Below are 284924 nucleotides of genomic sequence, written 5' to 3'. Positions count from 1 at the left end.
TGCATACCGGGATGGCTTAGACCAGGCTTACAAGGACAGGACTCTGATTACCAAAGTGACTGACACTTTGGTAAGAATTCGGAAAAAAAATCTTGGAAGGCCTTGGAACTATTCTCGTGGCGTCATTCCCACCGTAGAGCTTTTCGCACAACTTCATTATCAGAGCTGGGCGCGTTCCTCGATTTTCGGTAGTGCGTTAGCGTTCCTGCGTTCCTCCGGCCGCGGTTAGTGCGTTCCTGGAATAGCGTTCCTCAATTTTTTCGCTCGGTGCGTTAGCGTTCCTGCGTTCCTGCGTCCCAAACTGTTATCCCGTATTGTATTCTGGCCCTACCAAGCAGCAAATCATACCAAAATCAGTGCAACGCAACACTGTAGCGGACAAAGTAGGCAAATCGCGCCAGTCCAACACTACAGGCGTGTTCTTCACAACCGAAGTCGTGGACAAAGAAATACCGCCGAACCACGCGGCGCGGGCCCAACCAAACACGGGGCGAATCGATCACAGAATACCCAGAATGGCGACGCGGGGCCGAAAAGCAGCTCGACATCTCTTTTCCGAATCGAATATCTGAAATACGTTTTACCAATATCATCCGTAGGGTTTTCAACAAAAATACGACCTGCTTAAAAACAATAGTTAAGTTGAAAGATGTATCTAAGTAAAAGTTATCATATTTACTTTACACATTTGATGCCTGAAACCGAATCGAATAGTGAACATCACCACTAAATCTAAACAAGCCTTCCTCGATTCGACCGACAAGTGGCGCCTCTACCGGCAAACACACGTACTCGAGTTTCAAACATTTGACACAGAGGTCATTGGCAGGAATATGATTTTTCGGGTGGTTCCGCAAGAACGCAGGAACGCTTCAAAATTTCGGGTGGTGCGTTCCTCTTACTTACGTTCCTTTGAAAAACTTTGCGTTCCTGCGTTCTTGCGTTCCTAAAAAGGGCGGTGCGTACGTACGGAAGAACGCAGGAACGCACTAAAGGAACGCACTTGCCCAGCTCTGTTCATTATACCTATATTTATCATTTCATTGGGGTAAGTGAAATTTTCCCATAAATATGTCTAGGTATTAGTACCTATCGCCTAAATCCCAGCACGTATGGTGATTACTCACTCAGGTTATTTATTCGGAATCTCTTCACGGATTACATCTGGCTCGAGAAGCAATCCCCATCCACACTGTTCTGGTGAATCAATCCTACGCATTCGGCATTGGCTTAGCGTACTGCGAGCCCCTTGGTGCGCAGGTTTCCCCCCCGCGAGCCCGTTCCTTCCTTAGCTCTGTGCCGTCTCGATGCGGCTGAAAGTGGCGCGGAGGCGGCACCGGCGCGCAATCAGTGCCGCTGTTTGGTGACGCCGTTGCCTGGCAACTGAGACGGCTGCTGCTTGGGTGGAGGTCGATGTGACGCTGAAATATGCATGTCCGTGTCAACCGGCCGGCGCGGCCCGGGCGCGATGGCACCGATAATGTCGAGGGACGGTGGAGGCCACACCTGCCCCCGCCACAGTCACGGCAGGTGCCGCCGCTCTCAGACATTGCCGAGGCAGAATACCCTCCAATAATGTCTCAGCAGGTATGATCTTGACAGAGCTGCGTCAGGTATGATTTCCGACACAGTCGCGGTAGGTGCGGCCGCTCTTCGACATTGTGAAGGCAAAATGACCTCTGTGTTGTCCAGGCAGGAGTAAGGCGTGTCCTTTTTCGTTTTCGACACCGCAACGGCCCTGCAACGCATCAGCAGGTATGACCTCCCCGACATTGACAGATCAGGTTCGCCCTCTCCGCCAGTCAGTCACGGCAGGCATGACTTCTCCGACACCGTCACGGCAGTTATGAACTTTCAGACCCCTCAGACATAGTTAACTGGAACCTTCGGTTTTTGTCTTTTGATACAGTCAAGGACTCAGGTCAGGTGCGGTCTCTCCGACACTGCCATTGTAGAATGACCTCCGAAAATGACATGGCAAGACTCTGACACCCCGACACAGCAGGTTTGATCTTTGACAATCTCTCTGACAAGATATGATTCTGGCACCGTCACGGCAGGTATGATCTCTATTCCGACACGGCAGGTATGACTTTTGACACCATAACATATGGGATGACTTCTCTGTCACCAACATAACAGCTGTTTCCTCTTCGACACTTTCTCGGCAAGTACAGCGTCGACATGCGTCACAGAAAAAGTACGCCTCTGTGACCGTATCACGTTCTCCACCATCGTCACAGCAGAGGTCATTTGTAGCATCTGTAACACCACTACGGCTCTACTCGTAGGTTGACCTCTGACACCGTCACAAGAGGTATGTCCTCTCTGGCCTCACGGCAAGAGTAGACACCGCCTGTATGAAGCCGTCACGTTAGGCAAGAGTAGACACAGCCTGTATGAAGCCGTCAGTCACGTTACGGCAATAAGAACGTCAACAGCCAACAGATACTGGTCTCGGTACGTGCGTCACCCTTCCCTGGAAATCCAAATCGGTTCGTCGAAGCATCATGACTCATTTATAGCAACCGTCATGCGGACTTCCGTACAATCGGTGCGGGACAAACACAGCTGACTTTGATTTCCCACATAATGTAGTAAAGACAAGATAGGATTTGAAAATTGAAAACCAATGTTATGAAACTTTAGAATGCAATTACAGACGGCAATCTCAAACCTAGACCTTGCTCGGCTGAAGTGAAAAGAATTTGAAATGCCCGTACAATGTTCATACGTTGTTTTGAGTGAGCCACTGTTTTCTGTCGCTGTTTTTAAGTCGCTGTTTTCTGAATTGCTGTCTGAGATGTCCCCCAATAATGCGAGGAGACAGCGGAGTGACAGCAACGCTAGACAAAATTAGCGCGGTCATAAGGTACGCTTTGTAATGTCATGCAATGTTACACAAGAAACGGACCACATGTATCATGTTGTCACCACTGGCGGATCCAGGGGGTGTATTTGGGCCAAATACACCCCTCGCAACGCCCGAGGTCGATGAAAATTGGTAGTTTTTCCTGGAACTTAAAAAACTTTGATTTGGAAAAGATTGCTTTAAACGGCACAGCAGTGCATAAGGAATCGAAATCCGATTAATATATTTTTTTTTTAGAGAAACTTTTCTGTGGGTATGCCCCCCCCCCGCACGGCCCGCAGCGTCCAAGACCGCCCTTCTGATTCTACCCATGGTTGTTACGCTTTCGAGTCACGAATACATATGCACAGAATAGAACCACACTTTGGCTCGCGTTTCGTAGTTGCCAAGCATCTTGTAGCTACGTTAGAACGACTATCATTCACGAGTCACGGTAACGTACTCGCAAACGGACTTCAGTCCCTTGATGAGAAATGAAAGCTCCATTAGATATATAATTTTATAAAAGGCAGCACCACAAAGCAGATGTCCGAAGAAATCACTGAATTGTGACATATGAAGCTGTCTCGTAGTCACAAGTAACGGAAAGAAACTATGTTCCGTAGCTCGTATGCTGGTTGTAATTCGTCACCGTGCATTTTTATCCATCTTCACGAGCTCTCGTTTCTATACGAAATCGGTCAATCATTATTCGTTACCACATGTGGCTGGGAACACTTACTTAGATCATCTAACGATTTTTTAATCTTAACGCAACGAATTTTCTGGTTGTAATATAGGCGCAGGCAACACGATACCTATGACATGTCCGTACGTATAGGCAGTATTTACTTCAATGCCATTCAACCTCCATATTTTTTTTTTTTAATTTTACAGTTTTATGTTTCATCCCGGATAGTACACGGACGTCTTTTACGTGCCATTCGCAACAACGGGCACGGTAAAATAAGTCTCTTTGGTCTGCCGTGCATCTGAGCGTCACAACAAGTTCTAAAACAGTGCTGAATAACTACCTGTCTCGGATGACATCTTTCCGTGGCTATGTAACACAATAGGCGATGCATTAACATTTCAGCTGTTTGCAATGTGATATTTCTATGGGTGCACCAATAGGTATGCCTTTAAAACAAATCTATACAATAGGATCCTCCTAGCCATACAGTGCATTTCAATTTGCACCTCCGTTCAAGCGCTGGTAACACCTGCCTGCATATTTGCAGTGGTAACGCATTTTGAAGCGTTATCAAACAGAGGGATGGTTGAAAGCACCAACGGCAGAATCCATAGACCTAGCCGTATACCGACAACCGAGGTACGCGTGGTCTATGCAGCACCTTTTACAGCATGCTGTAAAAGGATGCATCCTTGACCTTTTGAACCGACCACGTCTGCCGGCACGTCTATCCGCGCGCTGCCTCCTTGCACCCACCTTCAGCTCAGCTCCTCCTCGACCGGCGCACCGTTCCACCACGATATAGCACACCCATGAGCCGGCACCGCGCGTGACCCTCCCGTGCCTCGAGGCGCTGTCAACTGACCGCGCGCCAGCCGACCGAGCGCGGGCGCGCGCCGGCCGGTCACGTGACCGCAGCGCGCGGCCGCGCCAGGTGATCGAACCGTACCCGGCGGCGGTATTTACCGGAGGCGTGCCCGTGTCGCCATGGTTACTCGCGACTCGACCGGTAACCTTGTCATGATATATGCACCCAGCGACCTGGAAATCTTGACCTCGTTGCATGATAGTCGGGTTTGATGTGTTTGTTCATGATCGTGGCGTTTATTTGTGAGATTAAACATTTATAAGATAGTCGTGTAGACGGGTGGTAGTTTTTTAAAAGCAATGCCATAAATAGCATGTTAGTATTACTTCCGTTACCTTTAAAGATTCATGGCAATTCTATGTAGCTAAGAATAACGGAGGTACAAATTTCGTCTTGTGCAAATTTGTTTCCATGGCATTACGAATACGGGAAAGCTCTGGCATACGTGTGCTTATTGCTACTACATAGTACATAGTGCATGGTTGTGATCAGCTTTGTCATTCCCGTGCTAGAGCGGTTAACGATCGCCGAGGATCAGGCGGAATTCAGCACGTTCCTCAGTGTCACAGAACGTCACACAGCATCACATAGCGCATGACATCAAGTCACCATTGTGTAGCCTGAGCCAGGTCTCAGCCCCTCCAGCAGGTGGTGGAGCCCTCGTAGCCGCCACCGCACGCTCTAAGCAGGGCTCGCCTGCTGGGGCCGATTGGTCGCGCGCCACCCAGGTGCGTGTGGCACCCAGCCGCGCCAGGTACCGCGCCACCGCCGCCGGCGCGCCGCCACCGCCGCCGACCGGTCAGCACGCTCATTAGCGGCCCACAGTGACCCATCGTATGACCTGTCGTCATTTGACAGCGGCCCGCGCACCTAATGGATGGTGGCGGCGCGCCCCTCGGCTCGGCTCCCGTGATACCGGCACACGGACCGAGGCCGGTAAATCACGCACCAAAACACTGACGCTCTGGTAAATGAGCGGTGACATACCAGGAGAAAATGATCTAAGGTAGAAACTGATTAAATGGGCACATGCCGTTAATCGGAATAGCAAACTTAGTTCAATGTCACCAACAAACTTCCCGAGTTACAACAATCACACCAAAGTTATTTTTGCCGTTTGGGTGGGTGAGAGAAACCATTTTCATTTTACGCATGCTAATAATTTTCAACTGCTAGTAAAAATTTGGATGAAAAAATATGTGAAAGATTATTCAGGATAGAATGAAAAAAGTTGTCTCTGCAGCAGTGTTGGTATTGACCATTAAATTTTGAGACACAGAAGAATAATTTGATTTTAGCTATTCATGCTACCTATTTCCATGAACATATTTGATCTTGATGAATTTCAAATGTTTTTGACGAGCTTTGCAGTACAGACGTTTCCAGATTCCGTGAAGAACAAAATTCATGATCGAAAAAAGTCACTTGCGTCGACCTTCATATTTATAATGTTCAAAGAACGGTGTGGACTATTGAATGTGGACTGTGTGGGCAGGGGCCCGGGAACGATTTTCAAGTTGGGGGGGGGCGAGCCTAAAATACCTGACATGATGCATATGAAACAGTGGCGTAGCTAGGGGTCTAAGGGGACACTAAACCATCGGGATAAAGGGGACCCTCGGGTCCGAGGGGCCCTGCGGCGCCATTTGACCGCTGTGGGTTAACGATGGCCATATTTCTACTCAGAAGGGCCCCATGGGGCTCGTCAGAGCACCTCATGGGCCCTAAATAGCCACACTAAGATCTCCATAAGGGTCCGACGCCGGCGTCTGAGGGCCTCTTGCGGCTTTTAAGGACACCTCGGTGATCTCCAAAGGCCCGTTACTGGCCTCTGAGAGGTCTTACCGGCCTATGAGGTGCCAGTTCTAGGGGCATTTCCCGCCGGTGATGGTCCCACACTTAATTTTCTGAGGGCCCCATAACGGCAACTGTGGGGCCCTCGTCGGCGCCTATGAGGGCCGGTCTTTAAGGACCCCACAGGACTTCTGCCGGTGTAAGGTCCCCTTGCCGGTCACTGAGACTCCCTGCCGGCTTGTAGAGAGTTCGCGTCAGCAGCACTAAAGGCCCCACACCCGTCTGTAACGGCCCCACACCAGCGTCTATGAGGATCCACAGCAACGCCTGTAAGGACCCTCATCGGCGCCTCTGAGAGAATCACACCACTAGCACCTCTGAGCGTCCACACCGGCACCTGCATGGCGGCCCCACACCAGTGCCTCTAAAGGCCCCTTACCGGCGGCTCTGAGGGCCCTACGCCGGTGATTCTGAGGGTGCTACCGATAACCGAAGGCACCACACAAGCCCTTAGTGTCGCTGAGCTTTAATCCCATACCGGCCCTCCGAGGGCGCCACGTCAGTGCACTCATTGCCCCACACCCCTCCATCACATCCGGAGCGGGTAAACTGTGTTATACCTATAATAGCAACGATTTTACCACCTTGTATAGTCGACTACAGAATGATGTTCCACTTTTCACAGGCAATTATTTGCCTGGAGTGGTAGGATGTGCCGCATCACACGGGCTGAGTTCACAAATTATAGCTTTGTCCCAATGCTCACAATTGCGTGATAAACGGCACAACTTAGCGCTCCGGTTAGTTACTGATAGCTTCTGAGGAGTGGAACATCATTCTGTAGTCGACTACACGTTATGTATTTCTCAAAGTTGACTCAAGCTGGTGCAGTATAAAATCTGGCCTGCCAAACTTATGGCCACGATCAGGCCCAAATCAAAGCGGGATGACAATAGTCAATAGCAGATGTTGTCAAATCGATGCCTACTGTATCAGCAGAAACCATTCAGATGGCAAGGAAAATGCCATGTGTTGATGCGTAGATGTATAAAGGAAACAAGAAGGAAAAAAGTCCGGAAAAGGGAGGAAAGATCCTTTCTCGCTGCCTCAATGTTGAGGGGGCGCCGCCCCCTCGGCTCTCAAGTTGGGGGGGCAAGCGCCCCCGCTGCTCCCCCTGTTCCCGGGTCTATGTGTGTGGGTTGTGCACCGGTCTTCCAGCCAGTTAGAGACTATTGCTTCTTGCGGATATTTAAATAATGACTGAATACATGCAACAATTCATTCAGCCGGTTTGGGATGGAAAGCTACAACCATCTCGACATGCGAATGATTACGGTACTTTATGGTGAATAAATGATACAGATATACATCAATCATTTAAACGAATGTATGCCGCGGCGATTGCGTCCACTGTCGTTTCGCAATGCCTGGTGATCTCTGGACTGCAGAAGGACCTACTTGCCACTGCAATATGGAGCTATTTGCTAAACATGGTCGTCAGGCTGCCACACGCCTGGCCTGACGTTGGCCAGTTACCATGCGGACGATACATCACAACCCTATCAGCGACGGCAGCCAATTAATGTGATAAGTCTTCCAGTAATGATGGTCAATTGACCAGATGACCACGGCAGCAACGACCGCCAGACCGTCCGGTGGTATGGTTATAATAGAAACAGCATGTTGTACGTCACTCCTGTCAAGGTCGCTATGTAAGGACTAGTCTAAAGAAGAAAGGCCTAACAGCAAATACCGCTGAAATGAACTTCGCAATATTTACCTCATAGCCTGAGACTTCATAAGGCTCTGCACTGTAAACCAAATCTACAAGTTGGCTCCTTGTTACAAGTTTGGTTCCAATTCGCATAGGCGTCACCTTGTCGATTCACCAGCCCCAGGCTTGTTGGCTAACAAACTAACAGTTTGTCTACAAGTTTGGTTCCAATTCGCATAGGCGTCACCTTGTCGATTCACCAGCCCCAGGCTTGTTGGCCAACAAACTAGCAGTTTGTCTACAAGTTTGGTTCCAATTCGCATAGGCGTCACCTTGTCGATTCACCAACCCCAGGCGTGTTGGCCAACAAACTAACAGTTTGTCTACAAGTTTGGTTCCAATTCGCATAGGCGTCACCTTGTTGAGTACTAGTCTGGGCCTTGTGAACCTACCAACTTCTGGATAGGCATAGCCGTTTCCTTGTCGGTTCAACAACCCCTGGTTTGTTGATGAACTAGCCTTTGACTGGGCATTGCTAGTTTACAAATTGTCAACAAGTAAGTGTACTAACGCTCAGTTCGAACTTGTTCTTCCTTACAATCGCTTTGTTTGCGTTGATAACCTTAAGAACTTACGATTCGCGTTCGTTTTCAATTGCCACGATACTGATTCAGGAAATATTTTCTATACGGACAGGTCATTTTTTGGCTGGAAGTGGTGCACAAAATCATGACTGGCATCAGTTATTGCTCAAAGGCTTGTGCTGACAAGAAACGAAATACTGATGGGTTATATAATCGATGAATGCATACACCACATCCATTCGGAAGTTTCTGGAATCATTAGTATTTATTACGGTTACGTACCTACATCACGTAGTATGTAATTAATACTATTGACTGGAGACAATTCCAAGTGCATATTTTCGAATGGATGTGGTAAATGCATGAGGTATAAGGTATACCTATCGTGCACCGTCAGCATATAAGTCTTTGAAGCAAGAACTGCTGCGTATGTGGAAGAACATGGTTTTGTGCATCGCATCAAGCCAGAAGTATAACATGCCCGTATGACGAATATTTCCACATTGACCATAACAATCATGGCAGTTGCACGATCACGCAGATAATTCGAATAAAGCATGATCGCCAACCAGATTAGCTTTTACAGCCCATATATGTCCATCAGTTAAGTTAAAAATACAAAGAGTTGAATTAAAGGCAAATAAATGTATTTATATATAAAAAAACACCGACCGCAAAACATCTGCTCACATGTGCATGCAAAGGTCTGGCCCACTTACATTGCGCGCGCAGGGGAAGGGAGGCGTCTCGACCGCGGGTATAGGCACGATTAGTGCGTCCCGCAGGCCAGAGCGGGCCTCACTCACAGCACGAACACCACAGTTCACATATTTCACTTTTTACTGCACAAATGCTGGAACAGCCCTCGTCGCTGATCCATGCTGCACGGCGGCCGCGCGACAACTGCTGGTTTGAACGGTTTGAAACCGCCGCGCCGGGGCCGGACGGCGACCGCTGATTGGTCCGCCAAGTCTGACGTCACGGGCGCAGCTGACCATGTGTATGCTGACCAGCTGACCAGTACAAGTTAGGCGCCGGTTAAATAACCATGCGGCAACAAGTTTCCAAAACTGGTTAAGAAACAAATGTTGAAACAAATGTAGAGTTGGTCTGGATACTGAGAAGTTGGTGTGCATAGTAACTATTGACTCGTAGTTGTCATCTGACAAGCAATGCACCAGACAACGGCTTGTTTGAAAAGTATCAGTTGGTAAACATACCAAGAGATGATTGGTTATATTACACAAGACTTGTCAATTTGGTTTACAGTGTGTTGTTAGCCGTGATCAAAACAAGACAGAGGATATGAACGCGATCTCCGGAATCGAATTGGACCGGCCATCTATCAATCTGCCAGACACGCTGTCGCTGGTGGCGTCTGCCGCGCCTCTCAGGGACCGTAGAACCTGCAGCCAAACTGGCCCGGTCGTGGATCTGTTTATGATACAGGTCCGGTCGACAGGGGCGCCACGATCCGGCCGACTCTCGCCGCCCCAGGCCGGCTGCACTCGGCTCAGTACGGATCTGTCTGTGTCGTGGAGAGCCGTGCCGCCTCGTCCGGCCGAGGGATATCTGTGTTACCATGGCGACCAAGACGACAACGGCGCAGTGGATCGACGCTAATAAAGCGTCGTTCCTGCCCCCGGTGTGCAATAAAATGCTGTAAGTATACTGGGCGCTTAGTTACCGGGAACTTCGCGTCTGCTAGATCTGGCTTGTTCCGGTCTGGAGAGCAAACCGTGAAACTCTCACGCTCGTATTTCAAACTTTGGCATTTGAAATAACAGAAGCATCGTAATGTTGAGGTTGACGGGTGAAACGTTAACTCCGACCAGGCATTGCCTGGGTTGTGTCGCCACTCATGACCTGCTGTGGAGGTGTTCAATTTAGTCATACTACTGCAGGCTTAAACGGAAAACAATTAGCATAAGAAAATCGGAAATAGGTCACTAATCGTAAGGCGTAATTCGCATGTAAGTCGGCTACCCGGATTAGATTTCCGCAACCAATGGCCGTTGAGGCCCGGAAATTAAAAGGTACCAAATACCAAAGTCGAGATAAAATCTTGGATCGGAGAAGTGCTAGAAATTAAGGAGGAGAGCTGCATGACCGACCAAACCACTGTTTACCAGACACGGCGATGGCCAACTGAAGGTGTTCTACGTTGGTGGCCCAAACGTGAGGAAGGACTTCCACCTGGAGGAAGGAGAAGAGGTATTCTACCAGAGGCAAGGCGACATCAACGTCGTGACCCTGCAAAATGGCGAGTTCAAGGACATCAAAATCAAGGAAGGGGAGGTGAGCACAGCACCGGCATACGGGATGCCTAACTTCCTGTCGTCTCCTGACTCATGCTTCATCAAACATCGATGGCAATGTTTGACATCGGGGCCGTGCAACGATTTCAGTAAACATTCCTTATATGATAATGCTCAGATTACCTATATATAAGACGTTCGAGTAGCCTGACCTCATGGAAGTTGTTGCCTGTTGCCACGATTTTGACCTCATCTCTTGCCCGTCTTTTGTCAGATTTTTCTGCTGCCGGGTAAGATCCCGCACTCGCCGCAGCGCTATCAGGACACCACGGGGATGGTGATTGAACGGGAGAGGGTCAAGGACCAGGAGTACGACTGTCTTAGGTGGGTGTAAATCTATCCAGTATCCACAAGGAACCTAGGACCGGTGAGATTACTTAATATCCCGAGCCGATGGCTATATCGTGCAAACGTAAGGATGTAGCTTATAAAATTAAACAAAACCTTCATTCAAATTAAGTCACGCAATTGATAACAAGTCGCTCGCAGCTACATTGGAAAACAATCGTCCTCTTATGCATAACAGAAAATATAAATCGAAGTATCTTCAAGATAATGTTCAGCTTAATATAGAACACGAAAACAATACGCGACCTTTCAACTAACAACATCGTTGAGCTAAGGCGTTGTAAAGACTTTATTATTCGTTATGAGCCGCAATCCACCACAAAGCAGTCAGCCATATCCCGCCCACCTTGCAGATACTATGTGGGCGAGACAACAAACATTCTGTGGGAGCGCTGGTTCTACTGCGTCGACCTCGGGTCACAGCTGGGGCCGGTCATCAAGGACTTTTTCGACTCTGAGGAGCATCGCACCAACCAGCCGGGCCTCGGATCCTTCATGTGTCCGGCGTACTTCGAACCGGACCCCGTCAGACAAGTGGGTGGCTTAACCCTCGCGGGCCCGGGGGGGCGTTTTTCGCCCCCCCCCCTGGCGAATATTTGCGATAGCTCCCGAACGATTAGGGATAGGAAGGCGAAACTTTCAGTACCTTTTCTCCCATCCATTTGACATCTTCTGTAGTAAAAAATTTGGACCTAGCCCCCTTGATGACGTCACAAGGTCGATTTTTCTAAACCCCTGCACGGCAAACTTCGGCGTCACAGACGCGAACTTCAAATAGCTGCTAAAAATAGAGTTTTAGAGATAAAGACAAATTACGAAAACGGTTGTGTAGCGTTTGACCTAGAGAAAAATAGAAAAATAGTTTCGGTGACCTGAGGTCAGAGGTCAGGTCAACGACCCCGAAATGTGGTTTTAGTTTTTCGCAAATAACTTCGACAAAAATGGTCCTAGAGCTACGGCAGTGGTACCATCGCATTCGCCTTGTCAAGCCGCGTCGAATGATATATATTTTGTTTGGAAAAGGTCAAATTTTATGTTGACCTCATGTGACCTCGAATGACCTTTGGTTGACCTTGACACATGAAAGGTCGTTCATGATGAATTTGTACCCGCTGATCACGAATCTGGCATCTATTTTCCTCTAAGCTTTCATTTAGAGCTTCCGGATGGCAAAATTGTCTTATTTATTATTACTAACTTAAATCAGTGAAATAGCCTCTAGCAAGGATACTCTTCTGTGACCTTGACCTTTGAGCAGCCTTGTATCGTAAGATGAACCACAAATAGGGGACTGATAAGCCTCAAAACATTTCAAAACATTTTGGAAGTTAGCACGCAAGATGTACGAAAAAGTGCAAAGTTTGAGGTCAATTTTGGGCGTGACCTTGACCTTGACCTTTGATTATGAGCACATTTTCGGAATCCTCAGATTCTCTTCTTTCGTTTGACACCCAATTTTGCCGGTTTGATGCATCCTGCCGTCCTCTAGAAGGCTTACTTTGAGATCACTACACATGTGCCGGTTTTTGCCTTTGACCTTGACCTCTGACCTTGAAAATTGACCTGAGGTCAAAAATTTTAGGTGCCCTAGAATCGTCTCGTAAGGACCTTTCGTTTGGTATCGCTTTTGTTTGCGTAGCTCCCTTATTTATGGAGTTAGACAGGGGGGGGGCGAAAAACGCCCCCCCCCGGGCTGCGGTGGTTGGGATTACCCCCCGGGCCCGGCCGGGTTAATCTGCTATATGGTTTTCTTATAGCAGATGTGTATTGATCCCTTGCCTTTTTAGAACGGTTATAAATAGTTCTTTCTTTGTGAGTAGCGGTAAAAATGTAAATGATTTTCGGATTGAGGTTATGAAAAGCTACTGTGTTTTATGGTTTCATACTTCAGTAGTTGAACGGATTCATTCCTGGCAATACACTGAGTGAATTATGACATCGTCATCTTCTTTATTCATAACTACGAAAGCCAACATCGCCGTCACTGACAACTCATGCGGCTCCCCTCATTTGCCCCCCTCCCATAGGTGGAGAATTGTGACCAGCTGGGGGTGCTCGGGCGCAGCAAATCCGCCGCCGCCTAGCGGTGACCTTGACCCGCGCCGCCCGGCCGCGGCTCCAAAGCCAAGCCGGCGTGGCCGGCGTGGAATTGGGAGAGCTCGAGCACCCCCAGTCCAGCACAATTCTCCACCCGTGCCCCCTCCCCCCTCGTATCATCTCTCCTAACCGACTCTAACACCATGTGCTCGCCCGGCAGACGGAGGAGCCGTTCTCGCTGCAGCAGTGGATCACCAAACACCGCTCCGAGCTGGACTCTGAGGGCAGTAAGCGGCTGTTCGACCTCACCTACCAGACCGATGTGCTCGCGCTGGGGGAGGGCAAGCTGAAGGCGCACAACCCGCGCGCCGAGACCTTCCTCTGGCAAATCGTGAGTCAGTGTAGGGTTAGGTTTTTGGGATCGGGTTTCTGGGAGAACAAGAAACTTATAAATGAACTTTAAATTGTGAGATAAAAAGTAGGTATATGAAATGTTCCCGCTGTAATTAATCTACTCTGACACAAGCTACGCTGAAAGTATTCCTCTTCAGCTGCATTTCTGGCAGCAGCAGTTTACCGATAATGACAAATGACAATACGCGTCCACTGGTTATGTCTTCACTGTTCGGCGGAAGGGCAGCTGAGGAGAGGAAGCGGTGAAGTGAGGTGCAGGCCGCAGGGTGAACAATGCATCCACTAATCATGCTGTCGTCACTGTTTGGCAGGGGAGCAGCTGTGGGGTGGAGGTAGTGAAGCTAAGTTCGAACATCCACTGACGATGCTTTATCCGTTCGACAGGAGGGCAGCTGCGAGGTGGAGGTGTCCGGTGAGCTGCACACCCTGGAGGCCGACTCCACGCTCCTGGTACCCGCTGACGCCGTCTTCACGTCCTCCAGGCCCGAGGGTGGCGTCACAATCAGCGTCACCATGGACCCGCTGACCAAGAGCCGGGCCTTCGGCCACCTGAACCAGTGATTGACATCCCTAGCGCCATCACAATGGGCTGACCAGGGACGAGGAGTTCGGTCACCTGAACCAGTGAAATACGACCTCCGGGCATGCGTAGAACGGTGGAAAAAGACACCTGAGACTGAAAGACAGCTTTCGGATACTACGACAGTGAACCACGCCCTCCAGACATTTGTGACAGTAGACCACAGCATCCGAGACAGTGGACCGCGACATCTGAGACAGTGGACCGCGACATCTGAGACAGTGGATCCTCGACATCTGAGACGGTGGACCGCGACATCTGAGACGGTGGACCGCGACATCTGAGACGGTGGACCCTCGACATCTGAGACGGTGGATCCTCGACTTCTGAGACGGTGGACCGCGACATCTGAGACGGTGGACCCTCGACATCTAAGACGGTGGACCCTCGACATCTGAGACGGTGGACCGCGACATCTGAGACGGTGGACCCTCGACACCTAAGACGGTGGACCCTCGACATCTAAGACGGTGGACCCTCGACATCTGAGACGGTGGACCCACGACACCTGAGACGATGGACCGTGACCTCTGAGACAGTGGACCGCGACATCTGAGACGATGGGGACCCGCGACATCTGAGACGGTGGACCGCGACCTTCGAACATCTGAGCTAGTGGCATACGACTCTCGAACATCTGAGACAGTGTAACACGACTTTCTAAAGGCTGAGGAAGTGGCCCACGACTTTCGAACGCCTGAGACGGTGGAACACGACACTTGAGACACTGGACTATTACACCTGTGATGGTGAACCTCTGAGACAAAGAAACACAAACTTCGACTGCATGGCCCGCAACGGTGAAGGTATGACGTTCGAAGGTTGAGCAGGCACAGGGAACAGCAGCGGCACTAAAAAGTGGGCGGCGCGTGACAGTGCAAAGGACAGCAAAGGTCGGGGACCAAAAGTGCAAATGTTTTATCAAAAGGAGTGCACATTGTGCCGAAGTTCATGCTACGTACGGTAGAATGGCTTTTTGGGGAAAGTGCATTTTAATTGGTAGACGCCGGGAGGTGCTAATGCTAGGATGTGCTTCATGTATTAGTGATGTGGCTATGTGCTTAGCATAATCTTTCCATTATATACTCATATTCGTCATGTTGTAAGTTCAAAACTGTGTTGAATTATCAAATAAAAACAAAACAATGTAACATTTACTTTTGAAATTCATACCTGAATGCTTGAAATATGCATTGGACGTACCTATATAAAATACACCAATAGCCAAGAAGGGTATTTGTAAGGAGAGGATGTTAGAGTGGGAGATAATCAAAGTCCGGGTTGGGAATATGCAAGATATAAATAAAATAACAACTTATTGCGTGTTCTGGCTGGTTTTAGTTATGTTTTGTTGTGGCCAAGAAAACATAGGAAAACGCAATATGTAGATGCTGTGAGGTTAGATATTAATGTGTCTTAATAACGTGACATATTAAATGCGGCATGCAAATAATAAAATACGTGTCCTGGCAGGCCAGAGCAGTTCTATACCTACCTGCCTAAACCAACCAGCAAAAGGTTGCAAACTTTAGAGCAATATTGAGACTGTCTCAACTATTTCAGTTCACGAGCCTTCGATTATTTGTCAGAAAATGTTGCAGGTGGCAGTAGTCATTTGATCCCAAACGATCCCCATTTTCTCCTTTATGTTAAATGAATGAGACCCTTTTATAATGACTGCGACTTTCTACCAACTCCACCAGCAGCTGGGCGTTCAATGGACCATGAACATTGAACTGTTCGAGGAAGTACTCAACTTGCCCTCTAAAGTGATCATCTGTTAGCGCGAAGTGCCGGTGTCCTCAGCACTTCAGGCGTCCTCCAATCCCTTATTAACCTGCGCCGGGCCAGGGGGGGGGGGGGTTGAACACCCCTCCCCCTGCGGTTTTTCGCAGATATCTCGGCGCCGCCGTTTTTGGCGCATCTGTTCGTGCATCTTTTCCGCACATGCTGTGAAAATTTCAGACCCAGGTCGCCTTGGGTCAGGTCACCAGGTCACGCCAAGTGACCTCACCTCAGAAAAGATAAGAATGCTCGTCATATGCTACACCGACTGATCGATTGCCTTGAAACTTTCAGCGATTGATAAGAGCAGCATTATCTATAAAATGTATATCTCGGAATTTTGATATCGGTGACCTAAGGTCAGGTCACTTTTGCGGCCTCTCCATTATAAGTCAATGGGAGAAAGTTGAAAAGCGTCTGTTTTGCACGTAAGCTATTCTAGACACTCTCAAGCATCGAGATGTAGGTAAGATTGTCACACTGAACCGGAAAATGGCAACTGTGACCCCTCGTTATGTCCCCGAGGTCATCTCAGGTCACGAACAGAATCTAACAGTTTTTCGCTAATAACTTCTGATGGAGGCGTGCTAGAGCACTGAAAACGCCTTAGATGTGTTCGGCTCGACGTTGCAGATCGACTGATATGCAACATGACTTTTTCCGGTCAGGTCATGACCTTGACCTGAGGTCAAATCTGAGAACATTACCCAGAAAGGTCTGTAAAAGGGCTATCGAATGCGCTTTTCCGCGGCGCTGTAGCTCTATCGGTTCCCGATATAGCCGTCGGCAGTTTCCAAAATGTTGAAATAGTCAACATTTTATCTTTGGTGACCTCTGGTGACCTGACCTTTGACCTGACCCAAAAAATGACCGAGTTTTTTCGTCCTTATTTTGGACGTTCTTTCGATTGCCGCTTACCGGGTGTCGCTACGTGGCCAAGGAGCCGAGTTAGAAGGGGGTGTTCAGACACCCCCCCCCCTCCCCGGCCCGGCGCGGAATCTCGGAGGACTGGCCCGGCGCGGGTTAAGTCTTTATTCGCATAGTCCACACTCAATGCCACAGGCACAGCCCATGGCTTCGCCATGAGAAGCTTTTTACGATGTTGGAAAAGTCGCGTTTAACAAACTCGTAGATGCCTCCTTTTAGTTGCCTTGAGTTGCCATATTTTCATCATAGCTTACATTATTCAGAATTCGTAATTTTATCAGTCGATGAGCCTCCGTTCTATCTTTTCTCCAGTAGCCAATCACAGGTATACGGCCCTCCAGGTATTTAGTGGTTGGTTGCCACCATCACAATAAGCGATTTGCATTGATGAATACGTCTAATGGCTGTTGAAAACCATTGCCGAAGTGCGAACCCTCCTCTCATTTCTATTCAGTCATTTTACAGGAGTGTCTCTGTCATTGAAATTTATTACACCAAAAGCACATAGCTAACCAACCACTCATTTGCTGGAGGGCCGTACATACACGTACATAAGTGGGTATTTAAAGAAAGCATCGTTATGATGGGGAGCGGTCGGGGTATTATATAAAAACGTTAATGCCACGGGAAACGGTCGAACATATAGACTGATCAGTGATGGAGATCCATAACTGATCAATGTCAGGGTAATAGTGTCACTGTCTACTAAATCGAGCTATAATAATAACCAGTAAAACGCCCTTTGGGCGAAGAACGAGCGAGCGAGATAGTGAGCCCTGCACGTGCAGAAGGGCGAGAGGGTACTTCCAACGGGCTTGTGCAAAGCACCCTTCTAACCGGTCGCTAGCGGTGTGCCAATTTTGAACGCAATCGGCCCAGCCGTTCCTGAGATCTGGAAGCGGCATTCTGCACGTGCGCACGTGCAAACAGGGTCCAAAATGACTTTTGCACGGCACCCTACTAACCGGTCCCCAACCGTGTACCAAATTTGAGCGCAATCGGCCCAGCCGTTCTCGAGATCTGGGAGCGCCCCCTGGGCCCTGCACGTGCGCACGTGCAGTAGCACCCTAACCGCAACACATGGGAATGCATTGCCTGGTGGGTGCCTACCTGTATGCCAAGTTTCAGCGAAATCGCCCCAGTAATTACCGAGTTACTGAAATGGGAACAAATTTGGCACCTCTTTTTGTTGTATTTTGCACGTGCAGTGGGGGTCACTCACATAGATCAAGAGTATCCGACCTTTGGTAGAAGGGATGCAGCTACCCTAATGACCGCAAGACAATCGTTCAAGCCGCTGCTGAGATATGGGCCTCTCAAAATCATTACTTTTGCAAAACTGCTTGAACACCCTTGACTTACCACGTGGCACGTGCCACGACGGTCACTGAGATGTATCAAAAGTAGTCAATTACGGAGTAGAAGGGATGGGGCTACCCAGCAAAAAAGACCGCAGGCCAATCGGTCCAGCGGTTGCTGAGATATAAGCCTCTCAAAAGCGTTACAGGCCGGGCCGGGCCGGGCCGCTCATTACGAGCGAGCGAGCGCAGCGAGCGAAGTGAGTCTTTTCAATACCAGTAAAACGCCTTTTGGGCGAAGAACGAGCGAGCGAGATAGTGAGCCCTGCACGTGCAGAAGGGCGAGAGGGTACTTCCAACGAGCTTGTGCAAAGCACCCTTCTAACCGGTCGCTAGCGCTGTACCAAATTTGAACGCAATCGGCCCAGCCGTTCCTGAGATCTGGAAGCGGCATTCTGCACGTGCGCACGTGCAAACGGGGTCCAAAATGACTTTTGCACGGCACCCTACTAACCGGTCCCCAACCGTGTACCAAATTTGAGCGCAATCGGCCCAGCCGTTCTCGAGATCTGGAAACGCCCCCTGCACGTGCGCACGTGCAGTAGCACCCTAACCACAACACATGAGAATGCATTGCCTGGTGGGTGCCTACCTGTATGCCAAGTTTCAGCGAAATCGCCCCAGTAATTACCGAGTTACTGAAATGGGAACAAATTTGGCACCTCTTATTGTTGTATTTTGCACGTGCAGTGGGGGTCACTCACATAGATGAAGAGTATCCGACCTTTGGAAGAAGGGATGCAGCTACCCCATAAAAATGACCGCAAGACAATCGCTCAAGCCGCTGCTGAGCTACGGGCCTCTCAAAATCATTACTTTTGCAAAACTGCTTGAACACCCTTGACTTTTCACGTGGCACGTGCCACGGCGGTCACTGAGATGTATCAAAAGTAGTCAATTACGGGGTAGAAGGGATGGGGCTACCCAGCAAAAAAGACCGCAGGCCATTCGGTCCAGCAGTTGCTGAGATATAAGCCTCTCAAAAGCGTTACAGGCCGGGCCGGGCCGGGCCGGGCCGGGCCGGGCCGCTCATACTGAGATTTTTCCGTTATATTGAAAAGACTCGCTTCGCTCGCTGCGCTCGCTCGCTCGTAACCAGTAAAACGCCTTTTGGGCGAAGAACGAGCGAGCGAGATAGTGAGCCCTGCACGTGCGGAAGGACGAGAGGGTACTTCCAACGGGCTTGTGCAAAGCACCCTTCTAACCGGTCGCTAGCGGTGTGCCATATTTGAACACAATCGGCCCAGCCGTTCCTGAGATCTGGAAGCGGCATTCTGCACGTGCGCACGTGCAAAAGGGGTCCAAACTACTTTTGCACGGCACCCTACTAACTGGTCCCCAACCGTGTACCAAATTTGAGCGCAATCGGCCCAGCCGTTCTCGAGATCTGGGAGCGCCCCCTGGGCCCTGCACGTGCGCACGTGCAGTAGCACCCTAACCGCAACAAATGGGAATGCATTGCCTGGTGGGTGCCTACCTGTATGCCAAGTTTCAGCGAAATCGCCCCAGTAATTACCGAGTTATTGAAATGGGAACAAATTTTGCACCTCTTCTTTTTGCATTTTGCACGTGCAGTGGGGGTCCCTCACATAGATCAAGAATATCCGACCTTTGGTAGAAGGGATGCAGCTACCCTACAAAAATTACCGCAAGACAATCGCCCAAGCGGCTGCTGAGATATGGGCCTCTCAAAATCACTTCTTTTGCAAAACAGCTTGAACACCCTTGACTTTTCACGTGGCACGTGCCACGACGGTACTGAGATGTATCAAAAGTAGTCAATTACGGGGTAGAAGGAATGGGGCTACCCAGCAAAAAAGACCGCAGGCCAATCGGTCCAGCGGTTGCTGAGATATAAGCCTCTCAAAAGCGTTACAGGCCGGGCCGGGCCGGGCCGGGCCGCTCATGCTGAGATTTTTCCGTTATATTGAAAAGACTCACTTCGCTCGCTGCGCTCGCTCGCTCGTAATCATGTAGCGCAGCGCAACTGACAGAGACGTGTATTATGCTTTTTCGTTCTGCCGATAGATCAATTGCAGACATGTTCCTATACTGTATCTATACACCAATAATGCTTTACAATTCCAGTAATATACTGGGACGAGTAATTATCCACTATCCAGAGTCGATTTTTTATCGCTATTTTATCCATTTATCTGTAACCTTAACCTAATAGCCACTTTTAATTAACCAGAATAGAAAGGTTCTCCGGGTTATGATGAGTGTTGTTTGTTTATCGTTAGAGTAACCAAGACGACCAGCTTTAGCCTAGCATTGTTTGGCCAGTTCATGATGTCAAAACTCCCAGAAAGACAAATCGGTGCCCCGAAAGTCAGTCCTTTCGGTGTGGTCACCTACCTTTACACAACCACCTATATACCTACCTACATTCAAAACAGTTAACTATATTTTACACAATGAATATTGCTCTCACTCTTACGTGTACTACGGTTGATGTTCCATATATGCAACACGTGTCCTCATAAACCCAACACTGGCAAACATGAAACAACATCCATTGGTAGCCAATTCTATATAAGCTTCAGGCCACAGCCCATGGCTACGGCCAGACGTTACTCGGTGTTCCTGCGGCGGGCAAGGTGATGCTGTGGTGACTGGTGAGCAGACACAACTGTACTGTGGCGAGGTGCGGCGCGCAATATATCTACTATCTAGTAGGTACTACCCTATCTGGCGAGGTTAATGATGCAACAGAGTACGAGTATGATGACGATGAGGCGCACCCGGTCTTGCTATCATAAAGGTTATTTGGGGATAACGAATTAAAATGCGATACAGGTCGCTTCAGATGCAGAGACATGATTCCTCTAGATGAAAAACTCGAGAGCGCTTTTCTCATAAAAGTACAAAAGGTTTTAAATGGCTTATTTAACCCGCGCACCGACGGGGGGGGCGGATATCCGCCCCCCCCCTGAGGTTTTTCGCGAATAGCGGGAAAACCGCGGCGCGTAGCGCCGCGAAATTTGGTATGACTATTCCCTTATCAATTTTACACATGGTGTGCAAGTTTGAACCTCCTACCTTTCAAGGTCAGGTCACCAGGTCACTCTGAATGACCCAACCTCAAGTCACTTTTTTGCAACTTTGTCACCGTGCCAGAGCTACAGTAGATGTCGGAGGCCTTTGAAAGTCGCAGGATGTTATTAGGTCATTAGTAGCTACAATTTGTATATCTCGGAATTTTGATATCGGTGACCTAAGGTCAGGTCAATTTCGCGACCTCCCCATTATAAGTCAATGGGGGAAAAATCAACTCCCTGTTTTTACCACTAAAACGGGTCGGAATGGCCCCATATACCATACATGACTTCATATACGATCAACCTTCACTACCTTGAGGTCTGTTTTGCTGTTGGGCAGCTGTGAGGTCATGTGACGTCATCAAAGGTCACCAAAGGGTTTTGGCCAATAACTCCGTACAGGAACAAGATACAGACGCGTGGATGGTCTCATTGTGTTCAGCTCGTCAAGACGCATCGAACGATATACATGATGACCTCAAGGTCACGTGACCTGAGGTCAACCTTTGACCTTGACCTTTCGAGGTCAACATATATATCATTCGATGCGGATTGACGAGAGGATCACGATGATGCCCTTAGTTTGTTCCTATCTTGACTAGTTCGAAAGTTATTCGAGAAAAACTCTCTCCATATTTAGCGCCGCCATTTTGACTTTTTCGACCCCTGTGACGTCATCTTTGACCTGACCTGAAAATGACCTTAGTAAAAATTGTAGATCTTGACCGTGCGTATCCGATGCCGTTTACCGCTTGTCGCTATCTTGCTTCGTTCTCGAGATCTCAGGGGGGCGGTCATCCGCCCCCCCCCCCCCCCGTCGGTACTAAGTTGGCGCAGACCCCCGTCGGTGCGCGGGTTAAGTACAGATCAAAGTGTCGCCTGCCACGGCCACGGTCTGATTATAGACTTGCTGCCGAATTTATCCGTGGCCTGTAGGCTGTATTAGCCATAAGGTCAGGAAATATTGACGCAAAAGCAGGACTAAAGCTTACCACAAAACTTTCGGGACACCCTACAGTATTGAATTTAAAAAAAACCATCTCACCACAAATAGAAGTGGTTAGGTCGGTTGCCTCATGAACGACCCTCAGTGGGACCACGGTCTGCTGGTATTTATGTCTGGAGTCATTCCGAGAGCAGCGACCGACCAACGCTCGCCCGCTCGTGCCCGGCCCCCGTAACAGGACGACACAGGACGCCGTGTTTATTTACACAGTGGACGGGGCGGGTCCGGAGTGAAAACAGGTCGACGACAGAATCGGTGGGCTCTGTATGAGGGGCGGATTGACGGCCGTACATACGTCAGGCAGGACGTCCTGGTATGCTATGATTGGGGAGTGTATTGAAAGGATGTGAGCAATCAATGAATGAAAGAGTGGCAGCATTCAATGAATGAACGAATGGATGGATAAACGAATAGATTATTGAATGAATTAATGGATCACGACGTTTGAATGGAGACATTTAGAGCTGCGTACCAACTACCAAATGCATCAGTAGTGAGAGATTGAGAGATTTCTTGGGAATGAATATGATGAGGACAAGGTAATAAAACGGACGTGTAGGCCTTTGAACAAATAAACATACCTACCGACAAATTAGGTGGTTGACAGATCAGATGGCTCAACTCCGGAATCCGGATAACCATATATTTTTACAGTTGTACCACCCTCAGCAGTTGGTCAGAGTTTCAACCACTTACTCAGCTGGTGCAACAGTGACTCATTCTTAACTTTAAAAAAAATCATATCACTTGCCCATAGCCTGGTCATCTGACCTCGGGTGACCTGGGGCTACCAATTTATCACACTCAGTGGACAGCGGAAAATATTCGTGATAAGATACGCCAAATAGGTGGGGTTTGCGCAGCTTTTCTCAGCGATAAACAAAATACGGATTTTTAAACAACTTCGTCACAGGTTATGACAATCAACTCGTCTCGGCTACCGCAGCAAGACATGAGAAATAAGCCGCCTAGCGGGACATTACCTTCACTCTAACTTTACAAGCTACCTCATAGATGGCGGTGAGGTAGCCCTGCGGCCTGCGATCGATTGCCAGAAGTGCCACCCTCCAGAGTCTTGGAGAGCGCAGAGCGCGGCCAGAGGGGGTGGTGGTACACGTGCCAGCTCCCGCAGCAGACGGAGAAGGGAAACACTGAGGCAAGTGCAACTCGAAATACGTAAGCGAGAAAATAGAGAAGAGGGATGGAGGGAGAAGTCAGAAACATAGCCACTAACCACGAGTCCGAAGTTTGTTATTGTCTCTTCTCTGGTCATGCGATGACTCAGACTGCCATGCCTCAGGCTCACATAGTTCCATGAAGTTGGCATGAGATGGCGTCTGATGTGATTACCAGCGATAGGGGAAGTTCAGGGGCGTCGCCACGGATTTTTGAGTGGGGGGGTCGGGTTTCTAGTCTTCACCCGATGGGTAGGGTTTTTTTTTGCCACACTTCCCAGTTTTGTGCGTGCGTATGTGTGTGTGTGCGTGTGTAACAAATCGGCGCGCAGCGCCGCCAAATTTGGTATAACCTATTAGGTAGGTATACCTACCTACATCACTTGCGTAAAAATTATCACTGGTCAGGTCGCCATGTCAAGTTCAGTTATACGGTATACCTCCATAAAAACTTTCCCCTCTCGCCATTCTTGTAGCTTTTCTCCCATAACTTCGAAATTTGGTACACTGTATAGGTACCTAATGTATGGGGTTATACGTGTCAGCAATTCATGATTCTAACTGAGGATTTACATCTATGTATGATCTGAAGGCAGGTCAAATACGTCACCTCATCATTAGAAAATAATGAGAAATTAGAAAAAGCACGAATGCCTCCTGCTTTGAAAAAGTTCGTCAGAAACGCAAAATATCTTTGGAGCCATGACAAATCAGCTCATCATTGCCAGGGACAGGGTGCAACTTATGGCGAGTGATGACTCGAAAGGTCATTAGTGGAAATGTCCATCGATGGCCACCAGCATTTTTTTTTTTCTACAACTTTTGACGAAGACGCGGTAGATCGATGACAGCACCTGGAAGGTGTTCACTGTTCACTGTTCAGCTCAACAACACAGATCCATTCATATGCAGCAGGAGGTCCTTTTTCGATCAGGACATAACGTTGACCTGAGGTCGTTTTAACGTTAATTCTGAATGGTCAAATTTTAACTCATGTGACGCGTCTCAAAGAGATCAAGACGGTGGTGACAAGACAACATATGTACATACCATACAAATTCACGGAATCGAAAGTTATTGCAAAGCAGATGTTTCGGCAGAATCTGTCCAGTTAGCTGTTTGCCTTCTTATGGGCCAAACATAGACCTGAGATGAAATATAACGCGAAGCTAGCGAAAGAGCGTTAAAAGAGCTATCGAATAGTTTTCTGCTTCACTGTAGGTAGCCCTTCTATTGGTGGTTTCCCAGTCGCTAACGTATAACGTATACTAAACTAACGCTGAGGCATGCTTTCGACCCCTGATCGATCTACAGGTTTGCGGAAAAAAGAGCATGCTGCCCGTCACGAGAGAAAGCCGATGATACCCATTTACAAGTTTTCGGGTCATCTCAGGACTCAGGTCATCGCCAATATGTAGAGAAACTCGGGACCTGCTAGAACTTAACGAATGTAAGTTGTGATGGTTTTTCGAGGTTCTGATTACGAATGTTATCTTAGTTTTGAACGAAGATGATGACTCCATGCATTTGGGGTAGATCAGGTCAGACCGACCAGTGCCTAATAGTGGATGACCACCACCGATTGCTTCCTAGCATGTTATATGAATAAGCAACACAACTACTTCTTAAATGTTCAGATGGGCGCTAAGTTCAAAATCAGCTCCAAAAACTACCCTATCAATTAAAAGCACGTTATGAAAAAGTGAACTAAGGTCATCTTTATTTGAATCAGGGATATCGATTTATTTTAAGTAGGTGATTAACTCGAGCGCACCGGAAGTTTTGTTGCAATCGGCTCCTTTTTGCGCGACTTCTTTGCGAAAGCCCGAGACGGTTCCATCTGACTCCCTTTCCCCTACATGTGCACTGTACAGCTAGTTGTGACGGTAGCCATGGGGCTGAGGCTAGTTTGTAGTTTTGTAGTTAGGTACTGATCCGACGAATCGACTGCGACCATTTTTTTTTTTTAAACGATCAGACGAACGCTCGGGGCAGTTTTGGCGCGTCCAATCCTTTGAGGGATAAAAAGGTATACTAGGATGGGGGCTACTTAAAAGCATTGTTGTGCTGGTGTTCCCCGCCCACAGCTAATTGACCTTTAGGTAATTGGCTAATTGGCTTTAGGGAGCTCTTGAAGCGATTTTGAATCTGATATATTTGTTGGTGTTGCTGACGCCTGCTTCACTGACATAAAAGCTAAAAAAGCATACTCAGCATCGCAAAAAGTGGGGGGGTCGACACCCCCAGTTTTCAAGAGTGGGGGGGTCACGACCCCCCCCCCCCCGACCCCCCCGTCGGCGACGCCCCTGGGGAAGTTCCATACAATAACCTATTGGAAGCCGCCCGCAGGACTGGCGACCAGAGGGATTTAACCAGAACATGGGTGCTGAATGCTGATAGGTACGTACATTCCAGAGGCCTGTCATCTGGCGGAAGGGGAGGTACCGCCGAGGGGCCACGCCCGGCGCACCGATGGCCCCCGACCGACGGGCGGTGGGAGGCACCGGCGGGGTGCCCATCGGTTACATCACCAGGATCCAGAGCTTCAGCGCCTGTCATCGGCTGCACAGGTCAGTGAGCGGGGATTGCGCCCTCTGATAGCCGTGACAGGTTACAGGTCAGTGTGTGTTGGGGTCACCTTCCGACAGCGCCGCTCAGGCCAGCTGGAGGGATGAGATTGAGAGCCATGCGAAAGCACTGCTTAGATCTTCTGAGCCCTCCGGTAGCCCTGACAGGCCACAGGTCATTAGGGAACCTGCGACAGCGCTGATCATGTCAGTGGGAGGTGAATCGCGAGTTCCGGCACGCTTTTAGCATAAACATAACATATCGGTCAAATCATCACATCCGTTAGCTTACGTTCAGTTTTGTATATTGTATGTTATCGTGTCATGTCACTAAACGCACTATATATTGTATCCATACGAGACATAAATACCCATAAATGTGTGGCGATATCAGACGTACTAGCCCTTCCTGATTCGCCAGGCCGCCCTCCATTAACTGCGCCAGGGACGCCAGTGCTGTTTACTGTTCGGTGCACAGTGCATGAGACGGCGTTGCTATTAAGTTCGCGGAAGCTTGGCAAGTTCATGCCAATGCCCAGTGATTAGCTTTCGCTCTCGTGAGTGGGGGGAGGGGGAGGGGTTGCCAGTTGTCACACTCTCCAGTCTTAATATACCTACGTGCAGGGAAAACTGTGGCGCATAGCTTATACACCCCCTCCCCCCCTCATGGCGAGGTTGGCTGAGACCCCCACCAGCTGGCGAGGCTAAAATAAGTTTCTTTCACAGCGTGCACCTATCGGATGAAGAAAATAAGAAAATATTCGGAAAGTGTAACCACGTCAATGGACACGGTCACAATTACAGAGGTGAGAACGGTAAAATGTAATAAAGTGAACGGTAACGCAATTGTACGTGATATTCATATCTGGTTGTTTCTTTTTGTCATTTCACATTCATCGTCGATCGCTTGTAAGTTGTAGCTACAACACGCCATTTCGAGCAGAAAGTTAAGCGGCAAAGAAAGTCGAATTGATTGCACCCTACTGAAGTGATGACGCCCGGCTCATGGCTGATGATGCACCGACGATGCCCCATTGATGACGCCCATGTGGTGTCACCACCCCTTGGATGACGCCCGTTTGATGACGCGGTTACAGTGGAGGTCACGGCTCGAGGTCCGATCCACCCCCACACTGGCATGGTGGTCAACATCTCCGACATGAAGGTCTGGATCGAGAGGGCCATCATGGATGTCATGGACCACAGGAACATCGACAAGGACGTGCCGTACTTCAGGTGAGAACGGGTCGTACTTCAGGTGAGAACGGGTCGTACTTCAGGTGAGAACGGGTCGTTAGAACGTAGCACTTATTCACGTATCTCAAAATTCATTTTTTTTTCTCAAAGAATGTGAGAACTGCCCGCCTATACTAAATAATTGCTTAACATCGTACACCATTATAAGTGTTCTAAAAAAAAACGGCTGGCATAACACGTAGGTATGTCGATTTATGGACATCTAGCACGGTTCATTGCCGAGCCCCGGCCAAATCCATTTAAATACGATGCCAATTAAACAGCCCTGTCAGCTAGACCTAGATAATTACGATGTAATTGGCTATTTTACTGGACCAACTACCAAACAAGGAAGCCGATTATTACGAGCGAGCGAGCGCAGCGAGCGAAGTGAGTCTTTTCAATATAACGGAAAAATCTCAGTATGAGCGGCCCGGCCCGGCCCGGCCCGGCCCGGCCCGGCCTATAACGCTTTTGAGAGGCTTATATCTCAGCAACCGCTGGACCGATTAGCCTGCGGTCTTTTTTGCTGGGTAGCCCCATCCCTTCTAACCCGTAATTGACTACTTTTGATGCATCTCAGTGACCGTCGTGGCACGTGCCACGTGAAAAGTCAAGGGTGTTCAAGCTGTTTTGCAAAAGTAGTGATTTTGAGAGGCTCATATCTCAGCAGCCGCTTGGGCGATTGACTTGCGGTAATTTTTGTAGGGTAGCAGCATCCCTTCTACCTAAAATAGGATACTCTCGATGCATGTAGGGGTCACCCCCAGTGCACGTGCAAAATACAACAATAAGAGGTGCCAAAGTTGTTCCCATTTCAGTAACTCGGTAATTACTGGGGCGATTTCGCTGAAACTTGGCATACAGGTAGGCACCCACCAGGCAATGCATTCCCATGTGTTGCGGTTAGGGTGCTACTGCACGTGCGCACGTGCAGGGGGCGTTTCCAGATCTCGAGAACGGCTGGGCCGATTGCGCTCAAATTTGGTACACGGTTGGGGACCAGTTAGTAGGGTGCCGTGCAAAAGTCATTTTGGACCCCGTTTGCACGTGCGCACGTGCAGAATGCCGCTTCCAGATCTCAGGAACGGCTGGGCCGATTGCGTTCAAATTTGGCACACCGCTAGCGACCGGTTAGAAGGGTGCTTTGCGCAAGCCCGTTGGAGGCACCCTCTCGCTCTTCCGCACGTGCAGGGCTCACTATCTCGCTCGCTCGTTCTTCGCCCAAAAGGCGTTTTACTGGTGTAGGCAATCATTAATAAGCCGATTTACAAGGCGACATGGAGCGTCTTCATAAGTCCTCACAAAATCGCCTGGAAACCGATCCTTCGCAAAAATATTCGAGGGCGGCTGTGCTAATAATTGACCCAATTATAGCCTTTGCTATTTATTTAATTATTCACAACCACTTACCCCCTGCCAACGGGCAACGTAGCCTAGATTAGTTGCGTAGCCTAGATTAGCTACCTACAGCTTAGCCCCTAAGGCCAAAATGGAGCACACAACTGCTGTGTTGCATGAAGTAGTAAATGCACAAAGCAAACGGATTTTGCACTGTCCATCGGCCTCAACTCTAAAAATGCGCAGGAACTTTGAAATACCTATTCACTTACTGGCAAGTCTTACCACCGAGCTTGATGTGTTCGTGTGATGTGCCCATGTTTGATGTAGGTAATTTAATGAGTCTCCTTTCAACAAGTTGATGTTTTATCCACAGGGAAACTGTCTCAACGGCGGAGAACATTGCCGTCTTTATCTGGGAGAGCCTGCAGCCGTTCCTGCCCTCCGACGTCACGCTGTTCGAGGTCAAGCTGTTTGAAACCGACAAAAATATTGCCGTATTTCGCGGCGAATATCAGTGAGGTATACCCCAGCACAGGTACGGTGGTGAGCGAAATAATTATGGCGACACCTGCAGGACCAAGTCGACAGCGATTAGATGTGAGGATCTTTTATCTACGATAGCTGAAGTAACTATTTAGCTATCCTCAGGCGTGTATGCTTTTGTGTATAACTATGTGATAAAACTTGACTTAAGGGATATGACCAAGTCAGATATATTCGTGTTCTGCATTCATTTGCACAAATTTATTCCTTATTTTATTTATATAAATATTGATACAACGTTGAAGGCAGATCGTTTCAACGAATACGTTTGGGACCAATGATATAAATACAATTTGTGTCTTGTATGGTGTATTTTTATGATCTAATGCGACATTACACATATGTCTCATCACAGTTTCGCGCAGGGCGGGAAAATGAAGCAGTCCCACTCGGTCGCTTTACATTTTCAAAACATTCAAGCATCCACGTTTCGCAACGTTATTTTATAGGTTCGGGAACAGTTTTTACAAAAAAGCAGCATATATTTTCAAGTCTTCATTATTTCCACCTGCGACACAAGACAGACGGACACAACTGTAAATCAGTATACAAAACGAGGGCTACACCTGAAACGGGTACCGACAGAAAATCGGTCACAGATCATAACTCAACAATGACTTCACGAGTGACTCGCTATCACATTGAAGAAATGATACACCTCATCGCTATCATATACAGCCACCTCCGTTTTGCAAGTGGCGCATTTAACGGGATTGAAGAGTTCCTGAGAGTCAGCCGGCGAGGAGCGGTCGTCGGACTCTTTCTCGACTGCGCCACGCCGTCCTCGCCGCTTCGGCGGCTCTTTGAGACGATACCGGAGCGCCTGAGTCGAGTCCACCTCACAGTTGAAGACAAACATGGCGCGGTACTGATTACTGTATAGCTCGTGTCTGTGAAGAAAATGAAGGGACCGATCAGGGTCGACTAAAAAACTGAAAACACTTAGAAGAAAACAAATTCTTTCATTACACATAACGTTAGAGTTTGTAGTGAGCCAGAAGGATGAATTCATGATAGAATACAAATGAGATATGTGTTTGGAACGCGTTCGCTTACCTCTGACAATCGAGACACAGCATGGTCATACAGGCAGGACAGTTGAGCACCGCGTCACTGTGCGGCAGCTTAGTGGGCTTCGACTGTAGGTTTCCAGTTGAGCTGTCGGGAATGGTACGGTCAGAAAACTCCCCAGCATACAGTCGAGTTTGGCTTGGTGAAATCCCAGACTTGTTTACATGTCGGACTACAAAGCAATGGGCCACTAGCAGTATGAATGTTACGTTGCAAATGTTACGAAAGCAGGGCGAATGGCTTATCCGCGCCCTCTTCACCAACTCTGCTACCTCTCCTAAAAGCGTAAAGTATTTTCGTACTCGCAAAAATATGACGGTGCCAAACAGCCTGCTGCATATGGACGATCGACGGTCATCGTCCAGTAATCGTCCATATCCTAGCTTCATGAGATGATACAGAACCAAGAGACCTCGGACCCACAACCGAATAGCGTCTAATCACTATGTGGCGCAACACCTCTGCCGGGTTTTGCTCTCGCTTCTGGAGCATGGGCGGCAACTTTCACTTTTAGTACCGAGCGGTGGCGGTAGCCAGAACGCCGCCGGCCCCGTCGACCGACGGCTGATTGAATTCTGGATGAGGGCAAGGAGCGGTGCGCAAATGAAAGTCGGCTGCACAGAACAATGATTATTTGACATCGAAGATAAGTAACTGTTTGAAATATTGGTAAAAGTGATAAGCGTGGCAAGAAGGAAAACAAACGTTCACGGTAACCAAACCGAAAAAGAAGGCAGAGACACATTTCAGGGTAAAAATTCAGAAACGTTGAGTTCGAGTCGACCTTTCGGCTCATGTTCCATCAAATAAAACCTTGATCAAAATGCGTTCTCAGAGAGGAGATCGGGCTTATCAGAATCACGCAGCAGTTTGTAGCACAGGAACCATTGAATGACAGGCCATGGAGAGCCGAGCGATTACAGGACACCACAGTGCAACCACTGCAAGTGTCCAGACATTTGGGCGTGGTAACCGTGAATCAGTGCAGGGTTATTGTGACTCCAATGTGACTTCAACGTGCCTCATAATAGCGATGACGGTATGCAGCCAAAGTACCCTACGCATGAATTAAATGCCGATAACTTCAAAAAGATGAGTTATAATTGGGGGGTCAATCACTGGGTATATAACATATCTTTTCAGGCCAAAGAAGGTGGCAAAGCATGAACAGACCGGTAATCATTTCGCCATATACGATAGGTGTCGAATGCTTATATGATGATACGCTCAAATAGCGGAAGTAAGCGGACCCCAAGACTAACAAAAGTTCAGCCGTTGTCTGGTGAATACTGAGTACCACCCTGTACATCTTTACACCCTGTACATCTTTCCTTCAACACACATAATTTATCAAAGGCAGCCATTTAAATCGGCAACGTGTCTTTTTTAGCCCCTTTTGGTAAAATACGACTCTCAGAGTCATGGAATTAAAAACAGAGGCGAGACATTGGGCTCGCTCGACCACGACTGGTGCGCCGCAGACGCTGAGACCATTCCGCTGGAGCATGACTGTCCAGATGGGGCAGATCACCCAGCAATGGTCGAAAGAGGCCCACCCTCCACCGCCGTCAGAGTGAGGTGACCGCCTGTTCGGATATGCAAGGCAGTGCGAACTAGCATGCGGACGAATTGGTAACGGCGATAGGAAGGACGGATGGCAACATTCTAACCACAATTTTCCCAGCCTCCAAGAAGCTCTCGAACGCTTCCTAGGAGAGCATGCCCCTCCCGACAGGCTGTGCCCGCTGCCGGTGCCTATTTGGTCCACTATAAGCCTGTCAGCCGGCGCCTTCTGCCTATAAGCCGTTGCCTACCTGCCGGCGGCCGGCTGGTAGCGCCGCCGCTGCCGGTCCACCCACTGCTGGTCCCGCTCGTCCATCTCTGGGTCGTACAACAGCTGATCGTTGGACAGAACCGGCCGGCGGCGGCGGCGCCGCTCCGACCGCTTACTACCGGGGTCGGCCGCCGGCGCACCCGCCGCCCTGCCATCTGACGGGGAGATGACGAACAAGCAGTTAGAGCATCCGCCGCCAGGTAGTGGTAGGAAGAGGATTCAGTCAGCACACGAACACAAACCTCGGATTCGGAGTCTACCGGACGACGAAGATTGTACGTCGTCCGGCCAATGGCGTTCGAGGTCAGCGGGGGCTTGGCTGCGGTTATCGAACGGAATTGGCCGGACAATGTAGAATTTTACTCGCCCGAGGAGACTGCGAACGCGCCCTAGATAAAACAAAATAATAACGAATAAATACGCACCTGTAGGAGATTCTGAGTCCATCTTGGAATCGACGGTGGCTACTGTCGCCGTATCCGCTGGCGCACTCGGACTTTTGACGTCATCTCCCGGCTCAGAGTCGTCATCGGAATCAAAATACACATCGTCATAGTACTCCTGTTCCGGTTTCTCGTCCTCTTGTTTCTTCTCCCCTTGTTTCTTCTCTCCCTTGGAGGGGGTCTTGGCGCCGTTCGCCGACGCAGTACCGGCGGCCGGTGTGGCGGACGGCTGGGAAGTCTCAGCTGCTGAGTCTCCCCGGCTCTCCGCCGGAGCGGCCGGTAGGGAACGGTCGCTGACGAGCTGGGGCGCGAGGCGGCGGCAGTGCGCCACCATTGAGGCTGACAGCTCGGCGTTCACGGCCCGTTCGAACTCATCCTCAACCGCAACGGGCTCTGGAAGGTAGGAGATCAGTGTGAGAAAAGACTTAGAAAAAGAAACATTGAACATGCAGATGCGACGCATAAAGGGTAATAATCATTTGAACGTGAAAAATATAGATCCCAGCATTGGTGCGAGACACTGATGGGTACAAAGAAAAATCTGGATTCTGGGGAAACAAGAGAAACAAGTTAACATGAAGAGACCTGCGCCTACCTTCAGTCACCAGTTACAATTATATTGCAAGTTTTGAAAGTATTTCGTTTGATAGGGGATAAGGCACGCCCAAGTTTACAGAACGATTACCTACACTGACACTGGCCTAGTTTGACACTGAAATGAAAAATTACATGACAAATTAGTCATGAGAAAGGTAGATATTCTGCATGATAAAGGATGGAAGATATGAAAACAAGACAAAAGCAGGGCAAGCCTACTTTTGGCACCTCCTTGCTGCCTTGATCTGGGACGTTGCTTGTCCAGACGCTGAAGACGCTGCACAAGATCTTGAGAAAATTCATCATCACTGAAAAATAAAGTATTCCTGGTTATTGATGACAGTGCTACCTAGTCTTGGAGTAGGTAGTCTTTAAGTATAAAATCCAGCACAGTTTTACCAGTGTTGTGATTAAAACATTAGCTCAGCTTGTGCTTGTGACTGCATCTAGTCAGCAAAAATCAATTTTAGCTAATAATTCAAACAGATCAAAGGCATCCAAATTTCCCAAGCATCCATACCAACCAGCTGTGAGTTGTGACCATGACATTTTTATAAATTCCATCATAATGATGATAGTAATGAATGATAATGCTACTGATGGCAGTGATGCTGATGACTGTGATCCCATATAAATGGCAATAGTAGGTATCTGCCATTTTGCAGCACAGAACAGCAGGTGCCTTAAGTTAAAGCTTACCCCCAACCCATGGATAACTAACAAGTAATCCATGTAAGTAAGTAAGTAATCCATACCCAACCCACATAACTCATAGTAACCCAGCACCATGCTGACCTGTCATCACTATCAATTGGTCTCAGGTCACACTCTTGGTCACTGTCAAGCTCAAATATTTCGTCCAGTTTTTCAAGTGGCTCCATCTTGATCTCAACCTAAAAAAAGAACAAAATTAGATTATCAGCACTCAGCACTCACTCATGGTCATGTCTCACGACTCACACTCTTCTTCAACCTAAAGGCTAAAGGTTAAATAGTGATGGCACAGAAGCTTGTTTTAGGTTAACCAATAAACAATCATACTGTATAATTCAAAAGCAACTGCATGCTGATTGGCTGAGCTTAGCCTCTGAGATAGGTGGCTGCTTTTTCAGCATTCTTTTACAATGCACCAAATTCCTCTACAAGGTACTTTTTCCAGATCTAGAAATGGAATATTGATATTGCTAATTGCCTAGGGTGCTCGATGGGCTCCTGCTGGACTACGGTGAAAACAGGGCGCCTGGGGGATTTGATCAAGGTTTGTGAAATTCACACGTGACGTTTAGCATGTAGAAGGTAGAAGGAGGGGGAGAAGCTCCAAATGTCACATGATTAATATGCCCTCCGGTGCCCTGTTTTCACCGGCGTCCCTCCTGCTTTGTGCAGGAGCCCCATCAATTTGCCACTGCTCCTGATTTGTGCTTACCTATCTCAGCCCAAGCCAAATAACTGCTATTCCAAATCAAAACTCCATGTTAAAAGTGGTACCTATATTTCCTTTAAGCAGTGGGGGCATCAAGATTTCCAGCTTCCTCATAAGTCATATGTCATAACACGGGTAGGTAATGGTGGGGCAGGCAATAGCACCAATAGCACGGTGACTGTAAATAACCAATAGCTTTCTGTTGTAAGCAAACAAGGTTCATGCATTATTAGGGCCTGAAGTCAGTCTAGATTGGAATTTGTCCTTTTGACATTTTTGAATGATTTTGATTTCGTATCACCAATAAAATACGTTATATAATACAATCATGATCTGTGATGAGAAGCCAAGAATCAAGCTCAAGATGCCATTTGTTTAAGAAGCTCATGAACCATGATGCATGTCATTGTTGTTCATATTCGAATTCGATGCTAGTATTTCAATTTAATTAAGAAGAATATCAACATGAAAGCCCGAAATAAGTAAATATCTTACCAAAACTTCTTATCCCCTTGCTCTCCGCCCCCGCGCGCTCACTCAGGGGCTTGAAATGCAACACGCACGCCACAAACGTATCAAAACAATCCATTAAAAACGTTCCTGAACGGATAGGAGGAACTCGAGGATTCATGAAGCTAGGTCGCAAAAATGTTTGATATTCTCCTTAGAAAATGTTTAAAGAAAAAACTGAATGTTTAATTAATTTGCCCTGAATTTCTTCAAATTTTTATAGTTTTTTTTTTCACGATTTTCCTTCCCCAGCGCCTCTATCGGCAACTCATTGTACTATTAGTTCTCTTCAGATGAGCGCTGCGTGTCAGAAGGTCCCATAGATGATAGAAGGCAGGTCCTGTGCAAGGAAGGTAGCGACTAGGGAGTAGCGCATAGGCCATAGGTGGGGAATTGTGCCGCTCTATGGGTGCTCGGGCGCAGCAAATCCGCTGCACACGGCCGCCTCCCTAGCGGTGACCCCGACCTCCGCCGTCTGTTGCAGCTCCAAAGCCAAGTCGGCGTGGTTTTTGCCTTTGGAGAGCTCGAGTCGAGCACAGCACCCTTAGTCCAAAGGCCAGATTTACCAACAGAACACCTTTCCGTGCTTCTATCCTCAGGATACTGAAATCCTTCTCCTCCACGCCGCAACCCCCCTCCGGGCTGGACAGGCAACTTTATCTCATGCGGGCTGCTCCCTTGGAGCGGCACCGCTGCTCCTGAGGGAGCGCACCCCGTAGCCGGGTGCAGTGAGTGCCTTGGGGCTGGGTGGCCTGTCCTCTGGACGGGCTCAGCCCCGGCGACTCACTAGGGTGCCTGCCCAGACCAATGTCTCCCCCTAATTCCTATCATCCTTCCGGCTCTGCAATGGTCTTGTCGACCGAAAGGGCCTAACCCAACAAAACAAACAAACAAACCAACAGAAAAATAGCCACCTGCCGGAATTTTTTTTTGCCTTAAGACCACTTCACATACGCGTAAGTGCGCTGGGCACGTAAGCGGATAGGGCTTTACCGTTTACGCTCCGTATGTGAAGCGGTCGCGCCGGGCCGGTGCTCCGAGATTCCGCGCCGGGCCGGGGGGTCTAAACACCCCCCCCCCCTCCTTCTAACTCGGCTCCTGGGCCACGTAGAGACACGCGGTAAGCGGAAATAGAAAGAACGTCCAAAATAAGGACGAAAACACTTCAGTCATTTTTTGGGTCAGGTCAAAGGTTAGGTCACCAGAGGTCACCAAAGGAAAAGGTCATGCTGCATATCAGTCTATCCGCAACGTCGAGCCGAACACATCTAAGGCGTTTTCAGCTCTAGCACGCCTCTATCAGAAGTTATTATAGCGTGTGCAATTGTTATTATAGCGTGTGCAATGAAATGGTCGTGCATCAGCCTTTGCATAACCAACGCAAAATGTTTGCTCTGGAGGAAGATTTGTATTTTTCTCGACGTTACCTCTTCCTACCCTACCTATCGATGACCTAAGGTCAGGTCAATTGACAATTTTGTGACTCCTCCAATATAAGTCAATGGGAGAAAATTGAACTGCGCTTCTTATGGACGAAAGTCCAAAAGGTAGGTACCTAGGTAATAGGCATGTATGTAGGTATGTGCAATGTAGGTACATACAACACTCCCAAACACTCGGGAACAGGCAAGGGAAGCCGAAGGTGGGGTAAGACGGTCCAGCTGAGGTTTGAAGTCACATATCTTGCTGCCGATTAGGTCCTACAGTACATGACAAAAAGTCAAAATACAAAAAGTCAAAAAACAAAAAGTCAAAAGACAAAAATCAAAACGATAGAAGTAAAATGGCAAAAAGTCAAATCGGCTAAATGTCAGAAGACAAAAAGTCAGAAATAAAAAATCAAGTAAGCAAAAAGTAAAAAAAAACGCAAAAAGTCAAAAGCAAAAAGTCAAACCCGTAAGAAGTCAAATAATTGAAAGCCAAACACAAAAAAGTAAGCTTACAGTAAAATGCAAAAAGTATAAAAAGCTATACCTACCTATGTCAAAAATATAAAAGACAAATGTCAAAAAGTCAAAAGCAGAAAGTCAAACGGAAAAATTGAAAGGCGCTAAAAGTCAAAAGGATAAATAGTCAAATGCAAAAAGTCATGGATATATTAATTTCTATCCGACCTAACCTAGCCTAACTTTGCCTAATGCTAATGCCCAGCCTAGCCTAACCTAACCGATAAACTTAAAATGTCTCATTGATGTGTTTTCAAAAATATTTATCTAAAAAACGCATAGGAACAGGTGACTTTAGTCTTTAGACGATTTTTTGTCATTTGACTTTTATGTCTTTGACTTTATGTGGATTTGACTTTTCACTTCTAACTTTTTACATTTTGACTTTAATCCATTTTGACTTTTCACATTTTGACTTTCATTACAATCCATTGCAGTTAGTGTAGTCCGGTGAGCCGGAATTTTCTAATTGTAGGTAAATACCTACATACGTTGAAATTAAAATGTTGAAAATGTTACAGCTTTACTTGATTTTGGTTGGTGTCAGTAAAATGAACATTAAATAAAGACAAAAATGCGAATGCTGCAGTGCTTTGACGGGTTCCGGTGCCTGAGGGAAGACTCTACAGTTGGCACTCAGCATTCGGAGCCTCACTTTCAGACATTTTGTAAGAGTAAGGAAGAGATGAGCAGAATTTTTTCATTGGTGCCTGCGATCCGCCAGCCAAGCCGTGGCTCCTCAAGACGCCTCCTCTGATTGGTGGAGGAGCTCGGCGGCGACACCTCGGCGGCCTCTGATTGGCTGGGCGCGGCTCGATCTCGGCTGAGATCGATGTGCCCGCTCTGAGATCAGCGTCTGCGCCGGCCGGCGCGGCGGGCGGCGGCGGGGGGGGGATGGCGAGGGGGGGGGGGGGGGTAGCGGGCTAGAATGTGGAGGACGGTGGGTGGTGGGTGATGGGTGAAGGGAGGTGGGCGGTGGACAGTGGACGGTGGGTGATAGTGGGTGGAGGGCGGTTACTGGAGGGCGGTAGAATGAAATCAATTGAAGGAGGGTGAGAGGTGCAGCTGATGTCTTGTTTTGGTATGCACTATGCAGGCGGTGTGCGACTGCGGTGGGCTGACGTATCTGTAAGAATCTTGGGCTGGCGGGGCAGAGGAACGAAGGAAAGTCGCACAGCGAAAAGATGTGCGTCAGTAAGCTGAAGTTGAAGTGTGAACTGAGATGGCGCAGAAAGGATGGAGCAAGATAATTAATTGGCGAATAGCGCTAGAAAACTTCAGACGCCGTCAAAATTTTTAAAATAGGCATTGACATGTAAAATAATAAGCGAGCGTATGAGTGCACACACCCAAGCAAACCGGTCTGGGTAGGTTCAGCGTTTATTTTGATCATTAATAAGAAAAAGTAAAATGGAGACATGGAGACGTGGAGACATATTGAGTCACCGTGGGAGACATCACCATCGCAAATGCTTAACAAAAATGTAAGGAAAATGTCGCTAAATCATTTTAAAAAAGAGTGAAAATAAAAACAAAACCAGAGAGAGAGAGAGAGAGAGAGAGAGAGAGAGAGAGAGAGAGAGAGAGAGAGAGAGAGAGAGAGAGAGAGGGAGAGAGAGAGAGAGAGAAAAGTAAGACAGGGAGAGGGAGGGAGGGAGGGAGGGAGGGAGAGAGAAAGAGATCACGTATGTTACCGTCCCTCCCCAGTATCCAAGTCTAGGTCAATTACCGGGGAGGGATACGTAAGAAAGTAAATGCATATTGCATATTGCAAGCGATTTTTATTGCGCTCAGCATTGTATTCAGTTTGCGTTACATATTTACTTTCCGAATTTACCGACGGTAAATATCGATCAACCAACTATTTCAACAAGCTTTGCAACCAGACATTTGCATGGATCCGCTGAGAAAAGGGGTCTGGGATCTTCCCACCGATCCTGATCTCGGATCCGATGGGATTATGGATTCAGCTCTTTAATTTATTGAGAGCCATTGAAATCATAGTTCAGAGTCTAATTTTTTACTTGAGATCCAGTGACATCATATATCTTCACCCTTTTTGTCAATAGGTATAGAAATCCTTATGATTCACTTGTAACTAACAAAAGTTCTGTTTTAGTAATTGGATGTGATTGCACATCATAATTCATTTTTTGTGGCACTTATTGACGTAGAAACACTTGGAAACATAGTTTCAAATGATGTGCACGGTGGGATCCACTTTGATCATAGGTCCATGTGTTTGGTTTATCGTCAGATCCTACGAGATCATAAATCCCCGGATATATCTTTCACGCGGGATCCGGTGGGATCATAGGTCCTAGCTTGCTGTTTGATTCGAGATCCACTGTGATCATAGATCCATCACTCTGGTCCATGCAATCGCACAATGCACATGACTGTTTGCAACATTTGCTCGCTTCTTAGGCATGTCTTAGGCATGCTATAGCATGCAAATTCTTTGGTTTCTATTGGCTTCTATTTTTTCGTATCCCATCCCACTCCGATCGCCACTCCTGCTTCCGGCGCCGCGTCCAGCGCGGCACGGTGCAGCCTCTCTGTCTATCGGCCGGTGACGCCGACCAGCCGACCGGCCCGTGACAGTGACAGCGGCGCAGAGCGGCATTAGTGGCGCCTTTGTGCGCCGACCGTCGCAGATAATGTCCAGCGACCGACGGCTGATTTATCTTGGCTAATACGGCCGTACTGTCACTGTGCGGCAAGGCACCATCGATTCTTCGTTAGTGGCTGCGCTGGCTGCTGGGAGCCGGGGGAGAGAGGGATGGGGGCCTGGAGAGAGTGGGGAGTGTTGATGGAGAACGGGAGGAATGAGGAGTATGGAGGAAGGATTGGAACGCTTCTGCCGTAACTTGCAACGCATCGTTTAAAATGTTTTTAAAATGTTCGTAAAAATAAATATAATCATGCTCATAATAAGCCTCTCAGGTCAATCGGCCCCAACCAGTGTTCTTTCATTTATTTCATCTAAGAATGATGAAAAATGCCCAAGTCATTTACAAGCATGAAATGCCAGCATCGCATCACATATTTGAACGCAACGATGTGATGTCAAAAGTGAGCTGAACTTCTTTCACCTATTTCCCATTTCTCGGTCCCACTTCCCGTGGCTCCGCTGTTCTGCCCCTGCCTGCGACTGCTCGGCTGTTTGCTGAATCCACGCTCTGCCACTCAGTGGGTCGTGTTTACCATGCAGAATGCAAATTACTCGAATGGACCGATTCGAATTCGTAATGGAAGGAGAATTATTGAATATTAATGAGCCCGTGCCGGTGGCGATAAGCTAGATTGCTGCTGCATGGGCCTGCATGAAATTATCTCCACTGTTGATTCTGGAGATGCGCTTGATTAGGAGACAGCCAGAGCCGAGCGCCGCTCGCGCGAATAATTAATGCTGAGAGTGGAATATTGGATTACTTCATGGCTGCTCCAGTCGGCGCCGGCTGAAATTCGGTCGCCGGCCGTCACTTTAGGCCTGCACTCTGCAGCGGGATTTGATTCCGGGCCCGGCTGATGGAAGCCGCGCCGGCGCCGGCACCGTTCCTGCATCGGGAGACAGTCTGCGGCCATAGGCGGCGGAACGGGGGGAGCACTGGGGCACCGTGCACCCCTTTGATTTTGGCATTTTAACATTAGCCCTATGGACGTTGCATGGAAAGAATGGGACCAAAAGTCGGCAGTGCCCCCCTTAATTGAAGCCTGAAGGTTTTCCGCCGCCACCGAGTCTGCCGGCACTGTCCCTGCATCGGGGGCAGATGACTGTCGAGCCTGAGAAAGGGGTAGGGTCATTGGGGTCGTGCCTGAACAGTCTGCAGAGAAGTTGACCAAGTCTCTGCCCTCTACCGGAAGGCAGTTAGCTGAACATGATCTGTTAAGAGAATGCGGAGGTGTTACCTATCCTATAATATCTACTTTCAATTATAATTAGTAGCCTATTACCAAGTATCTACTACTATATTTATCACTAATTATTACAGCCTTTTTATCATCTGCTGTATTAACCATTAATCCTGCTTTATGTCATCGGCAAATGCCCGAAGACTGCTTCTTAGCCCGCGCGAAGGCGTTGTGGTCCGATGTACATATGAACATTTTTGATATTGGGCATGAGCAGGCACGTACCCAGGATTTCGCCCAGGAGGGGGCCACCTGCTTCCGAAGGGGCCCTTAGGTCACCCGGGGGCCCCCAGGCCGCCCAGGCGACTAGGGGCCCCCAGGCAACCAGGGGCCCTCAGGGGTCCCAAGCAACCAGGGGCCCCCATGCGACCAGGCCCCCGCTACTAGGGGCCCCTTGGCGACTATGGGCCCCAGGCGATCAGGGGCCTCCTTGGCGACTAGGGGCCCCAGGAGATCAGGGGCCCCATGCGACCAGAGGCCCCCATGTGACCAGGCCCCCCGGCTACCAGGGCCCCCTAGGCGACTAGGGACCCCAGGCAATCAGGGGCCCCATGCGACCAGGCCCCGGCTACCAGGGGCCCCCTAGGCGACCAGGGGCACAGGAAACCAGGGGTCCTCGGATGACTGCAGGGGCCCATCGGGTCATCAGGGGCCCCTCGGGTAACCAGGGGCACGTAAATGAAACTTTGATATCATTTTTTCTTCCTAGTAAAAGACGTTTTATCCAGTGTTTGAAAAAATATACCGGGGCCTGAGGCCCCCGTGCCCATGTGCCCCCCCCCCCCTTGGGTACGTCACTGGGCATGAGCTTTACCTATGGCAAGTGAAACTATTGTTACTTATCACATCATGGGCACAACCATTGTTATGTTATGTGCGTCAGTCGCATAGCAGATCAGACCGTACTAAAACAGTCCTTCAGTCTGCCTCTTCCACCCCCATTTCCTCCTCTGTTTCCTCTGACCCCTCCCTTCCCAAATTCATAGGTCTCAACGCCGACCGTGCGGCTTTTATCATTCTGGGAGCCATATACGCCGCGTAATTATTATTAATTGTCTCCTCGTGCGGCACGCGCCCCATTTTCGGCAGCGGTGATCGCCGCTGCCGTTTATCCAGCGGCTGCGGCAGGAGCCGACGGACCATCTGCCGTTCGCGCGACGATGCCCGGCTCTCTTTTGAACCCGGCGCTGGTCCCCTCAGGGATATCGACCCGTCGTGAAAAGTTCCTGACTGGGCCTGGCTTAGAGTCCCATATCCTGCACAGTGACGACAGCGAGTTCTGACCAGGCCTGTTCCCTATATTCTGCTGCCTTTTGGGTTTGAGACTATGGGAATTGTATGCGTTCAATGTTATTTTTTAGATTGAAAGCTCCTACACACTCCAACACTACATGATACGCAGAGATGCCTAGAAGCATGACCCGAAGCTTTTACTCTTTGATTCGCCTTATCTTGTTTAGGAGAACTAAAAATACATACCGTCACGTTTGATAGGCAGCCACTGGAGCCTAGAGACGGCTCCATCCCCTTTTTACTGCGCCTGCGGCTTGTTTGTCGTATGCACTTGTGTCTGTTTCCGGTGCTCCAGAGAGTAAAAAATCTGCATAGGGACGACGCGCCGTCCCTCAGGAGCATATTTTACCCTCCAAGTGAAATAACGCCATAAAAGTCTGCCGCCGTTTTAGTGGCCTTTTACGTCCGCGAACCGGAGGCGTCTTGGTAGTTTCGACAGACGTATTCGGCTTTTTGATTAAACCAAACCTCTGGGCGGCTGGTGCCCATTTTACGGGCCCGTGACAGCCACGGCGCCGCGCCCGGGCCCACTCGTAAAAAATATGATCATAATATAAAGGAACAGCTTCTTAATCAGACTATTGCGAGCGATAGGCGCTAAAAGTTTACTGCAGGATTTATTTCGATGGTTTATGTCGCATGGCACAACCAGCTTCTTCGAGATATTGCCAGTATAAGATTAGATGGATTCCGTCCCGAATGGTACCGCCTCGCTTTTTCTTGGTAGTAAAATGCTCCTGGAAATAAGATCCACAATATTTCAGGAAGCAATTCTTTTCCACATATCATCCAGCAACCCAGAATTGAGTTTATTGGCTATTTAATACGAACAGTAAGATGTGGGCTAAAATAGCCGAGTGATTTCAGTTTTTACTCATTTCGGCCGCTACCGATTGTCTATCCAATAAGCTCTCGAACTTGAAAAGTATTAGTTTCTGTGGACACTTGAGAAAAGTGAGTTTAATGTAATAAAACGCAAACGATGCAACAGGGAATCTTTTCCGTAAGAATTGGAGATCATAAAGTTTCTATTGGACCTAAGAGAACAAAGTCCAATATCGTCATGGTAGGCACAACGGAAAAAATAAACTCGAGGAAGTACGAGCTAGATGTGCTGCTCACATCGCACTACACAATAAGGTTTAAAAAGGCATTATGTTAGGTTGAGCTGCTATTTATTTTATTTAATAAATATACAGATGTTTACAATATTATTGTCTTTGAGTTTCGTTCGCATTATTCAACATATTCATTTTTCAACATAGGTACCTAACCGGTGCACCATAGTCACTATAGTTCGTTTTTTTTTCAAAAGGACGCTGGCTCCAAGTTCCTTATCGAACCTCTCACGTGAGTTTTGGCAGCTTCAGTGTCTGGCCAAGAATTTCTTACCGAAAAAATATTCGATTTCAAATTGTGCACGGTAAGTACCCGGAAATTGTGTCTTGAAAAATTATCATACTATGATGACGTCACTGGTGGCAGCAGGCACCCAATGTCCGTACGATGGGACAAAGTTTCGACGGTTTTGGGGGAAACTTCGTTTTTCACTGTTGCCGAGGTTATAATCGAGTAAGCGGTTTCGTCCATGATAGTTATACGTTACATTGCAATACAAGTTTGACAGCATGACGTCACCACTGTTCCCATATCTGGTTCGAAAATGCACGTATGAAAGTTATTGGGAATATTTCACATGTTAAAATAAGGCGACGTTCGAGTTTCTCAGGTTCAGTTTTTATTCTTTGGAGCGCTCTTGCGAGGAACATTATGAATATTAGAGAGAGAAAATATATGAAAAAATGACCTCTCCTCGACATTTAAAATTATTTGAATGGCCAAATATTTTTGTATTGATATTTCGACCAACAGGTCTTCTTCAGAATAAGACAATGTACACAATTGTACGAGAACGAGAATACAATAATTGATGCAGCAGACTTATTCCCGCGGTTTTCAAATTCAAAAATTAGCGCGGTTTATCTCGCGCTCATAAAACAGTGGTACAACCTTTTTAACAACTTCAAAATATCACAGAATATGCATGAAAACACATCGCTTGACACATCGAGTTCAAAGGTCAACACTCCAAAGTCAAAGGTCAAAGTACTAGGTTCAAATGCCAGACAAGAAGGTCGAGTTCAAGGTTAGAGTTCAACGTATTCATGACCATCAAGGTCAAACCATAGCCAGATAATGTAAATTACACAATATACACATATATACAGATCTTCATACACACTGATTGTTCACAAGTCCAGTAAAGCGCATTACAAATTTAGCAATACAAAATTGGCCATAGGGAGCATTTGACATTTCCACGATCACACTTCATACATTTCCAAATCTCTACTCACCCACATTTATATCTACATGATAGGCCATGAGGACACATTTGAGTTAAGCCTTGGGTCAAGCTGCCTGATGAGTAGTGATTCCGCTATTTTGCGGTCAGGATGGTCTCTTGCCCGGTACAAAAACTTCAACATCTATGTGTGTGAGGTTGCCTGTAGTCTGTGGGTGACAGGTACGAAAATGGTCTCCTAGGGGTGTATCCTGTTTTTGGCTCGTCATATCACGTAAATGTTCATTGAACCGCAGCCTCAAGGGCCTTTTCGTTTCCCCAATGTACTCCATTTGACCTACATCCGAAGCACAAAGTTTGCATTTTAGCCTATAAACTACGTTTTTTTGTGTGCATAGTCCGCGAAAATCTGTCTTACATAGATTACATCTGTTGCCGCCCGGGCATTGAGGTTTGGAAAAGGCCGACCGCACTAACTGTTTCTTTAACTTTTTATCATTACGCCATGCTACTTTCACGTCCAGCCCCGATTTCTTGACCACTTTTTTCACCTTGCATAGCAAATCCTCATCGATGTACGGTAAGGTAAGGAAGCCATCCTCCCCCAACGTCTGTTTCGGTGCCCTACCCTTTGACCTCGCTTGTCTGACCTGCCTTAGAAGTTTTTTCAACAGCTGTGCCGAATAACCATTACCCAGTAGCAATGCCCTAATCTTGCTCACTCCAGATTCTGCCTTACTTGTGCTGGAAGCATTGTTGTAGGCTCTATGGAACATGTTCCTAATCATGCTATGCTTAGTAGCTGAGGGGTGTGCTGAGGTAGCATGTAACACTATGCCCGAGTTCGTTGGTTTGATATACAGTTCCGTCTCCAGTTTGGCCCTACCTGCCTGGGATGTCTCGATAGTAACCAAAGTGTCCAAAAAGGGCACCCCTTTGTTATCTTTAGTGAAGTCCAAGGTGAAAGCTAGATTTGGATGTATGCTGTTCAGATAGTCTACAAAGCCTAACAGCGCCTCCTCCCCATGTATCCAAATGCCTGCATAGTCGTCAATATATCTTACCAGAAACTCAGGTTTTAGAGCTGCGTTTCCGAGAGCCTGCTGTTCAAACCTATCCAGAAAAATGATGGCTAAAGGTGGCGCACACGGGTTTCCCATGGCTATGCCTAGTTTCTGCCTATAGTAGCTATCCCCGAACGAAAACACATTATTGTTTAGGCACTGCTCCAAGAGGGCACAAATATCATCGTACGTTAAACCAAAAGTGTCAATATCCTTGCCATGAGCTAACAGTTTTTCTCTAGCCGCTTCTATGGCTTCTCCTATTGGAATGCTACCGTAGAGATTCACTACGTCTACACTAAAGAAAATGGCGCCCTCAGTGAGTGGGTGGGTTCGGCACCTAAATTTGTAATGCGCTTTACTGGACTTGTGAACAATCAGTGTGTATGAAGATCTGTATATATGTGTATATTGTGTAATTTACATTATCTGGCTATGGTTTGACCTTGATGGTCATGAATACGTTGAACTCTAACCTTGAACTCGACCTTCTTGTCTGGCATTTGAACCTAGTACTTTGACCTTTGACTTTGGAGTGTTGACCTTTGAACTCGATGTGTCAAGCGATGTGTTTTCATGCATATTCTGTGATATTTTGAAGTTGTTAAAAAGGTTGTACCACTGTTTTATGAGCGCGAGATAAACCGCGCTAATTTTTGAATTTGAAAACCGCGGGAATAAGTCTGCTGCATCAATTATTGTATTCTCGTTCTCGTACAATTGTGTACATTGTCTTATTCTGAAGAAGACCTGTTGGTCGAAATATCAATACAAAAATATTTGGCCATTCAAATAATTTTAAATGTCGAGGAGAGGTCATTTTTTCATATATTTTCTCTCTCTAATATTCATAATGTTCCTCGCAAGAGCGCTCCAAAGAATAAGTTCTGAAGAGACAAGCATTGACCGACAACGAGTGCTCATCGAAACTCTAAAGACACCTGAAAAACTCGCGAAAACTCTCATGAGAATAGAATTTTTGACCGCATGCAGAAGAAACAACCTTATTCCCAGATTTATACAAGATTCTTTGAAGCCAGTCAGCAAGGCTTTTGCAAACAATGATCGAGTTTTGGGTAGATGCCATTCTTTTGCTTCTTCCCTACTGAACGAGGCCATCGCCGAAACTTTTCGCCACAAAGCATACCTGGAAAGAAGGAAAGACTATTTAAGAAACAAAGTTTCTTCGCTCTTAACGGAGGAGAAGGTAACAGAACTGGCCCAGACGTGTAACATGGTATTCGACATCACGGTGAGGGAAAATCGCCCAAGGCTGGTGAGGAAGTTTTGCCATCTACGGTATGAACAGAACACCTTCCGTGGCCTTGACACCGAGGAGGATGTCACCGAGACGGCTGCTCCCATCCGTGATGCCAACACCAAGCGGGTCAACAACATCTCTTCGATTGATTTGGAGCAAAAACAGTTGAACATCCTAGCCAAAGGACCAAACTTTGCGGTGACGCAACAAGTCTCTAAACACGTACTCCTTGAAGTTGAGAAGAGTGTCGAGAGATTAGCATATGCTAAACGATGGAAGGACGACATTCAGCGACGGAAGCAAGTTGGAGGCTCTCTCCAGACGACCAGCGCAGCTGCTACAGCGGATATTGTACGCCAGCCAGCTACTTCACCGGCAGACGACCCCCGCCCCGAGGCCCCCGTAACTGGGCGGGTCACACGGAGCACAACAGAAGACGACGCTAGTCCCCCGCCACGCCCAGAGGAAGCACCAGCACCGGGACCGGAAGTGCAGCAGCTCGCAGCGGAAGTGCAGCGCGACGCAGACTCAGCGGAACAACAAGGGGAAGACCACGGCCTGGATGAACGTCAGGGATGTGGCAACACCGCCACGTTCAACTTCCGCTTCCCAGACACCAGTAAGAGGTTCCCACCTCCTTCTAGTAGGGAAGTAGAGTGTACTCTTCATAAGCTAAAGAGAGATGTAGTGCGGATCTACAAGGGACATAAGCTTAAGGATAGCAACATTTCACAGGATGAAGCTCAGTTCGTTAAGGGGTTATCGAAGAATGAGGACGTCATAGTGAAACAAAGTGACAAATGTAAAGGTTTTGTTCTGATAGACAGGGACACCTACAAAAGTAAGGCAGAAGTGATACTTAATGATGTGCAAAACTATGAAAAACTTGAGAAAAATCCAGTAGCTCAGGTTGAGGCCAAAACAAAACAGGTTTTCAAAACGTTAGCTAAGGGCAAGCTGCCTGATAAAGTAGTTGAGGAGCTCACACCCATGCACAGTAGGACGCCGGTGTTTTATGGCTTACCTAAAGACCACAAGCCCACTGTCCCACTTCGACCAGTTGTTTCTGCCTCAGGGGGTCCCACAGAGAAAACTTCCTGCCTGCTGGAGAAAATACTAAAGCAGCTTCTAGCGTTTGTTCCCACTCACCTCAAGGACACCAGGGACTTCCTGTCTCGTGCGGCAGACCACTGCCGAACCCACCCACTCACTGAGGGCGCCATTTTCTTTAGTGTAGACGTAGTGAATCTCTACGGTAGCATTCCAATAGGAGAAGCCATAGAAGCGGCTAGAGAAAAACTGTTAGCTCATGGCAAGGATATTGACACTTTTGGTTTAACGTACGATGATATTTGTGCCCTCTTGGAGCAGTGCCTAAACAATAATGTGTTTTCGTTCGGGGATAGCTACTATAGGCAGAAACTAGGCATAGCCATGGGAAACCCGTGTGCGCCACCTTTAGCCATCATTTTTCTGGATAGGTTTGAACAGCAGGCTCTCGGAAACGCAGCTCTAAAACCTGAGTTTCTGGTAAGATATATTGACGACTATGCAGGCATTTGGATACATGGGGAGGAGGCGCTGTTAGGCTTTGTAGACTATCTGAACAGCATACATCCAAATCTAGCTTTCACCTTGGACTTCACTAAAGATAACAAAGGGGTGCCCTTTTTGGACACTTTGGTTACTATCGAGACATCCCAGGCAGGTAGGGCCAAACTGGAGACGGAACTGTATATCAAACCAACGAACTCGGGCATAGTGTTACATGCTACCTCAGCACACCCCTCAGCTACTAAGCATAGCATGATTAGGAACATGTTCCATAGAGCCTACAACAATGCTTCCAGCACAAGTAAGGCAGAATCTGGAGTGAGCAAGATTAGGGCATTGCTACTGGGTAATGGTTATTCGGCACAGCTGTTGAAAAAAACTTCTAAGGCAGGTCAGACAAGCGAGGTCAAAGGGTAGGGCACCGAAACAGACGTTGGGGGAGGATGGCTTCCTTACCTTACCGTACATCGATGAGGATTTGCTATGCAAGGTGAAAAAAGTGGTCAAGAAATCGGGGCTGGACGTGAAAGTAGCATGGCGTAATGATAAAAAGTTAAAGAAACAGTTAGTGCGGTCGGCCTTTTCCAAACCTCAATGCCCGGGCGGCAACAGATGTAATCTATGTAAGACAGATTTTCGCGGACTATGCACACAAAAAAACGTAGTTTATAGGCTAAAATGCAAACTTTGTGCTTCGGATGTAGGTCAAATGGAGTACATTGGGGAAACGAAAAGGCCCTTGAGGCTGCGGTTCAATGAACATTTACGTGATATGACGAGCCAAAAACAGGATACACCCCTAGGAGACCATTTTCGTACCTGTCACCCACAGACTACAGGCAACCTCACACACATAGATGTTGAAGTTTTGTACCGGGCAAGAGACCATCCTGACCGCAAAATAGCGGAATCACTACTCATCAGGCAGCTTGACCCAAGGCTTAACTCAAATGTGTCCTCATGGCCTATCATGTAGATATAAATGTGGGTGAGTAGAGATTTGGAAATGTATGAAGTGTGATCGTGGAAATGTCAAATGCTCCCTATGGCCAATTTTGTATTGCTAAATTTGTAATGCGCTTTACTGGACTTGTGAACAATCAGTGTGTATGAAGATCTGTATATATGTGTATATTGTGTAATTTACATTATCTGGCTATGGTTTGACCTTGATGGTCATGAATACGTTGAACTCTAACCTTGAACTCGACCTTCTTGTCTGGCATTTGAACCTAGTACTTTGACCTTTGACTTTGGAGTGTTGACCTTTGAACTCGATGTGTCAAGCGATGTGTTTTCATGCATATTCTGTGATATTTTGAAGTTGTTAAAAAGGTTGTACCACTGTTTTATGAGCGCGAGATAAACCGCGCTAATTTTTGAATTTGAAAACCGCGGGAATAAGTCTGCTGCATCAATTATTGTATTCTCGTTCTCGTACAATTGTGTACATTGTCTTATTCTGAAGAAGACCTGTTGGTCGAAATATCAATACAAAAATATTTGGCCATTCAAATAATTTTAAATGTCGAAGAGAGGTCATTTTTTCATATATTTTCTCTCTCTAAGGTTCAGTTTTTGCTCGTTTTGGTCGCTAAAACGCGTGCTTTTTCGAAAAACGTACTTGGAGCCAGAGTCCTTTTGAAAAAAAAACGAACTATAAGCATTTTCGTAACAGCTTTGGAATAGAGGAGCAACGAATGCCTATTCTCTTCAAGCATGTCCTATTCACATTCCCATGGGCGCACCGGCCTACGACTACCGTTCCCAGCTTGTATTCATTGTCGCTCTCGCCGCCGAGCCGTGCCCAGCACAGAGACCGTCTGTTTCCGAGCTAACCCCGAGCCCGCTCTGTCCTGTGTCAGCTCTGGCCGATATGACGGCCGTTCAGGTGCCGCTCAGAGCGCCAGATTAGACCATCGCACCATCCAATCCTCGGCGGACGACCTTCGTCCCTCCACCGCCGCCGGCAGCCCGAGTTGCCAATATCGCGGCGGCCCCAGCGTCGATGGCACGGTCCGGACGTTTTTCTTCGCCGGCAAACTCGATTAGGTCGTGGTCTGGCGCGGTTGGCTGCGGCCGGCCATTTCGCCGAGTGCCACGTATGAGGGTAATGTAAGGCCACTGCGCCGATACCGGACGCGTGGCCCCGTAACCGAATTGACGGTGACCGTCGCTGGGGTGGACAGGAGGGAGGGGGATATGTGATAAATGGGGCTCTCGTAGTCCGTGACCAACTGATCTGTCCTATTTTGAGCGACTTATACCAATATGTCATTGGATTTTTGTGTAGTTTTGGAATGCGCTTAGGTACGACGATTTGTTTGGAGGTGCTGGTGAAAATTGAGATAAAAACTCGATTCAGTCAAGCTTGGAATACCACTTAGCTCACTTGGTGCTAGCGTAACTTTTAATGCATTTTCTGATTTATTTTGAAACGCTTACAAATTCAAATTTACTTGCTGTATAAGCAACAATTAAGTAGGTGTGCCGACTGTGAACAGGACACTGTCGATGTTATGTTCGGCCCATTTTAAAGTCGTGATGTTTGCATAAGCCCCGCAAAACTTCGGTTCACGTTTTTACGCCACTTACAAGTCAACGCTAGAGCATTGCAGCTAAGATTATTGCTGATAGTCGCTTGTTGCTCTTTTTCTGATGTAGGACTTCCCTCTGTGATGTGTTGCATAGTTATATGAAGGTAAAACACCTAAGTAATGCAGCTAGCGCTTGACCTCCTTCCGTTTTCGAAAAAATGCATCCTTCGATTATTGCTCTTATTAAGCCCAGTTCCATAACGGCCCTACCGAGCTCATCCACCGCCCCACGGCCGGCCGGCCCAGTCGCTCGGGTCATCCTCCATCGTCGTCGTCGCCATGAGAAAGGCGGCGGCGACGAGAGGCTGGCCTGCCGACGGGGGCGGGTCTGCGCCCGGCCCGCTGCGCCCCGACCCGGCACGACGCCGGCCGCCGGCCGACCACTCGACTTGGTCGGCACCGACGACCTCGCTGCGTCGACGGCGACGACGACGGCGGCGACGGCGACGGCGACGACGGCCCGGCGAGAGACGCCGGAAGGACAACAGGTGGGAACACTGCTTGGGGAGACGGTCGGCTGGATCGCTGCTATGGGAGAGGAAGGGAGGGTCGTGGATTTACGGAGTTGGGAGAGTTCATTGATGAATGCACGCACAGTGCACAATGTGGGCAATATGCATAGGTATAATTAACAATAATTTTGCATTGCGGAAGTGGGACATCAAAACGTTCTACGCAAACGTATCTAACAGCATGCATAAATTTATATTATGAGAGGCACTTTGAAATAGCCTCTTGACTGAACAGTGAACATTGGTCAAAACTTTCCGGGTAATGGTTAGTTATCTGACTGCCAAGTTTAATCGCTGCGTCACTAACACAGTGTAAGTTATTAAGCTGTGAGCTTAAATGCCGATACCACCACCACCTAATTTGTAGGTAAATAAAGTTTGAGAGCAGGAGTTATATGTGATGTAATTTACTTTGTGGTTGAATTTGACATGATACCACCAATGTTAGCTCGGCTTTATCACTAAAAGTTGGTTTCACTTCAAAGTGAAGGTAGAACGCATCGGGGTCCCAAATGGATTTGATTCTTTGGGCCGATGGATTCAAGAAGCGCTTACTGGCGCATTGCCTCACTGTTATCAGGCCTCTCTATCAAAATGCATATTTGTTTCTTTGGTAAGCCATGCTATTTCATAAAAATCGTCACTTCTGATTTCTATGATCCCTTCCAAATGGGATGAAAGGTCGGGGCAGTGGTGATACCTTTACGGATCATTTTACATCATCACTGATCCATTTTTCAACTTCTTTAGATTTGCAGCACACATGACGATGTTAACAGGTAATAAGGCATGTGACAGCGCGAGGCAGCGTCTAGCTATGCCATAGGGAAAATTGTGCACTGTCGGTTCCAGGAGAAGTGTTAGGTAATCATATGTCTCTGCTCTTATAACACAGAGCCGTGATACAATAAAAGCTGCAACGCCTACATAAATAATGAAATGAGAAAACGTATGACTTGCACAATAATTATGACTTGTTGAGATCCACAAAGAAACAGAACAGAGCAGAACCACTACCACGACCATAACCGAGAGAGATTTACATATTCTCGTAGGTTCCCGCTTTATTCCATTGGCTACGTTACGTTTGTAAGCGATACGTTACGTTACGTGTTGAGTACAAATACAACATGCTTTGCTAACAAAACAACAACCAAAAGTACAATCTATAACTTTGTCCCTATTCTACAACTAATTTTTGTCCGACAAGTCGCTAGCTTTGGGCATGGATGAGAAATGGATATTGGAATTTGGATAAGTCCATTATCCATAAGTATACTTTGGGATTAAGCTCCTATAAATGAATATCCAACTCGGGAAATCAGCCTACCCTTCTATTGGAATGACCTTTTACTAATTATGTAAATAAGAGCGTCAGATCGTCTGCTTTTATCCTTATCCGAAATCGAGTCATAGCGTTTGTCCGATCATTACCGAGGGGTTACGCTCCCTGGACTCGGCTCCTGGTCCATGGGACAAATGTCGTGACAAGAGGCGCCCGAGGGAGCGTCGAAAATCATGAAGGTAGCCCGCAGCTCATTCCAAGGCCAGTGGTCACAAGACACCATTAACAGAACCGAGTCAATTCAATAAGTCATCAAATTTCAAGTATATGTATCCCCGATTTTTCATCATTGGAAAAAAATTGGCTCACAGTTCGTAAATAAACAGAGCTTAGAAAACCGATGGCAACGCTGAATAGCTGTTTTTAAGCCTTTTTTAAGCCATTTCGATAATATGGCCTCAAATTTGAACTAAGGTCAATGATTGACCTACAGAGGGCGAAGCGGGTCAAAATTGGTACGGCTTATTTACAATAACTTGATACTAGGCTTGCATTATATTGACTTAACCCGCATAATTTTTCTCGTCGAGTCGAGTCAAGCAAACTTAAATTGGACCTTAAAAGGGCAGCTTGAAAATTTGACCTAGGGTCAATATCATCACACGGATGTGTTTGTGCTGCTCCAAATGTTTATTGATACTACAATACATAGTACGGCTCTTGCGAGATTAAGCGGTAGGTTTTGCACTTTTATACATTTCCGGTTATATCTCAGAAACTAATCGATCTACGATGAAGCCATTTTACACGATCATTGCCGGCTTGTGAACCAACAAGTCGATCGCATCTTCAACACTTCAAAGCTTAAGACGACAAAGATATAGCCTGAAGTACACTAAATTTTCTAGGTGCAAAACCTAACGCTAAAACCCGCGATACCTGTACAAAGTCAAGGTGCATTCGTGAATTTTTAAAAGTTTGCATTTGTGTTTGCAAAAATACGAATGCGTAGCTGAGTTAGTAGTTAAAAATAAAAAGGTGTAGCTTCAAAAAAGTATAAATGATTAGCAAATTTTGTTCTATCGCTGCAAACTCACAAGCCGCGGCGGATTCCGTCGTCCAGTTGTTGTCGATGATGTATGCTTTATCCGCACAGACAAACACCGGCTCCGCGCCGCGGGTCTTCCAACTCACCTCCGCCTGGGCTTTTAGAACTTCGCGGCGGCTAGGCGCATTAGCCTCGCCCGTAGCGCAGTTCTTACATGCTGCCACCAGATAAATCCCCTCCAGTGCGCCTAATTAGCTCCAAGTGAGCCCAAAGTTCCTATTTCAGGTGGCGAAATGCTAATTCGCCAACTATTCCATTAAGGAATCAAGAACATAGGCAGTAACTGTCGCGGCCGCTGAATGGATACACCTCTTTCCGTGTGCGTAATGTGGGGCGTCGGTTAATTACCCGATATTAAGCTAAGGAGCGGCTTCCATTAGAAGGCAGATTCTGGCCGGCTCACGCCACAGGGCGGCCGGTGCAGTGTAGTTTCGGCGGCCGGTTATGGCGTATGACCGGAGTCCAATGAGCCGGGTGTGGTCGGCCACAGGGGGAGGTGCACAGGGGAGGCGCAACGGAAGGCGCAGAGGGGAAGACACACAAGGGAGGCGCACAAGGGAGGCGCACAGGGAAGGCGCACAGGGTTGAGGGGGGTAAATACGGGAGACGCTCTGGGAGGCGCAATGGGGGAGACGCTCTGGGGATTGGGGGGCGCAGAGGGGAGACACGCAGAGGAGACGCAATGGGGAGGTGCACTGGGGAAGAGCACTATAGCGACAGGGTGTGGTGGACTCACTGTGACCACGGCACCAGACGCCCCTCAGTGGCGGAACGTTAACAGCCAACACCTCATGCTACAAATTGTCGGTTCGGAGGTAATAGAGTTGACGAAGTTTGTCAGAATAATTGCCTGGTCCGATTTTTGCCGGAGTTATAGCCTGTGGGTAGCTATTGAGGAGCGCTAAGTTATTTCGTGACAGAATGTTGTGTGTCATGAAGGAAGCTCTAGTTCGGAAATGATCTTTTCGTGTTTGGGAAAGTAGGCAGCTAAAAGGAGGGTGAGAACTTGTCATATCGGGCAGTTATTGGGCGCGATGTGGCATAATTTCACAGATTCAGTCTGAAGGAAGACGCCAATTCATATTGACCACGCAATGCCATAATGTGATAAGAGATACCTTCAATGTTTACGACCATTCACTTCAACATAAAACGGCACAGCAGCCCAGTTAATTATATAAGAGAAAGGTTTTCAGGAGCTGACTGAGCCAAAGCGCAGGTCTGGATAAGTCTGGAAAGGGTTCGAGAATTTCCTTTATGGAGTTATGGACCATTAACCCAGCGCCAACTAGGGATGTACGAATATGTGTGCGCAATGTGTTGGTATGTGTAAATACAAAAAAATTGAGGTTTTTATCCCAAACGAAGAGGTGTTGCGCCACATGCAGTCAATAAGCAAGAACATGCCCGAAGGTTAAAGTTGATAAAGTGCCGCCGGGACACCGGAAGATGGCCAAGGGCAAAATCATCTCACCGCGATGTGGTGATCTGATGTTCAGCTTTAGCTATGAAGTATGAACTGCCGAGTGAGTGATTCACAACTTACATATCAAACATTTTAATAGTTTTAATTTAAAAGATCATTAACAGTCAGGATTAAAGAAAGAGTATAAGGCCAAGAAAGGTTAACTTCATGTTCAATAAATGTTTAATTGGATGGAAGAATACGTAAAGGTCAGAACATGCAAGTTTGAATAACATGTACTTACCTCCCTGGGTTTTCAGTAATGTTTGAGCCATTGGGCAATGGGCTGCAAATGCTAGCATGACACATTACTTAAGCGATTGGCAAAACCGATTCATTGTGTCTTGAATAATATTGCCTACATATTTCGTTCGCCTGTAATTCGGAAAATTTGGGGAAAATTGTCATCTTTCTTTTCCTTAGAAAGCACATGAATGACTACCATATCTGTTCGGCCTCCGTCCTGTGTCGGCTGTCCGACGAAAACCACACGGCGTATCATCGCGACCACGCACGGCAATCGGCGATACTGTTTGTCCGCGGGCGCATTATTGGCCGGTTTTTGCTCGAGACGCCGATTGTTTTTGGTGCTGAACAGAGTGGTGGCGACGCCGGCGGTCGGCGCTGCGACAACCGTAATTGTCAAACACCAACGAGCCTTATTGACCGAAAATAAACACGGCACGGCGAAATGTCAACGCAGAAAGCGTGAGGTGGCTGTTCTTAGAATTGGAGAAGGGCTCGAGGTGCTTTATTGGCGCCCGCCAGGCTGGTTTTGTTTTCGTATACGAAAACAATTTAACCCAAGGCCCGCGAGTAAACCGGTGTTTTGCGGGTACCCCTATCCGCAACCATTTTTAACCACCCTCCCAGGAGTACAGTAAGGTCCCATTGCAGTGTAGTCGCCCCTGCTCTCAGCGGACTTCTTCGCTGACAGCGGTTATATCCGCTCAGAGCAAGTACGACTACACCGCAATGGGACCTAGCACTACTCCTGGGAGGGTGGTTAAAAATGGTTGCGGATAGGGGTACCCGTAAAACACCGGTTTACTCGCCAGCCTTGGGTTAAATTGTTTTCAGTGTACGGTCGCGCGGTCACTTCGGACAGAGACTGGATTGAAGTGATTGGTGGTGTTTTGTGCAGTGTTCACTGTTCATCCCACAGTTCGATTGTATTTCCGGTCTGAAATGCCCCCGGCTGTTTTGAGTTAACATGAATGAAAATGCACAACATAAACGCCAAATATTTGAGTCAAAAGCGAATGCTTTGTAGATAAAGTGTGTGCCTTGTGAAAGTAACCAAACTTATAGGTATGTTGGCAATGATATATATAAAAAAGTTATAATAATAGGCGAAAAACGTTCCTGAGTATAAATCAAGCCGTCGAAGAACTATTGTGTCCTCGTCTCCTGTTGTTCTCCCGTTATCCCGTGCCACCTTCGCCGAGTGACTGCAGACACTCGTCATCCTAGCGCCGCACTGCTGAATCTCTCTCGGCAGCTTTCACTGCTTTCATGTTTAGTGTGAAGCGAAGCGGATCACCTAGCTCCGCTGGGGAGACATCTTGCCTCGATGCGTCGCCCGTCATCTCAATTACAGCTGCTGTCAGCACTGCTGGATCTGAGGCGGTCTATTATTGGATTACTTTTGGTCTTTAGAGCGAGGAGCGAAACGTGTCGGTCACTAACTCAACAGCCAAGTGTGCTGGTCTGTTGTTAAGTGTGCCTGGCTGTTGATGAATATCTCCTTCATTTCTAGTCGTTTGCCTCCCTAGCCTTCCTCATCATTTGCTCGATGGGGTCAATGGTTTAATTTTCTTGGTAACTCGTTTTGATTACGTGTATCCTGAAAACTTGACAAAAGAAATTGATATTTAAAAGGCAAATAATGGCATACCTATGTACTGTTACTCACATGCAGTGATGTAGAACACACCTGCCGGCGTTATGATGAGTCTCTCTCTCTCCCACCGTGCCTCCTAAATGAGTCGCCAGCCGGACGCGGAAGTCGACGGTCCAGTCTCGTCCCACCCCTGTCGGCGCTGCGACCGCTCATCTCCCGTCTGTCCGCGACCCGATTGGCCTCTATCGGTCATCGTGCGCCCTGTCGCCGTCCAGGGGTGACGGCCGCCCAGGTGCTCGCCCGTGGGAACCTCCCCGCTCGCCCCGAACGGCACCGGAAGTGGGCCGCCCGGCCACCGGAAATCGATCGAGGAACTGGCTCGGTGAGCCGGCCGGCGGCAGCTGAGCACGCCGCTGTTTTGATCGTTGACGAGATGATGCGTGGCCTGGAGGGGACTGCACCTGGAGCTGACCAGCGCGGCCCGGTGCGGCCCCTGATCACTTTTACCGGACCGTTGGCGTCCCTCTCCGCAGGGAGGAGGTGGTTGCGTGCGACGCTGCTTCACTCTGAGGCACACAGCTGCCAGGAGACTGCTCAGCGCAAAAACGATAACGAATATCGTACAGGAGAATTAACCTTGCAGAAGTGCGGTCTGGCAGGGCACACTCTCATGGACGATTTCAGGAATTGCTGCTCATTTTCCTGACTGAGTTTCATATGTCGATATGTTCATTCCTCCTGTTGAAAATTAAATCCAGCAATAAATTAGATGTTCATCTGTAGAAACAATTTGCATTTGCAAAAAAAATCAAAATTTATTTGCCACAGAATGTAAGCGGTTGAATTTATTTTGAAGTTGTAAATCAGTAAGCATTTAATTTTTTTCGGCAAAAGGGTGTAAAAATAAAACATCACCTCAAATGTATCAGCTCACTAAATTGTGACTCCATTAGATTAGAATGTTCTTAAACTGAATCTTATGATTACTTTCTCAACTAACGTAGGTAAGTACTTTCCCTGAAAGCGAAGCATTTGCTTTTATTACACCGCAGCTTGACAAATTGAATTTGTCAATAAACACGTCTCTTTGTCCCTGACTACCAACTGCCTTCGTTTTTATGATATCGATACCGTATTGTGACAGCATTGATCCTGCTATACACCTCGTAAACAAAGCAGCCGTCTGACTTCCCGTGCGCCTACTTATTACCAGATAATTACGCCTTAGCCGAGATGGTGGCGCGATATCACCTGTAATTTGATTGTTTCTTGGCCTCGGCACATCTATAGGGATTTAGGGAATGTTTGACAGGCTGACACCGAGTATGTTTTGCAGAAGATTAGAGACGATTGTACCGGAACACCTGTGCAACAGTCGATGTGGACCTTTGCATGTCCCATTGGGAAGAAAAGATGTCAATTCGGTAATGAATTTAATTGGGGTGAAGCAGGAAATTTGGACAATTTATAGCGTAAGCATATGCCAATTAGTACCAGCATTCGTGGACTATAGAGCTGAATGTATAATGGACTGAAAATTAAATTGCAAGAATATTTGTAATGGAAGGACACCAACCTTGCTGTAGGTCACTTGACCTGTATCGCCTATTGGCATAACGCTAACTGGTTGGCACGACTCTGTCACCTTTTCAACAAACCATGCTACCTCAGGCTGCATTCCACAGACAGTGGGTGATATTGGAACTGTTTGGCACAGAAGTCGACATATGTACAGCTTTTAAAAAATCTTATTTCTCGTGTGCCGTTTATTAAATGCGTATATTTCATATAGTATGCTTTCTTATGCATGATACATCTTGACTCGTGATGCACTTATGTCTGGGACAATGTGACGCGTACAGGCGCTGCTGCGATGATCCGTAATTCAGCCTTGGCCGAGCGGAGACGGGGCGACGGTCGACCCCGGACGTTCCCGTCTTCCGCCGAGCCGCCACGCGTCGTTTGAGACGGAGCGGACTCGATAATCGAGCACGCTGCTCCTCAGCTTGTCATGTCAAGTGTCTTGCTGACTGCTGCCTTTCCACTGATGAGCAAGTTATCAACAGAGCGTGTTTTGCAAAGAACATACTTAGTGTCACCGTACATACAGTCTGCAGTCTTGTCAGCGGACGCCTTGGAATCGTCTGTCTGATTATCGAATAACAGGTTTTACACACGATTGGAATTTCCTACGCTGCGCGAGGGCTGGGAGCGTTAAATGGAGCCGCGGGTTACTGAAGGGGACCGCGCCACACAGGAGCCCGATGGGGCTTTCTTTGAGAAACTGCGCCGCCATAAAAAGCGAATGAATTGAATTCGCGTCCACGCGTCTCTTGAAGGGAGAATCCAGCTGGGATAAACCGCCAGCGACCGTTGGAAACCAACGGCCGAGACAAGACGGAGGGCGAAAGCGACCAGACCAGAGGTTTGAAACGGACGATGCTGATCATCGTGATTTACCTTTTAGGGTCATACTACTGCACGTAAGCGTCAAGAGAGAAGGAATTTAAAATGCTTACGTTAATGAGTTTTGTCAAGTTTAAGATGAGCGTTGATTGCTGACTGCTAAGTGCTAAGCCTTGCTTAGATCATAACCAAATGATGTCAAATTACAGTAACTTTATAGAATCGAGAAAAAAATCGAGAGAAAATTTTCAGCACTTGGAAAAGAATCACCTGTCGAAAAAGGATTAAATAAACGATACAATCATCGTAGAACGGTCACCTGAAGATAATCGATATACCATACCTATATCTATTCGATAAAAAGAAGCCTTGAACGGATGTGAGGTTGAGTAAGTTTATATCTATCCAAATTTAAAATAACCGGAAGCCAGAGTCCTATTTCGGCAAGGAATTTGATTATTGTTTCACTATGGCGTATCATGGCACTGGATCCAGATCTGTCCTGAAGCAGCAGCATATGGTGAGCAGACGCTCCATCTCGAAGTGTCGTGTCATTTCCAAACGATTAACAAACTCTACACGACAGAGCAGCCGTATCTCCTCCGCCTCACACATGATTATCTTTTAGGGTGAGGCAGCCTTCAAAATTCAAACGCAGACAATCGTAAGGCTGCGGCGAAGCCTCTCACGCCATTGAGCCGGTTCCTTCAGAGCTGCTCGCCATTTATTCCCGCCGCCCTGAGGCCCAACGGCCACGCGTCGCAGATGGCGCGTGGTCTTTGTCAACCGTCTCGGGCGGCCTCCGGGCACCTGTGGCCGGCACGCGTCGCTTCCTTCTCCCCCCACACCGGAGGATTCAAACGGCTGGTCTTTAAACGGCCGGCCGTCTGTTGAGACCGATACCGGACAATCCCAGGTGTTCCGGCGCGGCTCTGCCCAGGTGTGGAGGTTTAAACCGCCGCGCCGATCGCCGGCCCGCCACCTGGAGACGCCGGTACGTCACGGACAGGCACGTCGGCAATGCCGTCGGACGGGGAGGGCGCACCTGGAGCCGGTGCCGCCGTCTGCAGCAGTTAAAGACCCCTATCTGGGCGGCGATTAGAGGGTCGGCAGGGCAGCTGCGGGGCCGTCTCTCCCCCGCGACGACCTCGATAACCCTGTCACCTGCGGGTCACGGTCCATCGCCGCGGGCTGACAGTTTCCCCTGAGTTTTCCCCCGGGACGCAGCGTCCGCACCCGTGAGACCGGGCCGCAGACAGGATAAATAGTCTCACTGCGTGACGGGGGTCCGCAATGGTCTGTTATGTCATCTTTTTGCGAGACGTTATTGCAGTTTTTACACTTGTGCGCGATCACTGTGAAACATTTTTAGAGCGAACGTGTTCGTCAATATGATTGCCGCATTTTTCAGTAATTAGCATAGTTTAAGGAATGTCGTCATAAAATATATGACGCTATGGAATTCGTCTTTGCTCTGACTGGTAGACCAGGAGAGAGCTGTTTAACCTCTAAACATGTAAACATCTAATCATTTTGACGCCAAGTCATTCCATGCGATGCAGGATAATGCCGGTGATATTTCGGTACTGACTGGAAAAGAAAATGCAATGCAGAGCCCCTGTTGCGTTCAGGTGCATTGCATTCCACGACTTTGGCTTCTCGACTCTCAGAACATCTGCTCGAGTCCCAGCATGACTCGACCCGCGATGACCAATATAATCATAATCGCCCCTCACCCTCTGCGACGCCAGTTTTCCCAGCTGCCGGTGAAGCATGACTTCATACCGCTCCCACCCCACCACTACCCTGACTGGACTGCTTGATCGATATGGGTACCGCAGCGCAACGAGCGCTGCTGCACCTGGAGATGACCTGGGGGACGCGCCCGCCTCCACCCCCGGCTGGTGCGGATATTAGGAGCATCCCCGTAATGGGGACAGGGGTGTGCGGTCAGGTGGGACCAAACAGCTCCTCTCCGCGACCGAGCCGGGACGCTCGTTACCGCCGCCAAATTCGGTGCGTCTAATGAGAGCGCTGGACGGGCCGGAAGGCGCGCACGGTATGCCCCCGTAGGGTGGGTATGTGGTGATGGTCGCTCCTCTGCAGGTGGGAGCTACCGCTCGCACCTGAGGACTGCGCGATCAGCTCAGCGCCGGGCCAGGGATGATCGGTGATCGGTGATCAGGCGGCGTGGTACCCCGCAGGCGGCACAGTTGAAGCAGCTCCCCCGGTCACAGCCGGCGCAGGCGATTTAAACGGAGCACCGGAAGGAATCCGCAGAATTTAAACGTCTTGTTCGGGGGAGAGGGGATGGGAAGAGACAGAGGGGTTCAAACAATGGGGAAAACAGCACGTCGTGAGGGGAATGGGGTGTAGAGGCGGTTAGGTTTGCAGGGGCCAACCATATTGTGGGAAAACAATTATGATTTAGGTCACTCGATCAGATAGCTAAGAAGAACGCTAGCATTTGACATAAAAATACCTAATATGAAGAAATAATACAAATAAGGGTTAGGCTGTTTCATGTTCACCAGAAAAGAAGACATTTTCTGGGAGCTCGTTCGCTTTGCAGCGTAGCGAATTAATATGATTCTACGATGGCGTTCGCTCTCTAATGCTGCGATAGAGTGTCAATATGGATTCAGGTCTGAGTGCTTGTGTGGCTAATTGGCTGCCTTAGTCCCCACCGAGGCCCAATTCCGGGACGGCCCTCATCCAAAGCAGCCCGGCGGCACCACGGATTCTCTCTCTATCTTGACGGCTTACCATGACAGCGCGACCCGGTCCGGCCCGGCAGTTGCAATGTCCCTTCGCTGCATTACATGAATACTAATGGCCTGCACTGCATCCTTCCCCTATTGTTTGGCCTCTCCGACGTTCCCCCGAGCCGACGCATGCTATTTCATTACGGGAGCGTCTGCAACTTGCAACAATTCAATCAGAAAATAGGGCGACCCGCGCCCGGGCCCGGATAGGGGAGCCGAATTGTAAATCATGTGTTCCAATGCGGAAGGAGGCGAGTCTCTGAGATCATTGGGAATGGAACGGCACTACTGGGAGGCTCTATTTGCTTTCTTGTTGGGCTACTGAACTGACGGAGCATTGGGCTAACATCCGGTGAGGACCGACGACGAAAATGACGTCACAAATGAATGACAAACAATGAAGATGCTCCGGAATTGTGATCTGGACTCAGAAGCATTGTGAAGTGTGGGAACTGGGATGTCGCTGAATTGCGAGCTTATTATTTATTAACCCCTTTCTGGTAAATTCATATGAATGCTAGAGCTTGTAAAATAGAGAGCTTGTGCGTGATTGCTCTGCATCCTTTTGCCACTTCAGCCCACACAAACTCCTTCGTGTGTCTATTAACGTTCCGAAACAACGCAAAAATCCTACAGTTGTTCAATCCCGCTCGATCAACCGTATAGATGTCGATGCCCTGAACTCTGACCTGATGTTTGCCGATTGGGAGGGCGTGTTTAGTGCCACGAACGTAAGTGACCAGTGGGATGCTTTCCTGACCGAATTTCTGCCGATTTTTGACGATCACGCACCTATAAAGAATATTACCATCCGTAATCCTACAGCACCACCAGTTACCCCCGCCACACTTAAAATCATGGATCAACGTTGTACCGCATTACAGCAGTTCGGTAGAAAGTCGGAGGTTTACAAAGACTTAAACCGAACTGTCCGGGCCGCAGTGCGACGAGACCGACGCGGCGAACTTCACAGAGAGATTAGTGGGCGGGGTCCCAACAAGGTGTGGAAAAGTAATAGGTCGGTTGTGGCTGATAAGAAAGACGGACCTAGTGTTCAACCTGATGTATCGGCTGACGTTTTAAATTCTTTTTTCGTTTCTGTGGGTCCCGCGTCGCTACCGAGATCCGTGACCAAAATCCAGTTGTTGAGCAAATTGGCCGTTTGCCGCATGTCGTAGCCGGTAGGTTTAAGCCCAGACCTATCTCTCTCGGTGAACTCGGTCACACAGTTTTCAATATGCGCAATTCTGCCGCCTGTGCGTCTGATGGCGTCTGCATTCGCATGCTGAAAACTGCTTTCCCATCTATCGGTGACGTTATCCTTCACATCATTAACACCTGCATCTCAAGGTCCGATATCCCCTTTCATTGGAAACACTCTATAGTTCACCCCATCTTCAAGTCTGGAAACCCATCTGATCCCACTAATTTTCGACCGATCTCCTTAGTACACTCGGGGGCAGATTGATGTTCCACAACTCTTTATCCACCGGGCTCCTATGGCTCAGCATTGGCAGCAGCCGCCTGGTAACGGTAGACTGTGCCGCTTCACTTACTTGTCAAGCGGCACAGCCTACCCACACCGTATGACACCGGTCTGGGTCGGTGGCTGGAAGGCGATGTGGGCCGCCTGTGACGTCAGCGCAGCGGTGAGGGCCGAGCCCGGGGGCATGGCTCGGGTCGGCGCGGCGCGGCGGCTGGCGAGGGCTGGGGAGTGAGGCGGGGTGGAAGCATGGGCCATCGCGCGGCTGGGCGAGCGTAGTTAACTTTCGCGTCTCCATTTGCCAATTATTCTACCCATCAATTGCGCTAAAGCATTTGTTAAAATGCCCTATGCCCAAGACAGCGCCTATCATTTACTTGCCATGCGTATTACGAAGCACTTAAGCGTGGCAATGGGACAGCCGATAGAACTTGTCACCCGTGCATCGAGGTGCGGAGCTATATTTTGCATAACATGTTAGTATTGAGGCCTTGATTGAGCAGATTGGTGTCTATTGTTTCGCACGGCAATCGTCTAGAGACGTGGGAACTAGGGGTATGGGTATAGTGCGGCAGCTAACGCCCCAATTTAAAGCGATTATTACTGTTCCTCTAATATGAGGTCGCAGCCACCAATAGCAAACCGTTCCAACCAGGAGCCAAAAAGTCGGACACTCAGGAGGGTTCGAACTTCGAACCGGGCTTCCCCCACCGGTCAGCTCACGATACGAGCGTTCATCCACTGAGCTACCGGGAATGGTCCCCGTCAGCACAAAACAAATTGACATTCACCCGCTGACCGCCAATGACAGTTTTGTGACATATTATCGCGTTTGACCGCGGCGGGTAGTCGGTGGTCTCGGTAGCTCAGTGGATGCACGCTATAGCGTCGTAGGGTGACCGGTTGGAGAAGCCCGGTTCGAACCGTCCCAGGTGCGCAACTTATTTGCTCCTAGTTGGAACGGTTTGCTATTGGTCGCTGCGATCACACATTAGAGGAACAGTAAAATTTGCTTAAAGTTGGGGCGTTGGCTGCCGCGCTATCCAAAAACCGCATTTCTCACGTCCCTGGACGATTGCTGTGCGAAATAATAGACACCAATGAGCTCAATCAAGGCTTTAATAAATACTTGTCTGTTATAAACAATGTAGCTCCGCAACTCGATGCACGTGTGATATAAATTCTATCGGCTGTCCCAATGCCACGTTAAAATATGCCGTAATGCTCATGGCAAGTATGATGATATTTCATGTCTTGGGCATAGGATATTTCAACAACTGCTTTAGCGCAATTTTTAGGTAGAATAATTGCCGCCTTGAGACGCGAGAGTCAACTACACTCGCTCAGCCGCGCGGCGCGATGGTCCATGCTCCCACCCTCCCACCCCGCCTCACTCCCCAGCCCTCGCCGGCCGCCGCGCCGCGCCGACCCGAGCCATGCCCCCGGGCTCGGCCCTCACCGCCGCGCTGCGCTGACGTCACAGGCGGCCCACATCGCCTTCTAGCCACCGACCCAGACCGGTGTCATACGGTGTGGGTAGGCTGTGCCGCTTGACAAGTAAGTGAAGCGGCACAGTCTACCGGTACCAGGCGGCTGCTGCCAATGCTGAGCCATAGGAACCCGGTGGATAAAGAGTTGTGGAACATCAATCTGCCCCCGAGTGTACCTGTCATTATGAAGGTGGTCGAGCGAGTCATTCACAAACAGCTCTATCGCTATCTCTCCCAAAACCATCTTCTGGCCAATACCCAGCACGGTTTCCGACCCCGGCACTCAACTGAGACAGCACTTCTGTCTGTCAGTGACCAAATCCTGGCCGCCACCGATAGGGGGGATGTCTCTATGCTATGTCTTATTGATTTAAGCAAATGTTTTGATGTCATCAACCATGAGTTATTACTCGCTAAATTGGCAATGCACGGCATAGAGACATCCTGGTTCGCCGCTTATCTCCAGGGTCACACACAGAGTGTGTCATTGAAGGACGAGTCCGGTCGCCGGGTATTATCACAACCTCTTTCCAACTCTATGGGCGTCTTTCAAGGCTCAGCACTTGGTCCCTTACTCTTCACGGTATTTTCCAATGATCTATCACTTTATTCTGAGGATGCAGCAGTCTTCCAGTACGCTGATGATACTCAATTGTTGGTGAGTGGCCCTTTAAACGACCTTAGGGGACTCATCTCGCGCTTGGAAGCGTCACTGGCGTCTCTCGACCATTGGTTCAGTGCAAATGCTCTAAAAGTAAACACTGCTAAAACTCAGCTCATGGCTTTCGGCAGTCGGCAAAATTTGAGAAGCATACCTGCTTTCACAGTTTCTTTTCGCGACACCAAACTAGTGCCATGCAAGCAGGTGGGCAACCTGGGCGTTATCTTCGACGGCACCCTGTCCTGGGACGCGCATGTGTCCGAGCTCAGTCGCCGGTGTACGGGTCTCCTAATTGGCCTCTCCCATGTCCGCCACTATCTCCCCGACGGTGTCACCAAGACACTAGTGGTGGCTCTCGTCATGTCACGGATCCAGTACTGTCTCTCCGTATTTGGTAATGGTAGCCAAAAGAACTTCGATCGCATTCAGAAAATTCTTAACTTTGCCGCTAGAGTCATTTTCGGTCGCCGTAAATTTGATCATGTCTCCCATCTCCGGGACCAACTCGGCTGGAGCCTGGATGGCACCTAAAACAATGGCTGAATACCATACCCTTATCACGGCGCACAAGGCCATCCAGAGAGGTGAACCCGAGGAGATTGCGACCCTATTTTCCAAAAATTCCCAAACACGAGCAAGGTCTACTCGCCAAGACCACCTTTTCCACTTACCGCGACCCCGACTAGAGACCGGAAAACGTAGATTCGCCTACCGTGCCGCGGCGCTCCTAAATATATACTCTCCCCCTCGAGCTAACGCAGTTGCCTCCAGCCAGATTTGCCCGTGCTGTAAAAAAGGGGCTTAAGCCTAGCCAGAGTAGCCATAGTAGCTAGCCCCATGACTCTTGGACTATGAAAGGCAAGCGAGTCTGTGTGTATAGTTACGAACGCGGCTTCGTGCGGGTTACACCAAGTATGTGCGTGTTCGGCGTTCGCGTTGTGTATTTCGTATCCGTAAGTGTGTGCGTTTTCTTGTGTAGTTATTTCTTGTGTTATCTTCAACCAGCTCGGACTCGGAGTGTAATCGCCACGCCGATTGTGGATTGCTCTTGATCGTCAATACATACATACATACATGCTAGCTGCATGGTTGCTCGTTAGGATCAACGCATACAATACTACTAATTTATCTAAAACGAAAATGATTTTTTTCCGTCCATCTCAATCACTTTTCCATGTTAACTATTTTCAAACGTTTTTCACCAGGGCTGGTGAATTTCTTTTTTTTGTATGGAAGTATTTAAACACAACACATTTCACGCCAAAATAGTGAGTTACTGACGCGTCTCCCGGACGACTCTTATCATCTCCGCTGCATATCGAGACATCTGTTCGAACCTCACGGTCACTGCGCTGTATTTCTGAGCCCTTCTGTCCAATATTCCACCGGCTGGGCGAAACTGGCCGCTGCCGGGACTCGATTCTCATACGGCGCTCCGCCGGCGGCGCGATGGGGCTGATCGCCCGCCAATCCCGCGCGCCGGCCCTAATAAGACTGCAGCAGCCCCGGCGGGCGGCCGGCGCGGTCCTAATGTCATTCCAGCCACGTCTCGACCATAGTACCGGCGGGCCGACACGTTTTAACTAATTAGTATCTCTCCTAAGCGATGTTAATTTGTCGCCGGCGGGCTCGGCGTAATACCCGGCGGCGCAATCGACGGCTCGGCCGAGTTCGATGGCTTCGAGCCGGCGCGTGGCCGACGGCGAGGTGCCCTCCTGGGCGGCCGCCGTGTCGTTCACGACGAGCCGGTGCTTCAGAGCCGATCGCACTTACTCCGGAGATGGCTCAAAGGGGGTGGATCGGTCGCGCCGCCTCCGAGTGGGCGACATTTCACGGAAAGGCTTGGGCGGCAGCGGGGGCGTTCTGCCGACAGCGGCAGGGCCGGAGGGCACGACTGCAACGGCAGCGCCCGGCCAAAGTTGAGGCCTCTTTTGCCGGCGCGGCGGGTCGGACTCGAAGATAAAACTAGCTCGGCTAATCAGCGTGGCTCGATGGTCGAGTGACAGGACCGTCGACGAGCCAACTCGGCTCAACGAGACAAACTTCGACGGCTCAACAAGATGTTTAGCATTTTTTCGTCATTACGCCGGTGCCTTGGAGTGCATTATTATGGCTGTGCTGAGCTCGGAGCGAGACTAATCCTCGCTGATGTTCCGGCTGAGTCAATTACCGCAGCAATAAGCCGCATCCCCAAATGAAGGCCTCTTCAGGTGGAAGACCGTGCAAAACAAGACAAGCTAATTATTTTAAGGCCGCCGTGTCTCCGCCGCCGGCTACGGCAGGCTACGGCGGCCGGCGGGCCGTATCATTTGCAGCGCCGCCGGGGCTCGTCTTTCGGCTTGATATAAGAATATATGGCACCGGCAGGCGCGCAGCGACATCAAAGGGTCTCTGATTTCTGCGTGTGCTAATGGGTCGACCGCCTACCGGCTCCGGGTGAGGCGCTGGAACGGCGCGGCGTGTGGGCGCAGGGTGGGACGTTGGACAGTGTGCGGGCGTCGAGCGGGGGCGCTGAGACGCGCATTGTCCAAAAGTCTCATGTCTGCCTGCTTTTACAGCATAGGCTGCATTTTCTCATATGTACATCTCAACCGCAACGCTATAAATAATTGCAGGTCAAAGCGTACCGACATATGCCGGAAGGTTTAGAATCTGGGTCATACCCGCCAATCTTGTGCCTTGCACCGCCTGTCGGGCCGCCGAGGGTCCGGTTTCCGTCGGCGTTTCTCTGCGGTTTTGGTGACGCGCGCCGCGACTCGGCCGCGATTGGTTTTCGGCCGACATCGCTCGGCGGGCCGGCTCCAGTTTCGGACCAGAAGTATGCCGGTCGGCCGTGCGCCACACGCCCCCAGCTCCGTGTCACTTCTTGCCCGGCCACTCGGCGCTGTTTTCGGGCAGTCGTATTTGGTAATTGGAGCGGCGGCCGGCGGCGGCGCGGTGTGGATAGCCGAGTCTGGGGGCTATCCGCCTCCGCCGCCTGCAGGGCCCGCTCGTTTAATTAGGCTGAGAGCAGGCAAGAAGTGAGTGATGACCGGCGCGCCGGAGTGATTCCTTTGGCCCGGCCAAGCAGCGCTGTGACACACGCAAGACACCGTCGTCATCATTAATGCACGCCCCGCGGCACATCACGGTCGACTCTGGATGTGGAGACGGTGTTGAGAGCCGCGGAGCCGAGCCGGCAGACGTCAGCGTCGGGTCTGGTCCCAGCACGCAATGCTCAACAGGGACTCACAACAATATCGCGCGCCTAAAGCAGGCATAAAGCAAACATAATCTGCGCAAACAAAGCCAGCCGCCAGATAAGGAATCCGCGGAGCGCGCGCTGCCGGCAGCCGTCCTGTTTTACTGGCCATCTCTTTGTCTCGCTCTTTTATGCATTCATAAAACGGTGCGGGAAAATGCGGCCGCGATCGCTCTGGCATCGTGTCGGCGCCGCTTTACGAGTGCGGCCGACACCAGCGGTGTGGCACGTCGGGTCGTCCGTCGATGTCAGGTGATTGGGTTCCACCCACTGTCGACCCGCCACGGTTACCAGCGGTTACCAGCGGTCCGGTAACCACCCCAGCCGGCCGGCGCGGCGTGCCGGCAGTCGCGTGCCACCGAGCGCCTCATCAGATTCAGTTAGCGTCTCAATTATTCACTGGTTGACCACGGCAAAGAAGGACATCCAATTTCAACTTGTCGCCGCCGACTTGCCGGCAGGCTCAGTCAAGACAGGTAATGTCTGTGATCAGAGGGCTGGTCGATGTCGGCGTGGGCAGGTGTTAATGGGGTTTACAGCAGCGGCCCCGCCCCGCTCCCCGGCTCCGTGTCACACAAAGGTAAACTGGTGATTGACCGGCGCCGACCGGCTGAAAGATAAATAAGAGATTATTGATCCCGTCATAGGATAAGCTTCCGGGGCATCGACGGTGGCAGAAAGCGAAATGGAATGAAGTGCAGCTTTGGCAGGGGCTGTGTGATTAGAAAAAAAAAGCGCCTGGATTGTTTGATTCAATAATAAATTGATGCAACATGTTTGAAAGTTTGGCCATAAACATGCTACCTATAGGCTCTGACGAATCACTTCCAGTCAATATCAGATAATTGGCTTTTATTTACAAAGCGAATGATACCTATGAGAGGAATTCAAATGAAAACAATAAGGTAAGCAGCCGTTGATATCCAACTTCGTTGGCAAAAGACGAGCAGCTGGGAGAAGACGGTGAGCTGGTTTTACGATGAGACAAGTAGCGGATAAACTAAAGCAAAAGTGCAGTCTTTATTGTTTTTTGTTTCTGCATCCATTGCCCGTGTCCAAAATTTCATCTGAAAATATTATAGGTACCTAACACAGTTTCCTCACATCGCCATTGCTGTTCTTAGTCAAGTCGCTCCTAGATTCTACTTGTAACCCTTTCCTTTGGCATTCTGCTTGCCTCACTTGTAATAAAGGAGCTTCAGACGAAGACCCCACATTAGATGTAATGCATGCTAATGTTAATCAAATAATGCTGCTCCCATTGATTGAGCTGACTGACGAGCGGCGGTGCAGGCGGCTGCCGGCGGGGGAGCCATTTGGGCCGGCGCTACCTGGTCGGCCGGACCTCAACTGTCAGCCGTGACAGAGGCACAGATTGAGGGAGGCCATTGATTATTCGGCGGACGGTGTCGGGGCGTGGCCCTCTAACTGTCTTGGGCGATAACGGCCGTGTATATCAGGGTGTCAGCGGCCGGGGACACTGGGAATTAATCCGCCCCGCGCCGCCGCCGGCCGCGCTACACGAGCGTCGCTCGGCTCTGATTACAGTGGCGCTGAAATCAGAACACAGCCCGCCGGCGGCGAACGGCGCACGGCCGCTGACGGAGACTGATGGAGCGACGCAAAGGACACTGATGGAGCGGCTGACTGAGACTGAGACTGATGGAGCGGCTGACAGATAGAACGGTCCAACAGAGACTGAGACTGATGGAGCTGTGCAACGAACACTGATGGAGCGGTGCAACGGTCACTGATGGAGCGACTGACTGAGCCTGAGACTGATAAAACAGAGTAATAAATAGATAGATACTGAGACTGATGGAGCGGCTGATTGAGACTGATGAAGACACTCCACAGAGACTGAGACTGATGGAGCAACAGCAAAGGATGCTGATGGAGCAGCTGACTGACACTGAGACTGATGGAACGGCTGACTGAGACTGAGACTGATGAGCGCCTGACTGAGACTGACAACTATTTATGGAGCAGCCCGAAGGATACACACCGAGTACCTACTGATGAAGCATCTCTACTGAGGCTAATAAGGCAGCTGAACGGACACTGATGGAGCGGCTGATTCAGACTGATGGGGAGACTCCACGGAGACCGAGACTGATGGAGCAACAGCAAAGGATACTGATGGAGCGTCTAACTGAGACTGAAAATGATGGAGCTGCTGAACGGACGCTGACCTGAAACTGAAAAGGGGAGTAGGCGAATAGCTGATGGAGACTGATGGAGCGGAGTCACAGAGACTGAGACTGGTGGGGCAGAGTGACGGATACTGAAACTGATGAATCTGCTGAACGGATACTGATGGAGTGCTTGACTGAGACAGACTGATGGAGCAACTCCACAGAGACCAATGTAGCGTCTGAGCGGACACAGATGTAGCGGTTGACTGAGACTGGTGGCACAGCTCCGGAGACCGAGACTGATGGAGAATGAGACTGATGGAGAATGAGACTGATGGAGAGATTTCAACACCGCGCTGCGTGTCGTGCTCGACCAGTAAATCAGAATAAAAAACTGTCACGGGCCATTATCAAATTGACCCGACAATGAACGGTTTTACCTTGATGTTCTGGAGAGATGTTCGAAGTTTGAAACACGGTTCTTATTTGTAGATGATGCAATTGAACAACAACAAATTGAACGAAACGAACTATATATGCTAACATTGAATGTTACAAAGCAGACCTCTCATGTCCCTCGACTGGCTGTGATACTATTTGCCACTGTCGTCTGTCTCGCTCCATCTCGCCCTCTGCACCTCAGCGCGCCGCTATTGTGCGCCCTATCCGACCCGCCCAGCCAGGTGATCAGCCCCCCGCACCGCCGCGGCCGATCCGTGACCTCTGGCCGTCCGCTGCGGAGCGTGGTAGTCCGCCCAGCCGCCTCTCTGGCGCTTGCTACGGAGCGTGGCAGGGCCGCGGGCCACCTCTCCCCCTCCTATTACCTGCGGCGGCGGCCCGCGATCTCGGCCGCGCCCGCCTGCGTTGTCACCACCGGAAGTGGAGAGAGGAAGTGAGCGGATGTTGGCGCGTCACAGGCGGGCGGTCTCTCGCGGAGCGGCGCCGGACAGGGGTCTGCACAGGTCGCCAAAACAGAATCTGTGTGCGGAGGCTGGATAAGGCCGTTCAGAATTCAGATATAGCCGGATGTGGGTACAATCTGTTAGTTTTCTAAAATTTCTACTGAGGCTGGAATGTCTTATATCCCGATCCAGAAAGGCGGTCACGTATGCCACGGGAATTACCCCCCACCCCCCGAAGAAAATTCTCCAAATTCCCAAACTGATCAGATTCCGGTTTCTAATGCACTGTTGTGCAATTTAAAACAAACTTTGAATCCGCCAGTGATCCCGATGACTTCATTATTACTCAGAACCTAACTGTCCAAGACTGCTTGCTCATCCTAAAATCTGGTCAGGTCGCAATGGGGTCAGTTGCAATCTTATCTTCTTACCTACTTATTGCGTGTCCGGCTAAACGGCGTGTAAGAATAAGTTCAAATGTTCAATTCGTTGACCAATTAAAAAATGCATTATTTTATAATATTTCCTAACGCCTCGGGATTCATCTCGCAGATTCCAAATAAACCCGTCCTGTGCACTACCCTGCCCGGACAGTAAGCCGCGAGGTTTCGGGCATTTTTTGTGCATTATTTAGCACAACCTTGTCGGTTCAGTGCATCTCGACGATAGAACCCACCGGGGGTCAGTGTTCGCCAGTGGCCTGTGGGTGGGTGGATTCAGCCCCCCCTCTCGCCCCACCCATCCCCCTCACCTCACCCCCGAATTTCCCGTGTAGCAGTAGACTCCACAGCAGCGCCCAAGCTGGGGCATGGCCACAGTGAAACAAAAGAGAACGCTAGAGGGTGGGGGAGGGGAGAAAAAAGAGGTCAAAAAAAGAAAAGAGAGAGAGAAAGTGAGAGAGAGAGAGAAAGAGAGAAAGAGTGAGTGAGAGAGAGAGAGAGAGAGAGAGAGAGAGAGAGAGAGAGAGAGAGAGAGAGAGAGAGAGAGAGAGAGAGAGAGAGAGAGAGAGAGAGAGAGAGAGAGAGAGAGAGAGTGAAGAGAGTTTGTGCAGCTGCAGCCACCAAACCAGGCAGTGGCACAATGGTCCTGTTTGGTGAAGCAGATGTGATATGAGGCTGGACGCTTGAAGAGGATGCTGTGGACTCTCCTCCATTTCGTCCAGTCCCGTCTAACCTTACAAAGAACGAAGCGCCTTGGCGTACCGACCGACGTTGTGGACTCCCCGCATCCACCCCGTCCCCGTCCGACCTTTTGGACCGTCCTGGCGTCCAGGGCGCTCAGACTTGTAAACGATTCAAAAAAATTCAGTTGATTCAGTCACGACTCACTTGATGAAATGACCGATTCAATCACAACTCAATCAAACAGTCAGATTTTCCAAGCGATTCAATCACGACTCATTGGCCTTGTGATTCAACTCAATCACGACTCATCCCATTAGCAGTGATTCAGGGAATGACTCAACTCATGATTCAACTCAACTCGATTCAATCAACATGTTATATATAATATATACCGATATGTAATGCCAATTAATTTTTTTTTTGGATACTGATACCAAACCGATACCAATTAAATACACTGGGAGAATACCAATAACAAACCGAGAGAATAAAAAATATAGAAAAGTACCAAATCTATACTTAATTCAACAAATTTTAAGTATTTACAAAAATATGGTGTAAAGATGATAATTTAAGTTCAGAATACTCAAGTTCTGTTACAAATGAAGCTACCAGAGGACTTATAAAATTTATTTATCTGCTTACAAAAGGAAACAAATGCAAAATTTCACAGAATGCTACTACACATCATCAGCGTCATCGAAAAGGACCAAAATTTGCAAACCAATTGTGATACCCAAACTGAAATAGCTGGTGATCAGGATCAGCCATAAAAAAGGATTGTTTGATACTTTATGAAGCAATGGTAAAACAAGACACAGGACTAGACATATCCGGCGCGCTACAAGTTTTCTTTACTAACAATGATACGGAATATCGATACTTACGAAGCTGTTCAACAATTACATAATATAAGTTTGAATGCTCTCATGTTAAAGCTACCTAAACTATCCATAACTTCAATAACAAAATAACAACTCCAAGCTCCCACGACACCAAGGTCACTTCATACGGCGCGGAGCTGGGTTCAAATGCGCATGCGCTAAGTGGGCGACCATCTTGAATCAAGCAGCAGAAATATATAAAATAAATAGTTTATGTTTTTTGATTTAACTATGCGTATTTTAGTAGGCGTGGAAAACAGTTTTTAGGAAAGGAAAAATTAAGGAAAAATTATCTAACAGTAAAATGCTAATAAATTAGTTTTACGATCTGCATTTACGCCCAGCACTACAACATAGTTACAGCGTATACTGACGCAGCTGCGACATAAAAACGTATTCTGCGTGGCTTGCATATGGCAAGTATTGCGAGCAGTCTGGCAAATCTCTAATCAGAATTTAGCATCGAATGCAAAAACTGTTAGCGATCCATAAAACTAGAGGGCGAAGAACACCAAACAGCACAAGATTGTTTGTTGAGCTATGAAAGCAATAGTTTTCATTTTTGGGTGATGGTGCAGGTGAAATGGAGGTGTTTGAAAGTTTTCTTTTTAATAGTAGGCTATGTATCTAGTTTTCGCCATTGTATCTTTACTTTTGTGAAACTGAAAGCCACGGCAGTGCCTATCTATCTGACAGATCCATCAATGCTCATAAGCTAAGGTATTCTTTATGTTGATAGGTAAACGCTGATTCTGCTGGGAAATGTGAAGCGATTTTGACAATGGATTAGACCAAGCAATTTATGGCCCTCTGTCCAAATTATTAACTAAGGTTACAAAATTCTAATGTGAACATGCATTGTGCATGCATAAATATGTTTTGCTTGCTCACAAATGTCCTGATGAAACAGGTCATTGAAAATGTAAAGATTAACATAATATGTAAAACCATGTGTGTTGAGCAATGTGCACCCGCTACTGTTAACTTGATAGCAGTGCTTTCATGCACTGGAAATAAATTAACATGCATTTTTCCATGTTCATGCATCAACGTTTATGTATAATTTGTGTTTTCAGTTTGATTAAAACTTTCAACAAAATTATTGTTTTTTATCATGATAGCCATGCGCATTTATAATACTGACAAAATACCTCAAAATTTTGCAGTGCAATGTGTGTGTCTGTGATGCAAATGCCACATATATTTCTACATAATATAGTAGTACATATAGTCATAGATTAAGCAATTCCCAGCACATTGTGATTGAATCATTTTGTCGATTCAATCAACTTGAATAGATGAGTTGCCGACTCAATCACTTTAAGTTGCCGTGTGTGACCGATTCAATCACAACTCATATGGCGACAAGAGGTGATTCAACCGACTCAATCACAGTGAGTCGGCATTTACAAGCGATTCATGAGAATCGATTCAATCAGAGTTGAATCGCTTACAAGTCTGATCATGGCATGAGAGTAGTCTGAAAGTCAAGACTTTCAGACTACTCTCACTTCCAGTCTGACCCAGTCTGACAGACCATCCTCTCGTCCGGACTTGCCCGGCCTAGGGCTAGCCTAGCAGACCATCATCTCGCCCAGGCCTGCCTATCCTGAAAGACTACGCTAGCGTCCGGCGCCGTCCATCCAGCGCCGTCCGGACTGACGTCAGCCACTCGGCGGCCGTCCTCAGTCGGCTATTACGGTAATGTGGCAGGCTGTCGCCGTCGGCGCGACGCGTCGTCTCCGGAGCTGTCAGCGACGGTCGTCGGTCCCAGTCCCGCCGTCAGCGACGCGAGCAGCGCCGCGACACTCGGCTTATTCAAGCCAGTAGGTCGGTCTGGGCAGCAAATGGTGGTGGTCCGCAGCTCTATTCTAGAGCCTGTTGGAGGGTTTGTTCCATCCCCTCAAGAACTAGAAATCAGGTACTGATTGTATGGAGGGCGTGGGGTAACTAAGGGCAAATCCATTCCGTGGAATGCGCTGCGGCCGTGGTGAAATGTGGGTGCCGAGTTTTGCCGTGACGTTTATGAGCGACAATGGTGATAAATGGGGCACGAACTCTGTCAAGACATCACTCAGCGCGGCACGCTCGTCCGGTCGGCGGAGGAGCGGACAATGAGTTACGACGTGTCAGATTCTGAACCTGGCGGAACCGAACAAACCCACTGCTCGCCGCTGCCGTCACGACAGAGCATGCTCGCACGGCGCCCGAACTGCGCTGGCGAAACTCTGTCGACACGTGACCCGTTCAGGGCGAGACGTGCCAGTGGGAGGAACCTCGGCGCTGACAGGCCCGTTCAAAAGCCCACTACGTGGTTATGAGAATGCTTGCGAAACCGTGCTAGAGATCGACTGCCTGTCTGGGGCATTGAGGTTGAGCATAGCTTTTCTACACACGTTCCAACTAGGGGTCTGATGCCTGGCACGTCCCTGCAAGGACTGGTGACTGGTGGGTAGAGGCGGTTGGTCGGTCGTGACCTCGCTGTGATCGCAGAACCGACTGTGGGCTTTGACAACAGGGCACGTGTCACTAGCAACTCCGAGCAGTATTCACTTGTCCCGGCTGACGGGGAGGCTCACGCCTCGCAGTGCGTTGTATCCTAGCCCTCTGCCACAAGGTGTCCGCAGTGTGTAACGGGAAGAATCATCAGAGGTTCTTTCTGTCCGTGTTGAACAGGGTTACACCAGTCGAATAGCTTCCATGTAATGCACGTTGAACCCCCTTCATGAGCGGAGAAAAGATATGCCGAAGAAGTCATCACATGGAAATATCTGGGCCAAATAGCTATTGTAGTTAATTTGAACATTGCTTTGTTTTCTTGAAGTTGCACCACTACTCTTCCGTCCTACGACACGGCGCATTTTCATGTCCCTCACTCCGAGCTCTCTGAGAGCTGCGCTGCAGCTAGTCACAACCCCTTCCCTGCTTATTCCGCACATTCATGAGCAAAAGGCTCACACATCAAAGAACTAAGCAGCTTGCGCGGGGGCGCCGCTAAAAATCCGGCTCGTGTGCCGGGCCGTGCGCCGCCTGTCTGAGATGTCAGCCTGCGACAAAGGCTGCAGCGAGGGGCGGCCGGCGGCGCGCGCCTCTCCCATGACGTGCCCCTGTTTTATGGAGCACGTGGCCGGCTGCACACGGAGCGGACCGCCGCGCGAGGGGGGGCACCTTTGTGCTCAAATCGATCGCGCGGGGGACGGCGGGGTCGTCTTGGTCGACGGCGTTTGATAACGAGTCAGTGGCGGCGGGGGCCACCTGGATCTGCCGGGGCAGCGGCCGCCGAGGGCGCTTTTTCACACCCCTCCAACGCATGGAAGGGAGGGGAGAGACTGGAAGTTGTAGAGAGAAGAGAAAGGGAAGTAAAGAGTGAGGGAGAGAGGGGGAAGGCACTCTTCCGTTCACATCCGTTTTCAATGGTCCATAGAGCGATATGAAAACCACAAACGAAATTAAGCTCGTTATTTCTCATTTCATTTTAAGATGATCTATAAAATCATCCCTTCCACACCCAAAGCCCCACTCAATCTGAAGTTCGAAAGACGAAGTGCTTAACTATGTAATGAATCTCATCTTAATCTGTATCTTGTAACAAAAGCAGCACTGATTTGTCTATGTTTGTTGTTTAAAAAACAAAATAAAATGGTGAAAATGTGGACTGTTCCATAATAAAACAGAACGACTTATGACACTCTTGTTACGAAATTTGATGCCGTTGTTTACTGACACCGAAACCCAAACGATGGCTGTGTTCGAACGCTAGCTGCTAATCCCTATTACGACACTTTCGGACGCAAATGTGTTTTGGCCGTATGTCAAAGAAAAACAGTACAAATCGATTCGATGCAATCTGTATCACAAATTTCCATACATGGAAATCCGATGTGCTCAAAATCCTGAGCCCTGCACAGATGAAGATCAGTAAGATAACCCGAGCAGACACGTGCCCCCAGAGGTCCCTCGGTTCCAAACAATGCCGCCTCGCTGCCTCTCTATGAGAGGGTTCGGCGGCTGGCCCGCCGGCAGGCAGGGGACCGGCGCCACCCGGTGCCCCTGTGAAGGCCACAGGCGATCGATGCCCTCCCCCGGCGGCGCCTGTCTCCAGCCTCCATCTCCCGCCGGCCAGCGGGCATGTCCAACGGACTCCACTTTTATCGATCCGTCGGCGTCTGCCTGCTGGGCGTTCAAACCAGGCCGAGTGGCGCGCTAGAGTGGCGTACCACCCCTGGCATCGCTCGACGATATTGCGCTGACAGGTCGCCTGCAATCACTCCAGTTCCAAGACTGTATCCGCAGTGCATGCATGTACATATGCATTATGCAGCTTGGCTGGCCCAATCAAATCATCGGTCCTTTTGATGCAAACAGATACCTAATTTACTCAACATTGCACTCGTCTGCTAGAAACTGCCACGGAAAGATGCTGATTGCTGACTTCAGGTGATTTTGTACTCTTGTACATACAGCACACTGTCTCAAACAGTACCTTCTTAGATTTATTGAAAAACTCCGTCCCATTGTAAATAAAAATATGCCGCTTTAACTAGGTTAAATATGTCCATAGCAAAGCGTCCACTCGTCTAAAAAGGCAAGCTCGGAATCGTCACGTCCTATCCGCCGGCTCGTCCGGCCGGTCGGCGCTCCAGCCGTCTTGAGTGTGTTCCGGCGAACAGCGGAGTATTGCGGCACAGCCTACCTGTCAGTGAAGCCGCCGCCGAGGAGCCGGCGGACGACGGACGGCTCCGAGGACCAGCGGACGGCCGGACGGCCGGCGTTGCGCGCGACGGTAGGAAGCGAAATGCGCCGTTGAATTAAAAAAGAAGTGGGATGTTGAGACAAGCATGGTCTGATAAAAATGTATTCAATATGTGGGTATATAGTGCATATCTATCAGCAAAATATGTCGTTGGGCATGGACATTCCCTAATACGTGGGGAACAAAATGGATTCGACCACATAAATCTGGTAATCTATTCTATCAGTGTGCTCACTACTGAGTGATCAATGGCGCTCAAATTACAATTATCAATAAATTGAATGCAAACTATAACAATGAACTGCACACTGCACAGCGCATCTTAGTTGGGCGGCAATAACTGATCGAAATGAGTGTTTTGAGAAATGGTATTGGCGAGCCAATAAGTGTTGCAGCGGCGCCGATAGGGCCGTGTATTTGCGTCCCGGATGCTGATATCGGTTATCGAGCCGGCGACTGGCGACACCAGCACCCTTAAGCCGCCGCGTGGCCGCTCAATAGTGCCGGCCATATGGCGTCGTACGGCTGATACGGCCGTCCGCCGCCGCCGCCGCTGAAAATGGCACCGAGCGACACTGCTGGGAGCTCAGCGGAGTGGCGCGTCCCACTGCCGCGAGGGAAACTAGGCCGCGTGACAATTCCGAGGAGATGAAGCTGGGAGAGGAGATATTATAAATAAGCGGCGAAAGAGGAAATATTACAGTTATGCAATCCACAATAAAAACGAAGGTCAGAGGGTCAGCAATGCTGAGGCATGTCCGCTCTAGGCCTGTGCGTGGAACGTGCAATGATATTCATGCATCCTGTCTGACGCAGAATCAACAGAGCTTGAACTACAGTCATCGATGGGAGAATGGGAAAAACAATGGCAGGAGGGCTAACAGAGAGCCCCAAGCGCATGTGGAGGGGAGAGATGAGGTAGCGGGGGAGATAGGGAAGAGGGGGAGGGGTAGCCAGGTGACAGACGGGCAGGAACCAGATTAGACGCTATCTCCAGCTGTTCAATGACCTCATGGGCAACGCTGCCGGTCGGTCGAGTTTGCTACAGGGCTGCGTATAAGCTACATGTAGCTATTTGCGGCTACATAAGCACCATTTAGTATTGTCGCAACCCTTGCCCAGTTTTGTCATCAACTCCCTGCCCAGCTCTGTCGCCAACTTCTTTTCCAAATTTTGACGTGAGTCTCGGTCCAGTTTTACTTTTGGTTTCATCCCAATGTTGATTATTGCCGTCAGTTCCGTGTTGATTATTGCCGTCAGCTCCTCGCCCAGTTTTGCCGTCAGCTCGGCGGCGCCGTCTCGGCCGGCGCCCCACTCCTCTCCCGTGGTGCGCCTTTTACGGCCGGTGGGTCGCCGGTGGCCCGCACCCGGACTGTCCATTAGGTCTCCAGTCGGTCCGCGGAGGCTCCTTCGGCTCCCGCCGCGACGAACGTCGGAACTGCATCAGGACCTTTCTTGGTGCCGTCAGGTCCTGTAGAACACCTGCAGATGACGACAGAAAAAGGCTTCTGGGACGGCGCAATGGTCATCTGTATTATGTACAGAAAGTCTGGAAGGAATGTAAAGAAGCTGAACCATTGAGGGAAATATGTCAAGAGAAACAGCTATGCAAGTTGATGAGTTGCTTAGAACCCTCTTGAAGACAGCAGGCAGAAAATAATAATCTAACAGCTGCACATGCCACATAGGAGTATGCATGTTGAAAATCTGTCTTTATTATTACACCAAGTACATACCACCCTACGAATAAAACGACATCTATCAAGAAAGCTTCAAAAAGTGCAAAATTGAAAAAGCTTTCAACGCACAGCTACACCATACCCAGTCACACCAACCGTCTAGCGAGGGTCGAAGGAGCTGCTCCCCACTCCCACCGCCCGACCCGCCCACCCGGATAGCGGCTTGTGCGGCGACGCAGTCCCCTAGGAAGGCTGGATGTCTTCTCGCGCCCCAAGAAAGCGTTGCAGTCTCCACGGAGTGCCGGCCGTCCAGTGGCGGGTCGGCACGTCGTCGGAAATGGGGCCGCAAATTAGCGACAACGGCACTCCAGCCGCAGTATCTTCGCCGTTCAAGCTTTTAGCATGTAATTCCTGAAATTCACATATTCTGTTGGTAACTATTTATATCACGCAAAACTCGAATACCTCCTTTACTATAGTCTAGATACGGGAAAATAATCGCAAATGCTTTAGTCAATAAAAGGATTTCTTTCATCTTTCTTACATAATTTAATATTATTGTTCACATACTAATTCGGACCACGCAAAAAAAGCATCTGCGTCTTTAACACCGACAGTGTCGGGTCAAAATGACGTTGAAACCACTGAGTTGAAAGACATGATGCCCGTCTCTCAACATATTTCTAGCTTTCCTAGGACGGAAGTGGCAGCGGCAAACAAAGATAAGGTAACAGCCCATCTCTGACGTGTCATTTTCTTTCAACAGTCGTATCAGTTTCATCCGTTAGTCTTATACTTGATAGACATTATTTTGTGTCCTTTGTATTTGCGACGGATATGGGTGTGGGTGCTGGTATAAATGGAGACGAAAACGTATCAGTAAGTAGAATGGACAACAGTCGTAAAAATTAAGAAGGCCAGCTTAGAACTAAACAAGATAACAAATATTGAAAGTGATATGATCATACGAGTACAACCTTAAAAGTAGTCGATCGCCCTGTCATATCTGACCAGCTTTCAAACGACTGTCGTTGCTTGTTGCTACTGTCGCCCAGAAATCGAGTAAGAGAGGAGGAGACAAAAAAGTAGTCAATCGCCTCTTGGTTTCATTTTATCGAATATAATCTAGGCCATCGATTCTTTACACGCTTCCCCAGAAATTCCTCACCAGCCGTTTATGCCAGATTGGACGGCTGTCAAAATGACACCAAATCAAGCCTTCTGAAAGCTGGTCTTGTCACTCAGCAAAAACCGCGGACTCCAGCGTCCAAGACGGCGCCGGTTTGCGTCAAATATCGTCTCGGTCAGGCAGCGGGTGACTGACACCTCACGGCGATTTGGAACCAATACCATAATCACACCTGCGCCGTCAAAGACAAAAACGGCGCGTCAAGTGACGCCGCGTGCGCCGGAGGTCATTCGAATCGGATACGGTCTGAGGCAGCTCTGGCGCGGGGGGTGCTGTGTTGCAAAAAACGGCGCAGGTAGCCGCCGAAGGTCAGACCGGGCGTCTGAGGTGGCTGAGGTGATTACAGAGCCTGCTGTGAGGAGAGCGGTATCGCACCCATCAATTACGTCACCCTTCTGCTCTGATGCAGCTGGGTCTCTGATTGGTGGCTTCACGCCTGACACAAACCGAGGTCTATGCGCTAACGGCAAATACGAAACAAGAATTGTGGCCATTTGAATTTGAAGCTCCTTTTTTGTTAGGAACCTAATAAGTGCCTTCAAATAAGCAATGAAAGTTTTACAAGTATTTTTCTGTAAGCCGCTTCAGTGAAGAATCATCAACGCGAATGCGAGCATTCGAGCAATACTCACATTGGTCAAGCTTGTAAAACTATTTGCAGTGACTTTCAAATAACACAATTTTGTAAGTCATCACGGTGTGGTATTTTGCAGCAGCCATATGACAGGTGACCTTTGATTTCATTTCAGGACGAGCTGAGCTCTCTTCACTCATCGTCGCAAAGCTGAGGCGGCCATAAAACACCCGTCCAAGCGAGCATCGCCGGATCGCCACCATTTACAGGTAAGAGTCGATGAAGTTATTACTCATTAGTCATAACTCAGTCCATAACTTTATACTACTAACAAGTTCCTAGCACCAAACATAATACAGATAATATTGTCAAAAAAGTTACCCTAGCTTGGTCTCAAATTCAATATGGGACAGGCTTCTCTAAATATAGAATTCTGAGACTCTGCATATTTGCCATGATCCGAGAGGATTGAAGATCTTTGATGTCTCCAACGTACTCCATAATCTTCAAGAAGCATAAATTTATAAAATGTATGTTAAAGTGAGGCTCAGGGCTCGCCCTCAAACGCCAAGTATCCACTCGTAAGGTCATCGCCCCGTTCTTCCCCTCCCCCCCAACGTTCTGCGCTCCCATTTTGAGCCCGTATCACCCGCCCACCCAACATTGATCAGCCTTCACCCAGCTTTCTCTCTAAAGAGGTGGTGCGCCCACAGCTCAGTGCGAGTCCGCAGGCCCGCATCTTGCACCTTCACCGTAACAGTTCAACCGCAGAGGTCACTGAGCCGGCTGGGGGCGAGGGATTAAAATACATCCAGTAGAGCAATCGAAACATGAGGGTCGCACCAAGAGTGATTTTATTTCATCCATGCAGTTTGCCCTTCTTCCATACCGTAGTACGTACTGCGAAGGTGGAATAGCTAGGAGGCTGGGTGTGAGAAAGGGAAAGGAGGAAAGCAATCGGGACCTGGTTCGTCCTGGCTCATCACCATCGCCAATCAATGCTCATCAGCACGGCATAAAAATAACACCCGCTCTGCATATTTTAGTTCGGGCACAATTACAAATCTGCAGTCTGATGTTTCACCAATGATTATCCCAAATTGTTCGCTCGTACACACAGAGCTCGCATACGCGTAACGCGTTGTCGTTCATTTCCCCACTCACCCTTCAGCTGGCGGCCCGGTACAGAATTTCCGTTTGGGTGGCCTATCTCTGCGACTATCTGCGAGTAACGCGGCCGACCGAGGGCGCCATTTGGAGCCGTGTTGGAACAGCTGGCTGCGGCCGTGTCTCCCTGGGGACGGGACGGGAGACGCCGGGGAGGGCACTGTTTACTCCACAGAGCAGCGTGGCACGCCGCGGGCCGCTCTGCCGGCGACAGCTGCCAACTCTTCCCGCGGCCGACCTCAAACGGCGCGTGCCAGGCCGAGGGAGGAACAGTTTCCGCATCGACGGCCACTAGTAGTGAGGAGAGCGCGAGAGGGAGAGGGATGGAGGAAAATACAACCCGAGCTAAAACGATACACGAGGTAGCTTCGAGGCCCGAGCTCTCGCATTAAATGTAGGTATACCAGCTAACTAATCAAAAGATGCGTTGAATAACGTTCGGTCAACGATTCCTCACTCCAGCTTGTTGGTTCAATGCTGCATGCAGATCGCAGATTCACTGAATTTATATGAATATATTGCTAGATAAGTAAAGGCAGCGTCCTAGGACCTAGGCATTTGAATATAGCTGTACCTATAGAACCTGAAATACAGATGGAGCCGTGTTGTTAAAGGGACCCTCCCACCTTAACATTAGTTTTGAGTTGAGATAGCCAAATTGGTGGCCATGGCCTGAAAATACCGGTTTGGGCACTCACAACATCGAAAAATGCTTTAATTCGGAGATATGGAATTTCAAACTTGCAGTTTTCGGATTCTAAGGGGCTAATGCATTGGTATGCCCCCTTAGAATTTGTGACGTCAGCGGAGATCTAACGATTTTTAAATCTTTTACTAAAACGTTTTGTAGCACGCGGTGGTATATGCTGCTTTGCGCGCAACAAATGCCGCACTTTCAAATAAAGTCGCTAGGAACAGCGGAGATCCCAAAAAGTAAACAAAAGTAAAAGTCTAATATCTTGAAAACCGGTGAATATTTTTCGATGAAATTTGGTAGATATTCGTTTTTGCTCTTTCTGAACCGAGCGACATCACTTTCATGCCAATTCATTAACTTTTTTGAAGGTGGGAGGGTCCCTTTAATACAAAATACAACATGAAAATGTTGTATTTCATGATCAAAAGCAATACAGATGACCGTCTTTACCAGTCGAAGCCAACCCGGCCCACTTGTAATAAAGGAAAGGGGCCAGTAATCCCAATGTGCCTACAATTTTTAAACTTCGCATTCTGACTAAAATTTCTGAGCACATGTGTCCTTGAATTTCTATCAGAGCCATGGTTTCAGAGTGGGCGCTATGGTCACTTTATGACTACGAGTCACCGGTGCTGCCGTGAAGGCTGACCTTTTAGTGTTTCTGTCATATGGTTAGATCCTGGTAGAAACTGGCTGTCCGTCCCAGTGCCGCGAAAGGTTACGTACAAACCGACATTGTGAGACATGGTGACCATGAGAACTGGGGCCGGACCTGCCAACTGCCGTGTCAGACAGCTGCGGACTGACAAGCCAGCCCTAACTGCTGACAGTGCAAGCCACTGGACCAAAACCATTAATAGAGGAATGGGACGGTAGCTGTGATGAGGCACCTAAGATGCTAATAACAGGTGTGGGGCAGCCAGATAAAAGCAATGACAGTAAATCAGCCGGTAGTTGAAAGTTCCTAAGGATAGGAAAAAGTGGCATCATGTTGTGACAAAGATGATCACGATTCCTTAAAAATCGTCATTTTTCGAGGCTGCCTGTCCGGTACCTCTCGATTGCTTACCTTAAACCGAAGCAGGCAAGCGGGCATAAGAAGTCTGAGATACTCACATATACTGAAGCGCTTACGACGTTAACCCGCGCCCCGTTGGGCTCTGCCGAGCAACGCGCCCGGTTGGGGGGGGGGCCATTTTGGCCCCCCCCCTAAGATCTCGAGAACCACGCAACATAGCGACAAGCGGTAAACGGCGTTGGATAGCCCCAACGGGGAACTACCTTGTGACCCAATTTTATTGACCTAGGTCAAACCGATGACGTCACAGGTCAGGTCAAAGGTCCAATTTTCACCGTTTACAGGCACTTCAAGAAATGCGTTGTAAAATCGAGTAAAATGCATTTCATTGAAAATCATCGATGGGGAAATGTTCTTCAAACACATATTTTGCTATTTGAGGTCACTGATACCAGGTCAGGTCACAGAGGTCAGGTCACGGGGGGGTCACAATATGAAGTGTCGTGTGATACATGTTTTATGGTCCATTTTACATGACAAATGCGATTATATGGGTCAGGCAGCCTTTGGGGCCAGCTTAGATCACGTTTTGGTCAAGGTCAGGTCAAGGTCAGGTCAAGGTCAGGTCAAGGTCAGGTCAAATTAGGTCAAATTTCAAAGTTAATATTTTTGCATAAAATGGGTATCGAATCGATGCAGCTCGTCACGGGGAGTTCAATGGTGGTCTTTGTTTTGCCGTACGTGGTCTAGAATTGCTAAAAATTGAGTTCAAAAATTTGACGTCATCATTTTTGAACAGTTTTTTCGCTATAACTTGGCCAAAAAACGAGATATCGATCTGAAATTTGGTATGTATATAGAAGAGCGCTGGAACTAATACATATATTCCGGTTTTTTCGAAATTCGGAAAAATTTTGGATTTTTTTAAAGTTTTTCTAAAAAAATCAATTTTTTGAATTTTTTTTGGTCAAAAACCAAAAAATTTGAAAATCCGAGATAGCAGTTTTGTAGCGCCGCTTTTTGTCTACTAGACCATATAAAGAACTTTGAAATTGCTTGATAACTGTAGATTTGGTGAGCGTTTCAAGATTGCATGTTTTTTGCTCATTTTTGCTCGAACATGACCTCAGTTTGACCTCAATAACTCCTGACCTAAGGTGACCTTAGACTTGAAATTTGGTGTGAAGGTGTCAAATTGATGCCCGGGAAGGTACTGAAAATTTGGCGGCGCTGCGCGCCGCCGTTTTCTTGCTATTCAGGAAAAACTACAGGGGGGCCAAAATGCCCCCCCCCCAACGGGGCGAGGGTTAAGTCGCACATTGGCCATTGATGCTTAAATCCCGGTACCCACCTTTCTCACGGGGATGGCTCACCTCCCGTGGTCGCGGCTGACTCCCATCCCTTTAACCAGGTAAGCACATCCTTCCTCGCCGGAAACCGGGCGCCACGCGCCGAGTCCGACTTCGAACACACCCCTCGGGCGCGGTTTCCGGCCAAGCCAGAGCCGCACGCGTCCCCCGACCGGTGTGCATCCACCGTAGGTCCGATCCGCCGCCCCCGACAGGTCACGAGCCACGGCACCCTCCCTCCCACCCCAGCCGACACGCTTCTTAGCGCGGGGCGACCCGTCGCCTCTTCCGCGCGGGCACCGTAAACAAAAAGCGACGGCGGCACTGACGACAATTGTCGGCGCAGGCGCGGAACGGGCGCCCGAAATCGCTGGAACGCAACGCGGAGCCACGCGGCGCGGCCCTAGAAAGTGAAATGATGGACGGCGCTGTGCCGGCTGTTTTGGGACGGCTGGTGACTCCGAATTGTTCCCCGATTGTTGAGGCTGAGACTGTCGTGTTCAGCGCGCCCGACCGTGAGCGTGTCTGAGCGTCAGCGACGCGCGGAGCACCAGAGTTGGTGCTCCTACGGCAGGTGGTGTTGGTGCCAGTGCGCACCAACGCGTCCTCTGTTCCTCCGCCGGGACGTGTAACTACATTCGAGTCTCACATGCGCCCGTTTCAGGAGCCCGACTCGCTCCGGTGGCTGCGAGAGCGACTCCACAAATTATCACATTAGAAAGCATGCGAATGACATTGTATGGCGGTGTATAATCAGTCCCAAACTGCCGGCGGGACAATGGGGGCTGCCAGCGTGGCCGACCACCAGTTCCAGCAGCACATTACCAGTCCGCGCTCCATCGGGCCGGCCCGATACCTGTAACCTTTTCTATCAATCCGAGGAGATGGAACCAGCCATCAAGACAGATTGTCGTTTTCAATTACACTCCAATCGTAAGCTAATTAGGTGTCTCGAAAGCCATTACTTGTAGGCGGTGCGGGCCGGTCGGCCGAGCGGCTAGGTCGTCAGGCGTTCCAATCGGCTTTGTTCCTTCCGGAGGGAGCGGACCACCGCGGAGGGCGGCCGAGGGGAACGGGCGTCACATACCAGCGTGGGAGCTCGGTGGGACAACACTCTGTTTAGGGTAGAACAGGGGGCTCGGCTGAGCCGTGACTCGCTCCACGGTCGAAACTCGGCACATCCTATTCGGCATCCGCCTCAGCGCGGTCTCAGCGAGGCACTTCAGAGTGCACGGTAATATCGTGCCAGTTTCTCCCGAGGGCAGGAGGTGATCCACCGCCGCGCGCGGTCCCCCAGGCTGTTTGGTCCGGATCACCTCTGGGTCAGCGGGGCCTCCGACTTGCCACCAGTGCGAAACAATGGAGGATACCCGCTGCGAGAGGCGCCCCAGTCACAGATTGTGATCTGTGGAGACACCAGAGGTCGGAGCTTTGTTCTCGGAGGATCGTGGTTACACGCTCAGTGGGACTCAGTGATATGGACACTGGGCTAGAAAGGCACGCCGAATCGATTCTCAGAGCATATGATTTGATGTTTCTCCAGTTTTGACCATCTCCTCTAAACGAAAAGCTACGTAGTCCAAGGACGCCATTCAGCCAATACTTCACTTAATGTGCAGCACTGTTCAAGCTATTATCATTTACGTGAATAGCTCATATCTTATTCGACTTTCATGAATGTAAAGTTGTTAACTGTAATGAAAGCCCGAACAGGGCGATGGAATTGTTTTTGCATGTAGCAATAATTAATCAATCGTAACAGACATTCGTGACCCCTAATTTATAAAGATGGAAAAATGATTAACCGGTATCGCTAGAACTGGATCAGTACCAGGTATCACCATGCCACGTATATCACCATACACCAAACACCCCAGGCCCAGACCGAGGGCTTGCCCCTCCTGGCCGCCGTGTCGGGTTTCTCTTCGTGTCAGGTCGTCGCGTGCCACGAGTATGATTCTGCATTTGGTAGCCTGATCCGAGTGGTAACCATGAGGAGGCGGCCGGCGGCGCGGCCAAATTTACAGCCGCACGCCAATGAGCACCTCCGCTAATTGATGGCTTTTGGCGTCCTGGGGGGCCGCGGAAGATAAATGGTGCCATTCTGTCGAGTTAAAACCCGCCCAAGTTGGGAAACCGACCGCCATCTGGCACCAATGTATCGCCAACTGGGCGCTCCCAGTAATGTTTTATCGCACTGGAAAGTGAGAGTGCATATTTCCGCACCACGACGAAACGATGTCATGTGCAGTGCACTCGACGACGCAGGTTTGTTTTTAGTTATAGTTCATGTTGCATGAAGATCACAGTTTTCATGACTTCGAGTTTAATGACCGGTATCGAGCATTAAATCACAGTAAAACCACCCTGAAGTTCCAACTTTCGCTCAGCACCTTGAGGTAATTCGAAGTTATTAGTCACCGCTCTGCCACTCCTTGTAACAGAAAACGGCGTCATTATTTCCGACTGGATTACATTGCCGACTGCCCTGCCGTTCGTTCTGACGTCTGTCCCGACCGGTCAGCCGCCGCGCCGGCGAAACCCGAGTGGCGGCGCCAGGCCACCCGATCTGGCCGGCGACAGTGTGGAGGACCGGGGCCGCGCCGCCCTGTTTGTGCGGGTCCTGCCGCAGTCTCCCCCGTCCCCTCTCCGGCTCCGACCCCTTCCGATCCCCGACCATTGTAAAAACGGACGGCAGCGGCGGCGGCGGGGAGGGTGGGCACCAGTCATTCACCCCAGCCAGTTGTAGTGGCTCCTTATTTGCGAGCGCCGGCTATCTTGAGTCGGCGGATCGGGGAGCGGGCGGGCTTCACCTGGCGGACGGCCGGCTGTCCGACGGCGGCGCCGAGACGAAAACACCCAGATCCGACCGCCGCGCCGCGCTGCCGACCGGCTGGCCCACTGACGGGATAAGAACTTGGTCTAGATAAAACGGACCACTGATGGGATAAGGTGGCGCCAGTCAGGGTAGCACGCTAGAAGATAAGAAGGTGCAGACGGCCCATGCTGCAGCATTGTGCTCGAACATGTATGTAGGTACTCGGCGAGACCTGCTGACTGATGGCAGATGAATTATCAAAATACCAAAGTATTGGGGACGACTCCTTCACGGGGGCTTTACAATCGGCGAGACATACTTCTTCTTAGTATATTACAAATTGTAATCAACATTCAGTGCGCTCAGCGCTCATATACCCAATCTGCCACCGACAGATATTTGCCGGCCGTGGATATAATTTTCATGTTATTCTAAATGAAATTGTAGCCTTCACGTATTATGATTTACATTTTCATTGTGTGACCGGTCTGTTTGATACTACGATAGGCGATTGAGCCATAGATACGGTCGCCAGTCATTCAGAAGTTTTTCCTCCTCTCTTTAAAGGTAGTGTGCCAGCTTTCTTGGACCGTATGGAGTTAATGGCCCAGATAAGGAGAACCGGATTTTTAGAACTTATCCATACCTTCAAAACTCACGGAAACGTCTTAAATTCTTCAAATTTTGAGTACCCCAGTGCGAAATTCGCCCCGACGGGTTGTCGGTCGTACCCCAACCACATTTCACACCACTATGAACAATAAATGCACACACTGAAATCGCTATTACCGATATGCTCATCCAATCAAATTTCGATAAACCCGTTCATCATCAGCTCCTGCGGTTTCGAACACGCCTGTTAGTTGGCTTCTGATGCTCGTCGAGGTCGGAATTTCCAAATACGCGTGGTGCGTCGGGCCGCGCGCTCTGACTTCGGCCAAGAAAAATGCGTCAGCTGATCATTGTCATTTCTGCCACTTGCGTGTGGTGAAATGGGGTCATAACTTATAAGACGGCTTTTTCATATCAATTATTTTACATAAAATCATATTTCAAACCATAAATAATGTTCGACAGCCAAATAAAAGAAACAATACCAATACGGGCTTACAGTTTAAGGCTCGACATTGTGTTGTCTACGATTAGACAGCTGATAACTCATTCCCGTACGTCGTATGGTCGTAACACTATAATGACCTTTGCTTATTGTCACAAGTGCGCCGCATTCGCGATTGTTGCCCGACGCCTGTTTGCAGGTGAGCCCACTACAGTTGTTATACATATCTAAAAACCGATAAACTTTTAGGCGAAAAAGGCACTATTCCAGGCCCATTTTTGATTTTTTTTGCGATATTAGGTAAAAACAGAAGCTTCTTATCCTAGGAAAAATAAAATGGGAAATCTTTCAAAGGTGGCACACTACCTTTAACGCCTAAGCGCTGGAGCCGACTAACCAGATTTCTTGTCAAAATTGCTTCACAGTTCACTTTTTAAGTTTTTAACACAACTATTAAATACCCTGATGGGAACAATATCAGCCAAACTGTCCCGGGTCTGACAAGGTCCTTGATATCTCTGGCATTGAATTCGACCCTAGCAGCGTCGCCGTCCCAAACAACACTTCCGATCAGCGCTCCGGCCGAGTTTAAAGTTCCCGTGAAAGGGTCGTCCCCAGCTGTCCCGACATTCCACGCCGCCTGAGACGGCCGGTCGCCCAGCTGGGGACGGCAGGACGTACCCCTCTCCGTACCACTGGAGGTGAGAGGGAGGGCAGGTGTCCATCGACCCGCCTGGGACCTACTACAGGCCGCCGCAAATGTGCCGACGGCGCCATTTCACGTGCTGTTTGTCAGCCTCGCAAGGAGAGAGACGTGTTTTTCCGTCGCGAGATGCCAGAAAACTGCTCCAGAAAGGACGGCAGGATGTGGTAGACACTGGATTCAAGGGCAGCGGCGGCTCGCCACTAGGGGCGCGCTTCTGAAGATGTTTACCGACCCGACCGGGCTAAAAATAGCCGGGTATTTTCCCAATTCCCGGTTTTCCTATTCATAAAAGCGAAAGGCTAAGGCGTTCGCATTGGCGCAGGATAACAACACCAAGATATGTAACGCTGGTCGAACCATCTGTCGGCTGGCTATGTGTGCTCGTTCGTCCAGACAGCGCCGTGACGACACTCGAGCGAGCTATCACCGATCAATGCCGGCTATCCACGGATGGCGAGAGCGCTGTGCACACACCGCTATCGCCCCATAGAGCCGCCTTGGACACTCTTGACACCTATTGCCGGCCAGATGCCAGATGTGCCAGATGGGCGGCCTATCGGCCCACTTTTCGTCAGCCCGTATGGATCTAGAAAAGCTGGTCAAGCACGACGTCATTATGTCGATATTAGCAAGCGTTGGCTGTTCAGTGCTTAGCCACAGCGTAATTAACTATTGTTAATGTTTTATGGGGCGTTGGCAGAGCTTGTCAAGAAATCAGATGACTGGAGCTCAAGGTTTCGGTCAGTGTTCGATCCCGGTCACAAATCTCATGCCTACTCGGTTGCCGAAAGCAAATGAGGGCTCGGAATCAAGGTTCGACACTGGGCACTGGACAGGCCATCCGGTGACGACGTCACTCAACCAGTTACAGAACCCATGTTGGACAGTCCATCCGGTAACTACGGCGCGTGCGCCGGCAGGTGCTCCTGGCTCGTCCTCCCCGACCGTGTTTGTTCTCAGCGCCCGTCCCAGGGCATTGTTGGCCCTTCCGTCCCGACCGTCCCTCCCCGGCCGAGTCTCGGGACGGTGCGGCTTCGGGCAGCCCCGAATCGCCCCCAGATTAGAGTCGGCGCGGGCCGGCGCGGGCCCGGCACGAGCCATCTGCCCTTCCCTCCCCGCTCCCCATGGCTTCACAAAGGCGCCCGGGCCGGCCCCGGGCCCGACTTTGGCTGGCGTCTGCGGGGCCGGGCTGCGCTAGAGCGGTAGCGTCGGACTGGGCCACCGGCCGAGGCTCGATGTCTACTGTCGGAGGTAAGTACCTATATAGGACATGGAAATACGGAGTAAATCTTTCAGCATTTTTTATTATTATGTTATTTCCATTTATTCATGTGCCAAGTGCAGTCACGTAACGTAGTAACTCCTAATATTCGTCAGTCATTATACTTGCAAGGAAAAGTATGAACTCATCGTAGATATGTGTACCTGAGCAGTCATCCTTAGCAACCAGGAATCTGAACACTGCATCAAAATTGCAACAAGAATAGAAATGCATTTATTTAGGAGCCTACTTTCCATGCTAGCATCTTCATTTCATTTCATTGTGACAGTAAACAATGGACTTCCTAAATTTACTAAACTCACATACTTCTAAGCTAACAAAAAATTCGGAAGATTCACTTGCAGCGTCAAACGCAACACAGCCCTTGCGAGACATCCTAATGTTTAGTTATGCAAGCTTGTTACGGCATCCACCTCAAACAATCAAGAAATCATGGTTTCTCCGCTCAATTTTCTTCTCCAGCAGATCATGAAGGCAATCGTCACCACTGAAGCCCCCGGTTTCACCTATTCACCCACTGGGTACTGTTATTACCTAATACCCTGCCGGGCGGCTGGCACCTCGAGTGTAATGGGCGACTCGACTCCAGCAAAAACGCGATGCTCCGACTGAGCACGTCATAGCGTAGTTGTGAAAGTGAGTTGGGTCGTAGCGTCGGCGGCCTGTGTCTCGGCGTGTTCGCTGTCTGATAAAGCCTCCCTCTGACCCTATCCAGTCACCAAAGCAGTCTGAACTGACCTTGCCCAGTCACCATTGCAGTCTGACCTGACCTGACCCGGTCACCATAGCAGTCTGACCTGACCTGACCCGATCATCAACGCAGTCTGACCTGACCTGACCCGGTCATCAACGCAGTCTGACCTGACCTGACCCGGTCACCGATGCAGTCTGACCTGACCTAGCCCAGTCGCCATAGCAGTCTGACCTGAGCTGACTCGACCCACCCACCTCTGCCGTGACCTAATCATTTCAACTGTCTGGGCGGTGAATGGCTGGCGGCCGGTGGCGCCCGGTCCATTGTCTGTTCTCCGGCGACTGGACCTGTGTAATTGATACACCGACCACGCGGTCAGGGGTAGCTCGCAGGGGGGCAATCATCCCGCTTTCCGGCGTGTCGCCGACCCATTCCTTTATTTCCGCTCCTTTCGAGTGTTGAGTCATGCCCGTTGGCTTGGCGCGAGCTTGAACTAATAGGCGGTGGGTGAGGACAGAGACAATACACAGACTAGTGAGCCCACTCCCCAGCGAGGGCAACACTCGACGCTGAACCAAGGCTAGTCTGGTGACCCGGCCACTCCACTACATACGGTCTGGTGACCTCGCGTGATTCGTCCGATGTCGTCACTCTTTCCTTGCTTCTACGAAGAGAGGGCTTTGCGAGATATGACGAGACCATAAAGATAATTAAACGCCATTACAGCCTTGGACCAGAGTTTCATGCGCATTGCGGACAAAGGTGTTCAAAATGTACGCAGTGCATTCTACCGAATGTTGTAAGATACGTACCCGCAACAGAAAAAAAAAATCGGAAAAATGAGGTATCACGCCTTGGAGACTTCAGATACGCATACAAACATACCACGGACTCATCCTCAGTCCTTCATTATGTTGTGCGACATCAAGGCGCCCGGAAAGAGGAAAACCATCGATAAAATTGGATCATATTATCCCGCAGTAATACTAACTACCAAGCAAGCAACGTTATAGGAGATCTCTCTACGTTAGCAACGCCTTGCAAGTTAAGTCGTCTCGTCATCCACCTCAAGAACCTTCAGTAGCACCCACGCCCAACAAGTAAAGTTGTCTGTCGCGAGTCGCGAGTTCCTCCGGTAGCACCCGTGTCCAACAAGTGAAGTCGTCAGCCGTCCCGAGCGCGCCACGAACCGTGAAGGCGCCGCGACGTCGCCAGGGAAGCGCAGCGAACCGTGAGCGTCAAACCAGTTAACTCTGCGCGCGCGGTCGTCGGTGTCAGTTCAGACACGCGGGTGAGCTCAATCTTGGGGACGAGCACGCGGTTAGGGGAGAGGGATGAGTTCAGAAAGGGGGTGAGAGGCGTCAAGGAGAGCAAGAGGTGAGCTCGGTCATTGGAAAGGAAGGGCATGAGCTTGGACACCAGGCGAAACGGATGGCATGAGAGAGCTCGATAGTCGTGAGCTCAGTAATCGGTGCGAGCTAAAAAGCTGGTGTTAGCTCAGAGGTCGGAGTAAGCTCAAAAAGTAAGAGTGAGCTCGAAGAGAGAGAGAGAGAGAGAGAGAGAGAGAGAGAGAGAGAGAGAGAGAGAGAGAGAGAGAGAGAGAGAGAGAGAGAGAGAGAGAGAGAGAGAGAGAGAGCGAGAGAGAGAGAGGGAGGGAGAGAAAGAGAGAGTAGACAGCTCGAAGGCTTTCCGAAGGCCAACCTGCATTTTATTTCCTCAATCGTACCTGGAAAGACGTCCCCATCTGCCTTCTCCCCTGTCAGACAGTGTAAGACAGTGTAATTGGATGTCGGCTTCATATAGGCTTGCATCATAAGTGGGCTTCAAATACGGCACATGAGTCATCGGTTCCAGTGATGTTAAATGATATCATATTGTGTCATATTGTGTCATGTAGTGTCAAATTGTGTCATGTTGTGCCAACGCCCAACTGGTGTCAAAGCGTATCCTGCTAGCGCTACCAAGAGCGCTACAGAGCAGCGCGTAGGCAGCGCCACCCGCCAGTACCCACCCTGGTTGTATGAAAGAGAGGAATGCGGTATTTAAATGCCATGCTGTCGGAGTGCGGAGCCAGTGGGGCCCACCTTCCGTCTCTGCACAGAAGGGTGTCCCATTTCGTGATCGGTGACCTCACACTGTTGAGCCAGACGGCGGAGGACGCTGCTCGTCGGTGTCAGACTGTCAGTCTGGGACGCGCTAAAGTCACTCAACGGTCAGTGAGCAGACTTGTGGGACGCTAGCTATCTTCACGATAGCTCCACCGACGGAGCAAGTCGGTAGACCCGTCGTGTGAAGGGGCTGAATACTTCTCCTGAGTTCAATATGCATTCAGCGGCGGTGTCTAGAATCCAGATTACCAAAGGGTAGAGTCATCCAGAGGTGAACTTCCGTCAGAAATGCCACTCCGCCGTGCATCAACCCATGGCGACATGCACGGGTCGTAATAGTGACGAAACCGAATCTGAGAAAGCTGAGCCCGTCAAGTAAAATTGCCTGCAGCAATTTTACGGAGACGATTTGAATGAAACTGGGCGGCATGAGGAAGGGCTTCAAGCGTGCAATAATGTTTTTATGAGCCGGTCGTTGGATGGGATTCCTGGATAAGCTGCAATGCATTCACTCTCTTCTTTCCGTATGGGAGGTCTGCCGGGTTTGCGGCGATTAGGCATAAGTTATTGAGCAAACGTGAGCTGGAGCAGAAGAAAAAAGAAGAGACGTATCCCGGTTCCAAATGTACTCCACGACTCAAATTTAGGTATGTTTGCACCCAGATGTAGGACTTCAGAACATTCCTGCAGAGGTCATGACCTTTGGCCAGTGCTCCATCCCCACCCAAAACCCACGTCCAATGAGACAGCTGGAGTGGGCAGAGGTCATTGTCTCCTGGGCCCGCGGGTCTGGTCGCCTCCCCTGCCCCTGGTGCACCCTCCTGTCCCCTCGGCACGGCGCACGCGACAGCCCTTCCACGGCCGCCGCCCTCGCAGCGGCGGGGCTTCTTGGCTTCCGTCTTCGAGGGGCGCGGGGAACCCGAGAGGCCCCTATGCCCACACCATGGATACTTAAGTACTTACAAAAACCGGCAAACAGATGCTGAAGCCGGCTGCTGACCTCAAGGGTAATGCCCCTGGTCGACCACTGGAGGGCCTTTAATTGTATGCTCGACACAACCATCCTCCCCTCTCTAATGGAGCATGGGTACTTTTAAATGTAAATACCGTAAATACCGTCCATAACAACAGCTAACAGTCAGCAGCCTCTGAATGCCAATGACGCGAAGCATGCACTTCGCATCTTTATGCTGCATACCTCTGCAGCACGCAAAAAGTGCATAATTAAATGCATGAATGACAGATTCACTGCCAAATTAATATTACCAGCTTTTATCAATCTGCATTTCAAGCAATGTAACAATAATAGTGACTTTCTCCACGCATCCTTGTTCAAAAATGTTCAAATCTTCGCTCAAACGTCTGTGAGATGTCGGTCGGCGTGTGAGTGAAACATGTATGGTTGTGATTTGTATCTTGTATGTGCGATCTCCTATTGTTCCCTGTAAATGACGCGGGAGCGTAATAGCCACGGGTACCTGTGGAAGCCCCCCCCCCCGAGACGTTCAATAAATAAATAAATAAATAAATCCTTTCAACGCTGTCAGATGCTGATCAGCTGTCATAATTACAAAATGGAATAGAAACGGGCACCAGTTAGTGCCTGGAACTGTGTATTGCATGCTTATTATAGGTATGGATGACTGCATAGTTTTAGATGTAAAGGCAATTGCGACTCATTCATTTTTGATGTTTTCTTCATTCACATATTTTTCCGATCCTATGTTGCCTGGTTGGTGGTTTCCGAGTAAAAGAAAACGTTTATATCTGCATACCTCAAAGTGGTTTTTCAGGCCGCGGTGGAAATATTTTGCTTCGTCCGAATTACTAATTACCTTGGAGTTCGAAGTCAATAAGAACAAGAACCTTCACAGAACCTCTGTTTGATCTTCAAACCGGATGCTGATTTCTGCCTTCGTTAATACGATCTGTCCTAATCCGAGTCTTTAGCCATAATCCGGCCCTGGAGGCTGGCGCGGCTTACAAGAGACGGTCGGATCAGAAATGGTGGCTAGCCGGAAACGGGGCCGGACTCTGCCCCTGAGCGACCGGCGAGCAGGAAGCGAGAGGGGGCAGACGGAATACGGGCATGGTGGAGGCACGGGTGAGGATGGGGTATAGGCTGGGACAGGGAGAATTTGTGAGAAACGGCGGGGTACTGTGGGGAATCCAGCAGTGTTGAAGAGGCTAGGCATTTAAATTTGTTTGTTTTTTATTCATTAAAAAATGCTCCAGGAAGTGGCATGTGACACCAATTAGTATTGGTCTTGTTGTCTATGACATTTTTCATTGCATTCATTACTGATCTCTCATCATCAGACGACTGGTTTATGGAGCCTTCATAAAAAAACGGAGAACTGACAGCACGAGAACTCGTCCTGGTTTCTCCAGCAAACAGCACAGGGCAAACGGTTCGATTATCATTGTTTTGTTTTCTTTGTGGCGCCTCACCCGGACAGCGTGTCGGCGTTTCTTTGACCGATTGCTGTAACCGTTAAGACATCAGCGGCCATTACGGGGCGCGTGTAACGGTGCCCTCTCTTCCCTCTGTGGGCGGCCGGAAGTGGCCAGTCACGAGCCGGCCCGAGGCGCGTCGGTCGCGGCCGGGTGGTGTTCGCTCACACCTGAGACGCGCCGGCTGATGAGCGATGATGGCCCTCACCGCTCCAGTTGGCCGTGTAACACTGCTGACCCATCTCCTCCCCGACACGGACCGGGGGGCCTCTTCTGATGACGCCGCGCTCCGCTCACCAAGCGTGCAGGGCAATAAGAGCGGGCGCTGGCCTGAGGCCGAACGGGGCTTTCTCGACGGAGCGACCCGTGTTGTGAGGTCGATAAATGACGGTTGCTGACGCGGTGTTTCGAGATGAAGACAGGATGCTCTACCAGCCTTTGATCTCGGCGTTTCGGCGGCGTTTCGTCTAATTGCACAACAAGCATTCCTTCCTAAAAATCCTAATCGTTCGTCAGATCTCGTTTATGCTTTCTGAAGGTTCGTGGAACTAAATTATTAATTATGGAATGAACATAAGACGTAGGTACCTAAGCGAAGGCAGAAAATGATTTGGGATCGAGCAGAAACCTTTTCATTTCAAAAGAATAGGTTATCAGTAATGCAAACATCTCAAGGTAATGCGTGATGCTTTGCGTTTCAGTTTGGTCCCCTCTAGTCTGGATTACGATGTCAATGTAAATTTGGAGAAGGCTCAGTCGTCGACTGAGGGCTCTGCAACAGGCCGCAATTCTCCTTGGAACTGCAATCTGCCCGCGGACGGACCGATTGGCCCCACGCCCTCTGCCTCCTAATTAACGGCCAAGCAAACAGCTGTTGCTCATCGCGGCGAGAGGAGCGCCGGCCAGCTCAAACAAGGCCGGCGCAGACGACGGCCGCCGCCGCTTGCAAGATTTGTCGAGCTGGAACTGGACTGTGCCTGAGCTCTGAGCGAGCAGCAGCATTTCGAGGTAAAGCTCAGATCGAAGCACTGAGAAAAGCCTTTCCATTGTTCAAGGTTCAAGAGGCTGCGGATTTCTAGCAAATTGACACGCAGCGAACATATATCATTATCTAATGTGGTGGGGCCACATAGCATCTTATGTGGCCTGAATGGCCGAGAAATTAAGCTCCTTTCTTTTGACGCTTACAGGCGTTTGGCCAGAGTGGTGATTATGCGCAGTGCGCTCATCTCTGAAGTTTCGCTGAACAACGATATGGGTTGATAGAGACAAGTAGAAAAACACGGAACAATCAAATTGCACTGTGACGAGCTCGAATGTTTGTGTGCTATATCTTGTTTTCTCTGTGATTATGTCATGCTGATGAAGATTTAATAATCGAAACGCGTCCATGCACTGTTTGTTCCGTGTTTTTCGATATGGGTTGAAGCAGCAGAGACAACAGTGTCTGGTCATCCGACAACATTCCCAGACCGCCGCCGACAATCCTGCAGCTACGGAGGCCTCGCTCCGTCTGTAACTGCACTTTGAATAATTGATGCCTCATCTCCATACGAAATCACATCCGCATTAAGTCTTGATATGAAAATTATATTCTCCTCAATAGACAATAGTCGGGCTGAATGGGCAGTTGGCGGAGCTACCTCGGGGAGGTCGGTTTGGGGTCACAATGGCGGCTGGCTGGGAGGAGCGACGGCTCGGAATGCAGAGGATTGGGGACTCTGCACTCTGCAGAGAGGCGACATCGAGCTGCTGCAGCGAGCCTGCAGAGAGGCGGGTGAGGGGGGGGGGAGCTCACAGCCCACCGTTTGGGAGGGGAGAGATGCGTGCAAGGGACAGAGCGGATGGCGAACGACGCCCAAATGATTGGATTGTCTCACGGACGTACTCAAAGGCACATATGCACTCAGAAGCCTAGAGGCGCGCGGTCTTACATATATGGCCGAACTGGCGGTCTGTGCCTGCGACCGGCGACGTGAATTAAATGTTAAAGATAGACAGTTATAAATTATTAACATCAAACGACTCTCCACAATGTCGCGCAGGACACCCCCGGATGGCTATTAAAGTCGCCACTAAATCCTGCTCCCTGTATCTCATTGTCATCCTCACCGTCAGTCAGGTCGGTGGCCGGCACGGGGTCGGGCCTATAGTTCCACCCCGGGTTGTGCCGCGGGCAGCGGTCCGTGGTTCCCTCCCCCCCCCCCCACCCCGTCCCGCCGCCGGAAACGGATACGATACACACGAGGCAGGAGCGTGGAGGAGAGCCGACTGACACGTGTGGAACCACCGGCGGTGGCTTGTGACTCCCCGCCCCGGAACCACAAAAGGAGGGATAAACGGAATAGAAAACTCGTACCTTGTTACAAAAGCTAGCGACAGGATGTGCCTTGGAATGGAAAAGAGGAGAACTTGCCTAGAGAGTTAGTTATGTCAGTGTTCTGTAGAAACAGTTATGTTTCAAGCAAGCGACAAGCAAGCAAGCGACAGGATGTGCTTTGGAATGGAAAAGAGGAGAACTTGCCTTGATAACTAGTTATGTCAGTGTTCTGCAGAAACAGTCATGTGTGATTCTTCTACAGTAAGAAACAATCTCGAACAAACTTTTCCTCGTAAAAAAAAATAGGTCGATCCACATGGAAGTTCTCATTATAACATCATCTGCGCTCCACATCCCATTTTGACATGCCGTCAACCGATCACGACCATCTCGCAGCCATACACCTTCCCCTGTTTCTTCTCTCCGTGGATCACTTTTGGTACTGGTTACAGCCACCCTAGTCCCAACCCCAGTTGATATGCAAATGATACAAGAGCCTTGTTCTCTCCTCCAGAGCATAAAGGGTAACTCAATCAGGTCTAATTCTTGGCCCAATCTGAACAGCCGTCACCGTAACTGTCTAAACGGGCCGCTTCCTGCAGCCAGCTTGGAGCCAGCCGCCGATGTCCTTCGGCTGAGCTTCGTTGACAAGTCAGTAACGAGGGAGGACTCAACAGCGGATATGCTCGGTTCGTATGTGCAATTTTGCATATACATATGAGACGCTCCAGTGGCGTTCTTCAACAATGTTCGTCATTAGCAGATTTCTAGAGATACAATATATATGTTACAGGGAGTATGAGAAATCAGTTAGTTTGCAAACTACCTAGGGAGTTTGCAAACTCCCTGAACGATCAGGTAGTTTGCAAACTCCCTAGGTAGTTTGCAAAGTACCTGGTCGAACAGGTAATTTGCAAACTCCCTAGGGTTGTTGCAAACTACCTATAGGTAAAATGCATAAACGACGAAACAACAGCCATATACGAGTACACAAGACGCGATGAATTGGTTCATAGCTCAGAATGAAGCTTGGCAGCAATGGTGCATAACGAGACGATGTGGTGTTTTGATGACGCTCTTTCGCAGTGACTATTTATTTTTGTCTTGCTCGCAAATATCATCTTACAGATTAATGTCTGCCTTTTTATTGTAGTCGACAACATGTTACGTTGCCATCCACCTCCTTTCCTTAGACGTCAGCGGCCTCTCCTCCACCGGTCTGGCGTCCATCTAAAAGCGGATGACGTCGCCATGTTCGGCGTCTTCCACGACTCGAGAGTTATTGCCGCTCAACGCTTCCTCCCACTCCCGGAATCTCTGATCGAACAGTTCGTGAGACATCCCCACAGAACCACAGAGCAGCCACAGAACAGAAACTGCGATCACTATGCTGCCTCTCCACACTCCGCTCAGCACTGATGACCCGCCAGCACTGAGCACCGTCCACCAGCCGTGACCCGACAACGCCTTTCATCCGTATCCCGCAGGCACGCACTGACCTGACCTGTCAAGCTAAGGGCAGTCAACTGCTGGCTACCAGGATCGGATGGAAGCGGGGCGTTGGGTTGACTAAAGATGACATCCTGATTTCTAACCCGCGCCCCGTAGGGAGGGGGGGGGGGCGGGGCCGAAACGGCCCCCCTGTCCTTTTCCGTCAATATCTCCTAAACGGCTGCAGCTATCGCCATCAAACTTTCAGGACTTCTCCGGGCAGCAATTTTACACATTGTGACCAAAATTTTCCAGAGGCTATGATAGGTTGGCCATAAATGACGTCAGAATGACGTAATGTTCTGCCATTTTCGACCGAAAAAAGTGCTTCGCGAGAAGAGCTGTCAGACCTATACAGCTTTGAAGATATAGAAAAATGAGCAAGACATAAAAGGTGTGAAATCAACAGGGGTACAAATTTGCAATCTCGGATTTTTTAAATTTTTGATTTTTGACCCCCAAAAATGAAAAATGAAATTGGATATATTATCCAAAAATCAAAAAAGTTTTTTAAGTTTCGAAAAACGGAAAATATATGATAGTACCTACCAGTCAACCCAACGCCCCGCTTCCACCCGATCCTGGTAGCCAGCAGTTGACTGCCCTGAGCTTGACAGGTCAGGTCAGTGCGTGCCTGCGGGATACGGATGAAAGGCGCTGTCGGGTCACGGCTGGTGGACGGTGCTCAGTGCAGGAGGGTCATCAGTGCTGAGCGGAGTGTGGAGAGGCAGCATAGTGATCGCAGTTTCTGTTCTGTGGTTGCTCTGTGGTTCTGTGGGGATGTCTCACGAACTGTTCGATCAGAGGTTCCAGGAGTGGGAGGAAGCGTTGAGCGGCAATAACTCTCGAGTCGTGGAAGACGCCGAACATGGCGACGTCATCCGCTTTCTGATGGACGCCAGACCGGTGGAGGAGAGGCCGCTGACGTCCAATGAAAGGAGGTGGATGGCAACATAATATGTTGTCGACTACAATAAAAAAAGGCAGACATTAATCTGTAAGATGATATTTGCGAGCAAGACAAAAATAAATAGTTAGCTGCGAAAGAGCGTCATCAAAACACCACATCGTCTCGTTATGCACCATTGCTGCCAAGCTTCATTCGGAGCTATGAACCAATTCATCGCGTCTTGTGTACTCGTATATGGCTGTTGTTTCGTCGTTTTTGCATTTTACCCATAGGTAGTTTGCAACAACCCTAGGGAGTTTGCAAACTAACTAGGGACTTTGCAAACTACCTAGGGAGTTTGCAAACTACCTGTTCGACCAGGTACTTTGCAAACTACCTAGGGAGTTTGCAAACTACCTGATCGTTCAGGGAGTTTGCAAACTCCCTAGGTAGTTTGCAAACTAACTGATTTCTCATACTCCCTGTAACATATATACTTTACGTCATATGGAATGGAAACTTCTAAACGGGATGGGAATAAATATGGAAATGTACAATAAACATCCGCCATTCAATAAGGGAAATAACTTCTAACATCAGTAGGTACAAATTAGCAGATTACCCAAAAATAGCTGCCAAATCGCAATAGTCCCAAGAATGCTTTGATATTTGACACACCACTCATGCATGAACCGCAGTCGACATCCCGCTCCGATCCCTGGGTTCCAACGGCGCCATGTTCCACGTACGGACCCCAGGTGCCTGAACCTTCGTCGCTAGCATTACCCGGGCTCCGTAATCTGCCTCATCATTTTACGGGCGGCAAAGGTCGCGAGATGTGCGTCTTAACGTTACGTCTGTAGCTGCGACCCGCACGCAATAGAGGAGCCAGCTGACGAGACGTTTATAGAAATGGCGCAACCACAAAACGATATTCCGCAACTGGATACGTTTATACGCCAATGCAAACGGTAACTCCATCAGATAGACATTGACATTGCGTCACATTGCAGCTGGTTTATGCTCCACTTCTGATCGCAGAAGCTACCTGAACATTTTTGCTTCTTCAAGTGCGCTGATAGGCGATAGCCCAGACAAGTCTGTCGTGGAGCACTTGAATAATCAGCGACTGCGGTGCGACTTAACCCTCGCCCGACGAGGGGGGCGGGGTGATGCAACCCCCCTCCTAAGGTTTTTCGCAAATAACGTAAAAACGCCGGCGCGTAGCGCCGCCAAATTTGGCATACCCTCTGGGGCAACATTTTCGCACCTTTCCTGAAAATTTGAAGTCCCAGTCTTTTCAGGTCAGGTCACCAGGTCACAAAAACCGGTACAAGGTCAGGGGAAAATTGGACTAGCTTAGCGGCAACTGAATTTCAGAGTTCACTGAAATTGGTAACAAAGTATATCATTCGATGCGCACGGACGTCCTGAGTTCACTGGTGCTTTTATTTTTACTCTATCTTTACTAGGTAAAAAGTTATAAGCGAAAAACTTTTAACATGTTGTAGCAAAATTTTTGCACTCATACCCCCCAAAAACCCCCTACATATTGACTTAGAGTCGCCAAACTTTCACCGGGGCGAGATCTCCTATGGACCCACCTACCCTGTAAATTTGGCGTTTCTAAAAACCATAGGAGCCAATCGCGAGGGGGGGGGGTCGTATGTACCCGTCCGTGTTATGGAAAAGGCCGTCGCCTGGCGATGGTTCATGCGTCTCAGGTTCGCGGGGAACCGGGAGGAGCTGAAGGGAATAGACGGTAAGGCTACACCCTTTCTCGGTCAATCTTTTTATTTTTTGGATATTCTGAAAGCAAGCAGTGTTAAATCCTAAAAATAAGGTGAGTTGGTTGAGACTTCTACTACTTACACTACGACTTACTACTCTGTACAAACTTATGGTAATGCTACTTAGTTCAGTGCCTACTTACATTTACCCCTCTACCTATCAAATGATCGGCGTTCTGAGTAATCGAACGTGCCCTGGGCTCCACGGTGACACATATCACAGCTGTCACCTTAGGCACGCAGCGCAGCGCCGCGGCGACGGTTTTGACGCGGCGCGGTGACGCCGGCGTCAATCAGTGCGCACGTGACGTGCTGCGGCGCGGCGCGGCGCCTCGGGCGAGAGGCCGTCAGTGGAGCCACGGCCGGGTCAGAGGTGACCCTTCGGCCAGAACAGTAACAGGGGGCACAATATGACGACCGAACCTCAGCTCAGAAATTAAACGAGCAGCGCCTCTATTGGACAGATTTGATGTCAAAAATGCAGCGAATGTCTGTCTTCAAATGGCGAATTTTTCTTCCCACCGATCCTGTTCGCATAGCCTGGAAGCCTCGCAGATGCGACCACCGTAGATGCCAATCTTGGCGAGTAATTATTTTCAGTAAAAATGGTATATTAATTTCAATTATTAGACAAGCCGTGTCGAATCCGTATCAAAATACGAAAAAATGGCGTTATTTTGATCGACTTCCCTTTGCTCCGAGATGCATCACGGCACCAGTCTGTGACTGGCCCTGAGCATGACAGTGGGGGGAGAGCCGCGTCGGGGTGAGGCCTGGGGTGGAGTGACGCCATAGATCAGATCAGATCAGCCGTGATCGAGTGACAGCCACGGCGCAGTGCCCGTCCGATCATCGTCAGCCTCTCCCCTCCCCAAGCCTAAACTGTCGAGCCTTCCCCGGCAACTGGGGTAGGGGAGAGCGGGGCCAGTTGAAACACGGGGTCAGATGAAACATGGCTTTATTTTCAACAGTATGCAACATATGGCGTTGCCGACACCACTGCGCATCCGCGCTCGACCACTTCCTTTGTCAACGGCGTTTGAGCAGCAAACGGACGGTAATTTTGATTTGACACTTGTTTTTGTGTTTTTGAGGGGCGTTTGGGATAAATCGTTTTTATGAATATTTTGTGATATCTCATATACCTTTGTTTGCTGAAAGAAGAACTCCTGGCTCCGGAATAACACCTTATTTGGCCCTTCATTCAGCATGATGCCGTCCCTCCAGCTCGTTTGACATGTGCTTTACGGCGCGTGCGAGATGGCGGGAGCGTATGGGGTCAATTGAAACGCTTCTCTGAGGGTCAGTTGAAACAGGGCCACAGGCCGTTTCAATGGACCCCGGTGACCTTTGCAATGGTTATTGATCAGGGACTGTAAACATTAAAGGAAATAGTCCACCTTTGAAATGAGCTTTTAAACTGAAATAGTAGTTTAATAGAGCTCAATTTTTGACCCCTTTTTCTCCAGCCTTTTGCTTGAAAGCACACTATAGCCTGAGATATTTCTCATTTTCCTCATCCACCCATTTTACCATAGTCTGTGTACTTTATGTCACCTATTATGAGGAACTTTGCACTTTTAGCTTTCCAACGACCTATTGAATGTAGCATTTAGAAAAGTAAACCGGACAAAATATCTCCTTAAGAAAGTGGCCTTAAAGAGGAAAACATCCCATTGTTAAGGATAGGTGCAATTGACCCCATGGGCTGGTTCAATTGACCCTCGCATCGGGGTCATTTGAAACGGGCGTAGAGCTGTTTTAAAAGCATGCGTTTGGCAGCAAAAGATGTTTGAAAAATAATTTTACATATCTTAAAATAAAGCCAAAAGAGCATATTTTTCATGGCATTGTGCATTTTTCGATATGACAACTAGATCTCGCTGTGCATGTCAATATATAAAAAGTGGTTCAACTGGCCCCGCTCTCCCCTACGGCGGCCGAGCCATCGCGTCGGCTGGTTGTCGCAGGGCAACTCATTTATGAGCTGGTGGGATGGGATTCTCGTTCTAAATGTCACCAGAGGCAGGATATTGCATAATATCTAAACAGAACCAATAGCATGGTCGGCAAAATAGCAGAACCCCCTGAACACTTCCTACCCGGTGGCCGGTTACGATTTTTTAAAACTATTTATCATTATATAATAATAATAATTATTATTATTATCATTACTTTAGATCCATGCTTTTGTTTAACTTTGTCGTGACCTTTCAACTCAAGTTCCGACTTCCGACCTGTGATAATGTTGTAAATACACGGCCGCCGCGTCGCCACGGCTCGGTCGGTCTCCGGGTATCCGCCGTCCGCCGTGACCGCGCGACCCCGGCGCGGTGGCCCGGCCTGGGTGGCGGCGCGTGGCGGCCGGACGTCCGCCCCTCCCCGGCCCCTCCCCTTTCCCCGGGCGGCCGGAAACTGTGACCTGGGAGTGTCCCTGTCCGCCCACGGCGACACGCCTGCGGCAGGGCGGCGGCAGCGGCTAGGGCGGGGGCGGGGGCGGTGCCCCGTGAACCCACCGCGGGCAGGAAGAGAAAACGAGAGATGCGAGAGCTGGGCCGAAAAATCAGCCAACAGAGATCGAACTGGGATGGATGGATGGATTATTTCCCTAAATGTTTTATAATTTCTTTTGACTATTCCATAGACAATAATTTCTCTTTATCATAGTTGCACCTGAACATTAGTCAGTCAGAGAGGTGAATTACCTCGACCTCAGCACGGTAAAGCGAACATGTTACGTCACGAAGGTTACTCGTAATCCAAGGGACATCACCGCGGAAAACATAAGTTCATGAATTTTGGCTGTTCCATCAGTACCCGTCGGCCGTCCCTATGAATTTCGATTCGAAGTCTAACTATGACGAAGGCAATTCAATCCAGTTTCTCATCGACGAGATGATCTCTGACTTCTCAGATGCAGTTTGATGTGGTATGAAATTGGGCGAACGGCACACGCCGTTCTGGGTCAACATCCCATCATTGCGCTCAGCCGCTAATAACTGCCCCACCTCAGCGGCTACCCACAAATGCCACGCTGCGAAATGGGAACGGGTCCCCACGGCATCGCCCAGCCTCCAACGCAGTCTACCCCCCGTGCCGGTCCCGTGAGGGATAGGGGGCAACTGGGTCATATCATACAGTTATGTCACTCACTCACTCCAGTGAAACGGTGTCGAAGCTGTCAACGACCATCCTCGCCCGCAGTCAGCGCAGAGATCTTTGACCGCACCGCTCATTAGCATAAATTACCGCTGGTCCCGCCGGCGAGGGGCGGGGAGGGGAGGGGAGGGGTATGTGTGTATCGATTTGTGGCACGCGCCGCCAGTCCAGGTGATCAGACGGCCGGGGCGGCAGGTGGCAGCCGCGGCCGAGCGCACGTTCACTCTTTGTTTCTTCCAGCCGGCAGACTAGCCCCGCCCCCGAGCGCGCTCACTGGCTGCCTGAAGGAGCGGGCGGCGGCCTTGGCCAATCACGGGCCGCGCTGCGATGATGTCACCGTCCGAGGAGGAGACGGCCGCGGCGCTCGGAGAAAAGTGTCCGTCGGGCCGCGGCCGCGTCAGACAGCGCGTGGACGCCGGTGAGGTGCGAGGTCCCCTGCCGGTGCCGGTGGCTGCATTCTCTCCTCTGCGCCCGTGGTTCCCGGGCTGCGGCAGTGCGGTGGCGCCCTTCAGTCCCGTGTGCTGGATGTCTCCCGGAGTGCTGGCGGCCGCGGGCGCTCACTGTGCCGCCGGGATGGGCGTCAGTCAGGTGGAGCGACTCGCCGGAGCGCCCGGCGTCAACAACGTGCTGCTGCGCGACATCCTGGCGCGCGGCGCAGTCGGCGCGCCGCCGCCCGAGCTCGAGCCGCGCCGGCGCTCTCCGGCCGAGCCGTCGGCGGAGGTGCAGGCCGACAGCAGCCAGCAGCCGCCCGACGACGATCCCGACGAACACGAGGGAGACGAAGAGACAGAGCACGACGAGCTGCTCGACTCGCCGCCCGCCTCGCCGGCCGAGTCTGAGAAAAAGTCCCGTCTGGAGAGCATCGTCTCAGGGATGCGTCCCGGCGCGGGTTCACCCACCCCCATCAACGGCTGCAAGAAGAGGAAGCTCTACCAGCCGGTGCAGCATGAGACGGGTCCGCGGGGTGACGGTGGCACCGACGGCGCCGATGGCAGCGAGGATGACGCCGACACTGAGGCACCTACCGATAAACGTCACCGGCCCGAGTCGGAGGACGTGATCCAGAGCCAGCTGAAGTCGGTGCAGAGCCAGCTGGAGATGATGCAGGAGAGATACGCCCAGCTGTACCGCGGGGGTGGTGACGGGGAGCGTCGTCCGGAACCTGGCGCAGAGCTGGACTTGTCACGCCGGCCGCCGCAGCCCTCGCCCGAGAAGGCACGCGATGACGCCGCCACGCGTCCCGTTCCGGCCCTGCATAAGATCGAGGCAGAACAGGCGGCCGCCGGTAGCTTCCTTGACTATGCGCGCCGCGTGCTGGCTGCCGACCCACGGAATAAGGAGAACGAGCGCCGCTCCGAGCCGCTGCCGGGTCGTCTGCTGCGCGCCGCCGCGGCGCCCGACGTCGAGGGACTCGCTGACGCGCTCAAGGTGGAGCTCACCCAGTCTCTAGCCGGCCTGATCGACTCCATCGTCTCCAAGTGGGCTCAGCAGAGGAAGAAGGAGGCTGAGCCGCCCGTGGAGCGACGCTCGCCTCGCGCTGAGATCCTCCGGCGCATGCACGGCGGTCGCTTCCCCGGCCTGTCACCGCCGTTCGGTGCGCCCGATGGTCTGTCTCCGTTTGGTCTGTCGGGTCTAGGTGGTCTGCGGCCGCCAGCGACCATGCCTCCCCTGTTCCCGAGCTCCAGACCTGCTGGACTGGGAGGGGGTCTGGGGAGTCCAGTGTACAGCGGGGCTGGCGCGCTGCCCTACAGCCTCCAGGCGCTCAGGGAGTCGATGCAACAACAGCAACAGCAACAGCAACAGCAACAGCAACAGGAGCAGCAGCAGCAGGAGGCTGACGAGGGTCCTCTCAGCCTGGTGATGACACCCAAGAAGAAGCGTCATAAGGTGACGGACACGCGGGCGGCGGGCCGTCCGGGAGGCCGGCTGGACGACGGCCGCCCCGAGTCTCCGCCCGGTCACCCGTTCGGGTCTGTGCCGCCGCCGCCGCCGCACCTACTACCCAGCTCGCTGCCCACCTCGGTGGCCATCCCCAACCCGAGCCTGCAGGAGTCGCACTTCTTTGCCGGCTATCCGCACTACCAGCGGCCCACGAGCGGTGAGCGGCGCGGCTCGCCCAGCCCGGGCCTGCTGCATCCGGCGCTGCTGGCCGGAGGCCGCCGCTCACCCTCAGACAGTCTCGGCTACAGACGTGATACGCCAGACCGCTCCGACTGCAACTCGCTCGAGAGCGGCTACGACGGACAGCGGTCGTCGCTGGCGGCATTCTCCAGCCGCATTGACGGTAAGCACAGCGTCCGGTGGCCCAGTTACGGCTGGCGGCCGGCGATCGATCGCGTTTGATTTGTTTGACCGAGTCATCCTAGCATGTGGGGCGGCGTATGACCTCGAAACAACGCACGTTTTTCGCACTGCCATGCTTGTTTTTATCTTATTGTTTTATTAGATAATTAAGAAAAGAAACTTTACAATGAATTACCAAATGTGAGGTGTTGCCAGCGATAGACGCTGATTCATTAATACCCCCTCCCCTCCAGCCACACCGTGTCTCTGTCAATGATTTGTCGTTTGACGTCAACCCCTGCCCTTCCTTCCACAGCTCGCTCGGGCCTGTCGCTCGCCTCGGAGCACTCGTCGACGCTGACGCCGATGCACCTGCGGAAGGCCAAGCTGATGTTCTTCTGGTCACGCTACCCGAGCTCGTCCATCCTCAAATCGTACTTCCCCGACATCAACTTCAACAAGAACAACACGGCCCAGCTCGTCAAGTGGTTCAGCAACTTCCGGTGAGATCTCAAACTCCGCAGGTTAGGCACCCCCGCCCCGTGCCTAACTCAAACGAGGCTCGAATGTCAACTCTGCACGGTTCTCCTGATTTAAAGACCAAATGTCCCACTTTCATCGCCCTCGTCACAACTAGGTCACCCGTCCCCTCACCCCTCTCCGCCCCCCCCCCCGTTCCTGTCAACAAATATCGAGCACCTCTGCATATCCCTACGCTCCCAAAATACCTTGTTGCAAGCTACCTTTTATTTGTCGCCGAATTCCCGACCGAGTCGCTTGTACGTTAGTTTTAGATGTCATACTTATTAACGATTATCATGTAACTTGGCGGGGCTTCGTTTCAGGTCTTTTGAGCCATGCGGGCTCGATAGTTTCGAGAATCATACATCTGCAGAAATGTGCCTATTCGCCACACCACTCAGCCAAGGGTCGGGTCGCACCAATCTCAGATAGGCAGACGATGACTGGACGGGATCACAGTTGTCAAGTGTACAGAGACAGACCGCTGACTACCACAGGCACTTGTCTGACTAGACAAATTGACTAGATGACTAGACGAAATAGCGGTAGTCAAGTGTTCTGTCAGGGCTGACTACCAGAGGCACATGTGTGTCGTTACTTTGTTACCACAAGTGTCCGAGCTCGGTAGGGTAAGCGTCTTCCCTTGGTGAAAGGTTCAGGTGCCGGCTGTCTTATCGTTTGAGATCACACGTGGGTCACAGCTCTGTACCTAACGGCCAACAGTCAGTGTTCCCTGTAGTGGTCAAACACCGCATAATGATTGTGTGATCTCTAGATAATTGAATTCTCATACAGACAGCAAAAGACATGGTCATACATAATACAGACAAGAGCAAAATACATTTACCCGACAGTCATGAAGGACTAAATACCGGCCAGCTTAAATTCCTAACCGGACGCCAAGACTGTCTGGCTTTGCTCGCTCTTAGCAGTGTTACCCTCGAGCACGTGCGCTCCCCTCTCAGCCACCTTTCTGCCGTCACATAGTCACGTAGTGGCGTCACAGGGTGTCACGGCCGTGAGCCGCGTGACGCTAGCACCACACCAATTGGACAACTCCGACGGCGAAAGTACAGCGCCTTGGCGGCACCCGGCCCACCGCCGGAGCGACGCCAATTACCATACTTTGGGCATGACATTTCATTTCACTTTCGTTGCGTCTTTTTACGGCACGCCGTGGAGCGCAGCGGCCCGGAATGATCCGCTGTCGCTCGGTGCCCGCCCCCCTCCCCCCCCGCTCGAGTCGGCCGAGTCGGCGACGGTAGGCGACAGATGGGGCCCCGTGGTTCTGACGCTAGGCATGACTCAGTCGGATCAGCGGCGACCAGAAGTTAAACACGACTCGTTCAGGACAGCCGAACTAATCAGACGTGACCCAGGTCAGTTCAGCGACGCACACATCATGTCACGCCCCGTATCAGATCAGCAGACATTTCTATACCTGCAACAGTTACCGCATATATTCGTCCCATGCAGTTCGAGCGAACCGACCGATCAACTGACCTCGACTTTTCTCCTTCCCTCTACAGGGAGTTTTTCTACATTCAGATGGAGAAGTACGCTCGCCAGGCGCTGAGCGAGGGAGTGAAACAGGCGGAGGAGCTCACTGTGACGGCCGACTGTGAGCTGCTCCGAGTGCTCAACCTGCACTACAACCGGAACAACCACATCGAGGTAAACGTGCTGGATGGGATGCCGCGAATGCGTGACCAATTGTATATACCGTGACAGATCTAATCACGGAGTAAAGGACTGACTGATTTGGGTTGGCTGTTGGATATTTTTGGTTTCCTCGAAACGATTTGCACGCATCGAGTAGTTCGTTACTGAGCAATCGAACTTACTGAACCTTTCACTGACCGGAGATTGATGTTTCAAAAAGTCCCCGCCAGGCGGCAAATTTTAGCACTTTGTCCATGTGAGCACAGTGAAGTATAACGTTCTCCATGGCTTCATTTCAGATTCCGACAAACTTTCCGTTCGTGGCCGAGGCGGCGCTGCGCGAGTTCTTCCGCGCCCTGCAGGCCGGCAAAGACGCCGAGCCCAGCTGGAAGAAGGCCATCTACAAGGTGATTGCGCGGCTCGACGAGAACGTCCCCGAGTACTTCCGACTACCCAGCTTCCTAGAGCAGCTCGAGTAGACGTACAGAAACCCAGCGGACGAGGAGAGAGCACAGAGGAAAACAGAGCGTCAGATACTGGGCGCGGATCGTGAATCGGCTGCCATAGTCTGTACAGAAGGCTCCGCGGAGCCGCCACTGAGCACGGCCCACCGAATGAGTACCCTAGTCACCGCGCACGTAGTGGCCCCCTAGCGGGCCGCGCCGCCCGCCCGGCCCTTCTAGTCACGATGAGCGTCGCGCCCGCGGCCGCCCCCTGGTTGTTACTGGCGCCGTCAGCGCGTGTTGTTGCCGTGTTGTTGAGAGAGCTGGCAGAGCCGGGCCCCTGTAGGGCTCCCAGTCGCATACTCCATATCATTCATTCCGAGGTAGGCGTTATTTCTGACCGAACGTGCTGCCGGCGCAGTTCAGATGACATAGATGGATGCGTTGTCGGTTGTGGTACGCGAGGCAGCGTTAGAGACGTTCGTACATTGAGTGAATGAGAGTGTGATTATTCGGGGGCTGGGTGGACGCCCCGCAGTTGTACACGTGGTCCGCTGCTTAGTCGGACAAACACGTTTGCCCCTATATGATGGAGCGCGAGGCGACATCACCTAAGACATGTTGCGTAAGACAATGGATGTGCTAGCTGATAGAATACACCTCATATGAATGGTTAATACAGTTTAAACCGAGTCCACTCCAGTCTGGATGTGCAAGCACGTCGAACGGTCGCGATAAAATCATTAACAGCTCACACTATTCGATAGATGACGCAGAGCAAAGATGCCGAATGCCCATCAAATCCGAAAAACGAGAATCGCACGAGAAGGACAGGTTTTCGTGATTATACGCACGTCAAAACATCACACATCCACCAACAAGTTTAAATTGTGCTGAACAGGATTGCCATTCATCCTGTCTACCAACGGGGACTGTGAGCCCCCCCCCCCCCCCATCCAAGCTTGTCCTAAGGAGGGGAGTCACGGAAAAAATGTGAGCCTCTAAGTCGTCAGTATTGATAATTTGACAAACGTTGTCCGGCACAGGGATGCTCGTAGTCATCCGGTATATTTTCACAGTTGCATTTGGGACAAACAACACACCAAATAAGCTGGCAGTAGAAAACAAATGACCTCGCATAGACACAGACAGATACCTTTCTATCTTCCCACACAATATATCGCAGGGCAGTTACCATAACGTGACTGCCATGTCGGACACAACAAAATAAGACACAGGACACCATAGCTTCCCATCGTGACGCGTAAGTTGATTCACGTCGTACACAGGGAGCACTGGCCACTACACTTGGCCAAACACATTAAGTCAAATCAGACAAGACAGTCACATAAACACATTGACTCAAAATCAGCTAACACGTCATGCATGCAGTATGTATATTTGAGTGACCGAGACCGAGTTGGTACGTTTGTACGGCCAGAAAGGAGATCCGAAACCACCTCTGTTCACACATATCACTGATCGCCATATCATTATCGCCTAACTACAGTCATGGTCATTGGTCACGTTGCGGCCCCCATCACCGCTCCTCTATCATTGCTCTGGACAAATGATAGTAAATTGTATCACCAATGCACGGATGAGAAAAATGATAAAAAGAAGCCGACAAAGAACAAAATTTGGAGCAGCCACTCTCAATCGAAACTGTCAAAAATGCCTTTAGTCGTGTCGAATAATCTCACTGAGACCTGATAATATGGGGCCCACTCTCCCTAACCGCCAAAAAAAGTTACTCGGCCTAACCGAGCATCGAGAACTGAGCACAGGGCGAGGTGTGTGACTGAGTGTCCGTCTGTGTGCCTCGGTGTCCCGATAGGCACCAACAATCGAAACCCATCGGCAGTGGTTACGATCGAGTGAGTCCAGTAACTGACTGTTTCCATTTCCCACTTCGAATCGGGCTGGACCTTCAGTAAGAGGCAACGCCTGCTGAGTGAGACCCCCTCGCAGACGCAGAGCGCTCCACTTCACCTTCGTCTTCATCCTTTGTTTGAGGATTGCACCGAACAGCCCCGTTGTAGGGTCCCCAATCTAGCTGTGATTCTCAGAAAATTGAGACGGCAGACGGACCAGCGACACTTGAAGATCTCCGCACATTTCTCCGCCAGTGTGTGCCAGATCTGTAGCGTCTAGCCAGCTAACACAAATCCCACCAGCCTCACTGCTCATCGTTAAGCTGCAGCCACTAGCCGGACAGGCCTGCATTACCTGGTGCTGTGGACCGTCCACACCCGACACAGCTCACCGGAGGTCGCGGCGCCTGCCGGCTGGCAGAGTCGGTAGTCGAGCGAGTGGAGTTCCATACCGGCACCGAGGAGATCGGCCTGTTCCAGCTGCGAAGGACGGGAGGGAGACGGTCAGAGATGGTGTCAGCATAGGCGGCGGAACGGGGAGGGCACCGGGGCACCGTGCCCATTTGATTTTGGCATTTTAACATTAGCCCTATGGGCGTTGCATGGAAAGAATGGGACCAAAAGTCAGCAGTGCCCCCCCCCCCCTTAATTGAAGGTGTTCCGCCGCTACTGGGTGTCAGACGGAAGTAGGTAGAGGATGAGGGGTAGTCATGCACAGATAGACACGGACAGAGAGGGGAGATGGAACGGAGCTCGTGGTCTGAGAGACGGGACGGAGACACTTAAAGGTAGTGTGCCAGCTTTCCTGGACCGTATGGAGTTAATGGCCCAGATAAGGAGAACCGAATTTTTAGAACTTATCCATACCTTCAAAACTCATGGAAACGTCTTAAATTCTTCAAATTTTGAGTACCCCAGTGCGAAATTCGCCCCGACGGGTTGTCGGTCGTACCCCAACCACATTTCACACCACTATGAACAATAAATGCACACACTGAAATCGCTATTACCGATATGCTCATCCAATCAAGTTTCGATAAACCCGTTCATCATCATCTCCTGCGGTTTCGAACACGCCTGTTAGGTGGCTTCTGATGCTCGTCGAGGTCGGAATTTCCAAATACGCGTGGTGCGTCGGGCCGCGCGCTCTGACTTCGGCCAAGAAAAATGCGTCAGCTGATCATTGTCATTTCTGCCACTTGCGTGTGGTGAAATGGGGTCATAACTTATAAGACGGCTTTTTCATATCAATTATTTTACATAAAATCATATTTCAAACCATAAATAATGTTCGACAGCCAAATAAAAGAAACAATACCAATACGGGCTTACAGTTTAAGGCTCGACATTGTGTTGTCTACGATTAGACAGCTGATAACTCATTCCCGTACGTCGTATGGTCGTAACACTATAATGACCTTTGCTTATTGTCACAAGTGCGCCGCATTCGCGATTGTTGCCCGACGCCTGTTTGCAGGTGAGCCCACTACAGTTGTTATACATATCTAAAAACCGAAAAACTTTTAGGCGAAAAAGGCACTATTTCAGGCCCATTTTTGATTTTTTTTGCGATATTAGGTAAAAACAGAAGCTTCTTATCCTAGGAAAAATAAAATGGGAAATCTTTCAAAGGTGGCACACTACCTTTAAAGGTAGTGTGCCAGCTTTCCTGGACCGTATGGAGTTAATGGCCCAGATAAGGAGAACCGGATTTTTAGAACTTATCCATACCTTCAAAACTCATGGAAACGTCTTAAATTCTTCAAATTTTGAGTACCCCAGTGCGAAATTCGCCCCGACGGGTTGTCGGTCGTACCCCAACCACATTTCACACCACTATGAACAATAAATGCACACACTGAAATCGCTATTACCGATAGGCTCATCCAATCAAGTTTCGATAAACCCGTTCATCATCATCTCCTGCGGTTTCGAACACGCCTGATAGGTGGTGCGGTAGACCGCGCCCAAAGCCAGGGCCCCGGTAACGTGAGGTAGCCGAGTCGGGGCAGCGTGCGCTGACCCAAGCCGGGGCCGCGCGTCCTCCCGGTATCATGTGATAGCCCGGGGCTGCCCGCGGGGATGCGGTAGACCGCGCCCAAAGCCGCGGCCCCGGCTTGGGTCAGCGCACGCTGCCCCGACTCGGCTACCTCACGTTACTGGGGCCCTGGCTTTGGGCGCGGCTTCTGCTCATACTTTGTGGTGCGGTGGTGGTGCGTCGGGCCTGCGTCGGGCCGCGCGCTCTGACTTCGGCCAAGAAAAATGCGTCAGCTGATCATTGTCATTTCTGCCACTTTCATGTGGTGAGATGGGGTCATAACTTTAGAGACGGCTGTTTCATATCAGTTATTTTACATAAAATAATATTTCAAACCATAAATTAATGTTCGACAGCCAAATTAAAGAAACAATACCAATACAGGCTTACAGTTTAAATTCGACATTGTGTTGTCTACGATTAGACAGCTGATAACTCATTCCCGTACGTCGTAACTCTATAATGACCTTTGCTTATTGTCACATGTGCGCCGCATTCGCGATTGTTGCCGACGCCTGTTTGCAGGTCAGTCCACTACAGTTGTTATACATATCGAAAAACCGATAAACTTTTAGGCGAAAAAAGCACTATTTTAGGCCCATTTTTGATTTTTTTTTGCGATATTAGGTAAAAACAGAAGCTTCTTATCCTAGGAAAAATAAAATGGGAAATCATTGGAAGGTGGCACACTACCTTTAAACTTAACACGGGACACTTAAGTCATCTGAGATTAGCAGTAGTTATCGCATTGTCCATAACGCCGAACAACAAACAACGTAACCAGTATGGAGATCTACAGTTGATCACCATTCTAGAAACCTACCCATATCACAGTCCGGTGGGTGGCGATTCCCTGTGTCACTAACCTGTCCGGCTTCCTGAATGAGCGCCGGGTGGGCGGCCTGCACCAGCAGTGGCTGGGCGGCGTGCAGCTCGGCCGGGGCCACCACCGATACCGGTCCCGCCAGAGGCACCGGTACCGGCACAGGGACAGCGGCTGCCAGAGACACAGGCGCGGCGGAGGCCGGGGTGGGGGCGGGAGGCTCCTCGGCGGCCACAGACAGGATGGCGTCCTCACTCTCTGATGACTCCATCTCGGCTGTGGAAGACGGAAAAAGGTCGGTCAGTTCAAAGGCAAGCTCTGTACCTTAAGATACACATTACACATGTACTGGCAAACGAATTGTGAGTGCAGCAACGGAGTCTTGTCTATGCGCGCCGACCACAATTAGTTGATTTTGCCATTTCGCGTCCATCCGCGACGGAGTTGTCTGTGAAAAGATCCGGTAATGATGTGGAATTAGCCTAAATATCGACGCGTCGGTCAAACTCTACAAACCACACGCCTACGTGCAGTCAACAGTCACGCTTCAAGATACTTCTCAACGCTCAACAAAATTGAGACCAAGGCAACGCTCTCATGAAGTTGCTCACATGAGTGGTATTACCAACCATCAAATACCGCGGGAGTCGCAATATCAAACATCGACTAACCGGCAAGCTCGGCTCTGGCCGCTGCCCTCCGACTGCTGGTGCGGGACGTCTGGCGCGGTTTCTGGCTATCGGTGGGCATCAGGTCGGGATGTTTGCTGCGCTGGTGCTGCAGCAGCTTGGCGCGCGACGCGTACTGTTTGTGACACCAGCTGCAAGCGTGTGGCGACATCGTGACGCTGCCGACCGTCTGAGAGTAGCTGGTCTGGTCCGCGCTGTCACCCTGTGTAGGTCACGCAAAGGAGGGTTAAGTCAAGAAGAGAGAAATTATCAGCAGATGCACTAATTGCCAGCTCGCATCAGCAGCTCACCGCCAGCTCACAGCCTGATCAAAGTAAATATGCGAACCGATTGAGATGCGGACTGAGTCACGTCACGTCACGATGAAAGCAAATATGAATTCGAATTTTAACATTCACAATTAATAATTCCGACACCACCAAAGCTGTGTGGGTGCGTGGGCCACGCACGTCACAAACACAAATACGAACGGAGGAAGTTCGAAACCACTCAGCAAATCAAGGAAGGACCCCATTACACCCTTCACCAGCCGCAGCTTCCAGAGTATTTCCCACTTACCAGTGGAAGCCTGGCCGCACCTCGGCAGCTGACAGGCAGCTCTGCGCCGGGGTGGATCTTCAGGATGTGCGCCTTCCGCTTCGAGCTGCTCTTGTAGGTCTTGTAGCAGTACTGGCAGTAAAAGTCTTTGGTCGTTTTGAGGATTGGAAGCATGAGCTCCGGTACCTGGAAAGATCAGGACGTCAAAATGGTCACAAAATTATTACATTATGGTCTTACACCGTCATAAGATGATGATTTGGTGTTTTAGGGCGCACCAGCAACGAGGCTATATGGCGCCCATAACCAACCATTCCTCCTCAAAGTCGGGGGTTGGGGGTTAAAAATCACCTGAGGCCCGGAGGCCGTTACACTGTCATATATTGCTTCATTGACTCAGAACTAGGTGTGTGAGTGTGGGGAAAGTAAAAGCGAGCTTTTTAGCCCCCTCGCCAAGCTAAAGACCGTCACTATACCTAGTGACAAGAAAAACTAGAGTATTTCGTGTAGATGCTCGCAGATTATGCCTAACCAGCATTGACCAGACACGTTAGCGCAGAATCGCTGTAAGTACCACCGCCCAGCGCTGAACCCACCTGTTCGGGTCCCATGCCTGGGTGTCGCTTTGCCAGGTGGTTAACCAGCATGCCGCGCCGCTTGAAGCCCAGTTTGCACTTGTGACACTTGTAGATGAAGCGGTGGTAGTCGGTGGGAGGCACCTGCCGATAACCATACACAGGCGCTTAGTGAGTCAGGTGGGCAGGGTACGCAGCCCATCTGGTAAGACATATGCACGTTCTTTACTAGCACCACAGAGCTCTCATCGTAAGTCGCCTTGAGACTATTTCATTCACTCATTCATTCATTCATCTACTCACCAATCCCCCCCCCCCCCCACAGTTTTCGATCGCGGACATTCTGTTCTTGGATGTCACTGTTGAACATAATATACAGAACACTTTCGTACCTTTGGCTGTAATTGTGTTTCCTTCGGGGCCTTTTTCTTTTTTCGCGGTTTCCGCTCGGGAGGCGGTTTCCGATCTACCGAGTGTAGCCGCTTGATGTGCTCCTTCAGCTTGTCCTTCCGCTTGAACTGCTTCCCACACTCGGAGCACAGGAACTCGCGGTGGTCTGAGTGCCTGTCGATATGGAGTTGGGAGTGTAACAATTTATAAACTAGCTGGGTGAATGGAAAACAATAACAAAAACAACCAATCACATACCCGAAAACCAGTTGGTTAATTACAATATCCAATGGACCGCTCGCTTCTTTGCTCTGCTGCACTCTAACAACAGCACTGTGCGATCTCTTGTTGAAGTTCTCAACCATTCTGGGCGACCGCACAGGCCAGAGACGAACCACTCGAAACCGAAAGAAGTGTCATCTAAGCACGATTCGCTCCCGCCCGCAACCACCTCAGCTTGCATTCCCAACTCACTTGAGCATGTGCTGTTTGAGTTTATCGGTGGACTGGCAGAGTTTGTAGCAGAGCGAGCAGACGAACACCCGTTCGTTGTGGAACGACCGGATGTGTTTTCGGATGGTCATATACCCGTCGAACGTCTTCTCACAGTGTGGGCAGATGTACTTGCCGTTGGTCGCATGCGTCTGGAAAATATGTCGATGCTGTCAAAACCTGTAATAGTATACAACATAGACATCTGGTAATCTTTGAACCCAATATCAACATCAGTACACGTTAGTCTCTGATCCAATCATTTTTCCCATACTTCTCAGTTCACGCCTATCCCACCCAAACATTCCGACATCCTCCCTGCCAGTCCATGCTCCATTTTCCCCCCGTTCCTCCCGCCACACCGACACCGCACCCCATCCAGTCCCGTCCTCCTCACCCTGACGTGCTGCCGAAGCGCGGTGACCTGCTCGAACATGGCCCGGCAGAGGGGACACTGGAAGCGCCGCGCCGCTGCCGAGTGTACGCGCCGGTGGCACTGTAGCGCCGTGACGCTGGCGAAGCGCCGGTCACAGGTTCCACACGCCAGTGGCTTCTCCTCGTCAGGAATGTGGGACTGCAGGTGGCGCTGGGGGCAGAGAACGGGAATCGGTGTCAGAATAGAATACCAACGTCTGATAAATCGTAAATAGAGCGCCGCTAGAAACGTTTATCCCAATGAAGAGGTCAGAAGATGCCTAGTGCCCGGTAAAGAGCAAGGCTGTGCAAACGTGAGGATGTCACACGCCTTCAGGGGCACATGATCACAAACGGCTAAGCACCTAATATTTCGGATAGAGACCTATAGTCTGGCAAACCCAAGAAAGAACGGAGTTAAAGCACCTGAATCACTTTGCACGTGTTTTGATCACTTGAAATGCATGGTTCGGAGAATGTGCGTGAAAAGTTGCGACAGAAAATATGCTCTCACAATATAAATGCACATGCATAAACAGCCGCAACACTTCAAATCCATTCTTTCTGAAGTTTACCAGTAAAGTTACAATAACCATTATTATCGCCAATCTCCCAAGACGAAAGCAGCTCGAGGCTTCCCGAGCCTGGATAGCCCCACCCTCCCATCTCACCTTGAGCCACTCCTCATGAGTGAAGCTCCGTCCGCAGGGGTGGCACCGGTAGGGTCGGTTCTCGTCTATCGGGTCAATGTAGACGTCCTCCTCGGCGGCTCTCTCAGGCTCAGTGCCGTGAGAGGCCACGTGGGTGATTAATTCGTCCCGAGACACAAACTCCTGTGAGGGAAAATTAACGATACTGTTAATGAAGACTTGCAATGGACGGGCTGTGGGGTTCATGACAGCATACTCAGGTGCAGTTCATGTAAAATGGGCGAGTTCCTTCATCTTGTTCAATATTTAAAACGTAATTTGTATATAAATGCATGAGAACGCTTCGTGGGCGTATGCTCATTAAATCGATTAGCCGCTGAATCGTTCCCGGTGTTTGACGCACCTTGTTACACTCCGGGCAGTGGAGGGGCTCGTCGGCGGTCGGCGCCGAATCCTCCAGGTCCTCGGCGGCGTGGGCCAGCGTGTGCAGGTTGAGGGTGGAGGCTGACTCGAAACTCAGCGGGCAATACTGGCAAATCCACCTGCGACGGCGACGGGACACAGGCGGTCAGTCAAGAGTCGGGCACCGGCGGACAGTGAGCAGCGGGGCGCAGGCGATCACACGGTGGCCGGGCACAGACGGTCAGTTAAAGGGACCCTCCCACCTTCAAAAAAGTTAATGAATTGGCATGAAAGTGATGTCGCTCGGTTCAGAAAGAGCAAAAACGAATATCTACCAAATTTCATCGAAAAATATTCACCGGTTTTCAAGATATTAGACTTTTACTTTTGTTTACTTTTTGGGATCTCCGCTGTTCATAGCGACTTTATTTGAAAGTGCGGCATTTGTTGCGCGCAAAGCAGCATATACCACCGCGTGCTACAAAACGTTTTAGTCAAACATTTAACGGACGTTCGAAAGCCTGATGACGTCATCAGATTCCCGTAATGGTTAAGAGATAGGGACCACGCTGGTCCCACCCTGCAAGTAAAAGGAAGAAATTTCTTGAACACTATAAAGCTGCGGGGGTTGCGACCCGGATAAATGGTGGTTTCTGAGCCTGGCCGCAAACTTGGCTATCTCAACTCAAAACTAATGTTAACCTTCGCCCCAGTGGGGGGGGGGGGGCATATGTTACCACCCTGTCGCGTTTTTCGCGTGTGAATAAAAAACCGCGGCGCGTAGCGCCGCGCCGCTTGGGGTAGCTTTTGGTACATCAATTTTGGACAATGTGTGAAATTTTTGACCCCAGGTCATGTCAGGTCAGGTCACCAGGTCAAGTTAACTGACCAAGCCTTAAAAAAAGTTTGCAATCATGTCCAGCCTGCAGTGTTTGTCAGAAAGGTTTTAAACTTGGTGGATTGCATGCTGTTATGGGAGCCTACAATTTGTATATCTCGGATTTTTTATATCCGTGACCTAAGGTCAGGTCAGTGGCATGACCTTTCCATTACAAGTCAATGGAGAAAAATGAAAATGCCTCTAGATCCGTGTGTACGCATAGGAACAGTCCAAATATTTCAGAATCACAATGATTTAGTCCACTCGTGATGACCAAGGTGTCATTTTTGCTGATAGCCTCTAGAAAGGTCATCCGAGGTCATTTGAGGCTACAAACAGTTTTTTGCCAATAACTCGCGATTGGGAAGAGATAGAACGCTGGGGATGGTTTCATTGTGTTTGTCTTGTTGAGACGCATCGACTGATATGCAACATGACCTTTTCCGGTCAGGTCATGACCTTGACCTGAGGTCAAATTTTTAAGTTGACCTTTCAAGGTCAAAATATAGTTCATTCGACGCGTCTCGGTGAGGGGAACACGATTCTGGCAATAGAAATGTCGTGGCTTTTTGTAGTCGAAAGTTATTGTCGAAAAACACTTTTCGCAAAAACAGCTATTTTTGGAGTTTTTGCCCTCTGGAGGCTAAACCGTTGACCTGAGGACAATATTGATAATGACCTTTTCAAAAGAAGAGTTCAAAAGCTATCGATTGCTTTTCCATGCGTTTTTCTAGCTATCATAGTTCCTGAGATAGCGGCATGTTTTCTGAAAAATATAATGACAATTGGCAAATTTTGACCTTTGATGACCTCTGGTGACCCCAATATTGCTCTAAGGTGAAAAGTGACCGAAATACTTTCAAACGTACGTATTGAGAGCTATCGACTGCTTTTTACCGCGTCTTTCTAGCCCTCTTAGTTTTTGAGTTAGAGGCGGGTGGTAACATATGCCCCCCCTCACTAGGGCGAAGTTGGCCGAGACCGCCACTGGGGCGCGGGTTAAAGGTAGTGTGCCAGCTTTCCTGGACCGTATGGAGTTAATGGCCCAGATAAGGAGAACCGGATTTTTAGAACTTATCCATACCTTCAAAACTCATGGAAACGTCTTAAATTCTTCAAATTTTGAGTACCCCAGTGCGAAATTCGCCCCGACGGGTTGTCGGTCGTACCCCAACCACATTTCACACCACTATGAACAATAAATGCACACACTGAAATCGCTATTACCGATATGCTCATCCAATCAAGTTTCGATAAACCCGTTCATCATCATCTCCTGCGGTTTCGAACACGCCTGTTAGGTGGTGCGGTAGACCGCGCCCAAAGCCAGGGCCCCGGTTACGTGAGGTAGCCGAGTCGGGGCAGCGTGCGTTGACCCAAGCCGGGGCCGCGCGTCCTCCCGGTGTCATGTGATAGCCCGGGGCTGCCCGCGGGGATGCGGTAGACCGCGCCCAAAGCTGCGGCCCCGGCTTGGGTCAGCGCACGCTGCCCCGACTCGGCTACCTGCCCCCCGGAGAGGTTCGCCTTCACGCGGTGGGGGGTGTGGCCCTCGGGCCACCGGCGACGGCTGGACACCGCCGCCGGGAAAACGAAACGGACCTCAACTCGCCCCTTCCTCGTCTGGTCGCGGTCTTCGCCGCTTCCGGACCCGCTCCGAGTCTCCCCGTCTACCTACTCGTCACTGGGGAGCGACCGTCGCCAGGGCAGCGAGCAATGCCCTACGGGCCCGGGAGCCGTGCGTCGCACGGCCCCCGGCCCGCTGAATGATTAACGCGCCAGCCACGCCCCCCTCCGAGACCGGCGGAGGGAGCAACCACGGCGGAGGATCTGGAGGACGGCGCAGCGTCAAGAATCGCCGCTACAGACGCAACCGGGCCAGGAGAAGCCACGTGACAATCGTGTCATGGAACGCGGAGGGGCTACGTACCAAGGTGCGAGACCTCGGAAGCTGGCTACCCGCGGTAAAAGCAGACGTAGTGGCGGTGCAGGAGGCTCAACTCTCCAAGACCGTGCCGAACATTCCCGGATTTCAACCTCCTGTGGTGGTGCGCAGGGCGCGTGGCAGATCGACCGGTGCGTCCGTCGTGAAGGGTGGAGATGTGGCGCTCTACATCCGTGCGGGGCTACACTTCGATGTCCTGAGCGGCGGCTTCCTGGCGGCGACGGACGACTCAACAGAGCTCTGTGGGGTCCGGCTTCTGGGCCCCCATCCCCTAAACATCATCAACCTCTACCGCCCTCCCATCAGGGCGACGGATGACGACCGTGTAGATCGGTTCGACCCCAGGCTCCTCCCAAGCGACGACGAGACCATCATCGTCGGTGACTTCAACGGCCACCACCCGTGGTGGGATGGCTCCTGCCTCGAGCCAGACCCAGTGGGGGTCCGAGTGGCGGACTGGTTGGAAGAGGTGGGCTGGACGCCACTCAACAGCGGCGAACCCACCTTCGCCAGCTACAGATCTGGTGGACTGTCCGCACCGGACCTCGCCGCCTGCAGTGGGAGCCTCGCACGGCGGGCCCGGTGGTCTATTGGCCAAGACCTCGGAAGTGACCACCTCCCTATGGTGGTCGAAGTTCGGTCCCCTACGGCGAACCCGCAGCGTATCCGGAAGACCAGGTGGGCATTCCACAAGGCCGACTGGTTGGCCTTTCAAGCCGACTGCGAGAAGGCGCTTGGAGCACCGGTGGACGGACCTCTCACAGTTCAACAGAGGACCGACCGGTTCGAGGAGGCCCTCCGGACAGCAGCGGCTCGCCACATCCCGCGCGGTGCGAGGGCGGACCCGCGGCCGTGGGCCCTCGACCCCGCGCTGGTGGAGGCGGTGCTGGAGCGCCGCGCGGCTCGCGCAGCGATGAGCCCAGACGACCCGGACTCGAGGGTACGCTGGATCACGGCGAAGCGGCGAGCGGCGGAGTTAGAGAGGCGCGCTGCACAGGAACACTTCCGAGAGTTTGTGTCATCTACCCTGGCTAAACCTGCTAACCTCGGGAGGGTTCACAAGACACTCAAGAAGTGGGAACGTGACCTGGACGATGAGCCCCGAGATGGACAGGCTATGGAAGATCGCGGGAAGACCATCAGCACGGACAAGGACAAAGCAGAGGCGTTTGCTCGCGAGTACGCGCGCGTGTCTCGCCAAGTCCGCGTCCCGAAGCTGGACCGGATCGCCCGCCACAAGATGGCCCAACAATCGAAGCGCTCCTGCCAGGAGTGTGGGGGCCATCGCAGCGGAGCCTGCTCCCCTTCTACATGGAAGACCTGGTGAGGGAGATCAGCAGACTACAGCTGAAAAAGTCGCCCGGCCCCGACCAACTGTCCAACGAGATGATTCGTCACCTCGGCCCGGTCGCCCGCGGTGAGCTGCTGACCATCACCAACGAGTCCTGGACAACCGGTCAGGTTCCACGACAGTGGCGAGCCGCCACCGTCGTGCCCATCCCGAAGTCCGGAAAAGACAGAAGGCTCGTCGCCAGCTTCAGACCTATCGCCCTCACTTCCCACGTTGGCAAACTGGTGGAGCGCCTCATCAAGGCACGCCTCGCGTTCCTGGCAGAGTCCCGCGGCATGATCCCCCCGGAGCAAGTTGGCTTCAGAAGGGGCCGGTCAGTAGGGGACAGCATCGGGAGACTCATCCAGGAAGTTCACGATGGCTGGCAGCTCCCCAAGGCGAGGAAGAAGGACCCACCCGAGGGAACGACGGCACAGAAGTACGTCCTAACGGCCTATGACTTCGCCAGGGCCTACGACGTGGTGGACCACCGCCTGCTTCGCGTTCGGCTCCTCGAACTGGGCCTCCCCCACTGCATGGTGCGATGGCTATGGCAGTGGCTGCGTGACAGAAGAGTCCGGGTGGAGGTGAATGGAGTGAGGAGCGGAGAGCGTGTGTTCCGGGCAGGTTTGCCTCAGGGCAGCGTCCTGGCCCCGCCCTTGTTTTTGTTATGGGCAGCACCACTCATCCGCTCTCTCAAGAACATCCCGGGTTGTTCGCCATTTATGTACGCGGACGACACGGCAGCACTGTGCGGAGGCGCGGACATCCAGACGGCCAAGCGGCGCGCCCAGCTGGCAGCCGACTCCCTCGTCGAGTGGGCAAGGTCGTCGAAGATGGTGGTCGCCGGACCAAAGACGCAGGTGATGGTCCTCTCGCAGTGGGCCAGGGACGCAGTGGACCTCTCCATCAAGGTGGCCGGAGTGACAGTGAAGGCGCGAGACACACTCAACCTGCTCGGTGTGACGCTGGATCGCCTCCTACACTTCGGTCAGCACTGCAAGAAACTGAAACAACGAACCCGGCCGAGGCTCGCCCACCTGCGGCGCCTGACTGGACGGGACTGGGGTCTGGAGGAGAAGCAGCTCCGCACGGTAGCCAATGGCTACGTACGAGGAGCGTTGGAGCACGCGGCGGAAGCTTGGCTCCCTTCAACCCCACCGTCCCACGTCGAGGTGTTAGAACGCGAGATGAGGGCTGCAGCCCGGATCATCACGGGCTGCGTCGCGTCGACCCCGACACATGCGCTGATGGCGGAAGCGGGCCTCGCCCCGGTGGCCTCAAGAAGGACCACGCTAGCTGCTCGACTGCTGGCGAAGGCGCGAGCCCTCCCAGAAGAGGACCCCCTCCGGCGTGTCGCGGACAGCACGGCAGCGAAGCGGCTGACGACGGTGACAGGCTGGAGAGAAGTGGGACAGGTGGCGTGGACGGAGGCTGGAGTGGAGGCGAGGATGGAGCCCATCCTTCAGCCCCGTACCCCACCGTGGCTGCGACCCGCGCCGGTCACCTTTGACCTGGAGGCCGGGACGCGCCCACCACCTGGATCGCCCGCTGATCGCCGAAGACAAGAGGCTGCCCTCTGTCTGGCCTCCCTCCCCCAGTGTGCCACCTGGGTGTGGACGGACGGTTCAGCGGAGGAGGGCTTCAGGGACGGCGGCGCTGGAGCACTCATCGTGTGGCCGGACGACTCAACAGAAGAGCTCCGTGCCCCGGCCGGTAGTTTGTGTAGCAGCTACCGGGCCGAGATGGTAGCCCTCCGCACGGCCCTGAGACACCTCTTAGAACACCCGGCTCACGAAGATGTCCCCATCGTCATATGCACAGACTCCCAAGCTGCCCTGGCGGCCCTCAGAAGCGGCCCTTCTGAGCAACGGACCCAGCTCAACAGCGAAGTCTGGGATGCCCTCACCCTCCTGACAAGAGAGGGTGCTCGTCGGCTCCACCTTCAATGGGTCCCTTCCCACTGCGGTTTAGAAGGGAACGAGCGGGCCGACGTCCTGGCCAAGGAGGCGTCGGCGCTCCCGCAGGAAGAGGTCCCTCTCGATGTGAGGACCGTGCTGAGGGCGTCCGCCAGAGCAGCGAGGGCAAAAATCGGCAGACAACGCCCCAGCGGGTGGTACCGGGATCTGTGGGGCGAACGCCTGCCTCCACCTGCGGCTGATCTGGACCGCCACGCGGCTGTAGAGGTGCACCAGCTGCGGGCGGGCCACTGGTCGGGCTCCGCCCAGTATATGCACAGGATCGGCCGTAACCCAACGGTGGAGTGCCCTGGCTGTAATGACCATGGATGCCGGGCGGGACGGTGTCCGGTGTGTCGGGAGGAGGCGGACACGCCCGGACATGTTCTGCTGCGATGCCCTGCCCTGATGAACCTGAGGTTCCGCCTGTTGGGCACCATTCACCCGTCACACGAGGAGATTCGGAGCGCGGACGTCGTCGCGGCCCTGGCGGCCGCGACCAGACGACTTCAAAGCCGAGAGGCTTCGCGGCAGTGATCCTGCCGCCGAGGGGAATCAACAACAACAACAACTCGGCTACCTCACGTTACCGGGGCCCTGGCTTTGGGCGCGGCTTCTGCTCATACTTTGTGGTGCGGTGGTGGTGCGTCGGGCCGCGCGCTCTGACTTCGGCCAAGAAAAATGCGTCAGCTGATCATTCTCATTTCTGCCACTTGCGTGTGGTGAAATGGGGTCATAACTTAAGAGACGGCTGTTTCATATCAATTATTTTACATAAAATCATATTTCAAACCATAAATAATGTTCGACAGCCAAATAAAAGAAACAATACCAATACAGGCTTACAGTTTAAGGCTCGACATTGTGTTGTCTACGATTAGACAGCTGATAACTCATTCCCGTACGTCGTAACTCTATAATGACCTTTGCTTATTGTCACATGTGCGCCGCATTCGCGATTGTTGCCGACGCCTGTTTGCAGGCCAGCCCACTACAGTTGTTATACATATCGAAAAACCGATAAACTTTTAGGCGAAAAAGGCACTATTCTAGGCCTATTTTTGATTTTTTTTTGCGATATTAGGTAAAAACAGAAGCTTCTTATCCTGGGAAAAATAAAATGGGAAATCTTTCAAAGGTGGCACACTACCTTTAAGGTGGGAGGGTCCCTTTAAAACGACTGGCGCGCGATAAGCGACCTCAAGTCCAGCCGATACACAGAAACAAGTGACGAAGTGTGGAATTAAGGAAGACGCATATACAATGATCATGTAGGGTAACTAGCCATGATGGCCGAATTAGTTTGATTCGTCCCAGTGTTTAGCTGTAAACCGAAGTGACCATGACAATTTGGGCTAAAAGACTGCCAGGACTATTTTAGACACTCATTCGAATTGAACAGGTGAACACCCTCTCCCTTGATGTGCTGTTTTATCAGACTCCCTGCTCGAGCGACACTGCACTAAACTCACCTATCGGCGTTCTGTCGACTGGCCTCGGCCCGTTTGGGCGGCTGGCGCGGGTTCTTGGGCGGCCGGCCCCGCGCCGGGATGCGACTCTGCGGCTGCGGGGTCTGAGGAGGCGGTGGCGGCCGCCGCTGCGGGGACGAGTCCTCGGGCTCGGGCCCCTCCTCATCCTCGTCCTGTGGGTGTTCGCAGTCGTGCTCCTCCAGGGCGGACAGATTGACAAAGCAGCGGCCGCAGCCCTCGCACGTCAGCGGCCAGTCCTGTGGGTCAGGGCCAACGGCGCAGGTCAGACTTCAGCTGGTCACAAACCATAGCGTGTTCGTCACATAATGGATAGCAAACCACCAGCCAGACTATTAGGTAGGTCGAATAGCACCCACCTTGGAGCACTAAAATAGCACGTAACATTACATGTTTATAACGAGTGGGAACAATCTTATCTTAATGAAGAAAAAACAGATACTGTTACTAGCTAACTGCAGTCAAAACAAAACACGCCAGTACCTTTCAGACAGATCTTCCACCATCAACTGAAGAAGCCTAAAAAACATGCACACCTCCTTCACACACAGAGCCGCTACCTGGCTCTATCCACTGACCGGATCATCATGATCATCCGCGTCCACTTGGTGCTGCTCCGCCTGGGCGCTGACTTCATCGGGCTCCTCCTTCCCAGCGCCGCCGGCATCATTCGAGGAGCTGCCATCCTCGGGCGTTCCGTCGCCACTGGAGGTCCCCGCCTCTACAGTCACTTCCGCTGAGGGAAAACGGTATTGGTCAGTCAAAAGCTAAGCTTCTGCTAAACAGTGACAATCAAGTCTGCAAACAAAACCAAACGTTGCGTTACTGGATCAACCATCGCACAAACCGATTACAGTCTCTTGGCTTCCCTTTGCCCGCCACTACCTCTAAGCTGTATAATACCCAACACAATTCTGTCTGCCAGTCATGACGTACGTTTAGCGACTAGCATGGCGAGTCCTCGTCTGGCGGCGTACGGCAGGCTGTAGCCGGCGCGCAGTTCCTCGCGCGGTGCGATCACGCGGCTGCTGGTGAGGAACAGATGCGAGCCCTGCTGGTTCAACACCAGGTTCTGCTGCTCGGCCGTCTCAGCGCGGCGCACGAAACGCATCCAGTTGCTGCAGTCTGCGGGCGGGACAGGTGGGTATGGTCACAGCTTGACCGGTGAAATACAGACAGTTTTTTAACTCACTGCTCATATTGCTCAATGCTCATGCAATGGCTAGCATCGCTATTTCATTCAAAAACCCAGCGCGTTTAATCTTCGCAGATCATGTATCAGCGAAGCTATGTGTATCAACAGTTGAGCTGGCAAGCGTTTTAGTCTTAGACGAGTCGGTGTTTTACGAAATGAAACGCTCGGGGCGCGTAGCTGTCCGTGGTCCACATTTCACACGTCCACACGTTTGAGACATCTACGCTACACAGTCCACACTGACCTGGGTTTGAGACGTCCACCGTGTGGAGCTGTCCACTGTGGTCCACGCTGAGCACCAGGCCAGTGGGGTTGGGTGGCAGAGAGCCACGGTCCCGGCGAACCAATATCCCCTCCATGGGGCCGAACTGGGTTCGCTTTGGGATCGTCTTCTTGGCAATGACGCCGTACACTGACGGGAGGGACGGTAGCAATTGGTTAATCGGCAATAGTCCAGTAACAGCGATAGCTCAGTCTCAGCAGGTAATTGAGAACACGGACAAAACAAAAAACGGTAATGCTGTGAACCTGCCAGCGGGATTAGCGAATGATGAGCAAAATAATCCGCCGAAATGGTGACAAGATACACTGTGCAAATACGCCTTCCACATGACGCTCCTTCGTCTAAGGGATGCCCACTCTCATAAAGCTGGACACATCCAAGAGTAAAGCTGACCAGGCACATGACCGGAAAGCGTCGCACGCATACACGGCTCATCTCTCAGAAAAGTCCAGAAGAATGGACCCGTTGACCTAACAATTGACTACATGACCTAATAATTGACTACATACGCCATTGGTCCCCACGTCCTGCACACCACTAGCCCACCTGGAGTACACTGCAGCCCTTCCACCTGCCACGTGACACTCACCGGTTTCGCCCTGCTGCTCGTCGGCGTTGCCCACGGCCCGTATGGCCAGGTGGCTGGTGGGCAGGGAGGCCCAGGCGCGGCTCTGCATCGGTCGGTCACTGATGAGGCGAACCTGGTGGTCGGGACAGCGGCCCCGGTAGTAGGCGCAGCACTCCTCGCACCCTGCCAGATGGGGGCGTGAGTCAGCGATACGGTGGGCTGGGCATTTCAAGCAGGGATGGTAAGGCCAGCTGAACAGTAGGAGAGATTTGTAATTGATAATTCTAATAAGATATATGACTGCTAAGACGTCAAAAAATGTATCGCTAATAAAACTGGCCTGGTTTTAACCACATGCCATACAAATTGCGAACCCCGAAACCTGGGGATGAAAGCCTTGACCATTACTCGTATTAGGTACTGATCTTCACTAGGTCCAAAACCACTGTCGACTCACAGAAGTCGTTTTGGTGGGCGTTCTGCGGCCGCTCGTAGGCGGGCGGCACTTGGACCAGCAGGTGGGAGCCGGCCGGGTCGGCGCTGCCGCCCTCGGAGCCGAGCCCGATGTCCAGGCCGTCAGTCAGGTAGATGAACGGCAGCTGGGCTAGGTCGGCCGGGCGGATACCGGCCGCACCGCTGGAGCCCGCCGCCTCCGGCTCTGGGGAACGTATAGAGCGCCCGTGAAAACGGTGCGACTTGAGCGACACAAAACAAAAGAATGAACGGCTGTTTCATGTCCTACGGCTCATGCCCAAGCGGCAGGCCGATGGAGTTGCATTATAATGAAAAAACAGGAGCGCTGATGACATGCATGATGAGTAGGTAACATACAAGCTATCTTTGACACAGCTATTGACTCGACAAATATGTAATGCACCGCCGTCGTCACCCCAAGTCCCACCTACCTGTCTGCCTTTCCTCCGTCAGCGGCTGGTCGCCCGAATCCCCTTCCTCCTCCGTTTCCGAGAGCCGGTACTGCGCCTCTCCGGCCAGAATCACCGCGTGCCCATCCACACCGTCCTCGGAGCCCATCTCTGAGAGGTCTGCCTCGCGCTCAAACAGGTCCTGCTGGCCGCTGTGGAGCTCTAGGAGTGGCTCGTCGCTGTCACACTCCATGTGGAGGCGGAGAGGTGGAGACTGAGAGCCGCCATCAGCCGCCTCCTGGTCAGAGTCGGAGTCGGGAGGGAGAGGTACCAGTGCGGCTCGCTGGTCGGTCAGCAGTGGGTCCTCGTCCAGGTCATCATCGGGTGGCACCTTGAGCTGGCGGTGTGGGCTGTCACTGAGCTCAGCTTGTTCCTGTTGTTGTTCCTGGTGCTGGGGTTGCTGCTGCTGGTGGTGATTTGGCCGAGCCAGTCTCAGCAGCGGCGGCTCCGGTCGGCGCCGCGATCCTAGCCTGCTTTCCGCTCTCTCACGCCGCAGTGCCTCCCGTTCGTCAGGCTCCAGTCTCAGCGAGTCCTGGTCGGCTTCTGACGGTCGTCTGTGCCGCGTCTCGGCCGGGGCTGACGCCGGTCCGGGCTCTCCGGCCGGATCAGCCGGGTGCTGGTCGTCCGCGGGGAGGTCGTCCAGGTATTCGTACACCACCAGCGCAGAGCCGCCCGCGTCCGTCTGGCAGACAGCGGGCAAGAGTGGGTAAAGGCAGAGCAATGATAACTCATGATTAGTCAGTTAGCCACCTACGTTAGGACTGTAACAAGCTCGAATCAAGACAACATAGGTCAAGGTGAATGTTACCAGAATATTAAGTTGATAAAAATCGATCACACGATTGGAAAAGTCACATCAGTCATACGAAGACGTAACAATAGGCCAGTCTTACGTATATTCCTTTGGCAGACTAGCGAAGCAATGGTCGTCAAACCATGTCTGCCCTGTACCGGTACCGCTAAACCAGTTATATGTCTCATCTACGCCCAGTACCCACCTCATAAGTCTCGTCCATCGGCTCGACGACCACGGCCTCTGTCACTAGGTGCTGGTCGCTCGGCGGCGAATGCAGACCTCTGTCGTCTGATGGACCCGGCTCGGTGCTCGCTCCAGACGGCCCCGGGGCCGAGTTATCGGCCAGGTGTAGCTGCTGGTTCCCAGCCGGTCCGCCGCTGATACCGTCATCAGGCTCGTCCTCCGTCTGTGGGGTGATAAGAGGTCGGTTAAATGGTTAGATTAGGAAGAGGGTTAGATAGTAAGAGGACCAGATGAAAGGTGGGAGAGGACAGACATTCATCCAGCGTTCACACCATACCGACCAGCCAGATTCAAAGCCAAGTAGAGGCACCAGTTGAATTAGACAACACACCATCACTGCCCATCACTGCCCACAGCGCCGTGTGCCTCTTCCAGTGTGTGTGAGAGACCGAGTGCGTATGTGAGTCTGAAGTTTAGGTATACGCCGTGCTGCTACGTCGAACAGTTTTGGCCATCTTCACTACGACTCGCGTCTCTACGATGCTCGTATTCGTGACATCGCCCGTCACTTGGTTTTATTGGCGCTTACCTCCCTACTGATGTCCACCGCTCGGCCTGCGCCACTATCAACCAGCACACAACAATGTCACCAGCGCTGTTCCACCACCACAAGGACGAACGTCGGACGTGCCGACGTGCCGCCAGGTCGCCGTTCCTGGCGGCGTCGGTGCCCTGGCTTCCACCCATACTATTTCCCGGACCGGACCGGAGCGGCCATGCCGCTAAGGCGGGCCCCAGGCGGTCACGTGACCCGCCGTGGCAGGCGCGGTGCCAGCGCCAGGCGCCGGGGGTGCAGGGGCGGCCGGGCACGGCGGCAATCTGTCCCGACGGTAATTGGTAGAATCGGGACTGATTTACACCCAGTTCCTGCTTCCCAATATCGTGTCTCTCCAGCACAAGCATCTGGGCCGACTTGGTAATGTCGTCTGCGTTAGTACCGAGAAGTGACTTTGGTCCGCCACTGCGTCCCGGCTGGTGAACTTCCCCGGCTACACGTTGCACAGAGCCGACCGGCCGGGTGACGCGGGCTACGGTGGGGTGGCCGTTCTGGTCGATGACAGCAGCTACACGGCATCTGTCATCCTCCAGCCCGCGTCAGACTGCGCGACCTGTCGGCTGGAGTCGCTGTGGCTGCGAGTAAAGCCAGCGACCGGCCGACAGTTCTCCATCGCCGCAGTGTGCCATCCATGCCATGTGTATTGTGTACGGTGGGGGGCCGTCCAGCCCGAGTTCAACGAACTAAAGGTGCGGTTTCAAAGTTTTACTGTGGCACTCTGGACCAGTTCTTATCCTCGTGCCCTTTTAAGTATTTCTAAATGCCGCCGTGTACCTCACCGTGTAAGCACTCGTCTTTTTAGAAACATTTATTTTCTCGGTTTGTTTCACGACAGTTGATGATTGTCTTTTCTCAATCGCCGTTTAAATGATTTATGTCATCCACCAGCATACCCCGCTCAGATTAACGTATATCCAGAAGTGCGCCGGCTGTCACTTCGGCGACCCTGTGTCTAATGGCGGAGAGAAGAGGTGTGTTGGGCCGTGAGGGGAGATCGCCGGCCTTCCGCGCACTTGACAGGACGGTGAGGGCGGCGATCCGGCGCGACTACCCGGTGGACAACGAGGCGAGACTGCACGCTGAGGGTAGCAGCTCCCTTTATCGCGTCGTTCACCCGCTGGTCGCCGGTAAGTGGAGTGACACCGCAACCCTCCCCACCGCCACGCCTGAATGAACGCGTTCTTGGTCGATGTTGGTCCATGTCGTTTCGCGGCCAGCCTCGTGGTGCCGCCCCCTCTCTCCCACTCTCCATCCATTTTCCTCTTTCTGTCCCTCCCTCCCTCCCTCTCTCTCTCTCTCTCTCTCCCTCTCTCTCTCTCTCTCTCCCTCTCTCTCTCTATCTCTTTCCCTCTCCCTCTCCCCTCTCTCCCCCTCTCTCACCTCCGACTCCTCCATGGGCGCAGCAGCCACCGACTCGGGGTCGTCCACGGTAGAGTCGATCATAGCCGACATGCCCGGGGTTGGTGGCGGCGCGTCTGAGCTGTCGGCGCCGTGCCCGTCCAGTGCGCCGGTAGACGAGGACACCAGGTAGCTGTCGGCCGGCGGCGACCGCAGCAGCACGCCGCCCGTGTCGGCCTGACGCAGCCGGAGGGCGCAGGTCAGTTTACACTACAGAGACTAAAGGCCTCGCTCATGTTAGGTTTGGTGAATCATCATCATCATCATTTATCATCATTCATCATCATCATCATCAACCAGTTTATTAATCACACATTGCACACATGCAAGTAAACTTGTCGCAGACCGACGCATAAGCGCATTCGCTTAAATTGGAGCGTTCAAATTGAACCAAGGTTGCTGCAGATAACGCTTCCTTTATTTTCACGTTGTTTCATGGCATCTTAGGTATATACACGCAAAGAAAACACCACTCCTCGATAATTCGATAAATGATGCGTCGATATTCATTAGTTTATAGTAATTGATATATAGACACCACTATTTTAGTATAACATACGTTTTGCCGTGACCCTCTGTCTCGCGGCGCCCACCTGATAGACGGGCTGCGCCATGGGGTCCTGCGCGCCGGACGGTCCCGGCAGAGGGCTCAGTGCCATCGGCTGCAGGTCCGGCGGACACAGCAGGTCGCTGCCGGACGGGGAGACGGGGCCGCTGCCGCCGACGCCCGACCGACGCCCGCTCAGCATCGGCCAGGTCCTGTTGTGAGAGGGACAGGTCGAGGTCATGGGATGCAAATGGGAACAATAGAAAGACACCCGCATACGTCCACGTAAGTCTTTATCTACGCTAAGAGATCGTCGGCAGGTAAAAAAAAAAAACATCAGATTCCATTTTTGCAATATACTGCAAATACTAATGGGACGACATAATGCGTCACAGCTTCCAGTTTCCAATTCATAACTCATAAAGTAACATTTCATTCTAGAAATGTTTCCTTGAAGTGTATATTCTTACACAAGTTATTTGAAGACAACTTTTTGAACACACTGTAATTATAGGGTACGAGCTCGCCAGCTGAAGGCGGATCATTAGTGAGTTTTACTCCACCTAAGCCGGCCTATAACCCAGCTTCCGCCAGAATATCCCGCTATACCTGGGCCGAGGTGCAGCGCGGCTCACCTGTGCGGCTCGGCCTCAGACCCGGCGCCGGCCGAGGGAGAGCCGTATCCTCCGGACGGCGAGTACACAGCCGAGGAGGGCCGCGGGGACATGAGCTGGTAGTCGGCGCCGACGCCGTCAGAGCTGGCCTCGTCATCGGGGGCGATGACGCCCGCCTGGCACGGGAGTCGATGGGATATTGAGCGGGCATGGCATGTCAGGGGATATGTGGAGTGACTGCAGTATGTTATTTCTATCAAAATTGCATCGTCATCTGAGAGAATATGCTTACTTGCATAAAAGTAAATCATCCATTGTTTGGAACTTATTCCAGTCTGAAATACAGCTTAAGTATTTGAACTGGAGGCAAATCATGTGTTTTACCTGCCTTGAATCTATTGAAGCACCACATTGGATGAAATGTAGGATGTTCAACTACATAGCTTGACTTATAGACCAGAGATATTTAGGTAGGTAGTAAGCTCACCCGTGAAGTGCTGGGTTGAGGCTCCCATTGCTCTCCAGAATCGCTGCTGTTTCCCGTGGATGCAGCAGCAGCGCTCGTACTGGCTCTGCCAGACTGCCTCCCTCGTCTCATTTTCTACCTAAAATACAATGACACCACAGTGCACAGCTTAGGATGGAACATTACTAAGAGTCACAACTGAAGGAGGTCTGAAATGGAGAACAAGACCCAAATGGATGTGGTTCAGTCACTGTTTTAGGCAGCAGGCTGGCAGCAGGCTGCCAGCCTGCTGGCTTTCAAATTCATAGCTAGGCCTCTCAATAGTCAAATTCACATGGTCTGTGAGAGGTCAAGCACACCTACAATGAACTTCCATACATGAAAAACTGGCAGCATGATGACAAGACCAACAAAAAACACTGCACAGTGCTCTGAACAGTCACACCAGCCATGGCGACAGGCCCCACCATCCCACACTAATGAATGGTTTCAGGAATGCACACAAGATCGCAATAAATAACATGCAATGTTTACCTTACAGAATTCAAAACATCTGTATCTGTGATAAACCCCAGTAAAAGTGCAACTCTTTCCTGGTGTAGACAGTAGACACCATGACCATATTGTGTGTCATATGATACAGATAACTACCTATACAAGAGTATAGATACCAGCAAAAATATTCTCTTTTTATTAACAACCTGCCCACTGTGATATCTACAAATTGTTTGCTTTTTGCTGACGACCTCAAACTTTTCAACGAGATCAGGTCAGCAGCTGATGTGCTAGCACTTCAGAGGGACTTAGATGCAGTAGCACGATGGGCGGCTGACTGGAAACTGGTACTTAATGCTTCAAAATGTAAATCTTTCAAAATCACGTTGAAACGAAACTTTATTAACTCTTCCTACAAAATCAACGGAATTACCTTAGAAAACGTCACATCCATTCGGGATTTAGGAGTTATTCTTGACCAAAAGCTGGACTTTGCTGAACATGTGGGTTCAATTGTCTCGAAAGCCAATAGGGCTTTAGGACTTATCATTCGCACTTTCCAGTCAGCCTCCCCCCGGTGCAAGATAGACAAGCAGGCGGCTCTGGCGGCTTACAATGCAAACGTCCGATCGATTCTTGAATACTGTTCAATCATATGGGGCGGTGCAGCCAGATGCCATCTAGTTCATGTGGAGAGAGTGCAACATAAGTTTTTAATGTGGCTTGCGCGTCGTACGGGCTATGTCGGAGCCTCTCTGGCCTACTGTGATCTACTGGCATCGTACGGTGTGCTCCACTTGGGTGCTCGGCGAGCACAGCATGATGTCATGTTTTTATCCAAAGTGTTTAAAGGTTTCATCTCTTCGTCGTTTTCATTACAGTGTTTTGGGTTACAGGTACCGATCAGACAAGCCAGAACCATGAACAGAGCATTGTTTAGTCTGCCGTTTGCTCGAGTGAACACTGTATCATCCGGCTTGTTCTCGCGCATCCCACGCACTGTCAACCAAGGCCTGTCAACCACTTTCTAGGGTCTGTTGAAACAGCAGACTTATTTTTCGATTCACTTGGTCAGTTGAAGAGGCAGAGCGTGCTGTATGTGTTAACCCTTCCTCCTGTCGTGTAAAAATTAGCTTGTGATGTTTTAAGCTTTTTATCTTGTGCACATCATACATCACTAATGCTTTATTTTTAGGTAGGTAGATATTCAGTACTTTCAGTATCTTATACAGTGTTTTAATGTTTATGTATATCGTATGTAGTTCTATAGTAGGTACTATTTATCTGTTATGCCTTCGTAGTCATTTACACTCTGCCTTTATAGTCTTTTTTTTTACATTATAGGTACTTTTACTTTTACTTCTATAGTCTTCTGTACTCAGAACAGATCATTATTTTTATAGTGTGTTTGGTGTGATATACTTATATGACTTCACCTGTCATTGGGCCAAGCCTGTTGGTGATTTGCGCAAATACAGAAATACAGAAATAGCACCTATACAAGGTAGGCACAACACATTTGCAACAAGAGATGTGAATGACTGGAAAGTGCTTCCTCCTGTGATCCTAGCATCCTCTCTCAACCAGTTCAAGGCCAGGTTGGATGATCACTGGAACCAAATCAGAGTCAAATACCCCATCCTTAACTACCATTTAGTTCAGGAGCTTGATGAGATCAGTGGCAGGACCCTACAGGCCAAAGTGGCCTTTAAAATTCCTGTTACTAGTATGGCTGCAGTATGTGTCTTTTTAGCATGTGTGTTTGTGTGTGTGTGTGTGTTTGCGATGTGAAGGGTTTTCATGGACCAGTAGATGGTCTGGAATGAAGTTTTGTCTTGTCTTGTCTTGTCTTGTCTTGTCTATTGAAAGGTAGGTAAAGTAAGGTACCTAAACAATTTTATTATTAATGTTGCACCAGCACCAGTGTATTTAATTGCTTTTTGTAATCCATTTCTTATCAACATGATGCTGGTTATCCCATCTATGATCCATGGAACTAAGAAGTTCCTTGCTGGCAATTTGTGGCCTTTAGTTGGGTGGAATCTGAAAACAGGGTGATGGAGGACATTATTGTTATTAGTCACATGATCATTGGGATACTCTCCCCCTCTTTGTGCCTAACAGGCTAATTGGCACATGATAAGGTTAAGCAAATTTCAAGATCCTTGATCAAATTGCCCCAGGCACCCTGTTTTCAGATTCTTCCTTTTAATGGTGAACTGCAGCAAAATCAACCAATGAGTAAATGAAAGACAGCAAGCGGGCAATCTTGTATAAATGGTTAACAATCACAAAAATACATACCCAATATCCACTATCCACACAGCTTCCCAAGCTCCTTAGACCTTGATCCACACAATTACCTAGCCTAGTATTCCTGAGGCCAGTTTTACTAACAGAAAAATAGCTACCTGCCTGAATTTTTTGCCTTAAGACTGCTTCACATACGGAGTGTAAACGTGATGGGCATGTAAGCAGATAGGGCTTTTCCGTTTACCCTTCATATGTGAAGCGGTCTTAAGGCAAAAATTCCGGCAGGCAACTATTTTTCTGTTGGTAAAACTGGGCTCCGTTTCTGCGGCAACAGATCTTGAAGGTGACAACAAAACCAGCATTATTCTTCCTATTCTGACTGGAACACTGACTTCTTAAGGCATGTGCTGCAACTTTATGCACACCACTTCTCATGATTTACAGGCAGTCTCTTCTGGAGGGAGCGCTGCCCTCGGCGTGGAAATCTTCGCTCGTCGTACCGATATTTAAGAAGGGTTCTCGTAACGACTGTATCGCTCACGTCTGTATCTTGCAAAAGTCTTGAAAGGATAATTTCCAAAGAGCTCTACGCATTCTTCATTGCAAATCAGATCCTCAGTGACGAACAGTTCGGCTTTCGTCCAGGACGATCCACGGAAGACCAGCTACTCCTGACCTACGATGAGGTAACTGTAGCCTTGGATCTGGGTCATCCCGTTGATCTAGTCCTGTTCGACTTTTCAAAGGCTTTTGATGTGGTGCGCCATACCATTCTGCTAGAAAAACTCCGGTTAGTCGGTGTCCAAGGGCGACTTATCACATGGCTGACAGATTTCTTGGTGGGGCGTACGATGCAGGTTCTTGTTAAGGGCACCACGAGCTCAGCTGCGGAGGTTCGGAGTGGCGTTCCTCAAGGATCGGTTTTAGGACCCATTCTCTTTCTGGTTTACATCAACCACGTTGCGTCCAGTTTGTCGTGCAGTTATAAGATCTTTGCTGACGATCTTAAAGTATTTATCAAATTAGACAACGATAAACACAACACTAGTGAAGAGGCACTACAAAAGGATATAGACTTGCTCCACTCTACGGCAGAGTCTTGGGGTCTCAGCATGAACCTCAGGAAGTGTGCTGTCATACGATTTAGGCGACGATTCCATGACTTCGAGCCCGGGGCATACACACTGGCTGGTGACACAATTCCCTGCGTTACGTCATGTAGTGACCTGGGTGTTATCATCGACAACGAGATGAAATTCCATGAACACTGTGCCAGCATAGCAGCGAAGGCTGGAGGAGTTGCTCACAATTTCTTGAAATCGACCAGGTGTCGCTCGCCTGACTTTATGACTCATATACTGAAATCTCACATTCGCCCCATTCTCGAGTACGCGTCACCGATCTGGAACAGTGGCTATGTACAGGATCTCAAAAGATTAGAGTCTGTTCAAAGGCTCTGGACTCGCAATGTGATTGGGCTCCGCAATATGGAATATGGTGATCGCCTGAAGGAACTTGACCTATTCTCTGTGAAGGGACGCCTCCTTCGAGCCGATATTATCAAATGCTGGAAGATTTTTCACGGCCACAGTCAGATATCCCCGGAGATCCTCTGGGATCTGGAGGCCGACAACAGAACGCGCGGGCATAGTAGAAAGATAAAAACGTGTCAGAGTCTCATAGATGCAAGGTCACGGTTTTTCACCCACAGAGTCGTGCGCGATTGGAATGCCCTCCCAGATTGGCTGGTGAACGAGGAGTCCCTGGTGCAGTTTAAAAAGGGACTGAAAGCCGCACTGGGAAGTAGATTGTTCGAACACACAGGATAAGAGAAGGCAAACGATTCACATCTCATCCTTCATCCCCCCCCCAGGTAAGCGCCCCACCCTTCCCAAGTTGGGGCGGGGTTATACGCGCCTGGGCTACCTATCATATTCCGCCCTTACCCCCTAGGTAGCTGCTGCCCGCCCTTCTCGAGCTGGACCGGGTGGACTAACCTAGGCTACCTATCCTGACCTTTCCTTCCGAGAACGTATCACATTTCGGTACCCTCTTTTCTCACTTACATAATTGATCATCTTGTCTAGGATTCTGGCACTTAAAACACGCACCAGTTTTCTTTTTTCAGTGTTTTACCAAATGCAGACGCACCATTCCAATTCCTTGCCTGAGGTCCAGCCATCTGCCCACCCAAGGAATTGGCGCGTCTCTGCACGCAATAGGTTTCCACTCCTTCCTTTACGAGCCGAGGTTGTGGAAACCTAACAGGTGAGTTTAACAGGTGAGTTTCTAAAAAAGTAAATAAATAGATTACTTTTATAGTGGTTTATGCACCATAATCCAAATTGAGCTTGTCAAATTCACCTATGTTCATGTTACATTATTTATTATTATGCTATCCAGCTTACCTATCCACAATCCCAAGGCTGTATCAGCAATCTGACCGGCTTGAATGCTGAACACCTAGTGCAAGACCTAGTGGAACAAACCGGTTAATTGTCTCCATTCTGAATAAAATGATTAAAATAGCTTAGAAGCTCAATCTATACATTGAAATGGAGCAATCGACCACAAAATCCAAACAAAATCCACCTGGCGCCCGAATTGTCGAGATTGCCTTTCAAGGAAGAAGGAAGGTAAAAATGCGCATTTGCAAATGGCAGCACAATTTCGCACGCGAAGATACCTTCCTAGATAATTTTTGTTTTCGGGACTTTTTCGGGACATCATAGAAAGTCTCTGACAAGAATAGGCGCTTGCGGAGATGTTGAAAACAAACCGAAGTTTGTTTGTGTGTATGTCTATGGTTGTTTGTGTGTTTATTTGTGGATACAAATAGGCAAAGACATCGTCTAAGGGTATGTAAAATAAATGGAATAAAAAATATCTTGAAAAGGCAAGCGAGCAGTTGCATGGGTCGCATGGTGTTTGCCTAATATACGGCCTTGGTGTTTGCCTAATATACGGCCTTGGTGTTTGACAGAGCACAGCATCGCCAGCAACAGTCACGAGAGATGACCCGATGGTTAATGTATTACATTCAACGTTCGAATCATGTTCATAATCATCTCATGAGCACATACACACGAACATATGCCCGATGTCCCAACGGATAATGTCGGCGTTTTCGACATAACGTTCACATTCCCAGTAACACCGACACGGCAGTAAAAGATCCTCATGCTGACGTGTCCAGGCGAAGGCCACATTCTGGAGCTCCTCTATTGTGCCACCACACCAGCACGGCTCGACGCGCAGTCCGGCTGCCCGACATTTCGTGTTGAATATTCCTTTCGGTATCGGGCGAAACAAGAAAAAAAATGTCCATCGATAGAAGAAGCTGAGATGTTACGTCACAACCACATTTCTGATGTGACCGAATACCTTGGAAGGCGGGCTCCCTGGAACAGAAAATAAAACATATCCAGCAGACTGTAGGTGCATTACCAATATTCAACAATATTCAGGTAACAATATTTACAGCATTTTACGAGAGAAACGAAAGTAAGTGACATGAATGAATAATCCGAGCAGCTGCACAGCAACAGTATTTCACAAGGCTTATATGACAGTAATTCTCTTTTCTTCCCTTGTTCAATAAAACTGAGGCACCACATCACACAAACCTGCAGGGTTAATAAGCCCACACTCCAAAAAAAAGCAAATTCACGGCACGTTACCCTGAGCCATTGGGCACTCTCCACTCACCGAGGATCAGCTCGCAGAGGGCGCGCCGGGCGGCAGCCGTGTTGGAGAAGGCGCCCAGAATATGCACCCGGTGATCGGCCACCACGATCCGCGTCCGTGTCTGGTTCTCGATCGTGAACTTGGTCTTGCCGTTCTTGCCAGCCAGCCGACCGATGGCGCGAGACAGGTGATCTCCTTTCAGCTGTTTTACTGTGGACACGGAATGTATCAGTGCCCCTCAGGAACAACTTTTCTTCCACGAGACAAGTGCGAAAACTTTCACGACTTACCACGGAATAGTCGATGCACATTGCACAGGTACCTAGCATGTGAATTAAAATTGTGGGGCAGAGGGAACAGGTAAGTGATGAAAACAATGACCCATGTTGTCGCTCACAGGAAATATATCGATGTCTGACTTACCGTCCTGAATGTCGAATGAGTCGATGAAGATGTCATCGAGACGGAGAAGCGCCAGGGCGTCGTCCACCTCAAAGCCGAGGATGAAGGCGCGCACAAAGTCAGCTGCCTTCTGAAGGTTCGATACGTCGGTGGTCTCCTTACATGTCTGGAACAATGAGGTCAATATATATCCCTCTAGCGACACTTATTGGTTAAAATGACCGATAACTGAATACTACTACATGAAAAAACGTAATCGAACGATATTTGTTGTCGTTGCAACGTCACCGGGCTGGAGGCAACCTGCCAGAACTTTCATCGTTAATGTCGGATGAGATAATACTCAAGCATGATATCAAGCTTCTGGCATTTTGGCATCAGCACCGGTTCTTTAGCACAGCAACACTACTAAAACTTGTATTCACTTTTGCTGAACGCATAGCCAAACAAAAAGATTCCCAAAGGGAAATACCAAATTCACAGCACTGGTATTTATTTTCCAGGAAATTAACCAGTTACACAGCCTCCAAAAAGACGCCTCGTGAAAAAACATTGATAAATAACATAGGTAGGAGCAAAACACAAGCAAACAGCCTGTGGTAGGTAGGATTTGTCGCTAAACTTGTATGCTATCATAGTTAATTTTGCCTTTATAAACTACACTTGGAAAATGGAACACACATCCAGCTACACTTTATCACTAACCCGAATTTCCACGTTCCTGATTTTGAGGTTGAATCTTATCTGGAGGTTCAGTTGCTCCACAACTGGTGTGAATATCTTCATCCAGTTCTCCTTCAACGGTGTGTATCTGAGGTAAACGGGGCGGGCAGGTCAGGTCAGCACAATGATAACTCATAACTTGACAAAGCTGCATTATTGTCGTGTGTCGCTCGTGAAGAAGTAACATCACATAGATGACATCCTGGAAAGAAGCGTTACAATCGTGCTGCGTACACCACACATATATGTCACAATGTTGCGTCTATTGTATAGTCTATATCGTCTATTGTATACGCATATATGTCTATTGATATTGTACGGGCAGGCTTATGCTTCAGTTCAACATTGCATTACAAATATGCCGCATGCCAGTGTATGAGAACTCCACACCAAATTTGGCAGTCACCACAACCCCCTCCCCCGACACACAACTCTAATATTGATACATAGACACCATAAGACATAGCCACTCTTTACAACACGTCTCTCTTGGGGCTTACGAATCAATACTGACAAGTGTGCCGTCCTACGATTTTCCAGGGGACGGGACGCTCCGCGAGCACACTACACCCTCAACGGACGCCGTCTACCCACACCCACTTCACACGGTGACTGGGGGTGATCGTAGACACTTCACTTAAATTTCACGAACAGTCGATTTCTTATCACAGATGGCCTCTGGGATTTGCCACAGCTTCCTGCGAGGGTCTTGCCTCCCGATCCACGATGTGAATGATATTTCTCTTCACAGCCCATATCCGGCCCGTTCTTGAAAAAGGCTCGTGTCTATGGCATACGGGATATGTTGGCGACATGCGCAAGCTACAGCGCATTCAGAGGCGATGGACGAAGCGTGTACGAGGTCTCCGCGAGCTTACTTACGCCGAGAGGTTGAGTGAACTAGGACTACTCGATTCAGGGACGCTTGATAAGAGCGGACCTTATCCAATACTGGAAGATTTTCCATGGAAAGAGTCACATAATGCCACAGTCCATGTTCACTCAGCCCCAGACCGGCATTCGAGGCCACGCCTTTAAAACCACCGTCGCTCGCGCCAGCACAGACATAAGACAGCGCTCGTTTTCAAACAGTTGTGTGCATCTCTGGAACAGCCCACCAGCGGATGTTGTAAATGCCCCAGACCACAGATAACAGTAGTACTGGATTGGAAACAGGATTCCGGTGGCTGCAGTAAGAGGCCGAAAACAGAACCGAATATTTCGTGCCCAGACTTCGATATCTTCTCACACAGGCAAAAAAAAAGGTTTATGTGAATGAAACTTATAAATAAGCAATCTAGCCGTGCTCGTGTTTATTGCTGCATTTTTGCATAATGGCAGGTTGGCAACTTATTTTACTAAACGTTGCTGGTTACACTTTCCTCACCGTGGTGAGGGAACGTATGCCACTGGTTTGATTATAATGATTTCCCACTCTCATCCACAAAAAGTACTTGTACATGGGAGTTTGATCTCTTTATTTACATGCTAATCGACACCAGTCCTGTCACAACGAACCATCCAAACGTCACAATTCAAACCAACGTCACAAAACACCCATTCAAGTGTCACTTCGCTTCGCCTGCCCTCCCAATTTCATCAGCGACCTTACTTCCCCGCCTTACATCTTCTTGACCCTGCTGAGCTTTGGCCTCTTGTCGCTCCTCGATCGGGTTGCACCTGGGGTGCAACCCGATTGCCGCTGGGGTGTCTGCTTCCTGACTTTCGATGGACAGGCACTGTCTTGAGTGTCTGCCTCATTTATCAGTTACCATGTTTCCACACTTTCCAGCAAATAGATTGAAAACCGTCGCATACATCTCTGGAAGGAGGCTCCTAAGGACGTCGTGGCTATCATTGCAAACGACTTCCGGTCAGTTCGACATCCCGGTTTAGGACTATCTTCGTCACTTCTTGGTTGATCGCAGACCAGCAGCTGGTTCCTGTTAGCTTTCATCTTCGGCAGTTGCCTCCAAATATGGCAGATCCTCACGGTGAGGTCGATGTCTTCCTCGTCTTTCTCCAGTCGTACCTCCAGCGGCGTAGCCCCAAGATAGATCAGCAGGCTGGCGGAGGCACCGTACTTGTTACGCCTGGTGGCCGAGCGTGCCAAGGCGCCAGAGCTGTGTCCCAGGGAGGCCTTGGCGCTGTCATCCAGGTCCTCCATTTCAGTGGATTTCGCCACCGCGGCCACTGGCTCCTGGATGACAAGAGCACCATCCTGCTGTCGCTCCTGCTGTGATGCTGATGGTGCCATTCGGGCGGAGGCGTCGGCGGGGCTGAAACGTGACCAGTGACCACCATCTGAGGCCCTTAGTTCGACTTCGGAGTACCGCCTCATTCTCCAGGAACTGTCGGACACTCGACCAGTTGTAGTTGCCACCTGATAGCTGACATTGTCATTCGTGAAGAACGCATCGGTCTGGTCTTTCATAACCTGCTTCTGGTGTGAGTGGCGTGCGGATGCCATGGCTAGTTTCGCTGGCCGCTCGTGCACAGGGGGCATCGCGTAATCCACGCTGGTCAATACTGACAGGACTGCGCCGCTCTTGAGCCGACGGCGCTGTCTCTGCATGCCGGTGCGAAATGAACGATCATCTTCGAAATCTTCCTTTCTGAAATGCAGCTCACACATGCAGCGGAATAGTCCTGATTTCACTCAGCCCGGTCACGGTGACCCATGGCGCCAACCCACTGAGCCCGTAGAGATGTTTTGGTGAGAAAAGCGAATAGGTGGCATGTGAGACAGTTTCTCCTGTTTTAATCTTTTGTTCCTCTTGGTTCGTACTTCGTTGGGTTGTAGCCAGAACGGCAGGTTTTTACCGCTCATTCCCCTCCTCCATTGCTGATGTACCTATACGTATGTAAGGCTTTGCACCACACTTTGTTTTGAAAAGAAAATACCACGCATTGTGCCCTCTAAATAATCAAATTAAAAGTGAAATGCTTTAATTTTTTAAGCAAATGAAAGTAACATTGGTAGCTCCGATTTTAAATGTAAACGACAAAACACAAAAATGACGATTTCTTGCAATACACAACACACAAATTATCCACCCAACAGCACGCGAGAATCCCATTTTGGCGCCGTCGCATAAAAACATTCGGCCTCTTACTGCAACTGCCAATATTCTGTTTCCAATCCAGTACTACTGTTATCTGTGCCCAGACCTTCAGTCATTTAAGCACAGATTAGCTTAGCAGGAGCTATTCCAGATAGACTTGTTGAGTATGTGTAAGTTGTATGAACACTCTAATTGTGCTTTGCTATTCTATTGTGAAAGCACAATGAAGTCAATGTTAGTCTCAATGGTGGCACAACACTCCAGTTAAGTGTGTGTATGTCATGACAATGTGTTCTGAGATGGGCAACTGGAGCGCCATATGAAGCAGGGTTCCTCCCGTCCTTCCATCCATTCGCCATCGAGCCTTTTCCTTGCAGACTGGTGGTAGTGGATGGAACCCGACAAGGTGAGTTGATAGGTTCAATACCTAGGTAAAAAACATTATGATGCATCACACACTCAGCTCACCAATCTGCTGCTACTCTCAATACCGAAAAATGACAAATGATGTCATGCAGACTTACCTGTGTGCAGGTACTGGTATTTTGCGAACTTCTGTGCCGTTCTGCAGCTTCTCCTTCTTTACTGGTGGAAAGTAGGGACGTTGAGATACATCCATGGCTGATCCTTGCTCAGCAGCCTCATCGTCCATTTTCTCTGTATTGGCCCGCTTCCTCTTTTTACCTTTGGCTGCTGTTTTCCATTCTTCATTCTCGGTCACCTCTATTTTATCTTCCGATGTATCAGCCATTCTGCAGGGGTGACATTTTTGTTAATAGCATTATCATTTAATAAGATGCATAACTCATTTATTGTATTTGATTCACAAGCCCTGCCGAGTCAGGGTGTCAACCTCCACTCGACACTCTCCGATTTCTCACTCAGAACTTGCCTCGACACGGGACACCCCCAACGCAACGCCCGCCAAGAAAAGCCTATCAATAGTCAATACAGTAACGACCCATCCAACAAACTTACCTCGAAGAGTCAGACTCAAAATATGCCCGAATAAATACTAAATAGATATATTATATTGATATAGCGCCTTGGATATATTGCTGCCTGTCCAAAAAACACACCTAACACCACAAACAACGAGCACGTGGCGCAGACGCGCAGACGGCAATCAACTGCGCAAAAGTGCGTCATAATTGCCAGTGAATTTCTAGAGACATTTACGCTGCACTTACGCGTAATTTGCGGGATTTCGTAGCTATCTTTCGTAGTTATGTTAATAAAAAGAAGCAATGGGAAATGAACCGTATGGTGTAATAACTGGCAATAAAATAAATATTACAATCCAAATATACTTTAGTTATTTCTATGGCATAACAAGATCATGTTTGAATATTGATTCTAGAACGTAAATTTCGTAATAAGACCTTTTTTCTCTAGCCCCTATAATTTGCTATCTCCTGTCTGCAAAAGAAAGTTACAAATTGCTCGCTACAATTGCGCACTGCAAAAAAAAAACTACAAGCAAACAACACGGGCTCTCTCTATCGCCTGGATAAAAATAGGCCCCGCCCATCCCAATCAGCTGCTGCATGACGAGTTGATGACGACAACCACTACTTACCAGCAACCAATCTAGGGATAGCGTACGTGACAGTAATGGTGCAGCGGTTGCAAAATATTACATTGTTATTCAAACGGTGTTTGCTTTGAGGATGAGGTTAGATTAGATGAAGTGTTGATGAAAGCAGGTATTTTTTTAAAATATTTTTTTGACAATTTTTTGCCCTTGTTTTACTTAATAGCTGAACCCGGGACCACCTGAAGTCTAAACCTTATTTTATATAACATGTCAATGCTGATGCTGTCTTGAAATGTGAAATTTAGACAATGGTAATAGGAATAATGAATAGCAATTTCACCAACAACATTTTAATCTCTAGGAAGTGCAATTAAAATTAAAATCACTGTCTGCCACACTGCTCCATCCTGGTCATGCAACCAACGTTCATGGGTGGTGTTTCACAGCAGAGCACGCACTGCAGTGCTCAGCACTGCAGTGCACTGCAGTGCGCTGCGTGTGTCAGAGCATTGGGTTTCCATGGCAGTGTCAACAAACTTCACTGTGATGCTAAGCTATGACAGCATCCCAGAACGCTAGCACGCTGCGGTACCAGCACCAGCAGCATGCTAGCAGTATTTGAACTCAAACCTCTGTTCTTGGTACGGTTTTTCAGAACCTCTCACTCTGTTCCATATGCGATTGATCATAAACTAAGAGATCACATGCAACGTCATTTGAGTGATGCTATGGTATGCCGTAGCTACCAGTGCACACAGTGTCTGGATGGTGAAACAGGGCCATTATTAATCACATTTGCTCTGCTTTGTTTCAGCAGAAACCTGTCTGCACATGGGAGGAGCGCAACAAAAGCCCATCAAGTTCATGCATGGCAGTGGATCTCAACAGGAGAAAACCAGAAAGAACATGGATGCTTGTAGATTGCAGTTGTACACTGCTGTTATCACCTGATGTGCGTGGCTGGCATTGCTCCTGGCAAGAACCACCTGCAAGTGATGAGATGGTGCCTCAGTCGTTGAGTGTGCTGCAGTGTGAGAGGCGCCCTGATCTCTACTTTGTGATGGGTTTCCATTGGAGGTTCAACTGAGAAGTGAGAACTGACTGTGACCATGCTTGAGCATGCCAGTGGAGCTTTACATGCTTAGGGCAGCTTTTGAACAGATGCTGACCATGGCATGTCCCATCCAGTTATCACGTGCACAGAATGGTGGGGGGAGGGCAACTCTGGGCTCTTGAGTCAGCCCTACTGCACAGGGGGTACAGATGGCAGCTTACGTTTGGTGTGTCCTGCACTGCATTATCAAGCCCAGTCTGCGCCACAGGCAATGGGTCGGGCTGCACTAATTTAAAGGCAGACTATCTTGCAAAGGAGGCTGGCATCCTCTCCCATAATGACACACCAATTGGCAATCATCGCTGCGATGATCACGAGGGTGTCTGCTTATCTAACATGGTGAGGTGGAGAGCCAGTTCAAGCTGGCCTGAGGGATGGTTTTACTTCATCTGAGGCCCCCTTTCCCCGCCTGCCAGGTCCGGTCAAACGACCGCTTCACAGTGAACGACTTGCAGTGGATGCCGTCCCACAGCGCAATGAGCGCGCCGACCAGAGGCGGCGGCCAAGAGGCGGCCGCGCTCCCCCAGTCGACGGTCCCGGTGGACGTCGGCAACGCCCACCGCGCGACCATCAGATCGGCTCGCGACAGCGCCGTCGCCGACTGACCGCATGACTGGTATCTGTTCTTGATGTGGGACCGACTGCCACCGCCGGTCGCGGAAGGGCATCGCTCATCGGCCATCGACGTCCGCCAGCTTCGCGTGGGTCACTGTTCGGGCTGCCACCAATACACCGAATCGGATGGAACCCTGTCGGCGAATGCCGGCGGTGCCCCGACATCGACTGCGCGGCGGCCAGTGCATCGCGTGCCGGGATGAGGCTGGCACCCCCGATCGGTCATTGGTCACAAACCGTGTCCCAGCTCATGACTGCATCCAGCGCAGCTCTGTGAGATGTTCTGCAGCTGCTGCAGTCTGCCGCGTGTGTTGAAAGAAGAATGAACATGAGAAAACCTCAAAACTTTATGCCTATTCGTAATTGACCAGTATTGGAATAAGTTTGGATTTTGAGAATTTGTGTCCCTGTGCTTGTGCCTGTGTGGAAAGGCATGCTTTACGGTGTACCATCTCAATGTCAAATCCCGGCTGCGCTGTGCGGATTTGTGCGGCTGCTGACAGGCCACCTGGGTGCCAACGTATGTCAATGTGCGAATCCGCGAATACGTTGTGTTTCGTCAGTCAGTATCGTTCTGAAAATATTGACTGCAATAGGCTATATAGCGTATGACGGTTCAGCCCAGCAGTAATAACTGACCATTGATTGGGCGAATTTTGTGTGGTGGTTCGCTAATACATAACCTAAAGAGTGTTTTGCCGGAATCGTTTAGTAGCAGAACTGACCGGAATATAAGTAGAATGCAACGGTTTGAATCGTTAATTTGTTGAAACGATTGTTCTCTGAGACCACTGTGTAACTTTTGACCTGAGAATCACCAATTATAACGACAATGGGGAAGCAGTAGGCTGTACTGTAGAGTGTAGGCAACACTATATAGTTGGCACATTTACGGAAGCACACGACTTACGCAGTGGACATCTGCATCATGCATGTTAAGGTTTACTGGGAAGAGTGAGAAATTAGTCAGAATATAACTGACTAAGGAAAATAGGCGATATTTCCTATTGAGCTGGGGCGGAGAGGGGGAGGGGACGTGTGGTCAGCTATGCCAATAATTCATTCTCTTTATGCAGCTGTGTAAAAGGGCGTCCGTTTTTGGGTTAGACCTTCCCCATCGGCCATTTCCAAGTTAAATCGTGGTGGAGAGTCTGGAGACCTCAGCCTCGGTAGTCGGTACCCTGCGCGCTGCGCCACCTTGCGAAACATAAAGCAGCAGTCCTGACATCTACAGGCGTGACTTTTCATGAAAGCGCGGATGTGTTCGCGCTTATGCGAAGAAAATTCTTCCGAGTATGGTTGATAATGAGATTAATTGTTGTCATTTATTTATTAATTCATTGGCAAAAGTACCCTAATAAATCGGAAAAATAGCTTGAACTGTATCGTATTTCCTTGGGAAAAAATGACGAACTCATCCTAAGACATCCAGATTATTGGATGCGTTCGTCAGTTGTAAGTAGTTCAAGTTTTTGGGAAAATTTGCTTGTGGAAAATCATAATATTTCAAAGATATGCCTATTTTCGAATAATTTATGCATTTATCTGCATTGAAAAATGATTGTAAAGCAAAAGTGCAAAAGATTATTGTCAACTTATTTTCTCAAATCACGATTTACGAACGCACAAAACTCCAGCTTTTAATTTAGTGCGTGTGCGAATTGCGGTCAAGAAAAAATATTTAAACTGTCTATATTCCTCTAAAAACAATGAAGGATGAATGAGGAAAACGCTGTTTTGAACAATTGTATATTTATTTTTTCTTAATTAAGCAAAAGTACAAAATTTTCAACTATTATTACATTTGCTCTCACAAAACCCATCACTTTTTAGCATGACGTCATGTCAGCCAAATTTACTAGCGCCATCTCTGGAGAGCATCTTTCGAAACCTCCAGACGATAGAGAGAGCCACAACACGTGTGGGCAAGGGCGGGGGAGATTTGCGTCCTATTTCAATTTCGATGTATTTAGCTGTTATTTGATTTGCTGTTGCTAGTTGCTATAACGTCACGTCACCAGGGTTATATCAAGGCCTTGACCAGACGTCTTTCTTGGTCTCCGGTCTCCGTTGACATGTAGGTAGTAGGTACGCATTGGGATTATTCAGGGTTCGAAGTTGGAAGGGTATTTTGAGGCCGGACATCGAGAGGTCTATTGGTATCGGCGAACAGAGAAGTGAATGGAGATTACCCGTTAAAATTTTGTTAGCTCGGCCGGTATTTATGGTCCTGATTCCTCACATGACAATATCATATCAATATCATATGATATTGATATGCTCTGACAATAAGATAATTTTCATTGTCATGGGACTTAGGAGTCTTGGAAAAATTGGTGCCTTGCAGTGGAAAGTGTCAAATTGATCTATTTTTTCCAGACATTCAGCTGCCTAAAAGGGTTCAGAGTTGGTGTTTTTTAATTATGTACCAAAATGCAGTCCCAATCCCCAACATTGAATTAAATAATGATACTGGGCCCACACCAGCTTACAAGTTACATAATACATACATACTTAGTTTCTTGATTTTAAGTCTTGACTGTCATGATATCATGACTAGAATTCCTGAGTGCTCAAGATGATTATTGTTTTTTTTTATAAAGTTTTGACTGAGATGGGTACAAATATTCACCCTTGGCTTGGACGGTTTATATAGCCTTGGACTGGTCTTACTATGGAATGTCATAAGTCGATTGAGGTGATGCGGCAATTTAGCTGGTGCTGGTGATCGTAGTTTCATCCTGATGGCTGTCTGAATATTTAGTGTGTTTAAAGTGTGTCTTATGTTCAAAAGCTGTGATTGTATTCATACAAGCCAATTTTATCTCCTTTTCAGTAGACAAGAGCAACCAAATTGAAATATATTGCTTTGTTTGTAAGAATTAAGGTGAATAAATCAAGGACAAGCAAAGAAGCCCTAAACAGTGGTAGAATTATAATTTATAATGCTTAAAAACACCAAGAAAATCAAAGTAGCAAAACATCCAGGGATTGTTGGCAGTGAAGATCATGAAAAAGAAAAAGTGAGGGCAAACAATGCAATGTCTGGAAAAGCTTCTAAAGACCCCAGTAAGAAACAGAAGACATCTAAGCATAAGCCAACAGATGGATCAAACGACTTGGTGAAAAGTGCCCCTTCACTAGATGAGAAGAAAAGGGCCATGAAAAAGAGGAAAAAGAAGACATACAACAAGGATGCTATTGAGAAAATGAAGGCACGCCAACTGGCAAAGAAAGAAAAGCTGATGCGTCAAAGCTCCCCGGCCACGCCGTCCAAACCGGAGCCCAAGCGTCGTCGACCCAAGCTGCCCGTGCGACTGGAGAACGTGGAGCTGAAATACTCGGAGGACGATGAGTCGATGGCTCAGTTCGAGGGGATGTGGGTGCCGCGGGAGGAGACCGGTCGGCTGATGTCGGCGCGCGAGGAGCTGGAGAAGCGCGGCCTGCCAGCTGAAAAGGTCAACCGACGCATGAAGCAGCTAGTGCGGAAGGAGCATCGCAAGCTGAAACTCAGCATGATCGCCGCCCAGACCAAGACTGAGCGGGCCGCGCGCGAGCGGAGACTGTTCCTGGAGGCGCAGCAGACGCCGCGCGTGCGCCGGCGCGTGCCTGGCCGGGCGTGCGGTCTCACTCTGCAGGAAGGCGAACAGCTGGCACGCTTCGACGGCTTCTGGGTCTCTGCAGAAGCGGTGCCTCGCCTTGAGGCGCTCCGGCAGAAGCTCATCGACAGCGGCAAAACTGAAAACGAGGCGCGCCGCTTGCTACGGAAGGCCCGCCGTGCCGAGGAGCGCAAGGTGAAGTCTTCTGGGCGTCTGCTGTGCACCAAGTGCGGGGGACGCGGCCACCTACTGACCGACTGCACCGCGACGGCAGTGGAGCCGGCCGCGGGCACGGCCTGCTTCCGTTGCGGCGAGGCCGGACACCGCCTCTCCGACTGTCCCAAGAAGGGGGAGATCGTCGGACTGCCGTTCGCGACGTGCTTCCTCTGCAAGAAGCAGGGCCACATGTCTCGCGAGTGTCCTCAGGCGGAGAGCGGCGACGCGGTGCAGAAAACCAGCAAGGCGGGGCAGCGCTCGGGCGTGGCGAAGGGAGGCGGGCAGAGCTGGAGAGGCATGACGCACGATGTTGACGAGGCTGTGGTGGTGCAATCGGCAGAGAAGAAGCGGCGGTCACTGCCGGCCGCTGCGCCGGAACAGAAGCCCAGGGTACACATACGGTTCGACTGATTCTGATATGAAATGAAATATATGCTCCCCTGAGTTAGCGTCTTTATGTGGGACATCTGACACCTGATATTCGTACTAGACTGAGATTATACTCGTCTGAGATTAACCCGGCACCGCCTGGGCTATTTCCGTACCCACGACAGCCTGGGGGGGGGGGTCGGATCCGACCCCCCCCCCCCTGTTATCTCGAGAACCAATGGTCGTATCGAGCTCCGCGAGGCGGCGTTCGAAAGGTCTCTACGAGACCTTCCCAAAGCACTCTTAAGATTTTAAGATTGAGGTCAACTTTCGGGTCAAGGTCAGGTCAAAGGTCAAATTCAGGGGTTTTGCATGATTAGGCTTACGGACAGCGGAATCGATAGCTGCTGCTCGAAACTCACCAAAAATGACCTCAAAGGCCTAGTGAAGGTACCATGTGCGTATAGGGGTCATACTAAATACGGGTCAAGGTCAGGTCAGGTCACGAAAGGTCACGGTTTTCAATTTCTGCTACATGGGCGTGCGACACATGTTTTATGGCTTATTTTTCACGCCGAATCCGATGGTAATGGTTATATGTGACCCCAAGTCACTGTGCTGGTGATAAGTGTGCATTGAAAGCATAAAAAATCGTTTATACCCTACATAACTAAAGGAGGGCTAAGAAAAAGTCAATTTTTCAACTTTTTATTTTTGACATAAAAATACACTTTTCTAGACGAGCTTTGTCCCAGAAATCTAGTGGTGCCATATGTTTTCACATGCGATGTTCAGAAGTGCCTCTAATTCACGAAAATGCTTATGACGTCACCATGCCCTATGCATGTTGGAGCTATTTTTTTACAATTTGGGGGTCAAAAATCAAGATAGAAAGTTGAAATTTGGGGCATCTAATGTTCTAATAGAGCTCTACAACATATATTCAGTTTTTTTTTTGGAAATTCCCAAAATTTTGGATTTTATTAGCTGTTTTCCAAAAAATGTAGTTTTTTGAATTTTTAGGGGTGAAAAACGCATTTTATGGAAAATCCGAGATAGCCATTTTAAAGAACTCGTTGAGCTGCGTCTTTTCATGTCCTTAATTTGCAATTTGCTTTTAACCCTGATTTTTGGCGATTTTTTAAACATTTACCACTTTTTGACTAAAAACGCCATGTAGTTACATCACTAAAATCGATATATTTCAAAAAATTTTGGAATTTTTTTTTCTTAAAAATTGCACAGGAGACGTTAAATTGATGGGGGAGAAGGTATGCCAAGTTTCAGGTAGATAGCGAAAGTGGTTCATGAGTTATTCAAGAAAAACGGAGGGGGGGTCGGATCCGACCCCCCCCCCCAGGCGGTCGCGGGTTAACCTAGGGCAGCATAACTTTGATAACAATTTTAAATTCAGTATAGTGCGAGCTCAATTTCTGGCTTCTGTGATCGGCACTTCCCTCCAATAACAACCCATATATCACATTTAGCACAAAATATAGATCACCATTTATGTAATACAATGATGAGAAAACATACGGTTCATAAAAAAACATCAAAATACGATGCCACTTGTTTCATACAACAAACAACGGCGTACAATCCAACAACACCACACGCCTCCTGAACTGGCACGCCCACGCCGACACCACAGCCCACGCCTATGGTTCACGCGGTGCTAGCTGGCCTGGCGGGCCTGGATGGCATCCAGCACGCGCTGGAGACCCGTCTCGGCGTCTGCGTACAGCTGCCGCAGCTCCTCCCGCACCTGACCGGAGCTGTCAGTCTGCGCCGTCTGCAGGAGGGGAGACGCACCGTCACTCAAAACCATTAGGGGGGGGGGGGGGTCGTTTCATGATGATTGATGAACCAGGGACAGACAGAAACATACGGTTACTACTGGACTAAGGACAGATGTAGCTGTTACTGAACTCATGGGACGTGGCACAGGCGTTATTGAACCAGAGTTATGGAGAGCTGTATGCAACCGGATTGTATAATATTTGGCTATATTCTGCGTAGGTAGTATTATGATAGTTATTACAGCACACCAAATATAATGCTCATGAGCCCAAGCACTTAAAAGTTTTCTAACAGAATAAGTAGGTATCCTTCACTAAGCCGACCCGACGTCGCCGTACCTTAACCTTGGTGATTGTCCCACGGATTGACAGTTTCACCGAGGCCAGACTGCGGGCCACGTCGGATCCCGGCGCGGCGGCCTCCACCCAGGTCAGAGCGGCCTCCGACAGCTGTCCAACGGAACACAGAGGTCAGCGATACGCAGAGGAAATGAAAGCCAGGTGCTACCGTGTGGCGAAATGACCAACGTGAAACATGACAAAAGCCATCTTGAATAAGATACCGACGTTATTAATGAAATACAGAGTTTATCCAAAATATGCCTCCTTTGTCATTTCTTATCATATACCACTTTATACCACTGGATATCTTGATATCGCTTACTCGAGAAGAAATAATAAATATCTGACTTCCACATAAGAGAATATTGCAACTGAACCAACTATCAATGCTGTCACCAACCTTGACTGCGATTTCCAGCATCTGCTTAGCCAGGTTGAGCTGTTTTTCTGCGCCCGGCTTTTGCGCCAGGCAGCTGTGTGCCTTCTGATAGTGCTGGATCCTCCGGAAGCGGGCCTCCTCGGAGGCTGCCGCGGCGCCGGTCAGGTCACCGTAGAGCGACCACACTTCCGAGTTGTTGGTCACCTGACGGTAATGGCGCATAAGATTACTACAACATATGGCGCAGCTGAAACATTTTATTGGTGAGCAATGCACACAAAGATCTGTCAATATGACGATAGGGAGGAAATAGATTGGTGAGATCTTAGCTGAAATGGGTGGTCAGTGGCATGCTTTAGCTGAGTAACCAGTTAACCAAGATTTGAGCGTTTCCATCCCTACATCCTTTGGGCATTTATGTATACCGTTAACGTAATTATAGCGGACCACCTCCATTCGCTCTAAGTCCTTCCCTGCTGTTACCTTGGCGGTGAGCCGTCCAAACAGTTTGGTCAGTTTGGTGAGCAGCCGGCCGGCTCCCACGCCGTTTCGGTCAGCCGTGTCGCTCAGTACAGCCCGCACCAGCAGCCGGAGCACCTCGCAGTCCACGTGCCGCTCCTGGATCTCCGCCAGGCGGCCGTACGCGCTGATCGCCTGGCCGAGAGGTGGAGTGAGGGGGAGTGTGAGGGCGATTGGAGAGGGAAGAGAGGCCAGATTCCAGGACAAAAAGTCAAAAGACAAAATGTCAAAAGACAAAAAGTCAAATGCAAAAAGTCAAAATGGATAAAAGTCAAATGGAAAAAAGTCAAATGGATAAAAGTCAAAACGGATCAAAGTCAAAAGACAAAAAGTCAAATGGCAAAAAGTCAAAACGTCCAAAAGTCAAAAATGCAAAAAGTCAAAAGGCAAAAAGTCAAAATGGCGAAAAGTCAAAAACGCAAAAAGTCAAAAGCAAAAAGTCAAATGGCGAAAAGTCAAAATGGCAAAAGGTCAAAAACGCAAAAAGTCAAAAGCAAAAAGTCAAATGGCAAAAAGTCAAAATGGCGAAAAGTCAAAAACGCAAAAAGTCAAAAGCAAAAAAGTCAAATGGCAAAAAGTCAAAATGGCGAAAAGTCAAAAACGCAAAAAGTCAAAAGCAAAAAGTCAAATGGCAAAAAGTCAAAAAATGCGAAAGTCAAAAGACAAAAAGTGAAGAAACGGCAAAACGTAAAAATGATAAAAATCAAATGGAAAAAGTCAAATAAGAAAAAGTCAAAAGTAAAAAGTCATATATCCAAAAAACCATAAGACCAGTATAACGCCTTATGGGGCGACTAACGGAGCGAGCGAGAGGGTGGGCCTTGCACGTGCGAAATTTCGAGGGGGTACCTCCAACTGACTAGTGCACGGCACCCTACTAACCGGTCTCTAGTGATGTGCCAAATTTGAGCACAATCGGCCCAGCCGTTCTCGAGATCTGGAAGCGGCACCCTGCACGTGCGCACGTGCAAAATGGGTCCCAACTGACTTGTGCACGGCACCCTACTAACTGGTCCCTAACCGTGTACCAAATTTGAGCGCCATCGGTCCAGCCGTTCTCGAGATCTGGAAACGACCCCTGCACGTGCGCACGTGCAGCAGCACCCCAACCTTAACACATGCAGATGAATTATCTGATGGAGACCTAACTGTGTACCGAGTTTCAATTCAATCGGCCCAGCCGTTGTGCCGTTATTGAGGTTGCAGTTTTGGGGGTTCTTAAAAAAATGTCCAACTTTACCACGCGCCACTATGAGACTCCGCTCGCTTCGCTCGCTCCGTAACAAAAAGTCAAATGATCAATGTCAAAATTCCTTAAAGTCAAAAACCTCTCAGGGGCGACACTTTCCGAAAATTATTGGTAGGGCTCTAATGTAAATTTTTGCCAATTCAAAGCGATTCTTTCCACGCAACGCCATAGGCATAATGTTAAATTTCCAAAATTATTGGTAAGGCTCGGGCCCTACCATGCCTATACAAAACGACACCCATGCCTCCTCTAACATGTTAACTGCGGGAGCTGCAGCCCCGCAGTCATCCTCCAAACTGGTCACTGAGGGGTACACTCGGGGGCAGATTGATGTTCCACCACTCCCTACCTATCGGGCTCCCATGGCTCAGCACTGGCTGCTGCCAGTGGCAGCACTGGCAGCACTGGCACTGGCAGTCAGTGCTGAGCAGTGCTGACGGCAGGCAACACTGACAGCAGCCAGTGCTGAGCCATAGGAGCCCGATGGGTAGGGAGTGGTGGAACATCAATCTGCCCCCGAGTGTACCTTAGTCATTTTTTAGTCTTAGACGTTTTTGGTAGGGGTTACCTTTGTCATTGCCCGTGATCGGGCCCCCCAGTCAAAACTGCTTAGAGGAGGCACTGCTTTTTCACCCTCTCCCATGGGGGAGGGGCTGCCGCCGCCCGGTGCTCCGCGCACCACGGACGCCACGCGAGCGCTGCTGGCGCGGAGGCGCGCACTGCTCGGCCCGCGCGCCGAGTATACGGTGGTGAACCGGCAGTGTCGAGCGGCCATCAGACGTGACCACGCGGCATACTATGCTGACCAGCTGCGTGAGGCAGGACCGGCGAGGATGTGGACAGTGCTGCGGCCGGTGATCGGGGCGGGGAAGAGTGCCACTGCTGCTGCGCCAGCGTGCACGCCGGAAGCGCTCAACGCGTATTATGTGAGCGTGGGCCCCACCACCGCAGCCAGCGTCCCTGCCCCGCTGCTGCGGACCCCGGTACCTGTCAGAATCCCTCGCGTACTCACATGTTCCTTACAACTTCAGTGGGTAGGGTACGTTGCGCTGTATATTTTTTTCAAAAGATGAAAAGATCGATGCTTCGACTTTTATCATTTTGACTTTTTATTTCAGACTTTGACTTCGACTTTTCTATTTTATACTTTTTTCATTTTTTTGACTTTTTATCTTTTGACTTTTACCCGTTTTGACTTTTTGCTTTGGACTTTTTGTCTTTTGACTTTATTCCGTTTTGACTTTTTTGTCTTTTGACTTTTACTCGTTTTGACTTTTTGTCTTTTGACTTTTTTCCGTTTTGACTTTTATCCTTTTGACTTTTTGCATTTTTGACTTTTTGTCTTTTGACTTTTACACGTTTTGACTTTTTGCTTTTGACTTTTTTCCGTTTTGACTTTTATCCTTTTTGAATTTTCATTTTTGACTTTTTGCATTTTTGACTTTTTGTCATTTGACTTTTTGCGTTTTTGACTTTTGCACATTTTGACTTTTTGCTTTTGACTTTTTGTCTTTTGACTTTTATCCGTTTTGACTTTTATCTTTTTGACTTTTATCCCGTTTGACTTTTTGCATTTGACTTTTTGTCTTTTGACTATTTGTCTTTTGACTTTATTCCTTTTGACTTTTTGTCCGGTTACCGAGAGGCCAAGGTAGGTGGAAAGAGGCGTTCAGTTTTGAGAGAACAATGGCAATTAATGAATATTGACGACCAGGAACTAATTGGCGGAAATGGCACGTTAGAGCCCGGATAACCTACTGGATGAATACAAATATACAAAATTCAATAATAAAAAAACATCACGGCTGTAAGAGCAAGAGTAGTGTATCGCAAAAGCAAAGCTTATATTTGGTACCTATACGCTACAAATGTTCCACTCTTTACAATCGGCATCCGAACGTTCATGATTCTAAAGACGCATTCAACACTTGGCGCACGTCCTCACCTCCTCGAACTCGCCGATGTCGAGGCTCACGACCAGGAAGTTGTCCCAGATCTTCCAGTTGTCGAAGCTGAAGCGGAGCGCCTCCTGAAGCGTCTTCCACGCGCGCTCCTTCTGGCCCAGGCGGATGTAGGCGTGCGCGATGTTGTTCCACGCCTCGTAGTTCTAAATGAGATGGAATCAAACCTAATTAGAGACCCAAACGAAAATTTGACAACGCAACTTCTTCCATTTTTCTTTTTAATGCCTACATCTATAACTGCACTTTTCTGAAGTTCAACCAATAACAAACTTGAACATTTCTGGCATTCACCTTCCACCGTTTACACGAGCTATATTGGTTGGTCGAAAGTAATGATCTTTTCCATCGTCATTGTAACTATGTCTGTCAATTGAATCGATACAGTCACCTCATCACACCTTCTAGCCAAGTCACAACATTAGGACGGGGTCAACTATCAGCCAGTCAGCCGCTAAGTGGCTCGGTTCGCAACTCCCACTCACGTCCGGCTCCAGGTAGCAGCAGCGCCGGTAGGCGTTGGCACACGTCTTCCAGTCCTCCGTCTGCAGTGCGGCGAACGCCAGCCGGGTCCACACGTCAAACTGTAGCGAGTTGCGCTCCACCGCCTTACTGAGCAGCGGCAGGCACTTCTCGTACTGTCGAATACGAGACAGTGGGGGGATGATAGTCAGGGTTGGTGAACATTCGTATAACGCCATTGGTCACATTCCACATAGTGACCAGCGATTATGGAATGTGAATATTCGGTTTTTAGGGCGCGTGGACAACAACAGCAGCCTGGGGGCATCGGCGCGAAAAGAAGTAACAAGTGTGTACCAAAATTTAAACGTAGACTGCGAGGAACGCACCGAGTAAACAGCCCGCCTGCAACAATGCAGTATCAATAGCTATCCATCGCACTATTTCGACACTAGCCTCACACCAGACAGTACCAGTATATGCTGTGTAGCAGTCAGCGCCCGCTAAGCACCACCAGCTTTTGCCAGCCATCACATCACAGCTTCCCACCTGTTTTCTGTGGTAGTAGTAGAATCCCTCGGAGCGGACGGCGCGCACGTACTTCTCCCCGGACATCTGCCAGGCCCTCTGATAGCACGAGACGTCGTCTGTGGCGTCACCCAGTAGACAGAGCAGCTTGGGCGTCTCACCGTGCGCGGCTATCTGCTCCCGGACCACTTCTGCTGCCTGGTGGCGGGAGGACGGAATGGTTTATGGTGACACTCAAATCCACGCGATGTGACCCCGTCCTGGTGATGCACTCAACCAGAGCATCGCCCAGAAGTGCGTTTATGCATTTGTCAAAACCACACTTTAAAAAAGTACCTACTATTTTGAGATGGTCGAGATGCTTGATGATTCTTTATGGTTCGAGGTACAAGTACGATACAAGAGAAAAAAAAAACATATGAGGCCCCTCACCGAACTCCTTCTTAAGCCTGCAGCCCTGATGATTCGTCATTCAATGTCCTGGCACCTCTGATCCATCCCGTCACTAAGCTATATCAAGTCAAAACAAACTCGATTTTGGTAGCTGCTGCCTACATATACAAAAACAATATCTCATTGAGCTTCTACCAACTGACAACCACGTAAAGCCGTGTACCAGGCAATGAGTAGTGTTTTCAGTTACATCTTCTCACCCAGCTCCCACCCAGAGTCTCAGGCATCCTCAAATAGCCGCTCCACTAGCCCCGCACTCACCCGCTGTCGCTGCTGGAGCAGGTGGTAGCAGCGGATGGCCTCCTCCCACAGCTGGTACCGCTCGAACACGTCCAGCGCCGACTTGGTGACGCCCATCGCCATGTAGCGCTCGGCCAGCTCACGCTGTGGTTGGAGGGCATCACGGAGGGGTTAGTTGGTTAGTTGTTCTGGACTTGCGGAAGCCATATCAAAGTGATCACTTACTCGGAAAGCATCATTCCGGTGTGGCTAAAGGATAAAGTTATTCTCGCGCGGAAAAAAGGCACCGAATCTACTGAACCATGACTATGTAAAGAGAACTGACACTGGCTTACACTTTGTGCAATGCATGGTTCTACCAAAATTTACAATGGCTGATACAATGACGACTTATAATATGTCTGATACAACAAATTTGACGATTCTCTCTTTCTTAATAAACATTATTTGACAATGGAAATGTTCATAGTGGGAGAAGTTTCCCTTTCACCGAAACCACACATTTCAATTCCTCTAAACACATCATATGGCTCTGACCATCAGCTCCCAGTGCGTGGGGACCCGTGTGCTGAAGAAGAGCTGCAGTCTGTGCGTCACCGCCGGCTCCGGCCTGGAGACATCCTCCCCCAGGGCCTCCACCTGGAGCATGGCGCGCTCCACCGTCCGCCGGTGCTCCGACTCCAGTCGGCTCCGCTGAGGGTCGAAAACACCGGGCAGAGGATGGTAAAGTTGATCATGGTACAGTAAACACATGGATGGAGAACAGCTGCAAAGATGGCATTCATTCCTTGACGGAATGGGATATTATGCCGGACCTAGCTGTGCCATGTCCGGTCCATCACAATTAGATAGCAAAAGCATAGACTGCGTAACTTGATGCAAGTGCTTCCCGCTTCGGCTTCTATCTCTGACGGCTGATTCCACTGCGGCCCTATACTTTTTTATTTGAAGCGCGATAACTACCCAGCATTAATAGAAATCTGATAATATGACATAAAATTGCTTTATCCATTTTCAAACGTTTCGACTTTATTCAAAGTCATCTTCAGTGTTAAGATAGACAAGTACACAATTACATGCTGACATAAATATACAAGCAGTCGATGCAGGGTATCAGGGTATCAGTTCTGTAGGAAGACGACCGAACCAACACGAATGATGTTTTATGTCTTGTTTTTGTGAAGTGTGTGATGTGCATCGACTGATACCCTGCATCGACTGCTTGTATATTTATGTCAGCATGTAATTACGGAGCGAGCGAAGCGAGCGGAGTCTCATACTGAATTAAGGGAAAATCCTGAGTATGAGCGGCCGGCCGGCCGTGGGGACGCTCTTCAAAAGCTAATATCTTAGGAACGGGACATCCGATTGACAAGCGGTCTTCTTTACTGAATGTCACTTGGACGTAAAAGTTCTGTGGTGTGATGACCACCATGCGTTCTTCCCAACCACCGCACGTGGCGCGTGGTAAAGTTGGACATTTTTTAAGAACCCCCAAAATTGCAACCTCAATAACGGCACAACGGTTGGGCCGATTGAATTGAAACTCGGGACACAGTTAGGTCTCCATCAGATAATTCATCTGCATGTGTTAAGGTTGGGGTGCTACAGCACGTGCGCACGTGCAGGGGGCGCTCCCAGATCTCGAGAACGGCTGGGCCGATTGCGCTCAAATTTGGTACACGGTTGGGGACCAGTTAGTAGGGTGCCGTGCAAAAGTCAGTTTGGACCCCGCTTGCACGTGCGCACGTGCAGTGTGCCGCTTCCAGATCTCAAGAACGGCTAGGCCGATTGCGCTGAAATTTGGCACATCGCTAAAGACCGGTTAGTAGGGTGCAGTGCACAAGTTAGTTGGAGGTGCCCCCTCGCAATTTCGCACGTGCAAGGCCCATCCTCTCGCTCGCTCCGTTGGTCGCCCCAAAAGGCGTTTTACTGGTTGTGTACTTGTCTATCTTAACACTGAAGATGACTTTGAATAAAGTCGAAACGTTTGAAAATGGATAAAGCAATTTTATGTCATACTACCCAGCATTATGCCGGAGAAGTCTTGTCACATAATTCGTCCGATTTGAATATATCGTCCTACGACAAGCAGCGGCTGCTTACCTGCAGCAGCGCGGACAGCTGCACGGCCCAGACCAACGGCTGGTGGGTGAGCGCGCTGATTGTCACCAGCAGCTGCTCGTCACGGATCTCACTGCGACCCTGCGCCCGCAGATTCTGGAAACTGGGGGCACACAGGCAACGGTGTCAGAGCGTTACGGTTCAAAGGATCGATGCGTCACTTCCAGACGCGTTTGGACGGTCAGTCAGCCATCAGTGGAGTCAACAGTGGAGTACTTCTTAATCTTTTGCCTGTTATACACAGTCAATACGGTACTCAATTGCTTTATCGTCAATTCACCCTGAAAAGTAGCATTTTAGTGCGAGAACTTACAAACCAGCCTGAATACCTGAAACCTGTTAAGAATTGTATTACAGTCTGTCCAGTGTTCATCCTCGCATCAAATGTCAGCACGACCAGTACCATTCCTCCTGTACTCACTAGGTGGCCAGTATGACTGCCTGCCGGAGTGGCGACGCCTCCGTCTCGGCTGACGGCTCGTCATACTGCACTCGCTCCAGTCGCGTGTCGTCGTTCAGTTTCACATCGGTGGGCAGCCGGGGACACGCGGGCGGCCCGGAGGGGTCCTCCGCCGGCCGCTCCCGCTCCGCCGGCCGGCCTGAGGTCTTCTCACCGTCCCCCGGGCGTTCGTCCTCTCCCTGCTCCCCAGGGGAGGCGGCTGTCGGGCTCGGCGAGTCCACGTCACTCACTCGCAGCGCTAGTTGAGCGCGTGATTCCTGGAAGTGGGTCCGCCGGCCGAGCATGCCTGGAGACGCGGAAACGAAACACAGTGTCACTGAGCAGCAGACAGCTTGCAAGGAGCGTGATGCAAATAGTAGAAGAGAAATGACGCTCGTGACTTACAGGAAAGTCTAATAAGCGAATAAGAAGCAAGCGAGGGTAACGTTGACAAACAAACTAGCCCCATTGTAGTCATTTAACCCAGGATTTAACCAGTCCCTAGAAGAGCTTTCGTAACAGACAAACCCACTAATTTAATTCACGTTCAAAGATTTTTTCAGAAGCCTCTGAAACGTGTTGTCACTTACCGACCATCTCCAGCTTGATGTTGAGCGCGTGCTGTGCCTTGGTGATGTACTTGTCGGCCTCTGTGACGTAGTGGTAGTAGTTGTACATGTTCGCTACCGTGAGGTAGTGCTCCACCGTCAACTGAAATATTCAACAAAAAGTCAATCTGTTGTCATTTATAGATGATTGGGATAAATGATAACAGGTATTTATTTACCCTCTTGTTTAACTGGATAAACCAAAACCAAAAGCAGTACTCGTGAATTTGAATGAAACCACAAATAAGTGTCGGCAGTGCCAAGTTACCTGAGTGGATGTTTTTAGCAGAGCCTGTGTTTCTGAAGACAGTTCGATATCCTTCAGGAACAGGTTGAACAGATGCGGCGAAGTCTCCTCCAGGACCTGCTGGTAGAGCAAGCAGTACCGGACCCGCCACAGCTGGAACGACTGCAGGCACAAGGACTTCGTCAACGCCAAGGTTAACACGCATCGCGACAGAGGCTCTTCAGCATTCAGGTACATACACTCATCAGTCATCAGACACAAGCACAATCAGACACAATCAGACATTTAGCATCAAAGCGTAGCGTTAAATCTCCAAATAAGACGGTGGTCAATCTCTGCCCTCCAGTAAGGAAAGAAAATGCTTCAAATAAGTCGCGAATTCAATCATTCCGTTCGATACAAATTGACCAGTCTCAAAATATCGATGTTCAAATATCAAAACTAAATGTTGATTCAGCTGCGTCCATTAGAATAACATTATATCGCCGAGTACGTACCGGCAAGGAGCTGAGAAGATGCTGACAGCCTTCGAACACGACCCTGGCAATGGCCAGAGCTTGCGGCCACCGAGTCATCTGATGGATGTCACAAGCATCCACGGCTAAATGGGCCATACATCTAATGGTGGAGAGAGAGAGAGAGAGAGAGAGAGAGAGAGAGAGAGAGAGAGAGAGAGAGAGAGAGAGAGAGAGAGAGAGAGAGAGAGAGAGAGAGAGAGAGAGAGAGAGGGTGGGAGAGACGTCATTTGGGACGGGGTATGTCACGATCAGTAAAACGGCGTACGTAATTAGCCTATTCGAGCACAATGAACGTTAATTCGCTTTGCGCATACTCAGCTTCGTGTTCAAATAATCAAATAAATTCAATAAAAAAATGTACCGAAAGTTTCAGCTAGACGTGTGCTAAGAAATCCAGGCAGAAAAACAGCTGTAGGGCTCGTGCTGCAACTCTAAGACTTTCAGCCACGGCACCTACCTTGTTCTGTGCTCATCCTTGGCGCTCCCGAGGACAGACACACCTTCCTCCTCCAAAGGGGGTCCGGTCCAGTTGGCCTGGGCAAACAGACACAAGGCAGCCACGCCGGATAGCAGCAGACTGTCACTGAAAAAAACACGATTGTGACTTGTGAGTGAGAAGGGCAACGTCGATAAAATATTGCAAAGCAAACTGGAGAACATATTGTGATTGGTGTCATCATTCCCTGGGCTGCAGATGATGATGATGATGAATTGGGGTTTTTGGGCGCCCGGACTACAGTGGTCATTGGCGCCCATAAAACGTCAATGGATTTTCGGCGACTCTGACTCCGACTCCGGTTTCCAAAATCGACTCCTACTCCGCGACGTTATTTATGACGTCACAAAGGTCATCGGAGTTTTTGTCAATAACTTCCGATTGAATTGAGCTAGCGAGTCGGAAAAGCTACCGATGTACAGTCTCTCTTGAAAGTAGTGAGCATCAGTGTGTCGGATCCATCAAGCCCAACCGAAGGTAGGCTGCTAAAATTGAGAGCACTGAACCAAATGACCTGCAGGGGACTCACTTGGGAGTCAAATGATACAGTCTCTCAATTTTAGCAGCCTTCCTTCGGTTGAGCTTGATGGATCCGACGCACCGATGCGCGCTACTGTCAATAGACTGTACTTCAGGAGACCTGTCGAATCGAATGATATCCAATATCACAACCCTCGACCAAATTCGTGACCTAACTAGGAGCTCTGACCTGATCTTGACCTGATGTCAACACCCATAGATGACCTCATCCAAATAAAAAATACAAGTCATTCGACACGCCTGAGCATAACGAACACGGTGGTACAAAAATCGCGGCTCGGCGATCTTTTCGGAAGAACTTACTCAGCAAAAAAAAAAACCCTACCTTAGAACACTTGAACTGACCTCAGCGGTCACTGGTTGACCTGAAATATCAAAATCGGGTACCATTCGCTGCGTCTCATATCGGCGCACGTGCTCATTTTTTCCCGCGAGTTACTAGCTCAATTAGGGGCAAAACAGCAAACAGCTAGGGGGAGGTTCCAATGCAACTTACCTGGCATTGTTGCTGTTGCCATCAAGCGAAGCTGATATATGAGCAGCAATAGCCTCTAAATCCCAGGAGGTCCACAGCTCTTCTGAATCCAGACTCAGCACCCTCCAGATGTCCCCAGACTTCAGTGCTTCAATGAAGTTGCCATTCAGGACTTGATTAAATGCACTGGATCCTGGAAAAAAGACACAGGCACATCAAAGTGAGATACCCAATCTGCTGAAAACTTGGCAGTGCTAAATCATTAATCAAGTAGATAATATAAAGAAACTAGATAAGATTCCTCATCAGGATAAGTAGGTACTGGAGTAAGTACATCAACTTTCAATTCATCACTACTTATTCTCATCCAGACAAGGTCTGTCCACTAAATTTTAAACAAATTGTTGAATAGCTTCCACAAGAACTTAACATTTATCATTTCAGGTTCAGGCTGATCAACAACTGGCTTGGCTTGGTTAAAGATCACCATTCACCAGCCTTGACAAGCTTTGATAAGATTTGTTATGCCTACCTATATCAATCAAAATTTATGCTGAAAACCCATAAAAATTTCTTCCATACAGATCTGTTCTACAATCAGTTCTGAGTTGACCGATTGGGCAGGAATGTAGGTAAGAGCTTACCTGGATCACAACCAGCCCCTGAAGAGTCAGCATGTCGAATCCACAGCAATTCCTTCTCTTGATTACCATACATCTTTTAATCGAAATGTATACCTAACACAACTCAAAATCAACAAAAAAAAAACCACCAATGGCCACAATGAACACAGCCTGAACAGGCATTGCAAGGCTGAAGTTGGTGATCTTGGTCCTGTGAACCACAATAGGTACATATGTCAATATGCCAATCACAAGGCCGCCTTGCTGATAGTTATTTGATACCTAGATCAAGACTGATATGTCTTCTCTAGGGCCCAAAGTAAAACAAAATAAAAGGTTAATAAAGTTAAGATTCACTCAAAAACATGAACAATCCCACCCCACAGACTCATCATGATCACACACTGGAACACAACTGATGCCACTGATGACTGATGGGCATCAGTAAGATAAATATATAGGTAGGTACCTATATAGATAACATGAACTACATGCATTGGAAACTTGGATTTGATTCGAAAAATAGGCCACTTTTTGGAGTAAGGCTCAAGGTTGCATCTTGGGATAAAGGACCGAGTTGGATGATCGCTGTAAAGTGCGCTCCCAAAACCTACTAAAGGGTGATCTATGAACTGAGAAAATTGTAGCCCTGCACATGCTCACATGCAGATGTGCACACTCTGCTCTCGCACCTCAGCAAGGCAGGGGCAAGCCGAGTGCAGGCACGTGCACATGTGAAATCTGAAGCTCACCATCCATACTCTTTGTAATTCCAGAATCAGAAATCGAATTTCATTGCAATCAGGGTGCTCATTTGAGATGTAACAATGGGATGTGCATACCTATGCACACGTGAATAGCCACACACACCATGAAGCAGTTAGCACACTACCATCAATTCACTTTGTAGTATTAGTATCCTAATCGTACACCGAGTTTGAATGAAGTCGCTGACCGTTTAATCAAAAGTTGGCCTTGATTTTTTAGCTGTAAAAATGGGTTGTGGATTGAACCACACACAGTTTACACAAGTTGTTGTTGTTGTTGTTGAAGAGTTAGGGCGCGCAGCAGCTTGGCTCAAGCGTCCAACTTCCAAGTTGGTATGTCCTCTTGTAGTCTTCAGAGTTGCAGTAGGCGTATGGTTGTGGTACTAAGCGGAACTAAGCAGGTTTCCGGGTAGGGATGAGGAATGACTGGGGAGAGGAAAAATTGCGATGGTTAGGAGATAGCCTTGGTAGGATATGTCCTGGGCGAGGAGAGAACAGAGAAGTTAATGTTAGTTGTGAATACTACAATGCTACTTACAGTCTTAGCTACTTGGGGATAGCCAAACAGCTCGGTAAGCAGGAAGAGCAATACAGCTCATTCTTCAAGGGGGCAAAAGGCGCTCTGGGAGAAGGCATGGTTCTATCTAGAAAGAAAAAAGAAAAAAAGACACAAAACTTGGGTCTTGACATGGGGGTTACACGATACTTAGGGATTTCACTTCACAGTATGGGGGTGACATAGAAACACATAACATACCCAACCAATTTCAGACATTTCAGACAGGTGTTCTTACAACGTGACCATGGAGGAAGTATTGCTTAACCATGAATGCATGAGCTCGAGTAGTAATCCACTCTTTTAACCTAGAAATACCTAATCCATGGTTCTTGGATTCAACATAACATGAAGGATTGTGTCGAGCTTATCTGAAGCCATAGCACATATGGAAACAAAATACATTTCATTATCATCACTTAGCACCCATAACGCCTCTACGTCCTTTGTTCAGAGTTTGTCGTATAAGTTGCACTGTCGAAGATAATCGAACACTGCATCCACCACCGTGGGTTCACCGTTTCCCAGGAGAATCCCCAGCGACATGCGGACGCCGACATCTCGACACGCCGCTGCGAGTCTCCTCCTCGCTACAGTGTACTTTCGGCATTCTAACAGTATGTGTTGAACATCTTGGCGACATTGACACAGTTCACAGACAATAGGCGGTAGTTGGTCGATAACATGCGAGTGAGTTAAAATAGTGTGTCCGAGTCTCATCCTACACAAAACCACTTCCTCCTTTCGACTGGCACGTACACTAGAATTCCAATGTCCTATATCTGTTTTAATCTGCTTCAGTAGAGTTGGACGATAATCTAACCACAGATTTTCAAATAACACACGGACGCGACTCTTCACCAGTGGCACAAATTCCCGATGTCCTATTTTTACATCAGTCACATTAGGTTTATCATGAGCCTTTCCCGCCCAGTAGTCAGCTCTGACATTACCAGCTATGCCACTATGTCCTGGAACCCAGACAACGATGCAATCGATCCCATCTCGTACATTTTTATGATTTATCTCTAGGATCTCCACCAAGACCGGATGATCACGGCTCTGCACTGTGAGAGCCTTGATAACCGCTTGGGAGTCACAGCATATGAGCGCTTTGGGTACTTGGTTACGTCGCACAAACTTCATCGCTTCTCTTACAGCTACCAGAGGGGTGTTCACGGGCACCGCACACTGCTGCGTGCGCTGTGTGCGGTGCGTCCAGCAGGCGTGGGGGTAGGGGATGGGTAGGCGGTTCTGACGTCACGGCTGCGTGCGGTGGACGGTCCGCTGTGGCCAGTCCCGACCGGCCACAGCGATCGCTGTGTGCGGTGACGGAAGGCTGACGTAGGGACGCAGTGGGCGGAGCTTGGAGGCTGTGTGCGGTCCGACCGCACACAGGGCCCGTGAACAGCCCACGGTTCAGCGGTATACACAGATAACCCATCACGCAGCTTATGTGAGAAAAAGGCACTGTTCACTGTGAAAGCACATGCTACTGAGTTGTTCCGCTTGGATCCGTCAGTGTACATTTTCCTATGGTCCTGGTATTTGTCCATCAGGTCGTGAAAAGCAGTCAATATATCTGTCTCAGTCATATGTCTTTTGTCTTGAGAGATGAGCATCTGTGTGGGGACGGTGTGCAACACCCATGGTGCTGTAATACCATTTTCCTTAGACAATATGTCGGGAGGATTATAGTCTATTTCGGTAAAAAGCTTTCGCAGTCGTAGTGATACTGGGAGACCCGATATCCTCCGCAAGTAGCGGTCGGAGAGATCTTCATATAGTTCATAAGCGTCTAAATCCATTATGTGGTAGCAGGGGTGGTTGTGATCACTTTTTACTTTCAGGTAGTACCGGGCTAGTAAGTCTCGGCGTCTAATGCTGAGGGGTTCCACGTTCGTGTCCACTTGTAATGCTCTTACAGGGGAAGTCCGCAAGGCACCAGTGGCAATGCGGAGTGCCGTGTTCTGAATAGTCTCAAGGGACTCCACAAGCCGAGTCCCTGGCCCATCCAAAATAAAAGATGAATAGTCGAGTATTGGTCGGATCAGGGATTTATACATGCGTAATAACACAGTTCTGTCGGCACCGTAGCTTTTTCCGGCAATGCTTTTCAGTATCGACATTCGTTTCTGAGCTCTTCCTTTAACATATTCTATGTGCCCATTTAAGCTCAGTTTCGAATCAAGTAAGACGCCTAGATAACGGACCTGGTCCACAATACAAATAGGGTGACCGTTGAGTTTGAGAGTAGGTAGTTGGTTCTGGTTCACTCGTTTTAAACCTCTTCTAAACAAAACGGCGTTAGTCTTCATGGGGGAAAATACAAAACCGTTCCGCTCTGACCACTGTCCTATTCTAGTTAAAGCGTTTTGGATTTTCTGAAATATAAGTGGGATATCTTTTCCCTGCGCCCAGATAGTGCAATCGTCTGCGTATATAGCAGCAGAGACCTCTCTTGGTATTGCGTCAATCAAAGAGTCAATCACAATATTAAAAAGCAATGGAGAGATCACCCCTCCTTGGACAACGCCATATTCCTGCTCAAACGTATCTGATACCTCTCCGCACCTCACTTGGAATGTCCTATTTTGCAAGTAGCCTCGAATGAAATGCATGATATGGCCCCGGAAGCCGATATCATACATTCTATTCAACAAAACCGTTGGGGAGACCATGTTATATGCTGACTTAATGTCTAGGAACACACCGAGGGTGGAACAGTGGTGAAGGAATCCTTCCCGTATGTGCGAATCAAGTCTCACTAGGTGGTCCCCAGTAGACTTTCCTGATCGGAACGCACATTGATATGTCGATATAAGGTCATATTTCTCAAGGTACCATGACAGTCTCTTACCAATCATCCTCTCTAGTAATTTGCACATACAAGAGGTAAGTTGGATAGGCCTGTACGATTGCATTTGGTTGCGGTCTTTCCCTGGCTTAAGGATGGGTATGATGTAAGAATGTCTCCATGCGTCGGGGAACACGTCATTCACCCATACATAATTATAAAAACGAAGCAGTTCAATCAGCTGTGTCTCATGCATATGTCGGAAGAAATCATAGTGAACCTTGTCCGGCCCGATGGATGTAGAGCCAGATCGTTTAATAGCGTCAGTAAGTTCTCTCATTGTAAATTCTTTGTTGTAATCCTCGTAGTTCTCATCCCCAAATTCAGGTAAGTTTTCTGCTAATTCACGTTTCCAGTCAAGAAAGGCTTGGGGGTAGTTCGATCTCGAGCTCATATTCGAGAAATACCTCCCGAAGTGATTTGCCACCTCAGTAGGGTCGTCAATAATCTCGTTATTATGCATAATAACTGGGAGAGGTCTCATGTATCGATGCTTCTGCGAGAACTTACGGATTATATCCCACAGTTTCCCCATCGGGGTTCTGTGGTTAAACACTGATAGCAGCTCCTGCCATGAGCGGATCTGTGCATCTCTAATAGTCCGTCGTGTCTTAGCCTTCGCTTTCCTATACTCAATTCGTAGGAATTGGGAATGAGGGTCTCTCCTCATTCTGTTATGAGCTCTCCTTCTAGTCAGAATTGCGTTCCTGCAGTCATCCGTCCACCACGGACACGAGTATTTGGTGTTACCATTTCGGGTGGGTATAAACTTCTGGGCAGTGTCAATAATAGTTTGAGTTATTTCATCACAGTTCTCCAGTCCAAGGTTAGGATTGAATTTGAAATCACATTTCATTTCAAATTCCGTCCAGTTAGCTTTCCTCGTGTTCCATCCATAGAAAACAGGGGGCAAGTTCGTGTAGGCAGTAGGATTACCGACATCTATACGTATGGGGTAGTGGTCACTGGCATATAGGTCTTTTTCAGTGTCCCATTCAAGTATGTGAGAGATATCGTTTGACACCACTGTCAGATCGATATGGGACGTATCTCCTGTGGATTCATCCAGTCTAGTTGGCTGTCCATCATTCAAAACATGTAGGTTATGATGGTTGACAACATCCATCCAGATGCAACCCCGTCTGTCACATTGCGCAGCTCCCCACATGAAATGTTTGCTGTTTGCATCTGTACATATTACAAATGGTTTAGGGAGTTGCTGGATTAATAGGGATATATCCTGAAATGAGAAGTTGTCAGTTGGGGGCAAGTACAATGAACAGAATGTAATTCTTTCCCTCTGTAGCCTTACGGAGCAGGCTACCACCTGTAAATTGCTCTGTATAGGTAATACCATGTGCGGCAGGCGATTTGATACATATATCGATACACCTCCTCTCCTGTCACCTTGAGGTGAGTATGCGTTGTATAAAGAATAGTGTGGTAAGTCAAAACAATATCTGTCATTGGCCATAAAGTGAGATTCCTGAATACAGATCACCTGGTAATTACCGTCCAAGAACATTTGTTTGGCTTCTGCCCACTTTCCGATCAGTCCTCTGGCATTCCATTGTAGGACCCTTGTCAGAGTTTCTTAGTCGAGCCAGAACACAATTCACCACTCATAAGTTCCCACTCCTTGGGAATAATTGGGCTGGCTGCTACTATCTGGTTCGTATCAGTCATGATGCTGATATTGTACCATTTTCCATAGGAAACAAGATAGCTGATCATCAACCACCTCAGCTTGTGTGGTTGTTTGATCAGCACATGTAAGTTAAAAAACCGAAATACAAGTAGAAATAAAGACGTCTTGATTCTACGTTTAAAAAAAAGAAGAAAAAAAAAAGAGTTTTGTGTTTTAGTGCTAAAAGTTACGTTAGGGTTTGGGTTTCCTGGTCAGGCTGGGCATTCGCCTGTCCCTTCCAGGTCTCCCTCCTTGACGTTTTTTGCCAAGCTCAGGGGATGGCGATACCCCATCAGCAGGGATATCTGATGTCTCTGTCATTGATGACTGCTCAGAGTCAGGATGGGCTTTTTGGGTTCTTTCACTCCTCTCCTCGACCTCATCTGTGTTCTGCATCACCTGCGGTGTCCAGCTCTGTCGGATCACTCGCTGAGAGGAACCAGCCAGAGTGTCTTTGTTTGTTGGTGGAGTGCTCCTCTCAGTGTCTGAGGGTGGTGAGGGCTCCTGTGAGCCCTCTGCCACCAATTGGGATTCCATGGGGTCCATGAACATGTCAGGCTGTGACTGGGTCTGAGTGTCCTCAGCACCTTCCTGCTCTCCTGTCCCCGTTTGCACTTTTGTTGGTGTTTGATTTGCCTCAGCCTCAGTCCCTTGAAGCTTAAGGACCCTGTCCAGAAGAGTGATCATTTTGTCGAGTTTCTCCCCAATCACACGGAGTTCAGTCTTAAATGTTGGGTCGGATGGCGGATCACTACTACCCCTTACTACCGAAGCATAGGATCGTAAGGTAGGGGAGCTGGTTTCAGCCGCGATGATACGGCGGGCGTGTGCATAGGACACATCTTTTTTAACCTTGATTTCACATACACGCTTCTCCTTTTTCCACACTTCACATTGCCGAGAGAGCCCATCATGCCCAGTATCCCCGCAGTGGAGACATTTCTGCTCACATGTGCCGTCATGTTTTTTGTCCCCGCATGTGAGGCATTTCACCTCTGATTGACATCTGGCCTGAATGTGGCCAAATCTCCCACACTGTAGACACATCAATGGGTTCGGGATATGCTGCCTCACGTTGTAGGTCACATAATCAAAGTCAAGTTCAAACACTCCGTCCCGAGCCTTCGTCCTGAACGGTTGTCCTCGCCTATCCTCCCGCAGCAATAACCCTTCCGTTTATTGACACGGAAGCAGTGAACCGATCTGTACAACAAGAATAGGTTTCTGATACAAAGAAGTTCAATATTACTCGACTAAATTGCACGTGCGGAACCAAAAATAAATTGGTAGTGGCAACTCATGGCGGGCAAGAAGAAAGGAGAGAAAGAAAGCGCGGGAAGTGCTACCGGCGAAAACGACGCGGAACTAGAAGATGAGAGTGCGAGCTTGAGTGCGAGGAACGGTAAGGCGACGGTACCTGATTGCAAGCAAAAACAGAAAACTGCAAAAAGAAAGGTAAGAGATGGGAAAAATGATACCAGAGACATGGACAGGGGCGTGACACAGGAACAAACCGTCGGAGACCCTTGTGCATGTGGGGACAAAGTCGATGATGAAAGCGAGGGTATAGAGTGTGAAATATGTGCAAAATGGTGTCATCCAACATGCGAAGGTCTTGATCAGCATGGACTAGCGGCAGTTGAAAATCACAGTCTGTTCTGGATTTGCAAAAAGTGTAAATCATATCTGAAGGACTTTCAGGAAGTTGTAAGGAAGGGAAAAACCAATTCCGAAAAAAGGGGAAGTTTGGATGAAAATACTGGATCAGACGAAAGCGGTGGGACAGAGAAGCGGCTCAGGGAGCTAGGTGAGACAGTAGAAAATGTTGCTAGAGCTTTGATTGTCCAAAAAGAGATTATGATGGAAATAGGTACAATGATCAAATCGCAAGAAACAAAATCATCAGAGAATTTGAAAACTGTAGTGAAAAAGGCTGTTCAGGAGGAAAGTGTGTCGTATGCGGACATAGTCAAGCAACTCACCGACAAGCTAGAGAAAGAAAGCACATCCAAACCAACTGAACAGGCCAAAGAGCTACGAAGTACATTCGTAGACTGTCTCGAACAAGACAAGAGAAGGCGAAACATCGTGGTCTTCAATGTACCTGAGCAAAACATTGAACTTCCCTTGGACGAACAAGCTTCCAAAGACCTTGATAATGTGAAGGAGCTTATGAAGCAGGGATTAAAGATGATAATCCATCCAGAGAAGGTGGTTCGAGTTGGAAGGCGCAAGGAAGACAAAGATAGGCTCATAGTAGTAACACTTCGGGACGAGGGCGAGAAATGGGAGCTGCTGAAGATGGCGAAGAAACTTCGAAATGCAGGAAGCAGGTTTGAAAAAATATACATAGCTCCAGATCTGTCACCAGCTGAGCAATTAAGGGATAAGAATCTTAGAAAACAGTTGAAAGAACGCAGGGAAGCAGGTGAAGATGTGATAATTCACAAGAACAGAGTCATCAGAAGGGAAGATAGACCTGGTCTAAGGTCATCCAGCACTGTATCATACTGACATGATCCGGGAAGAAGAGTTGTGAAAAGGAAAATGAAAGACTCATCAGCTAGAAGGCTCAAGGTTTATTACACAAATGCGGACCAATTGCTGAATAAGATGACTGATCTTAAAGTGCATATTCACGAACGCGAACCTGATGTCATAATTGTTACAGAGGCTATTCCCAAAGCACAGGCAAGCCCCATACCACAAGTATGTCTTCATGTAGACGGATATACAGAACACCTCAACTTTGACTGTGATCTCTGTGGGCAAGCTCCTCAGGGGCGAGGTATAGTCATCTACGTTAAGGATTACCTTGAAGCTCAAGCAGTGAAAAGCTTTGGGTTTTACCGGGACCAGCTCTGGGTGAAGATTCTGATTGGCCAACATGATTATGCATTGCTCGGTGCACTGTACCGGAGTCCGTCACTGACATTAAATGAATCTGTTCCAGCAATTGTATCAATTATGAAGGAAGCTGTCAAAATGAATCCTCCGTGCTTGATACTGTGCGGAGACTTTAACATCAGAGATATTGATTGGAGGTGTGAGAGGAGCCTCCCAGGAGCTCCCCCTGACGTGGAAACCTTCCTTCAGGGCATCAGGGACTGCCTCCTTTTCCAGCACATCCTTGAGCCTACAAGGTACAGGCAAGGTCAGACTCCACAAATATTAGATTTGGTTTTTACAAACGAGGAAGACATAATTCAAGATGTGGAATTCCTTCCGGGACTTGGACAAAGTGATCACATTTCTATTCACTTTTCAGCAGTTTGTCAAAAGCCTGAGACACGGGAACATAAACACTTCTACCAAGACTGGAAGCATGCGGACTTCAACAGGATTAATGCTAGACTACAATGTTACAAACTTGATGAGAAGATATCTATGCAAACTGTACAGCAGGCATGGGGTACAATAACTGAAGCTATAAGAAACATCATCCAGGATGAAGTTAAAATAAAACGTAGAAGAAAGAAGCTTCAATCATATATGAACCAAGAGGCTCTTTCTCTCCGTAGAAAGAAAGAGAGGTTATGGGAAAAGTATTGTATTACCAGACAAGACTCTGACTTCAGAAACTTTGCCAAACTCAGGAACCAGCTAAGAACATTGACAAGGAAGCTTAAGTTTGAGATGGAAAACAAAATAGTAAGCGCCATGAAAACCAACAAGAAGTCCTTCTGGAAATATGTGAACAAGTCTCTAAAGGTTAAACCTTCTGTAGAGACACTGAAACTGGACGATGGGAGAATTGCTCAAACAGACCGACAAAAATGTGAAGCCTTGAATGCATTCTTCCAAAGTGTGTACACAAAGGAGAACCTGCAGGACATGCCAACACTAGACACCAGACCATATGGGAGTGTCCTTGAAGACATCAATATTAAAAGTGAAGACATCAAGAAGAGGCTAGAAGATCTGAAACCGGGTAAGGCCTCCGGTATTGATGGAATTCATTCCCAATTCCTGAAGGGAACTGCACAAGCATTATGTAAACCTATTAGGATATTATTCCAAAAGTCACTCGACTCGGGACAACTGCCAAGCGACTGGAAAATGGCTCTGGTTAAACCAATATTTAAGAAAGGAGACCGCCACGAAGTTGGTAACTATAGACCCGTAAGCCTTACGAGTGTTGTTTCAAAGGTCATGGAGGGTATTGTAAAACAAGCTATAATGGCACACCTGCTAGATCAATCACTACTCTCAGATTTTCAATATGGTTTTGTCCCAGGGAAGTCGTGTGAATCACAGTTGTTGTCTTGTATGAATCAGTGGACAAAGTATCTAGAACAAGGTCAGCCAGTAGACGTCATTTACACTGATTTCAAGAAAGCCTTTGACGCGGTCCCGCACCAACGACTACTGAAGAAGCTTGGTGCGTATGGGCTAGGACCAAAAGTCGTTAAATGGCTCGAAGGGTTTCTCTGTGGAAGAAAACAAAGTGTCTCTGTGAACGGTATTATGTCTGATTGGGTGGACGTCACAAGTGGAATCCCACAAGGTACTGTACTGGGACCTTTGTGTTTCCTGCTCTATATAAACGACTTGCCTGAGGTGATGGAATCAAGCAGCATTCGATTGTTTGCAGACGATGCAAAGATTTTCCACCCAGTTACTTCTTACCAGGACAGTAGGAACCTACAGCTGGACCTTGATAACATCCTGGCATGGACACAATACTGGCAGCTACCATTGAATCTCGACAAGTGCTCAGTAATGCATCTCGGGCCAAAAAACCCACTTCATAAGTATACACTGGGCCAAGTGCAACTCAGGGAAAGCACTTCTGAGAGAGATTTAGGGGTAACGATGGATAACGATTTGAAGTTCCATGTGCATGCTGCAAGAGTCGCAAAGAAGTGCAAGATGCTTCATGCAATTATCAAGCGGAGTTTCACTTACTTGAACAAGGACATGATTTCTAAATTGTATCGAACACTAATACGACCTGTACTTGAGTATGGCAACTGTGTGTGGGGACCTACCTTCAAAGGAGACCAAGACTTACTGGAGAAAACGCAGAGACGATTCACAAAAATGGTCCCAGGTTTGAGCAATGTCCCATACCAAGAAAGGCTGACAGAACTGAACTTACCTACACTCAAGTACAGAAGAACGCGCGGTGACCTAATAACATTGTATAAACTTATTACTGGGAAACTCAAGACGGAAGCTGATATGTTGCAATTTAAACCAGAAGCAAGACATACAAGAGGACACACGTTACGGATCGCAAAAGTTAGTGTAAAGAAACGAGTACGAAGGTCTTTCCTCACACATCGGGCATGTAACTTATGGAATAGCCTTCCAGAGAAAATTGTGAGGTCAAAATCAACTTTGCTGTTTAAAAGAAGTGTGGACGAGTTTTTGAAGAGTGAGAGGCTTAAATTGGAGTAAATGCCACCGAATCGAGGAACTGGATGACAAAGCATTATATCCTTGAATTATCCCACGATCATCCTCACCCAGATCTGCCATATACCCACTCAATCAGTAAGGAGTAATGGAAGTTACAGGCAGTACGCCTTCTTCCGCACATACAAGACTTCAAGACTTCAAGACTTCAAGTTTTGTGGGGCACGTGGGTCTGTTGAATGTAAGAAGGATAGTCGGGGTTCTTTCGATACGGCTTCCGGTTCTCCTGGTAAATCGCCTAGCGGCCACCACCCCGAATTCCGTCAGCCATCCAACAATCTCTTCCTCAGACAGATCAATCAGGTCTACTGCATGGATAGTTCCCCGACTCTGGTTTAGTCTCTCCTCTCGTTCTACAACACATTCCATGTCTCCGAACATCCGAGCTTTGAGAAGTTTCTCAGTCTGGGTGCTAGTCTTAGTCCTCACCAGCAACCGTCCATCACTCATGAAGCTAGCCTTTTCAACTTTCTCCGTGCCCCCAAGAATCCCTCTGATGCATTGTTGTATCCATGGCCATCCCTTCTCTCTAGGAGATCTACCTGCTAGGAGCTTCACTGAGAGGTAGGATCCAGACTGAGACTCCTCCTCCCCCCAGAAACTATCAGTCAGATCATCGGCCCTTACCCTCTTACTGGCCCTATTAGGCCCCATCTTAAGGCCTATGCCATCCACACACCTCAACCTTACCTTCCGAAAGCGTAAGAAAGAAAAACCTTTTCAGTATATAATTGAAATTATCAATGGAAAGATACAAATCAAAAAGAATCTAAGTGGAAAAACACCGCCTTCGCTACGTTCATAAAGTTGGCTTCAAATTCGGATTCGGATTCCAGCACCACATTCGTGGAAAAAATGACAAAAACGGACCCCTCAGAATCGATTTAAATTAACAGGATAGATAGAACAGGACATGCTTATTACGAAAATAAATCAACTAGGCTTGGCACCCCCTAAGAACTGAGGAATCTTAGGTCAAAGTTCAAGGTCATTCTCGGCGGACCCTTTGGATTCTCGTAAAAATTGGTACAACTATAGTCCATGAAGAGCTGATTTCAAAAATATCATTTTCTTACTTTGGCAAGCAGCACGAACTGATATATAGTAGGTCAAAGGTCAGAATCAAGGTCACGTATGTGTAATACAGGAAGTGGAAGTGACCACGTGGCCAGGTGAGAAAGGAGGACCCCTTAGATTTCAATAATTTTTTGTTCAATAATGCAACCAATGTTGGAGATGCTACTGCTGGTTTTTCTTGTTTTGGCAAGGTCAAACTACGGAGAAATGACGGGTCAAAGGTCAAGGTCATTTTTAGCGGACCCTTTCGATTCACATATAAATTTTTATCCCAATACAATTTTTAATGCTGGTTATTATTCTGCGTATTGTTAGGCTTGGCAGGTCTTAAATTATTTTAAAATATTTAAATAATTTAACCTTTAATTCACCTATCCCAACATGGCTACCGTGCGAGCACCTATCAAAACCTTGATGAAAATAACAAACCGAAAATCTGAGAAACGCGATTTGACCTTGGACGTGCCCCGTGCCAGTGCACTGGCCTTAGGGGTGCTGAAGAACTTGATTTGGTAGGTATAGTGTTTTTTGGTGTGGGTTATTGTAATTTTAATGTATTGCACGTTGCCTGATTTGCGACACAACTTACAAAATTGAAATAGCAGTCGTAAGTAGTGTCAGTGTCGCAAGTTGACCTTGCCTTGGGGTATACCGAATAGGTCACAGGTCATTCGGGTCATTGCCTCGAAATTTACGTGGTACGTGTAAAATTGTTTGAACTTGAGATCCTGAAAATTTTGTTGCAATCCATTGATGCTAATGCAAGTTATAGAGCTTGAACTGACAGGTCGTTTATGAGGCCTCCATCCATGCCAGCGAGGCAGCAAGAGTGTTGAAAATGGTCCATAATATGCTATTTCACATTTATTGGGGCATTCAGGAATTGGAAGTAGCCTAACACCATTCCAGCAACTACTGGCGAATCCAGAAAGGCGGTGTTGGACGTTGCAAGGGTCATCCCCCCAAATTCACCCGATTCCAAAAACGTGTCCCAGATGACCCCCATGACCTCCAATGAGCTCTGCGATGACCCCAAGTTGACCTTTTTGACCTGACGTGTCCCAGATGACCTCCGTGACCTCCAGTTTAGCTCTGATAACTCTAAGCTGACCTCTGTGACCTGGCATGTCCCAGATGACCTCCATTTGAGCTCTGTGATGACCCCAACTTGACTTCTGGGACCTCACGTGTCCCATATGACCTCTGTAACCTCTAAGTGATCTCTCTGATGACCCTAAGCTGAACTCTGTGACCTGACATGTCCCAGAAGACCCCCAGTTGAGCTCTGTGATGACCATAAGTTGACCTCTGTGACCTGACGTGCCCCCAAGTTGCCCTTTGTGACCGACGTGTCTCAGCTGCATCAGTGGTCTCCAATTGAACTCTGTGATGACCCCAAGTTGACATCTGTGACCTGACGTGTCTCATATGACCTCTGTAACCTCTATGTGACCTCTATGATGATCCCAAGTTGACCTCTGTGAGCTGATGTGTCCCAGATGACCCCCATGATCTCCATCAGAGCTCTGTGATGACCCCAAGTTGACCTCTGTGACTTGATGTGTCCCATATGACCTCTGTGACCTCAAGTGACCTCTCTGATGACTCCAAGCTGATCTCTGTGACCTGACATGTCCCAGATGACCTCCAATTGAGGTCTCTGATAACCCCAAGCTGACCTCTGTGACCTGACATGTCCCATATGACCTCTGTGACCTCTAAGTGACCTCCCTCATGACCCCAAGTTGACCTGTGTGACATGACATGTCCCATATGACCTCTGCGACCTCTAAGTGATCTCTCTGATTACCCCAAGCTGACCTCTGTGACCTGACGTGTCCAAGATGACCCCCATGACCTTCAATCGAGCTCTGTGATGACCCAGGTTGACCTCTGTGACTTGACATGTCCCAGATGACCTCCGTAACCTCCAATTGGGCTCTTTGATGACCCCAAGCTGACCTCTGTGACCTGACGTGTCCCAGATGACCCTCAATTGAGCTCTGTGATGACCCCAAGTTGACCTCTGTGACTTGACGTGTCCCATATGACCTCTGTGACATCAAGTGACCTCTCTGATGACTCCAAGCTGATCTCTGTGACCTGACATGTCCCAGATGACCTCCAATTGAGGTATCTGATAACCCCAAGCTGACCTCTGTGACCTGACATTTCCCATATGACCTCTGTAACCTCTAAGTGACCTCCCTCATGACCCCAAGTTGACCTGTGTGACCTGACGTGTCCCTTATGACCTCTGCGACCTCTAAGTGATCTCTCTGATTACCCCAAGCTGACCTCTGTGACCTGACGTGTCCAAGATGACCCCCAGGACCTTCAATCGAGCTCTGTGATGACCCAAGTTGACCTCTGTGACTTGACGTGTCCCATATGACCTCTGGGACATCAAGTGACCTCTCTGATGACTCCAAGCTGATCTCTGTGACCTGACATGTCCCAGATGACCTCCAATTGAGCTCTCTGATAACCCCAAGCTGACCTCTGTGACCTGACATGTCCCATATTACCTCTGTGACCTATAAGTGACCTCCCTCATGACCCCAAGTTGACCTGTGTGACCTGACGTGTCCCAGATGACCCTGAATTGAGCTCTGTGAAGACCCTAAGTTGACCTCTGTGACCTGACGTGCCCCCAAGTTGCCCTTTGTGACCGACGTGTCTCAGATTGCCTCCGTGGTCTCCAATATAGTTCTGTGATGACCCCAAGTTGACCTGTGTGACTTGGCGTGTCCCATATGACCTCTGTGACCTCTAAGTGACCTCTCTGATGACTCCAAGTTGACCTTTGCGACCTGACGTGTCCCAGATGACCCCCATGTCTCTCTCTCTCTCTCTCTCTCTCTCTCTCTCTCTCTCTCTCTCTCTCTCTCTCTCTCTCTCTCTCTCTCTCTCTCTCTCTCTCTCTCTCTCTCTCTCTCTCTCTCTCTCTCTCTCTCTCTCTCTCTCTCTCTCTCTCTCTCTCTCTCTCTCTCTCTCTCTCTCTTTCTCTTCACGTGCCGGTGTCGTGGATCCTATAGGCAAATTTTGTACATACTAATGTTGATCCCCAGTCTCTGACCGGACATGTATTTTCCTTCCCGCAGGATGCCGGCGGCGGCGACGACAGTGCGCCGGCGCACATCTCTATGGAGGTGGACACGGCGACCCGTGGGCGACCGCCGCTGCCGCGGTTTGCTACAGGTGGCCATGGCCACTAATCTGTTGGAGGAGGCGCCCCCGGCACAGGTCCCAACCGCCGGAGACGCGGCAGAGACCGGGCAGTGGGCTGGCTTCCAGTAGCGATACGACGCGGTCGTGACAGCGTCTCAGTGCACAGGAGCTGCGGCTGTGGACGATTGTTGAGAGACGGCGCGGGGCACCGATAGAAGCTTGTCTGCTAGAGATCAAATCCTGTCTGCTGGTGGTATATAATGCCGCGTAGCCCCGTGTCCGTGATGATCTTTTAAGGCCGAGCTAGCTACACTAAGCGTGACCGTCCAGGAAACTAGAAAGCACCCACGTGTACTGCGTGTTCGTGCTCACTGGATTCCCTTGATACCGGCTTCTACGATTATCCATATTTTCCTTGAGCTACCGTATGCCCACGCAAGCGTGATAACGAGCGAGTACCATGCCGATAATACGATATGTATGAACAAGAATATCTTGTGATTGAAATTGCACAGCCATGCACTACCGAAGTTCATCGCTGAAATTGCATCTAGACCTGTGTAATTTCTTACTAGCAGTAAGAAGCTCGACAGTAGTTTCGGTAGCAGACAGTATGTAGACTACTTGTGTCTTGTAGACAGTAGAGCTCGTCTTGACGGCGAAATGTCATTGTCCAATTTTTCACTGTCCGGCGACCGCGGGATGACATTAACACTGTATGTCACGCCGTGCACATTATGAGCTGACCTTTCCGTGACCTCTCACTGGTAGCCCGCTACATAGCGCCATGAGGGGTCGTTGTGTCTGTCGTTAGGCGTCCCGGCCGGTCCGCCGGTCTCCGGCTGTCTGGGTGACGAGCGGCGTCTGTGGCGACCCCGCTCAGGACGCACCAGCCGCTGGCTCTCCAGCAGACGGCGCACGACCTGGGTGTTGCCTGCTGCCATTATCCATTATCCATTAGCAATCCACATGTGCCTTTGTCTGTTTTCGTTGTGAATAAATGTTTGCCTTGACAAGCGAGCTGAAACATCTTTCAATCGCCCAGTGTCATTCGATGCAATACCCGATCACATGCCGTCGAAAAGGTTATCTCACTCCACGCTGGGGCTCCAAGATTTTCGCGCCTGATGGGGGAGGGGCTGAACCGTGAACCCCCCAGTGAAGGGGCTGAACAGCCCCCCATCCCCTCGATTTCAACTCAGCTCCTTGACTAGATACGTGTGTTGGTACTTGGTAGTATTAGAACGAGTATTAGAACTCTACCTGAGACGAGGCCACTTGAAGCACCTGGTGCCCTCACCCTGCTGACCTTGAAAGACACGAGCCTAAACTTTTAGTGTAGCACATATGCATGCTAAGGCGTGCCAAAGAACGGCGGCGCTACCGTCTGATCGCTTTCAAAATGACCTCACTCTATTTCTCGTCAAAAACTGCAGCTTCATCACCAGGGTTCTATATTTACTTTGAAACTGAACACGCCCAGCGCTGGCACACACGCGGAGCGGCTTCACATGCGTATACACTCGGTCATCACATGTGGGCATTACACGAGGCCCGGCCGAACAGAACTTGGTGCCGCTAGCGGCCTGGTAGTGCACGGTCAGGCACGGCTCGAAGCCGACGCCACTGACGACGGCGAAGCGCTCCATGTCCTTGACTAGCTGTGCGGGACCGATGCGGTCCACGAAGCGGAAAGGTCCGCCGGTGAGTGGCGGGAAGCCGAGACCCAACACGCTGGCTTCGAGGTCGCCACGTCGAGACCTGTCAAAATGCGGTGCACTTAAGGCCTACAACTGAGGCAACCACAATCACGAGTCAGGAGTTAGGTTAATGGTGGCAATACGATTCATATAAATAGATTAAGGTAGATAAATCAAGCTATGAACTGAATAATTCGAGTCACATCCACCTTCTCAGCTAGCAATGTGAATCTCTCACCGATGTCGGGCTCGTCTTCCATAGCCTGTTCGGTGAGCCCCAGAAGCCGGGCGCCATCCACAGAGCGGGCGACGAACGCGTCGGCGTACTGGGCCAGACCGAGAGAGCGCAGCCAGCCGCCCACCGGAACACAGCTCCATTCAGAGACCTGACAAAGAACGGAACGGTCACTCTACCTGTACCATAACATTGCAATATTTTCACTGTCCACGTAGCCATCGGGAGTCGGTGTGCCGAACCCTACCTGTGTGGTAGCAGCGCGAAGCGGAGCGCTGGGCGTCGGGTGCACCACGACCGGCGCCGGCACTCCCACCGGCCACAGCATCACGGCTCAGTCTTAACAGCCTAATATCAGCAAACATCCGTCTCTAGAAAACCAGCAGCACGTGACGTACCGCTAGTAGCCCTGTAGTGCTCGCAGCAGCGTCAAGCTCTCCTGGCGCCAAAAGCGCAGACGGCGTCACGTGGCTCCCGCAGCTGCCATCCAACACCAGGGGGCAGGCGCCGTCCAGGGCCACCGCCAGCTGCTGCAGCTGGGTCAGCAGCTCGGCCTCCCGGCGCGGCCGGCGCAGGGTCGGAGGACGAAGCGACAGCGCGCCGTCAGTTAGAGGTGACAGCCGGGTCAGCGCCGGCCGGTCCTCGGGCGGCAGCTCGCGGCGCACAGTCTCCTCGGCGGCGGCACTGAGATCGCGCACGGCGCGCTGCAGCACTGAGAACTGGTGGAACGACGGGTGGTACCAGTCCCGCGCACGACCGGCACACAGCGCAACGAACTCGCCCGGAAAACGCACGTCGCACACTGTCACACGGTGCATCTCCGTCACTTTATTCGACGGGCGCGTCCTCACATCCGAGAACCGACTGGCGTTCACTGTCAGAAGTTCGTGACAGATTAGTGGCCATGGCCACCTGTAGCAAACCACGGCAGCGGCGGTCGCCCACGGGTCGCCGTGTCCACCTCCATAGAGATGTGCGCCGGCACACTGTCGTCGCCGCCGCCGGCATCCTGCGGGAAGGAAAATACATGTCCGGTCAGAGACTGGGGATCAACATTAGTATGTACAAAATTTGCCTATAGGATCCACGACACCGGCACGTGAAGAGAAAGAGAGAGAGAGAGAGAGAGAGAGAGAGAGAGAGAGAGAGAGAGAGAGAGAGAGAGAGAGAGAGAGAGAGAGAGAGAGAGAGAGAGAGAGAGAGAGAGAGAGAGAGAGAGAGACATGGGGGTCATCTGGGACACGTCAGGTCACAAAGGTCAACTTGGAGTCATCAGAGAGGTCACTTAGAGGTCACAGAGGTCATATGGGACACGCCAAGTCACACAGGTCAACTTGGGGTCATCACAGAACTCAATTGGAGACCACGGAGGCAATCTGAGACACGTCGGTCACAAAGGGCAACTTGGGGTTAGCAGAGAGCTCAATTGGAGTTCATCTGGGACATGTCAGGTCACAGAGGTCAGCTCGGAGTCATCAGAGCTCAAATAAAAGTCACGGAGGTCTTCAGGGACACGTCAGGTAACAGAGGTCAACTTGGGGTCATCACAGAGCTCTGTTGGAGATCATGGGGGTCATCTGGGACACGTCAGCTCACAGAGGTCAGCTTAGGGGTCATCAGAGAGGTCACGTAGAGGCTACAGAGGTCATATGGGACACGTCAGGTCACAGATGTCAAGTTGGGGTCATCATAGAGCTCGATTGAAGGTCATGGGGGTCATCTGAGACACGTCGGTCACAAAGGGCAACTTGGGGGCACGTCAGGTCACAGAGGTCAACTTATGGTCATCACAGCGCTCAATTGGGGGTCTTCTGGGACACGTCAGGTCACAGAGGTCAGCTTGGGATCATCAAAGAGCTCAATTGGAGGTTACGGAAGTCATCTGGGACACGTCAAGTCACAAAGGTCAACTTGGGTCATCACAGAGCTCGATTGAAGGTCATGGGGGTCATCTGGGACACGTCAGGTCACAGAGGTCAGCTTGGGGTCATCAGAGAGGTCACGTAGAGGCTACAGAGGTCATATGGGACACGTCAGGTCACAGATGTCAAGTTGGGGTCATCATAGAGCTCGATTGAAGGTCATGGGGGTCATCTGAGACACGTCGGTCACAAAGGGCAACTTGGGGGCACGTCAGGTCACAGAGGTCAACTTATGGTCATCACAGCGCTCAATTGGGGGTCTTCTGGGACACGTCAGGTCACAGAGGTCAGCTTGGGATCATCAAAGAGCTCAATTGGAGGTTACAGAAGTCATCTGGGACACGTCAGGTCACAAAGGTCAACTTATGGTCATCGCAGAGCTCAATTGGGGCCCTTCTGGGATACGTCAGGTCACAGAGGTCAGCTTAAGATCATCAGAGAGGTCACTTAGAGGTCGCAGAGGTCATATGGGACACGTCAGGTCACAGAGGTCAACTTGGGGGTCATCAGTGAGCTCAATTGGAGGTCATCTGGGACATATCAGGTCACAGAGGTCAGCTTGGAGTCATCAGAGCTCAATTGGAGGTCACGGAGGTCATCTGGGACACGTCAGGTCATACAGGTCAACTTGGGGTCATGAGGGAGGTCACTTATAGGTCACAGAGGTCATATGGGACATGTCAGGTCACAGAGGTCAGCTTGGGGTTATCAGAGAGCTCAATTGGAGGTCATCTGGGACATGTCAGGTCACAGAGATCAGCTTGGAGTCATCAGAGAGGTCACTTGATGTCCCAGAGGTCATATGGGACACGTCAAGTCACAGAGGTCAACTTGGGGTCATCACAGAGCTAAACTGAGGGTCATCTGGGACACGTCAGGTCACAGAGGTCAGCTTAGGATCATCAAAGAGCTCAATTGGAGGTCATCTGGGACATATCAGGTCACAGAGGTCAGCTTGGAGTCATCAGAGCTCAATTGGAGGTCACGGAGGTCATCTGGGACACGTCAGGTCACAGAGGTCAGCTTAAGGTCATCAGAGAGCTCACTTAGAGGTCGCAAAGGTCATATGGGACACGTCAGGTCACAGAGATCAACTTGGGGGTCATCAGTGAACTCAATTGGAGGTCATCTGGGACATATCAGGTCACAGAGATCAGCTTGGAGTCATCAGAGCTCAATTGGAGGTCACGGAGGTCATCTGGGACACGTCAGGTCACACAGGTCAACTTGGGGTCATGAGGGAGGTCACTTAAAGGTCACAGAGGTCATATGGGACATGTCAGGTTATAGAGGTCAGCTTGGGGTTATCAGGGAGCTCAATTGGAGGTCATCTGGGACATGTCAGGTCACAGAGATCAGCTTGAAGTCATCAGAGAGGTCACTTGATGTCACAGAGGTCATATGGAACACGTCAAGTCACAGAGGTCAACTTCGGGTCATCACAGAGCTCAACTGAGAGTCATTTGGGACACGTCAGGTCACAGAGGTCAGCTTAGGATCATCAAAGAGCTCAATTGGAGGTCATCTGGGACATATCAGGTCACAGAGGTCAGCTTGGAGTCATCAGAGCTCAATTGGAGGTCACGGAGGTCATCTGGGACACGTCAGGTCACAGAGGTCAGCTTAAGGTCATCAGAGAGGTCACTTAGAGGTCGCAGAGGTCATATGGGACACGTCAGGTCACAGAGATCAACTTGGGGGTCATCAGTGAACTCAATTGGAGGTCATCTGGGACATATCAGGTCACAGAGATCAGCTTGGAGTCATCAGAGCTCAATTGGAGGTCACGGAGGTCATCTGGGACACGTCAGGTCACACAGGTCAACTTGGGGTCATGAGGGAGGTCACTTAAAGGTCACAGAGGTCATATGGGACATGTCAGGTCACAGAGGTCAGCTTGGGGTTATCAGAGAGCTCAATTGGAGGTCATCTGGGACATGTCAGGTCACAGAGATCAGCTTGGAGTCATCAGAGAGGTCACTTGATGTCACAGAGGTCATATGGGACACGTCAAGTCACAGAGGTCAACTTGGGGTCATCACAGAGCTCAACTGAGGGTCATTTGGGACACGTCAGGTCACAGAGGTCAGCTTAGGATCATCAAAGAGCTCAACTGGAGGTCATCTGGGACATATCAGGTCACAGAGGTCAGCTTAAGATCATCAGAGAGGTCACTTAGAGGTTGCAGAGGTCATATGGGACACGTCAGGTCACAGAGGTCAACTTGGGGGTCATCAGTGAGCTCAATTGGAGGTCATCTGGGACATATCAGTTCACAGAGGTCAGCTTGGAGTCATCAGAGCTCAATTGGAGGTCACGGAGGTCATCTGGGACACATCAGGTCATACAGGTCAACTTGGGGTCATGAGGGAGGTCACTTAGAGGTCGCAGAGGTCATATGGGACATGTCATGTCACACAGGTCAACTTGGGGTCATGAGGGAGGTCACTTAGAGGTCACAGAGGTCATATGGGACATGTCAGGTCACAGAGGTCAGCTTGGGGTTATCAGAGACCTCAATTGGAGGTCATCTGGGACATGTCAGGTCACAGAGATCAGCTTGGAGTCATCAGAGAGGTCACTTGAGGTCACAGAGGTCATATGGGACACGTCAAGTCACAGAGGTCAACTTGGGGTCATCACAGAGCTCTGATGGAGATCATGGGGGTCATCTGGGACACATCAGCTCACAGAGGTCAACTTGGGATCATCATAGAGGTCACATAGAGGTTACAGAGGTCATATGAGACACGTCAGGTCACAGATGTCAACTTGGGGTCATCACAGAGCTCAATTGGAGACCACTGGTGCAGCTGAGACACGTCGGTCACAAAGGGCAACTTGGGGGCACGTCAGGTCACAGAGGTCAACTTATGGTCATCACAGAGCTCAACTGGGGTTCTTCTCAGACATGTCAGGTCACAGAGTTCAGCTTAGGGTCATCAGAGAGATCATTTAGAGGTTACAGAGGTCATATGGGACACGTCAGGTCAAAAAGGTCAACTTGGAGTCATCGCAGAGCTCATTGGAGGTCATGGGGGTCATCTGGGACACGTTTTTGGAATCGGGTGAATTTTGGGGGATGACCCTTGCAACGTCCAACACCGCCTTTCTGGATTCGCCAGTAGTTGCTGGAATGGTGTTAGGCTACTTCCAATTCCTGAATACCCCAATAAATGTGAAATAGCATATTATGGACCATTTTCAACACTCTTGCCACGGAATATATAGTCTACGACATGGAATGGACAGGAGCTTCGATTAGCATTGCCACGTGTGTAACCAAAAATCAAGGATTTTGCCGGATGAATATCCGGAGATGCGGAGGATGTGGATGAATTTCTTTCCACGTGGGTTTACATTTTCATATATTTTCTGAACATTACATACATTTTTTCTTAACAATCGTCGAATGATTCGTCTTCAAGGGCCAAGTTGTGACTGTGACTTTGAAATGGTAACTGTATATTTTATTGGAAACTTTTAACACACATTGTTACGGGAGCATTTATACATATTCATTGCATTACAGTTTTAACATTGGTCTAAAATTAAATGACATTCGATGAAATTCGTCTAAAATTTGATGAAGATGAGGAAGCGCGAGCACTCGCGCTCTACTTTCAGGGTCCCAGGGCTATATATGGCCTTGGTCCCAGGGCGTATCGGTTCCTACAAAAACGGTACGTCCTTCCCCATCCTCGAACTCTGCGGAGGAAGATGGAAAAAATACAGATGCGACCTGGCTTTCATGACGCTATCTTGGCTCTCATAAAAGAGAAGTTCGCCGGAGCAAGTGCCAAGGACAAGCTGTGCATCATTTCGTTCGACGAAATGCAGCTGAAACCAAAGTTGGCCTACCAGCGGGGTGATGACGTCATCGAGGGCTTCGCTGATCATGGCTCTCTCGGGCGCGCCAATGCCTGCGCCGACCACGCCTTGGTCATGATGGTGCGGGGCGTCAGTGTCACCAAACGCTGGAAACAGCCCATCGGTTTCTTTCTGAGTTCCGGAACGACCAAGGCCGTTGTGCAGCAGCAGCTGTTAACACAGTGTGTCCACTGTCCAACGTGTAACAACAGCGGGATTCACTGTGCTAGCTACAACTTGTGACATGTCAAAGAACAACCAGGCGACCTACAGACTGCTCGGAGCTGCGGAAACCGGCTTGTTCACCGTGGACGGGCACGAGGTTGCTGCTCTGTATGACGTGCCTCACATCTTCAAATGCATACGAAATGCATTAATGAAATACGATATTGAAGTAGACGGTGAAGTAGCCTCTTGGAGTCATTTAGAAACACTCTACGCACTGGAATGCGCTTCTTCCCCACGGGCTGCTCCAAAACTAAGCCAGAAACACATCAGGCCAAACAGCTTTGAAAAATGAAAGTCAGCTATGCCCTACAGGTGATGAGCCGGACAGTAGCAGCAGCAATCACATTGCAGGCGACCCACGGCAAGCTCCCGCGCACTGCACTCCCGACTGCTACTCTCCTGCTGCGCCTCAACGACCTGCTCGATGTGCTAAACTCTTCCGCCCGGTTCAACCCCTGCTCAAACCGACGCGCGATATCCAGCCTCCATCCAGCAACGGCGGGAGAACACATGCAGTTTCTTCAGGAGAGCGACGCCTGGCTGCAGCGGTGGACGGTCGGTGGCGGCGCCAGCATCGACTCCATTCGAGGACTGCGACTTAAACGATAAAAGGCGTGGTGAAAATCTGGGACTTGTGTCAGGCTGCTGGGTGCACGTTCCTGTGCACTCGCCGCTTAAACCAAGATCCAAGCTACTGAAAATGAAAGAGTTTATCTCGGCAAAAATATGTATTAGGCACATACACGGTGCCTGTGTACCTACTTATAATGAAGAAACATTATGACAACGTTTGAAACGTTTAACACAACCCCTCCTCTAAATGCATTTATGAAACGTGAGTGGGCCAATAAAGGCAACTAGTTTTAACTGTAACAAAAAAGCACTTCTGGGCACGTAAATGGGGTAAATGTGGTAAAATGTGGTAAAATTGACCACCCCATATCGCCTCTACCGGAAACCCGTTTTAACCCCCGAAGGACATTGGCAATAGAGCAGGATCGTTCATGTTTATCAAAACAGCCGGCAACTTTCTATCGCAGCGAAAGGTTGGCTAGGACGAGAGTCATTGCTTTCACTGACTATGACAAACCTACTCGAACGGATTTTCACCTAGGAAGTTACCAAACGAATGTTGAAAAATACATCAGCACCATGAAAAAACCTTACCCACCATCCTCAGCAACGCCACCTCCCGCCGGCGTCCACCGGAAAAGGGCGGCAAACGAGCGAAGTTTAACCCGCGCGGGGCTGGGGGGGGGTAAATTTTACCCCCCTCGCGAATTTTTGCAATATCTCAAAAACGGCGGCGCGCAGCGCCGCCAAACTTTCAGTACCTTTTGTTACATCAATTTGACACGTTCCCTGAAAATTTGAGCGAAATCCGTTGGATATTTTTTGAGAAATTGACGTTTTAGTGACGTCATGTTCGCCATATTCGCCTCAAAAACGGCAAAAGTTCAAACGCCGCTAACATCTTCATTTTTAAAGGAATCAAGACGTAACAAAAAAAGGATATACGTAATTCTACTTTGTCTATCAAATGGCTATCTCGGTTTTTTGAAAATTTCGGATTTTGGCCCAAATTTTTTTCTAAAAAAACTGACTTTTTTGGGAAAATAATTACAAAATCCAAAATTTTGAGTGCATTGAAAAAACCGGAATATATGTCAGAGAAGTGGTCTATGTGCACCTACATACCAAGTTTTAGAAGAATCAGTTCAAAAATGTGGGAGTTATTCAAAATTGTATGACGTCACAACACACATTTTTTTGAAAAATGACTTTTTTGGAAGTTCTAGACCTCGTACGGAAACAAAAATAGCACCATTCGATTCTCCGTGAAAAACTGCATCAGATAGACATCTTTTTAGGCCTTAACAACCAACTTCAAAATTTGACCTCACTTGACCTGACCTTGACCTGACCTCGACCTGAAATTCATCCAGAGGTGGTCCATATCACTTATTGAGTGTGCCTATTGAATTCTATGAGTAAAATGACCCATAAAACATGTGTCGCACATGTCCTTTTCTATATTTTGTTTTTGGTGACCTGACCTGACCTGACCTTGACCTTGACCTCTGAATGATATTGTATGCAACGAATATTGTCTTGGTAGCCTAAGAACACGTTTTGGGCGATCAGTCTCAGTCCATGACTCCATTCTTCGGCAACTACGGTGCAAGGCCGATACTGTAGGAACTTGCAATTTGTACCCTTGACCTGACCTTGATCTTGACCTCAAACTTAAAATTAAGTACATGTTTTTAGTTGTTCGTGATGAGATCTTTCGATTGGCGTTTGAATTTTCCAAATCGGACCATTAGTTCGGGAGATAACAGGGGGGGGGGGTAAAATTTACACCCCCCCCAGCCCCGCGCGTTCGGCTGGAGACCCCAGCCCCGCGCGGGTTAAATTGTCAGAAGTGATTCCAGACAGCAGCACCTGATAAGAATAAAATGCACCTTCTCATATTGCCCCGGTACCCCGTTATGCCCCACCTTCCCCTATTAGTTATAGGTCTGGCACTATACTTTCATCCTCGTAAAGGAAGTAACCACAGCGAATCCGCACGACTAAATCATCAGGTCGCCAAAAACTCGGCAGTTACAGGAAATCTCGATCTTGTCCATTCCATGTCGTAGACTATATATTCCGTGCTCTTGCTGCCTCGCTGGCATGGATGGAGGCCTCATAGACGACCTGTCAGTTCAAGCTCTATAACTTGCATTAGCATCAACGGATTGCAACAAAATTTTCAGGATCTCAAGTTCAAACAATTTTACACGTACCACGTAAATTTCGAGGCAATGACCCGAATGACCTGTGACCTATTCGGTATACCCCAAGGCAAGGTCAACTTGCGACACTGACACTACTTACGACTGCTATTTCAATTTTGTAAGTTGTGTCGCAAATCAGGCAATGTGCAATACATTAAAATTACAATAACCCACACCAAAACACACTATACCTACCAAATCAAGTTCTTTTCAGCACCCAAGGTCAGTGCACTGGCACGGGGCACGTCCAAGGTCAAATCGCGTTTCTCAGATTTTCGGTTTGTTATTTTCATCAAGGTTTTGATAGGTGCTCGCACGGTAGCCATGTTGGGATAGGTGAATTAAAGGTTAAATTATTTAAATATTTTAAAATAATTTAAGACCTGCCAAGCCTAACAATACGCAGAATAATAACCAGCATTAAAAATTGTATTGGGATAAAAATTTATATGTGAATCGAAAGGGTCCGCTAAAAATGACCTTGACCTTTGACCCGTCATTTCTCCGTAGTTTGACCTTGCCAAAACAAGAAAAACCAGCAGTAGCATCTCCAACATTGGTTGCATCATTGAGCAAAAAATTATTGAAATCTAAGGGGTCCTCCTTTCTCACCTGGCCACGTGGTCACTTCCACTTCCTGTATTACACATACGTGACCTTGATTCTGACCTTTGACCTACTATATATCAGTTCGTGCTGCTTGCCAAAGTAAGAAAATGATATTTTCGAAATCTGCTCTTCATGGACTATAGTTGTACCAATTTTTACGAGAATCCAAAGGGTCCGCCGAGAATGACCTTGAACTTTGACCTAAGATTCCTCAGTTCTTAGGGGGTGCCAAGCCTAGTTGATTTATTTTCGTAATAAGCATGTCTTGGTCTATCTATCCTGTTAATTTAAATCGATTCTGAGGGGTCCGTTTTTGTCATTTTTTCCACGAATGTTGTGCTGGAATCCGAATCCGAATTTGAAGCCAACTTTATGAACGTGCCTTCGCTATCGCCCCGGATCGCCAGAAACGTCTTCCTCCAGCCACGTGTCTCGCGAGAATGTGTTTACACAAGTTGAAGTGGATCCAGCCATGCACATTTCACACCAAAATTGATGCACGTGGTTGATCCGTTGGACGTTCTGTTTTAGCTACCGATTAATCACGTGACATAAACGAAAGATTACTTCTATTTTGGGAGTAAAAGGTGGGGGTGAATGTTTAATTTGACTAAAAAATATGAACACATTCTAGAAACAAAAAACACTTTTACTCAATTGCCTCAACTGGGCGTTCAATTACCAATTATCATTTGTCATAGTGACGGATCACGTGATTATTTTCTATGCGCGCCACAAATGCCTAATGAGACGTACACCTTCATCCGCCACGCTGATTTGTTTTTATTGATGAGTGCAAGGACGTCGGCGGGTGCTGGGTGGTAGGTATAATTCATATTTTTAATTTTGCAGCTATATGAGGGAAGCTTGGCACCATTATTTATACCTGTTTGCCTCTTTCGATTGTATGCATCTGCTTACCGTTATGTGTAGATATTGTAGTGGACTGTATAAGGGTCACACACTTCAGTCGTGAGCTAGTGCCACTTCAGTTGGGCAAACTAGACTTTTGGAATCAAAATATGGAGGCATCAATAATTTGATTCTGGTGGGAGGAGCCATGACCAAATATGGGCATGGAATCAATTTTTTGATTCATTTGGGTACACTTTTGACTTCAAATGAATCGTTACGGTTGTAAAAAGGCCCATGACGGTGAGATTTTTCTTTTAAAAGGTAGAAAAATGTGGGCACGCCTAAGAGCTGGACTTTTTGATGACGTCTTCGGGTGACGTCATGTCGTGTGTGACGTTTCGTGAGCAGGTAAGGAAAAGTCACCACCGCTGGCGAACATTGGTGCGGTAAATGGCAAACACAAATGCTGCGCAGAAAAGACAAATGTGTAACTTCACAACATTCGTTCGGACGACAATGTCGAAAGGCGAATCAAGAAGTTCTTCTTGAGATTATTAGTTATCTGTCGTGCTATTTTAGTATGATTGTTATTAGCAGTTGTTTTGTGAAATGTATTATCAAAATCAATGTTTATTGAACGCAGATTCAGTTTATTTTCAGATGTACCTAGGTACCCTTACACCCTTACACTTCACTCATCTCAAGCTGTTCAAACACCCTTGACAAAGTCGATTAAGATGAAACGTTGGGTATAATTTATACTGTGTTTTCTCTGCATTATTAACATATTCATCATATATACAATATAAGGGCCACATGCTTTTTACAGGGAGACATGTCATACAGCCTAGTAGGATGAGGCTTCGTCAAGCGTCATTTTTAGCAACGCTTTTCTTGCTTAAAATCCAGTCTGCAAAACATGGCAGGGCTTACACTTTGGCTTACACTTGACTCCCAGCTGTTGTGTCTTTGCTATGCGATGTCAAACATATAAAACATCTTACTATTCATGTATGCGCCATGACTCATGTAATCTTTTCACAGCCAAGACGCTCCTAAGGTACTGGGAATGTGGGGAGTGCAGCAGCATCAGTGCAGCACCGATGGTCGGATGCGACGGCTGCGATAAATGGTACCACTTCCGTTGTGCGGGACTGACTAAGGAGCCAGGTAAGCGCAAATGTTTTCTGTCAGTATTTTTGTTGCAGCTATAGTGATCAATGAAATATTTTCCGCACTGTTCAGCCAAACATGTATTTCAAACAATCTGCTTCCCAACCGAGGGTGTCGCCACAGGGGGTGGGGACGGAGGGGATCTCGTCCCCTCCACTTTTTAAAATTTTAACATTACGCCTATGGCGTTGCATGGAAAGAATCGACTTGAAATGGTCCTTGTCCCCTCCAAAATGGTCAATGTCCCCTCCAGTCGTCGCACCGTGGCGTCGCCCCTGTTCCCAACTACACAAATTTAGTCAAACAATGTGCCAATATGGAATTTTCAGGTTCAGTTGAATGAAATAGGAACAATGATAATTGTAGATTATGTATACCTGCAAGAGAGGAAAACAGAATTCATTGTATTGCTTGTCCTTCACCGATATTGTTATTTTTCCATTTCTAGAAACACCGACATGGCGATGCAGGTGGTGCTGCCTGGTGAGGCCGCGGTCTCCGGAATCGCCTGCAGACGAAGTCACCTGGCGTCCCTCTGCACATCACTTGCAGCAGTGAGGCCTGCTGACAGCGTCTGGCAGTGTCGGCAACGTGCCAGACAGCTATCTGGAGTCCTGCTCACCGCAGGTCGCCGACAGGAGGGGCGACGCATCTTCTCCGAGGTCGCCTCAGCAGCAGTGAGACCCCACTGGCCGTCTTCTTAGGCTTCAACTAGATTGCGAACAACCTATGCTGAGACAACGCCCATGACGTGTGATCCGATACCGCTACCGCACTGCGTGCCTGTGCCCGCCGTGAGCCGCTAGTGCATGGGTTCGACCATGGGAATATGTGTTTATGTTGCTTTTACTATTGTTTATACGTTGAAGTGACGAATTGTTTATTTTTCGCAAGCCTCCGCTGTCCAGTTGCCTGCAGCTCCATGCAACGCCAGCTGTACTGTTGTTTTAATGTTGTCTCTCCGCTCAGCTGTACCGTTGCCTCTCCGCTCATAACAACCTATGCTGAGACAACGCCCATGACGTGTGATCCGGTACCGCTACCGCACTGCTGCCTGTGCCCGCCGTGAGCCGCTAGTGCATGGGTTCGACCATGAGAATATGTGTTTATGTTGCTTTTTATACTATTGTTTATACGTTGAAGTGACGAATTGTTTATTTTTCGCAAGCCTCCGCTGTCCGGTTGCCTGCAGCTCCATGCAACGCCAGCTGTACTGTTGTTTTAATGTTGTCTCTCCGCTCAGCTGTACCGTTGCCTCTCCGCTCATAACAACCTATGCTGAGACAACGCCCATGACGTGTGATCCGGTACCGCTACCGCACTGCTGCCTGTGCCCGCCGTGAGCCGCTAGTGCATGGGTTCGACCATGAGAATATGTGTTTATGTTGCTTTTTATACTATTGTTTATACGTTGAAGTGACGAATTGTTTATTTTTCGCAAGCCTCCGCTGTCCGGTTGCCTGCAGCTCCATGCAACGCCAGCTGTACTGTTGTTTTAATGTTGTCTCTCCGCTCAGCTGTACTGTTGCCTCTCCGCGCATATATGACACCCTCTATATGAATGGCACTACTGATTGTCACACCCACTGTCCGTATTGTCCGTAGTGGTGTCTACGCCCATGTTAATACAGCGTGCAGAATCCATATTCTATTGAGGAGAGTTGAGCCAAGTCACCATAGGCTCGGGAAGAGAGCAACGTGGAGGCCCACTGCCCCTTCCCCGGCCCCCACTGGGGGCGCCAGCCACTCCAACTTTTGACTGGATGTCAAGAGCGTCGCCACGAGGGGAACGAGTCGCCGGCCAGCCAAGGTAGCCAACGGTGTGTGAAGGTTGCCTGACCTCGAGGAAACTGAGATGGCACCAACGGAGGTTTTGTTAAGTAGGCGACCAAAATTCGAGCGGCAGCAACCTGGGCACCTTCACAGATAGCAGTGCCGCGTATCAGGGCGCCTTCGACGTTGAGCTGGGCGTCGATCATCAGGACGCCGGGGGAATATGACCCAATATCCCCCGTAAATATGTGCCTCGGAAGGGAGACCCAACCATAAAACTGAAAGCTCGCCGTATTTTATCCACTATTTTTCGAGCTGTCCATAGATTTCCGTCCTCAAAAGTGCGGGGATATTCCCCAGTGTTTGAGTTGGATGGGACTATAGTGGCGTTTCCACCGACAGGAGATTCCCATTGCCGGCTGTGGAAAACTACTGTCGGTGTAAACGCCATTCATATTTCCTGCGTCACCCCTGTGGGGACGCCCTTACTCCATGGTGCCGAGCTTATCAATTTGGATATCAATGGAATCAAAATCTCTTATCGATCGATGAAGAACTAAATTACCCCGACCCGGAGAGCGTCTTTGGAATCAAAGCAGTAGCACATGACGCAAGACTTCAGGCAAATAAATCCTTCTTGTCTGAAATAAAACATTTGTGTATTGATAAGCACGTTTTATAAGCAATGGTAGCAAGATTCTCCATGTATTTGGTTAAAGTGATAATTTAGAAGCAGATACCGTCGCATTTCGTTTTTTTTTTTTTATTAATAATTTATATTGTCAGAACTAGCAACATGTCTCTTCACTCAACAATAATTACAAAAGTGAAAAAGAAATGATAAATTGCTTATATTTTGGTGAAACTAAAAATTAATTCAGCACATATTTTTTTTACAGCGTTGAAGTCCAGCTCCAAAGGACAGCTGACGATCGTAGCCGAGCAGGCTGTTTGGTACTTCTTCACTACTTCTTAGAAGTACCCGTTAGTACCGATCATGTCTCACATAATAAGCTATTGGAACAAAAATATCCATGTTCTTCTAATTATTCTCCTTTCACACTTTAAATAAATACTTTTGAAATGCATTTACTAATAAATTTCACAAAAACGGCTTGAAATTTTACGTCAAAATACTTATGCCAATTTCCACCATGAAACCACCACTATCCCAGCCAGCAATTTTGCTCCGGGCCCAAGCAGGCTCAAGTGCGGATTGCCCGAGATTTTTAGTCGGGCTAAAGTCGGCTAGGGCTTGGGCTAAAGTCGGCGTATGACACAAATACGCCGACTAAAGCCCATGCTCTGCCGGAGGTATGCCCGCTCTGCGAGCTCTGGACAGCCGTAGTTTAGCCCTAGTTCAGCGACGATTGGCGTTAGCCCGATTTAAGCCCGAGCAGTGAATCCATTTATATAATGGAGATTACTCTGGGCCCGAGCGGGCTGAACTCCGGCAAGCCCACTCTGTGTGCCCTGTCTATCCCGACTTAAGCCATAGAAGTGAATGGGGTTTATACATTGCAAACTGCTGTGGCTTTGCTCGGGTTCGGCTCGAGTGATGGCTCCTGTTTTCTCAAGTCTCGACTTGACTTCATCTTGCTTTTGCTTCACACTGGATCAAGTAGCAAGGAGCAGCCAATGCACTTTCAGCAGGTTGTGCGGTTTCAATGCATATTTAAAATTGTTACGGTCACTCATATCTCTGTTAACCGGTCATCGAGGCTCGAGCATTGCAAAAGGAAAATAGTGGTTGACTTTGATTGAATGTATATTTCAAACGACTACAGACACGTCAAATGAAACACAAATACATGAAACAGTGGACTGCAAACTGCAGCAGTAATATGGCATGAGTCATGAAAAAACGCCATCAAAACTATAAAACAATCACAAGGCCCGCTAGCCTCCCTCCCCGTTCATAATACTTGGTTAAACACTCAACTGAAAGCATAAAGTAAGGAAGGCAAGTAATCGCTCATAAGACAAAAAGCAATAAGCAAACAATCGTTTATAAGGAACTTCACTCTGGTGAATGGGAGCTTTGGAGGCGTCTGACTCCTCCACACACACACACATCTGCAGTAGGTGGTCGGCCATCTTTCGGCGCAGTTTCCATATATGTAGGTATACCTACTTAATTATAAGCAGGCAGTTTCCGCTAAACCACTTGGCGAGGGCGACTGCGGCGTCCACCCGGTCCTGGTTTGTATAACTATTCCATTTTTTGGAACCATTTGCTCTAATGGTACGTACCTGAAAAAGAGATTAATTGGTTTAATTTACATTGCATGTTTGCTTGAAAAATAACTTATTGATCCATTAATACTGTAAAAACACTTCTCATTGATCCGTATAAAATGTTCATTTGATTTTAAATGCGGACAGAGAATGAGCGTGCTCGGTGATAAGTAGATAAATATTTGTGTTTTGTATTTCATTTTCCTGGGTCAGAAGTGCTGGTATTTCACAAAGATATAAAGGCACGGAATGCAGCTTTTCTGAGCGAGGGTATAAGTCGCCAGGCTGAACAGCTATTCAGCTTCATGTTTGATGGCGTCAAACTCAGTCAAAATCATGACGTTTACATACGATCAAGCGCACCATTCAATACACTTACCTACCGTAAAACTCCATGCCAGTCCACTTGATAAGAGCAGTGAGCACTATCCCTTCTTCGCGCTGTCACGCGCGCCCAAACATCAACCACCAAATGCCCCAACACCGGTGTGTCGTTTCGTCGCACAGCGCACAGACTGTCACAAACGCTGCACATGATTGGCGCAGAACTGCGCATGCGCGAACAGCCGAACAAGTATGGCTAAGCTCGGGCTTTACTCCAGTTAGCCGAAGGACACAGCCAGCTTGATCAGCCCGCGCTCCGCCCAAGTTAAGCCTGTTTTGGATGCTCGGGCAGATGTCGGGCTGAGCTACTGCTATCCGCACGTGGGCATAGCTGCGGCATGCCCCAGCTCAGCCCTAGTAAAAAATGCATTGGTTTTGATCAAAGTGGGCAAACCCAAGCTAAGCCCAAGCTGCCCGACGCCTGCCACAGTTCAGCCCAAGCGAATTGCTGGCTGGGATATTACTTGCTTACAGACCCGTGCGCACAGTGCGCGTAGTTTTATCGTGACGTCAGAGGGTGCTTCCTCAGTGGCGCCCCCTGGCGGGGAACGCGTGCAAAAAGTCCAGCTCTTAGGCATGTCCAAAAATGTGGTAGGTTTGCAAAAAGTGTTACCTCAAAGCCACAGGGGAGCAATGCCGCTTCAACCCTATTGGCCGTAGTGTCTAACGGTGGCGGCCATATTGCGCAGACCAAGAAACGGCTGCCGCCTGTGTTGAGGAATAGGGAATTCGGGACCTCGATTTACGTTTGCGGCCGCCGCATCCGTTACGTTCAAGTTACGTAGATACGGAACCCGGCATCTTACGCAGAATTGAGTGGGGAACACGATCGTATCTTCAGAATTCCTCAAATTCACTCGCCGGACCTACATTTGCCCCGGCCGAGGGGGTTAATTGAACCCACCTCGCTAATGCGCCGCTAATTAAACTAGAATTAAGCGGTAAATTGGTCGTTTGCGACAAAGGATAGTGCAGAGTGACTGGTAGGAACCCACTGTAAAGGTCCCGGGTCAACCGGTGACCTCTGAGGTCAGGTCAAGTGATCTAAGGCACGGGTTCGGTTTTTGGTAAATAACTTCGCCAAAAATGGCCGTAGAGCCGCGATTTTGGCATCATCGTGTTCAGCTAGCTCAGGCGCATCGAGTGATATACTTTTTGTTCGGGTCAGGTCAACTTAGGTTGTTGACCTCAGGTCAAGGTCAGGTCAGCACCCCCAGGTCACGAAATTGGTCGAAAGAGGTCATGTCGCATATCATTCGATTCGGCAGGTCTTCCTGAGTCCATTGGTGGCTTTCCCGACTCGCTAGCTCAATTTGATCGGGAGTTATTGAAGAAAAACTGTGACCCTTGTGACGTCACAAATGACGTCACGCAAGGGCAACAATGCAAATATGAAGCATAGAACCTTGCAAGGAGTGCATGAAATCATGATTTTATATGCTTGAGATAGTTTCAGATCATTCTCGGCGCCAAAATAGCAATTTTCATATTTCCCCATTGACTTATAAAGGGCTTAACGTATTAGTTTCTTGTATCTGAGAATTTTTTAGGATTTGATCTTATTCTCCACTCAATTCTGCGTAAGATGCCGGGTTCCGTGTCCACATAGCTTGAACGTAACGGATGCAGCGACCGCAAACGTAAATCGAGGTCCCGAATTCCCTATTCCCCAACACAGGCGGCGGCCGCTTCCTGGTCTGCGCAACATGGCGGCACCGTTGGACACCATCTGGCGGCCGATTCGCATTCCACATTATTTATCGGGGTTACATGAGCACAGTAAATACGTATTTAGCCGCTAATTCGAATTAGGAACGCATTACCCCTTGGCATTACCGACTCATGTAGCCACCTGCTAGTACGAATCGGCGATCCGATCCACGGTTACATGAGCAAAGCAAATACGTATCACGATCGGATTCACCGCTAATGCGAATCAGGAGCGTACTACCGACTCATGTATCCACCTGCTAATACGAATCGGCGGTCCGAACAAAATCCGCTGGGAAAGAGGCTTAGAAGCGAATAGGACCAAGATACGTATTACAGGAACTATTTCTTCGCAAAAAGAAACATTAAAATGCAAAATAATAGGTATTTTTTCATTTTCTTCTTTTGAAATAATATTTTAAAAAATATGTCGGTATTTTGTCAAGTTTTCAACAATAAATATAGAGAAAACCAAATAGTAAATATCCACATAATTTCAGTTGAAACATTTTTCTGACAGCACTACAGACGAATCAAGAGAGGCAATTGCCCAATGAGTCAAAGCAAGACAACTTTATGTTCAACTTTTTTTTGTTAAGTTAATTGAGAATGTTTTGAGCAGATTAAATGCAAAAAAGATATAAGATAATAAATTTTTAATTTAGTCACCTCTATTGCTACGGAAGTGCGCCACATTTGTATGCTATTCCGTTTGTAATGCGCATCGGGCCGAGAGTTTGCATATTTACGTCTGGACAACGAGTTGCGTTGGAGAGGCCGGAAATAGTGGCGATTTCAGGACCGCAAGAATGGACCGTCATTGGAATGATTCTTTTTTAAACCGTGCACTGTTTTCGGCCGTAATTCAAAAGTTACTACAAAATATTTTGTAATTACGTTTCCACCAAGAATGAATGCCATCAGGGCTAAATTTTTAATACTTTTGCATTTTGTCAAGAAGCATATAGTGCTGTTATATTGCAGTTTTAGCGCGTTTGTTACAAAATATGAAGCGAATAAGCGTCAGTGTAATTCATCAACACAGTCCCGGGCCATCAACAGTCCATGAGTGCCAGAAGTTAACTTGAGGGAAAGCTATGCTAATTGCTCTTGTCCATCCACTAAAATTTATTAAATATTTTGCTTTGTGTATTCCAAAAGGAGAGGAAACTATTTGATTTGTGCCTTCATGTCAGAATTGAAGGTGGAACTGGTGGATCATTAAATTTTCAACGCAGTTTACAAACAAGCATTTGGTCTTTCTCGTTTATAAGCAGTGGCTAAGAAAAGGTTGATCAATCCTGAAGTTCAGTCATCTCATCGTACCTCAACTTGGCAGCAAGATCCCCCAAGGACAGAGGATATATTGTATACATGTCCTGTAAATCATAACAAACAAGCATTTCAATATAAGCAGTGGCTAAGAAAAGGTTGATCAATCCTGAAGTTCAGTCATCATACCTCAACTTGGCAGCAAGATCCCCCAAGGACAGAGGATATATTGTAAACCTGTCCTGTTAATCAAAACATTTTTGTGCCTTCAAAGGCTTAAGTTATCTGTGGTGTGTTCGGAGTTAGGCTATATGGCCGTTTTTGTTGTATGTTTATGTGGAGATTGAATATAACTGTGACCCTGTGCTTGTTTGTATACTTACGGTCAAACAGGGAACAGCACATTCACATAACATACTCACCTAGCACCTAACTCATAGCTGTACCCTGCAAGATCTGTACTTGTTCATGTCTCGAGCATTAACAAAGCACTAAAGTAGCTTAGTAATCATTCATTTCCCACATTTTCTGAGCATCTAACATGACATACAGCAGTGCAGAGCAGCTTCAGAGAAGAAACACTTTAAATGCACAGACTCACACCAGCCACCCAATGAGCCAGTTCCTCAGTCGACTGTTTCCCTGGACACAGCTTGGCAATGTGAGCTAACTTTTGGCAAGTTGAAGGTTAGCAGGTAAGATTGAGTTAGGGTGAGTACCTACCTATAACTAGGTGCTACTGCCATGCAGGTCTTGGGTAGGCTGCAAATATGTGTGATGATTGAGGTTAGGTCAGCTGTCAGGTTAGTCAGGTTCAGGTATGCTCCTTGCTCAGGTCACATTTTTATGGACATTTGGCAAATTAAAAAACTAACAATCTGATCTAAGCTAACCCGACTAAACATACCCAACTACTGACTATAGGAACTGAGCACCTACCTACTTGTGCCTACATCTCATACCATGTCAAAGTAGAGTTCCTTGGTGGAAGATTACCCTCACTACTTTTTATCAAGTTAAATGTTACCCTAGTCAGTACCCTCAGTACCCTCAGTACTTTTTATCCCAGCCCTGTGAAGAAAACTAATACTTCTAAGCTCTGAGTCACTGCTGGCCATCCACAGGAAGAAACGCTGAGACTGAGAGCTTTGCCATTGTATATTGGACCAATAATGACTATCATGAATGACGAATGACACATATGATCACATCGTTGCATGGATTGTCACATTGACAATTTTACTACAATCCTGTTTTCAAGAAATACAGTGATGATGATTAACATCAAAATCAACATAAAGTGGATTTAGTGATCCAAGCTTTCTCCTCCAGTAGCAATGGAATGATCGCATGTTTCATTTGCCAGACACTGAGTACCTGATGCACATTACAATCTGCATAGCATCTAAGCATAGTAAAACTGCCCAAGTCCATTCATTCTAGATTTTAACTTGATAGTTAGCACTAATTTATCTTGCTGTTGTAAGTTATCATTCAATATTCATACCAATACATCAATATGCGCTCATCAGTCAACATTTTCTGGCATGATCCTGCTCAGCGTGCTCTTCAGTATTGCTCCAAGGTCTGCAATATTATAGCTTGTTTTTGGACAATAAGCTCTTTTAATTTTACTTCTTCTTGCTGATATATGAGCCCGATCAACTTGCGTTCATCAACCAAAATTTGATAACTTGTTCAACTTGATATTGATATTGCTCAGTAGTCAGGACCTCTGTCAGCCTCCTGGACACTTCAGATTGTTTTCAGTCAACATGCTTCTTAAATATGATATAAGTCAATCTTAAGGGATTCAAAACATCCAACAAAACGACGCACAAGAGCAAGAAAGCCACCAGATAAACTAAAAAATGGCCTTGGAACAGAGCCAAGTGGTGCTCCATTTGTTTGTTTACAATGATTGTAGTGCTGATGTATTTTTAGGACTCTGAACGTCGGCTTATAAAAAAATGAAACGTTTTTACAAAAGTTGTAAGGCAAGTAATATTTATCTGAAAGAACTAAAATATTCAAAAGCCAAACACTATGAAATACATGAATCGGAACGAAAAAGTAACCCAAAAATCCAGCCTAATCACCGGCTCCTAAAACTGCAACACAATCAGCACTTTTCCCCGCAACTCGTTGTCCAGACGTAAATATGCAGCCAAACTAGATCCGTTTGACGTCACTGATACGAATTTGCTCATGTAGTCGGTGCACTGAATGCGTTCTTGGGGAGCTGATGCGAATTAGCTTAGTGCGTATTTGGAACGGATTGCTCATGTAACCGAAACGTCCGAGGCACACGATTCGGGCCGTATTTCACAAGAACTATTCTTTGCTGACTGGAAGCGTCAAAATGCAAAATACTAAGCATTTTTTTTATTGGCTGCCTCGTAGAAAATAGCAAAAAAATGTTGGTATTTTGGTTTAGTCTTTGCATGTGAAATAAAATGAATGAAATATTTTGATAGATAATTTTTTCTGACCACCCTGCTGTCGCTGCATGGCGAATCAGTGCCCACTGACTTAAAACAAGAAAACTTTGTTTTCATTTTTTGATTTCATGTTATTTTTAAATGTTTTTGAGCCTATCAAATGATATAAGTATTTAAAATTTAGCTCAGTCGTCCCGGTAAATGCCGCAACTGCGCCATGACTGTACGCTAATCCTATTCCGTTTGTGATGCGAATTACCGGCCGTCGAGGAGTCAGCCCGGGTGAGCCAAACAAGATCCGTTTGACGTAGATAAAACGAATTAGTCTCATGTAACCGGTGCCGTAGATCCGTTTGTGGGGAGCTAATGCGCATTAGCGTAGTGCGTATTTGGAACGGATCGCTCATGTAACCCCGGTAATTGAGTTCAGTGCTCAAAGCTAAGAAATTGTCCCTTTGGCCTTGTGAATGGGAAAAAGACAGAGCCACTGTCCATCACGTAAAAGCTCAGTTGGGCAAACTAGACCTTTGGAATCAAAATATGGAGGCATCAAAAGATTGATTCCTTTTGGGCATAAATGCAGACCATTTATAACTTACCAATCACATAAAAATAAGACAGTGTTTCAAGAAGGAGCATGCCTGATCTTGAACAGAAATGCTTGAACTATTTCCTAAGCAAAATAATATTGCTCCTATCATAATTCTTACCTCGTATTCTTACCTCGTTGGGTTCCATCATGTCTTGGGTTTCAGGATGGCAAGAAGGAAGGCAAATGAGGAATGAGAGAACCCCAAACACAAGAGACGCGCCAGTCCTACGTTACAAAGGCTTTCCTAATTCGTGCAGTTTAACATTGACTGGAATTGTGCGTCTCATCATAGTAAAGCCTGTTGCTTTTCCTATGTTCAGAAAAAACATGCATACAATATGAGCACATTGTCGCAAGCATAATCACAATGTCGGGTACCTGTCAATCTAAATAGTTATAAAGGCTGTCTGTTATACATGTGTCAAGCAAGCGTTTGAAACTGGTAACATCTGGTGCGTAACATCAATAACAATTTGAATTCTATAGGTAGTGAAAGGCAATCAAGGAATTGATTCACTTTTAACAGATAATCATAATATTGATTCCCCATCAGCTGGCTAATCATTATTTTGATTCACAGGTAATGTTAACAGATAGGCAACAATGACTTGCAAGAATACAGCATTTATCTTGCTATTATTCTCATTTAGTGGTATCCTCAGCACCACAACTGATACCTATAGCATTGTTGTACTTTACCTTCACTACATTTGATAACAATTCACAATTTTTTAATGTCAAAAATACAAAAACTGAAGCAACAGGTAAAAACCATATAAATAATATAAAAGCACTACAACAATGATAATTAGGGGTTTAAAAATTTCATTTTGCCATTTTACACAAATACTGATTGGTTAGTATGTGATTCATGATACAAAAATAACATACAGTGTGATTTCCTCAAAACAGCTTTTACGTGATGGACAGTGGCTGTCTTTTTCCCATTCACAAGGCCAAAGGGACAATTTCTTAGCTTTGAGGTAACACTTTTTGCAATCCTACCACATTTTTCTACCTTTTAAAAGAAAAATCTCGCCGTCATGGGCCTTTTTTCAACCGTAACGATTCATTTGAAGTCAAAAGCGTACCCAAATGAATCAAAAAATTGATTCCATGCCCATATTTGGTCATGGCTCCTCCCACCAGAATCAAATTATTGATGCCTCCATATTTTGATTCCAAAAGTCTAGTTTGCCCAACTGAGCTGTTTTGAGGAAATCACACTGTATTGGTATGTTATTTTTGTATCATGAATCACATACAAACCAATCAGTATTTGTGTAAAATGGCAAAATGAAATTTTTAAACCCCTAATTATCATTGCTGTAGTGCTTTTATATTATTTATATGGTTTTTATCTGTTGCTTCAGTTTTTGTATTCTTGACATTTAAAAATTGTGAATTGTTATCAAATGTAGTGAAGGTAAAGTAGGGGAGAGTGGGGAAAGATGCCCAGGGTTTTACTATGTCATATATTATTCGAAAATGACGATTGGAAAGCAAAAACTTGTAGTTTCAACGGAAGCCGACATCATTTTTCTCCAAAAATATCACACCTTCGTGCTTGAAATATGATAACGTTTTTTGCTATTAAGCATTTTCCTGAAGAAGTGAAAGGGGGCATCTTACCCCACAGGGTGGGAAAGACGCCCCCTGGCGTTGGGTAAGATGCCCCCTGCACTATAAGTGACATAAATGGGCACGTGAGTCGCCTGAACGAATCAGTAGTCCCTTCGGGCCTGCAGTAGACACCAAACGTCATCGTAAGGGCCCTCAAAAGTAGTCGTAAGGGGCTTCAGAGGTCATCGTTAGGGCCATCATAGTCCAGCGCGGCCAAGCAAGCCTCCGTGGTGGCGTTCGGAGACCACTGTGGGGCCCTTATAGGTCTTCATGATGCTTGAGGGCCCTCGAGCCCATCGTGGGGACCTCAGATGCCAGCGCGGCCCGTGGAGCCAACGTGGGAGCCCTCAAAGGATGTCGTGAGGGGCCCTGGAGCCAATAATGTGGCCTACAGAGGCCGTCGTAAGGGCTCTCAGAGTCAGATGCCGCCCAAAAAGTCGCTGTATGGGCCGAGAGACCGGCATGGGGAGCACCCGACCGTACTGGACTCTCAATAGTCCCAGATCGGCTTTTGTCTCTCATCACAGGTATGTAATAAATGATTTGACAGGCTGCTTGAAGGACAGCCTACGGATTTAGGGGGGCGTCTTTCCCCATCAGGACAGGGGGCATCTTACCCCAAGGTACCGAGGTAACATTAAATCAGTACAATTTGTTAGCCATAAAACTACACCCTGAAACAAACTGTTTGGGACACAGTACACGCATGTTAATTTATCACGACTATGGCACGGGACGCAAAAATTATCTACCTTCTTTGATATTTACAATGTTTTGACACCAAAATATTTTTTTGAAAGCAGCAAATAAAAAACATGCAATCACCAGCCAGCCGTTGCCCAACTGAGCCTCGCAAATTTTTGTGCAGTTAACAAGGCAGGCTTCCGCTTTACGCTAAGAACATTTATTTCCAGGTTCGATTCTTTGTTTCGCCGCTAGAGGGGGTAGGGCGTCTTTCCCACCCTGGGCATCTTACCCCACTCTCCCCTACAACAATGCTATAGGTATTAGTTGTGGTGCTGAGGATACCACTAAATGAGAATAATAGCAAGATAAATGTTGTATTCTTGCAAGTCATTGTTGCCTATCTGTTAACATTACCTGTGAATCAAAATAATGATTAGCCAGCTGATGGGGAATCAATATTATGATTATCTGTTTAAAGTGAATCAATTCCTTGATTGCCTTTCACTACCTATAGAATTCAAATTGTTATGATAGGAGCAATATTATTTTGCTTAGGAGATAGTTCAAGCATTTCTGTTCAAGATCAGGCATGCTCCTTCTTGAAACACTCTCTTATTTTTATGTGATTGGTAAGTTAGAAATGGTCTGCATTTATGCCCAAAAGGAATCAATCTTTTGATGCCTCCATATTTTGATTCCAAAGGTCTAGTTTGCCCAACTGACTTTGACTTGCACTACAACTAGGCTTTAAATCACCAGACTTTGTTGAAAATGATATTGCATATTAATATTGAAATAAAGTGTTGTCTTCAGAATTGTGATCATCTTCCAGGGTTCAACAGGCATTATTATTAACCCCAGATCAAGATACCAATACCAGTCGAAGTCATGGTGGTGGAGGTAGGCGAGCATGAGCAGGCGATGGATTCTGGTGCTGCACATTCTGAAGGTATGTTAAAACAAGTAAGAATCACCCACTCTAGATAGATGAAGATGCACTTGCTTTTAGTACACTTGATGAAGTACACTTGATGAAGTACACTTGATGAAGTACACTTGATGAAGTACACTTGCTTTTCAGGAATGTGGTATTTATTATTCACTGTGCTTAAACCTGTAGCAGCTTCTTATGGTTTGGGTCTGCTGGGAGTAGGTTTACGTTTCATAGCTACTGATGTTGCGTTAGTGTCATTTCATAAGCTTATTGGGATGCATATTTATGGATGGATCTGCCCAAATAGGTCTGATTTACCATATTCAACTGCTCCTTCATCAAACAAATAACAATCTATTTAAGGTCATGGCATGTTATCATCACAGAGGTGGGCAGTGACTCACGACTGTATGCAGGTTCATAGAATGTTTGAATTCAATGGCTCCAAATAAATATTCTTGCCCTAGCTCTGAGCATGTCATCCCTGGTGGCTCCTGGTAATCTTTATAATGGTCTGGTAGGCATCACTCGGGCTCATCAGTTATCACAGCAAAGGTATGGTAAATTCGTATTTGAAAATATGGAATGAGTGAGACGTCGCCCGATCGTCGTAATGGTCATAAATTGAAATACTGCTGTAAAAACTCGCTTCGTTTCGTGTCCATAATTCGTGCATGTGTCTTCGGTCTCCCTAGGAAGCACGGGACGGGCAATGACGGTTGACGTGAGCGTCCGATGTTGGAAGCAGCCAGCGCTGTTTGCGACTGGCGTGGCCCCAGCTTTGGCTTTGAGAACCGACTTCAGTGACGACTCTATGTTGGATGCTATGCTCGTTAACTTTGTGATCTTCGAAGAATGAGCTGTTATTCAATGTAGCACGAAGAAATCATTTTAATAGCCCTGTCATTTGTCATTTCTGACTATCAATATGAATACGATATGCACTAGAAAACATCATCGATGCGTTCGTTTTCAGATTAATCGACGAAATATGCCTATTATGTTTGACAGACGCATCTTCAGACATGGAGGAAGTTGAAGACGTCGCCACCTCTGCACCAGCAGAAGGCAATGAGGGTTGGGCGGACGTCATGTCCCGGCTCCTAAGTGCACCAGCGCCGAAAAAGAAGTATGTCATCCTCTCAAAGGCCAAAAAAGCGTTACCAAAGGATGATGCAGAGGACGAACCAGAAGAGGAAGCCTCCGATCCGGGCTTCGATGTAGAAGGCGCGGAGGCAGCGCCGATTGAGAAGAAGAAGCGAAAGACTGCCAGGTCGCATGCGGCGAAACGTAAAGAATTGGTTGAAAAGCGGAAAAAGGTAAGTAAAATAGTATTCGTTCATCGCCGATTGATTTAAATTAAAATGGAAGCTCAGCTAGTTTTTTTTTAATTCGCGCAAGCCTCACACGTAGAGAATGGCATCTGAAATGCAAGGACATAGAGCTTTTATTAAGTGTTTGTTGGCTTATCGAATCGAATTATCTTTGATATGCTGCGTGTAACACCACGTATTTTTCAGCTCAGAGAATGGGAAATGATGGGACGAAAGAAGCCAGACATTCGAGAAAAAGATCGAGAAAGAACCTTGTGCAAAATAGCAACACGGTAAGTAAGCAATAGCACTGCGCTCTGCAAAGCAGTAATATGCATTGTAACGTCCATGCATGATTACGTCATTAAATTTTATTTGTAAACCGTAGATCTGGGCGTGTGGAAAACAAAAAAAAAATCGTTAAAGGTAGTGTGCCAGCTTTCCTGGACCGTATGGAGTTAATGGCCCAGATAAGGAGAACCGGATTTTTAGAACTTATCCATACCTTCAAAACTCATGGAAACGTCTTAAATTCTTCAAATTTTGAGTACCCCAGTGCGAAATTCGCCCCGACGGGTTGTCGGTCGTACCCCAACCACATTTCACACCACTATGAACAATAAATGCACACACTGAAATCGCTATTACCGATATGCTCATCCAATCAAGTTTCGATAAACCCGTTCATCATCATCTCCTGCGGTTTCGAACACGCCTGTTAGGTGGTGCGGTAGACCGCGCCCAAAGCTAGGGCCCCGGTAACGTGAGGTAGCCGAGTCGGGGCAGCGTGCGCTGACCCAAGCCGGGGCCGCGCGTCCTCCCGGTGTCATGTGATAGCCCGGGGCTGCCCGCGGGGATGCGGTAGACCGCGCCCAAAGCTGCGGCCCCGGCTTGGGTCAGCGCACGCTGCCCCGACTCGGCTACCTCACGTTACCGGGGCCCTGGCTTTGGGCGCGGCTTCTGCTCATACTTTGTGGTGCGGTGGTGGTGCGTCGGGCCGCGCGCTCTGACTTCGGCCAAGAAAAATGCGTCAGCTGATCATTGTCATTTCTGCCACTTGTGTGTGGTGAAATGGGGTCATAACTTAAGAGACGGCTTTTTCATATCAATTATTTTACATAAAATCATATTTCAAACCATAAATAATGTTCGACAGCCAAATAAAAGAAACAATACCAATACAGGCTTACAGTTTAAGGCTCGACATTGTGTTGTCTACGATTAGACAGCTGATAACTCATTCCCGTACGTCGTAACTCTATAATGACCTTTGCTTATTGTCACATGTGCGCCGCATTCGCGATTGTTGCCGACGCCTGTTTGCAGCTCAGTCCACTACAGTTGTTATACATATCGAAAAACCGATAAACTTTTAGGCGAAAAAGGCACTATTCCAGGCCCATTTTTGATTTTTTTTGCGATATTAGGTAAAAACAGAAGCTTCTTATCCTAGGAAAAATAAAATGGAAAATCTTTTAAAGGTGGCACACTACCTTTAATGCAAAAAATGGGTTATTTCATTTTGTATTGAATATTGAATTAGTAGAAAATTGTACGTGAGCTGAGCTTGCTGATTTGTTCGAAATAATTTTCTTACTATTTTTGTGGTGTTAATTCTTTGACATCCTTGAAATCCTGCGCTCAGCCCTATTCTACACGACCCACGCTACCCCCAATTTAGCCCGGATGAACAGAGGGCTGTTCACGGGCCCTGTGTGCGGTCGTACCGCACACAGCCTCCAAGCTCCGCCCACTGCGTCCCTACGTCAGCATTCCGTCACCGCACACAGCGACCGCTGTGGCCGGTCGGGACTGGCCACAGCGGACCGTCCACCGCACGCAGCCGTGACGTCAGAGCCGCCTACCCATCCCCTACCCCCACGCCTGCTGGACGCAGCGGGCCACCGCACACACCGCACGCAGCAGTGTGCGGTGCCCGTGAACACCCCTCCGGTGGTACGCTCTTCCCACCACGGTCCGCCCACGGGTGGCTGATGACTCACATCACCGTTCTCCGATCCGCCAGTGGCGTGGTGCAGCTGTTTAACGCCGTCAGGAAGCAGCAGGCCGAGGTGCAGAGCCAGCTGAAGGAGGCCGGCGGCTCCCTGAGGAAGACTGAGAAGGCCCTGAAGGCGGTCAGCAAGCAGACGTTCATGGACCGGCTCCGGGATGGCGCCGATGCCGAGCCGGCAGAACAGGTGGGACACGACACGGCACACTTCGGAGTAATTGGTGGCGCCTGCTATGCTGCATGAGGCTTCGATACACTCACAGGATTTCCGTTTGCATTGTTGTTTACTTTGTCGACCTTAATGCAAACTGTATTGTCAATAATATTTATGTGGGACTATTTAAGGACATCAGCTATGCGCTTAAAACGACATAGTATCATGACAAGACATGGCAGAACAATTACATGATCAAGTATTTCTTGGTTGCAATACTGTCAACGGCGGCCGCTGAGGCCCTGTGTGACTCACTGCATCCCTCCGTGTGTCCTCAGTCGGCTGAGTCGGGTGACCGGGCCACGTGGAGTGTGCTGCGTGACGACTACCTGCCCGAGGCCGGCCACAAGGACTGGGACCAGGACAGCGACGCGCAGGAGGACAGCGGCTCGGCAGGCGACTCGGACGACGATCTCTGAGCGGACGACGGGCTGGGCTGGGACAAACTGTGAGCGGACAGCTGGTTGGGCTGGGGATCAGTCATCAGTCATCACTGCACTGACCGGGCACTGCGGTGCGGCTGTCAATGTTGCGAGCTGCCGCGCCCCGGTGTCCCTGGTGCGATGGTGTCAGTTGTCTCCTCGGCATTGTTGGCTGCAGATTGTATTTTACCTGTATGTGCTTTTTTGCAGTAATATATGACCGCAAATGTATTTGTCTTGAGATGTTTTGGGCAGGCAAAGTATTAACCCGCGCCCTGCTGGGGGGGGGGGGTGTTTGAACACCCCCCCCCCTTGTGGTTTTTCGCGAATATCTCAAAAACGGCGGCGCGGAGCGCCGCCGTTTTTGGTACACCTTATCATGCATCAATTCTACACATGTTGTGAAAATTTCAGACCAAGGTCATTCAAGGTCAGGTCACCAGGTCACTTGAAGTGACCTCACCTCATAAAAAGTTTCAATGTCTGTCATAGCTACACCGAGTGACCGATCGCTTTGAAACTTTCAGCGATTGCTAAGAGCAATAGCATGTACAAAATGTATATCTCAGAATTTTGATATCGATGACCTAAGGTCAGGTCAATTTTGCGACCTCCCCATTATAAGTCAATGGGAGAAAATTGAAATGCGTCTCTTTTGGACGAAAGACATTATAAACACTCCCAAACACTGAATTACAAGTGGTTTAGACACACTGAACATGAAAATGGTGTCCGTGACCCCTGTTTATGCCCTGAGGTCATCTTAGGTCACGAATGGTATCTAACAGTTTTTCGCAAATAACTTTTGATAGAGGCATGCTAGAGCGATGAAAACACCTTAGATGTGTTCAGCTCGACGATACGTATCTACTGATATGCAACATGACCCTTTCCGGTCAGGTCATGACCTTGACCTGAGGTCAAATTTTCAAGTTGACCTTTCAAGGTCAAGTTATAGTTCATTCGATGCGTCTTGACGAGAGGAACACGATGCCGGTAAAAGTAAGCTCGTACAAGGCTTGGGTCAAAAGTTATTGCAGAAAAACTGTTTCCGAAAAAATCGGCTATTTTTGCAGTTTTTGCCCCCTGCAGGCAAAACCGTTGACGTTAGGTCAAATCTGAGAGAATTACTCAGAAAGGGCGTTAATAGGGCTATCGAATGCGCTTTTCCGCGGCGCTGTAGCTCTATTGGTTCCCGAGTTATGCGTTGGCTTCTTGGAAATTTTCGACATTCGACCTGGAAATCGGCGAAATTTTGCCTTCAATGACCTCTGGTGACCTGACCTTTGACCTGACCAAAAAATTGACCGAAGTGATTTCGTCATTATTTTTGACGCTCTTTCGAACGCCGCCTTCCGCGTATCGCTACGTGGCCCAGGAGCCGAGTTAGAAGGGGGGGTGTTCAAACACCCCCCCCCCCCCCAGCAGGGCGTGGAAATCCAGGACCCCCAGCCGGGCGCGGGTTAAGTAACATAACGTCAATGATTTACTACGAGGTCGGAGTTTCGCTTCGAAATGTGCCGCATATTCTGAAACCCTAGTACCTACTTGACGGCACGCATTTGGAGAGGTAGTGTCACGTTTGGCTTTTTGACGAAATTCTATTGCAGAATGTTGATGGTGCTCAGACCGATTCTAAGAACTTCAAGTCCATCTATGCAAATTGGAGACCGTTCTGGGAAATAACCTTTGAAGTCCAAGCCAAGCGTCACACCCCTTCGGCGATCAACCAATTAGACTGAACTGAGAGGCGGTCTGGTACAAAGTGCATCATTTATTGACATTCAACAAAATGAGTAAAAAACACACAAAAGGAAAGACACCGCACTCAACAAAAGATCCAACAAGCCAGACAAAATGCCCTGTTTCAAGTACATTCTGGGTGGACAAGCAGCCAAGACGATTGAGGAAGAGACTATGGATCAATGCTTCCATCCGTCAGTTACATACACCGCATCCATGAATTAACGAACAAACGAGTCTTCCTCTGATTGAGATCACATCACTAAATCGAGAAGTCGACGATAACTATCATCGCATGTTTAATCACAAGGGTTTATTGCCAATGGTACTCGTACTGGAAAAAAGTGATCAGCCCCATATGTAAATGTATCACAAACGACTTCATGACTATACAATGTTCACAAAACTTGATTAGGAGATAGGAATACAAAAATTGGTTTCACTCACAACATATACGATATGACTAAGGCACGTCCTTTTCACGGCACATCTCGCAATGCAGTGACCACAGCACCCTGAACGACCTTGCTCGGTCTCAATTTCACACTCCGCAATTTCAGCAGACCTGAATAGTTCTGCATTTGACAGCACAGCACGACTAGATAGCACCAATCCTGAAATAACTCGCCACACCGGTAACGCTGACCACATCCCTACCACTGTGTCAGAGCTCCACCACCATCCTGGCAGCCCGTCGCCGCCGTCTGCACACGGCCGACCACAGCTGCCCGTGCAGCAGCGAGGCCAGCAGCAGCAGCGTCAGCAGCACGGTGGCGACGCGCAGCAGGCTGCGCTGCCGCTCCCACTCGCGCAGCTCGCTGACGTGCTGAAACCGGTTCCGATAGTTGGCTGGCAGCTCAAACTGCGAAGGCCGCGGGAACAGCGCTTCGAGGAAGTCGACCAGAAGGGCGTACACCAGTCGCGTTTCGGACTCGGGCGCAGCGCCCACGTTGTTGTTCAGGCAGATGAATTTGCGCGGCGCGCGACGCAGCGAGTCGAGCGCGCCCACCAGCAGACTAGAGTTGGAGCGTACCATCGTGAACGAGACCAGCTCGCTGGCGTCGACCACGCGGTGCGGGTAGCGTGTCCGGTTGCCCAAACTACGCTCCATTTGCGTTGTCAGTTCGGGACAAGTCAGCACGGCCTCCTTTGTGATCACCGGGAGGTTCGAGTCTAGGTAGCGCTCCCCGGGAGGTGTGGTCAGATCGGCAGCGGCAGGCACGGCCTCGGCACAGCTGCGGAGGAGAGCCCACATACGATCCAAGTCCTCGCGTGTCAGCGGTAACACCCGAAGCTTCGTCAGGAGGGTGCGAATCTCCCGGTCCGACCAGGTCCCCGAGTCATCGGTGTCGATGGTATCGAAAATGTCGCCCACGGGAACCCTGTCCCGCTCAGACATCAGGAAGTAGAAGTACGCAAACGCGAACTGCATGTCGTCGCCGGAGCGGAGTCGCGCCGCCGATGTCCTCGCGAACTCGTCGGCAAACGTCGCCTGCAGGTCGGCGATCACGGCGCGAGAGAACAGGTGTGGCATGTGCGCTACCGCTCGTCGCTGCTCCGGGCCGTAGCGCCGATTGTAGAGCCGATTGACTTTGAGCAGGCTAAGGCCATAGGTGTCCAGCTGGTCGACTGGGTTCAGGTCATTGCCGAGGTAGTGACGTTCTTTGGCAGACAATTCAGAAATGGGGCGGATTCCTTCCGGTTCCCAGCGAGAGTTATTGCCTAGTTCGAGGTCCACAAGATGTTCTTCTGAAACGGGAAGCGCAACGGGGCGGGCACCTAGCAATCTGCGCCTAGGTACCCGATTAGTAGATCGATTTATACTCGGGACGGCGGCAAGGATTCGTTCAGACATGTCAATGGTAGCGTTCACGGCGTCAGCTGCGAGTTTTAGAAGTTCCACTCGCTGCCTCATGTAAGCGCGGTGATCGGGGAGACGGCGTTCGGCCGCGCTGAGTCGTCGCTCGAGGTCTGCATTCCATTTATCAGAGCTCTCGACAAGCTGCTTCAGACGTGCGGCTTCCTCAGCCACACTCAGGGACGCCTCGGCTTCCACTCCAGAAGTTAGATAAAATTCGATCATTCTCTCCTCATTCGTCCCATTTGGTCCCCGCACAGTTCCACTGATAAACACAGGCAGTCTCCCGAGAGTCGCATTCGGGCGTAAGATCGCGACTAGCACGGCGAATCGGAGCGTGAGGGACATACCGCGCAGCGCGTGCCGAGGGGGAGACGACACCGCCTCTGGCTGCAGTCCCTCCGGCAGCTGGCTGGCGTTCCAGTAAACTGCCAACGATCCTGTCGGGATCACGTACTCTGCATCATCCCGGAGAGGCCCTAGATCGGGCAGCGAGCGCAGTCCGGCCACGCCACAGTCTCCCAGGTCATACGCGCATGCCGCGACGTCACAGCTAGTGTCGCAGAAGTGGTCACCGAGCCAGGCGTCCTCACAGCCTGTTGAACAGAGTTCCGGCGCACCTAAAGCCGCGAGCACAGCGTCATCGCTCATACCCGCATTATGGTCTACGTCCTCGTCCGCAGGATCAGGTGCAGGACTTGGCTGCAGGTTCGGGTCGACGCCGACACAGTCGCCAGCGTCCCAGTCGCACGACTCTGTATTGCAGGCGGCGTCACAATGACCATCGCGCAGCCAAGTGGCCGAGCAGTCCAGGGCGCAGTCGGGCACGCGCCACGCGAGGAAGACGTTATAGCCGCCGCCTGGAACAAGAAAATCTTCCGGCCAGACAGGCTGGCCCAGCAGAACATCGTCGTTGAAGTACAAAAAGTGTTCCGAGAGTCCTGGGATCCGATGAATATGAGCTTCAATCGCCGGACTGGAAAACGTTGGCAAGTGATCATGGTCCGGGAAGATCTCCTCATGTGTGACGAGCGTCAGCTTAGGGTTGTCCAGCGCCAGCCAGTCTGGAATCTGGCCATTGGTGACCAGAAACACGCGCCGTACCCAAGGTGCGTGCCGTTCCAGTGACCTCAGGGAGTAGCGCAGCTCCTGCGAGTCCGCAAAGCGACTTAACGATACCGCGTCAGCGGCTGCGTCCGTCAGCCACATGAGCCTTGCTCTCAGGGCCTGCGCTGTCCCGTTCTCGGCCAATAAACGGTCAGCCACGGCGGCGTCCAGCATTTTGAGCACGAGCGCCCTCCCGTCATCAGCACGAGCCACCTCCTTCGCACCAGTTTTCTGCACATCCGCAACCCGCTGCAGAAACGTCTCCTGAATCACAGTTCGTCCGATCAGCACAACGTGATCAGAAACAGCAGCAGACAGAGCAGCGCTTTCGTCCCAAGTCCAGAACATCTGATGTACGGTGAAGTTGTCCTCATTGATGCGGAACTCTGTACCGCGCTGCAACACGTCCTGGGCTTCGTCTACGCTGGCATAGACGAGCAAAGTGGCAGGCGGACCGGGAAGCGGCGAGGGAAACATCTGTCGTGGTGTGGCGCCGGACACGAAGAAGCGAACGTCGCTGAGTGTCATGCGGCGTGGTAGCGGCGGGACGACGCTCAGCTGGGAGGAAAGCAGGCAGTTCGGCAGGGGGCAGTTCTGACGCCAGCTGGCTGGCGCCGGTTGTTGCAGATGTGACTCTGTTGCATGCAAATCACGTTGGAACTGAGGATCTGAGCCGTTGACCCAAGTGTACACAACATCTACTGGGTGGATGGGAAATGGTTGATTGGGAACTGGAAAGCCAAAGAGATTGTCAGATAAAATAGGCTGGGACGGGCAGAATCCTTCACCCAGGAGAAGCCATCCAATTATTAAAGATGACAACCAAATGGCAAAAAAGCTTGTAAGGGAACAAGCTGTGTACTTGATAGACATGGTGTCATAAAAGCATCTTTGCATGGACTTCAGTGAAAATGCTTTTGCCATTTAGTTTGTTGCCAATTTCTTGATCATACAAAACAATTCAGGAGTGCTCAAAATCATGGGAGCTTCATCAGCTTCACCTGACGATCATTCATCTGTCAGCCATTGTGATGGAAAATCCTGCAAAGGAAAGAACAGTAAAATGTAGCATTCAAAACAGATCTAGCACATTTCAATCAGACAGAAGCAGAGAATGAGGCTTTTGTGATAATTCATTATTTATTAACCATTCTCATTCTAACCGAATCTTTGTCATTTGTTTTATTAGTTTCCAAGTGGCTTGAACAGGACATGGCACATCATTTGTCATGCTCTGAAGCATAACATTATCAATATTCAATTTAAATTAATTTGTGATGTGTCAGTAAAAACAGGCAAGGTGCAATGTGCAGGCTGAATGTGTGTGCCTGAACATCATATCAATATCATATTTTACAATTAACTTCCATTTTACATTTATTGCCCTTGACCTTGGAGAAACAGAAAGGCACCAAAGGAAGATAATGCAAAATCCACAAAATAAATGTTTAACTTACAGCAATATAAATAACTACAACTATTCTCACAAAAGCTAACAAAAGAAACAACCATCATGAAAATAGTTCATTATACTGATACACCCACCCTCACATCGCCAGGCCAGCTCGAACTGAATCACAACTGAATCACGTAGAATGGGTAGGTACTTGGGCTTGGACTTGGAAACACTGCTCGACGGTCACAAGGCCATATATAAGTTCAAGTTATTACTATAGTTACTAGTGGTGCCAATTTCATGAAATTTCAATTCCAATTCCGATCCAATTCCAAGAAATTGCCAAGTAAACTTCCAATTTTGTCCAAAGCGGGGGCTATTACAATTTTTACGATTTTTGCATTTTTTGCGTAAATTTTAAAAGTGTTTAAAAGCGTTTTAAAGGCCTCCGTTTTAAAATTTAAAATTTTAAAGGCCTTGTGTTCCGATTAATTTCCAAAAAATGTTAAGAATTCCGTCCAAATTCCAAATTGGAATTGGACAAAAATTGGAATTCCAAGAAAAGAAATTCCGATTGGCACCAATAATAGTCACCGTGGTTATTACTTGTTTGGGAAATGGGAATCACGGAATCACATGTTGACAACACAGGGGGGCAGGCCGGAGCCAGCGGCGCCAATATTGAAAAGGTTGCGTACTGATGCTGATGCTGATGAGGTGGTCGGGCTGTCACCTTTGCATCGGTAGCCCTATAAACACAGGTCGGGTGGGAGGGCTTCAGTGGGATAAGCTTAGGATGGTGGTTAAGCCCTTTCCTCGTCACCCGCCTCTGTCACCAGTTTTCTTCTCAGCCTCCAGAGCCGGTAGAGTCCGTCCTTGTTGTGCTCCATCTCTTCTCTGTCATCGTTGAAGAGGAATGCCTTTAGTACCTCGTTGGGTTTTCCTACGTGCGGTCTCAGAAGAGCTAGGATTCGTAGTCTTTCTTCTGTTAGCTTGGTACATTCGAGCATGAAATGGACTTCGTTTTCTTCCTCTTGTCCGCAGAGCACACAAGTCGTGTCTTCCTCTACATGTCTTCTTCTGGCTCGTAGTGGTAGAGTGTTGGTCCTGGCTCGGAAGAGGATTACTGAGGACGGTGTGTTGTCGTATATCGGGTCTTCCTTTATCGTTTCCTTGCCTGACCGGTATATGGCTATGCTGGTCTTAGCTTCGAGTTCTTCTTTCCACTGTCTGTCATCCCATTCCTTTATACGTTTCTTCAGTGTAGTTTTAGTCATTGTCTCCAGTTCTGCATATTTCGAACCAATGGCGTCTAAGTATTGTTTTGTAGTTTTTGCCCATATGCTCTTCTTTTTCTCGAGTTCTACGTGTACTACTCTTCTTATCAGGTCATTACTTCCTTGAATTATCCCTCTTAGGTACTGTAGACCGTGTCTCTCCATCACTCTAGTTTTCATGAGGGAGGCTCCCACCTCACCTCTGAGTGTACAGAGGTGAGCGTAACGATTGTCAAAGTATGATTTAGCACAAAAACACTGCAAAATCGAGGGCAAAAAATAATAGAACTGGGATAACCAGCAGAACCATGTAACACACCAATAATTATCTGCAAAAACTTAAAATGCATGTATACTTTGCATGCTGCATAAAAAAGAGCATTAAATAGCCTGTCATAGAGTTTTGTATAATCGGCTTGCTTGCAAGAACTTTCGGAGTGGTTTTGACCAATTCATTGATATTTGAGTAAATCAAGCTATTTCATCGGAACTCTATTCGACATACAGCATTTAATAACACATCATATTGGGGTAAACTTGAAATCCTACAAAAGACTTGCTTGTTCAAAGCACAAACTCGTTTCTATTTTTGTCTGTTCTTTAGACTGTGTTTCTAATAGGGCTTGGGCTTGGCGCAGTTCCCAACACAACAAAGCCGTGTTCTGCGCGAATAATTCTCAAAATAAACTTATATAGCATACCTACCTATGTGTTACAAGGCCCTATGGCCCTGTTTCACCGGTGATAGCAGCACGCTGCTATCACGTTTCGCGAGCTGACGTCATGTCATGACGCCATACTGTTGACGTGATGGGCAGTTCCGGCGCACGATTGCCGCGACCTTGGCCGCGGCATTAAAGGAAATAGTTCACTTTTTAACATGGGTTTTGAACTGGAATAGCAGTTCCGTAGCTTGGGCTGAGACGAGCATAAATCAGGAGCTTTTACAGCCCAACGATCACCCTAGGCAAAGATATTCTATTTCTCGTCCCGAAAAAGGTGTATTGCGTTGAGGATGTGTGCCTTGCATATATTCGCATCCAGTATGAAAAGAGCATGGGTCCCGAAAATTCTTCAGAAACTAGTGAAATTATCTACGAGAACTCAAGAGAAATTCTCGTACTGATCAATAAGGATATTCAGCAGCAGCAGATCGCCCAAATGCCGGTGGCCGCGATAATTTCTCTAGTTTCTGAAGAATTTTCGGAACCCATGCTCTTTTCATACTGGATCGCCTGTGCCTTACAGAAACTGAAAAGTTCTTCTTATATCAAAATATAGAAAATAATCTTTTGTTATAAATAGGTTTTATTTTCTTTGCTGATCATTTTGAACATAAAAAATCATAAATCCATTGCAAAAAAAATAATTTCGTGAAAGTGAACTATTTCCTTTAAGTGACGTATGAGCCTTTAAAAGTAAGAGTTTATGCAGTCATGATAGTATATTTATTTTCAATATATATTTTTTTAATATGATGTATTTAAAAAAAAGTTGGTTTTAAGGAAAATTTGGACGTAAACTTCGAACATTTAGTTGATGACGTAAAACAATATTGCGGCAATCGTGCGCCAGAATTATCCCTTACGTCAGCAGTATGACGTCATCACATTACGTCAGCTCGCGCAATTTGATAGTGGCGTGCTGCTATCACCGGTGAAACAGGGCCCTGATGTGTTAGATCATAGATGACTCACTTTGACTTTTGAGTCATATTTGCTTGGACATTTGTATCATTTCTTGTTGTCAGTTTGCACCTTTGTAAACTTGGTAGCACAGTTCAAGTTTTGGCAAACCATGACTAGGCTACTGGAATAAGAAATGAATTTAATTAATTTATCTTAGGTAGATTTAATTAATTTATCATAGATACCTGTGTACGTAGAGTTACAAGTTATGACAATAAATGGGCATGGAATCAGTTTTCTTCATTTTGGTGTGCTCTCATATATCATGCTTTTGCCTTCTAATGACTGGTATAGGTTAAAACAAGGGTCATTCATGTCATGTTTTTTTTTTTACAAAGACAAAGTACAAAAGTGTCAGCTCAGACTGGAAAAACATGTTTTTGTTGCTTTGTCTGGTGTGACAGGTGGATTGCACCAAAATTTTGGCGCAGACCCCAGCATATTTGTGTGTGCCAAAATTAAGGCACATGGGTTGATGAAGAAATTTAGGCACAAATGGACAAACTAGAAATTTTGTTGTAAAACGATGTTTCTGAATCTGGGCACTGACTGCTTCTCAAAGTGGTGCATCCATACACTTCTCAAGGGGTATGGATTGTGGGTGGGCAATGGCTATCAGATCATTTACTTTTTCCCCATTCCAAATTTGTGTTCAGATTCAGATTGAGTGTTGTGATTTTCAGGCAATATTTGATGTGTGCTTGTGTAAAATTCTAGCTTGAACTATTTGGTGTGGGCTGATGCACATTTTCCAGTTTGCGCCAAATCCCCAATGTGCCTTTTGTCCATTATATTTCAGAGAGAAATACCCAAGATGGCAGGCTGTTTTGACTCGATGCGATTGGACTGCGAGTGTCTGGAGCTGGGCGAGCGAAGGAACGCCGTGGCTGCGGCCGTCAGTGGCGTCCTGGTAAGATGGGCTGACCCAAGGCTACATGAACCGGCTCACCCCAGCGGCATGTGGTTTCACGGACTAGCTGCTCTTACAATCGGTGAACATCATCTATCTCGGCGCTCCGGCTCGCAGGGATGGATGAGTCGGTTGGTGGTTGCTAAGTCATAGCATCTAGTGGGCGTATTATAGTGAAGCTGTTATCTCGACATTGACAATGTGTTAGCCGATGATCTCGAAAATAACCAATAACATTGTATTGTAACCCGTGCTGACATGCTAACAATTTTGTCAGAATTTTATGACGTGTCTTCTAGATGATTAGCTGCAAGAAGCATGCTTTTGCCGTGCTAACTAGTTATGCCACTTCTTACAGTGTCTGTACAGTTAAAGTTCATCGAATCCAAGCCTAGGAAAACAAGATGGTTTGTAATTATCACATTGTATTTTAGAGTGTTTCATGTTTTGATGACGATAATTTTGCTTATTTCAGTTCTTCACCGGCTGGTGGATCATGATCGACTGTGCTGCCATCTATCCGAGCATGGAGGAGATGCACCACGCCTATCACGTCTGTGGAGTGATCGGGACTATATCGTTCTTCATGTGAGTGCGCTGTAAATATGATGACGCCGAATTGTGTGTGTTGTCTATATTGAACACATATATAACTGATGACATGAGACAAGCGCTGTTTGTTACATGCCTCGTTTTCCTTCGAACTGTATCTCCTACATTATCTTTTTGAGCATTTTGGTAACTTCACATACGTTGTACCCTTCAAAATGTGTCTCTACAGTCTTGAATCTTGATGAAAAATAAAATCTTGAAAATATTTGCCCACCACAATCATGCTCGCCTTCTGACCGTTCCCACTGCTTCTTCTGCATAGGATAAACGCCGTTTCCAACGGGCACATCCGCGGCGACATGTACTCGACGGGCTGCCTGGGCCAGCGCGGCGCGCGGGTCTGGCTCTTCATCGGGTTCCTGCTGGGATTTGCTGCCATCATCGCCGCCATGTGGATCCTGTTCGCTGCCTACGTTGTCCCCGGTAAGTGTTCCTCGACGGAGTGTACGAAGGGGAAGGTGAATGCTGGGTCAGTTCACACTTCACTATTGGTCGTGCGCCGTTTTGGTGAAACGCGGCATGCTTTCGAAGTGTTGGTTGCATAGCCATATTTTATAGTTATGTGGTGTTCAATTGTTTGATTCAACTAGATTGGCAAACTTTTAATGGTCTCCGTTTTTGTTGTTAGATATGGGTAAGGGTTTGCACGTATTTTGGGGAGAAATTACTTTTACTGTACAATATGTTTAATTTGGCATAATCTTCTTGATTCTCAAATTAACACCATACTTTCGTCACTCTACTTTCGATTTCGCTGCGACCGCTCTGCTGTTCTTACCGTTTCCCTCGTCCCTGTGGTCCACCTTCTGTTGGCTGTGCCATCTGACCCTCCCTCCTCCCTCCCCCAGGAGGCAGCCGGTCCCAGTGGCCGGGCATTGCCGTCGTGCTGCAGAACCTGTTCATCTTCGCCGGCTCGCTGGTCTACAAGTTCGGCCGCTCGGAGGACCTCTGGGGCTGAGCGACGCTGGACGGCAGTGCTGCGGTCCGTGCCGGTCACCCGACGGTCTAGACAGGCTCACGGGGATCGCCGGGGTGTCCTCGATCGCCGGGCTTTCCGCGTCGCGTGGTGGACTCTTCGAGGACACTGGCGGCTAACCTAAGATCTCGCGTCTGTCGGGGTCCTCTTTCTCGAGCGCTTTGTTTCACGCCGGTTTTGTGTCAGAACTGTGTTCTCAATCCGGGGGTCGTCTCCCGAGCGCTGTTTAGCGGAGCTACCCGGCTCATCTGCGGGTGCTCACTTGGAGATGATGGCAACTCCGACTCGTTCGACCGGCCTGGTCACATCTCTGGTGCTCACCGGTCGTCTACCGCTGGACATGACTGCCCCAGTGCTCCAGCTACGGCGTGTGTTGTGCGCTATCTTTACCGAGAGTCGATCTGGCTGATCCCTCCGCAGTGGGAGCGCCCCGACGACGCACGGACTCGCCGGGTGGACATCGGTTTCGTACCGTGAGAGATCGGGACTATTGAGAGTGAAGTGCGGAGTGTTCACCGTGGGAGCCGGGAGGTGTCTGATGGTGCCTCACGTTGGATATGTCTTTGGTTGTATACTACCAAAGGGTATGTCTGCTCTGTTGGGGGTCTCTTAACTAGGCTAGTCCCCTTGAGGCTGATAATGATACTAGGCATTGTATTAATCGTGAATGGGATATAATGTAACGGAGATTGGCATTGTTCGAATTGTGAGGGAGCTTGGATTATTCGAGCAATATTCGACGGTGTGAAGGGTCTATTGCTTTCGTGTAAGAGCGTCAGAGTGAATATGAAGCAGCATTCCCTTTTCGGCGTTCTTCTTCAGACCTTCCGTAACTTCGTAACCATTTGTCATATATGCCCCTCACTGTCTTTGATTTGCGCATCGGTGCAGATTTAATTTTATGTATAAGAAGCTGTAGCATCATAAGCACTAAGTATGAGCACGAACCTGTTAATCGACAACATATTTAAAGTTTTCGTTTACTGAACAGCTTCGGCGAAATATCGTGTGAAATAAAGCAACATGGAGACAGCCCTTGCTGTGATATTTGTTGCTGACTTTGATTCGTTCTGAGAAGAAGCGACTCATTGCGAGGCGGTTACATGAGCAATGAGCAATGAAACTCAGCTGAACTGGTGTTGCTCAATTGAATGAAAAGCCACCGGCATCGAAAAAATAGCTTCACGCACCGAACACTGTTGAGTGTTGATAAACCTTTTATAAGTGAGAAATCGTGTACGAGTCGCTTCAGGAAATCTGAGGGATTGCTGTCCCTCATGCTCACTCGCTCTGTAATCATTCTGCCCGGAGCTTTCCCAGTATATAAATACGACCGAAACATGCCAAAAAAAAACTTTGTATTGTATTGTATCACCTTCATGGACAATCCACGCGGGTCGTGGCGATTAACTTTCAAATGCTATTGAAGTGGCCAACCATCCTCCCCTTGTTCTCCCGACGCCTCTCCTCCCCTACATCGGAGGACGTCTCACTCGAGGGCCGCACGTCTCGTCCGCCGCTGTCGCTGTCGGCTGTTCTGTTTACGATGCGTCAGTTCGGGCGCCCTCGGCTACCATGGGCCGGCGGTGGCGTCCGGAGGCCAACCAACACTGTCGGTTTGTCCGGAGACGGTCAACAAACAGTCGCCCCGGGGCGGAGAGGGGGGCTAATTGACGCTGGCTACTGGGACGGCTGACGGCAGCCTCTCAATGACTGACTGACGAGGGAAGACGACTGCCGGTGACAGGCAAAAGGGGTGGCACAGGGAGGTATGACGGGTATAGATTAGAAGGATGACTGAAAAAGGTAGGATTGGTTGCGAATTCTTTTTGCTTTTTTTCGTTATGGTGTTACACGACTTACATATGAATGCATCGAGCTTTGCATCCTAATTGATCTCCCGTCGAGTTTGCGTATAAAGTATTGGAGTTTAATACGCTATGCTAAGCATTACTGCTTTGTCCCATATGCGTTAATGTTTAAGAGCCAGCAACCGTGCAGTCCTTGGGGAAGGCCTTCGCCGGCCGCACGAATGTCACCCACTGGCCACTACAGCCAGCAAGACATTCATCTCGTCATTCCACCGAAGTGCCGTTGTGGCCGGTTTCCAGACCAGCCAGTGTTGACCGTGTCTCGCCGGTTGTTTGAGCTGCTCTGACCCCACCGTTAACCCGAGCCGGTGACCTCTGTTGGCTATACGATCCAGGAATCCGATCGACCATCCATCGGCACGCCACAGAAGTAGATAGCGCCGCGCGGAATGTCGAAAACGACTGCCGTTTGTCGGCCCAAACAGCCGGACCAACAAAGCGGCGGCCGGCGCCGGCCGCACGCATGGCGCCACTTACAATCGACGGACAATCGTCGGCACAATCGCCGCCGAGGAAGCCTATCGATGGCGTCAAAAGCGACGCACGCCGCCGCTCCGCGCGCCGACACAAAGTGTGAAGGGGTGGTCATTGACGCGGCATCTTTGCGTGCCCTCTCACCTGGCTGGGACTGGCGGCGGTGGGGCAGGAATGTTACCCGGACCAGTGTCGCCGCGGCGCCTCTCATTGTACCCATAGAGTCACGGAGTCGTGGTTTGGTTCCAGTCGCGCCGCCGCTCTGCCATCCGCCGGCGAATCGACACAAAGGTGTCCGTGTCCCCGAGTCCTCGCCATTCAGACGCGACGGCTACCTGCCGGTTAAAGCACGCTCGATTTACCTCGAGCCATGGGAACATAGCCTGTTTTTGGCCACTTCTGTCCCTGGGAGTGTTGAAAGACGGCTGCTGTGGAGGGGGAGGGGATGCCACCCGCCGGCAGAGCGGGGGAGGGGAGGGTCGCACGGCCCCAACCACACCGGGGTGGCGACAGCACTGAGCCACTCGTGAGTCCCGGCGATGGTTTTCTGTCAAAACACGGCTTCTGTGCGTCGAGCGGGTGGTGTCGGGGTCTAATCCTTCTGTCTACAAGCGGTCACAACCGATGATAGTGGGGTGCTTTGTTTTACCTTTATGCTGTCGTCAGGATCGAATTGATGCATAGCTGTTTCAGGGTGTGCTTGCATACTTGGTAACCGCATGTTACAACATAATTTCGTGCGGAGCAAGTCCCAATTGTGCACATACCTCAGCACTAAATAGCTGTAATAACAAGCTCGCAACGCAAAGCTGCTCCACGTTTCCAGTAACAGCAAACGGGAGAGCCGGGCAAATTGTACGGTTCGGTGCACAGAACAGCTATAAATTGCTGCGCATGCCACCCGTGCTGTCTTCACCGTCCCTCCCTCGCCGATTGTGCACTGATAGTGCTGGCGATATCATGTCGCATCTCACATTCATCTGGACCAGTGCATTTAATTGCTCTCCAGTAAGGCCGGGTGCGTCAACTAGGTAGGTATATTTCGGGTACCTAATCCAAGCAATTTCATAGAAAGTAAAAATGGTGGCCAGCCAATGATTGTTTTGTTCTTTGATTGAGTGCATATACCTGCCTGTAGGTATAGGCACCAAATATAGAATAAAATGGACAGGAATGGTCACCATGTAGCTCTGCCCATGGCAGGCGTATAAGGTGAAACAGTCAACAGACCACTGTTTATGTCACTTTTAAGTGAAACGTTCTGCGCTAGATTTTATTTTTCTCCGGGACTCTGAAATGTTGCTGTCGTTCGTTCACGACAAAAGCCATATTCGGGTAGGTAAGTGCTTGCATTTCCGTAGATAAACGCACACAATTAATAGATATAGTGCCTAGACAAACGATTACCCATCTATGTAGGATCTTTACCCCCAAGGCATCACAGAATGCCCTCCTTCAATGAACAATTCGCCTACCACCTCCGAACGACCACTTGAAATCGGACGGGCAGTCTGATGGAAACCATTGCTATGGTAAAGGTAAGTGGTGTTACACATTGCGGCATTGAAATACGGCGATGGTTTCACGATAATATAAACGTTGCCGCCTAGTAGGTAATGGCTGATGGCGGCGGCGGTTGGAGATGAAACCATCAGCCAGCGGGGTTATCCGCGCGTGCGCCGAGCAGCACCCGAGGCTGGTTTATGGTTCAGTCCGGTTGCCCTCGGGACAGAATCACTCGGTCATAAATCGGACCCGGTTAGTGTGCGCTCCCCGAGCTGGTCCCGATCGCTGGAAGATTCCATCACCTAAGAGCGCGTGAGGGCAGGGTTCATACGGTGGAACGGACGACATCCCGGCGGAGCAAGCGGCAACGCAATCTATTACATACTGCATGGTTCGGAGCTGACGACCTGCGTCTCCTCTTCTCGGGTCCTAAGACTAGTAGACAGCCCTCTCACAATTTTAAAAACATAGTACCTACTGTTCACTGAATCAAATTTCAATATGACAAGTCTGTATGCAAAGGGGATTAACACTAACCATGTTTTTTTTTTCGAAAGAGCTGTGTATATATAAATATTGTCGTAATGCCTATAATGTATGTACACTACACACGGCGATGCCGGACTTTGCGTGTTTTGTTGCGTTGCAAATTACGCAGCCACGCTTTTTTAGCTATTTAGGTAATTACCACGGCGGCTGCGTAGCTAAGTAGGCACACCACGCCCTGGCATTACATTTTTTCTCAGAAATCGGAACAAATCCACCTCTCGATCTGGAATGCATGTAACCATCGCCAGCAGCGGGGGTGGACCGCCGCGCCGGGCGGCGGCGCTCCGTCATAACCCTTCACTGCCATCACCGGTGGCACGCAGGGCCTGGGTTGGATTGCAATTGGCCCTCGGCGGCGAGCCATGAGCACTGAGCAGGGCAACAGTCGGCACGTTTACGACCGCCCCCGGGCTCCATGTTGTGACGCGATGACGTTTACGGCTGCGCGAATGCCGCCCTCGACGCGGTTCGGCCTGCCCACCGCGACGTTAGTCATTAACGAGCACTGTCAGACAGTCTCACATATACCAGACAGAGAGGGAGCGGCCGCCGCGTCCGGCGTGCGCCGCGGCCATGCGCCTCGTAAACGCCGCCTGTCGCGTCATTCGCCGCGTTTTACATCTATGGTCTCGGACGATTCGAGGGAACGTAGGACTTGATTGGGCCGGCTAGGTCCGTCCCAGGGTCGGTAAAGGGTGTCTTTGTGGCGTCACAGCACCGCCGCTGGAGTGCGCGACCCACCGCCGGCAGCCCGGCCATAAACCGTGCCGCGGCGCGGATCGTTTGGACATACGGCCGGCCTCCGCGAATGGCTCTATTCGGAACCGGGACAAGGTAGACAGACAGCAGCCGGGCCGGCGGGGGACAATTCGACCGGCAAAGTCCTGGAAACGGACTCCTATACGAGATGAAGATATATGGGCTAAGGACGCCCCTTGTTTAGTGGATGACCGTAATTGAGGCGGGACAAGCCGCACGACAGCGCGCTGGCCGACATGGAGCTTCCTCGTGGCCAAGATTCTTGCCGATGGTGTAGGGAGTTTTATAACTATCGCCTATCTGTGGATACGAAGGCCGTGTAATTTGAAAATTCAGCATCTCAAAAGTGAAGAAACTAGAGCCGAGTCAAATGAGCGACTGCACCGCTTGAACATGTAACGAACACGCTCTTTTCGCATAGGAAGAATGGCGAGACTGTGCGAAATTTAGTGTACACTGAGAAACACATTTTAGAACTTATACTGATAGTACTCACCTGAGTACCTTCGATGGTTTCCATTTTGCCGCTTTGAGGAATTGGTCTTTCCCGAGAACTGTGCATGGTCTCCACTTCGGTTTCAGGAGTGGATTTGGTCTTGACCGAGATAGTTTAGTACTGGAAGTTGTCTAGCTACCCGTGTAACGCAAACAGTCGGTCTGCGGTGAGATTCGAACCAGCAGTCATTCGGTCAGAAAGGATGGTAAACTTCTCACTTTTTTCCTTATAGTTCTCGCAGCTGACGTGTTTTGACGACAGATGTCAGCACAGAAGGAAACTAAAGGCGTAGGTGGCGCTGTGTTAAGAGTAGAGCAGTTTGAAGTGCTGCGATTCCATTTTCGCTTAGGAAAATAGCAATTATTGATAAAAATAAAACATGTATTTTTCAGTAGAAGAAATAATTTTTAATGAAAAAGAGCCTTACTATATGACACGATGTTTATCGATTTTAACAGTTCAAACCAATTCAAATGGATATCCCTAAGGAACATCTCTATAATGCCTCAGTGCTTCCGGTCCTTCCTTTCTCGAAAACACTGCGAAGGCTGCCGGAAGCGTGGTTGTTCCTTTCGCGAGTTGGTGTCTGGCGCACAGCGCGAACGTCTCATGGTGAGTTTGTTTTCTGTATTCTTTGTGTGCACTTAACAGCTTGAAAGTAACCACAGCAAAGGTAATTACTTACTCTGGGAGGTGGCAAAATCTGTGTGCCATTGCCCATTTTTGGGATATAGGTTGCGATTGCCATCTGTTTGCCAGTGTTAGCAAAATCTGCTTAAATACCAATTCGTGTGCTTTGAGGATATGGCTCAGAAATTAAGCGTTTCTGCCGTTTCTCTAATATTTGTCTTACTCTCCCTTTCAGAGCAATAAGCCGTAGAGACGATGCTCTCAATGTTGGACACCGAAGTGAGGCAACTCATCGGGCACAACGCCAAAATGTCCCTGTTGTGTCCTGGCCCTGGGTCACGCGTGTCGCGCCTTGACAGCCGTGACCTTGAACGACCTTGACCGGCCGGGCCGGGCCGAGCGGCCGAGGGTCAGTATCGTCCGAGCGGCGCTGGTGTCAACACAGCTGAGTGCCGCGAGGTGAGGTGAGGCGTGTTCGCCGAGACGGTCCGGCCACAGTGAAATAGTGAAATAGTGGTGTAATCGATAATATGCGTGGCCAGTACGCGAGTGAGATTGACCCTGTGCGCGACACCGATTCAGAGACGCACATAAGTTAACACCGTCGTGTCGGATCGCTCGTACCGGTGATGGGAGACAACGAGCAGCTGGAGCGTCTGATGGCGCTCATGGTTCAGCAGTCAGCAGGCTGCCATGCTGGAGTAGCTCCTCCCCAGCCAGATGCAGCTACCAGCTGCGCAAACTGTCTAGAGCGGCCAACCGGCTGTCGTCGCCTCCACCGCTCTTATGGCTAGACTTCGGTCTCACATGGACTCCCGTCGGTAGTGTTCACATGCCAGCCCATACATTTTACCTGTATTAACTTTTTAATGTCTGTGCCTGTGTAACTATTGTACGTGCCGTGTTTGAATTGTACATCGTTCGCACAGTCTGTGGACCGTGGGGAGCGCCGCTTGACATGCATTTTTGCACTTACCTGCATTCCGTGTTAAAAGTAAAGTAAAGGGACTGAGCTGTCGTGCACCGGGAGATATTATGGTCTCTTGCTAAACGACACAGTTGAAACTCAGCACGCTGGTCGGTACTGACTGGGGCGGCAAGCGAAAGGGTTTGGGCAGCTTTTGAAACAAAATGTTCGCATCGAATGACTGCATCGCATGTTCTGTTCCAGAGTGAGTTTTTTTGACATATGACACAATAAATATACATGCCTGTTCTTTACCTTGTTTGTGCATGGAGGGAATGGGAAGGATCGAGAACGCGGATGCTGTGCCATGAAAAGCTGGCGCTCTACAGGGAGGGGGGAGGGGGAATGGGTCGTGAGCGCGAATGCCGTGCCAGGAAAGCCGGCGCTTAAGTTGTAAAGTTCTCGGAGACCATACAGGATCATATTATGAGCGGGAATTGTGTTCGTTTATGATCTCATGACCTGGTAAAGGTTCTCATGGGAGATCATCCCGCAGTATAAGAGTACCTTATCCGGGCAAAGTTCTCGTTCAAGATAGCACACCATTCTCACTCGAGAACGTTACGGGAAAAACCTGAGAACTTTACCAAACTGGAGACCAACAACTGTAAACAAAGTTCTCCCCAATTGAGGCTCTCATACAAGACCAGAACGACCCCTGCATGGTCTCCGAGAACCATGGATAGGCTTGAGTGTTTCTCAGTGTAAGGGCTACCGACTAGTGGCTAGTAAGCTGCTAAACGCTAACGGCTGTCGTTATTTATCGCAATGCTGAAGACATCCTAGTCCGAACCCTTCTCCCTCCCCAGTGCGCGCCGGAACGGCTAGAGAGGGCGGCCATTAGATCCTGCGTAGCGATCCCCGGGGGGTCATTAGGGTGTGCAGTAGTCGCTCCCGTGGTGGTCCGCCCCCAGCAGGAGGGGGGGGGGGGGTGAGTCACCCAACTGACCCACCCACGGGGAGGGGCCTCCGGCGGTCCCGCAGACACGCCGTAAAACCCGCGGCACTTTCAGCCGCGTCTCCGCTGCGGTCGGCGCGGCGGACAGCTTCATCAGGCCCGCAGCGCCCGGGGAGCGGCAGGCACGTCCGCTCACGCCGCCTTATCTGATGGTGCCGAGCGGCATTATGAGGTGTTCCTGTCGGTAAATACGTGTTCATATGACCATTCACCGTCCATACGCGCAGCTGGGGACATCCGAAATCAGAGCCGTTTCAATAGCGCTCCACCTTGTTTTCTGCGATGTCACTTGTCCGATTTTATATCTGATTAATTCACGTCACTTAAGTATTTATTTTATATTGTCATAATAACTTAAGGCGCTGTTCCTTTATTTTCTGTTTAGTTGCAGCCCTAGTACCTTAATTTCCGATGTCTCTTCGGTTTGTTGTCGCTCGCATGTTCAGAGAGTGCGGCGGTTGTGGAATACAAGCTCGTCTGTGAAGGTTGCGTGTCGGAGCCGGGTTGGCGAGGCGGGACCCGTCTACATTTCAAACACCATTGCATTTCTCTCATCAAGACGCGTCGAATGATGAATAATGTGACCTAAAACATAGGCGCGGGAACCGGGGAGGGGGCAGTAGGGGCAGCTTGCCCCCCCCCCCCAACTCTGGGGCCGTGGGGCCGTGTATCTTATGGTCAGGGCGCGTGTTTGAATTTATTTTCGGGGGTTGGGTCACTTAACTTGACCTGGTGACCTGACCTTTGATGACCTGGAGCTAAAATTTTCAAAGCCTGTACGGAAAAGACGTATAATAAGCTGTACCAAACCGTTTTTGAGATGTCAGCGAAAACCTGGGGGGGGGGGGGGCGTGAAAACGCCGAGCGGGTTAATGAACCAGTAAGACGCCTTTCGGGGCGATACGCGAGCGAGCAAAAGGATGAGCCCTGCAAGTGCGAAACTGAGTGGGGGTATTTCCAACTGACTTTTGCACGGCACCCTGCCAACCGGTCGCTATCGGTGTATCAAATCTGAGCACAATCGGTCCAGCCGTTCCTGAGATCTGGAAGCGGCACCCTCCACGTGCGCACGTGTAGTACACTTCAACGTTGGTCGTTGACGCATTGAAATACATTGCCAAGTTGCTCATACTCAGAATTTTCCGCCATTCTACGAAAGCTTGCTTCGCTCGCTCCGCTGGCTCGCTTGTAATAAAGCACGTAAAAAATATGTCAACTTAAAGTGCAATTTAAAAACAAAAATGTACGTCCACCTATGCACTACATTTCAAAGCAAAAAAAAAAATGTCCACTTATACCGTTATCTCAAGACAAAAAATATGTCCACCTAAAAGTACAGTCCACCGAAACGCTTTTTTGCACCCAAATTCGACCAGCTACCACATCAAAACTAACCGCCATAGGACAGCGGCCAGTTGATATTTTCTTGCTACCTACCTGACGTGTGCTGCCATCTAAAAGTCATCCTCCCAGCATGCGTAGTTTTCAAGTCCACCGAAAGACGAAATACGCTAAAGTCCACCCATCCCGGAATTTGGAATATGTGTGTTTTCGCCGTCCGCGTAGTCCCCTTTTTCATCCGTTTGCCCCCGACTCCGAATGAGAACGTCTTTCATATCGCTTCATGTTGTTACTTGTTGACAGCACAGCCTTTTCTAGCATTCCCTTCAACGAGTTTTGCCGATGTAACAAATTATGTATGACGTTGAAGTCCTATTAGAAGAATCACGGTGGGTTATATTTACATACTATAAGGAACTTTTTAGAAGTTGACGCGTGAGCGGCGCAACCTTTCATATTTTTTTTTGTGCAGATCGTTATTTTCATGTTTTGATATGTCTGTAATCAGCTGCAGCATGTCTGTAATCTGTGTTTCTTTCCATAAAAAATAGTGAGCGCCCCATATTTAACGAATTTGTTTGCTTGCTTGCTTATGCTTTACGTTCTTCAGTTCGGTTCGGTGAGAGCGTTGAATTGTCGGATGAGACCTGCGACGAACTCTGCAGTTTGTCCGGCAAAATGACGAGTTAAAGGGACCCTCCCACCTTAACATTAGTTTTGAGTTGAGATAGCCAAATTGGTGGCCATGGCCTGAAAATCCCGGTTTGGGCACTCACAACATCGAAAAATGCTTTAATTCGGAGATATGGAATTTCAAACTTGCAGTGTTCGGATTCTAAGGGGCTAATGCATTGGTATGCCCCCTTAGAATTTGTGACGTCAGCGGAGATCTAACGATTTTTAAATCTTTTACTAAAACGTTTGGTAGCACGCGGTGGTATATGCTGCTTTGCGCGCAACAAATGCCGCACTTTCAAATAAAGTCGCTAGGAACAGCGGAGATCCCAAAAAGTAAACAAAAGTAAAAGTCTAATATCTTGAAAACCGGTGAATATTTTTCGATGAAATTTGGTAGATATTCGTTTTCGCTCTTTCTGAACCGAGCGACATCACTTTCATGCCAATTCATTAACTTTTTTGAAGGTGGGAGGGTCCCTTTAAACAAGATATCCTAATGAGGTCCTAATGAGGTATGAAGGATGAGAGGATAATATGGTTTGACTTTGAATCAACAGACGGTGATATGGTGATTATTTTAGCTCATTTCTCAGGCTCCCATTATAAATAGGTATCAAGGTCTGGCCTTGTGCATTACAAATGACCTCACTGACGTTCCTTTGCCAAATGCCGAGCGCGAATTTGTAAAATCGCGAACGGATGGTCCCTGGATCCTGCCCGCCTTACATCACCAGCAGCATGATCAGATCAGTTTCCCCTTCATCCGCAGATCTCCCCCATAGAAAGGGCTCGCCGCTGCCCGTGCCGTGCTGCCCCCTAGTCCATCCCCGGTACCGAGGGAGGGAGAGCCCGGGCCTCCCCGAGAGCCCGCCTCCCCGCTCGATCCCCGGGGCGGTCCGTCCGCGTCCATCCTCCATCCGACCACCGACGGCTCGCCCCGGCGCGACGGCCGGCAGTGACGACTTCGCCTCGGTCGGGGGAGGGTGTACCGCGCCCCGCTCTGGGCCTACTCCACATATCATCATCATATCATAGAGACTATGTGACGTGAAGGGACTCGTTGCAGGACTAGATTGATAGAGTGGTGTGTGAGACAATCATGGGACGTGTGTGTTGCGCGGTGCTGCTGGCAGCGGTGGTCGGGATGCAGGTGCTTGCTGAAAATGTCGAAGGTGAGTCGGGTCGGTGCGGTGCTTGGTTGAACTTCAGAGTGGATTGGTTTTACAAAACGTCGAAGCAGATTATTCCTGTTATTCGTGGCTTGTGTCGATAAGTCGTCACCACAGAGTTGACAGTAGAACGGTGCTGCAGATATGAGCTATCCAAAACATAGGTAAGCTAAGACCGTTTGATTCCGCCTTTCAATTTAAATTCTTGAACTTCATCTAAGATTTTATCAATACTTTTTCGCCTAAGTCAAATTGTTTTGCTTAATGGTGTTATTTTGTACGTAATTTATTTTTATTACAGTGATAAATATCTATATTTTATATGTCTAGTAAATGAGAAACGTATAAATTTCACGGTCGTCCCGCGCCATGCACATCTGGATCTTAAAGGGACCATCCCACCTTAACATTAGTTTTGAGTTGAGATAGCCAAGTTTGCGGCCAGGCTCAGAAACCACCATTTATCCTGGTCGCAACCCCCGCAGCTTTATGGTGTTCAAGAAATTTCTTCCCTTTACTTGCAGGGTGGGACCAGCTTAGTCCCTATCTCTTAACCATTAGCGGTTTGTTGATGACGTCAGCAGTCATTTCAACGCCCGCCATTCCTTGAACCCGAGTTTTGCTGACCTTGAGCTCCCTTTTTTATCAACGTGAAATCCGTCGTCGGCGCTGAGAAAGCCTATTGCTTTTCATTTTAATTTGAATATTAGAAGATACCCACCACTGGAACTTGGACTGATATTATACCAAGGCCGAAGATGATCAAGCTGCCTGCTATATCTGGAGCTTGGTGTTCAACTTCAACATGGAATGAAAAACAAAATATCAAAGCAAACTGGATATGGTACTGCAAGTTTAAGTCCAAAGAAATTTGAAGAGCTGACAATTGACATTAATTCTTTTCCCGCAAGGTTTCCATCACTGTAAAAAATATTGACGAGCTATGTGTCAAAACAAGGGTCTCGAAACAGTCACCAGGTTGTCAATGCTTCCGGTACCTACCACTTGACTAGTTACCGCTTAGTTAGCTTACAGGCTGAGAACTATCCAGATCGTTATGATCCGGTATTGTAATGATACCCTATATGTAAAAAATATTCACTAGCTAATTTTGAAATTAGGCATTTTTTACGAGTGCCTCCCTTGCTCCTCGTTACAACATATATGGACATTAGTAGTCAGAGCCATGCACATTAACAATGCCGCTTGTGGAACAAATGCCTACGAGCGAGAACATGTTCAGGAACCTAATTTTGCGCAGTGTTAATGAACTACGCACAGCCTCACAGTGTTACCCGCCGTTGGCTTGTTCTCGGCCAGTTTTTAGCGTGTCCCTCAATTAGGTCATTTCGCTATTAGCTCAGCTGACGAGGCCCCGGCTGGCACCTACTAAACGGATAACCTTGCGTGCAACCCCGCTTGTTGTCACGAACGCCTGCAGCTGGTAAACGTGCTGGCAAGCTTGCGTGGTAAGCGGCTTCGGATGGCTATGAGGATGTGCCTCATAGCTATCCTCGTCGCATGTTACAACCTAGGAGTCTGTGGCTGCTTTCAGAAGGAGCCCCCCCCCCCCGCTTCCGGGAGCCGGCGTCCATTTTGTGTTGCGTCGCCATTGCTGTGTGTGTCTGCCCAACTGCTCTTTGGCTTGATTGAAGGTGAGGCATCTTGTATCATTTGCTGTGTGCTCAACAAAAAGGTTGTCCATTTGTAAACAAAAGTTATTATGTTGTTGAGCTTCTTAGAAGATGTATAGTATCGCATAATGTTGCCCGTCGTTGGCAGAAGTGCGCCGGTATCGTCTATCCAAGTCAGAATAGCTATATGTTTGGGACTTAAGCTAGCTTGTGGCAGGAATCTATCACTTTATTCAACTTAAATTTAATCATTTTCCAGATTGGTATGTCTTATGATAATAATAATGTTAATATTCGTTTTTTCACCCATTACAGACTTCTCTGGTGAAGAATGGGGCCATGTATGTCCTGGCCTACCTGCACCCCGCGACTGCCGCCGGTGCAGAGCTAATGAAAAAATCACAAATGTTTGATGGTGGTTATTTAAGAAACCTTGTTGAAAATTATTCAGTTAGTTGTTGTTGTTGTTGTTGTTGTTGTTGTTGTTGTTGTTGTTGTTGTTGTTGTTGTTGTTGTTGTTGTTGTTGTTGTTAAAGTTATAGTTATTGTCCTGGCGTTGTTATTGTTCTCGTTCTCGTTCTCGTGCCCGAATAAATGTGCTGCAGCGCTACTCAGTCTGTTTACTTGCGGGTGGCAGTCGAGAGTCGGGGGCACTGGTCGACGGAATTCCGTCGACGGAATTCCGTCGACCGTGCCTCGACCCCGAAGACCAGTAGTGGTACTAGTCAACTAGTGCCACTACTGGTCTTCAAGGTCGAGGCACGGTCGACGGAATTCCGTCGACGGAATGCTAGTACCATTACTAGCCTTGGGGGCTAGTACCATTACTGGGTATGGATTAGTAGGCAGTGGCTAGTTACCTTACCAGGCAGGGGCTGTTATGACACCTAGTAGACGCACTACCCACGCTATTTACGTGCGTGTTGTCAAACTAGGTGGAGCACGGTGGTCGTATGCATACGAGGCACAGCCTTGTCGAACAAGCTTGTTACTCGGCAACTAGCCTAAAGTTAGCCAAATTTACACGCTCCTGCAATGTTATTTTTGCGCTGAGAATTCCTCTACGAGGGGCTTGTAAGTTTTTTTTTACAGTGTAGGTGTACCTTTGTTTTGAAGTGCTGAATTAACTATCAAGGTTGTTTGACGTTTGTTTTCGCCTCAATCCGAAACGAGGAAGACCCTCATCAAATTATTAGGTGAAAGCCAGCCTCAGGATGATCAAAATACTAGGGGTAGTTTTGTCATAGTAATCTGTGAAGGTTGAAGAACAAGCCGTAGCAATGCACTCGTCACTAAACCAGCCTGAGATTATTCGCCAGGTAGCGGCTGCGTTTCCCTACTTGCTGAATCATGTAAGCAACTTTCCATTTCCAGACACTTTTTACGGCAAATAAATTGTTGGGTTATTTGGAAGGTGAACGACAATTTTATTTCTATAAGTCAATACATTTGTATTTCCGATTGCCCTAAAACTTTTTTTAATCGTTTGCGGTAGGTTTTTATTGTTCGCAATAAAGTTGCGCACCTGTGAATCCTTCACTTAATGCGTTCCCGGCTTCCCGGCGCCAGCTGTTGCGCTGTGCCGTGCCGCGTTCGGTCGGGGGTGCGCGAGTCTGTGCAGTGCGAGTGTTTATCACTGGGCAAACCTGTATCGTTTCCATTTGTGCAGTGTCTAGTTATGAAGAATTGCTTGCCGATATATGACCTGCAGTGATCGACGTTCTGATTCAATAACTTGCCATAAGCCATTATTCTCAACGAAATCGCGCAGAGACGTTTGCAAAGTTGTCGAGGGGGGGGGGGGGGGGGGCGAAACAAGAGCGATTTTAAATGAATTGCTCTCCATGCAGTGCAATAGGACTTAAGTTTAATTTTTCGAAGGTTGTGGAGCCGCCCCCGGTGTCCGGCCTGGCCAACTCTCTCAAGAACCGACAGCTAACGGAACACTGAAGTTTCACTACGACGATTTCCGCCAAAGTTATGAAGAAAGGGCAAGTGCAAGAAGTACAAAACTTCTCTTGGTAATCAAAACTTAGGTTTGGCAAATTCCAAACCCTAAGTCACTACAACTGTGGATATAAATAAGCTGGTTATTGACGGCCAAGCTCTGGCCAATCTGAGGTTCAGACCTATCATCAAGTTCATGAGGCAGCTGCGGTTGGGCGGCTCACGGGCTCCACTGCATAGGCTCAGACAGGTACTCTAGTCTCTACAAAATGTCGTCTGTGTTCTTAGGTTCAGATCTATCGATAGGTATGTGCATGCTTCTGATTCGATTGCTAACTGTAAACGGGCGCTGGAAGTGAAAGATTCGCTTGATATACGAAAGGTGCATTGCAAGAAAGCATATTATTTCAGAAATACACTTTCATTTTATCTTGAGCGTTTTTGGAATGGGCCGGATGAATTCGTCATCAAACTGGTAAGGGATTTCGTTTGAAGACCACCGATATTTAATAATATGATGGTCTTCAAACGAATTCGCTGGCAAATTCGATGACTGGATTGGGCGGCGTAGGATCTGCTGGTCATCTGACTATGGGTTGAGCAATACGTTAGTTTTGACCTAGTTTGAGCTTCATTCGTTAAGTAGGAACAAGACGATGCTTCTTTTGAGCATCGTCACTAAACAAGCCGCCCTCGTTTTGACATTGTTTTTCGTTATTATTGTTACTAGGTACTTTGTTATCATACACAGCATTAACGAGGACCTGCTTCCAAAACAAGGCAGAAACGCTCCAGCTATTTTTGGGACGTGGTAAAAACTAACCGACACCTGGTAACTGTCATCTGACGAACACAAAACAAGCCAGGGGCTCGCAGCGTGTGTCAAAAGTAGGATGCAAAACTAGTCTGTACCCCCGACATTTAGCGTTGAGAATCATTTGACGAGGGGCTAGTCAATATTTTTTACAGTGTAGGAGATCACACCATGAAGAAATATTTTTGATGTTAACAGTTGAAAGGGGATTGATCTTCCAGTTTTGACGAAAGACGCTGCTGACTGTCTTTGGAAAAGGATGTCGGCATGAGGTGCAATTGTGCTTGTGAAGTGGTTATAACTGGTCTTTTCACAGTGTTAAATTAAATGTGCCATTGCAGCCAAGTGTGTTATCATGTAAGGTAAAATCAAAACTACAATGTTGGTTTTACGAGCATTGAGAAGGCTGGTAGGTAACACCTGCCTGTGCTCGTAAATCATGCTGCCAAAGTATTCTAAATTAATTTTATCATACACTTTTGTTGTCCAGAATGGTTGCACTATTGTTTGGTATCATATTATTCCATGTACATATGGTAGTGTTAAGTCCGACCAACATGTTACCAGATTTGAAGCTGTTACGTTACCTAAGTACCTACCTGTTTTTTACTGGCGTGGTGAATGTCACCTGGATTTTGTTTTGAGGTGCAGACCTAGTAACTCTGACTACATGGGTTTGAAGCTATTATCTATTCTGTTTTTACTGGCCTGGTGAATGGCGACTGATGTTGTCCGTGGATGGCACTGAAACAAATTTTGAGTGTCAACTGCCATGTACAGTGTTTTTAATACAATGCTGAGGGCTGAAAGTTGTCTTGTTTAGAGTGGTGAAAGTTCAGGATATGCCAGCCACCATGGTGGGTCAGAGTTAATGTGTTGCAGTCAGTTCGGCTTCGGCAAGCACAAGGATGGGCATACGCATCAAGACCTGCTCTGCCATACTTTCAGCCAATTTTACCTAGGCAAGTCTTTTCTTTTTTTCTGCCAAAAGCTATGACATTGTGAATTTCAGTGCTGTGGCCTGTGTGTAGCTTTCAGGAAAGCAATTCTAAATAAAGCTCTGATAAAGTGCATGAAATCAGCAATGCAGCCCTCTATTACATTTTCTACAACATCTTACTTGTTCCTTGCATGGAGAGAAAAATGCAATGTTATGAATTCGTTTATTCACATAATTTGACAAGCATGCAGTTACCTGCTACTATCACTGCACAAAACAGAGCAGAAAACATCAGTTGATCAAACACAAGACACAACAGAAGTTTACAACATAGGCCTGCCGAACCTGCTTCCTCCCACCACAGTTGATGCCATTTCCTAGCCTGGCTTGATGTGAGCACTGAATAGCTGCTTTGTCTAATAACAGCTCACTAACATTCAACTTAAACTACTCTCTTTAAAGTAAGAGTGAGAGCGTTCAGTGTTCATAGCAGCTCGACAGACGACAGACAACAAACATCTTGACAAACCAACCAGTATTTGATTTGGATGATTTATGTGCCTGTTGTATCATGGCCAAACTACTTTAACAGCAATAATCCCTGTTTCATCTTGATCTTGCTTTTAATTCCATTTGAACTCAGATCTTGAAACAATCATCTGAAGTGATATCAGATACTGGCTTGTTTCTCTTGAAAGCAAGTTAAAACAACAATGATAAACTAAGGCAGGAGATGTGAGTTGTGGCAGTAGATTTTTGATTCAACATATGTCAACCTTATTTTGCTTGAGATCTCTGTGACAGACAAACAAATATTTATAGTTTTGATAGTTTGGATTCTTGGCTTGATTTAGCAGATCAGCTGTGAACCTTGACTTTGAAATCACATAAATGTCATGGTACCCGAACGAATCCTCGCATGACATTTCTTCGTCCGCATTTCTTCGTCTACAAATCTTCGTCGGTGCATTTATTTGTCCATCAATGCTTACTCTTGCATATATTTGCGTTGAAGAAGAAATGCGAGCCGATTTTCATATACCCTGATGCGAGACAAAGTAATGCGATACGAATAAATGCCCTAACGAAGATTTGCAGACGAAGAATTGCGATACGAAAAAATGCCATAAGAAGAATTGTCCTGGAATCCTTTGTTGGCCATCATATATTGACCTTGATAAGATAAACGCATCATTCGCGCAATATTTGTCGCACTTTGATACCAAATTATTGCTTCCAAATGCCGACGTAAAGAAAACCTTTATGTGACGTCATAGAAACAGCGGAGTTCCCAAAAAGTAAACAAAAATAAAAGTCTTATATCTCGAAAACGGTTGAATATTTTCCGGTAAAATTTGGTAGATGTTCATTTTCGCTCTTTCTGATTCACGCTACATCACTTTTATGCCAATTCATTAACTTTTTTGAAGGTGGGAGGGTCCCTTTAATTACCCCGCACATGATATTAAATTCTTCTAAAGCAGAAGTAGAATTTTAAAAGCCTTTGCTTCGCAAGACGGGCAAGTGACCAATGTCATATTCTTTTGTCTGGGGAAATCGGGGCTGATCATGTTTCCTTCACTTCAAAGAACACATGGAAAAGGATAAGGAGACTGTCGGCAAAATTATTGTAACCGTGAATTGCAAATAGTGCCCTGACTTGCAATTTGCAATGAGGGATGAGGACGTGTTATTTGTTCTCTAGACTCTAATCTTTGGCATTTAATGAACTCCTCAAATCCAAATGCATTGTAGTTAAATATGTACAATACTGTTACAAAAGGAAAAAGAAAAAATAGGTGAACATATACACATGCCTAAGGTACATAAGAATTCTATAAAATATAATTTGATATTTTAGGTGTCTTCTTTGCCAGCCTTTGCTGTGTTGGATCCCCAGTACCATTATGAGACTCGCAGTAGCGGTGGAACACCGGCCGCCTCCTGCCGACTTTTGGTCCCATTCTTTCCATGCAACGCCCACAGGGCTAATGTTAAAATGCCAAAATTAAAGGGGGCACGGTGCCCCGGTGCCCTCCCCGTTCCGCCGCCTATGGAGACTCGCGCTGTATCTTGGGATACTTTAATTGCTTTTAGTTGCAGGAGATGCCACCAAGCTCCCATAAGCCCTAGACTCTCCGGATATTTGCATAAATGGTCTTGGTCCATTTCGAGCATGAATACAAATAGCTTTTAATGTCTGAAACGGTTCTGGTAAAATTGACGAAAATACCCCAACCAGTAAAATAAGAAGAGAACTGAGATGACTCTTTTCTTGCGCTGGATCTTGGTGTGGAATTTATTTATGGTTGAGTTATTCGATTTTCTAAAATGCGGTAGACCAAAGACGAGTAAAATCCAGAGTTACATCCCTTTGAAGGCCTGCGGCTTTATTCAGGTAATCTTGCCTGTGGCTTACTTGAGGAATGCCGGAACACCGGATCCTCCTGCGGCCGTAAGCAATGAGCATAGCACCCGGTCCGATGCTCATGCCTGCAGAGTCGCAAACCGAGATTAGCTGCGGCGTCGGCACACCTGGAATGTTAATTTCAGATTCGCGCTTCTCTGACGATGCCACGTCGGCCCGGTGTTATGCCAGCCCTACCGGTGACATTAAGACGAACATTGAACTGACGTGATCGTCGACGTGTGGTGAGCTTTGACTTAAGGGTTTTAAAAGCGCAATGGATGTAAATAATCCTGAGTTTTATATGAACTTAAAGCTGTTTCAGTTACGCTGTCTACGTATTAGATGGCTACTTCGCAGTAGGTAAATATTATCATTTTTATCCCCTATCAAGGCTGAAATTGTAAAAGGGGTTAGTTGATTTATATAAAATTGGTAAAACGATATAAAACTGGCGAGTGGCGTTCCTCTTCAATCAAGTAAGATCAATAAACCAAACTTAATGCTTCGATTTTCAAGCAATATAGTTTCACAGATCACACATTAATGTTTAGTTTGATAGATTGTGGCAAGAAGATCGGTTAAATCCTGAATATCAAAAGGAAAGGTTTTGATTTGATAACTAGCATAAACATTTTTTTGCCGCGGAATTCCTAGAAATATTTTTGAACTTTAGCGCAATGTATAATTGCCATACAAAATCCGTGCATAATCTTACAATTGCCGTGCACAATAAATGTACCTCGTCGATTAGGCATGGTTTGCTCTCTGATTCTTAGCTTCAACAGCCAGGAGATCGGACGTTAATTTTCCTGGACAACTTTATTGGACACCTTCGAAACACGTCTGACATTATTGGTAACATATCGTATCCTTTCGCCAGCTCAAACTTCGGTCTTTCATCTTGAAAACGGATCGGTGGCGGTTTCTGGAATCTCCTCCGATTAATCGTTCCTGATTGATGAACGGTTCCAATGAGCCCGTCTTTGGCAGCCGGCGCCTCCCGCGCGCAATGTGGCGTTGGTACGCCGCGGGCGTCTCGCGCAGTCCGTCTCCGATCGATCCCCCTTCTCTCCGCCGCCTTCATCAGTTCAACTGCAGGGTGCGGTTAGCGCAGTTCCCGCGAGTTCCCGCGTCTTTCTCCAAAGGGCAGTGCTGAGTGCACCCAGGCGGACGCAGGGCGCTGGTCAATAAATCTACATTTGCCTAAGTAAATAAGACATAGGGACACGTCACTCTATCGCGCTTAACGTAATTGGTCCGCTCGATGGTTCGTGGCGATTGTTATCAGCCTGATGAATGATGATGCATCGTTGTTTGTTGATGCCGATTGGACGCGATTTTTCTCAGTAAAAAGAAACTTTGAAGTACGACAAAATTATGCGGAAGCAAATTATGGCTCCCTAATATTGTGCATACAGACATTAAAAGAAGCATAACATATTACAGTTTTGTAAACAACAGATCTAAACACTTAATGAGACTACATTTTTGATAATGATGTTCATAAATGCGTCGAAACGGGAACCCACGAGATCCGACTCCCATTAGCCTTTTTCCATTTTTTTTTTTATGCTCGTTGCAATAGCAGTGCATGGGCGATTGGCTGTCAAATACCGAGAACCACTCATTGACGCGCGCAGCGTGTGTGCGTCCATGTGAACGTTCGTGTCTCATCTCACTTCAATGCGCGAGCATGAACATCACAAGTGATGTGTCATTGTCTGAGTCATCTTGCAATGCATGCAGGGCTGCTGTCATTTTCTATTTGCCGTTATGGGACACTTCTACGTTTTCTCGGGAATTTTTACTGATGACGTAAAACGTCTACTGAAGTGCTGCATGATCTACGAAACTAGCATATCTACATATCTACGTTATGTATGGCAAGGGTGTTGAATTTTGTCGTCTATTGCTGAATAATACAAAATAGCAATATACTGAGCATCGACAGAACAATAAATTCGTAAGATGCGGTCAGTCTTATTTAAATGAAATAAAGCAAACCCCAAACAACCTCCCATTCGCACGCTGTCAGCGCACGAAGTGAACCGTGAAGACTGCCGACGTTTTCCATTCACCAAAGACAGTGCTCGAGGTCTTGGTTCGTGATATAAGTGGTCAATGGAGATAGCGATTTTATATTTGTGTGAATATCTTGGTGCGTTTGTTTTTATTGCAAATAACAAACAACCAATCGTGTCTCGTGGTTAATCGAAAGGTGGAAGTGCGTTATTGCTTTTCTCATTCACTCTTCACACACGTCAGTTATAATGACAGTTTGCGGTGTCGCTGATACCAGTGAAAGTAGCCTATGTGCTGTCATGTGTGTGATCGATCACCTAACGACCGCAAACTGCCTGCCTGCATTAGAATTGTCTCAGTGTAGCGCTCAGGAACGTTGCTTTACACACCACACAAGTGCGACGAATGCCTGACCCACGGAGCGACAATACCTGCGCACGCCACCTATCGATTGTCCCACGGTGCCATCGGTGCAAATTATGCATGTTTTGTGTGTCGTGATTAGCGCACAATCACCTGTCTCAGTCTGGAGTTCCCGCGATCGGTGGCCGAACGACACAAACACCGCACGGAAAGGCAGCAATCAACGGACGTTGGCAAACGGCCACGTTCGAAATTACCGACATTCTGGCATTGATTCCAGCGGGACGATTTCTTTGATTAAACGGGAAATGGAAGCGTTAAGTCTGCTCAGGACTGCTAAGTACAGTTTTGATGTTTTATATCTACCAATCACTTCTGGTCGCTGATTTGAAGCACAATGCTTCACGAGAGCTTGAACAGAGATGGCTTGCAATTTCCGCTGCAAAGCATCATGATCAAAGCATTTTTTATTGTCTGAAATTGCCAGGTAATTTTTCAATCGGTCGATGCCTTGCCTCTGTTATTGATGACTGAGCAGATCGGCAGCCGTTTAGCGTACGCACGCACCGGTTCCTCGCTCCTTTACGAGCGAATTTAGAGCGAACTCAGCTGGTGAGACATAGGTCAACAAGCTGACGAGCTGGCGAAGTTTACCTTCCGGGAGCCGTCTAACTCTCGGTCTCGGGAGTGGACGGTCCGACACTGGCTGAGTCCCGTGGAGCCTGTTTGACACAGGCTGAGAACCCGTGTCAAACTTGCAGCCCATCTATTGCCGGCTGCCCGCCGCGGAGACCACAGTTCGCCACCAAACCTGCTCCAACGCCGCCAAGTTGGTCAGGAAAGTACCTCTGAGTGGCGCCCGAACAGCCCATTCAGCGACACATGTCTCCTTGTTGGACAGTTAGCTGGGCTGTATCGGCTCTCCTTCACAGACTCTAACACTGTATCAGCCGAGTGGACCGAAGTGATGTCCAAGTTTCCGGGCTCAGGTGGCTCCCAGAGGTGATAACGTCAGGGCTGACGACGGCACGAACTCCAACTTCATTCGCTCCCAAAGAGCCGGCGCAGGCGGCGGTGAAGTATCTCATTCTCGTTAATGAGGAGCTAGATCGCTACACTTCATCCGCTAGAACACGAGCTAAGGCTCAGGTGCCGAGAATGGGATTTTATGCTGAAAAGTGAAAGCATATACCTAAGGCTTAAAAATGAACGAAGATTAAACCTGGTTTAAGTTCTGAATCGCGAGTTTTGAATCGCGAGGTCTTATTTTTCTGCGATGTGAATGAATTTCAGCCAATCCGCTCACCTATCGCATTCCGTTGGCCGGCACTTCCGGCCGGCAAGTGGCACGTGCCTTTGCACCTGCCGTCCAATAACGTGAGCCCTCATCGGCAGGGATCCTTGGTGGGGAAGGTGGCACGTGCACGATAACAGCCACAATAAACGGGCACGTGGTATCCGGTCCGGACTCATGGGCGTCATAAACTTAATTGTTGCGGCACCCTATAGGCCTTACCCTAATTTAATCACTCTCCGAGATTTGGGAACAAGACAACCAAGGATCCCCTCAAGCACCTCAAGACATCCCAAAATTCAACTTTTAATTTCACTTTGTTTGCAGCCATTTTAATTTCTTAATGACCACCATACAAATGCGCATACCCCTAAGCCATTCTCATGGATGCACACACCTCACTCTGTCCTGACATTATATGCCACCATCCATCCTATGGGCCGGGAATTAGCCGGGGTCACGTCAGCCGGCGTACCAGTCACACAGCTGTCCCGGCGCGCTCCGTCCGTCGGCGGGCGCTGCCCCGGCGCGGTGCGTGTCGGCGGAGCTGGCAGTGGCTCGATCAATGTCTGTCCCAGCCCGCGGCGGAGCGAGGGGAGTGCAGGGAACACGGAGCCACCAGCCGGCTGGTCTGATTACAGCACAGACGGCGAGCGACGCCCGCTGGGGCTGGCGACAACGAACGAGCCATGGCTGAGGCGACGGAAGGGGAAAAATGGTGGTGGCAGGGCGAGGCGAATAGGAGGCTGCTTAGACAGTGTCGCCACCCGTCAGTTTTGCCAGTCATGCACGGATTCGGCTCGCTGAGTGAGATGAGTACAGATGGTGCAAATTATTTCGCCTGCATGCGAAATGCATGACGTCTGCCAACATATCATTCCTGCTGAGTCTAACTCCGGCTGGTTATCGGCTAAATTATGATAATTATTTTGTCACGTATGCGGCGCACCTGATTTACAAATAGTTAAGCAGTTCAAACAGGACGTCTGGATACCAAGGATTCCTCTGCTTTGTTCCATAAATGTAACTGATCACGGCCACCGCTGACAATTCGTCCCGGTATCGCAGACGCGCCTCGCGCGCCGCATCACGCTCATGAATTTATCTGGTACTACTATAGGAATGTCAAAGGGTTACTGGTTTCATCAGGGTGTCTAATTGGAGCATTGCGTTAGTCGAGCTACGTCATCGGTTTCGGTATAATGAGCAATATCTTATGAGCTTTACCTAAGCTCAAAGATGGCAAACGCCGTCACTGACACAGCATATAGCGACGTATCATCGACTTTTGAGCTGCGGTTCCGGGTTCGGCTGTCGATGCTCGCCCACCGCGCCGACGCGGCGGTGGGGCCCGTTTTTGCTCGTCGAGTTCAATCGGTATGCCGACCGGAGCCGCGCTGTCTGGGCGGCTGGACGGGAGGAGAGACGGGGCTGGCTGAGAGGGAGAGGAGTTCTGAGTGACGTCGGGCGGGTGCCACAGCTGCCGCGCCGGTCAGGGGTGCAATGGACCGGATCTCCGCCGCTGAAACGATCGGCCCTGCGCCCTTCACCCCGAGGTGTCACCGACAGACACTGGACAATGATGGATGTGACCTGTCGGACGGTTCGGTAGGGAGATAGATATTTGATCGGCCACTGGACGGTTCACTTGGAATGTCATGGCGCGCGATAGGTAACAGCGAAGCGACACTTCCCATGGAGAGGGAGGATAGCAAACGGCATAGGTATGATTTTCCACGCGAAATGACATATTTTATGCGAAAAAAACCGAATGTTTTTTCTTCTTTCGGGTCTTTTAGTCTCTGGGGCATTTACGTATACTTTTTCGGTCGTTTGCTGTCTCTGAAGGTACCTATTCCGTCAAATAACTGTTGCATTTCATCCCCCGTTTATTATGCCACAATATTTTCCCCAGCTACTTCCGAGTTTCTCCTGCGTATCCGCTGGCTTCCGGTCCGGTTACGTTGCTTCCGGTCACGAAGACGGTCTGTGACAGTCTCGGCCGTCTGTCAGCCGGGGAAAGGCGCCCGTGCCGGACCCTGCCCGGCACCCCTGTCGGCTACCCGGCGCGCTGGCACGCTCCCCCGGCCCGGGAAGCCGCCGGACACGCTCTGTATCCGCCCGATTGAGTGCGACGCCCCGCCGCCGACGGTCGAGCCGATTGTCTTCATTAGTGGGATCTTCTCCGGGTGGTGGAGCCCGTGGCACGCTGCCAGAACGGGCTGGAACTGCAGGAGGAGACTGGCTCCGTCACGATCCTGCCGACCGTCGGCAACTGTTTGAGTCGGTCTCTGTCCCCCGGGCCGGGTCATCTGATAAAGAGTGATGGAGTGGCTTGGCAGGACCCTGTTTCCGCCGCCGCTCGTCAGCTGTTGCGTCGCTCTCGTCGGGCTCGTCTCATTTGTCGCGCCGCTGTTTGCCGCGAGCTGCGCGAAATGAGGCGTCGCGGAAATCTGAGGCGGCGTTTAGCACCCGGCGGCGAGGGGAGGAGCGCGGGGCAGGGATGGGACGCAGGTGGTCCTTCTCCCCGCCACCTCCCCACCAGCGGCGGCGGCCGGCGCGGCGGCCGGTATCGGCTCGTAAACTCCCCCAGCCGGCGCGGCGCGGTGGTCCGCGCGGTGTCTCAGTCCCGGACCGCAAGGGCGGCGCCACCGTGGGGGCAGTGGGGGCAGACTGCCCCCACTGGCAGGAGGCCGTGGGGGCAAGACTATGTTTTTACCCCCACAAAATTTGGCTGATTTTGAAATGGGAACAGAAGACCGGTGCAATATTCATGATAGGCGGTTATAATAGTACGCCTGTTTTTGACGATTCCCGTATCAAGTGCATCAGCAGAACGTTCGTTCTCAGACCGTCTGTCGCATATCTCCTACTCCCACTCATTTTCCTACTCATTTTCATTCACCAGAAGGCTGCCCTCGAGCTTGACCTCGAGGAGGTTGAGAGGCAGCTTGTCAAAATCGGCCAGAGAAGAGTTCACCCTCTTTTGGGAACCCTTAGACTGAGACTGAGCTCAGGGAGGTATGACAAAATGTGATAGGTAGGTATGTATGTCCGGGTTATCTGGAAATGTATATGGATCGCCCTAATAGAGCTTATTCTGGTATCAATAGTGTGTGAGAGAAACGCATATATTCGCACTACGGTAAAAAAGAGAACTAGGTACTGATTACTGATTACTGTCTACTCCTAAGCGTTCATATGGTATCACAAATATTCGCCAGGGGAGGCGAAAAACGACCCCCCCCCCCGTTCCGGGCCCGGGAGGGTTAATGCTTAAGCTCAATACGCATGCATGAAACCTGAAACCATGATAATTTCTAATTGGCAGCATCTATAGGGGCGAGGAGCTCATGGATTTTGCAGATCGGGTTATCAGACAACAGTCGGGTCACCTGAAGCTTGCCCCCACTGGCGAAAATTCGTGGCGCCGCCACTGCCGGACCGTCGTCCCCTTCCCTCCCCGGTCGGCCGGTCCATCCCCCAGCCGCGCGGTGTCGCGCGCCCCGCACGGCGCCGCGGGAAAACAAGCCCTCTCCGTGTGTCTGTGCCGACGCGGCGTGCCTGGCGACTAGTTGCGCCGATGTCTTCACTGATATGATAACCATCCGCCGTCCAGGCGACGCCGGTTCGTTCCCGATGGTCCCGCCGTGCCGCCCGGTGGGTCTGACCGAGATCTTTGTCACTGAACACCTCTGACCAGTCCCCCTGGCACACCAGACTTCTCACGTCTTTTGGCACCCTACCGCGACCACGCAGCGTTCTAGATATGCGGCATGCAAAATTTGACAAATGAGGTGAAGCGATAAAAACCGTCTGGCTAGGCTCAGTTTCGCTGCCGTTGATGTGTCTTCTCAGCCGGCCGCCTAGCTTTGCAATGTGCCCTCATTTCACATCCGCACATTAGTTATTTAAAAGTTACATGTTGCGCGAAAAGGCTTGTAAAAGTACAGCCATGCTAGGTCAAACAGGGCAAGTAATGAAAAACGAGCTTTTTACTTAATGGAAAATCTTGCAACAGCATGGCGGTTCAGAAATATTTGTGTGCAAGATATCACAAACAGCTTTTTCTTCGTCACCGAATACAATGTTCCTTTATTCGGTGCTGATTAGTGATTTAAGTCACTGGGTTTATTTAACCTCCTCAATAAAACTGTGTTTCCTGTTTCAGGAGAGCCCGGTCGGCCGCCGCACATCACGGAGCACCCGACAGACGAGATGGTGGCCCGCGGTCAGCCGGTCACCCTCAACTGCAAGGCCGAGGGCCGTCCTCCCCCGCAGGTGCACTGGTTTAAAGACGGACAACAACTGGCAGAGGTCGCTGGGCGGTTCTTCCTCCATGGCAGCTCCCTCTACTTCATGGAGGTGGTGCAGAACAGGAAGGAGGACGACGCGGGCACCTACTGGTGCGAGGCCACTAACGCGCACGGGTCAGCGCGATCGAGGAACGCCACACTCGATATTGCAGGTTAGTTGGGCGAGGTGCTAACGGTGGTTGTGTACGACCGTGATTCATAGGCGTAGGAACTGGGGGGGGGGGCATGTCCCCCCACTATTCAGCCATTTTTAAAGTAAAATCTTTATTTTTGATTTAAATACAAAACCACGAGCAGGAAATGGTTCAGCAAGGTGAGATGTGCACAAAACTGCAAATAATTTCTATATAGGGGTATTGGGGCTCCCACAGAGTCACATTGAAGCTTCGCTGCTCCCCCCTCCTCCCACTTTTCGTGAGTTTCCTACGCCCATTCCGTGGTTCGACAGCGCGATTCGACCGTGATTCCTCTTTGGAACTTTTTTGTGCAACCACCCGTATAACAACGTACGCGACCCTTTCTCTCCTCGTCGCCCGTCCATTTCTCGGGAGAGACCACCCGATCGAGGTCGCCCGAAATCCTCGCCTCATAAGTATACACCAGCGAGCTATCCGAGTTCCGTGACGCCTCCGCGACGTCAGCCGGCCGCGGGGGGCCGTTCATTGCACATTGCGCGTCGGACCGCGAAACCATCAATTGACGAGCGGCGCTGCCTGTCGCCACTGCCGACCATTTATCCGCGACCAAGCCGCTCCGGTGGGCGGCGGGGCGGTGCTGCAGCAAACGAGCCGCCCTCACCCCGCGCGGCCTGTGAGGTAATCGATGGCCTGTCGATCGCGACGAGGTGTGGTCTGCAGTGGGATGTTGGCGCTCAACTGCAGTCACAGACGGCACGCCGTGCAGAGGGCGGAAGGATGGCACGGTGCCGCGGTCTGTCGTGTAGGATGGGTGTGTCCCAATCTTCATTTTATTGTTTCGACTGAATCTGGGATAAAAACAGACAGCAAACTGAAGTCATCTTGGCTGACTATTTCTTTCAACCTGAACTTTCAGCAGCGCACAATTAGCAGTTTTAATTATCCTTGAGAGCTACGGCTTCGCTCGGGAAGCACGAGAAAACCTTGACGTACAAAACTCGCGACGTCGCAACTTTCCCAGCGCTGCAAAGTTTCCCTTTTTCGTTTCCTGGCCCGTGCAGGCTCTCCGATCGACGTCAATCTGTCGTTAGACGATCGATCCCATCCGTCCAGAGAGACAGACGGACTGTGCTACACATCTCGGAGGGAGCTCGCAGAGGGAGCTCGGAGAGAGCGAGAGAGAGAGAGAGAGAGAGAGAGAGAGAGAGAGAGAGAGAGAGAGAGAGAGAGAGAGAGAGAGAGAGAGAGAGAGAGAGAGAGAGCGAGAGAGAGAGAGAGAGAGAGAGAGAGAGAGAGAGAGCACGCGCTCAGTCCCGTTCCTGCTCCAAAGGCGCTGCAGACTGCGGTTGGGGCACACACAGCGCGCGGCGTTCCTTGCAACCACCCCGCCGTGACTGACGGCATCGAGGTGTCTTCGTGACGTGTGAAGGTCCAACTGTGGCCATAACGGCCGCAGTGCTGATAGCTGAATGGATGGATAGATGGACAGATGGACAAACTGACCGACTGACTGACGAAATGGCGGACTGACGGATTGACGGACCGATGGAGCGGCCTGACAGACGGACATAAGCCGAATTACTCGCTCGGTCGGCGGGAGGCGAGTGGCTTCAGCGATATGAATGGTTGGATGGAGAACGGGCAGCTCTAGCCGCATGGCGTTACTGATTGAGGACTGAGAAGCCAGGGTATTCTCCCCTTTGCGCCATGATCGTATTGGCCTGAAAGAGGCCTGATGCTGCCGTGCTTTCTTCTAAATAAAGTGAACGAGTCTGATGCCTTATTCGCAAAACGAGGACTCCGTAAAGCTTCTGCTATCGGCATCGCAAAGCAAACGCACTTTCGATGATGTCCAAGCAAGCACTCAGTCTCCCCTATACTCTCCTGATCGGATGAGTGTCGGCTCGCTGTAAACAAGTGCTGCGGCCGCGTGGTGACACTGTCGACAATCGCACCCTGTCGGTCGCCGTGTAATCCTCGTGTTCGACGTGAGACCGTCTCCGGCCGCCAACGCCACGAGAAGCTGGACCGGAATGTGAACAACGCGATTAGCTTATCTACAGCCAGTTGAGCTCTCCGAAACCGACCCGGCCCGTGGCGAAAAACAAACAAGAAGATAAATCGTCATGGCAAACACTTCCACTGAATTAAGGCAGTGCGTAAGAGCTTGGCTGATAGTGGAGCAAATGCGAAACCAGTTTCGGTAAGTGGAAATAAAACATGATAGATAAAGGAAGGAGATGATGCCTGGTTTTTGTGCCTACATTGACGGAGTTTGCTGAGTTGTTTGTCCAACAGATCTGAATGGACTGCTTTGTATGGTCTTGCCAAACAGCATACGTTTCTTTATACCGGCTACTATCAACACACGCGAGATTGGAATTGAATAATTTAAGACATTCATACAGTGGTAGCGATGGCTGCCATGCGTCAATCGTCTTGTCTCGCAGCTTTTATAACTTCACAATGTATAGGGACATACTCAAAATTAATTGTAACGACCGGCGACCGCGCGGACTCGCATTGCAAATCTCGCTCAATCTGTGGGATATGTTAGCATAACTCGCTCTCCCTTCACTCCACCCTATATTTGTGGTGGCTCTCTGCAGCCGTCGACGAGTAGGTGTGTGTTTTCCCCTAGCCGTCCGCCTGTTTCGGGCGTTCACGCATGGCCAAACATCTGCGCGGCTCATACCGGGCCGCACACAGTATGTAAATAAACGCTTCGCCGATCGGAAAACAGTGGCGCCTATTTCGGGTGGAGTGCTCCCTCGGCCCTCCCTCTGCCTCTGCAGCATGTATAGAGTCAGGGGAGGGCGACAGGGGCATGGGATGGGAGGGATTGCCGAATGCAGTAAGATTTAGACGCGAATAGGTATGGGAAAGGATAAGCGATAGAAAACCCGATAATTATGAACCTGGTTCAAATGCACTAAACACTTTTTGTTACATAAGTTTGGTTCTGCTCCCGAGTACAGCAACCTACATACATTCTTTCACCCCGGCACTGCGCACTAGGCCATCCAACCTCTGTCGATCAGATCCTCCAACCACTGCGCCCGAGCAGCCACCCAGCTCCCGAGCAGCCGGAAACTCGCCCGTCCGTCACCCCCACCTCAGCGGTTTGGTGGGAAGGTGTTTGTTCCGGCGCCAATAAACGCCGTGCTCTGAGGACCGGACCGTGAGCGGGTGCGGTGGACGGTGACGGAGCTACCTGTCACACCTCTGTGCCATTAGCTCGGCGGGGGAGAGGGACCACCGCAGAGGGGAGCAGCGGTGGGAGCTGTCAGCGGTGACGGGCCGCCCCGCCCCGCTCAGCCAATCACCGGTGCCCGCTCATCCGTGCCGCGTCAGGTGTCGCCTCAGGTGTGGCCCGGCGCTGCTGTTATGGGGTCTGTCATGTAGACGTGGGTGAATGAAACTCATGCTTCTCTCACCCATGAAGTACGCATCTTTGACCCTCAGGTTGTGATACAATGACACATGAGTTTTATTAGAAAGCCGGAATGGATGGATGGCTGGCTGTGAGCCCGAGTAGGTACCCCGGTCACATCATCAGCCTTATGTAAAAAGTTCGAAGTCTTCGAATTATCGGGCGGTGACCGTCTATACGGCGCTTGAATATGACGAGCAACGGCTTTAGGTCAAATGAAGATCACAATATCATGTGTCCTTACAATGTTTAACCCGCGCCCTGCTGGGGGGGTGTTTGAACACCCCCCCTTGTGGTTTTTCGCGAATATCTCAAAAACGGCGGCGCGGAGCGCCGCCGTTTTTGGTACACCTTATCATACATCAATTCTACACATGTTGTGAAAATTTCAGACCAAGGTCATTCAAGGTCAGGTCACCAGGTCACTTGAAGTGACCTCACCTCATAAAAACTTCCAATGTCTGTCATAGCTACACCGAGTGATCGATCGCTTTGAAACTTTCAGCGATTGCTAAGAGCAATAGCATGTACAAAATGTATATCTCAGAATTTTGATATCGATGACCTAAGGTCAGGTCAATTTTGCGACCTCCCCATTATAAGTCAATGGGAGAAAATTGAAATGCGCCTCTTTTGGATGAAAGACATTATAAACACTCCCAAACACCGAATTACAAGTGGTTTAGACAAACTGAACTTGAAAATGGTGTCCGTGACCCTTGTTTATGCCCTGAGGTCATCTTAGGTCACGAATGGTATCTAACAGTTTTTCGCAAATAACTTTTGATAGAGGCATGCTAGAGCGATGAAAACGCCTTAGATGTGTTCAGCTCGACGATACGGATCGACTGATATGCAACATGACCCTTTCCGGTCAGGTCATGACCTTGACCTGAGGTCAAATTTTCAAGTTGACCTTTCAAGGTCAAGTTATAGTTCATTCGATGCGTCTTGACGAGAGGAACACGATGCCGGTAAAAGTAAGCTCGTACAAGGCTTGGGTCAAAAGTTATTGCAGAAAAACTGTTTTCAAAAATATCGGCTATTTTTGAAGTTTTTGCCCCCTGCAGGCAAAACCGTTGACGTTAGGTCAAATCTGAGAGAATTACTCAGAAAGGGCGTTAATAGGGCTATCGAATGCGCTTTTCCGCGGCGCTGTAGCTCTATTGGTTCCCGAGTTATGCGTTGGCTTCTTGGAAATTTTCGACATTCGACCTGGAAATCGGCGAAATTTTGCCTTCAATGACCTCTGGTGACCTGACCTTTGACCTGACCAAAAAATTGACTGAAATGATTTCGTCATTATTTTTTACGCTCTTTCGAACGCCGCCTTCCGCGTATCGCTACGTGGCCCAGGAGCCGAGTTACAAGGGGGGGTGTTCAAACACCCCCCCCCCCCAGCAGGGCGTGGAAATCCAGGACCCCCAGCAGGGCGCGGGTACGTTAGAACCGGTAAACGGTATGATGCTCGTACCTATATGTGATGTTCGTTTGGGCTTTCAACCAGCGTTTTGGCCCTTCTTCTTATATCCGCAAGTTCTTTTTGCGCTTTCCCGCACACCAAAAGCCTGTCTCAGCAGTCTTTGTCCTGCCGACTGGCAGTGGGCCCGCGTCCTAACGCAGTTAGCCGCGCTCGGGACGCCTTGCGCTGCATTAAATACGAATGCTGACGAGCGTGTGTCGCCTTTGAGGCCTCCGATGGCGGCAGCCAGCAATCAATGGCGCGATACAGCGGCGAGCCTCGCCCGCTGGGGTCTCCGTCTCTCCAATATTGCTGCCTGACGCTTGCAGTGTGGGCAGTCGGACTCAGCGAAGGGCCTGTCAGTAGCACGCGACTCTCCCCTCGCCGCCAGAGAGGCGCATTCAACGGCACCCATCGCGCGAACAGCCTCAAAGGAATTTTTCCATTCCAGTGGAGAGACGAATCGTGGATCAATGGAAAGGCTAATGCACCGAAATATCGTGTATTTCTGTAAAAAGACTTGATTATGGACTTTCCCTGTAACCCAAAGTTCACTGACATCGTATCCATATTAAAAATGTGCGTTGGCTTAATTATGCTTTTCCCTTCTTATCGCTACTTAGTACTTCTTACGATATTTTACCATCTCACCTACCAACGTCCCACCGATTAAAGTCCCATACCATTACGGGTCACCTTCCCATGACCGAACATCGCTCAAATCGTCACTGTCCCACCACTGGTAAACGTCCCATGGCCACATTCCCATCATATTACCGTCCCTCCAGCTACCCCTCTCTGACAGGTGCCTGATACCGCGCTGGAAGCGACACAACGCGATGCTCTGCGAGGAACAGAAAAGGGAGTCCCTTCTAACCATTCTGAGGACGAAAAGGGAGCCTGTCACTCACCGAGCTCGGATTGGGATTTCGGGAGGGAGGCCCCTCACTGACTGAGCTCTGATCATGAAGGGAGACCCTTCACAGACCGCGCTCGTCCCGTCGGTGCCATTGACGCCATGATTCCCAGGAAAAGAGGAAGCCCATCAAGGCATATCGCCGGCTTCCCGAATCCCCAACCGCGGCGAGCGACTCGGCATCAGCGTAGGCCGATTTGGTGAAAGCAATGGCATTGTCCGCACCGGCTCTTATTGCACCGTTCTCGAGAAGTCAGCTTTGGTATCCTCTTTGCTCACAGCAGCGAATCATTTGATTATCTTGCCATAAACATAAGTGATTATGGTTAAAAATTCCGTTGAGATTACAGCTAGTGAATCTGCTACCAAGAAAAGTGTTGCTTTCTTCCAGAGAGACGTCCGACGAAATATGAAGCATTTATACATATACTGTTATTGATTTATATTTACATGGGGAGAAGGCGCGCATTAGGTACATGTTTCCCTTATATATTCGTAGACTAATTGCTTTTTACCAAATGAAACTTCATAGTCGAGTAACACATATTGAATGTTCATCTCAACATCCTCGTGTATGTGCACGCATTTCAATTTACCTACTCGTACATCGCGCCACGGCACCAGTGTTCGCCACGGGCCGGGCCAGCCCAACGGGCCATGGGCCGGGCTGGGCTACGGGCTGGGCCGGGCCCCCAAATATCATTAGTTAATGGGCTATGGACGGGCCGGGCCAAGAGCTTTGTGCACTATGGGTTTTGCGATTAATGTCAATTTAAGAAAATTTGGAAACTGATGCAAACAAAACCCACTGGGAAAATACAAAAACTAAACCAAATTTAAGCAATGTGAAAGAAAACCTACTTGATATTGAATTTTGGGAATCTTGAGAATTATCCAATATCACATCATGTCACACATAGGAGGGTTTTCATAAAAATTCCGCAACCAAAAAGATCAGAGAATCTCTAGCATCATTAGTTTGTAATAAAAGTTAAAATGTAGTCATCGGAATAACTTACTTAGCACTTCAACTCCAAAAACTAAGAAGCCACTCAACAATGATGGGCTACAGGGCTACATTAAGTTTAACACTTATATATGGCGATAGTGAGACAATTCCAACACAGTCTTTTTTCCTTCACCGACGGCTTTTTAACGAACAGAACCTTAAAAGGATACTCACAAAACACACTGTAAGTAACAAGGAACTCTACAGAGTATTTCGCGATGAAAGCTTCTTTAAATGTCCATAATTTTGTCAAAATAAATCACAACAAAACCAGACCCTTCTCAACAAAATTTGCAATCATGGCGATCATGGCGGCGGCGGCGGCGCTATGTTTATGTGGCGGCATCTAGGTAGTATACACAACAGTATATCAAATAAATACGTTTTTAAAGGAAGTATGAAGGTGAAAAACAAAACTCAACAAATAAAAAATAAAACCTAAATCACGAAGTCTGAAAACTCGAACGAAAAACAAAACAAAAACTTGATCATATATGTTTTATTATACAATTGGTCAAAATCGCTACCTGCCGCAGCTGCGACAATCAAGAAGTGTTCGCTCATTTTCGATTGATGATGATGCGTAAAAGTCGCAAAATTACCCAATGACATTTCAAGCTTACCATGTTTTCTGCTTACGCTGCTAGCGATATCCATATCTTGAAAAGAGCCTAACATAAAATAGCGGAAAGTAGCAGATAGTTGTCCACAGAGATTCGGTTGACACGTGGACATGAATTGAAAATAGATAAGATCAGTTTTGCTGATAAATGATGGATTTTCTCTTTTTTTGGAAGACAGTGCTAAAGTTAGTGTCAGCTATTTTGTATGCTTTCTCAGGCTTTTGATATTGCAGCATCTATGGAGTGAATTTAAGAGCAAGGTCAATCCCAGACAGATTCATCAATTATTCCCATAAGTCAAGCTTTTTTTTCTGCTGGTAGGTAAGTGCTGGGAAGTATGTAGTATGTGGCAAATACTTCCTTCAAGTATGCATTAGAGTCACCAATTATGAATGATAATGTTCACACATCAGCTTGCAAGATAACTTTACTCATAGAATGTAGTTAATATAATCATGTAAACTTTTTATAGGTGTGTAATCATGACCTAATTGACTGAGGTGCTTGCTGTTACTGTTAAAATTTGTGCCATAGGTGCTTGAAATGATTATATTCATTGAAAAGAAGGGAGTCATGATTGCCATGTTAATATTCATGCAATTTGAATTGTTCTCAAAATAGTGTAATCAATCATGCTTATTATAGCAATAGACTAAGACAATAACTAGATTGCTATTTTTGACGGGCCGGGCCGGGCTGGGCTTGGAATATTTGCCAAGAGCGGGCTACGGGCTGGGCCGGGCTCTGAACCCATGGGCCCGGGCCGGGCTGGGCTGGGGATTTTGGGGCCCGTGGCGAACACTGCACGGCACCATTGAAAACGTGTCCGTGGACAATTTTTAGCAGTGCGTTATTTGGCTATTTCCAAAGCACTTTGTTTGCAGGTGGTTCAATCAAGTCACTCTCTGACTTTGTCTTTCCAAAGGCACAGGTTATTTACGTAAGTGAACTACCGCATCCAATCCTGTTGTTCCCCATACCCATGTAAATGGGTCGTTAAATATGGCGTCGCGTCGTTAGGCGCAGTGTGGCGGAACTATATGGCTCCCATTATACGTAATCACCTCATTTCCGTCTTGACATGCCACCAAACCCTTGGGAAGGTTTTACACTTTTGTTTTTCCTCAAAGAGCGTCCTTAAAAAGCAATCAACACAAATTGGGAGCGAGATTCATCCTTTGCTGGGTGATTGTCACTTGGGGGAAGCTAACCATAATGCCTAAATTGTATATTATATGATTTTTTGCTTATCAAAAGTAGGTAATTGCTAATCTACAACATGACATATTGGAGGGATTGCTTCGTTTGGTCGGAGTTTGTCCTGGTTATGGCTCTATACCTGGGCTCTACCTAACGTCACTCGTCTGTTGTTGCAGTTCTGCGAGACGAATTCCGGGTGTCACCCCAGGACGTCCAAGTGGCGCAGACAGAGACGGTTCGCCTGCAGTGCGCCCCTCCGAGGGGCCACCCGCCCCCTGACCTCAGCTGGAGGCGGAACGAGGAGCCGCTGGCGGTGACCGGGTCACGGCGGCTGCGGCTGGCCCCGGACGGTGACCTGGTGATCTCTGATGTGCGCCACCACGACGAGGGCTCGTATAGCTGCGTGGCAAGAAACGTGGCAGGAGAGAGACACAGCCGACCGGCCCGGCTCACCGTGCACGGTAAGATGCGCTCCGTCTTGTCGGCTTCTGGCCGTGGGACTGTGTGTGATGTGGGTGGTGGCAGGTGTGGTCAGCAGAGTGTAAGACGTTCTTATATTGTTTCCAGCTGGACTGTCTACTGTGCTTAGGCGCTTTGGTATTCACTGTAAGGAGGATCAGAGGTTATCACGTTTCCACATCTTAACCCTCGCCCATGTAGGGGGGGGGTTGGTGCAACCCCCCCCCCCCCTGAGGTTTTTCGGAAATAGTGCAAAAACGGCGGCGCGCAGCGCCGCCAAATTTTGGGTACCTTATGGGGCAAACCTTGCGCATCTTTTGATAAAAAAAATTTGACCGGGTCATGTCAGGTCACGGAGTTATGACGTCACAAAGGGAACAGCCTCCGGCCGGATTTTCACAAACTGAGTGCCAACGCCCGAGGTTTCCTGCCGATGGTACGGACATCGGTTGATGGATCGTGATGAAACTTCCCATGCATGTTGGGGCAAGTATTGGCTATCATATGGTATAAGAAACTTGACCGGGTCAGGTCAGGTCACGGAGCTATGACGTCACAAGAGGAACAGCGTCCGGTACTATTTTTGAAAAGCGCCCGAACCACTATTTTGCTAATTCTTGTCACCTCAATGGGAATATGCAGCAATATTAGCTTCTATAGGGAGCAAATGGACCTCCCAAATCCAAAAATACAATCAGATTTCAAAAATTTAAATTTTGATTTTTCGAATTTCTGCCGCCGACTGTGACCTTGCCGACTTCCGGCGCTCCCAACGCGCCATTTTTAGAGCTAGGGAAACGAAATACATACCAAACGATAGAGAATTGATCAAGGAACACGATAGTGAAGGTTTCAAGTCGATATCTCCCACCGTTTTGCCGCAATCGCCGCGGAAAGTTGAAAAAAGTCTATTTTTCCGAAAATTTGACCTTTGACCGGTCAAAAGTAGGTCAAATGTTGACCTAGGACCAAAAAATATACCACCAATCGCGAGATCTCGTTGAGAGCAATCCGTTGGTTTTTTCCGCTAAGCTCTACGACGCTCCGTTTTCAAACGCCAAGGGGGGGGGTCGCACCAACCCCCCCCCTGCATGGGCGAAGGTGGCAGATCGCCGTTTACGGGCGAGGGTTAACGGTGGTCGTCCGCAATAAGACAGGCAAAACATGAACTTGTGAAATTACGATCCGATTATTGTCCAAATTTCTCTGAAACAATATCAACCTGTCGTCTTTAGTTGGGGATGCGCGTGAGAGGGATACAGGTTCCCACCACGACTTTCGGTTACGTGATGAGTGCTCCCCGAGATAAATGATCTAATTGCCTTTCGTGGCCGGCTCTGCACGGCTGCGATTCGGCCGAAGTTTGCTTTGTAACAGTGCCCTGGCGTGACCAAAGTTCGCGTGTTGACCTGGGAGCAGTGGAGTAGATTTTCAGACAAAAGGTGGACCTCATATAAGCCCATTCTGCAGTCATTTCTTGATGCGTGTCGGTTTTATGCCTCCTCAGGAGGTAGTCAAAGTGGCTGGATTTGTTCCGGCCAAACTTTTAAAGGGGAAAGTGGCTCTCAGCTGGAATCGTGAGATGTGCTCGGAAGCTGAGCATGCCGGCAACGGCACGCAATACGCACTGTGTATGTAAACGTTTATTGGGTACACTTTTGTACGGATTCATACACTGTGTGTCATCAAAACTAAAGTAATGACAGGGCGGAAAGCAGACTCCTAAATTCTCCCTCACGCATGGATTCAAGTCTTCAGCCGAACAAGCGATATCAGTGCAGCTCCACACGGACTTTGCTGTATAATTTGATATTCTATGAAGGGCTTCGGCCATTGCCCCGAGCATCGTCTCACTGCTTCGTGATCTCTCCGTCTCCGTTCAGCGACAAACTCTCACGGTCCCTCCGACTCGTCTTCGCCGGGAGCGTTTCTAAGGCGTCACGTTTATGAATTCGTACGCGTCTGATGTCGACACGCTGGCGACCGGCGCCGCTGACGACTGACGTCGGCCCATCAGAGCGTCATCAAAGTGTCATCAGGCTGTCATCAGCGTCGCGCACATGTTACCGCCCCGCCGGGTAATTAAGTCGTTCCGAGCAGGCGCGCGCGGGCTGACTCGATCACTGAAGGCGGGATTACTTGCGACAGTCGGGCGGAGGGTGTCGAGAGACGTCCGCCCATCTAATGGTAGGAATCGGATCGGTCCGAGTTCAAAGTTTCCTCTCCTCTTCCTCTCGGAGAATCCAGTGCATCCGTGGACGGTATAACGCACTCTGCTGCTCGCCCGGCAACGCCAGTTATACGCACTAATGGTCTCCATTTGTCGCCTAGAAACACACTTGCGTCGATGGTAGCTCGTAGTCATTACGACACATCTCGCCGAAGTGGATTATTTTCGCAACTGCTTGACCTATGATCGCACTTTTTGTAACGTCGTCCAACGCCTGGTAACGATCAAAGCCTGTGCTTTTGAGACTGAGATGATTTGCCGCGCGTAGGATCTGTGCATTGGACCGACAGCAGCTGGCGTGGTGATTTTGTCAGGCGTTTGCACGTCAACGCAGGGAGCATAGACAGTTACTAGTAACGATGTTGTGTTCGGGCTGGCATTGATGGGTGGCGCGGCAGCTGGTCCCGATCCGTAACATCTCAGCACCCTGTTTGTCTCCGGGCGCTTTATTACCGTCGCCGATGCAACGGCCGTTTTCCTGAAGACCCCTCTGCATCTGCATTTTCGTTCCGGTAGATGCTCACTATCCACAAATGGGCTGTCCTTGCCTGAAGAAGGGGAGGGATGGGACCGGTGCACACCTCTGTCCATTACGATTCTCAATCCATCCCGCCAGAAACCGATCGAAACTGTCTTTTAGCGTTTTGGGCACCTCGCGTATTTTGTCGGGCCAACATATGGGAGCTCAAATCGATTTAGTGTTTTTGCAGTAGCGCGTTGAAGAAAGTAATGGCATCGAGCTTTGACGCAGGTCCTGGATGGTTTGCATGGGTGGAGGACCTAAAGCTTAGTCACAGTCAGCAACCATTCATGCGGAGAAAGTCCTGGAAGGCAAAGATAAGAATATGAAATACAAATGTACCTACCTTTGTTGAGTGGGTCCCTGTAATATATCACGGCCGTTTATAACACGGTTGCATGATTCACTCATATTTAAGACAGTCAAAACCAGGAATGAAATTGATAACGTCTCTCGTTTCCCATGCGATGCGCACCCGGCAGCCATGCTGTTGCCGGCTGCCTGTATATGTAGACGTCACAACACTGTCACGAAAGCTTGTTTAGTCTGACGCTACCATCAGCCCGTGATGACTCAAAGACGTTTTTATAGTGGCGGCCGGAACCCCATTTTACGGGCATTGGGTACAAATGCACATATGGCCGAAAACCCGTGGCCTCTTTCTCCGTCAGCGTCGCAATTCGCCGACAATCCATTGGCAAGCGACGATCCACTGCCGCCCGAGCACTGCCCTGCGTTCGTTGTGTCTCCAGAAGCTGGACAGCAATGTCGGTCGTGGATCCGGATGACCGAGCGCTGTCGCGTGATGGTGCGCTACGCTGGTGTCCGCCCGAGCCGAGGGCTCCGTCCAGGGTCGCGACTTTGACTGAGGCTCTGTTTTGAAACACGTGCATGATAAGAGGCTTCGCCATGTTAGCTGATGGGATTAGCAACGATCCGGGAGTGTTTTCACCGCTGGGTATTTTGTTCGTGAGTTCGGTGAGTCGGCTGGGATCAGCGTTCCTCGAATTCAAATTGAGGTTATTCGCATACAAGCCCCCGGTCGCGTGACTTTGCGGTCCGCTCGGCTGAGCAGTATCTGAAGTTGTATCAGCTTGTTTCACCCTGCTGGGTGTGTGTATGCTGCTCATGGCGTCACAGAGGCTTGTTTTATTATTCGACTGGCATTTCCCGAGGTCTCTCTACCGCTTACGGTCTCTCACCTTATCTACTAGTCGTTGCTTGTTCTTGGCGTAGCTACGCCCTACGCGTAGGTACAGTTATGCTGTTTCACTCACCGTATTTGTCTTGTCACTTGTTTATTGGTTCGAGGTCTCCGTTTGTTTCAGCCCTGAGACAGTGTTGCGTGTACCGTCCTTGGCTAAGCGAGGCGATCCTATGATACCTACGATGCTCCCTATGGATTATCGACGTGTAAAGACCTGAGCCATTTGGTCGCTGTAATGACCCTGCGAGGTTGACTACAGGTCAATTCCCTGTGCCAATCTGGGAGTGGTCGCCGGCAGTCTGGATCAATAGCACCTGGACAGGAGCCGCACAACAGGATTACCCCAGGGATAGCACATCAGGGCGGTACTTTGTTCGACCTATAGCTCGACCTGACCTGACCTCCACTCTCTGTTCTTCCACAGTGAAGCCGTTCTTCTTGCGGCCTCCCGAGGATATTACGAGCGTGGTGTCGCGGCGTGCCGAGCTAACGTGCCAGGTGGCGGGGGACCCCCAGCCGCAGATCGTGTGGCGGCGGATGGGCGCCGAGCTGCCTCTCGGTCGCGTCCTCGTCACTGAAGACAAGAGTCTGCGGATCGACGACGTGCGCCTGGAGGACGAGGGGGAGTACTTCTGCCGCGCGGAGAACGCCGTCGGCAGCGTCACGGGATCGGCGAGACTATCCGTCACAGGTGAGGAGATGACCAAAATATTTGAGGGGATGGAAGATGCGCATTCTATTTGAACCTTAATCGCAGCATCTGATGTCCAGCAATTAATTTTAAACGTTCGGTATGACCTGACTGTGACCTGACTTGACTTCCTTCAAATCTCACTGTGACCTTATTGTGAACTTTCTAAAACTTTATTGTGACTCCTGCTTGTAAGCTTCCTTTGACCTCACTGTGACCTCATTGACCTCGCCGTGACATCTACCTCACATATCTGACCTCATTCTGACCTCTCTCTGACCTCTCTGTGACCTCCCACAGCGCCACCGGTGATCACCAGCCGGGCAACGATCGCCGAGTCGGACATCTCTGAACCGGTGTCCCTCGACTGCCGCGCCGAGGGCCGGCCCACGCCGATCGTCTACTGGCTGAAGGAGGGCCGTCCCGAGCCGCTGGCGCCCGGCGGACGGCACACGCTCGGCACCAACGGCTCTCTGGTGCTGTCCCGACCGCGGCCCGGCGACCAGGGCTACTACGCGTGCGGCGCCGTCAGCACTGCCGGCTCCGACCTGCTGCAGCTCGAGCTGCTGCTGCGCTCTCAGCCGGCAGAGATGCTGACGGCTGAGGCGCAGCAGGCGCGCCAGATGCTGGAGCGGAGGCCGATGTCGCGGCTGACCGCTCGCGCTGAGTCGCCCACCGGTGCGCTGCTCGTGTGGAGTCCGGCGGCTGGATCTCCGCCGGTGGATGGATATTACGTGCGGTACCGACCGGTGACGGGCGGCCCGTTCGCCACCGTCACCGTACCCGAGCCAGCGGCCTCCAATCACCGTCTGATGGGGCTGCGCAGCCACACGGAGTACCAGGCGATCGTGTCACCGTACTACCGGGGAGTCGAGGGCCGCGCCGCGCCGCTCGCCACCTTCTCCACCCTCCAGGACGGTGAGTATTGATCGGCGCCGAGATGGCGTCGTGCGCGATCGGCCGGCCGACCGCTGGGACTGCTGTGTGTTTGGACCAGAAAACCCCCAGACAGTAAATCACGTTAGCTGAAACGAAAACTTTCCTGATGCCACGCCCGTTTCTCATCACTGATCTTTATACTTTGGAGCTTCTTATTTTCATCAGGTGGAAAGTTTAGTTTTATCAAACTTTGGAACAAGATTTCCTTCAGAACTAGGGTGTGCTGAAGATTAACGAGTTATGAGATATTAGATGGCGTGAAGTCCGAGCAATATGTTACCAGATTTGTGGATGATATGTAATGATCAACTGACGTGTGTGATGCATCGAAATTATGTTTGATGAGATATTTTGAGTAATGTTAGACATCAGTCACCTGGGAAGGTTACCTGCCCGGTTTGAATACGGTTACCTAATATGACGGCCGACTGTCGACGTTTGAGCCGATAGCACACCACAGAGCTGACTTCACAGTTCACCCTCTCCCTCTCTGGCAGTTCCGTCTGGACCACCGCTGCAGCTGCTGGCACGTGTAGAGAATGAAACGAGCGTGGTTCTCCGCTGGCGTCCGCCCGCCCCGGACCAAACCAACGGCATTCTCACTGGCTACCGAGTGTACTTCTTCTCCAACATCACCGGGCTGCGGCGAAACTACACCGTCAACAGCACGACGTCTCTGGTAGCCACCGAGCTGACAGAACTGGCGCCTCACACCCGATACTGGGTCCGAGTGGCAGCCCAGACGGCCCCGGGGGTCGGGCCTGCCTCCGAACCAGTGGAGTTTACCACAGGAGGACCGGTGCTGTCAAACGAAGCAGAGCAGCCACGTGTTGTCCACCAAGCGTGGTTCATCGCCCTGCTGGGTTTTCTGGTGTTCGTGGTGGTTTCGCTCCTGGTTGGTCTGGTGTACTTGAAGAGGCAGCAGGGTGTCAAAGAGGCGCTGGAAGCTACACCGGGAAAATCTGCCGGCCAGGAGGCGATGTGGGTGGATCGCGGCTGGCGGCCGGCAGACTCGGACAAGGACTCTAATCTCTCCGAACAGAAGCTGCTCGGTTACCAGCAGCACCACGCGGCGGCGGCGCTCTGCGCCGAGTACGCCGAGCTGGATCCGCTGCGCGACAGCGGCCCGTACGCGTCCACCTGCGTGATCCGTCAGAACCCGCTCAGTCGGCTGCGCCAGGCGCCGCCCGGCTACGCGCACTCGCTAAACCTTCCGCTGTCCACCGGCGAGGGAATCCCCGTGCGAGCCGGCTGCCCGACGATGCCGGCCGGCCGCAGCACCGCCAACGACTACTTCGTCGCTGTCGACGCCAAGGTGTCGAACCGGCCGAGTCTGGCCGACATTCTGCCGCCGCCGCCGACGCACCCGCCGCCGGCGTCCGAGCGGCTCCGCGCGCCGCCCTCGCGAGGCCAGTGCGGCGCACACTGCGTCGAGTGCTCGTGCAGCGATGGAGAATCTTCATACGATAATAATCCACGCGATCGCGGCTCGGCACCACGCACAGAGCCGTGTCAGCGGCGCCGCCGGCCGCCTGCCGCCTCTGACGCCGACATCTACTACGGCATCCCTGCCGGCGGGGGCACCTTCGCGGCCACGCTGGGCGCCGCGCCGAACGGTCGCCCTCTGCGACCACACGCCGGCCTGGCGCCCGTGGAGAAACTCGCCTAAGGCGGGTCAAGCTGTGTTTGTACCATATCGCTTGCCATTACTGTGGGCCGCTCGGAGGAGAGGGTGTCTCCGGGCTACAGTCTGTGTCGCTCCGCAATAACCCGTGCCCATCTCATCAGCGTCGCCCTGTCGTTTCATGGGCGTCTACGTGTATTTTGTTCTATCTGTGATATGTACAAAGCCCTGTACGGTAGCCCGTTCCAGTTTGAATAGAGAAACCATGCGTACCCGATGACTTTTGACGGGGGCGAAGGACTTGCCATGAACGTGAACTATGTAGAAACACCCGATAGTTCATGAATGCGGAAGCACGCTTGTGCGAGGAAGAACTTATAAGCTCTCAAACTACAGAAGGCCTTCCATCAATCCATCAGAATCCATTCAACACATTTGAGAGACCCGGATGATAAATGATACGTCTTTGTCACTTGTTCACTTTTTCAAAGCGACCTGATTGCTCCAAAACAAACATTGGTTCGTGCCTGAGGGCCTCGCGAGTATGACGCCTCGAAGACGATGCGTCATCGGGCAACGTTTTTGGACGGTATAGCTGAACACCTCACAGTACGGGAGCACGCGACGCTAAATGTGGAACAAATGTGGCAAGGGAACGAAAACAGTCTTTGTTACCTAGTAATGCACGATACCACTGCGCCATACAGGCACTAACGGTGAAGCGACAATTTACAAGGGATAAAGGCAACCGCGGAGCCGACGACGCAAGAGGCTGGCTACAGCTCTGCACAGAAACAGTCGCTAGCAAATCAGGCAGATGTGTTTGAATTCATACGACACCGGACATCCTTTCTAAATAATTCATGAGGTTAGTTACTGACCACGAAACGTTTACCTTTGAACTTGCGCAAAGATACGCATTACGCACGGTTTTTTATTTATCGCATCTTGCGCCTCAGAGTCAGAAAGATACAATAGTTCAGCAGTAAATGATGATGAGTAGCACCGTTTTTTTTAAAGTAAATTTTCCCTGGATAGGGAAGCTCGCTGAGCTTCACCACGCGGTTTGAGAGCCAATGGAATTGGACAAAGATCGTTTGACTTAATTTCTTATATGGCCTTGCATATAGGTATGGCCTTGCTTACTTTGACTCCGATTCTTTCATATAATGTCATGTCTTACATTGTATATTAATGAGACAGCAGTGGGGGAGAAACGGGGTCCCGTCACCCAAGAGGCCATGGACAGCCGAAAGGTTAATGCACCCTTCCATCCCAGGCGCGTGGTAACGCGCCAGGTCACCACCCTTTTCCCTTCGGAATTCGCCGCGTCCGCTGACTCCTCAGAGGCACCGTCGCTCGGCCGAATCACAACTGGTAACCGAGTACAACGCAAACGCCATGCCATTTACCGCCCCCTCTGGAGGCCGAACGCTGAGCGAGCTGCCTCTCGAGCGGGGTGCAGGGCGCGTGAGAACCACAAACACACGGTCGGTGACATGACGTGCGAGGCTTTTGTTGGTCTGATTCAGACCGTGACTGGACTCGGAGACACGCGAGAGGACGGAGGAATGGGGTTGTGTTCCTCGAACGACCTTTTCATGCACCAAAATAACCCGACTGTGTGGGGCCGTGGGCCATGTCGGACGTCGGTTTGGCGCATATAGCATTCAAAACATACCTACTTGGTCACCTGTAGACAAAACTTGTTAGGCAAATGGCGCCAGAGCCTTTAAGTCAGCACTTAGCACCTTTATGCTCCACATTGACGGAAAACCGAAGACGATCAAATTAAACGAAACTTATTTAGTATCGCTTCTGTGGGTTGTAGCATTATAGGTAAATCATGTTTTTGCATGTTTTGCAAAAACGAGTTTTGACACGTGTGCCTCTGAAGTGTGATCGGCATTTCAAAGTCCGCTAGAATTGTGTTCGAGCCCCATCTTCGAAGTCGGCACTCTTTACCCAATTCTGGTAAGTACTTGTGAACGACAGGCGCTAGCGTGTCATCCGACATCGCCTCATTTGAGCCCGCTTTGTGTCGTTAACGCGTGCCGACGGCTGCCCGGATGGCCGTCTCGCAACTCTCGAGTGGCCGACACATTCCGTCCATGTTTCGCAAGCCGCCGTCTCCGCTGTCCGCCGCGCTCCCCGCCGCCCGTCTTCCGCGGCTAATCGGACCGTGGCACTGTCACGACGACTGTAAGTAGCTCGGCAAACAGGGCTGCTGGCCAGCCAGCTGTAAATGGATCGTTTGACCCCGGCCGGCAGCCACCTGCGACCACCAGTCGGGTCAGTGAAGCGCAAACCCACTCGGCTGTTTGTCGCGCTCAGTGCCGATCTCAACCCCGGTGAGCGACCCGACAAAACAGCCGCCACAGGACGGGTGAGGGGCAGCGGGGTGGGGTCACAGTGGTCCGACCGACAATGTTGACCGGGACAACACATCCACATAGACAGGGGCGTACCATGTCTGCCGCGCCCGCACAGCTCTGTTTACAAACACTTACCGCCCTTTGACGCGACGTCAGCTGCCGTGCAGTACACTGTCTGCGTTCCTACGCGGTCTCCCCGTCTTACCTCAGAAGTCGGGTAAGGTCAGGGGACGGGCTTGGAAAATTTCCCTGGTCGCCCTTCTTATAATCATGGATAGCAGATAAATTAAAAAATGACAGTGGAGTGCCTTGTCCAATATAATCCGTATCCGATTCGAATCTATATCAATATGGTACACAATACACTGAACGATTATCCCTCGCCCGTAAACGGCGATCTGCCACCTTCGCCCATGCAGGGGGGGGGGGGGGTTGGTGCGACCCCCCCTTGGCGTTTGAAAACGGAGCGTCGTAGAGCTTAGCGGAAAAGACCAACGGATTGCTCTCGCCGAGATCTCGCGATTGGTGGTATATTTTTTGGTCCTAGGTCAACATTTGACCTACTTTTGACCGGTCAAAGGTCAAATTTTCGGAAAAATAGACTTTTTTCAACTTTCCGCGGCGATTGCGGCAAAACGGTGAGAGATATCGACTTGAAACCTTCACTATCGTGTTTCTTGATCAATTCTCTATCGTTTGGTATGCATTTCGTTTCCCTAGCTCTAAAAATGGCGCGTTGGGAGCGCCGGAAGTCGGCAAGGTCACAGTCGGCGGCAGAAATTCGAAAAATCAAAATTTAAATTTTTGAAATCTGATTGTATTTTTGGATTTGGAAGGTCCATTTGCTCCCTATAGAAGCTAATATTGCTGCATATTCCCATTGAGGTGACAAGAATTAGCAAAATAGTGGTTCGGGCGCTTTTCAAAAATAGTACCGGACGCTGTTCCTCTTGTGACGTCATAGCTCCGTGACCTGACCTGACCCGGTCAAGTTTCTTATACCATATGATAGCCAATACTTGCCCCAACATGCATGGGAAGTTTCATCACGATCCATCAACCGATGTCCGTACCACCGGCAGCAAACCTCGGGCGTTGGCACTCAGTTTGTGAAAATCCGGCCGGAGGCTGTTCCCTTTGTGACGTCATAACTCCGTGACCTGACATGACCCGGTCAAATTTTTTTATCAAAAGATGCGCAAGGTTTGCCCCATAAGGTACCCAAAATTTGGCGGCGCTGCGCGCCGCCGTTTTTGCACTATTTCCGAAAAACCTCAGGGGGGGGGGGTTGCACCAACCCCCCCCTACATGGGCGAGGGTTATAATTATTCCGCACTGATCCATATCACACTTCTCACCCATGCTTCGCCGCAACTAGGTCGTTCAATAAGTAAGGTAAAATCACATCGATGTATTTCAGTCCACCTATGCTGTAACGGCATAAAACTAACAGCAAATGTTCAGTAAACTTTCGTCTACAAAGTGGCTATAAGCATTTGTTGACAGGTCTTGTCAGCCAGCCTCCCCAGCCTTCGAAAGTCACACCTACATCCGATCACCGTTCGGGCGCACGCGCTTGTCCAGCAATTCACCCAGCGCTGAAAGCTTGCTCGAAAAATTTCTTATTGACCCTCGCATGTGTGCGGCGTTTGCCAGCTTCTAATGTGTAGGGGGGGGGGGGGTCGGTTGGACCCCCCCTTGCCGTTTGGCCCCTGATCGAGCTAGAGCTTCGCGGAAAAAACGAGCGTGTTGCCCGTGACGAGATGAAGCCGATGATACCCAATTTTAAGGTCCTAGGTCATTGGTTGACCTTCCAGGTCAGGTCAATGACCCAAAGTCGGGAAAATCGGGACCTGTTAGAAAGTCGTAAAGTGTGGCTGCTAAGAGGTTTTTCGGGGTGCTGATCACGAATATCGTGTTAGTTTTGATCACAGATGATGTCTTGAAGCATTTAGACCAGGTCGGGTCAGGTCAGGTCAGGTCAACCAGTAGGCGTCGTGACGGGTATTCGTAGTACGTGTCAACCGCCTCTGACAGCTTCGTAACATGATACGAAGTCACCAAAACTACTTCGTAAATGTTCAAATGGTTGCTAAATTCGAATTCAGCTCCAAAAACTAGCCTAGAAACATGTAAAACTCGAAAAAGTGACCCGAGGTCACCCGAGGTCACCAAAGGTCAATGACCTGACCTGACCTTCAGGTGACCTTGACACACACGTGAGTAACATCAAATCACATGTTTGAACGTTTGAAACCACGAAAAGCTTGCAAACACGCGGCTAGTGCGAGCCGACATACGCGAAATCGCGATTCCGGCCAAACATGGTCTCGGAAAAGAGGTCACAGGTCAAAGGTCATTTGGGTCAGGGTCATGAAATTTTCAGGGTAGGTGTAAAATTGATCAATGCGAGGGTACTGAAAGTTTCGTCGCGATCGGCCGCTTTTTACGCGAGTTATTCGCGAAAAACCATGGGGGGGGTCCATCCGACCCCCCCCCCCCTACACATGCGAGGGTTGATATTCTTACCCTTTTTATCTATTATTTTATTGATTGCTTTATCAATAAAAAGTTATTCCCAAGCAAAATGTCTCAGTGATCCGATAGCGATGGCAATAGCGTCATTCACTAGTTTTGAAGCAGATTTTGGTTCACCTGAAAAAAACGGGCATTTCTAGAAGGAAACGGACTGCATCGATGTTTTCATACAGGCCGTGTTCGGACAGTGATTCAAACACCTAAAAACGGTTGCGAACGTCGTGAAGAGAATTTTCCGTATAGTTTCAGCTGATGTTTTATTTTCCTTAACTTCTCGAGGTTCATGAACTATAGGACATTTTACCTTACTTATTGAACGACCGTAAATGCAATGCACGCACCAACGCTAGCCGTTACATCTAAGCGTTTCTGCAGCGCCCATACGGCCAACCTAAGGGACGTGCCGTTTGTTCCACCGCAGGTGTCCGGAGCCGGGCGGTAGACCTCTGGGTGGCACAGCGTCCAGAACAATATGACACCTCGGCAGGTATCAGCTCGTCCATCTGGGCCCGCCTCATCGGTCTCGGCCGTCTGCCGGCGCACAGCCGAGGAAATCAACACCTCTGGTAATGCACCTGCGACCAGCAGACTCCCCTCTCCATTGTCGTGAGGCGTCCCGTAGAGGACCGCCATTGAAGCACGGCCGGAGAGCATTGTCCGACGCCGCGGGAGCCGGTAGATGAGCCTCCAGACATCGCAGGGGAGGGACGGGCCCAACCCCGATCAGAGATGGCTAACCGAAACAGCAGCAGCTCTCAGCGTCCGCTAAAACATATAGGCAGATGCGAGGCCGTTTGGTCAGATGCGTATGACTAGCGGAGCGGATAGGCTGATCGGTGACCAGCTGGGCCCTTCGAGCTGGGAGCTTAATTCTCCGAGACGCAGCGTCGAGCTGCCATGAAACAGGGTAACGCGCCTACATATTCCATATCGCTGCAACACTGCTGACACGACCGCCTGCCAGACGATGATACGAGGGTCGCTGCGATGTTCGATGGTAAAAGAAAAAGAATACAGAAGTTCCTGAATGGATTACTGAAAACAGCATGGTGTGACCAATGCTGCCTGTTCGGACGCGAGACATCGGTTGCATGCATCAATCACGCATTAGTAAAAAAAAAGCAGGAGCTATAGACAATGCTGACAGAACATCCGTAAACAGAATAGCCAAACATAAGGTTTTAAGCGTATAGCTACATGCGCGCTCTCATTTTTTTCTTACATAAAGTGAGAAGCTTCGACTTGACCTGGTGACTGACCTCAGCAGTCAGCACTCTGATGACATGAAGTCTGACGTTCCTCATCCTGGCCTGACCCGGCAGGAGCGATGCACGTTTTGCTGTTGCAGCCCGGTCAATCACAGTTCACCAGAGTCGAGCCCCCGCGGCCAGCACGCAATTGATCCAAGCACTGCTAATGGTGGTCCGGCACGCTGTCTCTGATTGCTATCGGCTTTGAAATATGTTTTAATTACCGCCAATGCTGCACAGCATAATCGGATTAGTGTGCTGTCCGGTCGCATTACCAACGGATTAGCTGCTGAGGACCGGGCACCGCCCGCCGCGTCTGCGCCGCCCCGGCAGGTCGATCGTTCATTCGCGATCTCTGGGAGCTGCTGGCCTGTCCGTCTCGGTGATCGGGGTCAGGTAGCACCGTCACCACGCGACCGTCTGCTCAGATCCCACTCGGCAGGGAATATGAGAGCGGAGTGGCTGGAGCACCGCGGTGGTCACACTCATCGTGATTGATGAGTGATTGATTGGCCATCCATCACACGGAAGCCGGAAGAGGAGACACGCGCACAGACCTACGCATCGGCTGATAATCAATAGTAGATTTTATCGAGCACCAGTTGTCATAAAGACGATGACATCTACTTTGTTACGGGAATGTAAATTGAACAAAATGTCATTCGGACTGTTTGAGCTGCAGCTTGCAGAGAATATATGTAAAATATTTGAAGTGATTATACGTGATCATGCACGAACTGTGATCAGCTCGGCGTTAAACACGTTTTATTTCAACACGCATGCTGTTTAATAAAAAGCAGATAACAGCAACATCTAACTGTTGCACTTTGTCATACATAACAAACCATTAAAATGTTTAATAATTAAATAGTTGAAAAGTTCGTCTACATTATTCAGCCTTGTTTCAGCTCACTGCTCAGCGTTGATTATTATCATCCCCGCATCCCTGCGCGCCAGCGTCAACAAATAGGACGGCGCCAGGCTGTCTATTTAATATTTGAGCTCATCCTGTCGACAGCAAACAATGAGACAGAGGGAGAGCTAACCAAATAGTGAGCGAATGTAGCCTGGCAAACGCAGAGCTCTGAGATACAGGGGAGGGCTACATCGACTCAGCTAACCCCACAGAATCAGAAAGGGACATATGGACTTGAACACTTGAAACGATAACTATTGTGTGCTTCTCCTTTGTTGGAACAAAAATAAGCTTCCTTGCGAGTCAAAGGGCAATCGAAATGAAACGCAGGTGCGCAATCTGTCTTACCACATGGCTTATCTGTTGAGTGAATGAACTCTGGCCCCCGCTCACCCCCCATCCGGCGGACACTGCTCCCCAATATCCCCTGACCGCACACGTCGGCCCGTCCCCGTGCCTTCCCCTGGCCTCCTGAGCTGTGTGGGGTCGACCCACCCTCGCGAGGTGCGCCGAGGCGCGTGGGGCCGAGCTCGATTACGGTTTACCGTGACGAACCGGGCACGCCGGCCGCCAATCGGCCGGACGAGGCGGACACCGCCGCGGGCGATGTGCGCGATCCTAGGTAATGCGCCGTGACGGGATGTCTTCATCAGGAGGGTGAGCGGCAAACACACACACAAACATCTCCCTCAGACACCAGTACTACTAGCACAAGGAGTACCGACCAGCAATACAGGAACTGATAGTAAACGACAGCTGGAATCTTGAGATGAATCCGTGCTGTCCGTTTCTTCTCGATATTATTGCGTCAATAAATGTCCATTTTTAGGGATATTTCACAACTCCTTATAGTGATAATGGTGCACAGTGATGAGTGAACATGAATGGCATAACTTTTCCCTCCGTCGCCCCATGGCCTAGGGAATACCTACCTAGGCTTGCAAAGAAAGCATGATGTAGGTGCAATGCATGCCAGAGGTGACGATTCAGGAACCGTCACAGCACGGTGTCAATATTGGCTGATAATTGCATAACGCTCATTTTTTTCTGAGCCTCGATGAGTCTCCATTTTATCATTAGCTTGGAATGCCTACCCGCTCTTTGATGCGGATGGTGTTGCTGAAAAGTAAAGCTTTGGCAGAATAAGCCCGCTATATAAGACATAAGCCTATTTGGTCGAAGATGTGCTGAGTTTAAAAACATAGCCTGAGGTGATAAATAAAACTAAATTCCGTCCAAATTTTCGCGGTGGTCGCAGTAATGCATTTTAAGTGTGATCTTCCTGGGAACGGTGCTACGGCCGTTCAGTGTCCAGCGCAGTGTCCATCGGAGACCGTGCAGGCGTTGCCCTCACACCCTGGCGCCATTATCGGTCGAATGGGCCGGGTTTTGAGGGAACCGGAGCTGGAAAAGGCCATTAGAAGAGCCGCCGCCGCCGGCTATGAGCTGCTGCCGCAGCCATGACCAGTTCAGAGGGGTAGGAATTCCGATGGAACAGGTTTGATCGAGGGTGGTCTTCCTCTTCGGTTCGTCGGCATCACAGAGAGGACGTCTTCGGCGATCGGAGCACGATCAAAGTGTGACCGATGACACGAGACGGATGTTTTAAGCCCATCTTGCCACATTCCTGGTGTATCCTTCTGGTGGTCTATGCGCTTGAGTGCCAGACATGGTTTCTCACTCTTCGCGTGGTCTCACGTTTGTTTTACCAAATTAAGGAACATTTAAAGATCCTTGATGATAGAAATCATCACACCGAAAGAAACTCCAAACCGACAGAGAAGCATTTAGTACCCAGCGATCGCTGCCAGTTGTCCCCGAAAGTGATTATCGTCAGGCTATCAGCAGGCGATGAGCACTAATCTGATCCAAAGTCGAGGGTGGCCGTTGGATTGGGTGAACGTCATCACTACGACTGGAGGGGTCGTTGTTAACGGACTGTAAACGGTGCCGACGCGACGAACGTGCAATTAGAGAGACAGGGCAAAAAATGAAAAGGGAGGGAGGAGGAACAGGGAAAGAGGGTAGAAGAGGAGGCGAGGATTAACGGACAGAGCGAGAGAGAGAGAGAGAGAGAGAGAGAGAGAGAGAGAGAGAGAGAGAGAGAGAGAGAGAGAGAGAGAGAGAGAGAGAGAGAGAGAGAGAGAGAGAGAGAGAGAGAGAGAGAGAGAGAGAGAGAGAGAGAGAGAGAGAGAGAGAGAGAGAGAGAGAGAGAGAGAGAGAGAGAGAGAGAGAGAGAGAGAGAGAGAGAGAGAGAGAGAGAGAGAGAGAGAGAGAGAGAGAGAGAGAGAGAGAGAGAGAGAGAGAGAGAGAGAGAGAGAGAGAGAGAGAGAGAGAGAGAGAGAGAGAGAGAGAGAGAGAGAGAGAGAGAGAGAGAACAGACTGACACAGACTGATAAATTTGTCATTCAATTCTCCGCTAAGCGCATGCCCGCCTCCTTGCGCTACGGATCGGAAATGCCAATTCAATCTCGGCTTCCTACCGAATTGCGTGGCAGGGCAAGGGGTGGGGACGGCGGTGATGGGAAGCCGGCGTCGGCGATCGATCAGCTACTCAGTAGCTAAGAGGGTAACCGCCCTGAATAAGCATAACGCACTTCTCCAGCAGAACGTATCATGGAGTCTGGGGAGTGAAACAGATGCTATGCGTCTTGGGACCACTTATGGGCAACAGTGCAATTAGTGTTTACAAACATGATTTAGCATTCAATCCATAATGATGCTGCTTTTTTAATACGCTGGTCCGTGTACATCGATGAATTTTGGTCTAGGTAATATTTTCTGCGAACATTAGAAAACCGGAGGCGCTAGGCTACGTGTTTTTAACACGTTGTCATGTTTATCATACATATCTGCTAAGATTGTGACAACCAATGGCTGGGTCACTTGAGGTATGTACCTAAGCCCACCAGTTCAGTTCATGTCATGCTAGAATGGGTTATGATACCTTTCACAACGGCTATCTGGTACACATAAGGTTCACATTTGGTGACGATTTAGTGCAGATTTGGTCAGATTAGGTTCGTTTTGTTTCTCAGAAGCTGTCAGTTTGGAGTGCTGGGCTGCTTTTATATGATATTTCAAATTATGAGACATTATTTTCAATTGAAACACTGAAATAAGCTCATGATATGAATGAAGTCGTTGAAAAAGAGATTTGGTGCAGATATGGTCAGATTCGGTGCATTCACCAAATAACCCGTCGTGAAAACGGCTAATGTTAACCCTCGCCCGCACATGGGGGGGTGGTTGCCACCCCCCCCCCCCAGGCAGTCTTTCTGCTCTGCACTCAACATTTTTAAAGCTAGAAGGCTGATTTTTCGTATAGCTGCTCGTCTATCCTTTCTTGATGTCCACTGAAAATTTCAAGTTTCTGTGATTTTTGATTTCGAAGATATGACCTTGTTTTTCAGGTCATGTCGTGACCCAAATGGCCAATTCTCAACATCTTGCGTTTGCCATGGGCCTTGTGAGCTTTTGACACCCTGATTTCGGCCTTTTTTGCCAGTCTTACCTCCCACCTATCATGGAACATGTTGTTCGACGATGTACAGGGGTCAAGGTCAGGGTCAAGGTCAACCTAGGTCATCTAAGATAATTGCGTTTTAGGCAAGCGGAATTTACTTTTTGTGAAGTTTTTTGACTGCATTTTTGGTAAAAGCTTCTCAGATCATGATTTCATGTGATATGGACCCAAAAACAATCCGTGCACACATCAGTATACACACAGACACACACGGACATACAAACACATATAATTGACCTTGACCTAACTTGACCTGAAATGACCTCAACAGCAAAATTCTGGTCGGATAGTGTGACAAAGAGGTTCTAGCTGGCTTGGCACCAGAAAACAGCATCGTCATCGGTATTTGATAAGCAGCGCACTTGATATCCAACGGTGACCCAAAACAGCAACATTTTTTAGTTTGACCTGACCTGGAAGGTCAATGACTGACCTGAGAAGGTAAAACTGGGTATCATTGGATTTGTCTCTTCCCAAAGAATCTTTTTGGTCTTTACTGCTAAGCTCTATCTCCAACAGGAACGAAATGGCGCGGGGGGGGGGTGGCAACCACCCCCCCCCCCATGTGCGTTCTATGTAGGATGGGAAAATGGCATGTGCGGGCGAGGGTTAAGTTCTAGCCAATGCGGCTCTAAGGAAGATGCTTATTTATCTTTGAGTTCCTGCTTCTTGAAGACATGCTGATATAGAACGAGAGAAAGAACTGTTCCTATCTTTCATTATCTGTCCATGCCTAAAGTTAGCGCGACTTTTTGCCGGGTACCAGGAAAACATTATATCGTATTCCACCAGTGGATTCAATACTTTTTAATCCGTCTTAGGGAAAGTTTATACTCCTAATATCAGTAATTCACTAGCTGTTTTCCTCAAATACCTACCTGATGCCTACTTTTTTGTTTTAAATTGACGGCGATGGCTGGATATTTGTGGAACGCATCAGCTACGAATTGGCTATGCTTCCACGTCCCTTTAAACGTCCGCGTCGCAGTGGTCATTATGTGTCCTTCAAGAAGGCCGTTCTGCCTATCTCACCATTGGAACTTCCTAATGTTATCGCGCCAGTCGCTGTGTCAACAAGTAATCAGCTCTCTATCTGCTCTCGAAGAGTGATAACCGACAAGCTATCAGTCGTTTCTCTGTATCTTGATGGCGTTACATGTTCGCTTCCTCGATTCATTTAGTGAGTTTGTGGTGGTCCATGGTGGTCGTCTTGTCTCCATTCATCCAAGAAGTGACACTGCCCAATTTACAACTTCCAAAGCATCACCTTATAGTGCTGTCAGGCACAGAAGACCCAGACGTATCCAAGCAAAGGGCGGCAACAGAAGAAGCCGTTGATAAGGCCTTTGTATAGACGGACGGCATTCGGTCAGTGCTGGTTACCAGGCAAGACACGGGTCAGCGCCAACAGAACGTTCCTGGTTATCAGCCGGCATAAGAATAAGCAGAGCTTTGAGAAAAGGACCGAATCCTTGGAGAACGAGGATGGGAGGGTGCCTGGCAACAGTGCTGCTCTGGATCTTTTCTAGTGAGTATCGCGTGCAGCCCGCGTGCCATTTGTCTTCAGTTCATTTTCTATGTGCGTGCCTCCCAAAAAAACCAGCAGGGATGCGGAGCCGGAGCCGGAGTTGGAGCCGGAGCCGCCGGAGCCGGCATATTTTGCCCGGAGCCGGAGCCGGAGCCGGAGCCGTGAAACAATATAGCCCGGAGCCGGAGCCGGAGTCGGAGCCGCCAAAAAAGGGGGCGACTCCGGCTCCTTTTTATTTTTTGAAGAGGAAAAAATAATTGACCTAGTTCGGTTTGACAGTACAAGGCAGTAAAACATATGGTACTATTGGTCTTAAGATAAGGGCCCAGGCGACCTGTAGTTTTGATGCGGTGAATACCCTCACCCTCGCCACAACTCGAGTGGGGGTGGCGCTGGCTGGGAGGAGGGGTGCACTAGGCCCGAGTTGTGGCGAGGGTAAGGGTATTCACCGCAGTGGCCCTTATCTTGAGACCAATAGTACGTCATGGGCCATCAAGTGAATGAAAAAAGCCGAATATCCCCAGTATCCCACAGTACGCATTATGCAATCAACTTCCTGTCTGCTCCTCCCCCCCCCCCCCCCCCACGTCTAATGCATCCCCAGAACATGAGGACCGGTCATCAGGTGACGGCCATTGTTTTGAAGCCAGTGCAGTGGACTGCAACTCCCAGCACCGTCTCTTCCCTCCCCCACCCCCAATGCAGCCTAGACGGGTGTCAGCTTACGATGGTTCAGTGAACTCCGATTCGTGGCGACTGCGTTTCCAATGCCATCGCTTCCTAGTCCTTTGTTCTGCCAGTTCTCTCCGAGGTGCGTTTGCGCGGGGACGCGGTGAGCCGGTCATGGCAAAGAGTAACGCGTATTACCAATCCAATTTTTCTTCCACCCGTATTTAATTGATTGCATAGGGGATGTACTGAGTCGGAGCCGGAGCCGCCGGAGCCGGAGCCGCCGGAGCCGGATCATTTTACTCGGAGCCGGAGCCGGAGCCGGAGCCGCCATAACATTTCACCCGGAGCCGGAGCCGGAGCCGGAGCCGATTTTTTTCTCCGGAGCCGGAGCCGGAGCCGGAGCCGTCTGAAATTTCCACGGCTCCGCATCCCTGAAAAAAACCGTTTCAGAATGCTCTATAACCAGGCGGGCGGTGGGCCTCCCGGCCACCTTCCGCGCGGTGGGGGGGGGGGGCATTTTTTGCCTCCCTCCCCGTATCTCCGAAACTACTGGACGGAGCCGTAAAGTTCAAACAGTGTTCGATAGCCCTGTCAAATTTGTTGAGGGAATTACAATTTCATTGACCTCGGGGTCACCGATGACGTCACAGGTCAGGTCAAAGATAAAGTATTTCGCCGTTCACGGTTCTTCTAGGGAATCCGCTATAACATTGAGTAAAACGCATTTTGTCGAAAATCAGCGATAGGGCGTCAGTTGCCTAGTATGTACATATATTGCTATTGGAGGTCACTGATAATACCAGGTCGGGTCACAGGTCAGGTCACGAAGGGTCAGCACATGAACCCAACTTTAGGGTTGTACGATGCATGTTTTATGGCCAATGTTTCATTTCCAACTCAATGGTGCTGGTTATAAGACCATCAGGTACGGTTTAGGTCACTTTCAGGTGGAGGTCAAGTCAATGTCAGGTCAAAAAGGTCCAATTTCAAAGTTGATAGTTTTGCATAAAATGGGTATTGAATCGATGCAGCTCGTCACGGAGAGTCTAATGATGGTCTTTGTTTTGCGCTATGTGGTAAAAATTGCTAAAAATTTAGTTTGACGTCATCAACTTTGAGCAGTTTTTTTTTCGTTATAACTTGGCCAAAAAAGAGGCATCGATCTCAAATTTGGTATGTGGATAGAAGACGGTAGACGCTATTACATATACTCCGTTTTTTTTTCTGGAAATTCAAAGAAACTTTTTGGATTTTTTGCCTATTATACTCAAAAAAATACTTTTTATTTTTTTGGGGTCAAAATCCATAATTTCAAAAATCCGAGATAGCAGTTTTGTAGCCCTGTTAATTCTACATCTGTTATGTTATAAACATTTGTCTGTATCTCTAAAGCCGTAGGCCTGCCAGCTCTTCCCGCGAAATCAAAAATCCGAAATAGCAGTTTTGTAGCCCTGTTAATTCTACACCTGCTAGGTTAAAAACACTTGTCTGTATCTCTAAAGCCGTAGGCATGACAGCTCTTCCCGCGAAACCTTTTTTGGGTCGAAAATGGCAGAAATGAGGACACTCCGACGTCATTAGCGGCCGACGTATCAAAGCCTTTGGAACCACTTTTGGTCACAATGTGTGAAAGCTATTCACGGGAGGGTAGGTACTGAAAGTTTGGTGACGATCGGCGCAGCTGTCCTGGAGATATATCGAAAAAAAAAACTAAAGAGGGGGCAGAAAAATACCCCCCCCCCCACCGCCTGGAAGGATAAGGCAGGGGCGGATCCAGGAATTTTCGGGAGGGGGGGGGGGCGGCAAGTTGAAATAGGGGCGACCTGGCAATCCGGGGGCGCCAAACCGTCGTCAAAATCGAGAGTTTAAAACCCACGCCGTGCGTTG

At 49.2% G+C, this 284924-nt stretch overlaps 13 protein-coding genes and 3 long non-coding RNA genes across 76 annotated transcripts in view; 9 read left to right on the top strand and 7 right to left on the bottom strand.

The window, feature by feature from the left end:
- The window catches only part of LOC122367522, a 15541-nt gene extending 11156 nt beyond the window's left edge, over window positions 1-4385 (bottom strand). The window contains exon 1 of the long non-coding RNA XR_006254071.1: window positions 4302-4385. This is a non-coding gene — a long non-coding RNA (uncharacterized LOC122367522). The remainder of the gene's footprint in view (window positions 1-4301) is intronic.
- A 5462-nt stretch (window positions 4386-9847) lies between these two features.
- Window positions 9848-15433, top strand: LOC122367515 (3-hydroxyanthranilate 3,4-dioxygenase-like). Its single transcript, XM_043340649.1, has 6 exons — window positions 9848-10167; window positions 10638-10803; window positions 11038-11147; window positions 11525-11705; window positions 13429-13599; window positions 14007-15433. Exons 1-6 carry the CDS (start codon window positions 10088-10090, stop codon window positions 14181-14183), a joined length of 885 nt encoding a protein of 294 aa, XP_043196584.1. The 5' UTR covers window positions 9848-10087; the 3' UTR covers window positions 14184-15433.
- Window positions 15434-23344: 7911 nt separating this feature from the next.
- On the top strand, window positions 23345-29489 carry LOC122367520 (6-pyruvoyl tetrahydrobiopterin synthase-like). The gene is made up of 5 exons (XM_043340655.1): window positions 23345-23475; window positions 25910-26064; window positions 26788-26867; window positions 27159-27297; window positions 29015-29489. Exons 2-5 carry the CDS (start codon window positions 25967-25969, stop codon window positions 29157-29159), a joined length of 462 nt encoding a protein of 153 aa, XP_043196590.1. The 5' UTR covers window positions 23345-23475; window positions 25910-25966; the 3' UTR covers window positions 29160-29489.
- On the bottom strand, window positions 29477-35313 carry LOC122367519 (E2F-associated phosphoprotein-like). Of its 2 annotated transcripts, none has more exons than XM_043340653.1 (7): window positions 35048-35313; window positions 33925-34022; window positions 33349-33437; window positions 32515-32925; window positions 32070-32244; window positions 30241-30342; window positions 29477-30074 (listed from the first exon to the last, which is right to left on the bottom strand). In XM_043340653.1, the coding sequence occupies exons 2-7, from the start codon at window positions 34008-34010 to the stop codon at window positions 29804-29806; spliced, it is 1134 nt and encodes a 377-aa protein (XP_043196588.1). In that variant the 5' UTR covers window positions 34011-34022; window positions 35048-35313; the 3' UTR covers window positions 29477-29803. The 2 variants fall into 2 exon arrangements, with proteins under 2 accessions (XP_043196588.1, XP_043196589.1); XM_043340654.1 differs by lacking the exon at window positions 35048-35313 and adding an exon at window positions 34556-34817.
- A 72494-nt stretch (window positions 35314-107807) lies between these two features.
- Window positions 107808-113098, top strand: LOC122367521 (homeobox protein prospero-like). Its single transcript, XM_043340657.1, has 4 exons — window positions 107808-109779; window positions 110095-110281; window positions 111830-111974; window positions 112262-113098. The coding sequence occupies exons 1-4, from the start codon at window positions 107823-107825 to the stop codon at window positions 112439-112441; spliced, it is 2469 nt and encodes an 822-aa protein (XP_043196592.1). The 5' UTR covers window positions 107808-107822; the 3' UTR covers window positions 112442-113098.
- A 340-nt stretch (window positions 113099-113438) lies between these two features.
- On the bottom strand, window positions 113439-141832 carry LOC122367512 (PR domain zinc finger protein 10-like). 2 transcript variants are annotated; one of them, XM_043340626.1, is made up of 23 exons: window positions 141632-141832; window positions 136497-136614; window positions 136031-136185; window positions 135442-135607; window positions 134831-135025; window positions 132854-133057; window positions 131838-132537; window positions 131390-131590; window positions 130954-131115; window positions 130326-130493; window positions 129823-130011; window positions 129465-129622; window positions 128872-129125; window positions 121291-121429; window positions 120909-121070; window positions 120221-120409; window positions 119806-119975; window positions 119334-119505; window positions 118963-119085; window positions 118388-118552; window positions 117812-118031; window positions 117184-117416; window positions 113439-114759 (listed from the first exon to the last, which is right to left on the bottom strand). In XM_043340626.1, exons 2-23 carry the CDS (start codon window positions 136605-136607, stop codon window positions 114631-114633), a joined length of 4365 nt encoding a protein of 1454 aa, XP_043196561.1. In that variant the 5' UTR covers window positions 136608-136614; window positions 141632-141832; the 3' UTR covers window positions 113439-114630. The 2 variants fall into 2 exon arrangements, with proteins under 2 accessions (XP_043196561.1, XP_043196563.1); XM_043340628.1 differs by lacking the exons at window positions 134831-135025; window positions 135442-135607; window positions 136031-136185; window positions 136497-136614; window positions 141632-141832 and adding an exon at window positions 133424-133591.
- A 404-nt stretch (window positions 141833-142236) lies between these two features.
- LOC122367514 (RNA-binding protein PNO1-like) lies at window positions 142237-148583 on the bottom strand. 3 transcript variants are annotated; one of them, XM_043340647.1, is made up of 6 exons: window positions 148291-148583; window positions 147625-147852; window positions 144018-144123; window positions 143334-143478; window positions 142932-143120; window positions 142237-142624 (listed from the first exon to the last, which is right to left on the bottom strand). In XM_043340647.1, exons 2-6 carry the CDS (start codon window positions 147849-147851, stop codon window positions 142572-142574), a joined length of 720 nt encoding a protein of 239 aa, XP_043196582.1. In that variant the 5' UTR covers window position 147852; window positions 148291-148583; the 3' UTR covers window positions 142237-142571. The 3 variants fall into 3 exon arrangements, with proteins under 3 accessions (XP_043196582.1, XP_043196580.1, XP_043196581.1); XM_043340645.1 differs by having other exon boundaries at window positions 148079-148536; XM_043340646.1 differs by lacking the exon at window positions 148291-148583 and adding an exon at window positions 147993-148018.
- LOC122367513 lies at window positions 148567-154626 on the top strand. 15 transcript variants are annotated; one of them, XM_043340630.1, is made up of 2 exons: window positions 148567-148590; window positions 153203-154626. In XM_043340630.1, the coding sequence occupies exon 2, from the start codon at window positions 153312-153314 to the stop codon at window positions 154590-154592; it is 1281 nt and encodes a 426-aa protein (XP_043196565.1). In that variant the 5' UTR covers window positions 148567-148590; window positions 153203-153311; the 3' UTR covers window positions 154593-154626. The 15 variants fall into 15 exon arrangements, with proteins under 15 accessions (XP_043196565.1, XP_043196569.1, XP_043196577.1 ...); XM_043340634.1 differs by lacking the exon at window positions 148567-148590 and adding an exon at window positions 152218-152454; XM_043340642.1 differs by lacking the exon at window positions 148567-148590 and adding an exon at window positions 152253-152287.
- Window positions 154627-156044: 1418 nt separating this feature from the next.
- On the bottom strand, window positions 156045-195879 carry LOC122367524 (tetratricopeptide repeat protein 27-like). 10 transcript variants are annotated; one of them, XM_043340673.1, is made up of 20 exons: window positions 195818-195879; window positions 180531-180628; window positions 169580-169798; window positions 168574-168763; window positions 167951-168122; window positions 166876-167001; window positions 166398-166518; window positions 165922-166062; window positions 165636-165756; window positions 165028-165352; window positions 164589-164709; window positions 163020-163175; window positions 162504-162626; window positions 161811-161987; window positions 161285-161437; window positions 160784-160945; window positions 157554-157724; window positions 157092-157274; window positions 156689-156799; window positions 156045-156342 (listed from the first exon to the last, which is right to left on the bottom strand). In XM_043340673.1, the coding sequence occupies exons 4-20, from the start codon at window positions 168644-168646 to the stop codon at window positions 156226-156228; spliced, it is 2553 nt and encodes an 850-aa protein (XP_043196608.1). In that variant the 5' UTR covers window positions 168647-168763; window positions 169580-169798; window positions 180531-180628; window positions 195818-195879; the 3' UTR covers window positions 156045-156225. The 10 variants fall into 10 exon arrangements, with proteins under 10 accessions (XP_043196608.1, XP_043196611.1, XP_043196609.1 ...); XM_043340676.1 differs by lacking the exon at window positions 169580-169798 and having other exon boundaries at window positions 180520-180628; window positions 195818-195877; XM_043340674.1 differs by lacking the exon at window positions 169580-169798 and having other exon boundaries at window positions 195818-195838.
- LOC122367525 (transmembrane protein 50A-like) lies at window positions 175704-227676 on the top strand. 24 transcript variants are annotated; one of them, XM_043340678.1, is made up of 6 exons: window positions 175795-175874; window positions 211016-211132; window positions 212129-212436; window positions 212638-212723; window positions 214457-214628; window positions 214934-215308. In XM_043340678.1, exons 2-6 carry the CDS (start codon window positions 211072-211074, stop codon window positions 215072-215074), a joined length of 768 nt encoding a protein of 255 aa, XP_043196613.1. In that variant the 5' UTR covers window positions 175795-175874; window positions 211016-211071; the 3' UTR covers window positions 215075-215308. The 24 variants fall into 24 exon arrangements, with proteins under 24 accessions (XP_043196632.1, XP_043196613.1, XP_043196614.1 ...); XM_043340679.1 differs by lacking the exon at window positions 175795-175874 and adding an exon at window positions 207007-207027; XM_043340689.1 differs by lacking the exon at window positions 175795-175874 and adding an exon at window positions 207039-207100.
- LOC122367527 lies at window positions 181061-185108 on the top strand. Its single transcript, XR_006254072.1, has 2 exons — window positions 181061-181429; window positions 184022-185108. It is a non-coding gene; the product is annotated as an uncharacterized LOC122367527 (long non-coding RNA).
- LOC122367526 lies at window positions 185526-203712 on the bottom strand. Of its 5 annotated transcripts, none has more exons than XM_043340707.1 (4): window positions 203695-203712; window positions 186422-187032; window positions 186027-186174; window positions 185526-185849 (listed from the first exon to the last, which is right to left on the bottom strand). In XM_043340707.1, the coding sequence occupies exons 2-4, from the start codon at window positions 186839-186841 to the stop codon at window positions 185746-185748; spliced, it is 672 nt and encodes a 223-aa protein (XP_043196642.1). In that variant the 5' UTR covers window positions 186842-187032; window positions 203695-203712; the 3' UTR covers window positions 185526-185745. The 5 variants fall into 5 exon arrangements, with proteins under 5 accessions (XP_043196642.1, XP_043196640.1, XP_043196639.1 ...); XM_043340705.1 differs by lacking the exon at window positions 203695-203712 and adding an exon at window positions 195439-195542; XM_043340704.1 differs by lacking the exon at window positions 203695-203712 and adding an exon at window positions 195022-195413.
- On the bottom strand, window positions 216834-223144 carry LOC122367523 (N-acetylglucosamine-1-phosphotransferase subunits alpha/beta-like). Of its 7 annotated transcripts, none has more exons than XM_043340661.1 (2): window positions 223019-223144; window positions 216834-220826 (listed from the first exon to the last, which is right to left on the bottom strand). In XM_043340661.1, exon 2 carries the CDS (start codon window positions 220707-220709, stop codon window positions 217485-217487), a length of 3225 nt encoding a protein of 1074 aa, XP_043196596.1. In that variant the 5' UTR covers window positions 220710-220826; window positions 223019-223144; the 3' UTR covers window positions 216834-217484. The 7 variants fall into 7 exon arrangements, with proteins under 7 accessions (XP_043196596.1, XP_043196595.1, XP_043196597.1 ...); XM_043340660.1 differs by having other exon boundaries at window positions 222964-223108; XM_043340662.1 differs by having other exon boundaries at window positions 223036-223104.
- Window positions 227677-232823: 5147 nt separating the features above from the next.
- LOC122367511 lies at window positions 232824-234090 on the top strand. The gene is made up of 2 exons (XR_006254070.1): window positions 232824-232911; window positions 233165-234090. It is a non-coding gene; the product is annotated as an uncharacterized LOC122367511 (long non-coding RNA).
- Window positions 234091-237754: 3664 nt separating this feature from the next.
- LOC122367518 (roundabout homolog 2-like) lies at window positions 237755-270504 on the top strand. Its single transcript, XM_043340652.1, has 6 exons — window positions 237755-238045; window positions 253638-253934; window positions 262739-263023; window positions 267403-267669; window positions 267970-268587; window positions 269106-270504. The coding sequence occupies exons 1-6, from the start codon at window positions 237973-237975 to the stop codon at window positions 270275-270277; spliced, it is 2712 nt and encodes a 903-aa protein (XP_043196587.1). The 5' UTR covers window positions 237755-237972; the 3' UTR covers window positions 270278-270504.
- Window positions 270505-282007: 11503 nt separating this feature from the next.
- Window positions 282008-284924, top strand: part of LOC122367516 (GH3 domain-containing protein-like) — a 7734-nt gene continuing 4817 nt past the window's right edge. The window contains exon 1 of the mRNA XM_043340650.1: window positions 282008-282365. Coding sequence (XP_043196585.1) covers window positions 282323-282365 — 43 coding nt within the window. The 5' untranslated portion in view covers window positions 282008-282322. The remainder of the gene's footprint in view (window positions 282366-284924) is intronic.

The sequence above is a fragment of the Amphibalanus amphitrite genome, unplaced genomic scaffold, assembly GCF_019059575.1.
Source record: "Amphibalanus amphitrite isolate SeventyFive unplaced genomic scaffold, NRLGWU_Aamphi_draft 000875F_arrow, whole genome shotgun sequence".
NCBI lineage: Eukaryota > Metazoa > Arthropoda > Thecostraca > Balanomorpha > Balanidae > Amphibalanus > Amphibalanus amphitrite.
The sequence above is the reverse complement of the archived record's forward strand: the minus strand, read 5'-3'. Positions and strand labels throughout refer to the sequence as shown.

Bases quoted from the DNA above. Each gene is read 5' to 3' on its own strand.
- LOC122367520 (XM_043340655.1), top strand. From the start codon at position 25,967: ATGGCCCCCGACCGACGGGCGGTGGGAGGCACCGGCGGGGTGCCCATC. The intron at 26,065-26,787 runs GTCAGTGAGCGG...TTTCTTTCACAG, and splicing joins GCCTGTCATCGGCTGCACAG to CGTGCACCTATCGGATGAAG. The intron at 27,298-29,014 runs GTGAGAACGGGT...TTTTATCCACAG, and splicing joins AAGGACGTGCCGTACTTCAG to GGAAACTGTCTCAACGGCGG.
- LOC122367512 (XM_043340626.1), bottom strand. From the start codon at position 136,607: ATGAGACGAGGGAGGCAGTCTGGCAGAGCCAGTACGAGCGCTGCTGCT. The intron at 131,116-131,389 runs GTGAGTCGACAG...CCCATCTGGCAG, and splicing joins CGCCCACCAAAACGACTTCT to GGTGCGAGGAGTGCTGCGCC. The intron at 117,417-117,811 runs GTTAGTCGATGT...CGTCTTCCACAG, and splicing joins GGCCAGAGCCGAGCTTGCCG to CCGAGATGGAGTCATCAGAG.
- LOC122367519 (XM_043340653.1), bottom strand. From the start codon at position 34,010: ATGGAGCCACTTGAAAAACTGGACGAAATATTTGAGCTTGACAGTGAC. The intron at 32,245-32,514 runs GTGCGTATTTAT...TCTCCCCGTCAG, and splicing joins GGACTCAGAATCTCCTACAG to ATGGCAGGGCGGCGGGTGCG. The intron at 30,075-30,240 runs GTAAGCGAACGC...TTTTCTTCACAG, and splicing joins CTGTGTCTCGATTGTCAGAG to ACACGAGCTATACAGTAATC.
- LOC122367524 (XM_043340673.1), bottom strand. From the start codon at position 168,646: ATGTATGGTAATCAAGAGAAGGAATTGCTGTGGATTCGACATGCTGAC. The intron at 166,519-166,875 runs GTAGGTGCCGTG...CTCCACCATTAG, and splicing joins AAGGATGAGCACAGAACAAG to ATGTATGGCCCATTTAGCCG. The intron at 157,275-157,553 runs GTAACAGCAGGG...CATTACCGTCAG, and splicing joins TTGGACGGCTCACCGCCAAG to GTGACCAACAACTCGGAAGT.
- LOC122367525 (XM_043340678.1), top strand. From the start codon at position 211,072: ATGGTGGTGGAGGTAGGCGAGCATGAGCAGGCGATGGATTCTGGTGCT. The intron at 212,724-214,456 runs GTAAGTAAGCAA...CCGATCCGCCAG, and splicing joins TTGTGCAAAATAGCAACACG to TGGCGTGGTGCAGCTGTTTA. The intron at 214,629-214,933 runs GTGGGACACGAC...GTGTGTCCTCAG, and splicing joins ATGCCGAGCCGGCAGAACAG to TCGGCTGAGTCGGGTGACCG.
- LOC122367523 (XM_043340661.1), bottom strand. From the start codon at position 220,709: ATGGCAAAAGCATTTTCACTGAAGTCCATGCAAAGATGCTTTTATGAC.
- LOC122367515 (XM_043340649.1), top strand. From the start codon at position 10,088: ATGGCGACCAAGACGACAACGGCGCAGTGGATCGACGCTAATAAAGCG. The intron at 10,168-10,637 runs GTAAGTATACTG...ACTGTTTACCAG, and splicing joins CCGGTGTGCAATAAAATGCT to ACACGGCGATGGCCAACTGA. The intron at 11,148-11,524 runs GTGGGTGTAAAT...CCCACCTTGCAG, and splicing joins CAGGAGTACGACTGTCTTAG to ATACTATGTGGGCGAGACAA.
- LOC122367521 (XM_043340657.1), top strand. From the start codon at position 107,823: ATGATGTCACCGTCCGAGGAGGAGACGGCCGCGGCGCTCGGAGAAAAG. The intron at 110,282-111,829 runs GTGAGATCTCAA...TTCCCTCTACAG, and splicing joins AAGTGGTTCAGCAACTTCCG to GGAGTTTTTCTACATTCAGA. The intron at 111,975-112,261 runs GTAAACGTGCTG...GCTTCATTTCAG, and splicing joins ACCGGAACAACCACATCGAG to ATTCCGACAAACTTTCCGTT.
- LOC122367518 (XM_043340652.1), top strand. From the start codon at position 237,973: ATGGGACGTGTGTGTTGCGCGGTGCTGCTGGCAGCGGTGGTCGGGATG. The intron at 253,935-262,738 runs GTTAGTTGGGCG...CTGTTGTTGCAG, and splicing joins CGCCACACTCGATATTGCAG to TTCTGCGAGACGAATTCCGG. The intron at 268,588-269,105 runs GTGAGTATTGAT...CCTCTCTGGCAG, and splicing joins CTTCTCCACCCTCCAGGACG to TTCCGTCTGGACCACCGCTG.
- LOC122367513 (XM_043340630.1), top strand. From the start codon at position 153,312: ATGCTTAAAAACACCAAGAAAATCAAAGTAGCAAAACATCCAGGGATT.
- LOC122367526 (XM_043340707.1), bottom strand. From the start codon at position 186,841: ATGCACCGTGTGACAGTGTGCGACGTGCGTTTTCCGGGCGAGTTCGTT. The intron at 186,175-186,421 runs GTACGTCACGTG...GTTCTTTGTCAG, and splicing joins GCACTACAGGGCTACTAGCG to GTCTCTGAATGGAGCTGTGT. The intron at 185,850-186,026 runs GTGAGAGATTCA...GCATTTTGACAG, and splicing joins GGAAGACGAGCCCGACATCG to GTCTCGACGTGGCGACCTCG.
- LOC122367514 (XM_043340647.1), bottom strand. From the start codon at position 147,851: ATGGCTGATACATCGGAAGATAAAATAGAGGTGACCGAGAATGAAGAA. The intron at 143,121-143,333 runs GTAAGTCAGACA...CCGTGTCCACAG, and splicing joins CTCATTCGACATTCAGGACG to TAAAACAGCTGAAAGGAGAT. The intron at 142,625-142,931 runs GTGAGTGGAGAG...TTTCTGTTCCAG, and splicing joins CCTCTGCGAGCTGATCCTCG to GGAGCCCGCCTTCCAAGGTA.